Genomic DNA, 288,358 nt, shown 5'->3' on the forward strand with positions numbered 1-288,358 from the left:
ACACAGGGGCTGCAGCGGCGGTCTGTGTTCCTGCTGCCTTTCCTGCAGCTCAACCATACGCCGGAGCATATCAGTTTGATCCTCCAGTAGCCTCAGCACTGCATCCTGCTTCCTCTCATCATGCTGCCGCCTCCTGTCCTCACGTTCATTTTGTGCTTTCCTGGACTCTGACATTGCTTGCCTCCACACATTTTGCTGAGCTCTTTCAGTGTGGGAGGACTGCATGAGCTCAGAGAACATTTCATCGTGAGTGCGTTTTTTTTCGCCTTCTTATCTGTGCTAGCCTCTGGGATGGAGATGATAGGGGAAGCGCTGAAACATTTGCAGCTATGGGAGGAAAAAAAGGGAGAGTAGTATTTTAAAAAAGACACATTTTAGAGAACAATGGGTAGACTCTTTCACGGTGAATCAAGCTGTTAACATTACATAGTACATGTGCTTTCGGTACAAGGTCTCATTTTGCCTCCTTTATTGAGGCCTGTGAGTTTGGTGTGAGAGATCACACATGCAGGGCCAAGCAACAGAATTCGGCTTGCAGGCGGCCATGGTAAGCCACAGTCTTTTGGCTTCTTTAACCTTCATAACATGGGAATGGTTTCAAACAGCAGCGCCCTCATTTCCCATACCAAGCACCCATTGGGTTGGCCATTTAAAAGGAGGGGCTGCAGTTTTCAGGTTAACGTGCAGCACAAACCCAACTAAACCCGCTCCCAAACCCAATTCTCTGGGATGATCGCTTCACCCCTCCCCCCACCGCGTGGCTAAAAGCGGGGATGATTTCTTTTCAGCCACAGGCAAACAGCCCAGCAGGAACAGCCACCTCTGAATGTCCCCTTAATAAAATTCCCCTATTTCAACCAGGTGACCAGGAATGATATTGCTCTCCTGAGGCTAACGCAGAGAGATAAAGAACGGATGTTGCTTGAATGCCAGCAAACACCAGGACCATATGCTGCCATGTTTTATTATGCAATGATTCCAGACTATGTGCTACTGGCTTGGCGTGGTAAAAGTGTCCTACCATGGAGGACGGAATAAGGCTGCCCTCCCCAGAAACCTTTTGCAAAGGCTTTGGGAGTACCTCCAGGAGAGCTTCATTGAGATGTCCCTGGAGGATTTCTGCTCCATCCCCAGACTTTTCCAGTAGCTGTACTGGCCGCAAATGCATCCCAAGTCTTCAGGGCAAATTAATCATTAAACATGCTTGCTTTTAAACCATGTATTATATTTTCAAAGGTACACTCACCAGAGGTGCCTTCTCCACCTTCAAGGTCTGGGAGCCTGCCTTCGGAGGATTGGGAGGGTATTGGATCTAGGGTGATAAACAGTTCCTGGCTGTCAGGGAGAATGGTTTCATCCGCCTCCTCCTCCTCCTCATCTTCCGCGGCCCCTAATCCTCATTCCTGTTGCGTGAGACTCCCCACTTGCAGGAGTCCACGTAGAGGGGTGGGGCAGTGGTAGGGTAGAATTGCATGCAGCTCATCACAGAAGCAGCATGTCTAGGGGTCTGACCTGGAGTGGCCGTTTGCCTCTTTGTTTTTTTGGTAGGCTTGGCTGAGCAACTTAATTTTCATACGGCACTGCTGCGGGTTCCTGTTATAGCCTCTGTTCTTCATGCCCTGGGAGATTTTTTTCAAATATTTTGGCATTTCGTCTTTTGGAACAGAGTTCTAATAGCACGGATTCGTCTCCCCATACAGCGATCAGATCCAGTACCTCCCATTCGGTCCATGCTGGCGCTCTTTTGCAATTCTGGGACTCCGTGGTCACCTCTGCTGATGAGCTCTGCATGGTCACCTGTGCCATGCTGGCCAAACAGGAAATGAGATTCAAAAGTCCCCAGGGCTTTTCCTGTCTACCTGGCTAGTGCATCTGAGTTGAGAATGCTGTCCAGAGCAGTCACAATGGAGCACTCTGGGATAGTTCCCGGAGGCCAATACTGTCGAATTGCGTCCACACTACCCCAAATTCGACCCAGCGGTGTCATTTTCAGCACTAATCCCCTTATCGGGGAGAAGTACAGAAATCGATTTTAAGAGGCCTTTAAGTCAACAAAAATGGCTTCGTCATGTGGACGGGTGCAGGGTTAAACCAATCTAATGCTGCTAAATTTGACCTAAACTTGTAGTGTAGACCAGGGCTCTGAGTACCTTTCCCAGACCAGAGGTAGAGCTCTGTGTAGCTCGAAAGTTTGTCTCTCTCAACAACAGATGTTGATCCAATAAAATATTACCTCACACACCTTGTCTCTCTAATATGCTGGGACCAACATGGCTACAACAATACTACATATAAATTCCAGTTTGGCAGAATCCCTAGAGGAACAGAAATAATTGACCTTTTCTTTGTATGACCCCTTCTGGCCAATTCATGGGTCTCACAAAGGGCATTTTGCACAGCTATCCCAGCTACAGGTAATTCATTATAAGATGTTTTATAATCAATTTCTAATGTCTTAAAAACATCACTGAAGCAGTATTTGTTAGCAATCACTGATTGGCCTATCTGAAATAGACATATCTACAGTAGGTTATATAAATCTTGTAAAGGCTCGATTCTGATCTGTCATTGGGTTTTCTATAGTGTTCAGCACTACAGTATGTAAGCACTTGTTAGGAAAACTAGAGTCCACATGGTGAAGTCCCTGGCTGATATCATGTTGTCTCTGCTCTTCCCACTCCTGGTTATAGGAGGCTCTGTGTGGGATATATATCCATAATTTCATTTGTTTCTTCTCCTTCCATATCATTCCAGTTACAATAGGAAGGCTCTCTCAAAGGGAGGGCCTTCCAGTGTGCCTTAAAGTTAGCATGACCTCCAACAAAGTTAACCGAGAATGCTTTGGGGCTGGTTAAATTGTCATAGCTTCATTGAAGTTAATGGAGCTATAACAATTTACACCAGCTAAGGATCTGTCCCTTTATCTTCTGCTCTCATACACTTCACCCTGCACTGCAATGTCTCAGAGAACCAGAGCTCTATGTGGAATGAATATCATGCAATTTATGTAAATTTAGGAAGGATCAATCTATTTATGAGGTAGGGCTTCTGTTGAAATTTCTTATGTTTAACCAATTGGTCAAAATAATTCTTTTTACACTGTATATGGCATTTTTGATTAACTCTGAAACAGCATGAAAGTCAGCCTGTGCCTTTATTTTACAAACACATACACAAAATGAAAGAGCCAGCAAGAAATAGTTAACATTCTCTAAGAGGAACTGCAGTGAAATGGAGTACACCACTTCTTCTGTGTGACAGATGTGTTTTGGGTTTTTTTGGAGGGGTGTATGGGGGGGAGAGGGTAAGTAAACCCCAAGATGACCTTCCTCTTAAAGTATATTAAAATCTGACTAGAATTATGTAGGGCAAATTTTCTTCCAGCTACAGCATGTTGTGAAGGAAGTGGGAATTTTAATTTTGATGAAGGAGGTGAACAGGGCACCATAGGTAATAAATTATGCTTAAAATACATTAAATAATCACTCAAACCTGTAAAAGATTTATTGTTAACAGAGCTGACAACAGCTGTTAATCATAATGTTTTTGTTGCCCAACTGTCTGATGGAAAAGCAAGTACTTGCCTTACCCCCTTAAAGAGATATAGTTGGGGAATTAATATATTTTATTAGACTAACTTCTGTTGGTGAAAGAGACAAGATTTCCAGATTACACAGCGCTCTTCTTCAGGAAGAAGAGGAGAACCTGAAGTTGAAGAGCTCTGTGTAAGCTTGAAAGCTTGTCTCTCTCACCAACAGAAGTTGGTCCAATCAAAGATATGACCTCACCCACCTTGTCTCTAATACTCTGGGACCAACATGGCTGCAACAACACAGCAAACAACAATGGAAGATTATTCCTTCAGGTAATTTTCCTGGGAGTCACTGTACCACAACAGTAAGTGAACGAAAATTGACTAAAAATGGAATGCTATAAACTGAATTATCCAAGTGACATAAAAGAGAAAGAACTCTCTCAATAGGCTCCTAATAATTTGTTTGTGGTTGGGCAGCGGGTGTCTCATCTGAAATGGAATATGGATTGAGACATATACTCTTTGCTCCTAATGCATATACTAGCTCCCATTAATGTAAATAGGAATTACAACCCTGCAGTGAAGGGAACTTGTATCACTAGGTCTGATTTTTCTCAAAACTGTTGGAATTCATACCTTTTATCTTGCTAGCTAAGGGGCCAGTAATGAAACCCCTCTTCTTATTAGACAGCACTTATTCTCATATGTAGGCCCACTCAGGTCAGCGAGACCACTTGTGTAAATACTAACCAGCATAAGGGCTACCCTTCTGAGCCCTGAAAGTCGTTTACCAGCATGACAGAGATCAGATGATGTGCATATACTCCAGAGGTGCACCTCAGTAGATAGAGGCTGGCAGTTTGTGCCAGACCATCACATTACAGCTCCTGCCACTTGTGACCCAGCTTTTTTAGTTGTGGCTTTCTGAAAAGTGAAAGTCATGAGAAGGACCTGTGAGAAATGAACTCTGCTTCTCAGCCTGTTAGGGTAACCTTGAACTCAGGGCCCCAAATGAAAGGTGAGTAGTTCAGTGGTTTAGCCACTACCCATATTTGAGAGAACAGTGGGTGGGCAGGAAGATACATTTTTCTTTGAAGGAACAATTTTTTTGCAGGACCCATATCCCTTCAAAATGAAAGGAAGAAAAGAGAAAAGGGGAAATCTTAGATCCCATTTGAAAATAAATGGTAGATCTCCCAGTTCCTTTAATGAGACAAGAACGGGATTAGAAAACAAAACAGCAAGGAAGTTGGTGTTTGTCGGGGTGAGGTGGGGGAAGAGAAATAAATAATAAAATTGAAAAAAAAGAAAAACTACCACCACCCAGGATGTACAGAAGTAATTAGATGAGGTATTTAGAACATTTTTCATACATGAGGCAAAAGCATTTCTGTAGAAAAGTCAGGCTGAAGAATTAAATATACAGAGTATTTTTAATAAAGTAAAAGTAAAGTGGAGCCATACCAAAAGTCCCACCTCTAACACCCCCGAGCATTGGGGAAATTTTGATCTGAACATTCAAGCCCAGCTCTATATTAAACTTACCTAACTACAAGGAGGCTGGTATGTCAGAGAGACAGTACAAAAATCAGTTAAGAAGCTGTTATTACTACTACAGCTGTTCATTGGGCTCATGCTTCCCCTCTGTCAACAGGGGTTTCCAAACAGCATTGCTGGTTGTCTGATGAGGGGACCTAACAGAGATGTCAATGGCTGGGAATAGTCTGGGGCAGATATTAGCAAAATATAGATTAAAAATTTAGGAACAGATCTTCAAGGCACAGATCTTCAAAGGCATTTAGGCACCCAGCTCCTAACAATGGGAATTAGGCATCTAAATACTTTGAGGATCTGGGTCCAAGTTAATTGCTGAAATTTGGCCAGATCTAGTCATCCATTTTAGAGGAAAGGCTAGTCAGTCTCTTGCTAAATTCCTGCTAGGACTGCCTACCTTCCAAATTCCTTTTCTTGTTTGGAAAGTATACAACACATTCACCTGGTTGTGAATTAATTTCTGTCATTTGGAGGGCATGGGAGAAGAGGTGGTATACTACAAAGCAAGCTGTTCATCACAGGAAATAAATCTGCTGTCCATTAAATAAGTTTTTGTTGTCTTCCACAGAAAGAGAAAGAGCTGCACTTCCTACTTTAGGCGGGACAGAAATAGAGGGCCTGAGTCAATAGTGTAAATAGTGTACATAGGAGTAAATCCACTAATGTCAATGGAGTAAAACTGACATGGGAGAAAAATAAGGCCCAAAGAGACCAGAACAGATTATGAAAATTTTTGGGTTAATGTAGACCACATTTGAATACAGAGCTTCTCTCTGGATCAGGTCTAGTCCCCATTGGTCATTGCAGAACATCTTTGGCAGTTGCTTAGAAGGAAAAGTAGTATTAGGAAATTTTTAATATAGTCGCTGACTTTTAATGCAGCTGACCAGCTGGAAGTCAGAGAAAGAGAGAGCCGTGTGATCAGCCAGCTCTTCATGGACCACTAAAGGTCCATCAGCTGCAGTGTGACAACCTTTGGTCTATAAGAAATGTTTCAAGAAATGTTCTTTAGCTAGGTACCTACCACCCATAGATTCAGAGTAATTACAGATGGAAAAGAATTGTTAGGTAATTTAGGCCTGACCTACACTACAGGTAGGTCGACATAAGGCAGTGTTGACCTAACTCTGTAAGCGTCTACACTGCAACATTGCTTCTGCCATGTAAATCACCCATTACACTGACCTAATAACTCCATGAGAGGTGCAGCGCTTAGATCAATGTAGTTAGGGGGATGAAGTGTCCGTGTAGACACTGTGTTACTTACATCACCTGTTGGCTGTCAGCCCTGCACAGGACTCACAGCTGGAGCCTTGCCACCAGAGCCTCCCCGCCTCGAGCTGGCAGCCCTGTGCCGGTGAAATTAAACCACCCCCAATGAACAGTGGTAGCATCTCCTAGAGACACAGTGCTGTCCACACTGGCACTTTTGTCGGTGAAGCTTATGTTGCTTGGTGTGGTTTTTTCACACCCCTCACAGACAAAAGTTTTACCGACAAAAGTACTAGTGTAGATGTAGCCTTATATACTTGCAATAACAAGTTTTGGCATCAAAAGCGTCTCTCTGACCAAAAGAGAACTGGAAGAACTCAGGAGAATAATAAATAATAATAAACAACAATAATACTTAGCACTTACATAGCGTTTTATATTCAAAAATCACAAAGCTCTTTACAATAAAAGGTAAGTTTTATCTGTAATTTACAGTTAGCAGCTTGTTAACTATTTCCAACTCCTTGGAATATTCCATATTAGAGAGATTCAAAATGAATCAAAATGCTGGTTTTCTTAACTACCCCAGTGAGTGTACACATATATATTGATCATATGTGAGAGAGAGAGAGAAACTGAAGCACTGGAGTACTGGTTATCGTGAAAATGACTATCTCCTGAATTGAAAAACTCATCAAGGGTGGAATATAATGTTTAAGGCAAAATTGCAGATGATTCCCTTTGAAATATATATATTTACCTAAATGTAGATGGCATCAGTTAGCCTTTGCTATGGCTTAAATTTGGCTCAAAATGTAGCACCAGCAGTAAAAGGGACAGGCAACTTGAATAACTAAGTGAAAATATTTCCTCTATTTTTACACTGTTTCTCACATTTGAGTCCCCTCCCCACACTCTAAATATTCTTGGCCACCCCTTCAGAGCTCAAAGCTCAGTTCTACTCTCAAAAGTAACTATCAGTGCAAAAGATCTGCTCCCTCTTTGCATTTAGAGAGGATTCTGATTACAGTTGTAAGTAGTAAATTTGACCGCTTGTTAGTCCCAGCCCAGTCAACCACACCCATAAGAGTGCAATCTGAATTCTATCCCTTCTTTTGCACCATCAGCAGAACTGGTTTCTAAATTCCAGTGGTTACACTGCAGCAAGGCAACTGAAGCCTTTGAACGTTTCCATTAGCCATGCAAGCGTCCTATCAATTTTTAAAAAACCACGCCAAGCACTCAGCCTCAACATCTTGTGGTAATGAGTTCCATGCTTAATTATGTGTTGTATTAAACTAATTCTCTTTATCCGTTTTAAAATTCTTGCCTTTTAACTTCATTTGGTGCCCCCTTCTTGTTTTATGAGACAGCATAGATAGTAGTACCTGATTTACCTTCTCTAGACCATTCATTGTCATGTGCTCCCATCCGTCTCTCCCTCTGAATAATCTTAGCTCTCTTCCCTCAAATGAAAATCTTTTCATGCATCCAATCATCTTTGTTACCCATCTTTAGATCTTTCCATTTCTGTTGTAGATTTTTTGATATTTCATGTGCAGAACTGGTGATAGGATTCTGGAGGATGGTTTATTACAGATTTATACTTGGACACAATATTTTCAGAATTCTCTCTCAATCCTTATGTATCCCTACATTTTGTCTGCTTTTTTCATCACCACTGTGAACTGAGGAGACGTTTTACTTAGCTGCCCACAAATAACACCAAGGTTTTTTTCCCCTCCAAATAGTGATGGCTAACTGAGAACCCAACAGTTCACCGTATTCCTTTTAATAATAACTTATCTTTCATTCGCTAATACTGAGTTTCATGTGCCACATTGCATAGATTTGCTACATTGGTTTGAAGTTTTCTCTAGTATTGAAGAAACTAGAAAATCCCCGTATCTTTGTATCTTCTAAAAACTTCGTCACCTCACTGTTCACTCCTTTTTCAGATAATTAATGACGATATTTAGGTCACCCCACTGTGCTATATTGAAAACTGTCCATTTATTAAAAACAACAAGGAGTCTGGTGTCACCTTAAAGACTAACAGATTTATTAGGGCATAAGCTTTCATGGGTAAAACACCACTTCTTCAGATGCATGGAGTGAAAATTACAGATGCAGGCATTATATACTGACACATGAAGGGAAGGGAGTTACCTCACAAGTGGAGAACCAGTGTTGACAGGGCCAATTCGATCAGGGTGGATGTAGTCCATTCCCAATAATAGAGGAGGAGGTGTCAATCCAGGAGAGGCAAAGCTGCTTTTGTAATGAGCCAGCCACTCCCAGTCCCTATTCAAGCCGAAATTAATGGTGTTAAATTTGTAAATGAATTTTAGTTCTGCTGTTTCTCTCTGAAATCTGTTTCCGCACTTCTCCAGGTGGGTATTGTAGTTTTAAGAATGCTTGATAAAGACCTTAGAATCATAGAATCATAGAATATCAGGGTTGGAAGGGACCCCAGAAGGTCATCTAGTCCAACCCCCTGCTCGAAGCAGGACCAATTCCCAGTTAAATCATCCCAGCCAGGGCTTTGTCAAGCCTGACCTTAAAAACCTCTAAGGAAGGAGATTCTACCACCTCCCTAGGTAACGCATTCCAGTGTTTCACCACCCTCTTAGTGAAAAAGTTTTTCCTAATATCCAATCTAAACCTCCCCCACTGCAACTTGAGACCATTACTCCTCGTTCTGTCATCTGCTACCATTGAGAACAGTCTAGAGCCATCCTCTTTGGAACCCCCTTTCAGGTAGTTGAAAGCAGCTATCAAATCCCCCCTCATTCTTCTCTTCTGCAGGCTAAACAATCCCAGCTCCCTCAGCCTCTCCTCATAAGTCATGTGTTCCAGACCCCTAATCATTTTTGTTGCCCTTCGCTGGACTCTCTCCAATTTATCCACATCCTTCTTGAAGTGTGGGGCCCAAAACTGGACACAGTACTCCAGATGAGGCCTCACCAATGTCGAATAGAGGGGAACGATCACGTCCCTCAGTCTGCTCGCTATGCCCCTACTTATACATCCCAAAATGCCATTGGCCTTCTTGGCAACAAGGGCACACTGCTGACTCATATCCAGCTTCTCGTTCACTGTCACCCCTAGGTCCTTTTCCGCAGAACTGCTGCCTAGCCATTCGGTCCCTAGTCTGTAGCTGTGCATTAGGTTCTTCCGTCCTAAGTGCAGGACCCTGCACTTATCCTTATTGAACCTCATCAGATTTCTTTTGGCCCAATCCTCCAATTTGTCTAGGTCCTTCTGTATCCTATCCCTACCCTCCAGCGTATCTACCACTCCTCCCAGTTTAGTATCATCCGCAAATTTGCTGAGAGTGCAATCCACACCATCCTCCAGATCATTTATGAAGATATTGAACAAAACCGGCCCCAGGACCGACCCTTGGGGCACTCCACTTGATACCGGCTGCCAACTAGACATGGAGCCATTGATCACTACCCGTTGAGCCCGACAATCTAGCCAGCTTTCTACCCACCTTATAGTGCATTCATCCAGCCCATACTTCCTTAACTTGCTGACAAGAATACTGTGGGAGACCGTGTCAAAAGCTTTGCTAAAGTCAAGAAACAATACATCCACTGCTTTCCCTTCATCCACAGAACCAGTAATCTCATCATAAAAGGCGATTAGATTAGTCAGGCATGACCTTCCCTTGGTGAATCCATGCTGGCTGTTCCTGATCACTTTCCTCTCATGCAAGTGCTTCACCTTGTAGGTGTTTGTCTCTGTCTGAGGGATTGGAGCAAATTCAGTTGTATTTTAGGGCTTGGCTGTAGACAATGGATCGTATGATGTGTCCTGGATGGAAGCATGAAGGTAAGTTTAGCGGTCACTAGGTTTCTGGTATAGGGTAGTGTTTATGTGACCATCACTTATTTGCACTATAGTTTCCAGGAAGTGGATCTCTTGTTTGGACTGGTCCAGGCTGAGGTTGATGGTGGGGTGGAAATTGTTGAAATCCAGGAGGAATTCTTCAAGGGCCTCCTTCCCGTGGGTCCATGTGATGAAGATGTCATCAACATAGCGCAAGTAGAGGAAGGGCACTAGGGGACGAGAGCTGAGGAAGCGTTGTTCTAAGTCAGCCATAAAAATGTTGGCATACTGTGTGACCATGTGGGTACCCATAGCAGTGCCACTGACTTGAAAGTATAAGTTGTCCCCAAATCTGAAATTGTTGTGGGTGAGGACAAAATCACAAAGCTCAGCCACCAGGTCTGCCATGACCTCATCAGGGATACTGTTCCTGACAGCTTGTAGTCCATCCTCATGTGGAATATTGGTGTAAAGAGCTTCTACATCCATGGTGGCCAGGATGGTGTTTTCAGGAAGATCACCAATGCACTGTAGTTTCCTCAGGAAGTCGGTGGTGTCTCAAAGACAGCTAGGAGTGCTGGTAGCATAGGGTCTGAGGAGAGAGTCCAGATAGCCAGATAATCCTGCTGTAAGAGTGCTGATGCCTGAGATGATGGGGTGTCCAGGGTTTCCAGGTTTATGGATCTTGGGTAGCAGATAGAATACCCCTGGTTGAGGCTCTCCAGGTGTGTCCGTGTAGTTTTGTTCCATGGCTGTAGCAGGGAGTTTCTTGAGCAGATGGTGTAGTTTCTTTTGGTACTCCTCAGTGGGATCAGAGGAGAGTGGCCTGTAGAATGTGGTGTTGGAGAGTTGCCTGGCAGCCTCCTGTTCATAATCCGACCTGTTCATTATGACTACAGCACCTCCTTTGTCAGTCCCTTTGATTATAATGTCAGAGTTGTTTCTGAGTAACAGCTGTGTTAGTCTGTATTCGCAAAAAGAAAAGGAGTACTTGTGGTTGTTTCTGAGGCTGTGGATGGCATTGCATTCTGTACGGCTGAGGTTACGGGGCAAGTGATGCCCTTTGTTCATAATTTCAGCCAGTGCATATCTGTGGAAACCTACTGACCTCTACACTTACCTACATGCCTCCAGCTTCCATCCAGGACGCATCCCACGATCCATTGTCTACAGCCAAGCCCTAAGATACAACTGAATTTGCTCCAATCCCTCAGACAGAGACAAACACCTACAAGATCTTTATCAAGCATTCTTAAAACTACAATACCCACCTGGGGAAGTGAGGAAACAGATTGACAGAGCGAGATGGGTCCCCAGAAATCACCTACTACAGGACAGGCCCAATAAGGAAAATAATAGAACACCACTGGCCATCACGTACAGCCCCCAGCTAAAACCTCTCCAGCACATTATCAATGATCTACAACCTATCCTGGAAAATGATCCCTCACTCTCACAGACCTTGGGAGGCAGGCCAGTCCTCGCTTACAGACAGCCCCCCAACCTGAAGCAAATACTCACCAGCAGCTACACACCAAACCACAGAATCACTAACCCAGGAACCAATCCCTATAGCAAACCTCGTTGCCTACTCTGTCCCCATATCTACTCTAGCGACACCATCAGAGGACCCAACCACATCAGCCACACTATCAGAGGCTCATTCACCTGCACATCTACTAATGTTATATATGCCATCATGTACCAGTAATGTCCCTCTGTCATTGTACATTGGCCAAACCAGACAGTCCCTACGTAAAAGAATAAATGGACATAAATCGGACATCAGGAATGGTAACATACAAAAGCCAGTAGGAGAACACTTCAATCTTCCTGGACATTCTAGAACAGATTTAAAAGTAGCTACACTTGAACAAAAAACTTCAGAAACAAACAGCGGAATTAAAATTCATTTGCAAATTTAACACCATTAATTTGGGCTTGAATAGGGACTGAGAGTGGCTGGCTCATTACAAAAGCAGCTTTGCCTCTCCTGGATTGACACCTCCTCTATTATTGGGAATAGACTACACCCACCCTGATCGAATTGGCCCTGTCAACACTGGTTCTCCACGTGTGAGGTAACTCCCTTCCCTTCATGTGTCATTATATAATGCCTGCATCTGTAATTTTCACTCCATTCATCTGAAGAAGTGGTGTTTTACCCATGAAAGCTTATGCCCTAATAAATCTGTTAGTCTTTAAGGTGACACCAGACTCCTTGTTGTTTTTGTGGATTAGACTAACACGGCTACCCCCTGATACTTGTCCCTTTATTCCTACTCTTAGCCAGCTGTCTTTTAGCCAGTTTATAATCCATGTCAGACCACTTCCTCGAATCACTGCTTAGTTTCCTTAATAGCTTCTTGAGATGGACTTTGTCAGAGGGTTTTTGAAAGCTGAGGCATGCTGGTTCAGGGATTCTCCCTTTGTCAACAAAATAGTACCTAGGTCAAAGAATGCTATTAGATTGGAAAGGCAAAATGTTCCTTTACAGAGGCTAAATAAACTTATTTGCACATATTCATCTAGCTGTTTTAAAATTCTCTCTTTATCAACACGTTTGTTTGGAATGATAATTAATGAAATAAGGCTCACTGGTCCATACTTCCCAGGATCCTCTATGGCTTGTATAAAAGATGAAAGCGCAACAGAAGAGCTGTTGTATTATGTGAAAATCTCAAATAGAGGGTGCTTTTGCCCTATACATTCTGCAGCATCAGAATGACTCTGCTGAAGTTTCTCTATTAAAATCTGTCAAAGGGTTCACTACTCACTGTTGTGGCACCTCCTGGTGGCTCTCAACCAGTCTGACACTCCCTCATTTGTTTGTTCACCATGGGGGGGTGGGCGGGAGTCTCTCTCTCTCTCTCTGGACTCCACTTCCCCAGTGGCTGGTAGGGGAATCCAGGCCCACCCACTACTCTGGGATCCAGCCCAGGGACCCTATGCCTAGCAACCATGGTCTACACAATCTCAGATCCTGTTGCTATTTCCTCAGCATCCTTCCTACTTTTCCTATCTTCTGCTCCCCTGGATTGCCACTAAAGCTTCCTCTGCTCCCCATGACTTCTTCACCCCCTCTCAGGTTCTTGCCAGAGAGTCTTACCATGATTTGAGGACTTCAGTAGTTCAGACATAAGTTAGGGGTTTGTTACAGGAGTTGGTGGGTGAGATTCCGTGGCCTGCATTGTGCAGGAGGTCAGACTAGACGATCATAATGGTCCCTTCTGACCTTAAAGCTTATGATTCTATGATTGTAGTCCCAGGCAGGATCCCAGGGCTTACTCCCCGCTAGGATTCCTCATCTCTTGCCAACTTCCCTTCTCTCTCAGGAGTGACTTCAAAGTTCCTTCCCACAGCCCCTCTTGCTCTCTACTTCCTGATTTTATACTAGCTCAGCCTGCCCCTGCCCAGCTAGGCTTCATCATCAGTCAGAACTTGTCAGCCCTGACTCATCTCCAGGTTCCGCCTGTTGCAGGGTTAACTGACCCTTTTTACATCGTCAGGCCTTATGTGGGGGCAGATACCCAATCACAGGGTCTGATCCATAGCTCACTGAAGATGTGTATTGACTTCAATAGGCTTTGGATCAAGTACCCAGAGGGTCAAGTTATCCTGTTAATCAGCTTCCAATACCCAAAACTATTGGCCAGCTAGAACAGTACAACAACATTTTTAGGGCACAAGACTCCATCAGTCAATTGGATTGTATTTGACTATTAAACCTTATTAGCTATATACATGTTAAATGTGAAAAGGGAAATGTAAAGTCAGGTAAATTAATTCTCTTTGCAGCTACAAAGAATGTGATAATGAAAACTACACCAAGCCTGTAGTAGGAGGATAGCAGAGCAGTCTCTAGAGCTTATACATTTGAAACAATTATAATGACAAGTAACAGTTGTAGAGGCTAAATCTCTGTTAGTTCCAAACTCTATTAGCCCTATATCCTTTAAGCATGCAAAGGAAAAGGTAAAATCATGTGAAGTGATTTTGCTTGCAGCTTCAATTAATATGATAATGAAGGAGTATACACAGGACAGGAGAGTAAAGTAGTCTGTAGGGATGGCCTACACTGATGAAATAATGACAAAAACCACAGTAATGCAAGTTAAATCACAGATAATTCCAATTAGAGGAGTTAATTAAATGGGCCAGGATGACATTCAAAGAAGCAAAATGCAGGCATCTGGTGGTGCTGAATGGAAAATATGAGCATGGGATACTAGCTGAACATCTAAAGGAGAGACCTATCAAACATGTGAGACTCCTTAGTTGGGAAAGTCTCCCGTCAATCATAGAATCATAGAATATCAGGGTTGGAAGGGACCTCAGGAGGTCATCTAGTCCAACCCCCTGCTCAAAGCAGGACCAATCCCCAACTAAATCATCCCAGCCAGGGCTTTGTCAAGCCTGACCTTAAAAATATTTAAGGAAGGAGATTCCACCACCTCCCTAGGTAACCCATTCCAGTGTTTCACCACCCTCCTAGTGAAAAAGTTTTTCTGAATATCCAACCTAAACCTCCCCCACTGCAACTTGAGACCATTACTCCTTGATATGTCATCAGCTACCACTGAGAACAGTCTAGATCCATCCGCTTTGGAACCCCCTTTCAGGTAGTTGAAAGCAGCTATCAAATCCCCCCTCATTCTTCTCTTCCGCAGACTAAACAATCCCAGTTCCCTCAGCCTCTCCTCATAAGTCATGTGTTCCAGTCCCCTAATCATTTTTGTTGCCCTCCGCTGAACGTTTTCCAATTTTTCCACATCCTTCTTGTAGTGTGGGGCCCAAAACTGGACACAGTACTCCAGATGAGGCCTCACCAATGTCGAATAGAGGGGAACAATCACGTCCCTCGATCTGCTGGCAATGCCCCTACGTATACATCCCAAAATGCCATTGGCCTTCTTGGCAACAAGGGCACACTATTGACTCATATCCAGCTTCTCGTCCACCGTAACCCCTAGGTCCTTTTCTGCAGAACTGCTGCCGAGCCATTCGGTCCCTAGTCTGTAGCGGTGCATTGGATTCTTCCGTCCTAAGTGCAGGACTCTGCACTTGTCCTTGTTGAACCTCATCAGATTTCTTTTGGCCCAATCCTCTAATTTGTCTAGGTCCCTCTGTATCCTATCCCTACCCTCCAGCATATCTACCTCTCCTCCCAGTTTAGTGTCATCTGCAAACTTGCTGAGGGTGCAATCCACACAATCCTCCAGATCATTTATGAAGATATTGAACAAAACCGGCCCGAGGACCAACCCTTGGGGCACTCCACTTGATACCGACTGCCACTAGACATGGAGCCATTGATCACTACCCGTTGAGCCCGACAATCTAGTCAACTTTCTATCCACCTTATAGTCCATTCATCCAGCCCATACTACTTTAACTTGCTGGCAAGAATACTGTGGGAGACAGTGTCAAAAGCTTTGCTAAAGTCAAGGAACAACATGTCCACCGCTTTCCCCTCATCCACAGAGCCAGTTATCTCGTCATAGAAGGCAATTAGATTAGTCAGGCATGACTTGCCCTTGGTGAATCCATGCTGACTGTTCCTGATCACTTTCCTCTCCTCTAAGTGCTTCAGAATTGATTCCTTGAGGACCTGCTCCATGATTTTCCAGGGACTGAGGTGAGGCTGACTGGCCTGTAGTTCCCAGGATCCTCCTCCTTCCCTTTTTTAAAAGATGGGCACTATATTAGCCTTTTTCCAGTCGTCCGGGACTTCCCCGGATCGCCCTGAGTTTTCAAAGATAACGGCCAATGGCTCTGCAATCACATCCGCCAACTCCTTTAGCACTCTCGGATGCAGCGCATCCGGCCCCATGGACTTGTGCTTGTCCAGCTTTTCTAAATAGTCCCGAACCACTTCTTTCTCCACAGAGGGCTGGTCACCTCCTCCCCATGCTGTGCTGCCCACAGTGCAGCATGGGGTAGTGCAGTAGTCTGGGAGCTGACCTTGTTCGTGAAGACAGAGGCAAAAAAAGCATTGAGTACATTAGCTTTTTCCACATTCTCTGTCACTAGGTTGCCTCCCTCATTCAGTAAGGGGCCCACACTTTCCTTGACTTTCTTCTTGTTGCTAACATACCTGAAGAAATCTTTCTTGTTACTCTTAACATCTCTTGCTAGCTGCAACTCCAGGTGTGATTTGGCCTTCCTGATTTCACTCCTGCATCTCCGAGCAATATTTTTATACTCTTCCCTGGTCATTTGTCCAATCTTCCACTTCTTGTAAGCTTCTTTTTTGTGTTCAAGATCAGCAATGATTTCACTGTTAAGCCAAGCTGGTTGCCTGCCATATTTACTATTCTTTCTACACATCGGGATGTTTTGTCCCTGTAACCTCAATAAAGATTCTTTTAAATACAGCCAGCTCTCCTGGATTCCTTTCCCCCTCATGTTATTCTCCCAGGGGATCTTGCCCATCAGTTCCCTGAGGGAGTCAAAGTCTGCTTTTCTGAAGTCCAGGGTCCGTATTCTGCTGCTCTCCTTTCTTCCCTGTGTCAGGATCCTGAACTCAACCATCTCATGGTCACTGCATCCCAGGTTCCCATCCACTTTAGCTTCCCCTACTAATTCTTCCTGGTTTGTGAGCAGCAGGTCAAGAATAGCTCAGCCCCTAGTTGGTTCCTCCAGCACTTGCATCAGGAAATTGTCCCCTACCTTTTCCAAAAACTTCCTGGATTATCTGTGCACCGCTGTATTGCTCTCCCAGCAGATATCAGGGTGATTGAAGTCTCCCATGAGAACCAGGGCCTGCAATCTAGTAACTTCCGTGAGTTGCCAGAAGAAAGCCTCGTCCACTTCATCCCCCTGGTCCGGTGGTCTATAGCAGACTCCCATCACGACATCACCCTTGTTGCTCACACTTCTAAACTTAATCCAGAGACACTCAGGTTTTTCTGCAGTTTCATACTTGAGCTCTGAGTAGTCATACTGCTCTCTTACATACAATGCAACTCCCCCACCTTTTCTGCCCTGTCTGAACAGTTTATATCCATCCATGACAGTACTCCAGTCATGTGAGTTATCCCACCAAGTCTCTCTTATTCCAATCACATCATAATTCCTTGACTGTGCCAGGACTTCCAGTTCTCCCTGCTTGTTTCCCAGGCTTCTTGCATTTGTGTATAGGCACTTGAGATAACTCGCTGATCGTCCCTCTTTCTCAGTATGAGGCATGAGCCCTGCCCTCTCACGTGCTCCTGCTTCTTCCCGGTATCCCACTTCCCCACTTACCTGAGGGCTTTGGTCTCCTTCCCCCGGTGAACCTAGTTTAAAGCCCTCCTCACTAGGTTAGCCAGCCTGCTTGCGAAGATGCTCTTCCCTCTCTTCGTTAGGTGGAGCCTGTCTCTGCCTAGCACTCCTCCCTCTTGGAACACCATCCCATGGTCAAAGAATCCAAAGCCGCCTCTCTCACACCACCTGCGTAGCCATTCGTTGACTTCCACGATTCAAAGGTCTCTACCCAGGCCTTTTCCTTCCACGGAGAGGATGGACGAGAAGACCACTTGCGCTTCAAACTCCTTTATCCTTCTTCCCAGAGCCACGTAGTCCGCAGTGATCCACTCAAGGTCATTCTTAGCAGTATCATTGGTGCCCACGTGGAGAAGCAGGAAGGGGTAGTGATCCGAGGTCTTGATGAGTCTCGGCAGTCTCTCTGTCACATTGTGAATCCTAGCTCCTGGCAAGCAGCAGACTTCTCGGTTTTCCCAGTCGGGGCGGCAGATAGATGACTCAGTCCCCCTGAGGAGGGAGTCCCCGACCGCCACCACCCGCCTCCTTCTCTTGGGAGCGGTGGTCGTGGAACCCCCAACCCTAGGACAGTGCATCTCATGCCTTCCAATCAGCGGAGTCTCCTTCTGTTCCCTTCCCTCAGATGTATCATCTAGTCCACTCTCCGCATTAGTACCTGTGGAGAGAACATGAAAACAGTTACTTACCTGTATCTGCGTTGCTGGTACATGGACGCTCCCCTTTCTTCTTCTCAAGGTCACATGCTGCCAAATTTCTTCACTGTCCTCCTGGCCCCGCTGCGCAGCCTGCTCTGAATCTTCAGAACATTGTGCCCGTAGAAGCATATCCTGACACCTGTCCAGGAAATCTTTAATTTCTCTTATGCAACGCAGGGTCGATACCTGTTGCTCCAGACCTTGAACCTTCTCTTCCAATATGGAGACCAGCTTGCACTTTGTACAGACAAAGTCGCTTCTGTCCTCTGGAAGAAAGACAAACATGGCACATCCAGTGCAGGTCACAACAGCTGAACACCCCGCATCCATATTACCTTCCTTCCACGAGCTCACTCAGGAGTTGTAGTAACTACTCAGAGAAGCCGGCCAGATGTAAGCCTCAGCAGGCTCTCCCCGGGCGAACTCCCAGGCAAACTCCCTCTGTTAGCCGCTCTGCTGTTCGCTGCTCAGCTGGTTCGCAGCTCATTGGCTGACTGGCTTTTATACAGTCAGGCCCACTCAAGGCTCACCTGGAACAAAGCACTCCCTATTCACACTTTTCAAACCACCAGTCAAGCACACAGTCAAACTGTCTCCACAACAGGCACTCAGATACTCACCAACACAGCCTCCTTAATGCAGCCCTTAGCGTACCTCCTCTCAGGCAGATCCCAGGCAAACTCCCTCTGTAAGCCGCTCTGCTGTTCGCTGCTCAGCTGGTCCACTGCTCAGCTGGTCAAGATGATGGCTGGTAGAGTTAACATCAAAGAGCTGAAAAAAATACAGTGAAAGCAAGGATAAGAACAGATGGAAAACCAGGAACTGTCACATTGGTACCAAGAATTCTCAATGAAAGAAATTCATCTCTGTGATGATGGCTAGTACAATGTCTGGACATCACTTACAACTCAGAAACAGGACTCAAGTGGAGCATAATCCGTCATCCAAAGTGAGCTGCTGTCCTTGCAGTGATTGCTATTAGGGATATATGGAGTTATAAGTTGTGACCTGCAACAGAGCAGAAAGAAAACTGTGCACAATGCAGGTTTCCTTGCACTTGGGGTTGTATAAAAATCCTGCAGACTAAAGCTCCAGATCATGCAAGGTGTAGGCAAGGTTAAAACAGCAGGAGAGCCGAAGGATGAAAAATGAAGAGAGGTCATGTTATTACTACAGCTGAGGAGTAGTAAATGAGGGCACTTTGTGGAGCTAAAAGTAGCTAAAGAAAGTGGGATGCATTTGTCACATTTAATGCCAAGGAGAAAAGAACTGCACTGTGGAGAGCGAGCACTGGGATAAAGCTCATGAGAGCAGGAGAGACACAGCCTCAGGTGAGGGCCAGAAAACACACATGACCTGACAGTATAGATGAGCAGGGCTCATAGTATAGGAGTTTAGGAGCAGGGCTGTGAACAGAGCTTTTTGGGAAGGAAAGGCTCTTGAAAAGACACAGAGACGGAATCTTCTGAGTTGTTCCAGGGTGCTTATTGTAGGGCACTGTGATAAGGAGATATCTCTGGAGGGGGGCCCATCTTCCGCCCCTTCCTTTCACTCCCTCATTCTTTGAGAAATGCCATGGCCAACATAAAGAAAATTTAACTCTTGACCCGATCAGTGCTGCACGGAATAGCACTTTAGGGTATTTTCTGCAGATTTGTTAGTAAGATTTTTCCTCCTCACTCTTTGTTTCTGACACAGTGAAAGAGCTTTTCATGAATGCAAACAGCATTTACAACACATTTCCTGCTAGAAATACAGGAGACATGACCTCACAAAAGGCTTGTACAGACTTCTAAGACTTGAATAATTACATTTGAACATGAGATGTCAGATTTTACTCACACAACTCTTTTTTGACATCTTCTTGTGGGGTAGGTGCACCCCATCATGGAGTGTCGGATTCTGGGGGTTATCCAAGTGGGTATTTGACAGCCCAAGTGGCCAGGGTCTATGTAGCGGCCCTGCAGCCCAGGGTAGTATGTCCCAATGGCCAGTCAGTAAGGCTGTTCTTCAGTGGCAAAGTTCACCCCTCCAAGCATTAGCTGCCTCTGGCGGTGGGACTGGGCCGAGGTAGGGGGACCTGAGCTCACCCTTCTCCACTGGGTCCTGACCCAGGGCCCTAGGGAACCGGTAGTTCTATAATCAGTTTCAGTTACCCATAACTACAGTTTCAGTGACCCATAACTACAGTCCCATTCCCGGGGCTGCTTCCTACCCTTCTTTCCAATACTGGTAGTCTAGCGGCCTCTGCTGTGTCTCTGTTGGAATCAGTGGTTGGTCTCCTGGAGTCTCAGTCCAGTGGGTTTCTGTACCCTGGAACTCCAGTAGCTTCCCAGCAGAAGCCTGCAACACACGCCTACTCTCATTGGTGGCCAGCCCAGAGTGAGCTGAACTACTCTCTTTTATCCCCTGGTTCCAGTTGGAGCATGCCCAGCACGGATGAGGGGGCATGGCTTCCTCTGCCCACTGTGTGCAGTTAACCCTTGCTGAACCGGTGTGGGTAGGTACATCCCATCACACATTTCATGTCATTTTGCATAGAGGGGAAAACCCACAAAAATTGACACACACAGCAATAACTTTGAACAGAAAATAGCCTTTAATGGGTACATTTGCAAACATCAGACTAAAGGGCATCACATATGCGTTTAAATGTTTGAGGTGTTGATCTCAGGATATTAGAGAGATAAGATGGGTGAGATAATATCTTTTATTGGCCCAATTTCTGTTGGTGAGAGAGACAAGCTTTCCAGTTTACACAGAGCTCTTCTTCAGGTCTGGAAAAGGTACCCAGACTGTCACAGGTAAATACAAGGTGGAACAGATTGTAAAACAAACATGTTAAAAGACACCATTTGAGGTGAAGTGGGCAGTTAACACCTAACCATCATAGGACACAGGAGGGTTAGTGGGTTACAGATTGTTGCAATGAGCCACAAATCCAGTGTCTTTATTGAGGTCATGATTTTTAGTGTGTAGCAAAGTTATGAATTTACGCTCCCAGGCTCATCTTTTGAAGATTTGTGCAAGTTTCCTTTGATGCCTAGGGCTGATCAGATATGGGATGATCTTTATGTGAAAGGTATTCACGCATGGGTGGTATGCTTTTATCATTTTTCTTTGTGAATTCATTTGAGAGAATATATCATTTTTTCCAACTGTATCAACATATCCCAAAGCTTTGGGTTTCATGAAACAAGCACACCTGGCATGTGTACCATACACCTCACAACAATTTTCATTATACATGTGGCTTCCAGGCCACTTTCAGTTGTTTTTCCTTCTACCCACGTTTGATTAAATAAGATACATACAGAAAAAGGACATTTGTGTGTGTGTGTGTGTGTGTGTGTGTGTGCGCGCGCGCGAGCGGTCATGTCTGCACTTTCTTTTCGGTTAGAAAATCTCCGTTAACCTTTCCAGATCCATCAGCTGAGACAAAAAGCCGGTTGGCCAAAATTTGCTGTCCGTTACGTCCCTGCAACCCCACCGACTGTAGCCATTAACTGTGGGCATAATTTGGCACTTTGAATTTAAAGTCTCAGATAAATTCTGTCTGAATAATATCTGAGCAGGGAACCTTTTTTATGATCCACTTCATCACATCTCTCCTCCAGTCATCTGTGTTTTATCCCCAGCTCCCAAACCAACAGCAAAGCGACAGACAGATACAGATCATTCTAAGTTATGAGAGTTCAAAGCCAATACTTAAGCACCAAAGCTAGTACAATGGCTGGTTTGGGCACTTGGGATAAGCTACAGTTGACTGGCTACTATAGATCAGCTTATATAACAGTAGCCTCTGACAGCTAGGGGACAGCTCTTAGTTTCCTGGGTTGAGATCTGTGTTTCTGGTCACAGAGGCACAAATCTCTAATTCTATTACATTCCCACCCCCACCCCTTGATCTTAAATACTTATGTTTGGCCAGTGATTACATTTTATGTACGTATGTGGCCATGTACGGTTGCAAACAGATGCCTCATTCAGGTACCAAATGTTCATTTTGTACACCAAATAGGATTATGCTTCTCTCTTCAGTCATATTTATGGCACAAGCTCCCTTGAAATGATCTAATCTAACTTGATAAATAAGGCAAAAATAAATGCGTTTTGGTATTAAAAACATGGGGTTTTTTTTTTTAGAATCTCTCTACATGTGATGTGAACCATATAATAATGGAATAATTCCCGTGTTCTCTCTCTACCCCAGCAGAGCCGTGCCTAGCATGCAAAAGAACAGGCTGCCTAAATCCTAATGAAAGGAACAAGTATCAAAATTAACAAATACTGCCAGAAAATTCTAATGAACTAGTTACATCTCAATGGAATTTCTGATTCATTAGTTAGAAACAACTTTGAAACAGAAAATTCCTATTCTTACTAAGAAACCGCTCCCCCAATCTATTTTCTTTAGCAAATGCTAGAAAGGCTGGAAAGCTCTACCATACAGGAAGAATAGCCCACAGGCCTAGGGCAGCAAACTGTTTAATGGCTGGGTTGTTGTGTGAATGATTGTCATCTGTGAGAGGAGTATGTTTTTCAGTTTGTCCTTGGCTGCCAAAGCTCTAGAAGTCAGTTCTGCAGGATAATCACACTATAAAAACCAGTTCTCAAAAGTTGTCTTCAGGTATTTTAAGAGATAGACCAAAGCATGAAGTTAAGGAATAGATCTGAACTTCAATGCTCAAGAAAGTTTGAACCTCTTTAATTATTACACCCCCTATTTTAATTCCCCCTAAAAGCAACCAGGGTGTTTATACATGAATGAAGTAACAAGCATTTCCCAGATACCACACTGATTACAAATGCTTATTTCCCCTTTTTTGTACTAAAGGTAAGGTTCTGCAAACTACACCATCAAGCTGGAGAGAGACTTTCTGTTAAATACAATGGACAAGAGAGACACTGATTTACACCAGCTGAGGTTGTGGCCCATATCAGCAGCTACAAATTCATGCCCTTTGCATTTTCATGGTTCCAGACTATTGCCTTCTCTATAGAGAAGAATTCAACCACAACAACATTTTCTGTAGGAGACACAGTTTTAAAAAAACTGCAAGGTGAATTTCATTTTTCAATATAACCTAGAAAAATTGTAAGTATCAACATTCAATGTGTAAGTTATGTTGGCCAAGCTGGTAGGCACATCAGAGGGTTTATCATTAACAGCCAATCTGGACTTCATTTCTGATCACATATAAACTTTAATGGAGTCAATACCAGAGCAGTTTTTTCTTTTTGAGGATATAGCTCTTTGCCCTATGCAAGCATTATCGCAGTTTTGGGGTAACTGCACCTCTAGCCCCTCTCTGTGGTCTACTCGAGAAATGCCCTCTCAGGTCATGCCTCTCTGAGAAGGGACATGTGCCCATGCAGCTGTCTGCAGTTGCCCTATGATTATCTAAGGAAGGCCTGACTAAAGATCAGTCCCTGCACTTTGTTTTCTCTCCAAAGGCCAGGACCAGGGAATGCCAGCCGTTCTGAGGGACCACACAGCTCTTCCAAAGCAGAGAACATTTATTTAAGGTCAAAATTATACAGAGAAAACAAACAACAACATCACCTAAATGTTTCACCAGCAGCCCCATTAGTCCTACAGAGACTCGGGCAAGCTCCAGTCTTTCCAACCCTTCTGCAGGTTTGGGGCCTCTCTTGGACAAAAAGTCATGCTCATCTGTTGAATCGGTCAGGATCTTTAGACCCCATGTTCTTGCTTTATCTCCTGCCTCTCTCGGAAACCTAGCTTGAAGGAGTACAGTATATAAAACAACCCCAGGGGCTGGTTTACAGTCCCAGGGTTTGCAGGAATTACTCTCCACTGTTCATCGTTCCTGGAGGGACTGTGGTAACCCTCCCTCATGGAGTAGAATACAATCCTATCCCACTACAATACATATAAGCCATAACATTAATACAATTGTCCCCAAAAGTACGGCACCTGGTTGCACTATCTGTCACAAGCATCAGATTCTGGTAAGAGAATTGTACTGTTTAGATTGAAAGAGGCAGAAGACATTCTCTCTTCTTGTCACAACTCCAAGGGGTTCTAAATAGCTGAATTCTTTATTCAACTTCTTTACCGGGAAGGCAAAAGAAAGCCAGCCCACACCACTGCACTTTGCCATTTGCTGTCAAAATGACAGGTTGTTGCCTCATGCTAGGAAGTAGCCTAAAAACTTAATGAAGCAGAGAAATTCTTCATCTGTTAAGAATTCCCATCAGAATTTCTGAAAAATTGCATCAATTTGCGTTAAACTAAGGGATAAAGTTATTTTATATACTCGCTGTTGCTCCATGACCACTGGGTGCCAAAGCTAGCAATATTTTTGGATACTTACTGTCGTCCTGTGACACTTTCAGATTCCCACAGGGCTAGTGTTAGTGTCAGATGTTACAGAAAGTAGCATGGCATCCTTGAAATGCAGTATATCTTGATAAAACCATTTGTCTGCTTCTGTAGTGAGGAGATATTATAGATTAGGCATAGTTCTTCACAGAGAAAAGAAAGCAGCTGAGAAAGATCATGCCACTAAATAAAAGAAACAATCACCTCTAATCCTTTTCGCCTTTGTGTTGGAGTGAGAAGATATTTCACTCAACTCAGGGTGTGGGATTTGTAGCATTGCTGTAAGTATTTCCCCAATGGTTTATTTTGGGCAGGATGAGGCTGAATAGGATGTTCATTTTAAGGTCCTTATGACTGTGCGTCTTGTACCCTAAAATATTGAAAGAGACAAGCTAGGTTTGAAGAGGTTAAATAATACATGTGTATGATAGGGGTTAAACACAGTTCAGAAATTGTTTCTTTTCATAGCTATCCTTTTAATAATCTTCCCCTCATACGTTTGAAAAACAATGCTGAGATATAATGTTCAGTTTCAGATGATATTTTGGCTTCTAAACTACTGACATGTTCTTGTTAAGGTTACACAGTGATCATAGGGTTTAGTACTTCAGGTAGCACTGTCTGCAGGCTACAGAACTATAGACATTTAAAGGATCTTTTTTTTGTATGCATGCAGGGCCGTCCCTAGCAATTTTGGTGCCCTACGCAGCCCCCCACGGGGGGGGGGGGTTGTGTGGGACCCCAGGCCTCCATGGGGTGGGAGGCTGGCCCTAGGTCTCCATGGGGCAGGGGCTTGGGAGCGGGGGGAAAACTGCCCCCCACCCCCCAGCCCGCTCCACTCTGCTCCTCTGGCTCCCAGCCTTGGAGGGCAGGGGGGAACCGCCTCCCAGCACTTGCCGGTGGTGCAGCTGGGAGCCAGGGGAGCGGAGCAGGCTGGGGCCAGGTCGCTCCACTTACCACGTGGTGAGTGCAGGCCCGACCCATGCAGCAGTCCTCAGGAGAGTGGGGGCAGAGCAGGGGCGGGAAGAGGCAGGCTGGTGGCAAAGCAGGGGTGGGGGCTTGGGGAAGGGGTAGAGTGGGGGCGGGGCTGGAGTGAAGCAGGGAAGTGGGCTTGGGGAAGAGGCGGAGCAGGGGCTGGAGCAGCACGCAGCTGCGCATGGCGGCAGGAAATTTGGTGCCCCAGATTTTCTGGTGCTCTACACAGCCGCGTACTTTGCGTATGGGTAGGGACGGCCCTGTGTGCATGATTTAAAAAACAGCAAAAAAGCAACAGTTCAGTGTGGTAAGGACAAAGCTTTACCACTTCCTTGGGCATGGAAGACCTGATAAGCAGTGAAAGTGGTGCATTTGGGATCAGGTGGGATGAGTAGAACCCATGCAGGGTGTCCACAGACCCTAGGTTTCAGAGTAGCAGCTGTGTTAGCCTGTATCTGCAAAAAGAACAGGAGGACTTGTGGCACCTTAGAGACTAACCAATTTATTTGAGCATAAACTTTTGTGAGCTACAGCTCACTTCCTCGGATGCATGCAGTGGAAAATACAGTGGGGAGATTTATATAAACAGAGAACATGAAACAATGGGTGTTACCATACACACTGTAACCAGAGTGATCAGGTAAGGTGAGCTTTACCAGCAGGAGAGCGGGGGGTGGGGGGAAGAGAAACCTTTTGTAGTGATAATCAAGGTGGGCCATTTCCAGCAGTTGACAAGAACGTCTGAGGAACAGTGGGGGGAGGGGGAGAATAGTTTTACTTTGTGTGATGACACATCCACTCCCAGTCTTTACTCAAGCCAAAGTTAATTGTATCCAGTTTGCAAATTAATTCCAATTCAGCAGTCTCTCGCTGGAGTCTGTTTTTGAAGTTTTTTTGTTGAATTGCCACTTTTAGGTCTGTAATCGAGTGACCAAAGAGATTGAAGTGTTCTCCGACTGGTTTTTGAATGTTATAATTCTTGACATCTGATTTGTGTCCATTTATTCTTTTACGTAGAGACTGTCCAGTTTGACCAATGTACATGGCAGAGGGGCATTGCTGGCCCATGATGGCATATATCACATTGGCAGATGTGCAGGTGAACGCGCCTCTGATGGTGTGGCTGATGATGTTATTAGGCCCTGTGATGGTGTCCCCTGAATAGATATGTGGACACAGTTGGCAATGGGCTTTGTTGCAAGGATAGGTTCCTGGGTTAGTGGTTCTGTTGTGTGGTTGCTGGTGAGTATTTGTTTCAGGTTGGGGGGCTGTCTGTAGGCAAGGACTGGCCTGTCTCCCAAGATCTGTGAGAGTGATGGGTCATCCTTCAGTACAGACCCTAGGTGCTGCCAAGCAGTGCTTTACAGGGCTTCCTGCTATGGGGGCTAATAGGTCTGCAGCTATATGGACTTATTAGCTAAACTTCTCAAGGGTGCAGCAACTGTGGAAATTACAATAGCCCTCAAGCTGTAATAGTGGCCTTGTAGTGGCTCTGTTGCCAATAAGTAGCTTCAGAATTGTCCTTACTTTACAGATGAAGAGACTGAAACAAAGAGCAAGACCATGAAGCAAATTCTGTGTGGTTAAGAGGCTTTATACTGCTCACAGCAGCGTCGAGGGTTGTGGAAGAGGGGAGAATCCCTCTGATAAGTTCTCTCTCACCTTTTGGCTGAGCTGAACACAATTTTTAAACTTCAGCTTTACAGATGACCCTTAACTTTCATATGGACAGCAACAAAGAATGGGAAATAGGGCTTTTAAGTACTAACTCATTTATCTGACTAGCACTCCTCTGGTATTTGGCTGACTGCGAGTAATTAGCCATGGTTCTACTTTGGGACTTCAACCCAATAGACCTTCTGTCTCAGATGCAAGAGTAATTCACCCAATATCAATACTGCCCAGAGGTAGACACATTCTGGGTTGTCCCAAAAAAAAAAAAAAATAGACTGGAAAAATATCCAACAGTAATAGAGGCAAACCAAGCACCCATCCCCAAAACAGCAGGAAAGAAAAAGTGTTCTGAGGAAAAATTAGAGAGATGAAGACACTGGGAAGGGCTGCTAAGAAAGCAGTGGCCTAGCCTAGCATACATGTGGCATTATCTAAATAATAATAGTGGTTGGCTGAATGAAGAGACTGCGGAGAAGCTGTGTCTATTAAACAATTTCAGAGCAGAAGAGCTTGGCAAGAGATGGGACAGTTGCTTATCAGGATGGTTTCCAGCTCCAAATAGAACATCCTACCCAAACAACTCAGAAAGACCTCTGAAAGCAGAGGTTGTCAAAAAGTGTCCACAATCAGGTCCTTCTGAAGTCAGCAGGTGCCCCTGTGCCTAAAATTAAATAAATGAGCTGAAGAAACAGATGTTTTTAAAGCTGTGAAGAGCTTTAGATGCAGAGTCATCCCTGCACGTACTTAAGCTTTCCTGCAGGGAAGGGAGGAGGTAGATTCAGTCAAGGGCCATGTTCAAGGAAATCCTGGTGTGGCAGGATAAATCCCCACGGTCAGTAATATACCTGCTCCAGATCCTACTTGTATTGGAATTTCTTTCATCTTCTCACATCCACAAGCCAACTCCCTCACTCCCCCAATTTGCTATACTTGTGTATTTGTGTTGTTGGGGAGCAAGGGGCACCTGTAAGATCATATTTATGCTGTGTAATGAAAAGTTTAAATTAACCCCATTTTAAAAACAGTTTAAAACCACTGAGATGCTATTTTAACTGCTTTCTGACATTTATTTTGTCCTCCTGCCTTCAAAAAAACCCAACAACCCTTTCGACTTTTCTCACACAGAAACCAATTCTATCAATAACATGCTCTCACTGGAAAGTGTCTAATTTATTATATCTATTCATTAGTTGTGAAGAATGTTAAAAGGCTAGAAACGCAGAAAGACAAATTTTAACTTTTAAAAAGAGATTCCTGTTGCACAAGTTTAATAAAAATAATACAAACAAGGCAATATTTTCAGTCTATGCAAATAAAACTGAACTTTAGTTGTTGCAAAGAACAGATTCCCTTTTTTAAAAGTAGCTTTTTGGTACAGATCAGGTTAACTTCCTCACTGAAGAAGAATTTGCTTCATCCTCCAGAATCAGTAGGCACAAGCCAACCAGAAGTGCATATAGGATTTGTCCATACAGAAATTAGCACTTCCACTTTAAAAACCAACCCCCCCCCAAGGGGCCGAGAACTTGTTTTGGTTTTATGTCGTTAGGGATGACTTGGTTCCAGGTCTACTTAAGCCAAACCATCAACACTCAGGTTTAAATACTATACTATGATGAGAGCATAACTAGTACCTGACAAATCCCCTTATCTCAAGGTCTATGACTACTTCAAGAGAATAGAAGCAGCATCTTTACAATAAACTGAATCTAAAGCAGCACTTCTAATCCACATATAGTTCCACAAAAGAACATCCCCATTTGTTCTATACTGCTATACGGAGTCTATTCAGTCTACAAGCAAATGAAACTCTCAAACTCAATCACTTCCAAAAGGCTGCAAAACCAGTGTATTTCTAGAGATGTCTTGAGTGACTTGGGATCTAGTGTTGGATCATATTAAAGAAGTTCTGTATTAAAATCACAAATGAGTTTGATTCCCCATAGTTTAAATTCCAGGGTATTATTAATTAAGAGGTCTCTTGGTTTTTGGTACTGTTTCTCTCCCTCTACGTGTGAAACTTGCAAGCTGCTAATTGTGTTAGTACATTCTAAGACAGAGTCTGTTCTCAGAGCAATTCTTTGTAACAACTACTCCTCACACAGAGAGAGACTCAAAGCAATACTCTGTAACAGAAACAGCACCCAGAGACTCCCCGCCCTTTTGTTGTATTCATCTCGCTTTGTTAACGATTGTGATTAAAATAGAGATAGAGGATGTATGTGGATGGATGCTTTGTGTGGATAATAACTGAATGATCAGGGAGGTGCCAGCCTAAGAATCCAGTGTCCATTGGCTGAAGAAGGCATCAAGTGGAAATAACCAGAGGACCCTCGGAGGGCAGACCGGAATCCACCCAACAGCCTCAAGAATGGGAGAACCAAAGAACAAGATAACATCTAGCAGCACGGAGCCGTCAGGAATGTGCTATCTGCTGATTGATTCAGCAACAGCATGATGAAGCAATTCCCATAGACTGGCATAGGAAGAAATTCCTATAAAAATAGACTCTAAAGAGTGAGAACTTTGGGGTCTGATTCTGCAAACCAACTTCCAGGAGCATCAGATGAGCATCTGACAAGGCCCTGCTCCCTCCTCATGTCCAGGCCACCTGGCCAGTGTCTAGGCATGAGCAACTCTGAGGCTGGTAACTATGATAACAACCTTGCAGAACCTGTGTGTGTGTGTGTGTGTGTGTTTGTATGAATGAATGTGTGAATAAATATGAGATTGAATGGAATGTTATAGCTATAACTAACTGCTTACTATGATTCTTTCTGTATTCACAATAAATGTGGTATTTTGCCTTTTTCCCTTTAATAAGATCCTGCTGGTTTTTAATTTATTGGTATAACACTAGGGTAGCTCTAGGGCCATGTCTACACTACAAAATTAAGTTAACCACTTGTATCGATTGTACTGTCAGTGTGGGGTGGCTCATGAAAGCCAGTAACAGTTGACACAAGCTTTGTAGTGTCTACCCTGACACTGCATCAACCTAACTACATTGACCTTGACTCTACGCCGCTTATGGAGCTGGAGTTATTAAGTCAGTGTAGTGGCGCAGTTAGGCCGGCAGGAGCGAAATTTAAGTGTAGACACTTCCATAGTTTGGTCAATGTAAGCTGCCTTGCATTGACCTAACTCTGTAGTGCAGACCAGACCTAAGAAACCATTAGTCACACCAGTCAATCAGAAGTAAGTATAAGATTGATTAAAATCAGAACCAAAATCTTGCTTCAGAAATAGATTGATCCTCATCAAGATGATTGTCTTCCAGAAATGATACACATGGGAACACTTTACGTGAGCAGGTGCCTTTAAAAGCAGATAAACACCTCATACTGGGTAGAGTCAACAATTCATTCCCTTCCTGAGCTTTGGCAGGAACAACATAAAAATTCAGCTCAGATCTTCTCAGTTGGGCAGGCTGCTGCTCCCACCTCAGGACTTCTTAGCTCAGATCCACTCCAGCCACTTGCACCTCCCTTAAGCGAGGAAACTAACAATCACCTCCTTCATTGAGTCAGCACAACCACTTAAACCTTTCCCAGAAGGATCAACCAATGGAATGTGTCAGCAAACACTGCCAGCCTGTGATACTGAATGTGGGCAAAATCTTTCTACATGCCCAATACATTCTTCAGTGATAGTTTAACAACCCTGATACACAAACATTTGAAAACAAATATACTCCTTGACCATTTAAGATCAGACAGCATTTCTGATAGAAGACTACAGAAGAAAAATAGCAATTGAGATATATTTTATTAAACCCAATAAACAATTATGTTTTCTGCTACTGAAAATTACTTGTGGAGGATCCAGCTGTTACACTTGCCACAAACTCAGTCTCAGGAGCACAGAGCTTCAAGGGAGCCAACTGCTGATACAATTCAAGGAAAAGATTTTTGCTCTGATGATTGTGACATAAGTTGCTTAAATTCAAACTCTGAAAGTCATATTAAAAACATGAGCCCCTGAGGGTGAACATGGGGACATTATACATCTAGAATTTTAAACCTTTTCATAGAATCATAGAATATCAGGGTTGGAAGGGACCTCAGGAGGTCATCTAGTCTGATCCCCCACTCAAAGCAGGACCAATCCCTAAATGGCCCCCTCAAGGATTGAACTCACAACCCTGGGGTTAGCAGGCCAATGCTCAAACCACCTCCCCACAAATATTACCTGGTGTGCTTTGCCTCTCCTCTTCAACGTGGATCTCTAGCAATAAAGAGGAGCACAAGACAGGGGTCAAGGAAGTGGGATATGCCGGCTTCGATCCTGCTTCCTGCTTTCCTTCCTCTGAGCCAGCAGAAGCCTGTTCATGGATATGTCCTGGGTTTCCGGCTACCTGAATCTGTAGGGCGTAAGATGGGCATGGCAGTTTGCAGTGACATTATCACTCAGCAAGCTCAAACCTGGTACAGATTAATAAATAATGTACAAGCATTAGTTTGGATAGGTGTCCCCGCTACAGTGTGGAGTTCACACTTTCCCCTAGCTGGTGAGACTTCCAGGTAGTGTTTAGCATGGAAGTCCTTAGCAGCATGGTTAAGTTGTAACATGACCCTGTCACTGTGCAACATTAAGCAGTGTTAAACGAGATGGTAGACAGACCTCAGCCTGCTTAGTCATGGCTACCTCCATTAAAAATCCTTTTAGCCATTTATTAACAATACAGAAAAGAAAGAACAGTTCAAACATTTGAAATGTGAAGTATTAAGTAAGGCTTTAATTGTAACAACATTCAATACAGGATTTTGTATTGTGTCTATGATAAATAGATTAGAGAAATGTTGAGGGCCTGAAGCCCCAATGTGAATTCTTTTAGTTATAAGATTTAGAAAGGCTTAATTTACAATGTATTCTGTATACCTTTGAAGGTTTCTGTGAGACACTGTTTGTGTGAATGAGGAATGCAGGCATCAGGAAAAGATAAGGTATAAAAGCCATCACAAATGTCCAGACGGTCAAGAAAAAGTGAGAGACTTGGAAACAGCAGGAGACAATCAGAAAATATCCATTGTATCCATGCTAAACATGTTAGCAGCACTGACAACCTCAGAAGTGAGACAGGCAACTCCGAAGGAGAGACAACAAATAAATGATAACAGCAGAAAACCCCAAGATTAACATCACTTAAGGACTAATGATTACAGGATGAAATTGCAAAATGCATGGACTCAAATGGGAATTTACAACTATAAAGATGGGGTGTTTTGCCATGGAACTCTGGGTTCAGTCCTGCAAAGCCTCGGAGCATCGGATTGCAACTGACAGAGCCCTGCTCCTCACTCGTGCTCAATCTAACTGGCCATTAGATTGACTGGAGCTACAACAGACTGGTATATATAAAGACCATCTGCAGGACTTGTGTGTGTGTGTTTGTGTGGGTGTTGTGTGACTGAAAAGCATATGCTAACTGTTGTATTTACAATAAACATGGCATTTTGCCTTATTCAGAAGGACCCCTCCCCCACATCTCACAGCCTTTTAGATGGTGTTAAAATAGTAATAACTGTCCTTAAGAGAAATTAGTTGAAATGGGCTGGAGCTGCTATTGTTAAAGTCTGATCCTGCTTCCTAAAAGACAAAACAAGACACACAAAAAGGGACAGAAAAGGACAGCAAAGATGGAAAATGTAGCTTCTGTCTCTGGTGTTGACTTTCACTTCTAACCTCACTGCTGGCAAAATACAGGCACGGCACTTGGTTGTATCAGCCACTCTGAGACTGGCAAACTTGTCCCAGCATTGGGCTGCATAAGGTGTTGCTTTTACTTGCCTTACTGGCCACAAGCTTTACAGCAGTGTTGCAAAATATGTAGTCTTGGCTAGCGAAACCAGACTTTTTTTAAACAGAAGACAAGAGGAAGGATGAGAAAGAGGAGAGACAAGATGGGGAAAGAGGGGGATGGCGGTATTCAGGATTTACCCATAGCTGGTGACGGTGACAATGTCATCTGGATCCCTTTCTGGGACCCGATGTGGTCAGGACATATCGCAGGATTAGGACAATGAAGGCCCAGGGTTACGGGGGAATCCTAGGGTCACAGGAGACAGCACGGGTGGCAGCCACGATGTAAAGCTTGCGTCTCCCCCTTTTGTTGGTCAGTAATTGTTGTGTTCACATCCTCCCATTTTTCTCCCCAAAGTCTTTTCTGTTAAGGACCCCAAAAGGGAATGGTGGGTGGAATAGCTCATCCTCTCATTATTTTGTCCACCAATTAGGCCTAATTTCTAACGCATCAATTTTGGTCCCTTGATTTCCAGTCCCACGCTGTTCTTGTTTGCCAGGCATGATATTAACACAGACCTTGAATTATATTAGTAGGCCTTTCTATTTAGATCAGTTAAGTATCTGTCTCCCTTTTGCACCTTTTCTCATCAACATTTATTGTTGTGGGTTATTGTGGCATTTGATTATTTTTATCAACTTTCCCTCAGTTAGGCTTAGACATGGGTAGGACTACTATGCTCAAATTATCATTATATGGTCAGCAAAATGGATGACCCTTCTTCCATATCTCAGGGGAACTTTAGGTGTAGGAGCAAACTCCTTGCCCCGATACAAGGAATGTCCACTAGACGATCATGGGCTTGATTCATACCCAAGGAAGTTAATGGGAGTCCATCCATCAACTTCAGTGGGCTTTGGATCAGGCCCCATTTGGGGAACATAATTTCTGCTCATTACCTGTATAACTGCATCCATAAACTCACAGACTTTAAGGCCCAACGGGACCATTAGGATCATCTAGTCTGACCTCCTACACATTGCAGGCCACAGAACTTCACCCACCCACTTCTGTAATAGGTCCATAACCTCTGGCTCAGTTACTGAAGTCCTCAAATCTTGATTTAAAGACTTCAAGTTACAGAGAATCCACCATTTGCTCTAGGTCAAACCACCAAGTGGCCCGTGCCTGGGCAACAAGCACTGACTGGTGAGACTGCATCGTTATGCAGCTCTGGGATGACAAGCTGTGGCTGCAGAACTTTCAAATGCATAAGGCCACTCTCCAGGAACTGTGTGAAGAGCTTTCCCCAGCTCTGAAGTGCAGCAATACTAAAATGAGAGCTTTTATGACAGTGGAGAAGTGAGTGGTGATAGCTCTGTGGAAGCTTGCAATGCCAGGCTGCTACCGGTCAGTGGGGCATCAATTTGGAGTGGGTAAATCTACCGTGGGATCCAAGTTTGCAGGGCCATCAACAGACTTCCTCTAACAAGTGTAGTGACTCTGGGAAATGTGCAGGACATAGTGGATGGTTTTGCCGCGATGGGGTTCCCTAACTGCAGTGGGGTGATAGATGGAACGCATATCCCTATCTTGGCACCAGACCACCTTCCAAAGAGTACATAACTTGAAAGTGGTGTTGCAAGTATTTGTGGATCACAGGGGCCATTTCATTGACATCAGCCTGGGATGGTCAGGAAAGGAGCATGTCGTGTGCATCTTTAGGAACACAGGTCTGTTCAGAAAACTGGAAACAGGGACTTTCTTTCAGACTGCATAGTAACCATTGGTGATGTTGAAATGCCAATTGTGATCCTGGGAGACCCAGCCTACCCCTTGCTCCTATGGCTCATGAAGCCATACACAGGCAGCTTGGACAGCAGTAAGGACCGGTTCAACCGTAGGCTGAGCAAGTGCAGAATGGCAGTAGAATGTGCCTTCAGACATTTAAAAGGTCGCTGGCATTGTTTGCCTACGAGATTAGACCTCAGTGAAAGCAATATCCCCATTGTTATTGCTGCCTGCTGTGTGCTCCATAATATCTGTGAAACAAAGGGAGAAAAGTTTCCACCAGGGTGGGGGGGTTGAAGCAGATAACCTGGCAGCCAATTTTGAGCAGCCAGACATCAGGGCAATAAGAAGAGCACATCAAGGGGCTCTGCGTCTCTGGGAGGCTTTGAAAACCAGCAATGAGCCAGCGTAAGGTGACACTTATCTATGTTGTTCCTTACCAAACTGTCCCCTCCAGTGCATTTTCTCCCCTGTAAACTCCACCACCACCAAGCTCTGTGTATTGCATACAAACACACAGAGACAGCAAAGAAAAGTAAGATATCCTGGGGCAAAAGGGCTGATAACACTGTGGGGTGGGGTGGCGGGGAGAAACAAGGACAGCTTGTTTACAGATGCACTGCAGTAACAACCAAAGGTGTGGGAATGGGCGCCTTCTGGTCCTTGTACCCTCCCCTGGTGTTGAGTGCGTGGGACACCAAACTCTCTGCCCCCCCCCCCGCCCTGCCTCAGGGCATTTGGGGAAAGGATATAGAACTGGGCAATGATGGCAGCAGGTTCAGCCCAGGCTGCAGAGGGACTCTAGCATCCAGATGCCTTTCTCAAACCTCAACCAGATGCCTCAACATGTCTGATTGCTTATTCATAATCAGCAGCATCTCTTCCTGCATGGCATGCTCTTGTTCCCTGCAAGCTCTCCTGTCCTCGCGGTCATTGTGCAGGCTGTCAGACAGTTTAATCCTCCATGCTCTGAGCTCCGTCTAGTCACTCTCGGAGTCGCACATTAACTCACTGAACGTGTCCTCCCGAGTCTTCTTTTTCCACCTTCTAATTTGGGAAAGTCTCTGTCCCAGCGTGGAGGATGTGCCGATGGACAAGATTTCAGCCGCAAGGAATGCAAAGCACAAGGGTAGCATTGACAGTGCATACACTGTTTCTAGAGCAAGTTTTTTTACTAAAAAAAAAAAAAAACCCTCAATACACTTCACTGCCAGCCACAATGTAATCACAAACGCTGGCTACTGCAAGAGTCGGTTTGCTGCTCCAGCCATGGTAAGTAAGGCCATGTGGCATGGGCGAGAGGTCTTGTGCTGCTGCTTTTGTGAAGACATCTTTGGGATCACAAGTTGGAACTTGAGAAAAGCCCCCTTTCCCCTAGTAACCAGGATGGTGTTGAGGACAGGACCAGCGTAAAGCCCCCCAAAGAGTTTGTTTTTTTATAAAAGCGGCACTGAGTTGGGGGGGGGGAGGGGGAGAGAGAGACAAACAGGAAGCTGCCACCTACCCTTTTCTTCAGTGCTGCTTGTAATATACAGTGACCCCTTCCAACCACAACCACAGCACGTTTGGGAAAGAGTGGTTGTATGACCCAGATTTTACCAAACGGGGTGAATTACTTGTTAAATTTTTTGTGGTTTAAGGGCTAGGATTCAAAACTTCCCCCGTTTCCCCTAGGTGACCCTATGTGATATCACTCTCCTGAGGGTAACAGTGGCAGCAAGGGAGCCGATGCTGCAAGCTTCTGGGTACAGACCTGATCCTAATGCTGCAATGCCGTGTGCTGCAATGATGCCAACAGAGTTAATACTGGAGTGGTGTGGGAAAGTGTCCTACTGTGGTGGACAAAATAAGGCAGCCCTTCCCAGAAACCTTCTGTGAAGGATTGCAGAGTACCTCCATGAAAGCTTCATAGAGATTTCCATGGAGGATTCCTGGACCATCCTCATGTACATAAACAGTCTTTTTTGGAGAGCACCCTCTGCATAGCTGGAGTGGCCACCGACACCCACTACACCTACTTCTTTGTTCAGATTAAACATAAAAAATAATAGCATGTAACCCCTACAGTTTGATTGGAAATGTGTACTCTCCAGAGGTGCCTTACCCTGCTGCCAACTGGTCCTGTAAAGGGATGGTGTCAAGGTTCCTTCCCCACTCTGAACTTTAGGGTACAGATGTGGGGACCTGCATGAAAACCCCCTAAGCTTATTTTTACCAGCTTAGGTTAAAACTTCCTCAAGATACAAACTATTTTACCTTTTGTCCTTGGACTTTATTGCTGCCACCACCAAGCGTCTAACAAATATATAGCAGGGAAACGTCTTTCCCCCCAAAATCCTCCCCAAACCCTACACCCCCTTTCCTGGGGAAGGCTTGATAAAAATCCTCACCAATTTGCACTGGTGAACACAGACCCAAACCCTTGGATCTTAAGAACAATGAAAAAGCAATCAGGTTCTTAAAAGAAGAATTTTAATTGAAGAAAAAGTAAAAGAATCACCTCTGTAAAATCAGGATGGTAAATACCTTACAGGGTAATCAGATTCAAAACACAGAGAATCCCTCTAGGCAAAACCTTAAGTTACAAAAAGACACAAAAACAGGAATATACATTCCATTCAGCACAGCTTATTTTATCAGCCATTTAAACAAAACAGAATCTAACGCATATCTAACTAGATTACTTACTAAGTTCTAAGACTCCATTCCTTTTCTGTTCCTGGCAAAAACAACACACAGACAGAGAACACCCCTGTTTCCCCCCACTCCCCCCTTCAGCTTTGAAAGTATCTTGTCTCCTCATTGGTCATTTTGGTCAGGTGCCAGTGAGGTTGTCCTGGCTTCTTAACCCTTTACAGGTGAAAGGGTTTTTCCTCTGGCCAGGAGGGATTTTAAAGGTGTTTACCCTTCCCTTTATATTTATGACAAATGGGTTCCAGGGTTAAAAAATGTTCTTGGCTGTCGGGGAGAACGGACCCAACGCTTGCCTGCCTCACATCCTCCTCACTGTTGCTTGAGGTCACCTGGGGCTCCTGGGGGGTATCCACGGAGCGTTTTGGGGTAGTGGTGGGGTCGCCGCCAACAATCGCATGCAGCTTCTCATAAAAGCAGTATATCTGCAGGGCAGAACTAGAACGACTGTTCAGCTCCCTTTCTTCTGGTACGCTTACTGAAGCTCCTTTTCATGCAGCACTGCTGCGTGTCCCCGATGTAGCCCTTCTCCCCCATGCCCCGCAGAATCTTGGTATAGATGTCAGTATTTCTTCTGCTGGATCGGAGCGCTCCCTGCACAGACTCTTCTTCCCACACAGCAATAACAGCCACCACCTCCTGTGTACTCCATGCTGGAGTGCATTTGTGGCCTTGAGCCTCCATGATCGGCTGTGCTGACGAGCTCTCCATGCTGATCAAACAGGAAATGAACATTCGAAAGTTCCCGGGGCTTTAACAGGGGAGCAGCTGTTTCCTGTGTACCTGGCTGACATGCAGTGGAGTTGAAAGTGCTCTCCAGTGGTCACAGCAGAGCACCATGGGACACCTCCTGGAGGCCAATTCATTCGAATTACACAACACAGTGTTTACACTATCCCCCATCGCGGAGGTGGAGCACAGAAGTCAACTTTACAGGCCACTTAGGTTGGCGGAAGGGACTCAGTAGTGTAGACACATATATTATTAGATTGACTTAACGCGGCTTATGTCAACCTAAGTTTGTAGTTTAGACCAGGCCTTACACACTGCCTCTCTCAGCATTGTACCTAACCTCACAGTCTAGCCCACAGTAATTGACCGGTGTACTTTGAATTTTAAAAATAAACATAGTTTTGGTAGGCTAACAACATTAAAGGCCAAATTCTGCTCTCAGATGTATGCATGGCTATAACAAAAGTCAATGAAAAACACAGATATAAGAGCAAATTTTACTCTAAAGATTCTAGAATGAAGTTTTAATAACAAGAAGTGGGTGTTTCTGGGCTATCCAAAACTGGAAAATAACAGTGCTTTCTACTTTTTGGAAGGGGAGAGGGGGAAATCTGAGGAACATGTTTTTGTTCTGGAAAGTCAAAAGTTAGTTCCAGCATGGTTAGTATGGACATTTAGGCAGTCTGGAACCAAACTTCTGCATCTATTTAATTAATACCCATTCAGCCTAGAACAGGGGTTTTCAAACTTCATTGCACCATGACCCACTTCTGACAACAAAAGTTAGTGCACGATCCCAGGAGGGGGGACTGAAGCCTGAGCCTGCCTGAGGCCCACTGCCCCGGGAGGGGGGTCAAAGCCAAACCCCGAGTCCTGCCTCCCTGGGTGCGGGGGTAGCAAAGCCCTTCAGCCAAAGGTAGGGGTCTGTAACTTGACCCTTGCCACATTGGACTTCGGCCACGGGTAGTGGGGCTTGGGCTCCAGGTCCCAGCAAATCTAACACCAACCCTAGCAAGCCCATTAAAATGGGGTCCCAACCTGCTGTTTGAGAACCACTGGCTTAGAAGATAAGAAATGGCAGCTCAAATACTGTGCAAGTGCACATATTAAAGCTATAACTGAACCCAGCTATCACTGCCTTATTTAAATGCCAGTGCGGGGGTATACATGTGTTCTGGACATCAGGACAAGGTGAATCCAACCAAACTGGAAACCATTTTCAGACAGACAATTTGGGGACTCTGTGACTCAATGCAGATGTGGAATCAGCCACCTGCTGTCAGGGCTGTAGTGTAGGTGAAAGCATCTTGGGACTATGTGTTGGCTGGACCCTGGGGAAACCAGTTTGACCAAGTTTCTCTGCAAGGGGCTGGAAAACTGGAGACTGGAAAATTCTCAGCAGCAGAACAAAAAAATAACCCCCATTCTCCCCCCCGCCAAACCAAACAAGGTGGTGATAGTGGGCTATATAAACTCAAAGGAGACACACACACACACAGATATGCAGGAAGCTTTGGGCAGGACAGAATGGCATGATTTTGTACACAGGGGTGTTCTGTTTAACAGTGGGACCAGCCAAAGGCAAAGGAAGCTAGATGCAGGAGAAAGGGTGATGCCACGATTCCGAGAACTACCCAGAGAACTCAGCTCAAGCCCAAAGAACTCTTCAGAGTGGCAAGGAAACCGAGTCAGGGAAAATGCATACAAATGTGTTCATTATTTTGTCTAGACTTGTGTATTTCTCATGCTACACAAGTAAAGGGCCTTACTCCTGAGGACATTCTGTGAAAAAAAAAATTCTGCGCACAATATTTTGAAATTCTGCACATTTTATGTGTCAAATTAATGTGGAGGCTCCAGCATGGCATTGGAGAGCACAGGCCACTGGCTGCACAGAGTGGGAGATCACTGTGCAGCACCCCTGCCCCAGGACACGGACTCAGCAGTGAGGCTGCACCCACCCTGACACAACTCAAGCACGAGGCCTGCCCCAGAAAGACCCTAGGGCTCTGTCCCTCCATGCCAGATGCACCAGGTATGTGCAGGCAGGCTCAGCAAGTCAGGATCCAAGTGTGGATGGGCTTAGTGTGTGGGGATCCAGGTGTAGGTTGAGCGGGTTCTGTGTGGGGCAATCTGGGTGTGGGCGGCTCAGTAGGGGATCCGGGTGCAGGGTGGATCTGGATATACAGGGACTTGTTGGGGGTTTCTGGGTGCAACGGTAATGGGACTCTGCAGACGGGTCCAGGTGACGTTGGCTGGGGCTCAGCAGGGAGGGGTCGGTATGTGGGGAGACTGGAGCTCAGCGGCGGGGGGTCTGGGTATGGGGAGCTGAGTGGGGGGTCCAGATGCTGGGGGAGTGAAGCTCAGTGGGGTGGGGATCCAGGTGCAATTGGTTGGGGCTTGATAGGGTGGGAATCTGGGTGCAGATGGCTCATTGGGGTGGCCCAGGGGCAGGGGGAGTGGGGCTCGTCAGGGTGGGGATTCTTGGTGTGTGGGGGGGTGATGATCGGCGGGTGGGTCTGGGTGTGAGGGGGTCTGGATGTATGGGGGTTGGGCTGATAGGGGAGTAGCTCCCCATACAGTGATCCCTCCCCCTGCAGCTGAGGAGCGACATGTGCAGGAAGTGCAGTGGGGAGAAGGGAGGAGTTTGCAGAGCTTCCTACAGCCAGGGGAGAAACCTGGGGGTGGGTCTGACATGGCCCTGGGTGCCATGCAGGGGAAGAGGAAGTCCCCTCCTTCCCAGCCAGCCGGAACTAGCAGCTGAGCCCGGTGCAGGGTAGGAGCCACCAGCTAGGTCTTCCGCAGTCATGCCCCAGGCCCCACGGTGATTTACCTCTCTGCCGGCTACCTTTGGCACTTAAAACTGCTGGGGAGGGTCACATAACTGCTCTTGAGGCTTCCTTTCGTTTCCCCATCAGAAAGTCATTTTTCTGCAGGGAAGCACAGAAATCTGCAGGGGACATAAATTCAGTATATGCACCGTGGTCCAGAATTCGCCCAGGAGTAAAAGAGTAATGCTATTTTAGAATCCTATGCAAAGTTAATGGGTCTGTTTGCTTTCACTGTTGAATGACCATATGGAGCTAAACTGTAAATCCAGAATGCTCACATGGCTGGAACTCGGGGAAAGTATGTGTTTAAGCTGTGGATGAGCCTGAGGGGTCAGCACTAGTCTGAAGGGCTGGGGAGCTGTACTGCAGGATCTCATCTCTCATGAGGGAGTGCCAGAGAAGAGGATCTTCACCCTGAGTACGCATAGGGACTGTAAGCCAGGGGCAGTACCTGGATTCTGTTCAGACTCAGGAGGCTTAAAGACCACACAGGACCCAGTGAGGTGGGCCCAAAACACAACAACCTGGTGAGTGTCCAGTTTTGGGGGAGCTCTATCAGGGCTCTGTGGCGACACTGGTGATATCTGGTCTGTTCTTCAGAAGTAGTTAAAGATCCAGGGACAACATTGTCAAGATTATCTGTGCAACTTGAAAAGAACACAGTAAAATCTTAGAGATGATCTAAATTCTGCAGGTTGAGTTTCTATTACATGGGGAAATAAATTACCTGATACTAAGCTGGTGAAGTATTGGACATCTGCAAGAAACTGATGAAGTTAAGCAACAGAAGTACGATGGACTGTAATACATTGTTATGAATAACGTGAAGTGTAAGCTTTTTAACAGCAATATTTGACTTCAAATGACCCAGCGTATTTGTACTTCAGCATTTTAATTGAAAAGATTTTGTAATACCCATAACATTCTTAAATAACTGATATTATGCTCCAAGTGTTTGTACTGAAACAATACTTACATTTAATTCCAGGTGAACCGGATATGTTTATAGGTGCAAAACACATTAACATTATTTTATATGAAATAAGCTCAACTACCACCAACTCGGGAATCTAAATCTTCACAACAGCACTGCTAGCAATTCAGCTATCTATTCAAAGGTGCTATCTAAAACATGTACCTAGTAGAAAAGAAACCCAAGTAAATATTAAAAAGAAGGAAGCTTAAAAGACCAAAACTCCACAGCAGATGGGATCAATAAAATATTAAACTGCAGTTCTTAAATGTAAGTACTACACCAAGTGGTCGGTTGTTTTCACGTAGTATAAAAGCCCTTGATTTCTAATTGAGACAGTAATGTGTATTCTACCTATTCAATCCAATCAAGATTTAGGCATCGTGCTATAAAGGCAAACATATCAGACACTTCTTCTATAACTTTAGCTGTTGGCTTTCCTGCTCCGTGCCCAGCCTTGGTATCAACATGAATGAAAAGTGGGTTCGTTTGTTTATGGCTTCGGCCCACCACATACTGCAGAGTAGCAATGAATTTCAGCGAGTGCAGAGGGACCACTCGATCATCATGGTCTGCCGTGAGAAGTAACATCGAGGGATACTGGATTCCATCCTCTTCTGGTAGTTTGACATTATGAAGTGGAGAGTACCTGAAAAGAGGACACAAGGCCATTTAACATTCAAGCCATCAGAGTGGTGCCTGACAGCACTCAGAAAGTCAGTCCCCCATTTGTATAAAATCAATTTTATGTGATGTAGGTAGTGATTCTCTATCACTTGTGTGCTATTAAAGTCGAACAATGGCCACTTATCTCTCTATTTGAATATTCTGGCTCTCAGCCCTGTAGGAGCCCTTAGTAAACTCCTTCCATTTTGGAAGTAAATATGCAAACATTTTAGACAGACATCAGACTTATCAGCAACTGCAATAGTACTCATATGAAACAGGGAAACCTAACAGGCTGGAGCGTCCACTCCACATCCATTCCAGGTGCTGTGCTCCTGGGAATCAGCCAAGTGCTGTGCAGAAGCAGCTGACCTGTCCATAGGGATGGCTCTTGGCCTTTATGGAGCCAGAAATGGTTGTCTCCAGGAGCCATGGGGTTAGGAGGTTGGGCCCCTCCAATCTTTGGACCCCTTCTCAGCCCCCATTTGCCTTCAGGGGACACTGTGCAGGAAACGGAGGGGAAGTTTTCCTGCCTCTTTGACCAACCCCTTCGTGGGTGATCCTCTGAATGAGGGATAGTCTGGCTTCCAATAATTTGTTTCACTCCCACTGGGCACCATATAGCCCTAAACACTAACATACCATGAACTCTCTCAAGACTCCTCTTATATTAGAAATTAACGTTACAGCAATACTAAAACATAGGGGATTATAATACAAGAACAGCCATACTGGATCAGACCAATGGTCCACCTAGCTCAGTATCCTGTCTGCAGACAGTGGCTGGTGCCAGAGGCTTCAGAGGGAGTAAACAGAAAGGGCACTTTATTGAGTGATCCCTGTCATCCAATCACAGCTTCTAGCAGTCAGATGTTTAGGGAGAGACAGAGCATTGGGTTGTGTCCCTGACCGTCTTGGCTAATAGCCATCGATGGACCTATTCTCCATGAACTTATCTAGTTCTTTTATACTTTTGGCCTTCACAACATTCCATGACAATGAGTTTCACTGGTTGACTGCACACTGTGTGAAGAAGTACTTTCTTATGTTTGTTTTAAACCTGCTGCCTACTAATTTCATTGGGTGACCTCCTCTGTGTTATGCAAAGGGCTAGATAACACTTCCTTATTTACTTTCTCCGCACCAGTCATGATTCTATAGACCTCTATCATCTCTCCTCTCAGTCATCTCTTTTCCAAACTGAACAGTCCCAGTCTTTTTAATTTCTCCTCATAGGAAAGCTGTTCCATACCCGTAATAATTTTTGTTGCCCTTCTCAATTCAAATATATCTTTTTTGAGACAAGGCAACCAGAACTGCATTCTGTATTCAAGGTGTGCACATATCAGGGATTTATATAGTGGCATTACGATATTTTATGTCTTATTAACTATCCCTTTCCTAATGGTTCCTAACATTGTTAGCTGATTAGACAAAGGGAACCACTCATTGCTCTGGATATAATACGATGGTACAGTAGCTTACACTAGTTTGTCAGTCTAAAAAAAGACTAACTTTTCACATTAACATCAGATAAAACGGTTTCTAAAACAACACCTGTTTTGATTTTGAGAGGCCTACAATGGACATATATACAACAGACTATACAGGAACCTTCTTACTATGTGTATTTTCCCCCCACACACAGAGCAAATTTAAGATTCTCCTTTTCATTCTCTATGTTCCAAATTTCATTGTATCTGAATTCATTCATATATAAACAAGTTTTATTACACACAAATGTTTGTATCATATCTACAGTAGATGCATTTTGTGGGAAAAATCCTCTGACAAAATTCAAAATATGAACTTGACACAATTAACAAATTTTATTGTGCACTGTAATGCTGTAAAAATACCTTGCAATCAATATCACCATATGAAAGTTTATACTGTCTTGATAAAAATGGCAATCAAGAGGCAAATGATTTACAATAGGCCTAATAGATCATAAGGTATTTTCATTTTGCATTATTTTCTTTTGAACTCTATGATATTTTAAATAAATGCTTTAGCTCACAAATGAGAGTTAGATTATCTATTCAGTTACATCTAATGGGGCTATTATTTTAGTATCTAGACACTACATCTAATGGGGCTATTATTTTAGTATCTAATATCTAGATTTAGTATTAAATCTTACATAGTAGTTTAATACTTGTGAGAAATCCTCATTCTTAGTCTTCACTGTTAAAGAAATGAAAATTCAGCATTAGTAGAGCAAGTGTTACAGAAGTACTTTTTAAATGAGGTTACATATTTAACAGGCTCTTTATTATCCATTATCAATTTGCAGCACATTAAAAAAAAAAAATCTGTGAAAATACGAATCTTTTTAGGCTTCTGAGCAAGAAGTTAAACCTGAATTAATTTCCTTTTGTGCCCCACTCCCAATCAATTTATACAAATAAACCCTATCTACATTCAAAATATAACTTAGAAAAGCAATCCGCTCTCCCATATAATTAAAAACACTATTTGTTTAGCTGTGGGGCTGAGTGCTCTGTTCTGACAGCCTACCGGAAAATGTAGTCATTACTTAAAAAGCCAATCTTGCATGGTATGTAACTTTTGAAAATATGGCCCATTGGCTTTACAGAATTTTTCCAAAAAGTAGAAAGGTACAAATCTACTATTTATAAAAGTGACTTAAAAGTTAATTTTGAACTTTCAGTGTCCACTGTGTTTATCAACTTCCTGGACACCACTATCGGTTTCAGCAATGGATTATATACAGATGATTATATGCAAGAAACTCATGGATCCCCACACAGATCTAGCAACCACCCTGGACACACCAAGAAAGCTGTTATCTACAGCCAGGCACTCAGATACCAGAATTTGCTCTGAAGAGAAAGTCCAGGCTACATACCTTAACATCACCTTCACTAAATAAAGGACACTCCACCAGAGAAGTAGATCATGTCAGGGAACGGGCCACCCAAATACCCCAGGAGAACCTGCTTCAATATAGAACCCCCCCCCCCCCCGTCCCACTGATTGCACACACCCCTATCTGTCACCTACCACCCTACACTAGAACCCATATGGGGTTACATCAAACAATTACAACCCACATTTGATGGGGACCAAATACTGAAAGAAGTCTTTCCCAAATCCCCTCTTCTGATCTTCAAACAACACCCTAACCTCACCCAGCTCATCATCAGACCAGGACACAGCTCCCCAAAGACCAGGACACAGCCACTCAAAGCGGCACCGGACCCTGCCAGAACAACAGATACAAAACCTACAGACATACTCCACTGCTATGATGATCAACATCCCCCACAACACACCTTTCAAGATCCCTGGGTCATACACACGCCTATCACAATATGTGGTGTACCTCATCCAGTGCACGAAAAGCATAAACAACAACTATGTGGGTAAAACCAGACGATCGCTAAGCTCTGGAATGAACTCACACAGAAAAAAAGACAAAAACATCCTGTCACTCATGGGTGAACACTTTTCACAAAGCGATCATTCCATATCAGACCTCTAAGTCCCCGTCCTCAACGGAAATCTGCAGAACACCCTCAAAAAGTCAAACATGGGAACTTAGGGTATGCCCCTAGATGAGAATAAAAAACCCACGGCTAGCATGGGTCAGCCCACTTGGGCTCACAGTGCATGGGCTCCGGAGTTGAAAAACTGCCGTGTAGACATTTGGGCTTGGGCAGAAACCCAAGCTCTAGGATCCTGAGAGGGTGGCGGGTCCCAGAGTTCAGGCTCCAGCCCAAGCCCGAACATCTACACAGAGATTTTTAGCCCTGCAGCCTGAGCCCGAGCCAGCTGACCCAGGCCAGCCATGGCCAAGCCATAGGGCTTTTATCCCTGTGTGGACATATTCTTAGGGTAAGTCTACAATGCAATATAAGCCCAGGGTTCGTAGAACTTTAGATAGCAGACCTGGGTTTGTTAACCTAGGGCTTGAGCATCTATACTCATTTGAAATACCAGGTTAGAAACTGTTGAACCCTGGGTCCCAACCAGGGGCTGTAGTGTCTACACTGCAGTATGTGGGCCCAAGTCCAACCATCCATATCCCAGACTTTCTAGTGCTCTCCCAAAATGTGGCTGGCTCTAGCCTTTTGTTCGTGGTGCAGTGTGGGAAAACTTGATTGTCCAGAGGACACAGAAAGTCAGCCTGTGGGATTGTGGTATACTTCTGGCAGACTCTCAGAACACAAATCCAGTGGGGCTATATCTACATTGGAAAGCAGCAGAGTTTGAACTTCTGGTCTCAGTTTGACTTACACTCAGACTCTCCACCCCATGTAGTCCGGGGACCCTAGGTTCAAGGCCTGGGTTAGTGCAATTTGTACACAGGCAGAAGGGGGTGGGTGGGTAGGTTTCAGTGTGAGTTCAAATCCTGTGGACATACCTTCAAATTCATAACTTTGCTGGACACTAAAAATCATGGACTTAAAAGACAAAATGGTTTTACAGCTCGTTACCACACTTTGTTACACACCCTACTGCTTACTAACCCTCTGCGGTCCTACAACTAAGTGTGAACTGCCTATTTCATTTTAAGTGATCTCTAACAGTATGTGTGAACCCCTTATGCTTAACAGTCTGTTCCACCTTGTATTTAGTTTGGACACTTTGGATACCTTCCCCAGATCTGAAGGAGAACTCTGTGAAACTTGAAAGATTCTCCCTCCACCAACAGAAGTTGGCCAATAAAATGTATTACCTCACCTACTTTGTCTTTTTCATTTAATGGAGTCATTTTGATCCATACCATTACTTAGTTCACATGGGTGAGGGTGAAAATAATTTGTACAACACTTAGTTATTGATGACTGCCATTTAAAGCAGTGAGACTTGACTCAGTAATTACCAGTCAGCTACAGCATAATATAACATTCACACCAGTCGGTTCATTAAAAACACCAAAAGGCACTTACTTCAACAGCCATTTAAATTGTTCTTTATAGTCAGAGCAGCCATAATCAGTTGTCCAGGCATGACCAATGGTGTATTTGTGGAATTTAAGCATGTCCATTACTCCAACTTGAGCAATCACACAACCAAACAGGTCAGGGCGTTGATTAGCACAAGCAGCTTAAAAACAGCAAGACAATTCTATTAACACTGAAGTTTAAAGGAAAAATCAAGGGCAGTAATAAAAGGTACAGTCAACATAAATTTGGCTCAACATTAAATTTTGTAATGTTAGCTTTTGTAAAACTTAAGGATGGCAATTTTACACATTTTGGAAAAAATCCAGTTAAAACAATTGTTTTAAAAAATAAATAGCCCCATGCAGTGCTTGAAACACAAACACTGACTAAAAATGCCTGACAACACCTATTGAAGTCAAAGGGAAGACTCCCAATAGCTTCAATGGGCTTTGGTTTAGGTGCAAATAAAGTCAAAGGGAAACTGATTTAACAAGCCTGTAAGTCACTTCACTAATTCTCATTGTCCAAGCAGAGGCAAATGAGCAGTGTAAACAAAGAACAGTATTTTTAAAACAGTCTAAGGGAGTTAGGTGCCCACATACCACTGCAATAGAGTTTGGCACCTGACTTTTGCTGCTCCTTCGTAAATTCCAGCCCAAGAGTGTCACGACTGACAAACACACTGGATTCAAACAAGAAATTCACTTTTAACAATCAATAGTGTTATCAGGAACATAAGTAAAGATATTCAGAGAATCATAGAAATGGAAGGGACCTCGAGAGGTCATCTAGTCCAGTCTCCTGCACTCAAGGCAGGACTAAGGATTATCTAGACCATCTCTGACAGGTTTTCTCCAACCTGCTCTTAAAAATCCCCAGTGATGGAGATTCCACAAACTCCACAGGGAGGTTGTGGTTTGTTGAATATTGGTTTGTTGAATTACAGCTTGGCACTCGCCAACATTCTGATATCACTGTCAGGAAAAAGAAACGGACGAAGCACAAATCTGTATTTATTGCTCTCCATGGGTGAAATGGAACCATAAAGCTCTTTTATTGCTAAATGAACGTAGTAGTTCCTTCATTTTTCAGCTATATGCAAGCCAAAGAACTCTGATAAATAATCATTTCTGACTTAAGCCTGGTCAACGCTTACAATTTAGGTTGACATAGCTTTCATGCTCAGGTGTGTGAAAAATCCACATCCCTGACCACTGTAGCTATGCTGACCTAGCCCCTCATGAAGATGCAGCTAGGGGGATGGAAAAATGCTTCTATTGACCTAGCTACTGTCACTTGGGGAGGTGGCATTCCCACAGGAGTGGGAAAAACCCTTCCCTTACTTTAGGCTGCACTTACATGACAGGGTTATGTTGGCACTGTAGCTATGATGTAATTGTCCCCATAGTCCAGACCTGGCCTCAGTTGTAATCGCAGAAGGAGGACCTCATTTTTTTATAGAATGGAAGCATAAGGAAACAAAATGGAACCAATCTTCCTATTACTATAGGGCATTTTTAAAGAATAATGGCTGCCCCACTTTAAGGAGTGCATATGATTAATCACTAGAACTAAAGCACTCTGGTTTCTGACATTAGAGCTTTCTCTACAGGCTTTTCCCTCTCCACAGAATCTTAGAGTTTTTCGCTAACGAATTCCTGAATCTCAGATACAGAAGCCAAAGACCACAAAATCCTGTAACTGTTTATTAAAGCTAGTACAAGAGGTCAAATAGTACAGTACAGGGATCCTCTTTGTGTGAAGAGGCCTTTTTAGCCCACAGCTGTGCTGCTAACTAAACCTTTGCCTCGCACTATCATTCCATCGTGCAGGACAAGGAAATCTTGTTTTGCAGTTGAATGAGCCAGAAACTATGGCTTTAGCCTATTCAGAGTCACCTCTTAGTAATTAAGACTAAAAGGGAACACAGTATTCTGGAGGAATGCCAACAATCTTTTCTTCAATGAATGCAAACTGAAGAAATATGGCATTGGGCCCTTGTGTCTGAGCTATTAGTAGCAAATGATAGCTGTTGTACAAGGACATGAATAGCTATTTTGAAATTCCTTGGGTAACAAGAGAGAAAAAACCCCTTTCTGCTTTGAAGAAAGAGCACAGGTAAGAATTTCAAAATAAAGGAGCAATGAAAACATAGCAGTTGGATTCTGCTGAAGGAGAGGAAAAACCCTTCTTGTTCCTTGTGCATCAAAGAAATCAAACTGGAGAACTCTAATTACAGGCCTTAAACTATATTCAAAACAGAGCTTTAAAATGCTCATTAAAGTTCAGTCAGGCATAAAACAAAGTAATATTTTCATAAGCAGTTAAACCACCAAATTCAAATAAAAATCAGAAAAGGTGGATGGCCAGTTCAATGTTTAACTGAGCTTTCAATTAGGTGCTCAATGCACCTGTAAAATGGACTTTTTTGTGCTTGAACGCAGAGAGATCAATGCCCAATAGCTCTTTATCTTTCTATTTATGCTCTCATTTGCAATACACAATATCTTCTAGCAAAAAGAAAGTAAGTTGAAAGTAAAAGTCTAATTTTACTGATGCTGAAACCAAAACATTAATTCTATAAAACATTTTTTTCTCTAAATCCTTGGGTGTTTTTATTTCAGTAGCCTTAGGCTGTCAAACTGCAACATGGTCCTCTCAAAGTTACCCCCATCCCCATCCCGCTATTCCTTTGTCATTGTATCCCCATTTAGGGTGGGGGTAAAAAACCTTTCCCCTTTGTTCCCTCTGCTACCTAGGATGAGAGCACACGAGAGAGTAAGGATTTATTTAGTGACAAAGTTGGCAGCTCTTAAAAATTTTCTTAGAATGTGAGAAATTTTTCTTTGGAGATGGACTTTCTATATTTAAGATTAAATTGTTCTGAGTAAAGATGAGTTAGAGAATTACACATTAATAAGGTGTACTTATAAACGGTGTGTTAGAATCAAAATTTTTCCATTATTTAGACTTAATTTTTCTTTTATGTATTATTGTCAGAGGTATTTGTTTCTTGTGATCATCTTTTCATCAACTGATTACAATGAATACAGGGCCAAATGTTGCAGTTACTCATCTGTGCACAAAGGCCATAAATGCAGCAGAATTGCCATGATTTTTGTGTGTGTGTATAACAGACCACAGAAAGGCGGAGTATGAAACTTTGAAGCCATTCTCTCCACAGACTTGGGTTTAGGGCAGAGGTGGGCAAATACGGCCTGCGGGACCCTCCTGCCCAGCCCCTGAGCTCCTGGCCCGGGAGGCTAGCCCCCAGTCCCTCCCCTGCAGCCTGAGCTCACTGCGCCGCCGGTGCAATGCTCTGGGCGGTGGGGCTGCGAGCTCCTGGGGCAGTGCAGCTGCAGAGCCACGGCCTGACCCGGTGATCTGTGCTGCACGGTGGCATGGCTGGCTCCAGCTGGGTGGCTCGGCTGCCTGTCCTGGTGCTCTGGGCGGCTCAGCTCCAGCACCGCCAGCCACCAGTGCTCCAGGCAGAGTGGTAAGGGAGCGGGTGGAGGGGGGGGGGGAAGAGGTTGGATACAGGGCAGGGAGTTCAGGGTGGTGGTCAGGGGCCAGGGGTATGGATAGGGTTTGGGGAACAGGGGGGTTGTATGGGGGCAGGGGTCCCGGGGGGGCAGTCAGGATTGAGAGGACGGGTTGGATCGGGTGGCGGGGGGGTCCGTGGGCGGTCAAGGGACATGGAACAGGGGGGTTGGATGGGGCAGGAGTCGGGGGGGGGGGGGGATGGGACGGTCAGGGGGCGAGAAGCGGGGGGACGGGGGCCACATAGGGGGCGGGGGCTGGGTCACGCCTGGCTGTTTGGGGAGGCACAGCCTTACCTAACCAGCCCTCCATATAATTTCAGAAACCCGATGTGGCCCTCAGGCTAAAAAGTTTGCCCACCCCTGGTTTAGGGGCTTGGCTAACTATGAGGATTTGGGGTAAACTATGCAGATCCAATGGTCAACTAACCCGTCTGTGGCTACTACCATGGAGACCTGTTAGCGAATCTGGATGAAGTTTCATAAATTTATTTTTAATGAAAAATGTCATTAACAATTGGACTTAAAAAAATAAAAAGAATATTTGTTTGTGAACATCTCCCCCTGTTTCTCCACCAGTTTGTGCTCAGTTTGTGTCGCACATTCTGCGCAGGGCAGGTTCCAACAAACATGAAGAACATGCATTTGACTATGGGTAGCAATTGCCTGTGTGGCTTTAATGGTGGGCATTTTCCAAAGGCTACAGAATGCCAATGTCCCATGCCACCAGAGACTGAAGTGGAATTTAATTACTTTATCTGTATTAACACAGTGACATGCCACCAATTTTTATATCCAGGGGCTCTTATAAATTTTTCCCTCTGCTTAGCTTATGAAAAACGATCCACGTACTAACATCCACATAACAGTAAATATACAAATAGTTCTTACCCACTAAGAGACCTCCATTTGAACCTCCATTAGTAGTCAGCTTCTTTGGAGATGTATATCCCTCTTTGATAAGATATTCCGCTGCACACTGGAAGTCAACAAAGCAATTTTGTTTGTTCGCTAAAATACCACCTACCACACAAGGAAAACAAAAAACAGTTAGTTCTATAAAATGCATTTGACAGCACCTATTCAGAAAGAGGTGTATGCAGAAATGCGTAGGATGAATTTCAGCTTCATGAACATTTTAATAATTGATGCAGCTGAGAAAGACAAATGAAAACGAAAAACTCTTCCAACACAGAAATTATAAGATGGTTCTGCCAATAACTCTAATGGTCTCAAAAATCTTGAATAATACATATCTATGCTGAGGATCGAACAGGTGATGCTCTTTACCAGCGAGATTCCAGCTAAAAGCTTTGCACTGCCAATTTTACACAAAATGACCACACATAGTTCCACTTGAGGTATGTCTTAATGGAACTTTAACAGAATTAAGCTCACTTATGACCTTTTAAGAAGATAAAACTTCAAACTTACTGCTGTAAAAAATAAGCTAACACTAATGTTTGCTGGACATCAGATACATAACTGGTAATTTACAGGGTTTTATTATTATTATTTGTTTTCAAATCTGATGATATACAGCTATGATAGAAATGTGACTTCAGAGCCAGATCTTAAATTGGCATTTCATTAAGATAGCTCAAATTTTGAAAAGCTACTGTTGTCTTATTAATCTATTATAGTGAAGCTACTATAGTCTTTTTAGACAAAATTTTAACAAGGCTCATGTAAGGGGAAATAAATGTACAATTTTTAAAAAACTGGGGAAGAAAGAATTTTGTATGCAAGAGATATTCTAATTCTAATGTCAAAACCCATATGGGAGGCAGTCTTGCCCTGCAACCTTTTTATATAAAATAAAGATAATTAATTGCCAAGCTATGATATTCACAGAAGGATTCAAAACTGACCAAAACACCAATTTACATTTCCCCATTTAAGAAGTTCATTTGATGAGAGACTATAAATGGCTCCTGATCAAAGATGGCATAAAGCTTTGTAAATGCATACCACCCCTATCTAACCTGGACGGTTCTGTCTTTGGTAATTAAATACTAATTAGGAATTGTACTTAGGTGGGAATTGAGAATTAAGTACTAATACCCTTATAGCAAAGGCTATGTTCCAATCTTGTAAAGGGATTCTTGTGGGCAGACTTTACACCTGTTCAGATCCCTTTGCAGAAATGTATAACTTCTTAAAATGTAAAACTTCTTAAAAATGCAGAATACATAATTCATCCAACACAAAGACCACACAAGAGGTGACCTGGGAATGTTGGATATTTTTATATTAACTAATCCCCCAAACTGCAATGGTGGAGGAGAAATAGAAGTGAAGAGACATCCTGTGCTTTACTCAGAAAACTGAACAATTCTGGTCTGGTCTAAGATCAGGATCCTATCCATGAAGTTAAAGTTATGCAAAAAGACATCTGTATTAGCTGTCTCTGAAATTAACAAAGAACAGATATATACCTAATTGAGATAACAGACTTGAGCTGAAATTAAACTAAACAGGAAATAGGGAGACTAAAGAAGCATTTTCATAGCAAGATAAAATCTCATTAAAAACCGATGGCCAAATCCAAATTACGGAAGGATACTTTGTCTTTAGCAGTGACATTATGCATGCCTGAGCATATGCTATTTCTTTTTATGAAACCGTTACATCTTTAAGTCAATTACAAGGAAATGTCCTGGACAGGTGTTACAGCAGAAAGAGATGAAAGAGCAATACTGAGCAAAATCACTTTACCGTAGGTTAACAATAGAAATAGTATGCAGACAGATACATTTGGAAAGCAGATTCGAGATAAATAGTAGTATTTATAAATATTGCATTGAATCCAGAAAGTTGATCTTGTTTTGTTAAAATGCTAATAATTTTCTTAGAAAACTTACACAATATTTGTTGTAAAATAAAATTTTTACACTATGTTGTAAAATAATATTTTTAAGTGGGATGCAACAAGCAAAACAATCTAACTGCTAAGATCAAATAACATGAGGGAGCTACAGGTGTAATAAATAAATAAATTCTGACTTTCATAACTATCTGGGTAAACAAAAGATGAGAGAAGAAAGGCAGACAATTTTTGGGTATGTTCACTATGCACAGTTAATCTGGGCTCTTATCAGAGTTTTAGCCTCAAGCTTGCTCCCATCCATACAGAAAAGCCTGTGACATAGGTCTGGAGGTGCTTTAAGCCCATGCTAGCTTATCCAGCTGGAGATGTGGGTTAGAACATGGGATCTCCAAGCTGCTCACTTTGTACTGAGGACAGGCTTATCACTCAAGTGCCTTCCCACATTCTCCCCTGAAGGGCAGGCGAGTTCTCCCACAACTTGACACAACTGACTAGAAAAGAATCCTAGAGCGTCCTTGCACAAAGAACCAAAGGATATGCCCCCAACGTGGGCAGGTGCACAAACTTTGAGGACACAGTGACACAAGAATGGCTTTGCTATAGGGGGACACATACCCAGGTGAGGCTAAACCCAGGTGCCAATAATGTGGGTTAACTGTGCAATGTAGACATGGGCTTTGTCAGTATCACTGCTAAAACCACCATTTGTTCTTGTACTCAGAACCTTTACCTTTGTGCCAGGTCTCTCCATATTCACCACCTCCTCTGATGTTAGCCACAGCTAGAACACCACCCAGATGCCTCACAAAAATAAGTCTTGATACACTGAAGGAGAAAAACAGAAAGCTAGTAGATTACTTTTGATTTCCTGCCCCCCAATGTCTCTCTCTTCTCCCCCCTCTCCCCGCAATGCTGTGTGTATGTTAGATGCAGGAGAGAGTCTGGCATAACGTATGTGACAACATAAAGGGTTAAATCCTCCCTCTGTGCCAAGCCCGAGTAGCCAGACTTGTCTCAGTAGTGTTCCATGGGGATACTACTGTAAGTCTACGTAAAGAAAGCAAAGCTACTCCAATCTTCCTCCTATAGCCCTCCTCAAGGGCAGCGGCCAGCAGATCTATGTAACCACAGATCCACTGGCGATGCCTCTGTTCCTTGACAGTCTCCCAACTCTTCAGTTTGGGGAGCTAGGCTCTGCAGCACTTATGCCCCCCATATAGACTCTCTAAACTCTTCCTCCACTGTGTCTAGAGCCATCTGTTACTTCAGAAAAGCAACCTATTTGTTAACCAAAGAACAAGAGCAAAGATGTTAAAGGCTAAAAGTGAAGGCCACCATTTGGTCTGGCTTTGTTTAGGAATTGTAGATATCTGAATAGGCGTTAAATTTGTATTTAATATTGCTCGCCTCTGACACTTACAAGGCTGTATTTGCAGAAGAGATCATGTTCTTACATCAAATGTTTGTACCAGTGGTTATACATTTGAGTTCTTGACAACACAAAACTATTTTATACTGAACAATGTAAGTAAACAAAAGAACATTAAAATCTAAATTTCAGTAGCTGACCTCGCTGGTATTTTCTGAGGTTGGATGAAAGCTAATATAATATAAAAATATCTCAATATTAAATTACTAAGATATTAGTGTCATTAATAAATTTTAAAAAGAGTTTGAATTAAAAGTCACTTCAATCATATTTGACAATCAAAAAGGAAGCAGGCCTCCCATCAATTGAGGCAAAAGCTTAATGTAGCCAGAGCTCTAGGTGGCAAACCAGGAGTACACCAAGGAGAATAGTAAAACATGGGAATTAACCCCAACCAGATTTCCCCCCCTAGGCAAGTCCATACCTACATGAATCAGTCTTAACAGCTCACATAAGAAAGAATTGGGTCTTTATGTCTTTAAGTCCTGATGCCACTTATGAGACTCATTCAAAAATATTTCTGAAAAGTCATTTCCCATGCATTTGCTGTCAAATGCTTCCTAAAGAAGCACAATTATTCTTGTGAACTCACCTACCAAGTTACTTTGTTAATTACAGAAAAGACTATAATGTTACAGTGTGTCCATAAGTCTGTAGTTACAAAGAGAAGCAGTATTTTCACAGCTCTAAAAACAATTAACACCTGCTGGTGACTTCTCTTGCACAGTACGTACAGGGGTAAACTTTGGGGGGGGGGGTACCTTGTAGAAGGGGAATTGAGAAGAGGCTCCTGTAGTTTCATCATCCACCCAAAGGATAAATCCTCTACAATAGGCTTGTTATCTACAGCCATCAGCTCACCTAGGGCAATGTGAATTCTCTTTTTTGTTGCAAATCAATTTTCAAGGCTTAGGTCTCTGATGTCCTGGTCAGAGACTAGATTTATATTCTAGACATATACTGTGTACAGGGTCACAGTGCACTGTTTTGCCAAACTGTAGAGTGACTAATTTCTAGAGGTTGAGATAGTTCATGTGGAATAGCCTGACACTAGACTGATCCAAGAGATTGAAAAACCACAATCAATTTTTGGTTTCAGAGTAACAGCCGTGTTAGTCTGTATTCGCAAAAAGAAAAGGAGTACTTGTGGCACCTTGGAGACTAACCAATTTATTTGAGCATGAGCTTTCGTGAGCTACAGCTCACTTCATCGGATCCGATGAAGTGAGCTGTAGCTCACGAAAGCTCATGCTCAAATAAATTGGTTAGTCTCTAAGGTGCCACAAGTACTCCTTTTCTTTTAATCAATTTTTGGTGGATTATAGTCACAGAAAGAAGAACTCCTAGATTTTATTGTATTTCTTCTCAGTCCTTGTATCCCAAACAAAATCAAAAGGGATGTCTTTATGTCCAAACCTGCTTGATTGGTCACTTAGCATTCAAAAGCAGCCTATCACAGGATATAGCTGATTGAGCATGGGATCACTAACTCAATATATGTTATTCACAGCTATTTAAAAAACTCAAACCAAAACAAACACCACCCTCTCCCCCGCCTCCCCCAAGCAATTTCTGAATACTTCACTATCAATGCCTTTTTCTGTACAACTCAAATCCAAACTGAGAATTCATCCCATGACAAAAGTATACAAACACTGGAACTTTAACAGAGCAGTTATTGTGATTCAAATTTTCAAAAAGCATCTAAGTTATTCAGCATTAGCTTTTCTGTCAATTGCCCTTGGTATACAAAGGCTTAGGTCCTATTCACTTTCAGTGATACATAGGCTCCTAAGTTGCTTAGAAATTTTGAACATTTTACCACATGTGCATAGAACAACTTCACTGTAAGTGGATATTTATTAGGGGAAAGACTGTGCCTTTAGCCACAGCCTATAGGAGGGAGACTGTAAGGAATTCTGCTCCAGGGAGGCAAAATGTTTCCAAGAACTCTTGGATGCACAGACTCTGCATGTCTGAGATGATATTCTTTTGAGGGATGCAACTTACTCTCTCTCCTGTGCAGCGGGCCATTGTGTTGGGAGACAGGAAGAAAAAGCCATGGACTTGCCTTCTCCCTAGTTCCTTTGGGGGGCTGTGCGCTGTAGAGATAGTAGGGCAGGAGCAGCTCCTGTGCTTCTCAGAACACAGTGGCTGCTATTTTGCCTGACCCTTATGTGTGCTCTGAAAGGAGTCTTTATGCCCTTCCTCCACACTATGCTCTTGCTTAAGGGCCTGGCAGAATTTGGCCCTGTAACAGGAACACCAATTTAGATTTATGGCTTACTTCACAATCAACGTTTCAGTATACACTAGAAACTGGTTCTACTGTACCTACAAAGGCACATACAGAGCAACAGGGTAAAACATGGCACCTCTTCAGGATGGTGTGCAGAATCTGAGGTATTACTGGTGGGTTTTCAATAATATTTTCACAGAAGCTTTGCCAAGCCCACACTGAATGCCACCAATTTTACCACACCTTTTAACTGTGGTGTTGCTATACAGACTATGAAGGCTGTATAATTGATGACAATGCTACAGCATGTATTCTACTAGAGTTGGTTCTAAATCCAACTGCTCAGTCCAGAGAGAGAGAGAGAGAAATAAAAAATGCATGCTTATATCCAAAAATAAAGTACTACTCTAACTGGGTTAATGACTTTGGTCTGCTATTACTTATTTGTATTTATTTCTGGATCTACTGACCTAAACTCTTTACATTTTAAGGAAACTACAACAGCATAGAGTGAGCAGTTACCATAGTAACAGATGCAGTTCCCTTTTTGGGTAGGATACATTTAAAAAAGATTGCTAATAACAAAATACAATGCCAACGTACACAATGTAGCTACTGCCCAAAGCACCAGGCCAAATAGCCAGGGCATCGCTCGACCAGGTTAGCTTAATAAGGGTTTTCCTGGTTGAAAATGCAACGGGGCTAGGAGAGACCGAGTGGAAACTGTGTGTTGAAGGGAGCAAGCCTGCAAGAGTTGTGAGTGTGTGACTGAAGGGTAGCACAGAGACAGAGATTCTTGGGCATAGTTTGCTGGAGTGACCTGCTAACGTTTGTTTCTACTGCGGTCAGGAAAAAGGATATTCATGTACATTTTTTATTAACTAACAAGACTGCATCAAGAATATTTCTGAATCTCATTATAATTTCTCATTCAAAAAGAAACAAACCTACAAGGCTAGCTCCTCAGGCTTAAGAGGCAGTAATACAAAACACTAGCTGGGTGACATCTTACTTAACTGAACAAAGGGTAATGGAAAAAACAGAGTCCCCAGGAAGAAAAGAAGAAACTGGAATAACTTGGATTTGTGATACGTTGCAGGAGCACTGAGATCAAACAAAAATCTGGAGTATTTATCTTCACAAAAATACCCCTTCTGTTTTAGACAAAAGGACCGTTATTCAGTGGAGACCAGAAATAATAATAATAAAAAAAGTAGAAAACTATGATGAATTTTTCATTAAATTTAGTTTTATTTCTGTATATACCTTAGGCAAGGGCTATGTAGTACTACAATCTCCAACATATTTTGTGCAAAGGAGCCGAGTTTTGTTTTACTGTTAAATCGTTGTAGTGTAATTTCACTCTCTCAACCCAGCCTGTTTGTGTGTCTCATCCACCTGTCATGTCCTGACATACAGACTGTAAACTCTCCTTTGTTATTGTCTGGACAACCCCTACTATAACAGGCCTCTGGTCCTTGATTGATGTTCTTAAGCACCACCACAATGTAAATAATAAATAATCTTGTGAGGTCTTGTGAATCGGATTCTCTGTGAATAATTAAAATCATTATGATATGTTTATCAATTTACTCTATAGGAAACACATACTCTGCATCACAAGCTGAAGTCAGTGATATGTTTTTAGTGGAGGAGGAAGGATATATTTGCAGGGTGATACTCACCTAACACAATGACCTATTTATTTCCATCATTTATCAATAACTCTCTCCATATATAAAATCTGTAAGTGGCCTGGAACCTAAAACTGTTTTCTCTGTGACATGTAGTCACAGTTGTGGTCAGCAGAGGCACCTAAGGTGAATCTCCTCATTCAGTATGACAAAGTGAATGGCTGGCATTCTCCATGACCTTTGGAACTCACTTCCTCCCCAACTCCGTAACAACCAGATTTTTTTTAGTTTCCAGGGTGCACTTTATAAGGTCACTCCTTTCCTCCTTTCCCCATGAGGAGCTAGATATTGGGAAGGGCTGGTAGTAGTGATGTAAGGTTCTAGTGTGGGACTGTGTGTGGGTTAATTAATTTCTATTATATTAACATTGTTACTGGGTATTTTATTTGATCTGGGGGAATTGGTGGGTCTCTTTAATTAGTGTATTCTTAAAACATTGTCAAAAATGCCTAGAGCATTAGGCAGGCATGTGTACTGTACACTGTGAGACTCTAAGTTAAATATATCCAGCATTTGGTTTTTATCTCCCCCACTCCACCTCTCTTCCCCAATATATACAGCACATCACATCACATCCTACTAGAAACTAATAAATCACTGGTTGAACCTTCTTTACATAAATATTTTAAAAAACTATTTAGTGTATGTAATTCTGTTTTATACAAACCACCGGAAATTAAAAATGTAGCTTCTGGAAGACAGCTGAAAAGAGCATTCAGATAATCTCATGATACATCATAAGAGTACGGTCCATTATTACACAATGTATTTGATATGAAGGACCAGAAAACTGTAAATGCTATCTGACAATATATTAAGAATGAGGTCTGCAAAGGATTTCATGAGATTTGCAAACTTTAATGCAAGAATTATAGCAGGCAGCAAATTGCTGTAGCTCTTAATATTGCATGTAAATTTAACAGGACAGTTTAATAATAGATTATTTTTGTGACAAGATGCAAACCTACTGTCCGAAGAATCTTCCTTTATCCTGTACTTGCAATTTATTTATTTTTTCTATGAAATTGTGTCTAGCAGGCTTTGCTTTGTACTGAAAGCTGTAAAATAATCCCAGTGTCATATCTTGGCAAGCTTACAATAAGAGTTCACTTGCTGGTGAAATAAACATTGCTTCCCTTTTACAAGATTATTAATGGGTCAAGTAGGCTGCTGTTTGTGGCTCATGAACTATAGCATAGATTGGAAGTCCTGTTTTAAACTTACCACTTTTGATCTCTGATGCATTGATTTGCATGAAAAGAAACCCTCCTACATGTTTATTCTCTGTTCTCCACATGTTGATATTTTACCGAGCAGGAAAGATACGTTCTAAGGGCCCAGTTCAGCAAATTACTTAAACACAATTTATTTTAAACCCATAAGCAATCCCACTGAGTGCAATGAGAAAACCACTCAGGAAGTGAATCCATACACCAATGGTTAGGGTGCTAGCCAGGCAATCAGGAGAATTGGGATTTGACTCCCTGCTCTGCCATAGACTTTCTGTGTGATCTCAAGCAAGTCACCTGTCTCCCTCTGCAAAATGGGAATAATAGCACTTCCCTGTCTCATAAGGGTGTGACAAAAACAAACATATTGAATATTGTGAGGTATGCTTAATAATATTGGGTTCCTAGCTGGGCCTCTTGCTCTCTCTCTTTTTTAAAATAAGACAGTTCATGCTAGGCTGATATTTTCTTTATTATATCAATATTAATTCATTTATAACAGATTCAAGTGAACAGCATTTCCTGCATATTTTTAAAGATTCCAGAAATTAGCTAACGTCTCAGTTAAAAATAGTGTACCAGAATTGTTTAAGGAAGCTATAGACAGTATCCGTGAAGGAAAATTTGTACCAGTAGCTTGTGCTGGCAGTTCTTGCCTTCCTACACATATTGCCATATTTTATTAAAAGCTAGTTTGTACTTTTATTATGTTACAGTGATCATCTTTTATTTTTTGAATGATAAGGAATATTCCCACTGACAAGCTTCTACGACCATGTGTATCCATTTATGGACTTAGCACTAGGAAAAGCTTTTTCAGTAGCTGGTACATCATTAGTTTAAAGGAAGTGAAGAGCTGCAAATGTTTTTAAGGAAAACACAGACTGGACACATCCTGTAATTTCTCTCTCCCTCTCCCCCTCCCCCCGGATGATGAGACAATTGGTCCTGTTTACAAAGGCACAAAAAACTCCCATAGAATTGCCATACTGAATCAGACCCAAAGTTCATCTAGCCCAGAAACCTGTCTTTAAAAGTGGCCAGCACCAGATACTTTAGAGGAAGATGCTGGAACAGTAGCTGTCAAAAATGTCCGTCTTACCTGTAGCTTGGAGTAATAGATATGTTGAAACCCCCATAACCATACAAGAAAGCAGGATGAGAACCATCCAATTTAATTCCCTTCTTGTGGACAATAAACATTGGGATCTTGGTACCATCTTTGCTGGGGTAGAAAACCTAGGACAACACAGAGGAAAGAGATTTGAAATACTGTTAGTGCTGGGAACTATTTGAGAACTCACAAGTCACAAGTAGTTATTTCTACACTTTTATTTTATATGGATACAAGCCTGGGAACTGTCGAACTGTAGCCTTTTCCCTGTATTTAATAGTTTATTACTGCAAAAATAGAGAAAGGCCATTGCTATCATCATCCACAAGGTGTGTGAAATGGCTTCTCCCTAACTTCACTGACAGTTTTAAAAAATATATACTAAAATAAGACCAAACACCTTATTATGATTCTGCTACCTTTACTCACTCCGAATAGTACTTACTCAAAAGACTAATGATCATTGAAAACTTTATGAAAGGAATATGATAAGCTACACAGACAAACAGGAAAGACAGTAATAAGAAAGATAAATTACCATTTAAGATAAAATATATATTTTTAAAATACTAGAACTAGACATTCACACAAGAAGGAAAGCAGGGTAACTGAGAGGTAGGAGAAGGAAGCTTGTGACAAATACCGTTGACCAGTGTCATTGACATCGATGAATTTAATGCTTCAGCAATTCCCCAAAAGATTGAGTAGGAATTAGAGCTATCAGAAGCTGACAAATAATTCTTTTAAGAATTATATCTCAAACTTCCAGAGACTGTTGCTGCACTAGCAGCAGGAGAAACTGATAAGCTTAAGTGATAGCCCATTAAGGACTAGGTTAGTTCTAGATAACTGGAGGCTTCATGAACCATATGAGTATTTAAACAAGGATCATAAAATAAAATAAAAATGCAGCCCTGTATGGGCGTGACCCTGATTACTGAAGTCAACTGGAGTTTGGGACCTAAAAGCACAATTTTAACCGTTAGAGACAGACTGCAGCATTTTAAAAATCCATGGTAACATATCTAGGAATATTTATGTTTGAAAAACATCATGTTTTATTTATTTTTATTGTGGATATTATTGGGTTGGCCCACGGTTGTTCCATCATTAGTCACAACAGCATTATTACATTTGTATTAACATCATTTTTCACCAATTAGAAGAAGAGTCACTTTCACATCATATTTTAGGCAAAAAAGAGTGATCTTTGACCAGTCTAAGAGTTTCTTTGTAGTAATGCTAAACTTTTACAGTAATGAAATCACTGAGATGGAAAGAGACTACTGAACATTTTTTAAATGTACAATCTAGTAAGGGACACACACACACCAACATACATCTGGATTTCAGACAAAGCATTTACACTTGCCCTTAGAACTGACTGACCTTGCAAGGTTAAAAAAAATAATAGGAAACTATTATAACAAATTCAAATTGGTTTGGGAATACAAACCAGAGAGGGTTATTAAAGAATCACAAATGTCAAGACTGTGGTGCGTGAAAGGGCTGAAGTGGTGAAATAGGTGGGATGTGACAAAATGGCCAGCATGCAACCCATTGTTTGCTTTGTACTGTACATACCTAACTATGAATAATAGGATGGTGCTGTATAGTCTGGTGGGAAAGAACTCGGCAGAAAATACAGAATAGAGGAACAAAACAAATCTAAAGTAATTTGACTAGGTAAGGTTAATGGACTGAAAAATGGCTTATGCTATTCAGTGGAGTAAGAAAGAACAGGAGGATATTAAATAACCGTGGATGTTACAATCTCACAAAATTTTAATACAGAAGACAAACCATGAAGAATTCTTAAGATTTATGAATAATGTACTGAAACCAAGGACAAGACATTTGGCAGAAATATAAAAATATAAATAGAAATAGCAATCTACATCCAGAAATGAAAGCCTCATCTCTAAAGGGCTTCTCTTCACTTACAGTAGTGCAGCAGAACCGCTGAGCACTTAGTGAAGACGTTACCTGTGCTGACAGGAGCTTGTCCCATTGGCACTCCACCTCCCCAAGAGGCAGTAGCTTTGTTGACGGGAGAAGCCCTCCTTTGACATAGCAAAGTTTATGCCGATGGTTAGATCAGATTTTCCACATCCCTGAGTGACACAGTTATACCAACAAAGTTTGTACTGTAGAACAGAGCTACGAAAGCTCCTGGGACTACTACACAGGGTCCAGGACTGAAGCCAGGTGCCCAGGAGTCAGTTTATCCAATCCTGTCTGGCTTATTTTCTTCCGCGGGGGTGGGGGTGGTTTGAGAGTGGGAGAAAGAGGAGCTGAGTCAGTGCTGCCTGAACTGTGCAGAGGGGTGGAACTGTATTCTGCTCACAGAGTCAGCCAAGCTCTCCAACAAGACACTCAAGGGCTTGAAGCAGGAGACACAGACCGTTCCTTTTGCCCCTGGGTTTTCTCAGCCTAACTCTCTCCCTTAAGCCTGCAGGGGTACCAGCTGCTGCAAACACCTCAAAAGGGGAAGCACAGCTGAGGGGACAATCACCCCTAAAATCCATGCAGTCCTGGGACAGAGCTGGGGATCAGACAAAATTACAAAGCTGAGCTGTTACTCAGATATCTTAAATTGTTTGGAATTTCCTTCAGTAAAGCTCTGCCTCAGGGAGGCCTTGCTAAGCCGCCAGCGGTCGTGGAGGCAGAAAAATCCTGGAGGGAAATTTAGGAAATGGGGTATTTCGCTGCTATCATTGACTGTCCTGTCTGAATCTTCCCCCAAGCTGCAAACAGGCTAAAAGTACCATTGTAATGGATTTTTGGACAAGGATTTTGTGGCTACAATGATCCTGCTAAATCTGGGGGTAAAGCTGGAGGTATCTCATCCTTAAACTGATGGTGCTGATTCAACTCACAAGAGCACAGATATTCCAAGGCAGTGGCTTTGTATTAAGCCATTCACTTCAGTGTGAATGAGTATTACAACACATACCATATGGTTGCACACTATTCTGAAATCCACCAAATAGCTTAGCTCATTTTATGTTGTTAGTGGCAAGCAGAGCCCTGTGTTTTTTGCAAATGTGAAATAACATGAAATAAAACAAAAAACAATGATTAAAACAACATATGATGAAAAACTCACTCTGGAGCAGCAGCAGCTCCTGCCTCTAGATCCCTGCTCTGGGCATAGAATCTCAGGGTTGGAAGGAATCTCAGGAGGTCATCTAGTCCAAACCCCTGCTCAAAGCAGGACCAATGCCCAATTACATCAGCCCAGCCACGGCTTTGTCAAGCCTGACCTTAAAAACCTCTAAGGAAGGAGATTCCACCACCTCCCTAGGTAACGCATTCCAGTGCGTCACCACTCTCCTAGTGAAAAAGTTTTTCCTAATATCCAACCTAAACATCCCCCACTGCAACTTGAGACCATTACTCCTTGATATGTCATCAGCTACCACCGAGAACAGTCTAGATTTGTTCTCTTTAGGACCCCCTTTCAGGTAGTTGAAAGCAGCTATCAAATCCCCCCCTCATTCTTCTCTTCTGCAGACTAAACAATCCCAGTTCCCTCAGCCTCTCCTCATAAGTCATGTGCTCCAGTCCCCTAATCATTTTAGTTGCCCTCCACTGGACTCTCTCCAATTTGTACACATCCTTTCTGTGTGTGTGTGGGGGGGCGGGGCTGGGGGGGCAGGTGGGCAAAAGTGGACACAGTACTCCAGATGAGGCCTCACCAATGCCAAATAGAGGAGAATGATCACTTCCCTTGATCTGCTGGCAATGCTCCTACTTCTACAGCCCAAAATGCCATTGGCCTTTTTGGCAACAAGGTCACACTGTTGACTCATATCCAGCTTCTTGTCCACTTGTCCACTCTAGGCCCTTTTCTGCAGAACTGCTGCCTAGCCACTGGGTCCTAGTCTGTAGCAGTGCATGGGATTCTTCCATCCTAAGTGTATGACTTTGCACTTCTCCTTGTTGAACCTCATCAGATTTCTTTTGGCCCAATCCTCTCATTTGTCTACGTCCCTCTGTATCCTATCCCTACCCTCCAGCATATCTACCTCTCCTCCCAGTTTAGTGTCATCTGCAAACTTTGCTGAGGGTGCAATCTACGCCATCCTCCAGATCATTAATGAAGATATTGAACAAAACCGGCCCCAGGACTGAGCTTTGGGGCACTCTGCTTGATACCGGCTGCCAACTAGACATGGAGCCATTGATCATTACCCCTTGAGCCCGACGATTTAGCCAGCTTTCTATCCACCTTATAGTCTATTCATCCAGCTCATACTTTAACTTACTGGCAAGGAATAACACATCCACTGCTTTCCCCTCATCCACAGAGCCAGTTATCTCATCACAGAAGGCAGTTAGGTTAGTCAGGCATGACTTGCCCTTGGTAAATCCATGCTGATTGTTCCCGATCACTTTTCTCTCCTCTAAGTGCTGAAAAATTGATTCCTTGAGGACCTGCTCCATGATTTTTCCAGTGACTGAGCTGAGGCTGACTGGCCTGTAGTTCCCAGGATCCTCCTTCTTCCCTTTTTTAAAGATGGGATTACAGTGTGGCTCAGGTCTGGCCTGGCCACCCCTCTGTCACGATGATGGGAGGGCAGCTCCAAATCTGAGCGAGTGTCATTGTGACCTGACACATTGGGCTGCAGTGCCGCTCAGGACCTGCCCCCTCCCATTGGGGGTGTGTGTGGGGGTGTTGGATAAAATGATATAACAAGAAATTCAGAAAAAATAAAATGCAAAATTATAAAAAAAAATAAAAATAATTTTATGGCTCTCTAGTAATAAGTTGTACCCATCCCTTCCCTCCAGCTCCCCTAGCTAAGGGATTCAAAGGTTCTAAGTTGCTGTGTATCATATTCATTATGAGCTTTCCCAGCTGCTGCAAACTGGCTTTGAGCATACCTTTGTATCAGTTTGGCTGACTTACCTTTCAGATGTCAACTGTCTCCACAGACTAAGGAATAAGATCAAGCCCTCCACTATAACCTTGTGCTATTCATTACTGCTAAGTTCTGTGCAGCTTCACCTGTGACATTTTATGAAAATCACTTAATGAGCTGATGGGCAGCATGAGGGAAACTCAAGGATCTGCTCACTCAGCAGATGCCATACCTGCCCCATGTGATGTGGCAGAAAGGCAGAACAGCTGGCAAACGTCTGCTGCCTTCCCACACCTCAGCCACATACACGGGCATTCTGCTGACATGTGGGAATGCATGCCTGGGCAAACAAATGTGGGAATGTCGTGCAAAATTGGTCATATTTGGCAGTCTTGGCTATTGTACTTCCCACCAGGGTAGAAGCTGACCATTGAGTGCCATCCTTGACTTCAGAATTTTCTGACAAAAAAACCCCCCCAAAAAAACAAAAACAGGTTAAACTTATTGGAAAAATGTTCATGAGAAGTTGGATGAGCCAGGACATTGGTAATGGGAGATAGAACCTCTTAGGCTTTTGATGGCAGCTTCAAATCAAGTCTCAGCTTGGTAGAGATCAAATGTTGCTACAATCCAATTGCTGCTCAGTAGACTATATCACGGGTTCTCAGTTTTTCACAGTATGTACCAAATCTTAACAGATTTTCTTGAGGACCACTTCCCTTTCAATTGCACAGACTATCTCCCCTTCCATTTCTGATTGCATATTACAGTAGCAACTACACACATTACTAACTTGTAAAAGTAATATCAGGTAAGTATTTAATGTATTTCAGCTGTCTTTTTTTTTAAATTTAGCAGCTGGAAACAAAGAGTACCAATACCAGAGAACCAGCTGGCTCTCTGCAGACCACCCATAAGAGCTCTGACATACAAGCTGAAAATCACTGATCTTTATGAACTGAGTCTAATGATGTCTGTTCCCAAGCAGACAAGTGTCCATATCACAAAAACTACCTTTCTGAGAATGCCAAAGGATGGTATGAACCTGAAAGCTGAACTTCATGCACTCTCTCTCACTCCTATGGTTTGTCTACACACTAACATAATTAAAACCCAGCTATGTTGTTTTAGTGTAATGCCTTTTGCTATTTCAGTGCAAGTCTGCCTGTGGACACTCTTACTTAGCATTAAGCCTGTCCTATTTTGATTTAAATGAAAACCAAATTTAGCCAAATTGATATAAGACATTCTTAATTCAAAACAAGAGCATTCACACAAAGACTTGCACCAAAACAACAAAAAGCGTAACCTAAAACCAGTTATTTTGGTGTATTTTAGTTCCCAGAAGTGCCCCACTAGATTAGATTTGAGACATGTTGGTGTGGCAGTTTGCACTGTTTCTACCTATGCTGTATTTGTTCTATTGATAAATAGAAGATTTAAATCACCAGGAATGCAATCAGGTTTGTTCTAACAAGCATGTAGTGTTTCTAAAAGGATTTTTAATTTCCATTTTATTGGTGATGATGCTTGTAATTAATCCACATTTCTAAAATTTAAACAAATTTGGTTTAAAAATCCTTCTTAGGAGTGCATCTCCAGTTAGCAGCTGTCCTAAACCTTTCAGCTAGTGACAATTTAACTTAAGAAGTTATTCTGCATGGCTGAGCTTTTTAGCATAATTATTTACAGCTTCTATTCTAATTAAAACAAAAAAGAAACAAAAGCAGAATGACATTTGTTACACGGCTTCCTTTTTTCAATCTTTCTGCTTTCAAAGGAAAGTGAGACACCCTCATGTCTATGACACCACACTGAACACTAAACAGGAGTTATTTTTACAGCTTTCTGATGAGCCCCAACAGAAATATGATCCTTTCCAACACATGGTATTTAGTAAGTATCTTTATCACGAGCACTAGCTGCAAAGTGAAATACAAAGCCTTCATGGCATCTCACTTAAAAAAAACCCGACAATTTTTGTTTCATCAGGGCTAAGCAAATACAAGTAATTTCACAAATGAAACAAACAAATAAAGCATACCTCCAGGAACTTTGCCTCTGGGAAATTTACAAAAGTTTTCTTTAATTTACTATTCCATTTCATATTATATATTACTTGTGAAATTTAGGGACAAAGCTTTACATCGTTTTTGCCCATCTTAAAATGACGTTTCTAGCTATTGGCATGACCATAGCAGTCACCCATGAAACATGCACCAGCAATCACTAGAAAGTTATAAAGCTATCAAAAGGGTTTTGGTTTATTTGTTCGTTTGGGGTGGGGTTTTTGCGGGGGGGGAGGGGGGGGAGGGAGATGCTTATTTTAAGAACTCCCAGGAGTTGAAGTATTTCAGTTTAGATAAAATTGCTTGGGCAGAGACCAGTATCAAGAGGTTCAGGGGAAACGCTTCCCAAAAACTTCATCAATTGACTCCAATGGAGCTACACCAATTTCTATCAGCTGAGGATCTGGCCCTCCAAATTTTTCCACCAAGTGACTGCTGTTGACAGATCAGTTACTTTCCCTTGACAGTAATTTCCCTGCCCCTTTCTAAACATGTGCTTTTCTAACAACTGTCTGAAGACGGATTTAAGAGGGGGTTTTTATCATTATCATCAGTGAAGATTAAACACTTTAAATAAAAAGACAACAAAGAAAAAACAGCACATCAAGGTGACATTGCTGTTCAGAATTTAAAAGTGTTTCACTCCAACTGTCTCTGTTAAAATAATGATTACTCCCCTGCCCCCGCCCCCCAAGATGAACAAACAAAGGGTGGGAATCAATTCAGGAGACATTGAGATATGTGAAGCTATTTACGCTTCTTCAAATAGACTGATTCAATCTCACCTTAAATTTGGTGCTCTCTCTGAAGTAACTGTCTATCAGTTTATTTATAGGACCAATAATGGGAAGGGCTTCTATCTGAGAGATTAAGGTAAACTGGAAAGGGCAAGCCCTACAGAGGGAAGAATGTCTAGCGATGGTATTTCACGTCTAATTTTAGACTCTGACAGCTTTTACTGGAGAATGTTTATGAAAGGGTACTACTGGTTTCTGTTTGATCAGAGCTAGGAGACATCCACTTGTGCTAGTTACAGTGTATTAACCATTGCTAATATACTTTAATAATAACAGAGTATAAGTTTGTTGCAGCTATAGTATACCAAAAAGGCAAATAAATAAAAATCTTCTGAAAAAACAATGACAAAGCTTCAATCAAGTCTCCTTACACTATGCGATAAACGCACATATGACTAATTTATGGGGTGGAGGTAAGACTGAAAACAACCACTCAAAATTATAGCCCTGCAGCAAAAGGTGCTATATTGTTGAGAAAGCATTCTTATTATATACAACACTTTGTGCTGCTCTGGCCGTGTAAAGAAGCTTTGGTTGTAAATGTATCTTCTGTTGCCCTTAAGGACCCTTTATGCAGTTGGAGCAGTGCAAAGCGGTATTAGCGTAAATGAGAATCAGGACCCCTATCACTTAAGAAAAGCATAAGAAGTAAGCACAAAAGACTTCAAATCAAACAAATATTTTAAGAAAGTCTTCTGAGCCATTCCATAGTCATCCAAGCGTTAAAGAAACCCCAAATATTCATTTTTAAAGAAACTTGCATTCCAGAGATGGCTTTGTTTTAAAACAACTTAAAACCTTGCATAGTCACCATCCTCAATGAAGAAGGCAACTTGGCTAAGTCTGTTTTTTTGGATAATTTTTTCACTCTCCACCCTGGCTTCTCTAGAACTCCCATTATTCACACATCAGTCTGTATCTTTTCTTACACTGTCACTTAGGCTTTGAAGGCTCCCCTAAATAATGCACGAATAGAGCACACCTTTGTCACCAAAAATACCACCTGTTCTAGGACGCATTTCAGCACTACATAAGTTCTGTTTTCTTAAGGCAATCTGGGGCCTGAGGCACACTACCACATGGGGCTTCCGGGACTCTGCCCCTACTTCTGGTATATGTCTTTGTTCTTTTATTGTTGTTATTTTGAAAGCTTTTTATATATGGGGAATAGGTAGAAAGCCCTGATTTCTTTTGGTTAAGATTCACTTAGAGCACAGGAGACCTGTCATTCAGTTATATATGAAACGCAGATAGTCCTTGAGAAAGAAAGTCTATGGTTATCCAACTCAACAGCTAAGGTGACAAGTAGTGTCCTTTCCTCCACTCCTCCAGAACCGTGCAAGAGTACAGACTTTGCTTACGTACTTTAGCTTTTGGTGTGATACGACAAGGACTCAGGATAGAATGAATGTAGACAACTATTTTCCGTCACTCACCAAAAAAAATAAAATAAAACGGTGCCGATGTTGAGATAGACACATTGAACCAAAAAAACCTCCCAAATTAACCGAAACAATTCTCCTGTGAGTAATTATAAAATATGTTCCAGTTCATGCACCTCAAGGGACACCATCAATTTAAAAGTCATACTTCTGTCTGAATCCCCCCCCCCATCCTCTCAATACTATTATAATACCTAAAATTACTAAAACTGAAAGTGAACTAAGGGGCAGGAGGAAGAAAATCACCTTATTTTCAGGTTTTTCCTTGTTGTGACATGTTTGTTTCTTTCATGTGACAGCAATTTATGAATAGTCCTCTTCACCGTTTCCCCTGTTTAATCACACCCAGCTCCTTCTCCTGTGTGTGTAGGTCTCTCACACACAGCATGAATGAAAAAGATTTTTTTTTAAATAGGAAAATCTGATCGTAAACCCACAAAAATTGTCAAGGGAAAAATGGGAAGGTGTAGAACCTGAATTTTTTTTTTAAAGTTGAAAATAAAGGATTAAATTTCAAGATGATGTTATAAAAAAGTTAGAGAGTTTTTACAGTAAAGATTGCAGATTACTGCAATAGATACAACCACCAAAAATAATCCCATCTGAAGAAGTCTAATGCATATTTCTTTAACTATGGGTTTATCTAAAAAAAGTTTATATAATTTTGCTGACTCCCTTAACCATGGCAATGAGGATAAAAATTCAATTTAAAAATGATTGGTTTGGCTTCTCAACTAGAACCCTTTCCCACAGGTAATGTGATTTTCTCATCCAACAAGAAATATTAATTCATTGTATTTGAAAACAAACTGCAAGCCACGCCAAACTAATTATTCTTAGAAAGCCTCCAGTGATTACAAAAATGTCTCACACAACCTGTTTCAAGATCACTTACTACATGCCAAAGTGAATCTGTTCTTCCCATGCACCTGTGTGCTTGATCAAAAACAGATAATGGATAAACTTGTCATAGGACTGTCACCTGCTATAGTTCAAATGAAAAAGAATCTTAAAGCAGAACTATTACCAATAAATAAATAACTAAATAAATGAATAGTCTTTCCTTTCAGAAAAATAGTGTGTTAAGTAATGCATATTTAATAGTAAGGTAGTATCAAAATAATGCCTTTAAAATGAATTTTATTCCAACATTTTCCACTCTTCAGATATTGAAAAACACTTCCTAATTTGCAACAAATCAAAATTAATAACTACCACAACTCAGGTATCAAACACCAAGCTAAATTTAGCAATGTGTACTTTACTTGTGAATAAAGAAAAAAACTTCTGACCCACCATCATCAGTTTTTGAGAATATGGTCACCAATGTCTTAATTACCACAGTGAAAGAGAAGCACCATGATAAGTCCAATACTAATATGTGTAGGTATAAATGAAGTAAGTGCAGCTAAAAATATATTAAGCATCTGATCAGGTAAAGCACCGAAAGCCTTCATCTCTTGCTGACATCAACGTGAGATGAGTGCATTTAGAAACACATGGGATTGGGCCCTATAATTAATGCACTAGCAATCTGAATAGGCCATATTCATTGCTTTTAAATTCATTTTTTTTTAATTTAATTTCAACCGTTCAACCTGACACAAAACCTTTCCCTGATTAACCATGAAATGGAGAACCTTGATTGGATTTTAAATTAACTCTGTTTGAAGACCACAGAGGTGTACAGTTTGAAATTTGTGGTATAATATTATACACCAAATTACCATGATCAGGCACCAACAGTACCTTTAATAAAGCCTGCCAAGTTTTTAAAAAACCCACACAAATATAGTTGGAGGAATACAGTTATAGAAATTTAACATTGGAGAAAATTTTCACACTATGGTGGGTAAAGCTAGGAACCCAAATCTATACTTGGATGCATAAATAAAAGTGACCTGATTTTCAGTGGTGCTGAGCACAGACAGCTCCAATGACTTTAATGAGAATTTCCAGTACACTTAGAGCCTCTGAAAAGCAGACCACAAGCGCCTAATTTTAAGTAGCCAAGTTTGAAATTTTGGCTTTTATCTTTTGACACCTGGAGTGAAATCCTGGCCACACTGAAGTCAATGGTAAAACTCCTATTGAGTTCCATGGAGCCACAATTTCAGCTCTGGTTTCCAAGTTTTAACGTTGAGAAAACCACTCAACACTCTGTTCTAGTCTAGCTCTTATGTGGCCCTCATCACTGTGGTATCATGAATGCCTAAATTCTGGGCTGTGACTGAGGAGTGCTTAGCACATCACAGGATGTCTCAACTAAAATTGGGGCAATTCTGGCAGCAGTCCAGTCCTCAGCATAAATTTGTGTCAGGAGCCAATGGACCAAGTGGCCATTCTCACAGCCAGAAACTGACAGATTATAAGAGACCTGCTCTCTCTCTCTGTACACACACATGTACCAGGCGGTGGGAGGAATGGTGGGGGAGAGCTGTTACAGTAGCTCCATGCTATTTGAGATTTCCTGCTATGCAGGAGGAATTGTACAGTGGCCTCTTACATTGTCTTTAAGACAACTTTGTGCTGGCAGATGGATGCAAAGCTGCCCTAACATGGGGCAGGACCGGAGCTAAAGTAACTTGGGTATAGTAAAAAATTCATATAGGTAAAAACCTTAAAGACCACCTGTTACAGATAATTGCAAAATCACTACAGAAATAATCAAGAAGCTCTTTAGAAGAGATCATTTTACCACCCACCCATTGGGACTCATGCTGATGGAGGCTAAGTGCCAGAAGATAGTCATTTAGAAAAATTCCTTGTTAGTGAGCTTAGCAACATAGCAGCAAACGGCTGCTGGGAAGCAGCTCACCAGGTGATAGAAGGAATGGGGAGAAACTGAGAAAAAAATAAATCAAAGTTCAGAAATCCTACAGGGAAGGCATAGAAAAATTCTTTTTGAATCATTCATTTACTTGGTTAAGTGAAAGGTTTTGTTCCCTTTGCATAAATACCAAGTGTCAAAGGTGTAAGTGGCAAAATGCACCAAATCAGTCCCTTTTAAGAGCCACTAGATGAAGGATGCTTTTAGCAATCCGATAGAACCTTTATAGAATAGTTTAATTTTCTACTACTGCCCTCATCATGGTGGTATCTGGGACCCTCCCGGTAATGCAACTAACACTTGTCATGTTTGGTTTGTTCTCTCTGTGTCACTGTTTCCCCAAAGGGAAAATTGTGTGTGCAGTGTAGTGTTTTGTTGTCTTATTTTTGTTTTTATTATAAATTAAAACGTACACGTGCTATGTGTTGACATTAGTGAAGGCAAGGTTGAAGTAGTAAGCCTTGCACTTGGAACAAAAAGGGGCAAGCTATTTGAAGTTTCTAGCCCAAATGAAGATGACTATGTCTTTCTTACATGATTTCTGTGTGTGTGTGTGTGTGTGTGTGTGTGTGTGTCTCTCTCACACACACACACAAGTGTGAGCAAGCTATTACAACAAAACAAAATTGTAATTAACAGCTGGTAGCCCAATTCCCTTAATTAAAACAAGGCTTTACTTCAATGAGGCGATTGCTCTAAGAGATTTACTATAATACTATACTGACAGATAAAAAGCTAAAACAACCACAATCACCTCCATGTAGAAAATCAGCTCAACTTATAATAATGTAGACAAGAATTCAGCTGAGACAACACTGGTAACTCCCTTTTCCCCTTCACTGTCCTTCTCTCAACACTCTCCATGTGAGGGGATACAGCTAAAGAGCTGGCAACAGTAATGGATAGCAGATTGAATGATGCGACACCCTTTTCCTAGAAGGTAGGTGCTTTAAAAAATATTGAAACAAAGGAGAGGAGGTGGCTACAAGTAATAATTATGAGGTTCTTTGTTCTTACTTCTTTATAAGAAATGTGCAGGGATTTGCTATATTTGCCAGTACATGCTTCAAAACCAGTTCCACAGATTTTACCCCAGCGCATGCAAATGCTTATACCAAAGACTTTGCTGAGAAGTAACTGACTTAAAAGCCTGTGATGCCCTTCCATTTGAGGTTTCTCAATCAGGGACAACATGTCGTCTTAGACTTGGGTTTGAGTTTAGGTTGTTTCCTTCAATCTACACAAGCAAAAATGGAAAAACTTAATGATCCCTGCTAATGGGTTAGATAAATTAAATCACCCTCCCAAGTAACCCCCAGGGTGTTAGATTAGAAAAGGACTAAGGATCAGGTGCTTTGATTTCACCAGCATCTCCTGGTGACCACCTTCTGTGTTAGAATGTTGCAGAGATGACACTTCATTGTTTACAAATCGGAAAACCATGGATGAACCCGAAGAAAATTAACCCAACAAACAGTAGAAAGCACAAAAGAATACTAAGAATGACTTCCTCTAACATCACTGTAGGAATATTTAGGAAAAAATGGCACTGGAGATACTCAAAATAATACATCCTGGTAGCAATATCAGTTTATGGTCTGATTCACAGAAGGACAACATATTACGACTTCTGGCTCTTCAGTCTGATAAAATTAATGTCAAAAAGTACAGTGACCCAGAGCAGTAATACTTCTGGGGCTGAGGAGAAAAAAACCCCCAAAAGAATGGTAAAAAATTTAAAATATGTCATGATGCTGTGGATTTAATGGGTAGTTTATAGAGATCTCTTCCTTGGGTCGTCTGCAAACAACATTGCAAAAAACCCCGTCTCTTTCTAATTCCCAAAACTGTTAAATCACCAAAGAGAAAAAAATAATGATGGTAACTCAGCAGATCTCTGGGTAGTTTAGCTTCTGGAACTAGGAGTTCTAATGGAGTTCAATAAACACTAAAGTGTAGAAGGGAAACCTGGGGAATATTTAAAGTGAAGCATCCCTTGATTTCAGGGGTCCTGGCCTTTTAGGGTATGCGTAGACTGCAATCAAAAACCTGCAAAAACACATGGGTGAGCTGACTCAAGCTCACAGCTCTCAGGCTAAGGGACTGTTGAAATGCAGTGCAGCCATATAGACACTGCAATTAAACAAAAGGAGTACTTGTGGCACCTTGGAGACTAATCAATTTATTTGAGCATGAGCTTTCGTGAGCTACAGCTCACTTCATCGGATGCATCCGATGAAGTGAGCTGTAGTTCACGAAAGCTCATGCTCAAATAAATTGGTTAGTCTCCAAGGTGCCACAAGTACTCCTTTTCTTTTTGCGAATACAGACTAACACGGCTGTTACTCTGAAACCTGCAATTAAACAGCCACTCAGCCCAAGCCCCACAAACCCGAGTCAGCTGACACAGGCCAGCTGTGGGTTTTTATTGCAGTCTAGAGATAGCCTTATGTTTGAAGCTCTTCTATACTTAGCAATCTTCTCACATAAGCAATGACTCTTAATGAGGAATACCACTTTACATCAGTCTTTCCCACAGTCAACAGCTACCATTGTTTACCATAATCTGTCACCTTTGATGCTGGTTCATATATTAGCTGAAAAACGAATACATATTTTCTCCTATCTGTGAGAACAGCAGTCCAGGACTATGGAGACCTTTGATTTCTTGCTATCATTCATCTTAGCAGTTCAAACACTGGTTGTTATGAATGTTAATGATACTTTCAACAGGCTTCCCCTACCCCATAAATTTCCATAAAATGTCTCAAGGACAGAACAGAAATAATTAATCTAAGTAAAAATAATATATTCTAAATACCTATGGGTAATGTATGTTGACAGAATTAAGTCAACTCCCAAATGAAGATGCTAACTAAAGTATCTTTAATAAGACTGCACTGATGAATTTGTTTTGTGTTAAAGACAGCTAACTAACAAGCAAGGAAAAAAAATGAAAACAACAAACCAAACCCAAACTCTTGTAATTAGCAATTGAACTGGATTTTGGGGGTGGGTGCGAAGAGATAATAGTCATCTTTGACCATATTTTGAAACAAACCATTTTTACAAAAAGAAAAGGAGTACTTGTGGCACCTTAGAGACTTAGAGTCACGGATTCTGTGATTTTAACAGATCTCTGACTTTTTCAGCCAGACCCGGTGTGATCATACCCTGATTTTGTACATTTTTACCATGACCGCCTCACGAATTTTGCCTAATTTTACTGTGACAAAATCGTATCCATACCCATGACTGATTCAGGCACTGGAATTATTCCAATTTTATCCTCTCTCAGCTGCTGTAATTATAATTACCTTACACACCGTTTTATCAGCTGCACATCAGACCCCAATCATTTACTGATTACTACTGAAGTGTGTGTTTAGAGGTCTGGGGTTTGTAGATCTGCACCTGAAGCAAATTAATAAACCAAACCAACCACCTTTGAGCAATGGTTGTTTTGAAGGCTCTGGTAGGCTACTGGAATATCCTGCTATATCAGAAATTCTGTACACTACATACTGGTTTAAATTGGGTAAGGTACTGTGGAGAAGCTTACAATCCCTCCTGCCTATAATTATTAACAGATGCCCTACAGTGCGAGACTCAGAGTCAAATATGGCAAAGGCATCAGCAACAGACAGCTGCTAGAACACTGCGTCCAGTTCTGGTGTCCCACAATTCTAGAAGGATGTTGATAAATTGGAGAGGGTTCAGAGAAGACCCATGAGAATAATTAAAGGATTAGAAAACAAGCCTCACAGTGATAGACTCAAGGAGCTCAGTCTATTTAGCTTAACAAAGAGAAGGTGATGAGTCTGTAAGTACCTACATTGGGAACAAGTATTTAATGATGGGCTATTCGATCTAGCAGAAAAAGTAATAACACGATCCAATGGCTAGGAGCTGAAGCTAGCCAAATTCAGATTGGAAATAAGGTGTACATTTTTAACAGGGAGAGTAATTAACTGCTGGAACAATTTACCAAGGATTGTGGTGGATTCTCTGTCACTGACAATTTTTAAACCAAGAGTGGATGTTTTCCAAACAGATCTGCTCTAGGAATTATTTTGAGGAAGTTCTATGGCCTGTGTGAGATAGGTCAGAGTAGATGATCATAAGGTCTCTTGTGGCCTTGGAATCTATGAACAGCATTTTGATACTGTCCTGAAGCAGTAAGGAAAGGGGAGAAATCTCAAACTTTTTGGAAGGGTCGGGAAAGAGAACAAGTGTCCCCCCTTTCCTCTCTTCTTCTATTCTCCCCCAAACCTCCATATATTAAAAAGAGAAGACACCTAGAAATAGCTTTTATGCATTGAGGTAAAATGGCCAGAAATAGAGATATATGCAAGAAATCCCAATGTGCAGTGAGAGAAACAGATTGGGAAAGGAAACAGAAAAGTGCTATCTTTCACTGGATTGGCAACCAAAGAAACCCCAAAAACTTATTTCTCCCTTAAAATTCTGGAATGCACATTGGTCCTTTCTAACCACAACCAGGGTTAGAAACTGTTTACATTGAGTATTATTCAGCATTCAAGAGAGACTTCCACATAAACTACACATTAAATAGCATATGCCCATTAATGCAGGGAACTCATTGTATTATGCAAGCTTGGGACAAACACAAGAAATGTGAGCTTCACTGCCAAACACAATTGCTGTTGCTCTCCAAATCAGATGTAATTTCAGAACCATTAGCTTTCTGAGTCTATTGCTGTAAGAGATGTAATAGACTTTTCTGTGTGTATTACTCTTCCCTGATTCTTTGGGGACCTAACATTACTTAATACTATTCAGCAGATTTGTACAGCACCTTAATGTAGCACTAAAAGAAGTCAATAAACTCAGAATCAGCCTTCCAAAGAGGCTGGATGTCTCAAGGGATTGGTAATACAGTGCCTTTCCCTTCGACAGTAGTGGTTTGAATTTGGCTCATGTCAATGATAACTGACAGCTGGAGCCATCTAAAGACCTTTTGCCAGCTGTGCAAAATAAGGCTGGAGATCTCAGTCCTGCAAAGAGATGTCACAAAATTTAACACCATTATCGGTAGACTCAGCAGAGAAACGAATGGGCAGGGGGACTGATATTCATAAAAACGATCCCTTCCTGAACAAATCTGGCATGCAACCACAGGGAAGTTTTATATTTTGATTTGATCTGTTGATACAAATAAAATACAGAAAAATATGGACAGAAGAAACAGTGACATATTTTGCCAGTTATCATTTATCTCTTTCACTGCAAGAAACACTGACATCAGGCCTGACCTTGTAGTCCTTACTTCAGTAAAACTCTCTGATTTCAATGGCAGTTTGTCTGAGGAAGGACCGAAGAATCATAAGAATGGCCATACTGGGTCAGACCAAAGGTCCATCTAGCCCAGTATCCTGTCCTCTGACAGTGGCCAATAATGCCAGGTGCTTCAAAAGGAATGAACAGAACAGGTGATCATCAGGAAAAAATGCAATGTTATTTTGTTTGTTTTGTTGGAACTGCTTATGTGCCTGATCATGCCCCACTGAAGACAACAGGAGCTCTATCATTAACTTCAGTGGGCAAAGCATAAAGCTCTATATTTGTGAAATGTTACTGCTCATCTAAATTATGTAAAGCACATCCAGATACTACAGTTATTGAATCTTAATGTTTTATATTAGAGAGATTTGTTTTTATATTGGTCCTGAAATGTTATGCTATGCTGATTATAGAACAGACTTTATAATAATCGATTAGATTGCAATTTTACTTTTAAACACATTTTGAAGACTCATTTTCCTAAATTAATACATAGGGAAGCAGCATAGTCTTGTAGTCAAAACAGTGAACTGGAAGTTCAGGGCTCAATTCCTAGTTCAGCCACGGATCACTGAAATGTGTCACACAATCTATCAATGCCTTTGTTTCTCAATCTGTAAAATAAAGTTAAACATACTTCTCTACCTTTGGGAAGTACTTTGGGATCTTCAGAGAAAAGACAGAATGAAAGTTTGGAAGAAAATACCCGCTGAGACTTAGAAGATTTAGAAAGACTTAGAAAATTCTTCCCTGTTTTCTGACCAAGGGAGTTAAGTCAATTAGTAATGTGTTAATGGTTAAGTACTGGAGGGAAAAATCAAACTTAGGGATGAGTGTTTATGAGAAAGAAGGAAAAAGAAGAAAAAAAGTCTTCAGTAATCTCTTTAGAAAGCTAACAAAAAGGAAACTTATTTTTGTAATGAAGATGTTTCTCATTTTAATCTGTCTCTGTCCTTACCAACCCCCCACCCCGACCCCACTAAGATACTTGGGGCTTAAATACACACTGCCTTTAAAAACAAAGGGGTGGTGGTGTCCTAATGGCTTATGTTTCTTCCTGAGAGCAAAACTGTATTCACCCATTTACTGTAAAACTAATTTTTTTGCCAGTAGTTATGCAGTTGCTTAAGATATCTGAGGATATAAAAGCAATCCTTTAAACTCTTATTAAAATTGATTTAAGCGCTAGTTCCTAATCACTCTTACATGTAGTAAGTAATTCACATATGCTAGGAAAAATGGTTATGGATTAGAACTGATCTATATTATTTTAGCTCTCTGTTTTGGGAGGTTCTAAGTGAAACAAAGGCACTTGAATTGGAATCAAATACACCACCTCAATATTCCTCTTCATTAGCAGTGGGAATAAAAAGTGAAGAGTAGTTTAAAGCAAAAAGTTTTAAAAGTGTTAAGTCAAAAAGGAGACTATATTTCTCTTGGTTTTAACTAGACTACTAAGCAGCTCTGCATCATCACCTCTTTGGACTGAAAAAAAAAAGAATATTTATTGTAAGACCTTGTTTCAAGGTTCCTTCCCCACTCTGAACTCTAGGGTACAGATGTGGGGACCAGCATGAAAGACCCCCTAAGCTTATTCTTACCAGCTTAGTTAAAAACTTCCCCAAGGTACAAACTATTTTCTTTTTTCCTTTAGATTTTATTGCTGCCAACCTCCCAGCGTTTTAAACAAAGAACAGGGAAAGAGACCACTTGGAGACGTCTTCCCCCAAAATATCCCCCCCCCCCCCAAGCCCTACACCCCCTTTCCTGGGGAAGGCTTAATAATAATCCGCACCAATTGGTACAGGTGAACACAGACACAAACCCTTGGATCTTAAGAACAATGAAAAATCAATCAGGTTCTTAAAAGAAGAATTTTAATTAAAGGAAAGGTAAAAGAATCACCTCTGTAAAATCAGGAGGGTAAATACCTTACAGGGTAATCAGATTCAAAACAGAGAATCCCTCTAGGCAAAACCTTAAGTTACAAAAAGACACAAAAACAGGAATATACATTCCCTCCAGCATAGCTTATTTTACCAGCCATTAAACAAAAGGAAATCTAATGCATTTTCTAGCTAGATTACTTACTAACTTAACAAGGGCTGGAAGGCTGCATTTCTGATCTGCTCCCAGCAAAAGCATCACACAGACAGACAGACCCCTTTGTTCCCCCACCATCCAGATTTGAAAGTATCTTGTTCCCTTACTGATCATTTTGGGTCAGGTGCCAGCGAGGTTACCTTAGCTTCTTAACCCTTTACAGGTGAAAGGGTTTTGCCTCTGGCCAGGAGGGATTTTATAGTACTGTATACAAAAAGGTGGTTACCGTTCCCTTTATATTTATAACGCCTTGTGTCTGAGGATTCTCCCGCCCCCCTCTATAGTTGCCTCATTTCCCTGCATCTTAAACAGAAAGGAAACACTATAATTACGAGGCTGGGATTGGTGAACCCCATAGACTATGTGGTAGTCCAGGTGACTGGGAGATTAGTATTTTAATACTAGTTTCAGATGTAGGCATGGTCTGGTGCTGTGCAAACTCCCACTTATAGTTGTGCTATGCACACCTCAGTCCTGACCCACAGCATTTCCACTATTCTACTTCCTATTGCGCAAACGCTGCCAATCGTTTGTTTTCTGACACAAATGGAGGTTAGGATGAGACACTACCACAGCCACCTTAATTTGGGGCCTCAACGTGCATTTGAACTCTAGAGGTGAAAACTAGTGCAATAGCCCACCATGCCATACGCCAATCAAGAACAAGGTGATCTACCTACTAGTCCAGATATTTAGAGAATGACGTCATCAACTAGGATTTCTACTGTTAATTATTTAAAGCATGCTACATGGAGTTGCTCTAACCCTTGACAATTACTACAGGAGACCCAGCTGCCTCTCATCTAATTAGCTGTCTGGGATTCAAAGCCCAAGAAAAGTGTGAGATCACTAAACAAAATCCTCCATTTAGTTTTATGGATGTTTCTCTAGAAGTTTCTTTCTAGTTTTACAATTCTTCGTATTGAAGGAACCCCTCTTAAAAGGTGCTCAGTGTGGCTACAAAGACCTGTCACCTTTTAAAATATTTCTCTAGAGCTTAAAAAAAAAATACAGGATCCTAAAATTGGAACAATGCATTTTGAGTTGCACCTCTCTACTGAGCTGCAATTAGAGAAAGCAATGGCAGATTAAAGTGGCATTTGCCATATTCCCATGTTTGTGGAGTAAGAAGTTACTACCCACACTGAATTCAGAAGGCATGTAGCCAATAGTGCCAGAGTTGTCAAAATGAATTTGTTAATGTCCTCCAGAGCAGGACTGTTTGTTGTCTTGGTGCCAACAATACAGTCACTGCCAAACTGCAGGAAGAGATCAGAGATGAAACCTTCTGTGTTCTTCTTGGAATTCTAATGAAAACTGAAGCAACTAAAATACCAATATTCCTTATGCAACTAGATGGGGGCATGCTGCTGCCATACTGTGGCAGGCATTAAATAAAAAACGGTTACTTTCTTGTAACTGTTCTTCGAGATGTGATGTTCACATCCATGCCACATTAGGTGTGCGTGTGCTGCGTGCACGAGCGTCGGAAACTTTTCGCCTTGGTGGCTCCCCTCGGGCCGGTGGGCCCCCCGAGTGGCGCCACTGCGCCGTGCACATCTACCCCTGCCGGCCCGACCCCCTCCAGGTCCTTCTTGCCAGCGAATCCGACAGAGGGGTAGGAGGATGGGTGGTGGAATGGACGTGAACAATACATCTTGAAGAACAACAGTTACGAGAAAGTAAGTAACCATTTTTTCTTCTTCGAGTGCTTGTTCACGTCCATTCCACGTTAGGTGAATTACAAGCTTACCTCTGGAGGAGGGTAGGAGTCACGGAACAACTGCTCGAAGGACCGCTCTGCCAACTGCCGCGTCCTCTCTGGCCTGCTGGTTGACTGCATAGTGGGTCGTGAAGGTGTGCACCAAGGACTAGGTGGCTGCTCTACAGATCTCCTGGATTGGGACCTGTGACAGGAACGCCGTGGAAGTCACCTGCGCCCTGGTCGAGTGTTCCGTGACCGCCGGGGCCGGAACACCTGCGAGCTCATAGCACGCCCGGATGCAGCTTGTAATCCAAGACGAAATCCACTGCGCCGACACGGAGGCCTTTTATCTTCTTGGCTACAGCCACAAACAGCTGCGTGGATTTGCAAAAGGGCTTGGTGCGCTCCAAATAGAACGCCAGTGCTCGACGCACATCCAGAGTGTGCAAGCTGCGGTGACTTGAGTCCGTATGGGGTTTCGGGAAGAACACCAGCAGACAAATGTCCTGGCCCAAATGGAATTGGGAGACCACCTTAGGGAGGAACTTGGGGTGCGGCTGGAGCTGCACCCTGTCCTTGTGAAATACTGTGTACGGTGGCTCAGAGGTGAGGGCCCTCAGTTCGGACACCCTTCTGGCCGAGGTAACGGCAACCAGATATGCACCTTCAAGGAAAGTTAAAGGAGAGAACAGGTAGCGAGGGGCTCAAAAGTGGGTCCCATGAGCTTAGAAAGGATCATGGAGGGACCGGGGGGCGGGAGTATGGGAACACCTTCTCCAACCCCTTAAGGAACCATCCCACCATTGGGTGGGAAAACACCGAGCCCCCCGAGAACCCCTGATGGAAGGCGGAGATGGCCACCCGGTGCACTCTGAGCGAGGATGGGGCTAGCCCTTGCTGCTTGAGGTGCAGGAGGTATTCCAGAATGGCCTACACCCGAGCCTGGCCCAGCCGCACCTGTCAGGGTTCACACCAACACGAGAACCTTTTCTACTTGGCCATATAGGCCGCCCTGGTAGAGGGCTTTCTACTGCCAAGCGAAATCTGCTGCACAGGAAAGGAGCACTGGCTCTCCAGGACGTTTAGCCACAGAGCCTCCACGCCGTCAGGTGCTGCGGCTGCAGGTCGGGGTGGAGAAGCTGCCCGCCGTCCTGTGTAATGAGGTCCCAGTGTAGGGGCAGGGCTACTGGGGCCTCCACTGACAGCTCTAGGAGTGAGGGGTACCAGTGTTGGTGGGCCCAAGCTGGGGCGTTGAGGATCACTGCTGCCCTGTCCCTGTGCACCTTGAGCAGGACCTTGTGCACCATGGGGAGTGGGGGGAAGGCATACATCAAGCTCCCTCTCCACAGGATCGCAAACGCATCCGCGAGTGAGCCCGGGCTGCGGCCCTGGAAGGAGCAGAACCGCAGGCACTGGGCGTTAGCCCTGGTGGCAAACAGATCTACCCGGGGAAGAGCAAAGCAAGATGTCTGCACTGAGCGTCCACTCGTGCATGAGGTACGACCTGCTGGGGGAGTCCGCCAGCTCGTTCCGCACCCCTGGGAGATAGGATGCCTCGAGGTGAATTGCATGGGCTATGCAAAGGTCCCAGAGGAGGAGAGCCTCACGACAGAGTGGCGAGGAATGAGCCCCGCCCTGCTTATTTATATAAAACATGGCAGTAGTGTTGTCTGTCAGAACTGTCACGCTGTGACCACTCAGAGTGGCGTGAAAGGTCTGGCAGGCAAGACGAACCACCCTGAGCTCCTTCACGTTGATATGGAGCGACCTTTCTGTCTCGGACCACAACCCCGCGTCATGAGGTCCCCCAGGTGAGCCCCCCATCAGAGGTCTGACGTGTCCGTCACCAGTGTCAGGTCTGGTTGTGAGGCGGCAAGGGGATGCCTTCGCAAACCACAGGCTGGAACTGCCACCACAGCAGGGAGTCCAGCACATACCTTGGGGCTGTCACTACCAAGTCCAGGGGGTCCCTGCCTGAGCGGTACACCTGAGCGAGCTACGCCTGCAGAGTCCTCTCAGTCTGGCATGCCTGACCACGTGCGTGCATGCTGCCATGCAGCACAGCCACAGGCAGCACCTGGCCGTTCTCATTGGAAACTGGCGCAGGGAGGCCACTCCTTGTTGGATAGCCTGGAATCGGAATACAGGAAGGCTTGCCCTGGCCTGCACCGCGTCCAGGACTGCCCCTATGAATTCCACTCTCTGCATGGGTATGAGCGTAGACTTGGGGAGGTTGACCAGGAGCCCCAGTTCTCGGAACAATCTCAGGGCCACCTCCACATGGCCCCGCACCTCCTCCTCAGATCGGCCCGCCAGGAGCCAGTTGTCGAGGTACGGGTACACCCGAATCGCCACCACTGCCATGCACTTCGTGAACATCCTTGGGGCTGCGGCTAGTCCGAACGGGAGAACCGCAAACTGTTAATGTTCTTGGCCCACAGCGAAGCGTAGAAACCGTCTGTGTGCTGGGAAGATGGCGATATGGAAGTACGCGTCCTTCATGTCGAGGGCAGAGTACCAGTCCCCTGGATCCAGGGAAGGGATGATGGTGCCCAGAGAGACCATGCGGAACCAGACCTTGACCAGGAACTTGTTGAGCCCGCACAGGTCTAGGATGGGGTGAAGGCCCCCTTTGGCTTTGGGGATGAGGAAGTACTGGGAGTAGAATCCTTTTCCCTTTAGGCCGTAAGGCACCGCCTCTATCACCCCCGCCTCTAGCAGCGAGCGGACTTCCTCCTCTAGGAGATGCTCATGAGAGAGGTCCCTGAAGAGGGACGGGGCAAACTGCAGCGAGTACCCATTCCACACAACGCGTAAGACCCAACAGTCTGATGTAATGGTAGACCACGCATTGGAGAAACGGGACAGGCGGTTCAGGAAACAAGGGAAAGGATCCGGTGACTGGTCTGGTATGCTGTCCTCGAGCGCACCTTCAAAAGCCTGGCTTAGTGCCCGGCTGGGGTTTGTGCTGGCCTTGGTTCTGGCCCGGCGCATTATTATCATTATTATTATTGCATCGTCGCCTGTAATCCCTGCCTTGCCTACGGTAAGGCTCATGCCTATGGTGAGGCTGGTACTGGCACTGAGGGGGAAGCTCTGGCTTACAGGGCTTCCTCTGGGTCGCTGGGGTGTGCATACGCTGCAACTTGAGCGTAGCTCGTGAATCTTTGAGGCTATGCAGCCTCGCATCTATCTGGTCCGAGAAGAGCCCGGACCTTTCGAAGGGGAGGTCCTGGAGTGTATTCTGGATCTCAGGGGGCAGGCCTGACTCCTGGAGTCACGCCGAGCACCTCATGACCACCCCTGATGCAACTGTTCTAGCCACCGCGTCTGCCGAATCCATGGAGGCCTGGAGAGAGGTCTTGGCAACTTCCTTGCCCTCATCCACCAGGGCTGTGAACTCCTGTTGGGAACCTTGCGGGAGGTTGTCCTTAAAACTTCCCCACTGCCGCCCAGGAGTTGAAATTGTGCCCGTTGAGGATGGCCTGCTGGTTAGCAATCCTCAACTGAAGGCCCCCAGATGAGCACACCTTTCTTCCAAAAAAGGTCCAGGCATTTCGCTTCCTTGGCCTTAGGGGCCGGGGCCTGCTGACCATGGTGCTCCCTTTCGTTCGCCGCCAAAACCATTAGAGAGCATGGACTCGGGTGGCAGAACAGGAACTCATAGCCCTTAGATGGGGAAAAGTATTTATGCTCCACTCCTTTAGCCGTTGGAGGCCGGGGTCTGCCATATAGTCTTATAGTTAGACTGGATGGTCTTAATGAGTGGGAGCACTATTCTGGATGGACCTTCAGGGCTCAAAATGTCCACCATGGTAATGGTCTTTTCCCCAAAACCCATGGGGTCCTCCTGCTCAACCATCTCCTCGGCCTGCAACCCCAAATTTTGGGAGACTCTGCGCAGCATTTCCTGGTGGGCTCTATGGTCTATCGGCGGAGGGCCAGACTCCTCTGTACCTCCTCATCGGGGGAAGACGAGGAGGTTAAGCCCTGTAAGCTCGACCCCCTCTGGTTGGTCCTCCTGCTCCCCATCTCCCGTGGTAGGGGCCTCTGGCTCAGGCCGGGGCGGGAGTCCATGGGACGGCACCGGGCTCGGTGCCGGACTCTCCGGTCTATGCTGGGGGTAAGCTTGAGGCCTGGATACTGTTGCCTCCGGCACCGTCTGGTGTCGATGCGGGGGCCGGGACTGCTGCACCGAGTAACTTGCCCTGGACAGGGCCCCTTGGCACTCCTGATAGGCCCGGGGGTCCAGAAGGGCCAATGGCCTGGTGGCCCCCATTGACATTGCCAGCTTCCTTGAGGGTCCCTGCTTTCCGGGCCTGATGCAGGTAGCTATAGCGGCCAGAGCCAGTGCCAACAATCTGCGCCGGCAGGAGAATGAGTGGCTCCTGGCTGAGTGGGACCGGGACCGGTGCCAGCGTTCCTTGGACCGGGACCGTCTGCAGGAGACCTCTGGCGAGGGCCATCTCAACTCCTCCTGGTGCCGGTCTCTGGGCGGTGCCGGAGAGCGGCGTGTCCTTTCTGGTGCTTCTTCTTGTCGACCCGCTGCCGGTGCCGCAATCTCCTTCTGGGCCGCCGGCAAGTGCGAGTCTGCAGAGTTGGAGCTCAACCGGGACTAACTCCGGGAGTGGGGCTAGAACAGTGTCCTCGAGCAGCACACCATTGCCGGCTTACTCCTCGACGGCACCCAAGGCATGGGCGCCAGAGGGTTCTCCCCATACGGGAGGGGGCTTGCTGTCAACAGCTCGAGGAAGTCTTCGCAGCCTCAAAGGTGCGAGGCGTGGAGGGCTGATCCGTTACGCCCTCGAGCCCATCGTCCGCACTGAGCTCACTTAGCTCTGGGCTCGGTGGGGCGTGCGTTGCCGGGACCGCCGGTGTCAGCGCCAGTACCACGGCCTTCCCGCTCTTGTCGGCGCTCGGGGCCTTGGGAGGCGCCGGCCTCCTGTGCGGGGAACGACCGCGCCTTCCTTTCGGCTGCGCCGGGGGCTGCATCGGGGAGGACGAGCGGTGCCGGGGCCTAGCCTGGTGCTCCGGGGCCAACAGTTTACGGTGCTTAGCCGGTGCCGGGTCTCTCGACGGCTCCGGGGCACTACGCACCGAGAAAGTCTTGGCTGGTGTCAGGCGCTCCGGGCCCAGCAGCTGCAATGCGGCCTCCATCAACAGTTGCTTTAGGTGAAAGTCTCTTTCTTTCCTTGTCCTTGGCTTAAACGCCTAGCAAATCCTACACCTTTCAGTTTGATGTCCATCCCCCAGGCAACGTAGACACGAGTTGTGGGGGTCACTAACTGGCATAGGTTTGAGACATGTGGTGCAAGCCTTGAAGCCATGGTCCCGGGGCAGGTACAGGAGGCCTCCAAGCACCTAATGACTTAAGTGTCCACAATCTGTATGTAAACTAACTGATAACAGCTACTCTAAAGGCTAAGGGACTGCTCTTCCAGGAGAGAGAGAGAGAGAGGTTGTTCCAACACCGCCACGGAGGGTAAGAAGGAACTGGAGGGGGTCGGACAAGCAAGGGTATATATGCACGGCGCAGTGGTGCCACTTGGGGGGCCCGCCAGGAGCCACTAAGGGAAAAAGTTTCTGACACTCGTGCACGCAGATGTGGAATGGACTTGAACAAGCACTCGAAAAAGTACGATAAATTTTTACATAAAACAAGGTTTGCTAAATGTTCTATCTTTCTGAATTGGGAAGCCAGGAGGAACTAAAAACAGTAAAACTAAAGGAGACAGGAACAACTGACTTGTTTTGCCCTTTCTAATATTAAAATTTATGTTTTTACAGTGAGATCGTGTGGAATCAAACAGTCCAAGCATCCACAGAACCAGTATGGTATATAATAGTGTATAATTCTTCAAAATTCATCATTCTTTACCCACACCTTTAAAAGCTCCAGCTTTAAAAGCATTTTCATGTTAAAGAGAAGGGGGAAGGGGAAGAGGGAAGAGGATGGAAAATAGTACAGAGTAATTTATTTACTGACGAAAGAAAGAGGAGAGAGTGTTCTTTAATTCTGCTTCCTAACACAACGCTCATCTGAAGAACGTGCCTTTTGTCTGTTATTCTGAGGGTGTTACATCTTAGCTGAGATGACAGAGCCATTGAAAATTCTCTCTAAACACCAGGGAACCATTCATTTGTGCTAAGGAAAAGACAAGAAACAACAGTAAGTCCTTCTTCACATCCACTTTAAAATATTACAACTGAAGCTCATATTTTGCTAGGCAGATCCAAAAAGATAAGGACATCCATAGGACAGCAACTAATAAGGCCTGGGGCGTAGGCAGGAATACAAATTTGACTGCTTTTGGAGAGGCACTTTCTGAGGCTCACTCACTCTCCCCCACTGTGTCCATGCGGGTGGAGGAGTTCTGTGCCCACGCTGACTATTGGGGGGCCCAAGCCCCTGCTTGCCTCCCCTTGTACATGCCCCTGAATAAGGATGTTAATAAAAATTTTAATGAGTGAATTTAATGTTCATAAATGGATGTACTAATAGTAATGGCAAGATCCAGGAATAGCGTTGGCAGGTGTTGTGCACAAGTTTCTCCTACAACTCTACCAATCAACCTCAATTCTGACTCATCTTAGTTTTAAACATCCCTAAAGCAGAAACACCGATTGTGCCAACCTGTATAGTGTAGATAAATTTGTTAAGAATTAGAATGACAATAACCTCATTTTCATTTGTTAACTATCAATATTTTGAACCCAGGTCTCCACAGGAGGCTGAAAAATGAAATAACTCATAGTGCTACTTAGTTCCTACAAAGATAGGTTTTATAAAAGACACAGGATACAATTAATCCTGCGCTCCCTCCACCTGGTCATTTATTGATACAATGTAAAAAATGGCAGCTGCTTTTAAATCAAACTAAGTTATACCATGAATTTCACAGTTCTTTTACAAACAGTAGCTAAACAAAGTACAACCCTTGCTAGGCCCATATACTCTTTTGCAATCTTGAACTATTTTAAACACATTGGAAGACATTAAAAGAATGGCAAAGGGATCCAAACAACTTCTTTTGCAATTACAGTTTCAACACCTGCAATCTTGCATACCAGCATAAAAGTAGGTTAATTCAGAGACAGGACAGCAGCCTGTTTATCAATGATTAACCTTCACGATGAGGTGTAACAAGAGCACATAAGAACTCAGTTGGCAAGTTCATAAAGTTAAAATTCATGACCTTTAACTAAAGGAGCATTTGAGTTATTATGCAGTAAACAGCTTCTGATAAATTTTACTTATAAGTTGTAGCACCTTAGAGACTAATAAATTTATTTGAGCATAAGCTTTTGTGAGCTACAGCTCACTTCATCGGATGCATCCACTGAATGCATCCGATGAAGTGAGCTGTAGCTCACGAAAGCTTATGCTCAAATAAATTCGTTAGTCTCTAAGGTGCCACAAGTACTCCTTTTCTTTTTGCTAATACAGACTAACACGGCTGCTACTCTGAAACTTATAAGTTGCTCAGTTAAACAAAATTGTGCCAAAGTTTCCCTTCATAAATCCATTATTCTCTATTACTCCCCGTAAAATATCACATGATGAAATTATCCAGAGAATCAAAACTCCTTTCCACCTTTTCCAGGAAGCATTATTTAGTTAAAGATTATTAACACTATTTAATACATACTTTAACCACAGGATGTAGGGTACATTTTTGATATGTTGCATGGGGATTTAGCAGTGGGATTTTTTTTTTTTTTGAAGTCATGTAGAGTCTTGCACTAAAAATCCATGCAACACTGAAAATGTGCCCAAAAGAGCACAGATGTGTCACTTTGACTATTGCAGTTTAGGTTAACACACACATGCATGCGTGCACACTTCATTTCTAACACTTTTGCTCAATTATGTGCAGAGACTACTAGAGAACAACTCTCATTAAAGTTTCATATATGTTATGTAAATAAATCTAGGAAACCCCCAGATGTGCGTTCATTCATTCTGTTCATTCAAGTGGAAGAGAATAAATGTAGAAAGCTTTGTACGGGATATTCCTTTCATCTGTATCTTATGAAAAAAAGGATATCCCTCAGTGCAGAATCAAACTTGCCTTAGTCCACTAAGAAAAAAAGAAAAAGCAAGCTTTCGGTTTTCTCCCCTTCAGCACTCAGCAATTTTGATATAAATCACAATAATGAAACCGAGGTTACTATACACGGTTATTTATAGTGAAGAAATTAACCTCAACCTGTGACTTTCTGCACAACTACTTTTTCTTGCATCCATTTTCAGTTTCTCCTTTTCAAATGCCTGAGTCATGACCAGGGCTCTGGGGTGGTGCAGAAGTAAGAGGAGGAGCAAGGTTATCATTTAGATTCACACACATACACACACAGATTCCTTGTGGGAGGGGAACACGATCTTTGCAGAGCATCTACTCTTTTCCCTCTCCCCACTGCTGCAAGTGGGTGGGGAGTAGGCAAGGAATGGGGTGGAACCTTGGTTTAGCTCCACAAAACACCCAGTGGTGCAGCTTCACCCTCATCTTGGAGAGCATACGAAACCTGGGTAGCCCTGACACACCAGGCTCCCTTTCCTGGAGTGGAAGCAGAGATGGGCTGGATGGGCAACTGTGATTTAGGCAGCTTTAGGGTCACTGCAGCAATACTTTGACACTAATGCAGGGCTTATGGCAAAGCTGTGATTGAACTCAATGCAATTCAAGTATATAGGTGTCATTTTAAAGGAGCAATTTCAAAAGAATTTGAGATTTAAATGTACAATAAACTGGCCAGATCAAAGGTAAGAAATCTTTCTTCTCTGATGCTGGAGTCTCCTCAAATCTCAAATACAAGGAAGCATACACACAGAGGATGGTGTAGGAAGTGGCATTTGTGTCTCAGGATATGGCACCTTTCCTTCCAAGTCAGCAAAAAAACAATATCCCACTGCACAGGGGCACCACTTCTGTTATTACAGGTGCTGTATTTGGGGTGTACAAGGTTGCAAGGACTGTCCTCCTCCCCCCCTCCACCCATGTAATTAAGGATCCAAAGGCACTTATCAGAATTATAATGCTGTAGTAACTGCTGTGTTATAGTTAAACTCAACATTGCTAATCGAATTCCAACTGTAGTGAAAATGGATGGTTATTTTTCTTGCTTTCAAAACGTGGAGCATTGCTGAAAGTGAATCACTGTTACATCACTAAAGCAATATAAAGGTAGCAGCTTCTCAGTGTTGGGAAAATAATCCCTTTCTATATACAACCAAAAAACCTGGGATCCTTCTGGATGAGAAGAGCTCTCTTAACTTAAGGAATTTATTTTTAATTATTAGCCTAATTTAATAAGTAATTGATTTATATGTAAAAGTGGCTTTTGATTCCACAATTGTTTCTTACATAAAACACTTGATTTGCCAGTAAAATACAATATTCCTAATTTACAATAATTCTTTCTAAACCTCTTAATTATATTTATTATATTGGTATTATATTGGTAATAATTGGTAATAATATTGATCCCATTATTAATATAATATTAATTGGTAATAATATTGATCCCATTATTGTTATCTCACTGAACTTGATAGTATTAGTTATATAATCATGTTCTTTCTCAAAGAGAATGCTATTTTCTTCCTTCAACTCCATATCCTCTGAAGTTTGTGTGTATATACATAATAAAACAGAGAAAGAAGTAGCCTCCCTGATGAATTCAAGCCAAGAGATAAATTTTCGATAACTGCATCTTTAGCAAACTGGCCTTTGCAAAGCTCATCTTTCTATCTATGGAAGCAATCAGAGATGAATGAGGGTATTTACAACAGCCTTGTGCAGAGAGAGATAGTATCTTCTCTGTATGTTAAATTGTGTTATGTAACCTATCACTTAAATCAGCATCTGTGCCAGATGACTGGAGGATAGCTAATGGAATGCTGATTTTTAAAAAAGGCTCCAGAGGAGATCCTTGGAAATTACAGGCCAGCAAGCCTCATTGCAGCACCAGGCAAACTGGTTGAAACTATAGTAAAGAACAGAATTATCCAGCACATAGATGAAAAAACGGTTACTAACCTTCTGTAAATGTTTTTCTTCAAGATCTGTTGTTCATGTCCATTCCATGTTAGGAGTGTGTGCACCGTTGCCAGAGATTTTTCCCTCAGTGATCTCTGTCAGGCCAGCTCTTGCGCCCTCTGGAGCCCATGACGCTCATGCACAGGTATAAGGAGCACTGTCGGCCACACACCCTCTCAGTTCCTTCTTGCTGAACAACTCACAGAGGGGTAGGAAGGTGGGTTGTGGAATGGATATGAGCAACACATCTTGAAGAACAGTTATGGAAAAAGAAAAGGAGTACTTGTGGCACCTTAGAGACTAACAAATTTATTTGAGCATAAGCTTTCGTGAGCTACAGCTCACTTCATTGGATGCATTCAGTTATGGAAGGTTAATAACCACCTTTTCTTCGAGTGCTTGCTTATGTCCATTCCACGTTTGGTGACTCACAACAAGTTCCTCAGGAGGTGGGCTGAGAGTTCATGAACATGCTGACTGCAACACTGCTCTTCCAAACCTAGCGTTGTCTCGAGCCTGTTGGGTGATGGCATAGTGGGATGCAAAGGTATGCACCGATAACCAAACTGCAGCCCTCCAGATGTCTTGGATGGGCACTTGCACAAGGAACATTGCTGAACAGGCCTGAGCTCTTGTGGAGTGAGTGGTTAGGATGGCTGGCAGTGGGACATTTGCCTGCTCACAGCAAGCTAGAATACAGGCAGTAATCCAGGACAAGATACTCTGGGCTGACACTGGGAGCCCTTTCATCCTTTTTGCTACTGCTACAAAGAGTTGCGTGGATTTGCGAAAGGGTTGAGTCCTCTCAATATAGAAGGCAAGAGCACGTCTAACATCCGAGGAGTAAAGCCACCACTCTTTAGAGTTCCTGTGAGGCTTCGGAAAGAAGACTGGAATAAAAATAGCCTGGTAGCTATGGAATTGTGATGCTACTTTGGCAGGAAGGCTAGGTGGCGGTGCAGCTGGACCTTGTACCGTGGTTCTGATGTAAAGGCCCTGATTCAGAGACCCTGGCTGAGGTGATAGCCACCAGAAAGGTAACTTTCCAAGAGAGAAATAGTAGCAGGCACGGTGCTAGCGGTTTGAATGGAGGACCCATGAGCTTGACAGAAACAGGTTTAAGTACCATGGAGGGACTGGCTCACAGACATGAGGGTAGTCTCTCTCCAGATCCTTGAGAAATCAGATGGTCATCTCATGGGAGAATACTGACCTGTCTTTCACTGGTGAGTGGAGGGCTGAGATTGCTGCTAAGTGCACCCTAATAGATGCAAAGACCAGACCTTGCTGCTTCAGATGGCGCAAGTAGACCAAGATAGCCTACAGGGAAGCACAAAGCAGAGAGGGACCTCACTGAGATGCCCATATCGAGAAGCGTTTCCATTTAGGTAGTAGCCCTAGTGGACAGTTTCCTACTACCTAGAAAGATCTGACAAACTTGCTCTGACCAGGCCTGCTCCGCAGGGTTCAGCCACCTAACGTCCATGCTGTTAGGTGAAGGGAGGCAAGGTTTGGGTGGAGCAACCAGCCGTGGTCTTCTGAGATTGGGTCTGGATAGAGTGGAAGTGGAAGAGGGGATACTACTGAAAGATCCAGTAGCGTGCTGAACCAGCACTGGTGTGTCCACGCCGGGGCTATAAGAATAAACTATTGCTTTGTCTTGCTTGATTTTCAGGAGGCCCTTGTGAAAAAGAGGAATCAGGGGAAAAGTGTAGTGCAGGGGTCCTGACCCGCGGAGAAAAAAGGTGTCGGACAGGGAGCCCAGACTGTGCCCATGAAGTGAGCAAAACTGATGGCACTTCCTGTTCTGCTTGGTCGCGAACAGGTCTACCTTGGGAGACCCCCCCCTTTTAGGAATGAACCTGGCGATCTCTGGCTGAAGGGACCACTTGTGATAGGAAAAGGATCTTCTGAGATGATCTGCCAGTGCATTCCGGGCTCCTGGAAGATGTGTTGCCTCCAGGTGGATGGAGTGTTTCAGGCAGAATTCTCACAGATGGATGTCCTCCTGATACAGGGTAGAGGATCGAACACATCCCTATTCATAAATACAGAACATGGCGGTGGCATTGTCTGTGAGAACTTGCACGACCTTCACTGAGATCTGAGGGAGGAACGCTTGGCAGGCTAAACATACAGCCCTGAATTCCCTGACCAATAGGCCCTGAGACCGGAGACAGTCAAGCTGGGCCTTCCAAACTACATCTGATGCATCTGAGACTAGCGAGATAGATGGCTGAGGGGCAACAAAGGGTACTCCCATCATTATTGACCCCGGGTCCTTCCACCAGTCCAGGAGATGAGGACCAGGGGAGGAACAGTGAGCACTGAGTCCAAGTGGTGTCTGTCTGGGGAGTGTGAGAAAGGGGTGGATAAAAACTGAAGGATATAGACGATTGTCACTGTACTTAGCACCCAGTGGTCTGATGTTATGCAGGACCATGCCGCGCTGAAATGGGGACAGATGGTCCAAAAATAAAGGGCAGGCAGGATCTGATATAGTGCCCTTGGGTATACCTTCAAAAGGCCTGCTCGGGCCCACCAGAGTACCTATCAGACTCTGACTGGGAGGTTGAGGTAGACGGGAGTGGCTGACACCATTTATAACTTCTCCCTTCCCTTTTGTAGGGCTCCTTTCCCAGAGGGGGCGCCGAGAAATAAGGTGGCTGTTGGGGCCTGAAGTGCTTCCTGGAAGCAGACAGAGTGTAGTGGCCCAGTGATCTGAGGGTGGATCTAGAGTCCTTCAGGCTGTGAAGTCTCATGTCTTTCTGTTCCAAAAATAGTGAGGAGCCTTCAAAGAGGAGGTCCTGGATGGACTGTTGGACCTCGTGAGGAAGTCCTGAGGACTGGAGCCAAGAACACCACTTCATTGTGACAGCAGAGGCCATTGTCCTTGCTGCCGCATCAGCTGCATCGAGAGTTGCCTGGAGAGAGGTCCTAGTCACATTCTTCCCCTCCTCCAAGAGGGCAGCGAATTCCTGCCAGCGAATTCCTGTGAGTACAAGTACTCAAATCCACTTGTTGGCACATGTTTCTTTTCTGCCCTTTGAGGTGGGGTGCAGAGACGGAGTTTTCCAAAGGGTCTTGACCAGACCCATTACAGCCTCATTAATGGGTAAGGCCATTTTGGAGGGAGCTGCTGCAGCCAGAACGTCAATAAGGCTGTGAGATATTTACTTAAGTGCCTCAATTTCCAGCCCCAGGTTAGCAGCTATCCGCTTCAGCAAGTCCTGATGGGCCCTGAAGTCGTCTTGCAGACACAAGTTACTGGGCCCCGAGATGGCCTCATCTGCTGAGGAGGAAGCTTGCACCGAAGGAGGGGCTCCTTCCTTTTTCTCAACAACATCCATGGGAACCACATTCTGAACGTTGGTACTGGGGTCAGTATTGGATTCAGGGTCCAATGCTGAGCAGGAAGGAGCGATAGCCCACCTCTCTGAAACCACCAAGTAGGATCAATGGGAAGGAGGACCTGGTACCAGGGGAAAACCCCAAGGGTTCCAGTATGGCCAGTGCATAGGCCACTGACCCGTTGGCCAGGTGTCGGCAGGGGGACCCACACTGAAGTCCAATGGCACATAGGGTTCTCCTTCAAACTCAGAGTCCTCTCTCAGTGACCACTCTCTGCCTCCATACAGTAGTGTGCTCTGCCTTCATACAGTGCAGAGGGTCCGGAGATTGGTGGTGGACCGAAGATGGTCGTGACAATGGGATCAGGGCTGGCTTGCCCCTAGAAGGTGCCAGTGGGCCCAGTGCCAGGAAGTTCAACACTCTCTGCTCAAGTAGTTGCCCCATCGAAGCTGGAGGGACTCAGAGTGATAGTAAGTAAGGCTATGTTTATATCATGGAGGTCATGGAAGTCATGGAATCCGTGACTTCCAGAGACCTCCCCCTGTTTCAGCCCCAGGGGCTGCAGAACTCTGGACTTTGCAGCCAGCAGGGCCCTGGTAGGCTTCCAGCAACAGGCAACAGCAGTGACAGGGGGCCCCCTGAAAGGCTCCAAAGACAGGTGACAACCTCCTGAGGGGGCCCTCCTTAGGGTTCCAGCAATGGGCGACAGCTTTGCCCAGGGGTGGGGAGGGGATGCCTTGGGCGAGAGGCTGGGAGCGTCCCATTTTCTCTTTGGGATATGTGGTCACCCTACAGCTTCCAGCTGCTATGGGCAGTGGGGGAACCCCACAGCTCCCAGCCACCACGGTGGCGGAGGAAACCATGGAGCCATAGCAGCAAGTCAGACAGGTCATAGCTTCCATGAATTTTTGTTTATTGCCCATGACACTTCCATGACTTTTACTAAAAATAACCATAACAAAACCTTAGCCTTAATAGTAAATCCCCGACTGCTGTGAAAGCCTCTGGGGTTGCAGGGACAGTCAGACCGCTGGTACCGCAGTGGCTTCCGTGTGTCAGTGGAGGGTCCTGCACTGGACTCAATGATCTGGACAGAGTCAACAGTGCACCATGGGACCACGGGTGGAGGAGTGGCCCAACATGGATCGCATCGCACTACCTTCCCCATGCCTGTCCTTTTTCTGCACTGTCGGTGTACTGCTTTTTGTGTTTCTTCCTCTGCACCGAAGATGGTGAATGGTGCTGGTAAGAGCGCGATGCCAGAGGAGTGCTTTGCACTGAAGCCAAAGTACTCGCTGCAGGATCAGTGCGGCTTGGCTCTGAGGCTGGTCTGAGAGCAGCTTCCATTAGGATAGCCTTGAGTTTTATTTCTCTGTCCTTTTTAGTGCGGGATCTAAAATCCCGACAAATCTGGCACTCGTTCATCTCGTGAGTTTCTATATTTAAAACGACAAAGAATCAGAGATAAAAAACCACTGGGAAAAAGCCTTGCCGAAGCAAGAAGAGTCATTCCAGCAACCATCACAGGCAGTAAGAAGGAACTGAGTGGGCGCGTAGCTGGCCGCGCCCCTTATACCAGCACATGAATGTGCGACTCTAGAGGGCACAACAGCTGACCCGACAGATACCACTGAGGGAAAATCTTCGGCAACAGTGTACACGGCAGGCACACACCTAATATGGAATGGACACGAGCAAGCACTTGAAGAACACCACAATATACTGGAGAAGAGTCAACACAGCTTTTGTAAAGGGAAATCATGCCTCACCAATCTATTTGAATTCTTTGAGGGGGTCAACAAGCATGGGGACAAGGGTGATCCAGTGGATATAGTATATGGACTTTCAGAACGCCTTTGACAAGGTCCCTCAAAGGCTCTTAAGCGACGTAAGCAGTCATGGGACAAGAGGGAAGGTCCTTTCATGGATCAGTAACTTGTTAAAAGATGGGAAACAAAGGGTAGGAATAAATAGTCAGTTTTCACGTAGAAAGAGGTAAATAGTGGGTTCCACCAAGGATCTGTACTGGGACGTGTGGTATTCAACATATTCATACATGATCTGGAAAAGGGGCTGAACAGTGCCGTTGAAAAGTCTGCAGATGATACTACATTATTTAAAATTGTTAAGTCCAAAGCTGACTGCAAAGAGTTATAAAGGAATCTCACAAAACTGGGTGAATGAGCAATAAAATGGCAGATGAAATTTAATTTTGGTAAGTGAAAAGTAATGCATATTGGAAAAAATAATCCCAATTATACATACAAAACAATGAGGTCTAAATTAGCTATTATCACTCCAGAAAGATCTTGGAGTCACTGCGGATAGTTCTCTAAAAAAACATCTGCTCAATGCGCAGCAGCAGTAAAAAAAAAACCTAACACAATGTTAGGCATGATTAAGAAAAAGAGATAAGTAATACGACAGAAAAGATAATGCTCCTATATAAATCCATGGTACACCCACATCTTGAATACTGCATGCAGTTCTTGTCATCCCATCTCAGACAAGATATATTAGAATGGAAAAAGGACAGAGAAGGGCAACAAAACCAACCAGGGGTATGGAACAGCTTCTACATGAGGAAAGTTTAAAAAGACTCTGATTGTTCAGATTAGAAAAGAGATAACTAAGGTGGGGTGTTGGGTGGGGAGATAAGAGATCTACAGAATCATGAATGGTATGGGGAATACAGGTAAGGAAATGTTGTTTATCCCTTCACATAACACAAGAACTAGAATCACCCAATTAAATTAATAGGCAGCAGGTTTAAAACAAACATAAGTACTTCTTCACACAACACAGAGTCAACCTGTGGAACTTGTTGGCAGGGGATGTTGTGAAGGCCAAAAGAATAACTGTGTTCAAAAAAAGAACTAGATAAGTTCATGGAAGATGGATCCATCGATAGCTTTTAGCCAAGATGGTCAGGGATGCAACCCCATGCTCTGGGTGTTCCTAAACCTCTGATTGCCAGAAGCTGGTACTGGACGACAGGGGATGGATTACTCAATAATTGCTCTGTTCTGTTCAGTCCCTCTGAAGCATCTGGCACTGGCCACAGTCAGAGACAGGATACTGGTCTAGATGGACCATTGGTCTGACTTGGAATGGCCATTCTTATTTTGGAGTTTTAGGAATTAGCTTGTCAGAATCCAAATGTTGTACACACCTATTTATTATTTGTAATGTATTAATGCCCAGGACCCCATTGTGCTAGATGCTGTACAAACAAAAACAAAACAGTTCCCAACCAAAAGAATTTACTTGGATGACTGTACTAAGTAAAGTGGAACAACTGCACAGTACATGGAAAGCAATTACATCACTGAGACAGATGCAAAACACTACTAATACCTTTAAAATTCACAACACGAGAAGACGCATACTTGTGTTTGCCTCTTAGTTACATAGCATGGCACATACTAAACTTACCCCCAAAAAGCACATTAGTCCTGCCTCAAAACTTCTGATATTGAAAATTACACAGGAGTTACTTGAAAGTGATCTTACTCTCATTTTACTCCAGCTGTTGTTAGCCTGCTTCAAAAGCGATTAAAACAAGGTAGAAAAATTAATGTTTTTGTTATTACCTGAACCGTCTGATAAATCGAAGGATCAAATCCTTTCACAGTCACCTCCCGGAAAACTCTTGGCTCCAGTTCTTCTTTCGTCAGATCACAGTGATAAATAATACCTGAAACAGAAGTCAAATTTGTCAATTAAGTGCACATGCATCATTAAAAAGACATTGGATTAAAAACATGAAAGACTGTAACGAATGGCAAAGTTAACCCAGTAGGGTAAAAAAGCAGCCTTAATAAATCCTTACACTTAATAATTGACATAGAATCAGAGAACATGCACTTCTTCACTGAAGAAAGCAGAGACTTTCTGTATGCAAAGAACAATTACTGCTGCCCATACTAAACATTTGAAATTAGAATTCCCACAGCCAACTAAATACAAGAAAAAAAAATTAAGCTGCTTTGCATTTAGTAAGAATGATAAATCTAACAGAATTCAGACAATGGAAAGATTTAGGAGTCTATTTGGAAATATGGTGAGTTAATACAGATTATACCAATGTAGTTGAACAGAATTTAGCCTAATACGTTTACTTAGGGCCTGATCCTGCAAACACTTAAGCACGTGAATAATTTTACTCATTTGAGTATGCTCACTGAAATCAGTGGGATTACTCATATGAATAAAATTATTCACGTGCTTAAGCACATGACCATGATGAAGCTGGTAGACAAACTTGTTTTTAAGGGTGTGATTGAGGCAGAGCCGCACTGCCCCGGTGGGAATGGAGGCACTCTGCTCAGGGAAGCAGAAGGCCCTCTGGGACATCCATCGCCCAGTGACAGCATACCTGCTGCAACGCCCCTTTGTGGGGAGCACCTCTCTATCCACTGCACATTTATGGAGTGGGCAGAGCCACGCACCCACTTCCTCTTCACCTAGCCCATCCCCTAAAGGAACATGGATGGAAAAGTCACTGCGCACCTGCGTAAGGGCCAGGCAGGATCTGGCTTTTAGACTGTAATCTCCTTTTCTAGGATCCAGTCCTGCACATATTTAACCATGTGTTTAAACTCTCTGCTCCCATTCAGTTCTCTAAACTTCCCAAGAAAGTTAAGTTCTTCCCCAATGCTCTCCAAGATGGTCAGTTGGTAGGAAGGGACAAGGACAGTCTTGTGGCCAAGGAACTGGACTGCAATTCAAGAGTTCTGGGTTCAATTCCCAAACTTCCCGTGTGGTCTTGGACAATCACTTTGTCTCTCTGTGCCTTTGTTCCTCAGATGTAAAAGTATATTATAGTATAATTATTATAGTAGTTCTTTTCTCTCACCCTTTGTCTTGTCTATTCATATTGTATGCTCATCAGGACAGAGCCTTAACATATGTTTGTACAGTCCCTATCATAATGGGGCCTCAGACTTGGTTGGGAATCCTAGTGTGATACAAATAAACCTAATTTCAACAGCCAGCAGTCAATATCCTTACGATAGGCTTGCAGGACAGAGGATCATTCTGTCAAAATCTGGAAACAAATCAGGATCAGTGACAAACCTAGGATAGGGCTTTTTGTAAAACCTCTTATTCCTGATCCAGTGGAGCACTGCCATTTCAGATTTAGATAAATTAAGATTAAAGAGGAAAACACAATGTGAGGGTGAGAGAGAGAGAGAATGAATAAGATTTAGACCTGTTTACTGAATTAGGTATGGAAGTACCAAGACTTCCAACATTGTTTTATGATTTATTTTCTCTAATAGGTACAATACCATCAACACAGAGAAACGCGCAGTGTCAGAGTATAAACAGCAGAGGCTGAGAGTGCAACTGTAGTACAGAGCCAGTAAGCAGAACAAAAGCAAGGTCAGCCCAAATTGCCCGTCTATCTGTATAGTGATTGACTTGACAACATTGCCAAAAATAAGATGCACATAACCAGCTTTCAGATTCTCTTGGCTGCTCTGAGCACAGTACACTAATACAAAGTGAGTTTGTATCCAACAAACATTCAGTACTAGATCTCCCTACCTATCAGTAAAGAGGAAATAATACAAGACTTAAATCTGATATAATTAAAGGACAGACACCTATGATTTAAGTATCAGTAAGAAAATCTAACTATTTCTTAACCCAAGTTGCTCCTCCTAACCTAAACATCGTACTGTATTAACGTAAATACATAGAAGTAAAAAAGCAAGGACCATCTAAACAGCAGGGAGCTCAAAAAAGGAAAAGCAGCAAGAAATCTATCCCCTTCCTTAAATTATATAATTTGCTTACAAACACCAAACTAGTCATATTTCTCTCCTAGTCTCTCTGGCTATTACTATGAACAATTTTGCATCTACTCTGAACCCCTTCATTATACACTGTGACAAAGGGGCTGTTTATTTCACAAGGTAACTACGGCTTCTTGCAGAAATAACTGGACACATGGTTTTGCTTGACAGAAGCTTAAAGGCCTTTTGGGACTTTTGCTTTTATTAACACTCAGGATGAGTCATCCCATTCTGCACTCATCATTCTTCCCCATCTTATCCAGCAATTATTTAGTTTACATAGCTAAGCCTTTATGCACAGCCTTGTTCTGCAGTCTGTTGAGGTAACTTCAAGGTTTTACTTGCATGATCTTTCTGGTTGAAGCTGGTGGGGGTTTTCCTTTCTGGCTCCACACTCAGTTATCAACATTCCCAACACCGCCACTCATGTTGAGAGCATATATTCAGATCAGTTCCAAACTGGATACACAGTCTTCCCTGCCTCTCTCTTTATGCTTGAAACTGAGAAAAAAAACGAACTTATTTTAAGAAAATATTTCATGTTTTATAGATTAATTTTCTTACTCTAGTGTAAAATGTAGGGAGAGTTTGGATGACAAAATGAAAAGGGTACTTTTCAGGATATTAAGAGCAGGGGAAGCCCACTTTGACAGTAATCCCATCCAAACAAGCCATGCTCCATCTCAGATATTTTGGGGAGTTTTTTTAAATGAAAAGGCCACAGCATGACTTCCGCCCAGGCTAATGAAGTCCACTCCCTCCCAAACAACTGTTTGCACATTATCTTCTATTGTAGCACATGCACTGTTTGTGTGAAAGTTATACTTCACTGTTAAAATTTGGCATATATAGCAAGGGCCACTTGCAGAAAAAATATAGTTTAAGTTTGGAAGCGAAGACCTCCATGATCAGTTTTTAGCCAGTAAGTTTGCCTTTAGAAAGCATCAGTATTTTTCTAGGGACCTTGATTCTCCCGCTTCCACCTATCTTACTGTTCCAGGGATTAACTTCTGCTTGACATTTGGGTAATCAAGAAAACTCAGTAAAAACAAAACGTGTTTGGCTGCATGATGTATTTATATCACTCTGTGGACACTGTTAGATTAATCTGTTTGCACAGGGCCTGGTTTACTGAGCACCCATAGCTCCCTTTTCAGTCAATGAGAGTTATGTGTGCTCAATACCTCTGAAAGCCAGGACTTTAGACAGTGACTGGAGGGTCTACGTAGCACAGTGGAGTGTAGGGCCTGTCATACACAAACTGTTTTTGGAGTAAGTTTTGCGTGGCCAACTTGTAAACTGCCACTAGTGAGAGACAATCAGAATGCACTGAGTGCTCCAATGTATTACTTCAACAAGAACTGCAGAGCAGAAACTGGGATAAATGCAAAATTATGAATTTTAACCATTTCTCCAGATCCAACTACTTGATATTTTGTTATTCAGAAGAAAGAAGTTTGGGTCAGTAGCACATCATGGACCATACAAAGTAGATAAATGCTGCTTGCTCTTCTATATATGATGGAAAAGCACACCCTTGTTTTAGCATCAAACTGTTCATTTTCTGCGCTTCACTAATGACCTGATTTTCAGAGATGATGAGCACTTTGATGGAAGCTGTGAGTGCTTGATACCTTTTGGGGGAAAAAAAGTTAGTCCATAAGCTTTCACTTGAATTTAACTATCAGCCAGGACCTTTCTGATTTGCTCTTGAAAGAAACACACCTCAACATTTCTCTACATTTAGCATAGATGATCTACGATACCTGTTAAAAAATTACTGATGGTTGAATGGGGCAGTCGCTATGGAGAAGGCTAGACTTCACAGCTTAGTACCCCACTTCCAGAATAAGCCAAAATGGGTACCTATCTCCAAATGACAGAAACTGAAAGGGGGAATGATCTGAGTGGGGTTCTTCATCTTTTACCCACTGCTTCATTCTGGGCTCCCATTATTCTGTGTTTAATCTTTGCTTTTATATTATCGGAGATTGACGGGGAGTTCTATAGAAGGAGAGAAAAAAGCGAAGGGATAGTAAAGTAAATGGGAAGAAGGAAGATAGTCGTATGGCAGTAAGCATGGTTCATATGGAGGAGGAATATCACTGGTAGACTCGTACCCCTCTTTAGATACTGGTAAGACTGTCCCTGCAAAGACTGATTAATCTCTGATTTACAACAATGCTGCTGAAGAATTTTAGTTTTAATTTGAAATTCAACAGACTGGGGATATTTTCATAGCCATTTCCAAGGGTATAATTAAATACCTCATGCCCCACTAGTAAGGGCTCTGTCATTCCTTCCATGTTCAAGGAAGATGAATTCAAACTGGAACAGATGCAGAGAAGAGCTACAAGGATGATCAGGAGAATGGAGGGCCTATTTTATGAGAGGAGATTAAAAGAGTTGGGCTTGTTTAGCCTAGCCAAACCATGGCTGAGAGAGGATAAGATTGCTCCTCTAAATACATCAGGAGGGTAAATACCAAGGAAGCTGAAGAGCTATTTAAGCTAAAGGACAATGTTGGCATGAGAACAAATGGATATAAACTGGCCATGAACAAATTTCGGCTGGAAATTGGGAAGTTTCTAATAATCAGAATCAGGTTCTGGAACAGCCTCCCGACTGGATGGGGGAGGGGGGTAAGGTGGTACAGTGGGGGAGAAGGTGAGGGAGGGTGGACAAAACTTAATTCATTTTAAGAGAGGTGGACAAATTTATGAGTGGGATCATATGACTGGGTTGTTTGTGGTGACAGGGGCAGAGCTCATGTCTTATGTTCCTCAAATCTCATGTTTCAGGGCTTCAGGAAGGGATGCCCTCTTTCTTTTTTGGTCTCCCTCTTCTGAACAACCTATATGGACATGGCTGGAGATGCTCTGAGGTAATAGTGAGAATTCTCTCTGTAGGGTGCTTGGATGGCTGGCTCTTGGTCACATGCTCAGGGTTTAAGTGATCACCAGATATGGGACTAGGATGGAATTTTCACCCAGGACAGATCGGCAAAAAGAATGCAAGGTCACTAGCATTCTCTGCAGCATGAATCATTTGCCCAGAGCATCTGGGTCTCTCTCATTTATTCAATTCCCTACCATAACAGGGGGCTCGGGCTTTGGTGCACCTTGATCACTCCTATTCTCTGCCTGTGGCACACAATAGTTTAGTCTCCTGAGAGCTGTCATACTTTGGTCTAACTTTGGTTGTTGGGTTTAGTGTGCAGGTGCTGGGTGGTGATGGTGGCCTGTAATATACAGGAGGTCATACTAGATTCCTTTTAGCCCTAAACTCTGTGACAGTTTATTAGGTATCTGTGGGCTGGTCAAAAGATATTATCTGGACCACTTTTACATGATCGTGCAGCTCTGCTCAAAGCACATTCATACAGCCTCTAATTGGTGCTATGAAAGCAACACTAATTCCCTTCTTTGAGAGGACAGAATGAGCAAAAAGTTGTAATCTTCCATAGAACTCTCTGTAATACTGAGTCATTTCTGAATCCAGATCCCCAACATATTAACTCACTATAGACCCATGAGATCCAAGAGTTTTCTCCATTAATATATTTTAAATGCACAGTCCAAACTACAACACACTATTTAGGGCAAAGCACCTTTTTCTATGTCTCTAAAGATCAAGCCACAATTCAGTCTCATTATGTGTACAGTACTTCCTAAATTAAAGATCCATTGGGCAGGTACCCTGTAAAAGGGGCAACACCTGAGGAAATAAACAACCTTACCTGGAGATAAAAAGGACGTAAACTGATAAAATATTTCTGTGTCCTTTTTTCGGCCACTATATCCCACAATGCTGCCAACTTCCAAAGGAAAAGTCTTGAGATGTGTGCCAGTGGCTAGATCATGAAGTTGTAGAACATTCTTCACATCATGCAGGTAACACAAAACCAGGAAGTTGGACCTAACACAAGCAACCCATTCTGTAAAAGTGGTAAAGAAAAAAAAAGTAAAGTGAAACAAAATCCTGCAACTACTGTGGGAACTAAATAATTAAATATAACTAACTTTAAAAATTGCTTTAAAAACACACAAAACCTCTTATGGAATATATCTGATTACAATTCTGCAGGCTTCAGAGTTTCCTTGCAGCTCTGAAAATAAACAGTTCTTCAAAATACCAGCAAAAGTTATATATAAATATGAAAGACACTATTCCAGGAAAGAGTTGTAATATTCATAAGACTTACATTCTCAGAACATACATTCGAACAAATATGTTTTCAAACCCCTTGCAATTAATGTACACAAACTAAAAAGTGTTTCTGTTTTCAGTGTTTAATGGTTCATGTTGCTATTGTATGTCCAGTGTTTCAAAGCTATATCTAACAAAAGTATCGACAAAATTTACAATTTTTTCTTCATAAAAGGGTAATCCTTCTGTCAAAAATATATCAGGAAAATTATTTATGGAAGCATATGAGATAGAAAACTAAACCATAGCTTTTGTGCAAACATAATTTATGACAATGAAAAGGTAATCAGCTGTGTACAGTACATAGCCATTTTTGTATCTTTTAAAGGATTCACTAGAGTATTCTTATAAATAAGTACTACTCAATGTGATTAAGGATGCCTAATGGAATCCATGGAGTCCCAAGCTTGTGTTCTGAGAACACTAATGTTATGACGTTAAGACAAAGATCATAAACTTCTTTTTCAGATTATTAATACTTAATATTGAAAAGTACTAAACCTTTAAGTATGAAGAGAACTATTTTGAAGTATATAGATTAAAGGACAAGAGCTAATTTTTAGTTAATGCTGTTACTTTGATATTAGTTAAAATATACCAAGCAATGGTGTTGGAAAAAGAAAAACCTAAGCATTTAGAAGCAAAGAAATATAAATATTCAAACATCTTCACACTTAATATAATCTCTTAAAATGTACAAATGTAAAATATTACATTGCAGTTAAAACCAACTTTAACTCTGCCCCTTCCAATGAGTCTAAACATGATCGAGAAATACTCTTACAACCATCCAGCATACATCAGCTACATTTCCAACCTGAGCTACAAACCTTCACAAATCCTCACTGAACTGCAACATATAACTAACAGACCACACTGCCGTTCATTCACCTCTTACGGGGTACATACACAGATTGCTTATACAAACTGGCTTTCAGATTATAAATTCTCAGAGGCAGGGACGGTCATTTATCATGGTTGTACAGTGCATATCACAATGAGTACCAACCTGGTTGAGGCCTCTAGGTATCATCAGAATATAAAAGTTAATTTCCGAGCAAGCACGTGTGTGTCTGTACATTTTAATCTAATATAAGGCCAGTACAGCGTTTATGACTTCCCAGACAGGGAAGATAGCTGGGCAGAAACCAAATTTCCATCCCGTGGAAAATTTTGCATTTCTGATTTTGTTTCAATTTAGAATGAAAATTCTTTCAGAAATGCAAAATTTTCCACGGGATGGAAATTTTGAAACATTCAGTTTCAGAAGAACCTAAATGGAATTTTCTAAAATTTCTGGGCTAGTAACCCTGCAGAATGTTTTGACTTAATTGATTCAGCATTTTCTGACAGAAAACTGGTCTGTCAGAAAATCTTAGACCAGCTCTATCTCTAAGGTACCTATTCTACCCTTCCAACCTCCTACCCTGGGAAGGGTATGAGCTCTTTACAGTGCCAATTTTCCCACATCACATATTATCATGTGACATTCGCCTGGGTACTTGGATGCTCTGCCTTGGCTTACAGATTAGATGTTGCTTGGGGCACACCATTCTTAGTATGTCCTAAAATGCCTGGGGTTTTCTCATGCCATAGGCTTTAGATCCCTATTAACCACATAATAAGCCTTTCTTTATCAACTTACACATGAGGGGAAAATTCAGCTTACAAAAACCAGCTTCTTGCTAAGTATTTCTGTCATTTAGGAAAAGGGTTACTTAGTCGGCAACTTACTAAAACATTATCACTTACAGTTGTTTCTTTGCCAAGTCCTCAACCAAATTTTGACAAAATGCATACAGTGGTAAAGTATAAGAAAGGAGATGAGGAAAAAATATAAAATCAAGTTCTCCTTTCTCTTGCCAGGTGATAAGTGGATAACGATTCTTGTCTTCTTCAGGCCAAAACTGTGGCTTCTTTCCCTGGCAGGAAGAGAACCTGGTCTAATTTGGGTCAGGTTGGAGGGCTGGATCACAGTCAAGGTCCAACTGTTGGACAAAGTTTTCTCCTGGCTCCTGGTTTCAAGAAACTGCAGAAATGCCATTAAATGAGCAGACAAAGACTAGACCTAGGATTGCGTAAGGGTATGTTGTTAAACCCAAGTAACATCATGACCAACAGTTTTTGCATCTACAGTAGAACCTCAGAGTTAACACCACCAGAGTTACACACTGACCAGTCAACCACACATCTCAACTGGAACTACACAATCAGACAGCAGCAGAGACAAAAAAACCAAACACAAATACAATACAGTACTGTGTTAAATGTAAACTAGTAAAAAAAAAAAAAAAAAAAAAAAAAGGGAGGGAGCAGTATTTTTCTTCCGCATATTATAGTTTCAAAACTGCATTAAGTCAATGTTCAGTTGTAAACTTTTGAAAGAACCACCATAACGTTTTGGTCAGAGTTACAAACATTTCATAGTTATGGACAACCTCCATTCCCGAGATGTTTGTAACTCTGAGATTCTGCTGTATAACTTGAAACAGAAAACAAAGAAAATCAATACAGAAACAAAGCAAGCAAAACAAAACAAACCAAAATATGACAAAGACCCATCTTACAGGTTACCCTGGGTTTTAAACTCTCTATGGGAATTCAGGGTTCCCCCAACAGTGTTTATAAACCAACTAGAGTAAAGCTGAACACAGACTAAAAACATGTTTGCACATCTAATTTTCAGAACAGAAGTTCCAGGATATGTTATGTTCTTCCTCGTCTTCACAATTTTAGATCAGGATAACAAACTCTAAGAATCGTAGGTCAAAACTAATTTGTCCATAAAGCCTTAACTTCTTTAACTGTTTCTTTTCCTTATATGGGGTCAGATCTGTCCTTCCACTGCCGTGACACCCTGGCTCCTGCTCACCTCTGAATCCTAATGACTATACAAAGTCTTCACTTTCCCCTCACCCTCTTTCCTAAAGGGCCAATGAAAATTTGACATTGGTTTAAATTTTTAGTTATGTTATTTTAAACATTAAATATGCAACTCAAGTGATTGACCCATTTTCTTCAGATTTTGGGGAAAAATATTCTCCTGTTCTTTTAATGTAAACCTGGCAACTTTCAGGCCAAACCCAAAACCAGACACTTTATACTGGAATACTAACTGGAATTTTAATCATGGAGCCATGACCTGGAATAACACGATACTGTCAGAGGGAAGTGTGGCACTCTATAAAATAGTAGTTGCTATGTAATCATTGCTGTGGTGGGGAATAAATCTTATAAGTGAGGAAGGATAATGAAATATAGTTTTACATTTTAATTTCTTACATCTTCTTATGCATTTCAAGTTATAGCATCATATGTAGCTCTAACTAAAATAAGAAATACTACATTATTATATAGCCTCTTTTTACACTGCACAATAGGCAGTTTGAATAAAACTGGAGAATCTGCAAGATGCCAGAGTTCAAACTGAATCATAGAATCACAGACTTTCAGGTCAGAAGGGACCACTATGATCGTCTAGTCTGACCTCCTGCACAACGCAGGCCACAGAATCTCACCCACCCACTCCTGTAACAAACTCCTAACCTATGTCTGAGCTACTGAAGTCCTCAAATCGTGGTTTAAAGACTTCAAGGTGCAGAGAATCCTCCAGCAAATGACCAGTGCCCCATGCTGCAGATTGGTTTTAGTTCATTTTATAACTTTGGTTTATTAATAAAAATATGAACAAGAAAAAAGCATAAATGCAATAAGGGAAATATTCTACTTCTGGCAACACAAGTAATGGTCAGGCAATACAAGTATGGGCTGCGAAAGTGCAATTTGTGTTCCCAGTAGACAACGTACTTCTACACTTAAAATATTCTCAAATTTTATATTAAAAATGTTCTGCATCTCAAAGCTGTATAAAATGATATATAAAGAGCTCCACAGATTAACTTCAGAATTGGGTACAACCCATAACATGCATGCAAAAATATTTATTTAGTCTTTTCTTTATGAAGATATTACCCCCCCCATCAAAAATATCAAGCGAAAGCTCTCCATTTTAAAATACAGTTGTGACAATCACTGATTTGTCTCTGATTAGTTGGCCACACAATGAAATTTGATGGAGCCTTTCAATACAGATTAAAATTAATTAGCTTTACGCTTCCACCAAATTTCCCTTTTCTTAAAGAGCATTTCCATTTTTCAGGGCAAAGGCATCTGGTTTCCACTGACGCCTCTTACAAATATTGAGGAGCATGCTTTGAAGGTGGTGATATTAGCTCTTATTCATCCCTTTAGTATATTATGTGGTTATAAATAATCTCCACAAGATGGAGAAAACAGATGACAAGATGGGGGGGTGGGAGGGGGAGTATTTTCAAATGTGCCTGAGGAGCTCAAGTCCCATGGAAGGTCAACAGGATTTATACTCATAAATGCATAGGGCACTTTTGCAAGTCTCCACCACAATGTATTTACAGAAAATAAATACTAGATATGGGCTATACAGGTACAGAAAGAGAAAAAAATTGAACCACACTTAAAAGAACAGTAAAGAGCCCACATCTAAGTGAAGTGCTAAATTATCAAACTAAAATAATGCTGAATTGTTAATAATAACCATTTCTCTATATAAAACCATGAACTGAATTTCTCTGTACCCTAATCTCTGTTTTGAGAATTGGAGACACAAGACACTATTGTACTTTGTTGTCAAGCCCACAACCTCAGCTCCTTTGCTGACACTCCAAGCAAAGCATGTATCCAGAATGCTTTAACTGGTTTCTTTCCACCTCAAGGAAACTTCTAGAGTCTAGACTGTATATCCATAAAATTTCCTTTTTAACCAGTATGTAGCCATCATAATATTCTCCGGCACATATTTATTAACATTCACACAAACTACTGTATATATTACAGCTAAAAGAAAAAGATGAAGTGGGTTAAGGACTTTTTAAACAAACCCATACAAACCACATTTTATAACGCTGTTGCAAATGGTTATAGAACTGAATTTGCTGTTATGACACTGAATGCTGTTTTCCTTGGATAAAATTCTCCCAAAGGGCAAAGTTGTGTTTTCAAGGCCCCCCGGCCTACTTTGGGGGTGGGAATGGTTACGTAAGATGAGGGGACTATTGGAGGTGAGCTGTAAGAATGGCTACACAATATTAAATTTTGCAGGGACAGTGACTCAAAGCCACTACAGAGAGAGCACAGAGGAGTTGTGTTGCAACTCTACACACTGCCTGTACATTGGGGATTATGTGGACTTTCTCACAACCAATCTACAAGGTGTTTTCAGCACTGAGCTGTTTTTTTCTAGGCTTTGGAGAGAGGCTTAGAGTAGAATATTAGTCATGAACAATGCCAGGAGCTCAGAAATGTGTCAACAGTTCCAGTTTAGGAGAGATTGTCCAGACCATATTTTTATAAATACGTGTTGATATTTTCCAAAAAAGAGTCCCTCTAGTACAATGGATTTCATTGGAGTCAAGGATGTGTCTGTTCCACCAACAAAATTTCCCTCCTAATAATTTTAATATGGTTTTAGGTACAGTATGTTGAATTCCTTCATGTCAAAAATCCATCCTGAAAACTTTAGATACAAGAGATTAGTGCTGACACTTTATTTTTGCAGTGCTAGACACATCATGTCAAGCAATCCAATTGTATAGATGCATACTGACATTCTTATGCTGAATCACTGATGGAGGAGAAGAGAGAACCAAAATGAAGACAAGATCCATGTGCAAATAATTCCTAAGAGGAAACATCAAACTCACTTCCTGAGCAAGCACATGTCTCAACTCCATTAATAAGGGATACATTTTGATGGAGCTTCAAAGCCTGAGTTCAAAGACAGCTGCTCATGTGTAATTTTTCTTTCTTCTGCCATGTGAGTTAGTCCACATTTCAGAGTAACAGTCATGTTTGTAGAACTCACAGAAAATAACACTTTTTCCCACTACAATAAGCCTAGAGTTATTTATGTGTAGGAAGACCTGCAAAGACAATATTAACAGTTTACAGAATAAAGCATTACTCATTGTATATGTATACTACTATAAATTGACCTAATAAACACACAAAAAGGAGGCAATGGACACCCTAAAAATAAGATCCTAACACATTTCAGGTCAGTTGCAAAACTCCCACTGGCTTCAACAAGGCTAGGATTGTACCCCTCCTCTCAGAAAACCCATATTGCCATACATGTGTGAGAGAGGAAAAAAGTGCTAAGTTGTTCTGAAGCTGCAAACACTGGAGAACTAAGCCTCTCAAGAAACCCAGGGCTATGCCTTGGTCAGTCATGACTGGTAAAGGTTTGCCATGGTATCTTTTGAGAAAAAGGCCATGATGGACCTGTGGTAGCCCTGGTCATGAAAAGTCAGACGAAGATGTGCTTCTGGACTAGAGCATCTCCTCCTGTGGCTCATGGACTGTCTCTTGGTCTGAGCATGCTCTGGTTGTATGAGCATCTCAAAGACAGCTCAGAGTTGTTGCTAGGAAACTCTGGGGCTAAGCCACACCCCCAGCTACTAAATGGTTTCTACTACAAACTCACCAATCTGGTCCTTTGGTAGCTGCCAATTCCCTGCTCCCTACTAGCCTTACGTGCATTTCGCAGTGTATTTTCTTAAGGCTCTGAACAAAGTTTGTGCTACTGTTCCTCAAGAATATTCATGCATCCATTCACTCACCCACTTTCCATTTGCATGGAAAACTCCCCAGTGTAAGAAGTCATGGATATTTTTAAAGACAACATGAAAGTAATGGAATGCATAAGTCTCCTGATAGTTGGAATAAACATATAGTTATTACTCACAGAGATAACAATCCCTTCTCATCAGGATCAACAATTTTGTGATCCGGATTCCAAAGTCTGATTTTGATCTCTGACCTAACTTTGCTATAATCTTATTTTTATTGGAATATATTTGATTATAGAGTTTTTAGTTTTCTGTTCTTCTCTCTCCATTGCAATGCACTATATACTTAAAAGCATTGAACAAGTAAACTCTGCAAGAATGTACAGACTTCTTTACATATTGCACTTAAGTTTTATATTGATTGGACAATGCCCAGAGGTTTGGAAGGGTGCTTTATAGTGAATTTAAATAAAAAATGCCATTAGAAATCTGTTATACCAACAGCAAAATAATGACAGAAAGGTTATTTTATTACTAAACTTTGCCATAAAAAAAGATGCCTACAGGACAAGGCTTAGGTATTTATAATGTTAACAGGCTCCAAATCTGAAGCTTAAAACTGAGAAAAAAAGTGATAAAATAAATAACATTTTGCACTTGTATACAACCTTCTACATGAGGGAATAAAAGCACTTTAAAATACTGAATTAAAGCTTACAAGACCTTGTGAGGTAGGGAAGTGCTGCTATTCTCATTTTGGAGATGGGGAAATTGAGGCACAAAAATGTTAACCTAGTTGCTCAAGGTCACTTAAATCTGTGACAGCCAGGAACATAACTCATCTCTGAGTCCTAAGTCTTAAATAACTACGTAAAAAGAGCACCTTTTTACCCAACAGACCCATTCAATACTTCTATTCAGAGTCTGTCAGTTATAGGGCTAGCTCAGGGGTGGGCAAACTTTTTGGCCCGAGAGCCACATCTGGGTATAGAAATTGTATGGCGGGCCAGGAATGCTCATGAAATTGGGGTTGGAGTGTGGGAGGGGATGAGGGCTCTGGCTGGGGGTGTGGGCTTTGGGGTGGGTCCAGAAATTATGAGTTCAAGGTGCGGGAGTGGGCTCTAGGCTGGGGCAGAGGGCGTATGTGGGGGTGAGGGCTCTGGCTCGGGGATGCGGGCTCTAGGATGGGGCTGGGAATGAGGAGTTTGGGGTGCAGGAGGGTGCTCTGGGCTGGGATCGAGGGGTTCAGAGGGCAGGAGGGGGATCAGGGCTGGGGCAGGGGGTTAGGGCGTGGGGCAGTGACTCAGGGGTGCAGGCTCTAGGCAGCGTTTACCTCAAGCGGCTCCCGGAAGCAGCGTCATGTCCACCCTCTGGCTCCTATGCGGAGGAATGGCCAGGTGGCTTTGCTGTGCGCTTCCCCGTCCATAAGCGCTGCCCCTGCAACTCCCTTTGGCCACAGTTTCCAGCCAATGGGAGCTGCAGGGGGCGGCACTTGGGCTGGGGGCAGCATGCAGAGCCCCCTGGTTGCCCCTATGCGTACGAGCTGGAGAGGGGACATGCCGCTGCTTCTGGGAGCCGTGTGGAGCAGCCCCCGACCCTGCTCCCCGGCTGGAGCACCGAAGTGGGGCAAGCCCCAAACCCCACTCCCCAATAGGAGCTCGAGGGCCGAATTAAAATGGCTGGCAGGCCAGATCCAGCCCACGGGACGTAATTTGCCCACCCCTGGGCTAGCTGTACCTCTGTCCCCTCTCTAGTTTCCCAGATTGCAGCCACCCGACAGGTATCAGGCCCCATGACTTTTACCTCTCTTTGAGGTGGAACCATGCAATTCTTCCACAATTAGACCAGGTGCTGGGCTACAGTATCCTGTGTTTGCCCAGCAAGTCTGAGTGAGTCTGGCTCTTCCCTTCAGGAATCTGCAACCAGTAGATTACAATACCTCAGAACAGCCTTCTTAAAACAAAAGTCTTCTTTATCCAACCATAGGAACAAAGCATAGCATAAGAGAATAAAGCTTTTTAAAACAGCAAAAGGTCTGTTTTACCCCACAGCGTATCTTGCCCCAGACTCCTATCTTTTGGGGAGATGGGTCTTAGTCTCCCCAAAAATTTGTCTAACGTCTCTCTTAACCATTCCAGGCTGCTTTGAACTCCTCATTCCTCCAAAGACTGAGTAACTTCAAGGGAGACATGGCTGGCAGGCCTAGCAAGGGGTCAAACCAGGGCACCAACGTGAATAGCTCTTGCACAGTCTCAAGTGTTTGTGGTGAAGGGTATATCAGGAACCCCCTTTGCCTTTCTGGGAGCATTTCCTGTCAGCCCTGCTATTGAATAAACTCAATATATACATACAATAAACACCACAATACCCAGTTCAAGATAGAATATTTAGAAATCATTACAGGTAACTCCAAACTCAGAGTCCTATCTATTCACTTTAACGACTGCTCTTTATTCTTGGTACCCCTGCAAAACCAATATATCTTTCTATGACTGAATGAACAGAGGGCTCTATTGTAGCTTGTGCATTACCAAAATGATTCTTTACTTAGTTTCAGCCAGTTACACCTGAAGAGGATTGCCAACTTTCTAATGGCTGGTAACCGGAGTCCCGAGGCCCTGCCCCTTTCCCCAAGGCCCCACCCCTTCTCCACTTCTTGCCCCAAGGCCCCACCTCTTCCCGAAAGGTTCCAGCCCCATCACTCACTCCTCTCCTCACTTTCCCCCGTTGCTTGCTGGATCATCTCAAGGAGCCTGTCTGCAGGTAGGAGGTGGCCCCAGCTGAGCCGGGGCTGGCGCGGGTTAATGACCTGATACCTCCAATGACCCTGCAGTAGCTGGACTTTTGGTTTGGATGCCATTTAGGGTTGCTAGGACTTTCCCATGGAAAACCAGGCACCTGGCAATCCTAAATGGTACCCGGACATAGAAGCCAAAAAATGGACTGTCTGGTTTAAAACACAGATGGGTGGCAACCCTACACCTGAAGCCAGCAGTATCATAGATGTAACTGAGGGCCTAATCTGGCCTGCAGAACCTTTATTTATAGTGAAGATGTACATGATGGAATGAATCTTGCTTTACTCTCACAGTGCATGGTGAATTTCTGCAAGGCCATCAGTAAAGGGGAGGAGGGAGAAACAAAACAATAAATCAACCACCATTGTTTCACCTGTAAAGGAGCACATCTGATTCAGTGTCACTGGCATATAAAACATGGAGCCCTATGAAACTGTTTTTAAAGTAACTCCATCCTCTCTTTTGAGTTGCAATGTATAACTGCTTTTGAAGTTTACTAAAATCTGCTTCTTACAGCCTTTGCTTAGGGGCAAGTAATTGGGCCCCAGGTGAGCTCCAAAAGGGAGGAATCCTCCTCCACACATTCCAGAGGGGGAGTGAAGCCATTTCACATCTTGTGCTCTGGACTAAGGGTTGAAATACATTCTGTGGCTTTATTGTCTACTCTTCTTTCCTTCGCTGCTGGTGAAATGCTGAAGGCCTAAGCAGCGTGACCCTTTCCTCCAACAATCCCCTGTATGCCAGGTGCAGGGAGGCCCTATAAGCACAGCTAAATTCAACAGGATTTTGACAAAGATCAATATCATTGCCCTAGGAAAATGAACAATACTTTGTCAAAAGGATAGCTTGAAACTCCCTCAGTCAAGCATGCAGGGGGGAAATTAGTGATATGTAGTGTCTAGAGAAGAAAAAAATTAATTTCAACCAGTGAAAATTCATATTTTTACCTTCCCCCCTATGTCTCACTATACCATTGCCAGTCCCCAGCAGTAAAAATCTAGCATAACCTGCTTCAACGGCATATTCAATCTTCCTATCTGTTCTTACAGCTCCTATCATAATGGGGTCATGATCCTGGGTAGGGCCTTTAGGAGCTATCACAATATATTTGAATATATGCATTAAAAAAAATACTTTTGGAGGTGGCTACACTGGTGGCAAGGGAACACTAACTCCTTATCCCCAAAATATAAAAGACAGCAAACTGAAGGATCTATGGCCTTGGGGGGAGAGGCAGCACAAGGATGGGGCCTTGGGGGAAGAGGTGGGGAAGGGGGAGTGGCCTTAGGAATCCAGTTACCAGCCATCCTGAGGGAAATAATCTAAACTTCATACTGATCTCACCTTGCTGTGCTTAAACAAGCTCTGTGGTATGCAAGTTCTTACATTGCTCCGAGATCCCTCTGATGAATGACCTCGGCACACTCAATACTGCCTTTGTTGGCTTTTAAACTTGCACTTTAATATTAATTAATTCACAAACATTTGCCAAGGTTTAGACTCTCTGAGAATTAAATGTAATACAATACAAATGCTTTCCAGTTGGGGGGGCCTGGGTGGGAATGCATCTCATGGCAAATGCAGATGTCCTGAGGCCCTTACTTAACTATTTTCATTTTAAATGGTTGTCATTTGTTTTTTTCCCCTTCATTCACTGATTAGAGTTCTAAATTTATCTTTACTTTGTGTGAAGTGCCTACTGAGAATTAAGTAAACCTTGACACTGCTTACTGTTTGGGAGAGACTGATTCAAAATAAGAATGCAGATGAATAATTCTTTATGCTCTGTGCTTTTAAACATCTGTCATATTTACAACCCCATATTATTGTAATACATTTGTTTTTTCAAAGTTTCATGGAACTTGTAATGCAGGACTGGGTTCTCAAACACAAGTTAAAGCCCACAGCCAACTGTACCTGGGGGACTGGGTCAGTGAAGCCAAATTAAATTCTCTCATCTCTTGGTATGTGTATTTTTTGTTAGGCTGTTAGCTGCACTACAAATGCAGTATGATGTATTACCCTTTACTCTGTGGAAAATTTTTGCTACTGGAGGACACTGGCAGAGTTTCATATTTATTAATCCTGACTCACAAAATCTATTTCCATTATAATGTGATAGTTGTTTTTACCAAATTCAGACTATGTTCATATCCAGAAAAGGAGAAGATACGGCTAACAAGTAGATCATGAAAAGGTAGCAGAATGTTGAGTTACAGATTTCCATATTCCATTCTAAGCAAGAAAAACATTTGTGACTTTGAGCATCAGTTGCCAAAATGTTTGAGAAGTGATTTCCAATACTGTTAATTATATCTGGGTACATAATCACTATTATATACAACCAATTGGACAAGCAGACCCCCCACAAATTCTCAAAGCTCATAATCGGAAGCAAGCTCCCCACAGACCAGGAGTCTGGACAAACCAACCCAAAGCAGCACCCTGACAGAACAACAAATGCAAAACCACATATCTTCACTGCCACAATGATCAGCCATCCCCCCAGCCCCACAACACACCTTTCAAGATCCATGGATCCTACATTTGCCTACTACAATATGTGGTGTACCTCATCCAGTGCACTAAATGCCCCAATAACAACTACATGGGTGAAACTAGGCAATACTTATGCTCTTGAATGAACTCACGCAGGAAAATGAAAAAAGACAGAAACACCCTATTACCTATTACTTTTCACTAAGCGGTCACACTACATCTGACCTATCAACCCTCATCCTCAAAGGAAACCTGCACAACACTCTCAAAAGACAAGCCTGGTAAATTAAATTCATTACTCTTCTAGACACTAAAATTCATGGACTGAACAGAGACACTGGATTTATCGCTTATTACAACAATCTGTAACCCACTAAACCCCTCTTTATGTTCTAAGGCTGCAGAGGTGTTAACAGGCCACTCTACCTTGAATGGTCCCTTACAATAAGTGACAGGTTTCAGAGTAGCAGCCCTGTTAGTCTGTATTTGCAAAAAGAAAAGGAGGACTTGTGGCACCTTAGAGACTAACCAATTTATTTAAGCATAAGCTTTTGTGAGCTATAGCTATACGCATCTAATGAAGTGAGCTATAGCTCATGAAAGCTTATGCTCAAATAAACTGGTTACTCTCCAAGGTGCCATAAGTACTCCTTTTCTTTTTACAATATGTGCTAACTACTTATGCTAAATAATCTGGTCAGCTTGATTTTGCTGTGGCCCTTTCCCAGACCAGAAGAAGAGCTGTGTGTGTCTCGAAAGCTTGTCTCTCTCACCAACAGAAGTTGGCCCAATAAAAGATATTGCCTCACCCAGCTTGTCTCTCTAAGCAGCAAATACTCATTTAACCTTTGAATTCTTATATTCATAGCTTTTGTAGGAGGTGTTTCATTACCATGTCATCTTTGTATCAAATTCACTTGACTCTAAGGCTTTCACGGCAATAAATTATTAACTGCCTTCTGCTACAATTGTGTCTTTCCAAACCAAATCTTGGAAGGATTAAAGCAATATGACATAATGGCAAGCTGGTCTTTCTTCACTACAATATCTTGCTCTTTAGGAATGAAGGATTATAGTTTCATCAGCTGCAATCTAGTGTTATTTTCTTTTATTCAGAGCTATGTCTCAAAATTGTTACAAGCACTCATGGTTCCTTTTGCACAGAGGAATACAGCCCTTTAATTTACAGGTGCCATCATATATAATCAAACTGTTTTAGATTATTTCATTTTAGCGTTTGCTTTAATATATATTTAATTCCCATTATCTCATGAAGCCACTCACCCATTGTAACAATTACTTTACATAGCTATCTCTATAAAGCTAAATATAGATAGAGTACATGCAGAGATTAAATTCTCAGAGTATTTCCTGGAGCCTCCTACACTCCCAACATGCTAGGAAAAACTCCAGGGGAATTGAAAATATTTACTGGAGCTCCGATCTGGACATTGTATATTTTGTGTATTGCTGCTCTGTATGTAGTGAAATTTTGATTATCCAGCCCACACTCACCCAAAACTTTCAGTTCAATGCAGGTCAAAATATGTCCACCGATGTTTGGGTTGAAGTGTTTGAGCAATTTTTCAGTCTCTAATGGCACTGCCCTCAGTACTCCCTTTTACCTGAACTTTTGGTTATCTAAATGAAGTCCTAGTTCCATTTGAATAGTCAAGGTTGCCAAATATAATCCCTTAAAGAGGTTTTTGATGCATTAAAAAAAATTATTATATGACTATACACACATACTCAATTTGACTTTGCCTATAGAATGGAAAAGCTGAAGCAGAAATCTGCTGAGAAATAACCCCTCATGTGCTAAAATTAAAAATCAAGGTAGAGCACAGGATTTTCATTTCAGAAAAGTAGTAACAAAATTTATTAATGCCAAGATCCATAGCATTTTGGCACCTTCAGACTTTTAGCTATATATTTAACTCAAACCCATATTTTACATTGCTGTTACCTATGACTTAAATATAACTTCAGAGATTGATGAACAGTTAGCAGATGACCAGAACGGAAGATAATTTGTCATTTCTATTATTTATCACACATATAGCACTGACAATGTACTCCACCCTGCACAAGTAAAAGATGAAGGAGGTCCCTGCATCAGAGCGCTTACAATCTAAAATAGAGACCTAGAGGTCTCAATATTCGAGTATGACCAAGCTGTGTTTGCCACCTTTGCAACCCTAAAACCTTGTGACAGCCAAATTTGACTTTGAGCATAACTTGGAATAGCATAGTCCAGTCATGCTCCATTCCCCCCCCCCCCAAATAATCCCTGTACCAAGAATAGAGATAGAAAATGGTGGTGTAGAGCTGGCTAAGGTGGTTCTATGCCAGTTAAGGATTCCTCATGCTGGAGAATTTCTCAGCTGCCAATTTAAAGCAGCTTTACAGCATCTTTTGTGGCACACAGAAGCCAGGGTAGAGCTAGGCACAGAGACTGCTGGATACACTGGGAAATCCAAAGGAGGGAATCATCCACAGAGTTCTTAAAAAATTATTCTCATGAACTCACAGCTTCTGGGTGTCATGGAAGAAGTGATCTAACAGTGATTTGGAAGAAAAGAGAGCAGAGGCTGTGTTAGCTGGGATACAGCAGTCACTTTGTGAGTATACAGGACTCTATGATTTCATCACCAATGTAAAAAGCTATGCACAGGAAAATCTGCACAGAATCAGTGAGGGGATTTGAACAAAAAAACTGGTAAACAAATGTGTAGTTTTCAAACAGCCATTATTATGCTAGTCAGGTATAATTACACAATGTACTGCAGGGAGCATGGAGCACCTAAATGTATTAAACGCATCTTTGAAACACTGGGACAAAGATGCATCAGGATAGGCTTTTCTACAATTAATTCAGTCACATAAACACTAAGAATTCCCCCAAATGAGTGCATTTTTAAAAAAACTCCTGAGTTAGTGCAAAGTTCAGGAATTTATTGTATTGCATCTTTATGACTTTCAGTTAATTATAATAAGGTCCTGCTTTGACTTTTCCTTAAGAAACAAAATTCAAAAAAATCAAATACTCTACCCACCTCTTTCATGCCATCAAATCTTGCCTTGCCTCTCAGCACTCCCAATTCCTGTCATCTCAAGAATGTCAGATCAAACCGGACTCTCAAAATCTGATCCCCTGGTTTGTAGTGTACTGTACCACTGCTAGTCTAGCTCTTATTTTTGTCTGCTTACAGGGCCCCAGTTAACATATCTGAGTGCCTGACAAATGTTAAATCAATCTCCACGAAGTCCCATGAAATGGGGATAGTATTAGCCTCATTTTATAAATGAGGAAGTGAGGCACAAAGAGACAAGCAATTTGAGCAAGGTCACACAGGAAGTCTGTGACAAGTGTAGGAACTGCATCTAGATCTCTCAAGTCTCAGTCTGGTGCCTTAACCAAAGTTATCTTTCAACTCAAAAGAATCCCTACAAATGTAAATAGGAAAAAAAAAACAAAGGGGGGGGGGTCTAAGAGACCAGCCCTTTTCAATAACTAGCAGACTGACTTCACTTGGAAAAAAACAAAACAGGACATCTTTCACTTGGTTTACAGTCTTACCTAGAACGTCTCTCTGATGCTCAGGGACAAGCACTTTCCATTTGGATTCATCTGAATCACTGAAGTCAATATTGATTAATCGATAATTTGGAGCATGGCGATTTGTCTTGAAAGTGAACACTGTTCCCTCATTGGTGATATAGTCATACTCGCCATCAAAGTTGTCTATCAGCTTCACCCATTGAAGAATTCCTAAGAGCAAACAAATCATTCATATTAATTACTTACTCTTTAAAACAAGAAACATTTTATTTTAATACTTTACAATAAAGTTCTTCTGACTGCACTGTTGCTTCTTCCTCCTTCTACAATAATGACTATTAGTTATTCCTGCATATAATCGCAAACAAGCCTGGTGGTGAATACTTAATGAATAGCAGCAGCAATCTGACCAATTCAGAAATGAAATTCCAACGCATTGTTACTTTACAGCATTTGGTAGTTACCAAAAGGAAGATCAGACATATCAATATTAATTAAAAAGTAATTTTGAAGTTTGTGTGGCATGAATCTGATTTTCCTACGAACTTTTGAAAGTGCTTCACTGAGTAAAATGAGGGCAGTTTGCTTTTAACTCTGAATTGGCTTGGTTTTGTCACTTTGTACCACAACCTTAGAATTGAATACATTTGGGGATGGGAACAGACTGTATGACAGATTCCAGTACTTTTCCTCTCACATTTTACTATGTTTATAGGACCCTAGAAAGAAAAGGAGGCAAGAATAAACCAGGTATATAATACTTATGCTATGTCCAGGACCTAACCAATCAATTACACTTCATAGATGCAGCATCTGCCACACTGAAAATCAGGTCCCTTATTAAAGTAGAGGATACAAGAACATCACCAATTGCCTACTTGGGGATTCAAAAACACTCAGAAGAACTGAGGCTTGATTCTTTTCCTGTCAAGGACAAAGACTGTCATAATTTTAAAGGCCAGAAGGGTCCACTGTGATCATGTACTCCTACCTCCTCTATTGCACAGGCCACAGAACTTCCCCAAAACAATTCCTGGAGCATAACTTTTAGGAAAAAAACCTTAATACTGATCTACTATTGTCAGTGATGGAGAATCCACCAAAGCCCTTGGCAAACTGTTCCAGTGGTTAATTACTCTCACTGTTAAAAAATTTACACCTTATTTCCAGTCTGAATTTGTCTAGCTCAACTTCCAGCCACTGGATTGTGTCAGACTTTCTCGGCTAGACTGAAATATTTGTTCCGCATGTAGGTATTTACAGACCTAGCCTTTTCTTTGTTAAGCTAAACAGATAATCCGTGTGTGTAGGTAAGTTGATATATAACGTACTGACTCCATAAAACACCAAATCAATTTATTTTTAAATCACCCCCCATTCAGTAATATGAACTGAAATAATGCAAGAAAAGTAGATATTCTGGTTGAGCTTTAATTGCTGCAAGTAAAAAAACAAAAAAATCACTAAGAGAGCTATTGGATGGCTCAGGCCATTTTAATCCCATTAAATATAACGTTAGTTTATCAGAGCCTTCAAATACAACAATAAAGCTAACTCTTCTTAACTGCCATTTTCGTTTGAGAAACCTTCCTCCTCTTTACATGAAAGGTAATCTATTCACCAACTAAATCCAACTATTTATATCACAACAATACAATGTTTTTATTTTATCATTTACCTTTAACTTATATTAAATAAATTACAGTGAAATGAAGGCCGCTTGCGAATTGCATATTGGATCAGACCTGTGTTCTGTCCAATTCAGTATTCTGTCTCTGACAGTGGCCAGCGCCACGTGGAAAAATCCTTTCTCCAATGAAGTCAATGGGAGCCAACATTTCACCCCAGATGCATAATTGGGATGGTGCAGGTATGATGTCGTGGAATAATCTGTGTTTTATGGAATGCTTTATGATAATAGTTGGGGATTGTTTTAAAGCTTGATGCCTGAGGTTTAATATCCCTTCCAAAGTGTTTGTTATAATAGTTAATTCTATTCTTACTATCCATACAAATGTCCATTTTCTCTTTGAATCTTGCTAAAATCTTGGCCGCAGTTACATCTGGTAGCAAAGAGTTCCACGATCTAAATGTGGGTTTATTAGTTTTGAATTTTCCATATTTCAGTTTTATTGAATGGCACATTGTTCTTATGTTATGAGATGCAGACAACAGGAGCTCCTGATCTACCTTCTCAGATTGTTCATTAGTTCATATACTTTATCACAGGTTTCAGAGTAACAGCCGTGTTAGTCTGTATTCGCAAAAAGGCCTAACAAAGAAAATAACAGAACACCACTAGCCATCACCTTCAGCCCCCAACTAAAACCTCTCCAACGCATTATCAAGGATCTACAACCTATCCTGAAGGATGACCCAACACTCTCACAAATCTTGGGAGACAGGCCAGTCCTTGCCTACAGACAGCCCCCCAACCTGAAGCGAATACTCACCAGCAACCACATACCACACAACAGAACCAGTAACCCAGGAACCTATCCTTGCAACAAAGCCCGTTGCCAACTGTGCCCACATATCTATTCAGGGGACACCATCACAGGGCCTAATAACATCAGCCACACTATCAGAGGCTCGTTCACCTGCACATCTACCAATGTGATATATGCCATCATGTGCCAGCAATGCCCCTCTGCCATGTACATTGGTCAAACTGGACAGTCTCTATGTAAAAGACTAAATGGACACAAATCAGATGTCAAGAATTATAACATTCATAAACCAGTCAGAGAACACTTCAATCTCTCTGGTCACTCAATTTCTGATCTCAGAGTGACTATCCTTCAACAAAAAAACTTCGAAAACAGACTCCAACGAGAGACTGCTGAATTGGAATTCATTTGCAAATTGGATACAATTAACTTAGGCTTGAATAGAGACTGGGAATGGTTGATTCATTATAAAAAGTAACCTATTTCCCCTTGTTTATTCCTTCCTTTCCTTGTTTATTCAGTGACAAATAGTGAGGGAGAGGCAAAGCACTTGACAGAGTTTCCTGAATCCTTCTCACTGCTAGTCTTCACATTAGAAGGTATAATGCTGAAGAGCTATATATGCCTGCACATATAAGTGTCTGAACTGAAAAGTTACACTGTTACTATCTTCAAATTAATACAATACTAATAAGAACTACAGTTAGATTATTTTCTTCATTTGATTGAAACATCAATCAACCTAACAGAACAGGAAATCAATAGCATACCAATAAAAATGATAGGGACAAAACCACAACATATATGACAAATATTTTTAAAAGTTTAATAATTTTTTTCTTGTATTGAATCTAAAAGGAAAAAAAATCACATCTGTGAAGTATACAAATTCAGATCCTAATTCTGCTATGAACTCTGAACAGGCCACAACAGGGAAGGACATGTGTGTACCCAAGGCTCACTGAAAGATAAGGGCTGTGGATTCAACAGATGGAAAAACTGATTTGATCAAGATGCAATTATGATGGCAAGAATGGCTACAGAGGGTCCCCCACCACCCTCACCATTGCTTGTCTCATAGTAATGCCATCCACTTTGGGGGAGAGATGATGCATTGGGAGCGAGTCACTACTCATCAGTTTGAGGAGTTTTGAAGCAATTCCCATTATACTCCACACTTTGTGAGAAGTCAGTACATCATATATTTTGTAGCAAATATCTTCTCACATGTACAAGTTGAAGAGACAGGGTCCATCGATCAGCTAACGCTCCCTCTGGAGTTTTGCATCATCAGAGGGAAAGCAAGTTGTATGAACAATGTAAAAAATATCAATTACCTTTTTACGTACTGTAGCACTTGATGTTAACTGGCAAGGATACAGATTTTAATCTCAATAAAGTTATGTTCTATTTCAATTGTTGCCACTTATATTTTTGTGTAAGAACGATTGCTTCTCCACAAAGTACTGGGGACAGTCAGACTTTAAACTAGAATGCCTGGCTCAGCAAGAAAGAATCAACATTTGATGGATGGCTAAAGTTAAACTTAGTATTGGGCGGTTTTACTAACATCTAAACAATTCTGAGCACATTAAATAGGCCAAATTATACTCAAGAATCACATTTAGAAACTTAAGTCTGTACCAAACTTTATTCCATTTTTCAATTCCCAGACTTTAATCCAATTTGATTTTTAAGCCTTGTGAAAGGCATTGGAAGTTATGGATATAAACACTGAAGTGTTACTTTCAAATCTTAAGTGAAACTTTCTTGCAGTACTCAAGCAATTAAGATGAATTCATCCATTTATGCAAGTTATTTGTACATTGGGGGCATATAAGAGTTCCTTTCTGTTCATGCAATAGGCCTCACACCATTATGCCTCCCTTCTTTATCTAAAGCCACCCCTGTTCCTCTAGGAGCAAAAATCCCATTTTAATTATATTAAAAAAAATCATTTCACTTCTTTCTCCACCCATTGTCAAGAACTCAATTGACTTGTCTCAGTTGCCCAGCAACTAGCTGGGCCCAATAAGCCCTCACTAAGTGACTGTGGACAGAAGGGTCAACAAATCACCACTTAAGGCTTGTCGCAACAGCAGCACAGTGGCTGTTCAATGTGTTCCATGCTTATGCCAGACATGCTTCCTATACCAGCCCTTGCTCCAAACAATGCCTGCTCCTGCTCCAAACCTAGTCCCTACCTTCCTCTGAACTCCTGGCTCCAACCATTGGCTTGTTCCTTGACCCCTCCTCTGGTTCTACCCTCTGATTCTTCTCAGACCACTAGGCAATATTCCTGTTCCAACCACTAGGATGCACTGCTTGTCCCTCAGTGTGCAACACCAATGCATGCCCATTGTTCATTTTTTAAAGACTAAACTTTGTAAGCCACTTTTTTAGCCATCCTCTGAGATCTAGATATTCCTTCTGCATGTACGTCTTGCAGGAAAGCAATACTTACACTCCAAATAGTTTAGAATTTTGTTAGTAGATTATTAAACATTTTTGTATTACAGGAAAACAATTCAGAATTATCTTGTTCCCACATCATTTCTGTCTCCCCCTCTCACCCCTGCCCTATTTAAGAGCCACTCATTATCTCTGACATCTAGGTATCTTTTGCCTCTAGATTTTCATTTTCTAAAAGTTGCATCATTCTTTGAAGATTCAGTTTACTATGATTAGTGGTCTACATAACCTTTAATATATTTCTTAAAGTGTGCTTATGTTTAAAAGTTAACACATTTTATATAATTGAGAAAACTCTTTTGTCCTTGGAATGCCAATCTCTATTACTGAAGATTAGAGAGAAAAGGTGGGTGAGGTAATATATTTTATTGGACCAACTTCTGTTAGTGAAAGAGACAAGCTTTTGAGTTTACACAGAGCTCTTCTTCAGGTCTGGGAAACTTACTCAGGGCAAGTCTACACTACAACATTAAGCTGATTTAATTTACGTCGACGTACAGCCACCACAGTAATAACATTGATTTTTCATAGCCACACTATGCTCCTTCTGTCGGTGGGGTGCTACCACTGATTTAATGGACAGTGTGGGTCATTGTGGAGCACTGACAGTCCAGAGACCCACTGCCCGTGGCTGACAGCCTGGAGCCCCAGCTGTCAGCACTGGGTGGCGAGGCTCTGGGCTCTCAGCCCGAGTGACAGGGCTCCAGGCTGAGGTAGAGTTATTAGTTAAGTGCAGTGGGTGACACACATTGGCGGGAGCAACATTGTAGTGTAGATCCTTACAGAGTTAGGTTCATGTAAATTGCTCCGCTTTCAACTTTATTCATCCCCCAGTCCCGCTCTGCCTCCAGGCCAAGCTCTGCCCTCACTCTCCCTCTGCCCCCCTCCAGCCCAGCTCCGACCCCAACCACAGGTCCACTCCTTCCCCTGCTGCACCTCCAGCCCAGCTCCACCCCCAGCTCTGCTGCTGAGGAAGCCTTGGCTGTGCAGTAATAGAGGAGTGTGTGGACAGATTCCATTACTGGGAGGGGGAGGTCTGACTGAAAAAGTTTGAGCTCCAGTAGGGTAGAGCAGGCCTCAGGGTGTCACAGCTAAATATAAGGTGGAACAAATTGTTTAGCATAAGCAGTTAACACATATTTCAAGGGAAATTCAAGGTGAAGTGGCCCGTTAACACCCCTCCAGTCACAGGGAGGGAAGGAAGCAAAGGAGGGAGGTAGTTAGTGGGTTATAAATTGTTGTAATAAGCCATAAATCCAGTGTCTCTATTCAATCCATGATTTTTCGCGTCATAACTTTGCCTGACACTAAAAATCATGGACTGATTAGAGACACTGAATTTATGGCTTATTACAACAATCTATAACCGACTAACAACCTTAGGATCGCTAGCCCTCAAAAACTGTCCTGGAGTCTTCAGGAATTAAAGAATAATCTTTAATTAAAGATTATGTCATGTGATGAAACCCCCAGCAATACATCCAACTAAAATTGGCAACCCTAATAACCCCCCACAGAGGGACAGCCAGAGCCCCACTGCCTCAGGAGGCTGTCAGTGCGGGCCCCCCCCAAATGACAGTTAAATGGGTGAAAGCACTCACGGTGAGGACATGCACTGTCAACGAAAGTGCAGACATGCAAATCTGATTTAATTACTGTGGTGGCTGTACGTTGTCATAACTTATGTCGACTTAATTTTGTAGTCGAGACTTGCCCTAAGCAAGTTTCCCAGACCTAAAGAAGAGCTCTGTATATGCTCAAAAGATTGTCTCTCTCACCAACAGACATTTGTCCAACAAAAGATATTGTCTCACCCATCCTGTCTCTCCAATATCCTGATGGTTATAACAACACTGCATATTGAAGATTAGGTTTAGCTGGCTAGCCAGAGCTGACAATCTTTCACATCCTCTAAAACCTCAAGCATAGGATACACAAAGCCTTTCCATTATAAATAATAAATATAATTGTATCATGAGATTTTATCTAGAATTCACCAATGTGATTTCATTTCTCTACCATTCAAATTTTCTCTTGTTCCTGTCTTTAGACTAACCCCATCAGCAGGAACTGTTACTACTTTTCTCTAGCAAATAATCTGCTCACAGTACCTGTTACATTTATCAGCTGTATCCTTTTTCTCCCTCTCATCCTATCACAGAACAGATTGTATCTCATGCGGTTCGGGATATACAAGAGAATCCAGGAACTGGCTTCCACTGCCGCTTGCGGTATGTTAAGGAATCCAAATTTTCCTTTTGGATAGTGTGCTCAGTTTAGCTGGATAGTGCCATTGTGCTTTTTTCTTCCCGATTCTTCGTAACAACTGTATTCTTCTATGAGGTTTCCCTACTCCAACGTTAGAGAAGTGCATTACATGGCTGTCCTTACAAGTACTGAACCCATCACTCTGGCCTATCTCAGAGCTCTTGTTACAAAAAACTACTAAAATACCCCTTCACCCTGGAGCAATTTTCCTAGGATATGCTCTGTCTCGGGATAGCTCAGTGGTTTGAGCATTGGCCTGCTAAACCCAGGGTTGTGAGTACAATCCTTGAGGGGGGCATTAGGGATCTGGGGCAAAAATTGGGGATTGGGCCTGCTTTGAGCAGGCGGTTGGACTAGATGACCTCCTGAGGTCCCTTCCAACCCTGATATTCTATGATCTCAAGTCCAATGTGCTTTTCCTTTGGGTGCAAAGATCTTAGTAACATGAAAATTAATGTGAACATATTGTTTCCTTTTCCCACTAGCAGCCCAAATCAACCATACCTCTACAAAAACAACGAGGAGTCCGGTGACACCTTAATGACTAACAGATTTATTTGGGCATAAGTTTTAGTGGGTAAAAAAACCCACGTTTTTCGTTTTTTACCCACGAAAGCTTATGTCCAAATTAATCTGTTCGTCTTTAAGGTGCCACCGGACTCCGTTGTTTTTGTAGATACAAAGTAACACGGCTACCCCTCTGATACACATCTCTACAGTTAATCTATACATTCTATCTTTTAGACCACCTACTTAACAGAGAGCCCTTGAAGTCATTCTGGTTGGTTTTCAGTCCTCAAAGATCACTTACCCTCTGCTCCACTAATGTAAATCTTTCCTTAAATTAACCCATTCTAGCCTTAATACCTCTGAAGATAGTGGACAAAGCTGCTACCTGGTCAGGAATTTCCCCCCACCTTTTTAGACCTGCAGTATTTTCTTTACAGTTTTTCCTATATCTGCTGGGGTCCTCCCCTCCATCTGGGTGGGTTCTGTGATTCTGATTCCTCTTCAGATTGCTTGGACACTTTTTTTTTCAATTTTAAGAGTATGTGTACACTAAAATGTAAGCCTCGGCTCAGTCTCGAGCCCAAACTCCCTTTCTATCCACATACAAATCTGTCTGACAGGGGCTAGTAAGCCCTCATAACCGGGCCTGAGGACAATGCAGGGGAGGGTGGGCCTGAGCCAGAGTCCCATCCATCACCTTGCAGTGTGAACCTTGCTGTATTCCCATTAAGAGTTTTCTCAGCAAAATCTATTATGCACATTTCAAATTTTATATATACATATATAAAACTTTTGTTTTGAATTAAAAAGACCTGACATTTCAAGATATAAAAGAAAGAAATTAAGTACTTTTACAAGTAGAGTGTTCTTTGATTTCAAGGCTTCAATTTTGTTTCTATTCAAATGTTGCTTCTGTAAAGATGTAATAATACATTTTTACAATAAAACTAAGACTCATCTCTTCACACAGCAGATCAGTTAGATGAAGATGTATCTTCCTAATGCCTCAATTTGAAAGATTTTGAATAATATCAATAAACATAGTGTCTAGCCATAAATTAGCAATACTAATCTTCTCTTTGTTGCCATTCAATTTGATATTGACAAGGAGATATTTACTCTTGCTAGTAGACTAAAGTTAATACTCAGATTATAAAGTATAAATACTCAATCTCTTTGGAAATCGCACAAATCAAGCTATGAAAAATTTCTTCAGATTTAAATCTTTTACTTCATATTGCTAAATCAAATTCCAGGGTTGGTGAGCTTTGGGTTTGTTATTTTTAAATGTCTTTCCGCATTTCGTAAGGTTCAAGTTTCTTTTTGCTGCTTGTCACAGTACTAGGATATATTGACCTTGTTTCAATATTTATTATTGAAAGACTTACCTTGAAATGATAAAGTGAAAAAAAATCATTCACATTTTCTCTATTTAATTATTTTTCTTTTCACCCCATGTCTCACTTTAATGATATTTAGTGATTTTGTACCTCTGTCATCTCTCTGCTATTATGTATCTCATTTTCATTTTGAATGTTCTGATTATTTTTTTAGCTTATGTGCCATCTTCTGACTCCTCCCTGTGAAGTTACTGTATCTGTATCTAGTACAATTTGTGCATTTTTTTATGCTGCACATCTAACCCTCAGATACCAGCATACCTATAAATCCTTTACTTGGATCTACCAGCTAAAAATGCTGTGAAATCTCACCTTTGCTCCATCAATGACGCCAACCTGCTTGTCTGCTTCTGTCTCAAGCACCTCCGAATTATCCCCCAAGCATGGGAAAAACTGCCCCTTAAAAATTCATAAAGCTGCCTTTCTTTTAAGTCCCACCTTAAATCTACTTCTTGGTCTTTACTACATCCATCTGGCATTGGTTAGGCAAATGGCTACTTCAGCTTTTCTGCTAAGCTTTTATTTTATTTTTACCTCCTTCTTTCAACCCACCCCTACAGTTTCATCCATCTGTGGAATCCTTCTTCTGAAGGTGGATTGTGAGCTCCCCGAGTTAGGGACTGCCTCTTTTGTAACTTGACTGTACAGGGACTAGCACAATGGGACCCTGATCCTTGAGGTGTGTTCCTAGATCAGGGTGGGCAAACTTCTTGGCCCAAGAGCAACATCAGGGAATAGAAATTGTATGGCAGGCCATGAATGCTCACAAAATTGGGGTTGGGGTGCAGAAGGGGGTGAGGGCTCTGGAGTGGGTCTGGGGATGAGGAGTTTAGGGTGTAGCAGGGTGCTCTGGGCTGTGACTGAGGGGTTCAGAGGGGGAGGGCGATCAGGGCTGGAGTGCGGGAAGGGGTGCAGGTTCTGACTGGGGATGCAAGCTCTGGGGTGGGGCTGGGGATGAGAGGTTTGGGGTGCAGGAGGATGCTCTGGGCTGGGATAGAGGGGTTTGGAAAGCAGGAGGGGGATCAGGGCTGGGGTAGAGGGTTGGGGCATGCGGAGAGGCTCAGGGGTGCAGGCTCCAAGCAGCGCTTACCTCAAGCGGCTCCTGGAAGCAGTGGCATGTCCCTTCTGTGGCTCCTACGTGGAGGACAGCCAGCCGGCTCTGCACGCTGCCCTGTCCATTGGCACCGCCCCTACTGCTCCCATTGAAATGCTGGAGGAGGCCATTGGAGTGCATAGGAGCCGGAGCAGGGCCGAGCCGCATGGTGCGGCCCCCGACCCTGGTCCCTGGCAGGAGCTCCCAGGCTGACTTAAAATGGCTCATAGGCTGGATCCAGCCTGCGGGCCATAGTTTGCCCACCCCATCCTAGATGCTACCATAACACAAAAAATAGTATTCAAATGGCAAAGGATATCTTAACAAGGGAGATAAGTTAAAAATTCTACTCAGCCATCTCTGTGACTAAAGTTTTTACCCAATGCTGATTTTTCTTTGGTGGCAACATGCTGTTTCAAGATCCTGGATTTCTCTCTTTACGCAACAAAAAGCATTAAAGATGAATACACGCTCAAAAGAACAATCAGCACTGACAACTTAATAAAATGGAACAATCTCATTTCTAGTTAAAGGACAAAACAAAAATTACTACCAGACACAGAAATATGAACAGGCACGCTAAGAAAAACACCACAGGGTAGAGGAAGGAGTACCAGGAAGGTTTGCGAATGTATAAGTGCGTGACTGTTGTGTGTCCAGCTTATTCTGATAACCATCAGACATGCTCCCAGGTTTGCACAGGACAACAGCCAAAAGAAAATGGTTAATGGGATATGTTTTCTTGTTCTGCTAGTTCAACATATAAGCAGCCTCCAGAGTGCTGTCAGAATAAGCTTGATAAAATAGCCATTACAAAAAAATCCCAGAATTAGCTCACACACGTTTGTTTAAAACTAGAGCTTTAGACATCTACTTGCTAATGGCCAGTGCACTAGGAAACTTTTTCAAGTTACAGCCTTTAAGTCTTCAATTTCTGCAAAATTTAGGTTTTTATTTTAAACATATAGCTTTATGCTTGTGAAGAAAACCTTCCAAATACGAACCCTTAGTTCTATCTTTCTGAGTCAACACACAGCTCCCAGTGCCTCCACTGTTTAGATTTCCTAAATAGCAGCGAAGTGAAATTAACAAGATTAGTCAATTTCATGATTGGTAAACCCTAGGTGTGACATGGTCAATAATTTTCACATTTTTATTCCCCTCCTCCCTTCTCAGAATAATAAGCAACAGAGGAGGCAGCACAAGGGCAGAGGCCCCCAAACAGCCTATGGAGATGTGTGCAGGTGAGACTCCTTGCTTTGCACGGCAGGCCAGGGGCTGGGGAAGTGAAACATAGTTGTCACTCCCAAGACTCACTCAGGAAGCTCTGTGGTCCATAGAGGAAGATCTTTGTTTTATTGAACGGCCATGAGTGAGGGTAAAAGAAGCAGTGTGGTTTCAATTTAATGAAATTCATATTGCCATTGAGTTGAGTAGGTAAGGCGAAGCCTGTAAGCAGGGTCCAAAGACAGCATCCTAGTAGGAATCTCAGCACAACCCGAGAACTGGTGGGTTGTGGGTAGGCGTCTCCGTGAGACAAATTCTTTATAAGAGACCATATATGTTAGTGCCCAGTAGGTTTTCGTTTTAACCATAAGATATCAATTAGCAAAATTAAGAGAGATCAGTTTACACGCAGCATAAGGTAGAAAAACTGGACTGGGGGAGTGAAAACAACCTACAAATTTTACTACCTTTGACATTTCACACGAAATCAAGGTTCACATTAGGAAAGACATCTCTTTTCTTTTTCGCTATATAAAAATGTTTTCCATTTTAACTAGCGTCCCTATTTTAAAGGGACTTGTAAAAGTGTCTCTCTGGGGCACCTCTCTAGAGGTTTGGGTTCCCTTGCCATGTCCAGTTACCACTACAGAGCCTGCCCACTTCAGGCCCCAGCCACCTAGTCCTTGCAGTGGGCCCCACCCTTGCAGGCCTTGTTTATGGGTGGGAAAAAGCTTTTGTTCAAACTCAGAGACCAAGCCCTTCCCGGGGTCAACAAAAAGAGAAAACGTCAATGGCACCACCTTTCTTCAGGAGTGCCTGTGTAGCAGCTTTACTGGAGTGCTTCCAGCCACCTAGCCAAAACAGCCTATCCCTGCCCTGATGGACACCTTGCAGAGCTGGCGGTGTCTCTCTCTCTCAGAGGTGGGGGATTCCTTCTGCTGCTTCAGAAGCTGCTCCCTTCTTAAGGCTTCCCCTTTGCTGACTGCAGATTCCCCCTTTTAAAGTCCTCCTTCCTACCATGCACGATTGGCAGGAACGGAGGGAGCGGGGCTACCTTAGCACACAGGAACTCCTTCCTCGTCCATATGGCGTTTACACACCCTGTCACTGCTCTACTCTGGTTTTTATCAAGAAGTTCACGATTGCCTTGTTAAAACTATTAAACATACACAACATGCAAGAAATAAAACGAACACTGCACAGTGTGAAGGTTACAAAAACTGAGCGTGAAAGGCATTTTAACTAACCTGGAAAGTTGAACAGATGCTCCCTTCCGTTTTCCAGTAGCACAAAACTGGAAATGTTGTGTCACATAGATTACGATTGCGGGGAAGACAAACCGACAATGGCTATTACAAAATGTCACACTGTAAATTAATTTAGCTTTACAGGTATTGACAAAAAGTTATGAATTTTCTTCAGTTAATATTCAAACATTTTGAGGATGTCAGGCTGTCTGTCACTCTATCTTAAAATCAGTGTTCTAGAAATGAGAGAAATGCTTCTGATCTTAAGTCTTCTAGAGACATTTTTTAAACAACCAGCATATTCTCTATAAGTTAAACTAGAGCGTACTCTTCCCTACTAGATAGTAATATATAATCACAAAGTGCCTTCCGTTTAGAATCAAATTCATTTTCTATCAGACATAGGATGAGTTAACTTCAACTAATCCACAGGCACTTACACATCAAGAATCAATGAATGTGCAAGACATAGCTGCCTTCTCTACAACAGAACTAATAAAATGTCACGCTTGCCTAGTCTTTAACGATATCCTTATCTCTTCACTTAAAATTTACAGAAAGTGCGTGTAACAGAATTCCACAACTCATACTAAGCACAGTGTACACGAAATGTCGTGAGTAAAGATTACTGATGCAATTATGAAGTGGCAAATAACTGACGGAACACAGTTTAAATAACAGATATTAACTTGTGTAAAAGCTAAATCAGAAAAATTGCTCAGATGCTTCTATTACATTATGTCTAGGTCTCTAATGTCTAAATGTAGAGCAGAGCTGATGTGTGTTCCAGAAGATGCTTTCCAGATGTAAACCCAGCATGATTTAACTGTTTTAACTGCTATATTTTTAGACTTTGATTCAGTTGAGTAGAGTACACCAATATCTCTTGCAGCCCAAAAGTGGCTCACCAAAAATTAAGATATTAAAATATGATAAAAATGAAGAGAATAAAAACATAGGAGAAATCTTGTCTATTTTACAACTTCTAATAAATTATTATTCCCATTATTTGCAAAGTAACACTGCTAAGAGAAAGACTGATTTTTCAGTCAACCATCACATTGGGACTACCAGCCTCAGCAGAAAGGCCAGTGATTGAATGGGCATGGAATCTAATCACTAGAGACAGTCCATGTAATCAGACCAAAGACATAACATGGAGAAACACATCCTGCTAGTGCCTATGCTATGGCAATCTGGTCATGGAGAGAAAATTTCATTCGCTATTGCTGTCAATCAGCATATTTCACACACACGATAAATTATAAATTAAAAAGAAATTAACAAAAGATTTCCCCATCCACCTAGCAATGACACAGTAGTGTAAGTGTAATAATAGAGACCTATTTCTTCCATGAAGCCTACAAAAATGTTAGCTAGTTAATAATAGTTGAGTAAGAGGGCAGCTGGCGGTCATTTTGTTTATTGCAGACATATACATTGGTAGTTCCAATGTGTGTGTTTGTCAACCACTACATTACTCTGCTTTATCCCCTTTCTCCACCTCTGCCTATCACTTATCTTTCAGAAGGAAAGATCTTTGTGACCAGTGCTGTCTTATGTGTTTGCCTAGCAAACTGTTGAGAGCTACCCCAATGTAAATAACTAAATAATCATAACAACAAAATGTTGTGAGAGAAAGGAACAGGGAGAGAAACAGACAGAGGGACTGAGCACACCTCTTCATTGGAGCATTCCCTCACAGAAATGTAAACACTCTGATAAAGCTCAACCCTAATGAAGGATTAAGAGCAGTTTACCAGAATTTCAATTTGTTTGGTTTTCTGTAAAACACATAAGCTACAAGAGAAATTTCCTGCTCAATAATCTGAAAACTAACATGACTTGTGGTGAGCTTTACAGCACACAATATCCCCACAGGCTTAAAAAGAGTGTCAACATATTTCAGGGAACATGACCACCAACAGGTAAAGAAAGGTCTGTGTTAACATATTTAGAAACAATTTAGGGCTAGCAAACGATGACAGGACAACGCTTATGGAGAGGACTTTTAGACTGTAAGATCTCTGGGGCAAGGATTGTTTTTATATTTGTATCTTGTACACTACTCTGCACACTGTCAGCACTTAAATGTGTGGCAATGTGTTTAATTCAGCACTACTTCTCCATCTGTAGAAATGGCATGAATATGAAGCCTCAAGACCTACACCATTAGGAGAGTCAAAACAAAGGGCTTAATCCTGCATCAGCTTCAACAGGTCTACATGGATGAGTAAGGGTTGTAAAATAGACTCCCAAATGCAGTAGTTTCCAGGAGGAAGGATTCATTTCTATAAATCAGTCATGCTATCTGTAACAGATATGGTAATTTCCTGCAATATCCTTGGGAGACCTTACTGAAATAAATTTAAGTATCTTTGGTGTTCATTGTATTGGTTTATGAATTATTGTGGGCTGGGATTGCATGTGGGGAACTTCAAAGGACTATATAGAACAATGTGCCAGATGAGCATGGACTTTTGGGACAGCGTCAAGTGGTTTGCCTGGGGAATCTGAATGCAAATTTCCCCACTTCCAATTATGCAAAACCACAGCCTTTTCAAGTTACACCCTGAGGAGGGGACCATTGTCTGTTCAATACCTGTTCCTGCAGCCTCAAGATTGTAGGCCCAAACTGTATACAGCTTAACATTGTAGTTATGTTCCTGAAAAATGCTACTTTAAGCAAAATGATGTTAAGCAAATCCAATTTCCCCGTAAAAATTAATGTAAATTGGGGGCGGAGGGGTTTAGGTTCCAGGGAAATTTTTTTCGCCAGACAAAAGACACTATACATACATACACACACACAGAGTATAAGTTTTTAACAACAAATTTAATACTGTACACAGCAATGATGATTGTGAAGCTTGGTTGAAGTGGTGAAGTCAGAGGGTGGAAGAGGGTGTGATATTTCCCAGGGAATGCCTTACTGCTAAAGAATGAATTGGCACTCGGCTGAGCCCCTCACACTCTACAAGGCAGGAGGAACGAAGGGAGAGGAGACAGCATGACAGAGAGAGACAGACACACACCGTGTGTGTGAGAGAGACATGGGCATTGCCCCTTTAAGTATGCTAACCCCACTCTCAGTACACTGCCTTTTTAAGTAGATCAGCAAATTGAGACAGCAGCTGCTGTCAGCAAGCTCCCTACATCCTAAGCCCTGTCATGTCGTCCCCCACCCACCCTCTGGAGATGGGATAAAGGAGTGGGGGCCAGGAGCAGGGGGAGGGGGACACCCTGACATTAGCACCCCTCTTCCCCCCTCCCCTTGCACAGCAAGCAGGAGGCTCCAAGGCAGAGGGCAGGAGCAGCACATGGCAGTGGAGAAAGGGACAACTGAACCGTCTGGCAATTGATAGCCCGCTGGGCTGCTGCCACACAGGGAACTTAGGGGAGCAGGGAGCTGATGGGGGCGGGGCTGCTGGTACACCCTGGTTCCAAGCCCCCACCAGCTAGCTCCAATGGGCTGCTCTTTCTGCAAGCAGTGGACAAAGCAGGCGGTGCCAAACAATGTTATAAGGGAGCATTGCGCAACTTTAAATGAGCATGTTCTCTAATTGATCAGCAACGTAACAATGAAACAACGTTAATCGGGACGACTTTAAGTGAGGAGTTACTGTAAAGGAAAAACTAAACTTGGGAGCTAGTTCTGAGCTAAGCTGCTATGAACTGGAGACCACAGAAAAACTCTTGTGAGGTTAGGAGGACTGACTGCCACCATAACCCTTGTTGGAGTTAGGGTGTGATCTCTGGTAAGCTTATTAGTATGCGTATAGGTTCTTTTATTGTTCTTCATATATTTTCTTTGTATCGCTTTCACCTTAAAAATGAATGTGCTTGCTTATAAAGTGCTATGTGGTAACAACTATGGGCAAATACAACTATTCATAATCTTCAAAGAGAAATAGGTTACTGTCACCATGTACTATATCCAGAGAGCAAAGGGGAGCCCAATTGGCTTTCTTCCTCAGCACACTCCCAGGAAATGGGTGACTCCTGCCTCTTATGTTGCCCATAGGAGGAGGGGAGCCTGTCCTAGCTCCGTCCCCCTCTCCCACCTCATCACTATAGATGTTCCCAATACAGTGTTTTGCAGTATGGACATGGCTCTTCAGAATGTTCAGGTATTAGTTAGGTACGCTGCCAAAATTTTCCTGACAAATCGCTATTTCCATTCTGTCACTTGCTTTCAATAATTTAACTCTGGAATTTCATGAGATAAAGACACTTCTGCAGCCAGAGGGTTTTGCCCCTGCCAAATTTCAGAAGCCAGCTAAAAACAAATCAAAGTGTTCAATCTTCTTTAAAAAAAAAAAAAGGTCACTAGAATCTGTTATAATTAAATGTTAGGTCACCTAAATATGGGGGTCGCTACCAGTTCCCCCATAATATTCCAAAATTATTTGTACTTGTTTGAGATATGTGCTCTGTATCAGACACAGGTGGATAGGTGTTGGGAGGAAAGAAGGGAAAATAGTTCCCTTTACGTGGAAAAGGGAGAACTCTATTGGCAGTTTCATCTCAGTGGAAGATCATTCTCATATTTCTGTCAATTTCTGATAGGAATCATTGTTCTCTTTCAATCTCCTTTAGCAATCAAATAACTAGTTCAGTCAATACCACCTGGCCATTACTCACATCTGTGTTTAAAAATATACTAGCTAACTCCCCTGACTCCTCCCTGGCTATTGCCACCTTTCACTAGCAGATTTGTACTACTGGCAGAAGACTTCTCCCTGCAAACTTCCACAGAGACAAAGCAAGGTGGCAGAGGACCCTGAGGCAAGACTAGGTTAGGGGTCCCACTCCCAATTCCAAAATCTAAAATTTTCCTTAGCTTTACCATCTTGGAAAATCAGAACATATCCATAATACACAACATGCAGGCTATTTACACATTTATACAAAATGCTCACTGGCAGTGATGTAGTGCTAAATTTTATAGTGCAGGAGCCCTGCAGAAATTAGTTCAAAATTGTAAACCTGTCACATGTGAGATTGATTTCGGAGACTATCTTGTGTGTGATATCGCCATAAGATACAGTACCCATATTCAAAACTTAACATTTTACCAGTAAATTTTATCTAATTGAAACTCTGCACAAAACCAATTATGAGAGTTCCCACATTACTGCTAAATACACATACTGTATTAACATAAAACACAGGTAATTCAGCTTTTATATGCCAACTTTAAGAAGTAGTAAGGCACATCTAAAACACACATAGTTAGTCAAAATACCCAAGATCTTGAGTTACCATATGGATTTTGATACTGTCTCACATGATTGTCTCAAACAAACTAGAGAAATATAGCCTAGATGAACCTACTATGAAGCGGATGCAAAATTGGTTTGAAAAGCGTACTCAGAGAATAATTATCAATTATTCACAATCGAGCTGGAAGGACATATCGAGTGGGATCCTGCACAGATCTGTCCTAGGTCCAGTTCTATTCAATATCTTCATAAATGATTTGGATAATGGCATAGAGAGTACACTTATAAAGTTTGCAGACGATACCAAGATGGGAGGGGTTGCAAATGCTTTGGAGGACAGAATTAGAATTCAAAATGATTTGACAAACTGGAGAAATGGTCTGAAATAAATAGGATGAAATCAATAAGGGCAAATGTAAAGTACTACACTTAGGAAGGAACAATCAATTGCACAAATACACAATGGGAAATGACTGCCTAGGAGGAATACTGCAAAAAAGGAACTGGCAGCTATAGTGGATCACTAACTAAATATGAGTCAACAATGTAATACTGCTGCAAAAAAAGCAAACATCATTCTGGGATATATTAGCAGGATTATTGTAAGCAAGACATGAGAAATAATTCTTCCACTCTACTCAGCACTGATAAGGCCTCAACAGGAGTACTGTGTCCAGTTCTGGGCACTACACTTTGGGAAAGATCTGGACAATTTGGAGAAAGTCCAGAGGAGAGCAAAAAAATGATTGGAGGTCTAGCAAATTTAACCTACAAGGAAAGATTTAAAAAAAAAAAAAAAAAAAGGGTTCATCTAGTCTGGAGGGAAAAAAAACCCAAGAAAACAAATCTTCAAGTACATAAAACATTATAAAGAAGAGGGTGATAAATTGTTCTCCTTAACCACTGAGGACAGGACAAGAAGTAATGGACTCAAATTTCAGATAGGGAGATTTAGGTTAGACATGAGCAAAAACTTCCTAATGTAAGGGCAGTTAAGCACTGGAACAAATGATCTACGGAGCTTATGGAATCTCTGTCATTGGAGGTTTTTAAGGACAGGTTAAGAGAAACACCATCAGGGATGGCGTAGGCTAGATAATACTTAATCCTGCCTCAGTGCATGGGACTGGACTAGATGACCTATTAAGATCTCTTCCAGTCCGATAATTCTATGACTGTGTTACTCCAGTACCAAATTGGTGTAACTCTACTGAAACTAAATTAACGGCTGTAAAAGAGGAGTGTTGAAATGTGGAATCAAGCCCAAAACATTTGTACCTTAACCCACAGTTTTGCCCATAGAAAAACTTGCAATTTGAGCACAAATGGCACTTGCTTGGCATTCGTGAATCATGGGTGTGGGCATCAAATGCAACCAATGGCAACCAACCAACCATTAACTCCTCAGGTTTTCTCAAAGATCATGATACCTAGTCCATCACTACACAAGTCAGACACTTACTGTATGTCTACTTCTATACCACAGAAACGTTACTTTAGATTAAAAAACAGCCCTCACTAATGTCTGTAACATCTTCTAATTACCTCTAAGATACACAAACTACTTGGATGGGGTTTAATCCTACCCCATATGGGGCAAAATTCACTGCTATGCTCCAGCTACTTTGGACCACTCCATAAACCCAAATTAAGTGGCTGATCAGACCAGGCTTACAATGGTTTTTGATTGTCCAAATGTTGCGTAGGAGCTAGAGTGCCCCCAGTGAATCTAATCTAGTTAGGAGAAACACATTCTAACAGAGTAAAAAGAAATTAATTCTGATCAGGGGACACTCCACATCCACTCCCCACTACCCTCCCCATGAGTCCTCACCCCCTTCTCCATCCCCTGCAACTCTCTCCCACCCCCCACCCTCCAGAGCTCGGGACCACTGCAACCCTTCCCCTGGAGCTGCTCAGCTCAACCACAATGGGATCCAGGCATCCCCTGCACTCTGCTCACCCAGCCCATCTGAGCCCACACCCCCATGCGGCCCCCCAAGGGTGGCAGTATCACATATAGATGATGCCATTTTGCAGAGTGCGTCACTCTGCCCCCACCAGCATCATTCCGTACGCAAAATAGCATCCTCTGTGTAGCGTGATCTCATGTACACCATGTGCAAGGTCACAAAGGTGGGGGCAAGGACAAGCGAGGGCCCACATCCTGTATTCTGGGCGTGCATCAGTGCTACCTTAACCTTTCTCAATTTCGAACACTATGGCTCTTACCCTCAGTTCTTTAAGGTGACTAGATAGCATGATAAACGTTTCACTACCAGAAATGTCCTCCTTTAAACACCTTTACTGGCACCCATACCAGAGGCTCTGTCCTTCATAAAACTGCATCCCTAATTTCCATTTTTCGATTTCCCTCAATTTTCAAATTAACTGCCATTCCCTTTTTGTAATCCTGTACTATACAACTTGATATGTGGGAAACAGTTCCTTATTTAAGAAGGTCCTGTAACTAGTTTGCTTCTTTGAGATCTATTTTCTCTTCCCAGAACTTTCATGCATAGTCTCATCTCACCTATTTTTAAACACGGCATTTTTGCCCTCATCTAGTATTTATCATTCAAGCTTTTGCTCTCTTAGGGCTTTATCCAAAGATCACTGAATTCAATTAAAAAACACCATCCTCCACAAATTTTCTTCAGTAGGCTTTTAGTCTCCTCTAGCACATATAAGGTTCCTGAGCAGCTATTTCTGATGTTTCCCTTTCTCTCTTGTAACCTTTAAGAACCGTCTCAGAGCCCTACAGTCATTAAACTCCCCATATACAGTATAATTTAAGAATGCCACTATTTCTGAAGTGCTGCAGCCATTCACAATACTGAATGCAGTGAAGCTGCAGTATGAACACACACGAGTGGAAATAGCATAGTGGCGGCACTGCTCAGTCATCATAAATCCACTCTACTTCTCACTTGTTGGCTAAGTCAACAACATGGACATATAACCCTAGTCAGAGAGCTCTTCGGTTCATGGACAATTACATCTTCAAACGTTCCCCTGACTGTCAAATTCCGATAGGTTTTCACTACTATGCCCTTGTCTACACAGGTCGCAGCGGCATGTAGAGTAGGTGTAGCTGCAATAAAAAGCAGGCTGCGTCCACACCGTGGTGCGTAGCTACATGCGGTAGTGAAAGGCTCTGATGTGGGTAGGCAGCGAGGAAAGGCTCTGGTAGTCTTTCCCTGTTGCTGGAGTCTTTCACTGCAGTCAGGAAACGCTCCAATAGCGGGACACTACACTGCTAAAAACAGCAGTCTAGATGAGGGAGGCACTGCTTGGATATGCAGAGAGTAGATAAGGTATATACCCCTAAGGTTCTGTCAACTATTTCTTCACCTAAGCAGCGCCTTACGATTTACACTAGTGTTTACACCAGTGCTAGGGGGTGTGCAGCCTCCGTACTCGACATACCGCCATAAGTGCAGACATGCTGGGGTTCTCCTGAGACCTCTTCCACCCAGTTCCCCAAAAACTCAGTCTGACTCCAAGCTTGTCCCTCAGGTTCCTTTATTTGGCATACAGCAAAGCTATGCTGAGTTGATCAGAGTCAAGCATAGAGGGCAAGAGTAGGGCGTACCGCACATCCCAAGTGAGCACTAATTAGCTAGCACTAACACACATGCATGCTTCACTGTACATTGCATCATACACTTCATGACTGGCTTGGTTACTTTTCAGGAGCCAAACCCTGAACAGCATGTGTTGTTCACGTATAACCTGATCTTTACATTCCAGGTATATCTTGTCCATTGACAAGGTGTTCTTGCTTATCTTAGCTAGCACAGACATCCTGACTCAACACACTTCTTATTAAGACCCTTTTTACAACTCAACCTTCCAGTTACTTTCCCAATCATGCCCACTAAGAAATGAGGTCTTATTTATGTCAGGTTACTAATGCCCAGCCAGGCCTACAAGATATAATTTATGTTGTGTGAATGGTCAGAACTAATTTAAGCTCTGAGCACACCTTTGTCTAACACACTGTTAATTGCAGTGCAAGTTACAGTGCTACTGTTTTCAGGAGCAGACAATCACAGTAAACATTTTAATAGCTCATTAAGGAGCTTTGTGGAAACCTGTGACTGGTCAGTTGTTGGAAATGAATATTACTGACATCTGTTCAGTTTTGACTTTATGATTGAAAGTGACATCTTATTTCCAACCACTGTAATTCAAATTATAATTCAGAGAATACAGTAGTGCCAACAGACACCAATCAAATGTAGTATCTCATTGTGCCAGGTACTGTACAAACACACAACAGCAGACAGCCCTTACCTAAAGGGCTTACAATCTAAGTAGACAAGAGCCAAAGGAGAGAGGAGGATTATTATATCCCCATATTATAGATGGAGAACTGAGATAGAGCTATTAAGTGATATGCCCAAGTTCATACAGAAAGTCTGCAGCAGTGCTTGAGAATTAAATCCAGATCTCCTGAGGCCTCTCCCTCCCCCCATCCAGTCCAACAGGGTCTTTTAAACACAAGAGCATTCTTCTTCTTCTTTAAAGAGAAAGCACCTTTCCAAAGAAATCATGAACAACCTTTTAAAAAGTTTTTCCTTATTAATCATTTTTATTTTGTAGCCGTGGTATCAAACACTTGGTAATAGTGGTATTTTCTCTGTCAGCATTTAAATAAGTGTTTCTAATATGGACGGACTCAAAGGAAAGACACTTGGAATTATTACATTTTCTGTCAGTCACCAAAGCTAGCAAAACATTCATGAAATGACAGCTACAGATGATACCTGATTCAATTTTTTAAACAGTATTTTAAATTTCTCAATTTTTGGCAAACCATCATGGCACCAAAGAAGACAACAATGGAGCATCACAATTCTCCATGCAAACAAAAAGTGCACCCAAACCGTATTCCATTATAAGATAATCAACTTAGAGACCATAAGCAAACTAAGGATTTGTACTGGCTTTCCCTCCCCCAGCATCCACACACACTAGTATGACACGGGCTGAGGTGATATTCCAACATTTATTCCAAGTGACTGCTTTTCAAACTCCACCTGCTGTGCCTATAATGTAGGCATGTGTATACTAGTACATACTGAGAGAGAGATGGAGAACTGCTCATGCGTATAACTCTTTCCTTCCTTAGCAAATACAGCCTTAATGTACAAATGACATATTATAGCCATTGCTATTATACTAACACTTCCATTATGTTCCTTGTTTCCGGAGATTCCATTTTGTGACTGTACTTATCATAGCAAGGTAAGTTTCACTTAAATTTCTGAGGCAAGTTCCTCACTCTCTGTTCCCGACCCTTTTCAATGGGTAAATAAGCCAGAGTAGCTTAAAGAGGCCCGAAAAGTCTACAGCTGGGGGAGGATTTCCCCTGGTACAGGCACTGTGGATGACAGCAGCAAAGCTAACACCCAAAGATGCCATCACAAGACCGGGTGTGCAGCATATGCCGGGGTAGGACTGCAACACACACAACATTGTAGAGATTCCTAGCAGCCCCACAGCCCAGAAAGGCTGCCGTGACTCAGACAGGCCCCTAGGACTCTCTCAATTACGCCAGGAACCTCTGCAGCCCAGGACTGGGAGGGCACAAAGGTAGCTCAATGCCACATTATCCCCTCCCTTGGGAAGGAAGTTCCATGCTGGGCCTTTTATTTAGTAATAGCGGAAAGAACCAAAGTGCATTAAATTTACTGGGCCTTGTACTCTTTATTGGCAGACATAGCATAAGGTACTGGGCATAGCTACAAGTTGCCCCTATGGATTTTGGGGGAAAGGGGGGAGGCAAGGCAAGACAGTCACTCAAATCTCTGTAATTCTTAACATATGAAACTTGACCACCATTAATCACATAGCTTGTCTGTGGAATCTTACATAAAAGCTGTTCAAAATTTATTATTTCATTCAGGAAAGTTATTAGTTTAAGAGTGTCCAATTACTCTGATAAATGGAGTTTTGTCAGTTCTGAAGACCAGCATTGATTAAAGAGGCGCATTGTGAAAGTGTATCACGTTATTTATTGAAGAGGCTAAACAGATCATATTTTCTTCCCTTACTGCCCCCTACCATCTGCTGTTTTTCAATTTGAATTGTTCACCTCCTATAAAATAAAAGCAACATTTTGGGACTGACAAAACCAAATCGTAATTAAAAATCCTTAATACAGGTTAAATATAGAGAAAGCTGGTTATTGTGCTCTTCTTCAGCAAAGAGAATATAATTATTGGACTTTTAATTGTTTGAATAAATCAGTCAGGTAGAGAAGGAAATAAATTCTAATAAAAACCTGCAACTCTATACACTGTGCAATACAGAGTCCTCTATACTGGTTAATACCGATCCAATTCGGTTAATACTGATTTAAGACAATCTGCCACAAAAAATTAATTATTTCAGAGCTCAGGAAAAGAAAAATCAGGTATTTTCATGCTTGTTTCCTCTTCATTGCAGGGAACTGTTGATGGCATTTTTGCTAGTGCAGTGGCTAAGAGAAATTGCTTTATATGGTATTGTGATGGGGCACACTTGCTCCATACTGGACTGGAAGGGGTTAACCCTACATTGTGGACTGAGGAAGCCACGCCCCCTCAACTCCAAATGCACCAGTATAAAAGGGAGCAGCTCAGGTCAGTTGGGGCTGACTGCTGGAGAGGAAGGACGCATACGGCAGGCTCCAGCCAAGGATCAGCTGAAGCTAGAGGCCAGTGGAACCAGAGATGCCACAACCCAGGCAGACATCAGGCTACCTACAGAGGCCCTGCAGTGTCCAAAGTTGCCAGAGACAGCACAGCCTGTGGAATCCAGAGACAGCCGAGATGCTCAGACCACAGCGGTGAGAAACACAATAAGAAGCAGCCCAGGGGAAACAAATAGTGGCCTGGTTGGTGAACCAGAGTATTGAGACAGCCTGCTGACACAGTGACATGCGCTCCTGCCACTGCTGGGGCCCAGTGAAGAGGGAGGGCCGAGATTGCCCTTACCCCCTTTTCTGGGTGTGGTGGCCCCCTACCCCGACTGAAGGCACTTGGCCGTCCTTTCCTGCCAATGGGGGTGAATCCATTGACTGGAGCCACCGGGCCATACTGCCCTGCGAATGGGGGTGAATCCTTTGACTTTCATCACTAGCCCTTACTGCCCTGCAAACTGAGGCAGTTCTAATTGACTTCAGATGTGGCCCTACTGCCCTGCTAAGAGGGGTGAACCTATTGACTCTGGCCCCTATGCCACCCTGCCCTGCTAAGAGGAGTGGACACAGTGACTTTGGTCCCCAGGCCTTGTGGCCCGGTGGAGCAAGGCTAATACATTGACTTTGACCATTAGACCTCATTGCCCTGCTAACAGAGGCAAGCATATTCACTCTGGTTACGGAGATGCAGCTGACTTACACCCTGCTCCTACACCCTAAGGGAGATGGGGTACACTAGCCCCGCACTAGATGGGGTCCCCCCAACCCTGTCACAGGTATAAACTGAATAAAAGAAAAACTGAGTACTTTTTGGGGAAGTTGAATTTTTTTCAAGAAGCTACATTCTCTAAGTTGCCATTCATATTTGGAAAAAAGAAAAGGAGTATTTGTGGCACCTTAGAGAGTAACCAATTTATTTGAGCATGAGCTTTCGTGAGCTACAGCTCACTTCATCAGATGCATACCGTGGAAACTGCAGCAGACTTTATATATACACAGAGAATATGAAACAATACCTCCTCCCACCCCACTGTCCTGCTGGTAATAGCTTATCTAAAGTGATCATCAGGTTGGGCCATTTCCAGCACAAATCCAGGTTTTCTCACCCTCCACCCCCCCACACAAATTCACTCTCCTGCTGGTGATAGCCCATCCAAAGTGACAACTCTTTACACAATGTGCATGATAATCAAGTTGGGCTATTTCATATTTGGCTTATTTAAGGTTCCTGCAGATCTAAGGCTAGGAGCTCTCTGGGGAAAGAAAGACTGAGCTGTTTGTACAATGCCTTTATAGTTAGATCCCTTGTGGGGGTCCTGAGGCACTAACGTAACAGAAATGAAGAATGAGTGCGACCTCTACTTTTACATATTATTCCTAGTTTTATTAATTAAGATAGCCTTGGATACTTCACCTACACAGTCAATCACACTGGACTAGATACTGAATGATAATATAGTAAGCAAGCAGTTACAAAGGAGTTGCAAATAGCATGCCTCACTGTAATAAAATTGTGCATGCAAGAAGTTAGCCATTCATATTTTTGAGATACTACTTTGAAGGAAACTAACGTGACTTGTTATAAACACTACAAGAAAGTGATTACAATATTTGAAGTACATTAAATATGAAGAAATGAGTTAAACAAACCTGAAATAACACGGATGTTCTGTAGATACTCATTTGAATTTGTGGCTGTATTTGTTGTTTCCACCCCCAGCCCCCAGATTTTCTGCAGGATTTCCCCTTGCGGAGTTTTTTCACAGCTTTAGAAGAAAACAGCACTGCAGAGAAAAGACATGCCTTGAATTTACCCCTGCCTCAACTTCCACTTAAGCAGCCATGCCTGCTCCACCCAGATGGCAGCACCAACCTTTCGCCAGGGTTTTTGGCTATTTCAGCTGCCAATAACAAGAGGGCAAAGGAATATTTTAATCAGAGATGTTTAAGGAACTGAGAATCTCAGTCAAAGCATCTGTGAATTTTTGGTTTTATTCACAAAATTAGTATTTTTTTTACTTCACTGTGGCACCCCAAAATAATCTGTAACGGGAAACTCTTTTCCAAAATCATTTCAACTCACAATGAATCAACACAATGTATTCCTAAAAAAATCAATGCCTATGGGTTATCTTCTCTGAATCATACGTTTTGGAAAGATTTCTCAAGTTAGGTCCTAATGAAAGCTAAGTTTCTTCACCTTGTGAAGAGAAGATTTTTCTGTAACTATGGGGGTTTACAAATGACATGTTTTACCAAAGTGTCTGTACAGACTACAATCCATGATAGTGTCACTTAAGCCTCAAATTCTAACATGCTGACTAAACTTCATGATATTTCTTCATAACCATTTGTGAAGAACTCAGGACGTGAAGGCTGCATTTATCATCAAGTCCAAAGAAACAGTGACAGCACTACAATTAGCTCGACAAGGCGCTCAGTATACCAAAAAATAAACAAACCCACTGGTGATGATCATATCTCCTGACTATCGGAACATCTACTGCTGAAACAAAATTGCCACACATGGCTCAAGAATGTGAGTATTTCCTGTCCTAGGAAAAGGAGGAAAAGCCAGCATAAATGTTCACCATATTGGACCCCACTGTGAATAAAAATTAATTAAGGTAACTTTAAATTAATTATATTTAAAACAGGTTTTGTAGAGATCAATCATAGATTAGAATCAGTTCTTGGTATTTCTGTAGTGTGCCATAAAAGCAAAGACAGCAAATTCTCTCTCACAGCTTGACATACTGAATTTCAAAGCACTTTAGCACTTGATTTCTTTAGTTTCAAATAATTATTCTTTACCACATGGCATAACTTCTAGATTTTCAACTCTAAAAAGTTATTTAGAAAGCAAATATTCAAAGAAAAGAGTTAAAATAGTTCATGTAAACATATTTGCAACTAAGTTTGTAGATTGTAAAACGTCAAAGTAGTACATACAGGGTTGTAAACAAAGTGATCTATAAACTTGTTTAATATGAATTACTTTGGGAATCATCTCTCTCTCATACCTTAAAGGCTATTTGCATAAGCTTATGTTCACTACAGACTAACATCTACCAATACTCCTTTTCAGATCCTTGCCATTCAGTGTTCCAACTTGAAGGGTATAGAAAAAAAAGTGAAATTTTGGCCCCACTGAAGTGAGTGGAAGTTTTGCCATCAACTCCAATGAGGTCAGAATTTCATCCATTGTGTATTCTAGAATTTAGTTTTAGTTACAGGCAGAAAAATCCTTATACATTATGGAGATCACTTGAAATAATACCATCTAACCTCTCTGCCCTACAAAAATACTCACAGAATGATTTAACACTCTGAATATGAAGTCTAAAGACATTTCTGAAACTTAAGATTTTCTAAATCGATGAGAAGCACAAAGCTTGCAAAACTACTGGTGGATTTGCTGGATCACCATGGGTTAAAAGGAGCAATTGAAAAAGGTAAGAATGTTGCTGAGAAGCTCTTTTTCCCCTCCACAGCAGTCTTCACTCACCACCAAGGATGTTGGGGAAGATATTTATCTCTGACCTGTTTTTTTTCCCTGGTAATAAAGATGAGCTACTCTCAAGAGACTGAGGTGCCAGAAGGAGATTCTGCAGCAAGGATAATTTAAAAAGCAATAAGTCACTAACCCAGATGGTATACATCCAAGAGTCCTGAAGGAACTTAAGCATGAAGTGACTGAGATGATAAAAATATGCAAATTATCTCATTAAAACAGCCACTGATTCAGAGGACAGCAAATGTTGTGCGTGTTTATATATATATTTAATTTCAAATTTTTTATTAACTTAAAGTTACAGTAAAACATTAACATACTACATTGTACATTACTTACTCAGGGATCAGGATAACATTCAAAGAAGCAGGCTGGAGATTCTGCTTAGCTGGCGGGGGAGTCCCCCTCCTCTGAATATTGTATATTTTTAATATATAGATACTTTAATAAATATAGGCTCAGTCCTGCTGGGATGTAAAGTATAGTTTCTATTACTACTCAAAGTAGAAAAGCATTACATTCAGTAAATGAAGGAACATGCCTTACAATATACAATATTAAGGTTTTGTTAAGACATGTGTTTGCACTTTAAAGTGTTCAACCCCTTCTGGGTTAACAGAATCTGTTAGTCCAAGTCTAACACAACATCAAAACAACAGAGTCCTTGGTCCTGCTGCAGTCAGACTTCAGCCCTCTTCCTTATAGGTGGACTCCCACTGTCTAACTACAAGCTCCTGGGCTCCAGTTAAACCACCATCTGGGTCAGGTCTCCCATCCGTCCAAAGGCGTCTGGCAGGCTGTGGTCTTCTGCCAGTTCCTTGCTTAAGCCTGGCTTCTTGCCACATGTTGGAGCAGCCCATCTGTTCTCCTCCCCAGTCAGCCTTCAACTGCCGGGCTTTCCTCCTTTGGTCCTACACCCATCCTGCCCTAGTGGGGTAGGGCAAGGCTCACTGAACAGAGCTGACTGGCCCAAGGCATGCTAGCCCTTTAAAGGGGCAGACTGTCCTTCTATAATGACCAATTGCTACTCCCTCTCTAGCTAATCTTTACCTGCTTAATTGTGTGTACACATCACAGCAGAGGGAGGTTTTAGAAAAGAATTTCAATGAGAAGGCAGCAGTAGTAGCCTTCCTGGTCAGCTCAGGTAGAGCATACTACAGGGCACAGGCAGCATGGGGAAAAGCGCAGGAACAATTTTCAGAAGAGGACAACTGGGGTGCTGAGACTGGCAGCACTGATGAAGTGGAAGGATTGGAGGAGCAATACAATTAGAGACAAGGCTGCATAAGAAGGGAGGGAGATGCAAAGCTATGCAGAGTCTTCAAAGTAAGAACAAGCAGCTATGGATATGTCTACACTGGCAGAGTTAAAGCGCCAACAGTTACAGCACCGCTCAGAGAGCCCTGAAGGGAAACTGCTGTTGTGTGTTCACACTGTAAGCTGCCTGCGCAAGAGCATGTTCACTCTTGTGGCACTTGCAGTGGTATTCAGAGCTGCACTCTAGGCAGCTATCTCATAAAGCATCTCTTCCTCCTCTGCCGCTAAGATTTATGGGAAGGCGGAGGGAGGGTCGCGGGGCATCCCGGCTTCTGTCCCAATGCCCCATGATGCATTGCTTCGCATCCCAGCAATTCCTGTGCTTCTGTCCACATTTGGCGCCATCTTTCAACAGTTTGTGTACTGCATGCCCTGCCTCTTCGGTATGCAGGAATGGATCCCCAATTGTCGACCAGTATGCTGCTCGCTTGGACTAACACGTCACAAGTAGCAGTGGAGTTATTCCTTAAACTACAAAGGCAAGAGGAGTGTGACATTGATCTTGCCACGCTTAGTAGCTACGACATGAGATTGCTTGTTGCAGGCACGGAGAAGCTGACCACAGTGGAACGCAGCTTTTGGGCTTGGGAAACAAGCACTGAGTGGTGGGACCACATAGTCATGCACATCTGGGATAACGAGCACTGGCTGTAGAAGTTTCAGATGAGGAAAGCCACATTCATGGGACTGTGTGATGAGCTCGCCCCAGCACCACGGTGCAAAGGCATGAGAACGAGAGCTGCCCTGTCCTTGGAGAAGCATGTGGCGATTGCACTGTGGGGGATGGGGAGGTCCCAGGATGGTTACAGATTTGTGTATGTCCAGGGATTATATCCAACCTTCTCCTTTGGAGTGCAGCGGGTACTGTGTCCATTACGGAAGATCTCTCGCTGCTGAGGTGAGCAGGGAATCAAGGGAGGGTCTTCAAGACTGTGGCTTCCACCCTGGCCCTTATGCGGCTTGTCTGTGTGCAGCAATGGTCCCCCCCCACCCCCTCCTGTGACGGCAGAGTGGTGCAGGAAAGTTACCGTTAATGGGACAAGAAACAAAGCAGCTCTGCAAAAGAACCTGCAGCAGCAGATTCCCCAGTATCTCCATGAGAGTTTCATGGAGATCTGAGGTAGATTCCCGTGAAGTGAGGGAGTCAATCAACAGCCTATTCTGCCGCTCAGACTAGGCATATGGTGGTCCGCACATCATACAAACACAAGCCTATTTCCTGCAACCCTCCTGCCCCCAACAACTCACTTCAGTGATTCACAAAAATCAAAGCCACTTACCAGGGGCCTCTTCTCCTGTTTGCGCTTCACCAAGCTCCAACAGCTGTGACTGGCTAGCCTCCTCCAGGTAGAAAAGAGCTCCTGGCTGCATGCATCTCTGACCTCCTAGTCATCCTCTGCCTTCGGGTCCCCTTCCCACTCCACATCCTCGTCCAAGATTTCCTCCTCCTCCTGGCTCCGTCCACCCTCTGCTGGCACACGATCCACCAAAGAATCCACAGTGGCCTTTGCAGTGGAGGTGGGGTTGCTACCGTGTACTGCATCCAGCTCTTTGTAGAACCGACAGCTTGTGGGCGCAGCATCGGAGCAGTGGTTTGCCTCCCCCACCTTATGGTAGGCGTTCCGCAGCTTTTTCACTTTGACCCTGCACTGCAGTGTGTCCCAGTCATGGCCCCCTTCTGTCATGCATCGTGAAATCTGTCCATAGGTATAATAATTCCTACAGTTGGAGCACAGCTGGGACTGGACAGCCTCCTCTCCCCAAATGCTGATGAGGTCCAACAGCTCGGTATTGCTCCAAGTGAGGGATCGCCTGGTGTGTGAAGCAGGCATGGTCACCTGGAAAGATGCACGGAGACCACTGCCCATGTCAACAAGCAAACAGAAAGGGGACTTTCAAAATTCCAAAGGAACGTACGGGGCAGGAATGACGGTTGGTCACCTGAAGGCAGGGCAGTAGAGTTCAAACCGATGACCAGAGAGGTGAGAACAGGCATTGTGGGACGCCTCCCGGAGGCCAACTGCACCCTGTAATCGACCAGGGTGTCTACACTGGCACTGCGGCGCTGTACCCCGGCGCAGACAGGTGTATGCCTCTCGTTGGGGTGGGTTTTTTTACAGCGCTGCAACTGCGCAGTATCTGTGCACACCTCGGGAGCTACAATGCAGAAAGCTGCTATACTGAGAAGAAACTTGCCAGCGTAGACAGGACCTTAGACTTGACAAGGAGAAACAGACGCCAGCATGGTGATTACAGGAGTGAAGTGATACAGTCAGAATAAAAAGCAAGGGGATGATTAGGACTCAAATAGTATTCCCAAAGCTGGTATAAAGCTTGCTACTGCTTCATATCAGTATTGCAGCACTAATCCAGAGGAAAAGTAGCATTTTCAAATCCTGCCTTTCCCCAGAAACTAACATGAAAGGAATGGAAGTCCCTGCAACATTGTGGTAGTCAGGTTCAAGCAGGTTTAGTGAGAATAGGGCACACTCAGCATGCACAATTACTGTGACCCGCATTAACAAATGATACTTTTATTATTCTAGAAGTTCTCATTTATGAGTTTAAATTGTTATTTTTATATCTTGTAACTTAGTCAAGCAAAGCAGGATTATATATGTTATTGCTAGCATGTAAGCATGTGTTCAACCTGACTCTAAGGAAGAGGCTATAAACGGTTAAACTTCAGTATATGTAAGTTTTACTTCACACTGAGCTATACATAAGGCTAAGATTTTGTCATGGATATTTTTAGTAAAAGTCACAGACAGGTCACTGGAAAAAAAAATTTCACGGGAAGCCTTGTACTGTCCCTGACTTTTACTAAAAATATACCTGACAAAATGGGGATCTGCTGATCCCCAAACCACCTGAAGCGGGGTAGCTGTGCAGGGCTAGGAGCTGCTTGCAGCAGCTGGGGGGTACCCCTGCCACCTGCAGCTCTGGGGGTCCCTTGCTGCCTGTGGGGTCCAGAAGCTGTGGATGCTCCCGCTTCCCATGTCCACTGGGAGCTGCGGGGTACCCAGCCGCTGCTGCCGAGAAAACTGTGGGGTTCCCCTCCAGGGGCTGGGGGATTCCCCCCTCGCCTGCGACAACTAGGGCCTCGGGAATTCCCCCACCGGGAGTTCAAGGTTCCCCTGCCTGTGGCCCAGGGTTCCTCTGCGGGCAAGGGCTTGGGGATTCTCCCGCCACTGCCAGGAGCTCAGGGTTCCTCTACGAACTGGGAGCTCGGGGGTTTCTTCACCCGTGGCCCAGGGGTTCCCTGCCGGCTGCGGCTCAGGGATTCCCTCGGAGCTCAGGGGTTCCTCCACCACCGCCGGGAGCTCAGGGTGTCTCCCAACTGTAGCCAGGGGTTCAGGGGTCCTCTGCCGGTGGGGGCTCAGGGATTCCCCCGCTGCTCACAACAGCTTGGATCTCCAGGGGCTGCCAGAGGCACCACGGTACCCCGCAGCTCCCTGCCCCTGCTGGAGGTGGGGGACCCAGCAGCTCCCAACCACCGCAGGCTGACGTCACTAGAAGTCACAGATTCCGTTACTTCTGTGACCTCCGTGACTAAATTGTGGCCTTAGCTATACATAACACAGACTTCATTAGCCCATGTGGTCTTCTGAGATGCCACAGCAGTACTCTCTGTAAGCTGTGTGTTAGATTCATTTGTGGTGGGAGGGATGATGTGGGGGAGAGAAAGAAAGGTGTTTTGCATGTAGTTTCAGAATCCCTCCGTCTTCAGCTTCTTGAGCTCAAATGACAAACCATACGGTTTTCTATTTAGCAAAATAGGTCTCCACTATACTCACTTTCATTTTCAGAGTCTTCTACATTGTCTTTATGTTTCTAAAGAACCTTTCTGTGCTGTTCCACTTTGTTTTCATTGGGCCTGCTATCCTATAGTTATCACAACTATAAGAGCTCATTAAACAGTTACTAAGCTGTCCAAAACGGTATTACAAGGGCACACTGACAGCAGTTAGAACGCATTGCTTCCAGAAAGAGTGCCCACATCTTAAGTGAGTATTCCTCTTGGAAAGGAGCTGTTAAGAGTTAACTACCCCATTTACCTTAGCATTGTTTAGCACAAGCACATGAAGTATCCAAAGTGGAACAAATTCCAGCAATACTCAAAGTTCAAATGATTCAGTTTTGTTTACCAGCTAAGCTGAACAACATGTGCGTCAATTAAGGGATGTCCCAGGAATCATATAGCATAGTAGTCGTGTACGGGGAGACTTTGGAAAACCAGTAAAGTGCCTGAAACCACTATGGCTTATTGCTAAAAGCAGCCAAGTCAGCAGGCTTAGCTTAACCAAGGCAGAAGGGGAGGGGGTGTTTTGGGTGCCACAGAAAGGGCAGCTTGACACCCTGTCCTTCCTGATAAGGATTGTATTGAAGTTGCTGATACATGCATCTTAGAAGAGCAGGATGTGCCCCCAGGAATGTCTATTGGGGCCTCAAGGCTGCAAACTCTGGAAAAACCCACACCTGGTTAATCGATAATCAGAAGGAACCTCTTGCTTGCCCATTGGAACTGCTTGCTTAACAAGTTTTCTTTAAGGGACATGTCATTCTATTACTAATGTATAAATAAGGGGGGAAAGTTTGAGGTAGGGGGACTCTTCAGAACTGGACTTTCCCTCTGGATGCATCTTGTTTTCCCCACTAGCAGACAGGCTGCCGCTGTGCCACTCGAGAGCCACACTCAGCTTTGGTAATTATCAAGGGTTGGGGGTGTTTTACTAACCTGTTGTGGACGTGTGTGTAAGTGCTTGAGACTAAGTAAAGTTTAGCTTTAAGCGAAAGCACTCGTGTTGTCCTATTTGTTCCAGCCATCTATCAGTCGGACGGCCGTGTCTTCCCCGATTTATTTCCTGACACTATCTCTCACAGAGTAAAAGTTACCAAGAGCTTTGGGTTGAAAGAACCCCGGGTAACAATCGCAGTAACTAAGGAACCAAAATCAAAATCCATCCCATGCACCGTTGTTTCTGAACAGTACCAATCACCAAAATATCCCCCTAGTACTCTGTTTACATGCACGAATGCAATTTTCCTTACTCTCTGACATTTGATGTGGCAGCTGTTGTAGATTTTATTCAGTTTGTCATTAAATTTCTAATTCAACACAACAAGAATCCAACAGAGCAAAGATGTGCCTGTTATGCTCTGAGCAGAGAGCGTATTATGAGGAGATTTCTCTAGCCTAATGCTCTGGAAGTATCAAAAATACTGGTCAATAAAACTACCAACATGGAGATATTAGACCTTACAGCTACACACACAATGGGCATAAAAAGCACAGGGACATACTGTGCCCTTTTTACACCTCATTTGTGTGGTTAGAAAGTAAGATAAATAAGTCTGCTATTACATAAACAATAACTATGTTAATCCAGCTATAATGTATGAGAACTATCCCTTAGAACAGTAATGCATATAACTATATTTGAAGTTCTGATGGAATAACAATTACTAAAATTACCTTTGGAGATGAAACAATACTACAAAGTAAATTTTTTGTGACTATACCTACAGGTCTAAAGAATTAAAATATTTCACTCTTTTACTGATAATGTACAAAGAAAATCTAAGTTATATCCAAGTCAGGCACTTTTGAAAATGAACATGATAGTCTGAGTTTAAATGCACCACAGAATTCTGGCATGAAGAAATATTCCAATTGTCTTTAAACACTGGAAAAAAAAGTTAGTCTGTAAAACCAAATCATAAACATTAAACATACATTCATGCATATCATCCTTTTAGACATATAAATCAAAAATGGGATGTATACATGATAACCGTCCTTGATGTTAAGCAGAAGAAGCTGAATGTTAGCTATGTATCTTTTTATGTAGAGGATATAGAAAAACAACCTAAAGAAGGGAAGGATGAAAGAAAAAGAAAAAATTACCTGTTATACCATTTGATTCCTTTTGTAGATCACAGTACCACAGCCTGTTCACTGGATCACATCCTTCTCGTATGGATAGTAAGACATACCGACCATCATCAGATACCTGCAAGAAATGACAGAAAATTAGGACAACACATTATTTTGAGAGATACTTCTGAATAGGAAAATCAGTGACATGTACATTTAAGACATTCAAGATAATTATTTAAAAAGGAACACAATTTTTTTTTTTAAAACTTTACTAGGAAGTAAGACGAGCACATAAAATTCACCATTAAAATGTGATGGGATTATTTTTTTGTTTTTTTACTGAAAAGAAAGGCTGTTTAATATGTGCTATTTGAACAAGAATAGATACTTCTGTTGTGTCCTCATTTTCTACTGACAGTATAGGATCCAGTAGCTTTATACTGGTTATAGAGCATTCGAACTACAACAGAGACATAATGGAAAAGACAAAGAATGCTGGGCTTATTTTTGTTAAAGTCTAGCCATGACTATCCTTGGTAGTATTCACTCATTTACACTCTCCTCTCTACACTTCATCTTCTCATAGTCATCTGTGCTAATACACCATCAGGGTTAGTTTCCCAACACAATAAAGATGGGAGACCGACTACTCATCTTCTTAAAAAAATTAAAAGGCAAGTCTGCAGATACTGAGTTCAGTTTCTAACAGACTTTAAATATTAAAGCATGCAACTATATCTTCTAGGTATAAGATCTGCACCTTTCATTGAATATATAATCTTACACTTTAAACAAACAAGTTTTGGTGCTCTTGAAAGGCACTTATTTGATGGGACAGGAGGCAGATGCCCTCCACATAGCCACAGAATATACACCTCACAGTCAATGAGTGCTCTCTCATTACTGCTCCATCAGCTTGCTTGAAACTCAACATAGAGAGGAAATGAAAACTTTAGACGAGAATAACAAAAAAGGTAGAAAGGCAGTAGAGGGAAGAATGAGGACAAATATGATATTTCTGTTGCTTGGTAGACTAATGCTCACATCTGGATGGAAGTGAAAAAGGATTTATATATTTAGTATATATGAAAGCATTAGATATACAAGTACGTACACACATTCACGTACGTACGTACACACGTGTGTGTGTGTATATGTATGTATATACACACAAAAGAGGCTATGGGGAGCCTTGAAGAAGGAGGTTTTTAAAATGGACTTAGGAAGGACAGGGAGAAGGCAAGGTAGACATGGTCCACAAGGGAGTTCTAGGAAGAGTGCGCAGGATAAAAGCAGGCATGGAGGTGATCATGAGTAAAGGTCACAGGGAGAGCCTCAGCATGAGCAGTATGCGTTGAGAAAAGAGAGCATGGTGAGGAAGAATTTAAGGAGGTAAGAGCAGAAAGGAAGACGAGAGCTAGGTATAAAGAAGAACGTAAGAATGGCCATACTGGGTCAGACCAATGGTTCATCCAGCCCAGTATCCTGTCTTCTGACAGTGGCTAGTGCCAGATGCATCAGAAGAGAGCAGAAGAGGGCAATTATCAACTGAGCCATTCCCTGTTCTTTTTTGAACAAAGTTATACTTTTGGCCTTCACAACATCCTCTGGCAACAAGTTCCACAGGCTGACTGTGCATTGTGTGAAATAGTACTTCCTTTTGTTTGTTTTAAACTTGCTGCCTATTAATTTAATTTGGTGACCCCTGATTCTTGTGTTATCAGAAGAGGCAAATACCACTTCTCTATTCAAGGTTTTATAGATCTCTATTATATCCCTCTTAGTTGTCTCTTTTCTAAGCTAAACAGTCCCGCTCTCTTTAATCTCTCCTAGTATGGAAGTCGTTCCAGACACCTTTTCATTTCTGTTGCCATTCTCTGTACCTTTTCCAATTATAACATACATTTTTTGAGAGGGGGTGACGAGAACTGCATGCAATATTCAAGATGTGGGCATCCCATGGATTTTTATAGTGGCATTATATTTTTTGTCTTATTACCTCTTTCCTAATAGTTCCTAATTTTGTGAGCTTTTTTGACTGCCATGCCACATTGAGCAAATGTTTTCAGACAAATATCCATGACGACTCCAAGATCTCTTTTTTGAGTAGTAACAGCTAATTTAGAACCTAATCACTTTGTATGTATAGTTGGGATTTTTTCCAATGTGCATTACTTTGCATTTATCAACAATGAATTTCATCTGCCATTTTGTTGCCCAGTCACCCAGTTTTGAGAGATCCCTCCATAACTCTGCAGTCTGTTTTGGATTTTGAGTAATTTTGTATCATCTGCAAACTTTACCACCTCACTGTTCACCACTTTTTCCAGATTGTTTATCAATATGTTGAACACACTGGTCCCAGTACAGATCCTTGGACCCTGCTATTTACCTCTCCACTGTGAAAACTCTGTATTCCTACCCTTTGTTTCTTATCTCTTATCTAGTTACTGATCCATGAGAGGACCTTCCCTCTTATCCCATGACAGCCTACTTTGCTTAAGAGATTTTGATGAGGAACTGTGCCAAAGGCTTTCTGAAAATCCAAGTACATCATATCACTTGATCACCCTTATCCACATGCTTGTTGACCCCCTCAAAGAATTCTAACAGATTAGAGGCGGCATGATTTTTCTATAAAAAAACATGTTAACTCTTCCCAACATATCATGGTCATCTATGTGTCTGATAATTCTGTTCTTTGCTATAGTTTTTACCAATCTGCCACGTACTGAAGTTAGGCTTATTGGCCTGTAATTGCCAGGATGGCCTCTGGAGCCTTTTTTAAAAAAAAAATCAGCATTACATTAGTTAACCTCTAGTCACTTGATACAGAGGCTGATTTAAGAAGGAGAAACTTGAATTGTAATAAGATAGTGAATCAGGAAAGATATTTTAAGAAGGGCTGAACATGGCCATAACCATGGGATAGAGAGAAGATTATCCCTGTTTAAAAGTTACTGGGCAAAAAAGGTCCATCAAGAGCAATCTTCTGTGTTTAGAATTAGCAACATAACTTGTCAGCTGGAAAGAACCTCTGTGAAGTTGATTCTGTCAAGACTCACTTCCCACAACACTCCATAGCCTTTCATGGACTTGTGGAAATTGGATACAGACAGAAGCTGCAGCAGAAACAAGAGGCATGTGCCTCTATTATACAAGCAGTTCTGCTTATTGTGCTGATCCTTCCTCTGGGCACCCCATGCCAAACTTCAAGTATACAAGCATCAGTGGGGTAGCCATGTTAGTCTGTATCCACAAAAACAACGAGGAGTCCAGTGGCACCTTAAAGACTAACAGATTTATTTGGGCATAAGCTTTCGTGGGTAAAAAACTCACTTCTTCAGATGCATCATACAAGTATGTCTCTTCATCTATAAACATGCAGATGCCCTGCATCAGCAAGTGTACATCTGCCATCTCAGCCAACATTGGGAATTAAACTGATGACCTCCAGAACTAAAAGCATGAGTCTTTAAACCTTGTGCAAAAAAGGCAGGTTCCCAAGATGAGGACAGATCCGCTATAGATTAGTGAGGGACACCATATATACACCCCTCCCCAACCTGGTTTACCCAAAGCAAAATGTGTGGCATATTACTGAAACGTGTATTTGGCAATTCACACAATAATTTACATATCATACAAATTTCAGTGCAAAACCTGTATTAAAGAGGTCTTTTCACTGAGAGACTCACATTCAACCACACCATCCCCTCAGATCAGCAGCAGGGTTTGAACCCCTTGATTTTTCGATTCCGACTTTAGAGTTACAGGAATAATTGCTATTCACTATGCAGAGCAGAGACTGGAGCCTCTTCCTGGACACACACTTTTCTAGTGGGTTACACAACTATTAACTAGTCAGCAGCAGACGATCAGTGACCAGGAATCCTAGATTCTATCACTGACTCTGGGAGAGGAGTGTGGTTTTTAGTAGTTACAGACAATACATGGTGAACCAAACTGGTTGGATCACTCTGAAAGACAGACAGTGTGGTGCAGCGGGTAAGACTGGTGTTTGTCACATTAGAGACCTACATTCTGTGTCTGCCATGATATTGCAAAAGCTCTCTGCCAAATGTGTTTAAAATAAATTAAAATAAATAAATAAATAAAATAAAAAGCAGGTAGAGCAGGGAGAAGTGGTCAGCAGCTGTTACCTAACTGTCTTCTAGGTGGGGGTTCATGGCCTTAGTTAATAATGGTAGCATGAATAGCACTGGAATTTAAACAGAACTCAGAGGTGAAATTTGGGCTCCTTTACCAGCTCAGGAAACTTTGCTTTAGGCTGTAGGGAGAATTAGTGAAGGGTTGTAGGTGTATTTTTAGCATCTCTGGGAGTGACAGACATCACTTGCACCACAGCAGATTTGCCCTCATATTAAAAATGAACTCATTCAAGTTGGCACATAGGTTTTCCAGGATGGCTAAAATGTTACAAGAAGCAAAGTCACCCACAGCAGAAATTTTTGAACTCTTATTATTCTATGAATTCATTTTTCATCAAACAAACATGAAAAACTTAAGTAGACCTCAAAGTTTACATTCTATGTTTTAGTTTTTGCCATTTCAATGAGATTTACACAAAATAAAGGTTTAAAGTTCCTATTAAAACTGAACTCTGTTACAACCTTATGGAGCAACAGCTGCATCATAATATCCAGCTGAGGCTTTCTCCTCCAACACCTGCTGCTCTAATGGGAAAGCATAACTGAAGCCACCAATAAGTCCTCTTTTGTATCCAGGCTTCTCATAGGTGTCCTGTTTCCTGGTAACTGTTGCTATGGTGTGATAAATCAAGTGGTGGGTAGCTCCCTCTGATGGACAACCAGACAGCCAGTTAGCTATAAAATCCCTCTTGGTAGCTGTTCTCTGCTTGCTTTACCTGAAAAGGGTTAACAAGCCCACAGGTAAAGAAAAGGAGTGGGTGCCTGACCAAAAGAGCCAATGGGAAGGCTAGAACTTTTAAAAAATGGGAAAGAAACTTTCCCTTTGCCTGTTGTTCTCTGGGCTGCTGTATTTTCCATACCTTGAAGAAATAATTTGGATAGGGAATTTTTAGTTAAGACGTTATCAGGTTTATTTCTTATTTTGGCTTGTGAATCTCCTCTGTGCTAACCCCAGATGCTTTTGTTTGCTTGTAATCTTTAAAATGAACTCCCAAGAAAGCTATTTTGGGTGCCTAATTTTTGTAATTGTTTCTTTTAAGATCTAACAAAAAGCCTAAGTTCCAGATGTATTTTTTCCCTTTTCGTTTTTAATAAAATTTACCTTTTTTAAGAACAGGATTGGATTTTTGTTGTCCTAAGAGATTTGTACATGTTTGATTAGCTGATAGCCACAGCTAATTTCCTTTGTTTTCTCTCTCAGGTCTTCCCCGGAGGGTGGGGTAAAAGGGCTTGAGGGTACCCCACAGGGAGGAATTCCCAAGTGCTCCATCCTGGGTTCAGAGGGTTTTTTTTAAATTTGGGTGGTGGCAGCGTTTACCAAGCCAAGGTCAGAGAGAAGCTGTAACCTTGGGAGTTTAATACAAGTCTGGAGTGCAAGTATTAATTTTTAAAATCCTTGCAGGCCCCCACTTCCTGCACTCAAGGTGCCAGAGTGGGGATTCAGCCTTGACACATGGTAACATGTACCAATGTAGTAAGAGAAAATGTATTTATTAACTTGATCAGTGGGAAGAAAAAACTATATTTAGTCCTTCGCCTAAAGCTTTTGTGGTGGGAAGTAATCAATTTAAAGTTTTCCTGTTTAAGTGAGCCGTTGTACACTTTTAGTCTTCCAAAAATCACTGGAATTGGAAGTCACATTAGAAACCGATTGTGATGGTCTACACTATTACGTTCACCACTTTGACAAGACTATGATACATTTTGTGCAGTCTGCCTTGTGAGGTATCAGTTGAAATGTCAATCTTCTGAATATTATTGTCTTGGTACAATATGCTTATCAACATTCTATGTGAAGTTATAAGATTCTATTATGTATCACTGCCATAACCTGCTCCAAGTTTAAGAACAGCAGGTCCAAACCAGTTTCTCAGAAACAAAGGACAGACCAACATCCAGCCAGGTCTTAAAGGACTATTACCTAGTTAAACAGCCATTCCTTGGCAGAAAGAAGGATGTGAGCAAGGACTTTACATATTGACAAAATGGAAAGGGGGGAAAGGGTGTTCCTGTGTAAACAGATTGCCTGTTGCCTGAACCCCAGCTAGAGGTAATCCTCAAGGAGGGGAAAGTGGTATAAGAATGAGAGACAGTGGCCTCCAAATCACCCCTCTCTCCCTACATCTCTGCTCACGGCAGCTCTCGAAACACAAATAAAGCATCATTGAACTAGCAGAGAGGTGGTACTGACTAGAAGGCTTTTCAGTCAGTACAGACTGCTGTAAACATATGGTAAGACAAAACCTTTTTGCTTTAAGTTCACTTAAACTTACTGGCTCCACTAATTAGGTTGGTGGCCCTCCTTTCTCTCGTGTGTGGGTGCGCACCTTAGAAGGAACTATCCGCCGACCACAGTTGAGAATCTCTTATCTAAAGCAAACTTTGCTCTGTAGTTATGAAATGTGATTCTTTGTGACAGAAGAGTTTCATGTGGCCCTACATTTCTTGATCAAATATGTTAATCCTTTCTTCGATATAAGAATCGTTAATATTTGCAACTGATGCTACACAATAAGTTTAAGAATATCTAAATCCCATCTTTGATTCTACTCTAACAGGTTGCAACACCTTTGGAGATAGAGGGGGAGAGGTACAGCAAAGGGCAACATGCTTTATTTTTGCATTAACATCAGTACACTGAAACAGATGAATTAATTCAAGCTGTCTTTATCCACAGCAGGTAAATTCATCCATTTCAAGTCAAGGTTACATAGAGAGATGGAAATCAAAATTATCTGTTGCAGAGATGAGCATGTTTAAGGTGTAAGAGACAAGTGCACTGCAGTCAACTGAAACAAAAAATTATACACTTTTGATTACTGCTCATATTTTACATATTTAATGTTTGCCTTAATGAATATAAACTAGTTTGCCTAATATTTGGCTTTCTTCTTTTCAGAGAATCATAAAGGTATTAATAGGACTAGTGTATATTTAAATTAAAATTTTTTGACTCAGTGATAGGGTGCTTTGTGATTCTTCAATCAAGAACAGGGTCACTGACACCAGCCTACTTTTTGAAGTTACGTTGTGAGTTAATGCTTGATAGAAAATAAAAAAAAAAATGGTGCGAACAAGTTATTTTGGAAAGGGTAATTTCGGACTGCCGATGACGGCGGATTTGAGCATACCTAATGAATTTTCCTTCAGCATTTCCCAGATGGACTGATGAAGAGCTGATAGCAGCTTAGGTTTAGTTTGAGTCAGGAATTCCCAAAGCATATTGCTGGTGGGATGCCAATTAGGTCTGTCTGCATCACTCTAATTGCTGTGACATCAGTGAGTTCTGTAACCCAAAGTAATTTAACAGCAATAGGACAAGTCACTGTTGGCTGCAGCACACTAAAACGCTAACAAATGTTCTACTGGAGAGGCAGACATCCATTTCTCAAAATGCCATTGGCAATTTGTGTTGTAAACCGATTGGGTGTGATTTCCAAAAGAAAAAAAGTGAAGTAGCATTCTCCACACCCACATTTGGATTTTCTTCAGGAGGCCAAATCTTGTTAAAGAAAAAACCAATTAGTAACTCACAGATAGCCCACAAAGTTTAAGTTTCACACTAGGATCTGGGTTCAAATCTTATGCTGAAACACAAGTACAATCAGGGGAGTCCGCACTGTAAGAGGTGACAATTTATATAAGATTTTAAATTGGAGGTAAATTTTCCCAGTGTCCTCTATCAGTCTGAGTGGAAATTAAAAGATCTCCTGGCAATTTCTGAGAGAGCTCTGGATTGCGGGTCAAGGCAAACCTTTCTCAGTAAAAATTCCTGATGTTCAAAGCAGTAAGACCCATTGATGAGTATTAAGGGGGAGATTTAACAAAAGCATCTAATAGGATTTTAGGAGTCCTATTGAAAGGCAGTAGGGCCTAAGAAGTTTAGGGGCATAAATCCCATTGTCTATCAATGTGATTTGTACTCCTAAAACCCTTAGTGACAGCCACATTTACCAACACATGACACTGCACTGTCAATATCTAACTCAATATTTGTGTAGGGTCTGTCAAGGGAGGCCCTGGATGAAAGCTAGACTTAATCCACGAGAGAGAGAGACTGGAATTAAGGTGGAAAATTCATTAGGGTTTAAATGAAATAAGCAATTTCTGTCTGGACTGAACAGGTGTGACTTCCTTTCTTCTGCATTCACAATCACTAGGGTAACCATATTTCCCAAAGGGAAAAACGGGACACCATGTGGGGCTGGTCCCAGGCCCCCTCCCTCCCCGCCACCAGGCTGGGATCACTGGAACCCTGCCTGCCCTTCCGCCCCGCCCCAACGTGAGGCTTAGGTCACTGTAACCCTGCCTGCCCCTCCTTCCCCCACAAGGCTCAGGTTGCTGGAATCCTGCCCCACCCAAGAGGCTGGGGTTGCAGGAACCTTACCTGCCGCCCCCGCAAGAGGCTGTTGCTGTTCACTGCAATCCTGCTTGCTGCCCCTGAGTTAGCCCTGCCTCTTTCCCCTGCAAGGGGCTGGCTACCCCCCCAAACCCAAACACACAAATTCCTCTGCACCCCACCTTTTGACAAAAGTAAACATTTATTTTGTTTGCTCTTGCCATTACATTTTTGATGGCTGAGTTTTTCCATTTTCTAATTTAGGATTTGGTGGATATTTTTGTTTTGTTTTCTTTTGTTCACACTAACTTTGTTTCTTGGAAATACAGATATTGCCTATATAGGAAGATAGTTACGAGGTAGATGAGACTACCCATGAAACACAGATGAATTAATATCCAAGGAGAAAAAAACATTTGAACTCAAAACTTTCAGTATCAGTGAAATATATTCTCCAACAGGCTACACGTTATTTGCTAGAGGAAAAGATTAGTTCTGTTATTATATTAGTAATCCAAAGAAGTGGATGGACTTTTATGAATGCAATACATATAGCAGTTATGGTTTATCATATCCACTGGCAAAACTGAATTTAATCAAAAAATGTTATGTAAGGGCCACAGAGTTCAATCCAGGTGTATTGCTTAGAAAATACCAAGATTTTCATACATAATTTAGTGTGTGTGTGTGTGTGTGTGTAAAAAAAATAAAATACAAGAAGAATGCAGGATTTGCATAGATTGTAAGACTAGCAGGGACTACTGTGATCATCTAGTCTGACCTTCTGCATAACACAAGCCACAGAACTTCCCTAAAATAATTACTGTTGGGGCTGGAGTATAGATCTTTTGGAAAATCATCCAATCTTGTGTTTCAAATTACCAGTGATTGAGAATTTCATACTTTTTTGGCTTTATGTATTTCTCCACAGCTATAACATCTATAAAAGTGATTTTAACCTGAAACAAAAAAAAATAATTTAGTAGTAGTATTGATAGTGCCCAAGATTTCATCAACAGTACAAATAGTGCTTTTAAAATCACTTTGATAGTTACTCCAGCAACACTCCAGATGGATGTATTCTTACTTTCTCTTTATTTCACAAATGACAGCCCTTAGAGTTTGCCACATTGTATCAAGCAACTATGTATTTTACTCCTATACAAGCCAGCAAGCCTATTTACCCCCCTTCATCTTGTCTAGTTGTACTACTACAAGGGAAAAGTAATCAGTTCAGAAATTATTTTGCCTGACAAGCTATGAAAAAAAATAAATAAATATTTCGATGCAGAAAACTTCAGGGATTAGAGAACACATTGGTGTCCGAGGGAAGATACATTCACTTTGCCTGTAACACCAAACATTTTTAATGCTGTTATAATTCTCACCCTGAAGTCATTAAGAAACCCTGATCATTATTTTTACAAACTGCTGCTCTTCCTCAAACACTAGCTTTCTTTGCATTCCAAAGAGGATAATGGTCATTATCACATAATGCATTCCTAATGAAACAGAACAAACTCAACAAAGCACTCAAGTGGAGCCAAGTGGCTGAGTTAGGAACTGGACTCAATGTTCCTGTAAACCAGGCAGGGGAAGGTTAGACCTTCCGGAGAAGGAAGAGTTGGTGGCAACAGAGATCCAGCTGCGCCGAGCATGGTACCAATACTCAGGGGCTCAGCAACCGTAGTGATGTCAACAGCAACAGTGAGTTATTTTCCAGCACTATTACCAAAAGAAAGAGTGCAGGCACGAAGGAGGAAGACTGTTGCTGAACTGACAAACAGAAAGGACAAAGCAAAACTATTTCACCTTTCAAATGACATCAGTACTGTTTTGCACTACATGCTATGTTTTGTGTAACAGTCTAAGACCCATCAGGAGTGAGGTTCTATGGTAATGATCTGGTATACTCTTGAAATGAATGCTTGGCTAAAATTTGTTAATGTAATTAAATCATAAGTATTTGCATTATCATAGTATTTGCATTATAGCACCTAGGACCCCCACCCCACCCCCAGTCATTAGGGTTGCCAGGCGTCCGGTTTTCGACCGGAACACCCAGTCAAAAAGGGACCTGGGTGGCTCTGGTGAGCACCACTGACCAGGCTGCTAAAAGTCCAGTCAGCAGTGCAGTGGGACAAAGGTAGGCTCCCTGCCAGCCCTGGCTTCATGCAGCTCTTGGAAGCAGCCGGCATGTCCAGCTCCTAGGTGCAGGGGCGGTCCCGGGGACGCTGTGCGCTTCTCCCACCCTGAGCGCCGCCCCTGCAGGGAACCAGGAACCATGGCCAATGGGAGTTGCAGGGGCAGTGCCTGTAGCCATGGACAAACACACAGAGATCCCTGACACCTCTGCCTAGGAGCCAGACACGTCAGCCGCTTCCGGGAGCCGCCTGAGGTAAGCGCCGCCCGGCCACAGCCTGCATCCCAAACTCCCTCCCACACCCCATCCTGGAGCTCTAGCACTGGCATGTGCATGTTGCACTTTCTTCCTGTTTGCCTTTGAGTACACTAAAAGTTGTTTAAACCCTGAATAGTCTAGGACCTGGCCTTGAGAGCCACCTCTTATTCTATATCCACGTAGGTGGATCTCACTGTTAAAACACCCCAGAAACATTGGCGGAGCCCTCCCAGGCTGTATGTAACTTATTTTCCAGCAGCCCACAGAGTTTCCTCACCTACTCCTATCACAAGTTCAGCTCCACCACTGGTAGCAACAATGGCAAGTCTTAGGAAAAAATTGTTTAGTGCAAACAAAGCTTCACCTTACACACCTAGCCTTTGGAATACATTCCCCATGGCAGTCCTGAGACCAAGTTTAATGCATTAGAGAACAATATATGATGTTATAAGATGCAGCATTGGCAAATCTGGGAAACAATGGTTTGGTTTCAAATTTTTGTTTGGCTTGCTTTCCTAATACACAGTGATTCTTCAACTCTACCAGCTGTGAAAGGCTATACATAACTTATTGTTTAACTTTGAAAATATGAATCTGGATGCTACAGGAATATATGCTGCAGTAGTTTGTAAAAATACGCCATAATACACAAAGATCAGTATTAATTAAGACAATGCATTTGTTGTTCTTTTGAAGATAGCCTACAATACTGTATTTGTTTCAGAAATCTTCATTCCACACTGCCCTCTACTGGGAAGTTAGTCAAACTGATTTTTGCCCCTTCCCATCTTAAATTCAATACAAAAATATTCTGGAGTACTGAAGAGACTTGATGCCATCATCTTTATATTTATAGCTGGATTATTTTTAACACACAGACTGGAAATAAACTAAATTGTTTCTATCAATCTTTCAAAGCAATCTTTCAATACCATTTGCAGCATCAGCAATTATGTTTAAATCAAACAGCTATCGTATCAGATAGACATGCAAGCCCCAGAGTTGAATGAGTAATGAGTCAGGGAATTGAAGCTTTTTATTGTATATTGTCTCTCAAAGGTATTAAACTGACCAAATTTCTTCTACTTTGCTTTTCCCAAGTCACTGTCCTATTTTCATTTTTTTCCTTTGAAAATATATACCTAATCAGGTCTATATCTTCCATAGAGAATTTTTAAAGTACAGTGGCTTTACTCTGTCATCCCAAGGATTTCCTTTTCAAGTGTGACATTTGCAAATAGAAGGGTATTCACCCCACCCTCCATGAGTCAGCCCTGCAAACTCAGCCTTGGATACAAGAATCAAAAGGAGTTCTTTCCATCTCACGTATCACCAGCAACAAGCAAGGTTCTGTAGGCCAGATTAAGCTTTTCAATTACACCTGGTATACCCAATGGATTTATTTGGGTTTACACTGCTATAACTGTATAAAATGGAAGAGAACCCAGCTCTCTCAGCCTTCCAAGGCCAACACAGCTAAGCGCTACGTAAACTTTTTGTCACTTAAGGAAGTAGATAAGACTCTGGATATACACAACAAATCTGCTTAATAAAAAGATGTTCAATTGCAGATGGTTACATTTCATAGGATATCAGCACCTTAAGAGAAAATAATCAGCCAAAAATATTTAAAGAGTGCAGCAAAGCCAGTAAACATTTTAATTAATAACAGATGCCATGGGTGTACAAAGTCTCTTGAATTTTTCCAATTAACTTTGTATGGTCCATTTTTCTCACATACCCCTTCAAAAGTTTGCCAGACAAGATTCAGTCAAGTCTTACAAACAAAGTTCATTATAAAGAGAAATTCTGATCTATTTTCCCACCCTTTACACACAGCAATTTCTCTTTTACCATGAAGGGACTTTGGGAAAACACTACAATTAAAGATACTAAAACTGATGGGCAAGCTCCACACACTGTCCCACCCCCACCCTCCCTGTAAGAGTCCTCATTTTTTTATTAGCTTGTTTTTTTCATTTAATACATACAAGTGCAAAGTCTTTCACAACAGGAGCCCAGGGCACTCCTAGAATTTACACCAGTTCAAGCATCTTTATTAGATTAGTACATAGCTATTTGTCTCTTCAGTAAAATCAGGGAGGCTACCCTCAAATCTGTAAAACAAATCAAGCTCCATTAGGTCCTCTCACTCCCTCCATGGGATCAGAATTTCAGGTGGATTAATCTTCCTAGATCCCAGGGAAGCAGTACTAATTCATTATCCAGAAATTTCTCTTTTCATTACTTTCCCCAAGGTTCACAGCAGCAACCCCTTTCAATATCTGCAGGCCCTAAGGGATCTGGCAGCGTCCCTACACTCTTAATATTAGTTTTCATGCTGTACAAAGATAAATTCTTGCTACAAAACAGAGAGGTGGTTTGCTCAGTCAGCATAACAACCATACTGTGTCATTATCACATACAAAACGTCACGGAAGGCAAATTTTAGAAAAAAAGCGACTTCTTTCATTAATGTAAATCTTCCCCAAGCTCCCTGTCTCGGTGGTAGAACCACTAGGTACAGAACTGACACGGACATGGCCTTCAGAGGCCAAAGATGTGACAGCGACACTGAGCCTGGCATGGCAAACTCTTTGCCTTTCATCATGAAGATTCTACAATGAGTTCTCCTCACACTCAGCTCCACATTTCTGAAATCAAGACATGTCTGCCCTGCTTCTTCCACTTGAATAGAAAAAGCCTCTGTTGCAGGTTTCCCCTCCATTAACCCACAAGAGATCATTCAACAGGCTCCTACTATGAGTTTGGAGGCAAGATTTCCCTCAAGAGAGCACACCATCACCCCTTATATTATTGTCCTAGCTAGCATAAAAAGATCCCGTAGGTTTTGTACATATTGGTAAATCAGAACACAGTGCTCAAAAGGAAAATGAATTAGCTTTCACAACAACATGTGTACTCTAATAACGTGCGTCACCAGTGTGAATCAGTGGGTTCATCACTACAAGACATCTGTCACCAACAGACTGAGAGGAATCAGTTTATTTACAAGAGTGAGAAAATAAGGACAACAGTTTTCAAGTTACATCCCTTTCTTATCAATTTAACTCCATAAACTTTCTCGTTTTTACTATTTGTCTAATTTTCAGTGACAGATTAAAGTTTACAGTATGTGATCTAGTGAATAACAACTACTTCATGGACGGACTGCGTGGCCTAAGAAAGGGGTTCTCAACCTTTTTCTTTCCAATTTATTTGAGCATAAGCTTTCGTGAGCTATAGCTCACTTCATCGGATGCAGATAAATTGGTTAGTCTCTAAGGTGCCACAAGTACTCCTTTTCTTTTTGCGAATGCAGACTAACACGGCTGTTACTCTGAAACCTTTTTCTTTCTGAGGGCCCCAAACAGGCTATAAAAATGACATGGCCAACCTGTGCCACAATAACTGGTTTTCTGAATCTAAAAGCCATGGCCTGCATTAAGGGGTAGCAAGCAGGGCAGTTGCCCAGTGCCCCATACCACGGGGGCACCATGAAGCTAAATTGCTCAGGCTTCTGCTTCAGCCCCAGGTGGCAGGGCTCAGGGCCTCACGCTTCACCACCATGCAGTGGGATTTCAGCTTTCTGCCCTGAGCCCCAGCAAATCTAACACTGGCCCTGCTTGGCGGACCCCTTGAAACCTGCTCACGCCCCCCACCCCCAGGGGCCTCCAGACCCCTGGTTGAGAAACCAGTAGCTTAAGAGGTCTTTGCCATCTATAGATTTTATGATTCATATGTGCTCTAATTTAAAAACAAAAACAAAAAAACAACCCTGCTTCACGGATGTTTTTCTTCCCAAGGAATTTCACAAATGAGGGATCTAAATCTGGATCACTGCCTTTTTCTTAAATTGATTTTTTAAATTCTTTGATAGAAACTATTGGTCTTCCAACAGTTCCAGCTTTTCTGTTCACAGTGACTTGCTATTTTTAAAAAATATTTAACTACTGTAGTTTCATGCGCTGAGTACATTAAGTAGGACAAAAGTAGTATTATTAATCACAAAGGAGATAAAAATAAAAATAATAAAAAGATCATAAATAGCAGTAGAGCACAGTGGTTAAGCACAGTAGCTGGAGTAGATCTGAAAATTCCAAGAGAATATCAACTATTAAGAAGATCAGTTCTATGATTACCTGAATGACTGCTATTTTCACCGATTCTGTCTGCCAATTTATATGCAAGGTAGGAGTTACTCTGTGGCCAATGCATTGCTATTTTCAACCCACAAAAGCCTGTGGCTCTTTATTAAATTGTTGTAGGTGAGACTGGTAGTGCAACCTAATATTAAGATTGCCCAACACATCCCTGTGACGCTGCACTCCATATGAGGTTATGAAAATATGCTAATGAGTGTGAATATAACGTAACTGGAATATGCTTCATGCAAAAGGTCTCCTGTAAGGTATCATTATAAAGCTTATAATCTACTGAGTGTGTTTATTCTATTTGTATGAATGTATCATTCTTATATTTTATATTCCTAGTTTCAGATACAACTCTCAGGGCCTACTGTAATTATGCAAAGTGTGGGTCATTAATGGTGGTTTAGAATCTTGATGGCTCCCATCAACTAGGACAATTGACTATAGATGGCTCTGTTTACTTGCAAGCCTTCCTGTGAGTCAGGCTGGGAAGAATGAAGGCTTGGGGGTCTCACAGGACATGTGACCATGTCACCTGGTACTGGAATCCATCTTTAACCTGGTGCTTTTCCAGTTAGAAGGAGGGGTGGGAACACAAAGAGACAAAAGATTTCTGCCTTGTGTCACAGGTATATAAGGGGGTGGAACAGAACAAAGGGGGCTGCAGTCATGAGAAATCCCCTAACTACCACCTGAGCTGTAACAAGGACTGTACCAGGGAAAGGATTGGGCACAGACTAGAAAGGAGTCTAGTCTGTGTGTTGGATCATATTAAAGAAGTTCTGTATTAAAATCACAAATGAGTTTGATTCCCCAGAGTTTAAATTCCAGGGTATTACTAATTAAGAGGTCTCTTGGTTTTTGGTACTGTTTCTCTCCCTGTATGTGTGAAACTTGCAAGCTGCTAATTGTGCTAGTACATTCTAAGACAGAGTCTTTTCTCAAAGCAATTCTTTGTAACAACAACTATTCACACAGAGAGATTTCAGAGTAACAGCCGTGTTAGTCTGTATTCGCAAAAAGAAAAAGAGTACTTGTGGCACCTTAGAGACTAACGAATTTATTTGAGCATAAGCTTTCGTGTAGCTCACGAAAGCTTATGCTCAAATAAACTGGTTAGTCTAAGGTGCCACAAGTACTCCTTTTCTTCAGAGAGAGTGAGACTCAAAGCAATACTCTGTAACAACAGAAACAGCACCCAGAGACTCCCCGCCCTTTTGTTGTATTCATCTCGCTTTGTTAACAATTGTGATTAAAACAGAGATAGAGGATGTATGTGGATGGATGCTTGGTGTGGATAACAACTGAATGATCAGGGAGGTGCCAGCCTAAGAATCCAGTGTCCATCGGCTGAAGAAGGCGTCAAGTGGAAATAACCAGAGGACCCCCGGGAGGGCAGACTGGAATCCACCCAACAGCCTCAAGAATGGGAGAACCAAAGAGAAGATAACATCTGGCAGCACAGAGCTGTCAGGAATGTGCCATCTGCTGATTGATTCAGCAACAGCATGATGAAGCAATTCCCATAGACTGGCATAGGAAGAAATTCCTATAAAAATGGACTCTAGAAAGTGAGAACTTTGGGGTCTGATTCTGCAAACCAACTTCCAGGAGCATCAGATGAGCATCTGACAAGGCCCTGCTCCCTCCTCATGTCCAGGCCACCTGGCCAGTGGCTTGGCATGAGCAACTCTAAGCCTGGTAACTATGATAACAATCTTGCAGAACGTGTGTGTGTGTGTGAATAAATATGAAATTGAATGGAATGTTATAGCTATAACTAACTGCTTACTATGATTATTTCTGTATTCACAATAAATGTGGCATTTTACCTTTTCCCCTTTAATAAGATCCTGCTGGTTTTTATTTTATTGGTATAACATGTGAAAGAAGCTTATTGGAACACCTCTGAGGGTGAGATTTTACTTGTAATCAGTTTCCTACTGTATTAGGCTTAGACTTGCATGGTTTTGTTTTATTTTGCTTGGTAATTTACTTTGTTCTGTCATTACTTGGAACCACTTAAATCCTACTTTTTATACTTCATAAAATCACTTTTTGCTTATTAATTAACCCAGTGCAAGTAATTAATACCTGGAGGAGCAAACAGCTGTGCATCTCTCGCTCTATCAGTGTTATAGAGAGCGAACAATTTATGAGTTTACCTTGTATAAGCTTTATACAGAGTAAAACGGATTTATTTGAGGTTTGGATCGCATTGGGAACTGGGCGTCTGGGTGCTAGAGACAAGACCACTTCTTAAGCTGTTTCCAGTTAAGTCTGTAGCTTTGGAGGGACATGATTCAGACCTGGCCCTGTGTTTGCAGCAGGCTAGCGTGTCTGGGTCAACAAGACAGGGCACTGAAGCCCCAAGCTGGCAGGGAAAACAGGCTCAGAGATAGTCTCAGCACACCAGGTGGCAGTCCCAAGGGGGTCTCTGACCCAAGCAGTCATAATCCCACTAAAAGGTTGTATTTAAAACTTTTCCAACTGTTTGGACTGATTTTCCGTGTCTGCCATCTGTCTATGCAGAATTGTTTTGGAAAATTTCAGTCAAAATGGTTCAGCTGTTTTAGAGGAGACTGGGGGGTGGAAGGACAGGGAAGTGTTTTGCTATGCTTTGGAGTAGGAACTTGAAATTTGGCAGGGGTGGCCTTTGTGCCAGGGATATGCTTTCTTCCACTTTTTTTTTTTTAAGTTAGACTTTACACATACTCATCAGAGACTCCACTCCTGCTCATATAGCAGGACTTTCCCCCACACTTTCAGCTCTGGGCTACTGTAGGCCCTGGTGGTGCCAAGCCTGGTCACCTAAACTGAGAGCATGGGAACCTGTCTCCCCAGTGCTCTCAAATGATCTCCCCTATTCCTGACTGGAATGCAGGAGGGGTAAGAGCTGGACTAAGGGGTGGGGAATGGAACAATGGGACTGGATGGGTAGAGAAGACTGGAACTCGTTGGGCAAGGAAACTAAGGCTACATCTACACTACAGATGGGATTGACGCTCTGAGATCAATCCACAGGCGGTTGATTTAGTGGGTCTAGTGAAGACCTGCGAAATCGACAGCAGACCGTTCTCCAGTCGATCCCTGTACTCTACCCCTGACAAGAAGAGTAAGGTAAGTCAACAGGAGAATTTCTCCCATCAAACCCCCCGCAGCATAGACCCACGGCAACTTGACCTAAGGTAGGTTGACTTCAGCTATGTTATTCACGTACCTGTTGTTGCGTAGCGTTGGTCAACTTATCATGGTAGCGTAGACATAGCCTGAGCCATGGAGGGAAACAGGGGTGGGGGGGGAAGGAAAAGGAGAAGAGACTGAGATAACGCCCATCCACCCAGGGGCAGGAACTACTGGCTAGGCAGTAAGATAGATAAGAAACCTGAGGACTGAAGCCTAGGACTGGCTAGGTGAGGAGAATGGGAGCTGGAGTGGCGAAGAGACAGGACTGGGACATGAACAGGTTGGAGTCAAGTTTGTGGAGCTAGAAGAAGAATCTGTGCCTACTAGACCATACTCCTCACCAGAGCATGGAATGGAACCCAAGAATCCCAAGTCTCACCACTACTCTACAGTCAGTAAGTATCTGAAATCCATTGGCAGTGTTCTATCCCCCTCGGGTGTTGGTCCACATAGAGGATGACAATCTACTACTGCTATCAGTTATTCTGTTCGTTCATGTGGCTGAGGTCTGTTTAGTTGGTCTCAAGTTTCCAACCCTGCTGATGACCTATGTGAGTGTCAACATGCTGCCACATGATGGCATTTGCTTTTTCCGTGTGCCTTAAAAAATTAAAAAAGCAAACAAACAAAAAAAGCCCCCTCCACACCTCTCCCTCCACACACACAACCCAGAAAGTTACAACAGAGCTATGTTAAAAGAACATTACGATTGCAAAGTTAAGCACTCAAAAGTTTACTTTAATTCTGGCAGTTCCTACCTATGCAACCTTAATTCAGGCACCTTCTGAATATGCATGATGATTAAGGCTACGATTTAGTCATGGAAGTCACAGAATCCGTGAACCCCACAGCTGCAACTCCCGGCCCCCATGGGCAGCAGGACACCCCACATCTCCCAGCCCCCATGGGCAACAGAGGACCCCCGCAGCTGCAGGTGGCACAGGTTCCCCACTGCCCCCAGCTGCTGCAGGTGGCTCCTAGCCCCACTTCAGACAGTGTGGGGATCCAAAGACCCATTTTGTCAGGTTTAGTAAAAGTCACGGACAGGTCATAGCTCCGTGAATTTTTCTTTTTTGTTCGTGACCTGTCTGTACTTTTACTAAAAATATCCATAACAAAATCTTAGCCTTAATTATGATAGTGTCTTTAACTTAATCACACGTAGTTTTTTCTACAAAAACCTTGCCTCATTCCATGTACCATAGAATGCTGCTCACTAAGTAAGCAGCTATTCAATGTTTTGTTTTATATTTATTGTTCAGTGTGTGGCCCTCTGCTTATTTGCTTCACACTATTCAAATCCCACCTTGAAGACAACTATTAATTTCCTTGCAGGCTTTTCTAGAGTACTCATCACTATAGCATCTGAGTGCTTCACAAACATTAATCTATCTTCACAAGGCAGCTATGAGATGAAGGATATTATTATCCCCATTTTATAGATGGGAACTGAGACACAGAGTTCAAGGTCAAAAGTATTAACTAATTGTGTACCCAACTTAAGACATCTAGGACCTGATTTTTCAGAGTATTTAGCATTATATGTTACATATACTTAATGTTCAAATCACAGATTCCATTGACTTCAGTTGCAGCTGTGAGTGCTCAGCACCTCTGCAAGACAGACCTCCGGGTCTCATGTCAGGCTCCAGACAATGAGGCAGTCACAATTAGTGATCACCTGTAAAAAGTGTGACTTACATGACATGTCCAGCATCATTCCCTGTGGCAGGGAAGGATAAAATCCAATTCTCCAGGACAGCATTCACCTGCTTTATCCCTGAAACCCCCCCTTCTTTTCCTGCAATCATCTGCCTCTTTCGTAGTGCACCTTCCAACTTCCACAACAAATGAGCCAGGGAGCCTATAGACAACCGCCTCCTTCACTACACTACCCTGTTTCATCCCCAGAGCTTGTCCAAACTTTGTGCTGAAGGACACAGGGTCTCAAGGAAAAAAAATAGTATGTGATCATGCAATTAAAGTCTGTATAATAATGCAGATGCACTGAATGACCGAATTAAAATTGCACAAGTAGCTTTAATAATGGCACTTCCTAACTTCTGAGCCTTTGACTTTGCAACCTTAATAATGGTCTCTCAGATTTTTTTGTTTGTAATAAATATTACAGTTTGGCTTAATCAAAGAGGCTGAACATGCATAAAGATAAATAAAGTGTGTAATTTACCTCAGCTCCACCCATCCATTTTGGCTCATCAGGAAATTCGGCACATAAAACATCTTTTGACTGGTCAGTCCCAAGGAAGTGGTAAAACAGCTTCTGATGCACATTAGTGGAGGTCTCAGTGCCTGGTATAATTAGAAGGGAATTATTTCATTTTCAAAGACAACTTTTATGTACACCATAAACTTTTTGCAAGCTTCTCTGCCTCCGTACACACACTTGTGGTGAAAGGAGTTATTCAAGGATTGCAGCCGGAAACGGCCAGCAGCCATTCTTATTCTCACTACACAAGTAAGAAGGGTGTGTATTTGGGGGAGATGCACATATGACAAATATTACTAATTTCAGGACGCATTGTTTCATGCTCCATTTTCTGGAAACCATCAGCAACTGAAAACATTATTCAAGGAGTCCAAAATATCTGAGTAGGTTTTGGCATCATGTAACATGAGATGCCATTGATAGTCATTCTATTTAGTAAATTTACAGTAACTAAGTAAGATAACATTGGTATCACTAGGATATTATCAGTTAGTGTTCATATAATAATAGTTGCTAAAAATCAAGAAGTGATATTTTAAGGCTTTGCATGAAGTGCTAGATGAAGCTTGTGATAGGAAAATAGGAATCCATGCCATCAGATTTTGTTTAATCAAATCAAGGTAAAAAAAGAATATTGGCCCAGTAATTTTTGGGCATGCAACATTTAGGCTGCATTTCCTGATTTTTTTCTCATTAAACATTTGTTTGTTTTAAATGTTCAGGAGTGACGGACAGATGCAGTTTAGTCAGTAACTCAATCCTTACCAAATATTTCTAGATTTACTGTACAGCACTGCTACGTAATTTTTTAACTTCTGAACTAGGAGCATTATTTCAATGCAAAAAGGACAAGACAAGGTACCAAATTTGGAAGTTTGTCCAAATTATAGTTCCATAGCAGTTGAATGTGTAAAAATAAAAGACTTGCTCCCAGTATATTTACCAAAAAGTGCTTGGTACAAGATCTTCAAAAACCTCACTGTGGAAAGAAAGATGAGTAAACTGTTCAAAAAAACCAAAACACAAAAAAACCAGAACAAGAGAGACAGGAAAAAAAACATACTTATAAAGAAAAATAATGTATATGGATTTAGACCCTGATCATTCAAAGACTTACACACCTTTCCCACTATTATCGGGGAACACATATGTTTGTTAAGTCTTTTCAGGAATGGAGAGTGCAGTGTACAGTAGTTGTAGAAGTAGCAATCTCAGAGGGGAGTGAGGAGTATCAAGAGGTCAATCAATACTCTACACATCTCAACTGCCCAAGGAAATTTCCTGGGGCAACTCACCATGGATGTGGTTAAATAGTGCTCGAGTAAAACAATTTTCTAGCCACTATTACACCCACCTGTTGAAAAAAGGGGTTACTTTTCTCCATTGATGCGAGACATACTTACCGTCACTTTTCCCATCTTGTTTTGGATAGCTGTTGTAGAACATGCCTTTTCCGTCATGGGTCCAAGCCATGCAACTGAATTTAACCCTTTCCAGCATATCTGGAAGCTCTTCAGGACCATCCACTTTCATAAACTTGATAGTTACCCAGTCTGAGCCACTGGAACTCAGACCGTAAGCAAAGTATTCACCATCTTCACTGAACGCATAGCCTACAGATAAAGCCAAACAAATGCCCGGGTCACTCTTTCTATTTGGCTGCACAACTTTCTAACATTTGCCACACATTAACCAAATCTGAACCAGGGAAAGTTAAAATATATGCAATAACTGTGTTCACTTAACAGAAATGTTTCTCCAGTACATTTTAGATTGCTAGTTTATTTCGACTTGAAAGAAAGAAGGAAAAAAGGAAATGAAGGAGCATGTTACCAGTTTAAAGTTGAAGCATTTAAAAAAAATAACTTTCACTTTTAAATAAATGTTTGGAGCACACTTTCTTTTGTTTGTTTTAAACTACCGAAGTAGGATGTGGCTCGCTCCGCCAGCAACTAGTAGCGAATGCACTGGCAGTACCAGTGATCTTTGGTTGCTGGCCGTCTCTCACCTACTGCACATCTTTAGGTTGGAAGCGTCTTACCATCTTTCAACATGAAGTGGTGACGCAAGTTATTTATACACATATGTAGTAACTAGAAGGAGTGCTGTCTAGTGGTTATCCCAAAAGACAGAGAGGCAGGACTGTTAATTTCTACTCCCAGAGCTGCCACCGATGCAACTATTTAGTGTTTCTATCACTTCTAATCCATGCTTAGACTCTAAGCCTTAGCGTAAACCACAGCTGAAGTGAGGCGGCATCACACTTGACTGGTGGGCCCTGCAGTGTTCAAGTCGCTCCTTCCTAAAAACCTGTCTGTTAATTTCGAAGGGGCGCACACATCTTTAAACACTTTTTTTTCCAAATGGGGCTTTCAACATTCCCACTGTTTGACCCTATAATAAATCTATAATTTATTAGAGTCCCTACACACAGCTCTGTGTAGCTCAAAAGCTCATCTCTTTCACCAACAGAACTTGCTCCAGTAAAAGACACTACTTCACTCAGAATATTCAAGTATTAGTTAACGACCACTGGTTGGTAATTCGTTCTGGGGATATGAAGGGATCTTTAGTACAATCAACTGTTCCCAAACACATGGTATTCACTTTTCTGGAGTTTCTGGAGATTCCACAAGTTCACAGCTAACTGACTGAGAGTTTAGCTTAGCATACCATCCTTTTTACACAAAGAAAGACTGGCACATGACAAATGCTGAGGACAATCTACTAACAAGTATCTGAACTGTGAGCCTCTTCCTCAATTGCCTGTAGATGCTGGTGGAAAGCAGAGGGGCAGGCTTATAATTAAATTAACAGGAAGTTAAAGAAGTAGAGGTGGGCTGACAAAAGACAAACTTCCTCAAAGAAAGCGATTGCCATTCCTGAGAGTCATTTCAAGTTAGACTCTGCAAAGCAATAGAAAATAGAGAGAAATATACTGGAAAAAACTCTGCACCACCAGATGGACAGATTATATGACCTAATAGAATTAGTTGGAAAAGACCCGAGATTTATGTACTTCTATCTGAATCATGGGAGGAAAACAAGATTCTGCAACATCTTTCAGGAGGGCCTTAGATGGATGTTGGCCCAGGCACGCAGGGACAAATTCAGTCTGGTTATAAACAAGCTCAACTCTACTGAAAAAAATGGATTACACCAAGCCTGAATTTGGCCTGGTGTTTCAACTAGCAATATAATTACAAGTTAAATGATTATGATTTTTTTTTAAAGCCTTCCTCCACCACTGTGCACATGCACATGCACCTACCTTTATAGCTCATAAGGCCTTGTCTTCAATAGGAAAAAAAGTGTTAACTCACTTGAGGCAAGAACATAAGAGCTGCCTTGCTGAGCCAGACTATCGTCAACTTTGCCCAGTATCCTGTCTCCCAACAGAGCTTCAGGGGGAGTATACAGAACAGGGCAATTATGGAATGATCCATCAGTCTTCCACTCCCTGCTAGTCAAAGGTTTAGGGTTGCCGGAGATCACTCACCACCTTGGCTAATAGTCACTGATGGACTTATCCTTCATGAACATACCCAGGTCTTTTTTTAAACTAGTTATACTTTTGGCCATCATATGTCATGACAATGAGTTCCACAGGTTAGTTGTGCTTTGTGAGAGAAGGACTTTCTTGTTTGTATTAAACCTGTTGCCTCTTAATTTAATCAGGTAACTCCTGGTTTTTGTATCATGTGAAAAGGTAAATAAACAGGGTAAACAGCGAAGTGTTATTTACTTTTTCCACACCTCTTACAATTTTATAGACCTGTATCATATCCCCCCTTAGTTGTCTCTTTTTTTAAGTTGAACAGCCCAAATCTTTTTAGTCCCTGCTCATGTGGAAACCACTCCTTACCTGTGGTCATCTTTCTTGCCTTTCTCTGAACTTTTTCCAGTTCCACTATAACGTTTTTGAGATGGGGCAACTAGAATTGGATACAGTATTCAAGGCATTGGTGCTCCATGGATTTATATATTGGCATTATGATTTTCGTCTTAGTTTCTATCCCTTTTCTAATAGTTCCAAACGTACTGTTAGCCTTTTAGACTGCTGCGGTGCATTGAGATGACGTTTTCAGAGAACTATCCATGGTAACTCCATGATCACTTTCTTGGGTGATAACAGTTAATTTAGAATCTATTATATATGGATAGTTGGGATTATTTTTCCCCCCATGTGCATTATTTTGCACCTATCTATGTTGAATTACATCTGACATTGTTGCTCCGTTACCCAGTTTTGTGAGATCCCTCTAAGTCCAAAGCATACTGTGAGGAGTTAACTATCTTGAATAATTTTGTATCATCTGCAAACTTCACCACTTCACTGTTTGTGCCCTTTTCCAGATAATTAATGAATATACTGAACAGTACTGGTCCCAGTACAGATCCTTGGAGGACTGCACTGTTCATCCCTCTCCATTGTGAAAACTGACTATTTATTCCTACCCTTTGTTTCCTCCCTTGCAACCAGTTACTGATCTACAAAAGGACCTTCACTCTTATTCCATGGCTACTTAGGATATGTCTACACTGCAATTAAACACCTGCAGCTGTCCCATCTCAGCTGACTCGGGCTCGTGCTATGGGGCTGTTTAATTGCAGTGTAATGTTCAGATTCTGGCTTGAGGACCTCGGGAGGGGAAGGGTTCCAGAGCCCAGGCCCAAGCATCTCTATACTGCAATTAAACAGCCCCATAGCCTGAGTCCCAGGAGCCTGAGTCAGCTGACAAAGGCCAGTTGCCAGTGTTTCATCACAGTGTAGACATGCCCTCAGTTTCCTCAAAGGGACCTTGTCAAAGGCTTTCTGAAAATCCAAGTATACTATATCAACTGGATCACCCTTTTCCACACAGAATTATAGAAATGTAGGACTGGAAGGGACCTCAATAGATCATCTAATCCAGTCCCCTGCACTGAGATGGGACAGCTGCAGGTGTTTAATTGGAGTGTAGACATATCCTAAGTAGCCATGGGATAAGAGCGAACCAATGATAACTTCTCTGAGTTCAGTTTTCTAACCAGTTGTGCACCCACCTTATAGTAGGTTTCTCTAAGCTATATTTCCATAGTTTGCTTATAAGAGGGTCATGTGAGACAGTATCAAAAGCCTTTTACTAAACTTGAGATATGTCACATCTACTGCTTCTCCCTTATCCACGAGGCTTGTTAAACTGATAAAGATATTAGGTTGTATTCTTGTTGGCTCCCTCAAGGAACTCTAATGAATCAATGAGGCATGACTTCCCTTTACAAAAGTACTGGTGCTCAGTACTTAATTTGGGCTCACCTGCTTGTAATTGCCAGGACTGCCTCTTTTAAAAAGACAGCATTACATTCAGTACCTTCCAGTTATCTGGTACAGAGGCTGATTTCAGTGATAGTAGTTCTGTAATGTTATACTTAAATTCTTTCAGAACTCTTGGGGGAATACCATCTGGTCCTGGTGACTTACTACAGTTTATTGATCAATTTGTTCCGAAATTTTTCTACTGACACATCAAGTTGGACAGCAGTTCAAATTTTGTCACTACCAAAGATCAGCTCTGATGTGGGTATATCCCCCACATCCTCTACAGTGAAGACGAATGCAAAGAATTCATTTAGCTTCTCTACAATGGCCTCGTCTTCTTTGAGTGCTCCTTTAGCACCTCTATCATCCAGTGGGCCCACTGCTGTTTGGCAAGCTTCCTGCTTCTGATTTTTTTTTTTTTTTAAAAAAAAACCAAAGGTTACTGTTAGTTTCGGCATCTTTAGCAAGTTCTTCTCAAATGCTTTCTTGGTCTGCCTTACTAAATTTTTTTTAAATTTACTTGTCAGTGTCTATGTTCCTTCCTATTTTCCTCATTAGGATTTGACTTCCATATTTTAAAGGATGCCGTTTTGTCTCTACCATCCTCCACTGTTTAGCCACGGTGGCATTCTTTTGATCCTTCTACAGTCTTTTGTTATCTGGGGTATACATTTAGTCTGAGCCTGTTATAGTGTTTTTAAGTTGTCTCCATGTTGGTTGCAGGCATTTTACCTTTGTGACTGCTCTTTTCAATTTCCATGTAACTAGCATCCTTATTCTTGTGTAGTTCCCCTTTTTAAAAGTTAAATGTTACTGTGGTGGAGGTTTTGATATTTTCACCTCCTACAAGGATATTAAATTTAATTACATTATGGTCACTACTGCCAAACAGTTCAGCCTACAGAGGCAGCTTGTACATTTCACATGAGTTAGTAGGTTAAGGTAAGCCCATAGCTCCCTCACACACTCTTTAACTCAACCTGCTAGCTCATGTAAAAACTACATACTGTCTGGCCTTCACTAGGATTCTGCCTCAAGTGAGAGGCATTCGTTGCTTGTTCAAGGCAGCTGGGCTGTGCATGGATGTAGCATGAGGCTGACATGACAGTGCCACAGGTACAGCTTAATTAACATACAAAAACTTTTGTAAAAGGTAGATCAGCATCTTTAACTAGACTCTGTACTGGACAGACAATCAGTGGAGAGGCAAAGCACTACTCTGTAGAACTCCCACTCTGCCTTGCCCAATAATTACCATTTCTGGCATAAAGCTGGACAAATACTTTGAACTGACATTTGAAAGAAGTTACACTAGAAAGTGCTGAGGCACCTGAGTATTAGAGGTGTCCATCACACAAATGCATATGAGGATTATAAACAATCCAGAAAGCCAACAGCCTGTGCTGAGAGAGAGACCGAGGAAAGATTACCCAAGGTTAGCAAGTGACATTAGATATTCTTTCCGCAGACACATAAGAAACTAATAATCATTAGGAATTTTTTTAAGTAATGAGAATTCCTCGCACTCACCTTTTTATCTTTTGCTTTTTTATTTTGAGTAGACAAAACCCCTATCAGACACCACAGCTTTCCCCATAAAAATACTTATGAACATTATGTTTTGATGTAAACAAAACCCCCTAACTTTTATAGTTTTTGTAGCCTCTGTTTTTTAAAAATCTCCTGCCTCACTGACCTCGTAAAGCCACAGTGCCATCATCAGAAAGCTTATTTGGATCAAGAAATATTTTGGCATCAGCATCCAAGGATTCTTGCACATATAATACTCGTTGGTTCTGCAGTCCAGTATTGTAAAAGTGAAAATACCTGGAAAACACAAACTGAATAAGTAAAAAGGAACTATTTTAAATTTTCCAGATCAACTTTTAAAAAAAAAAAAAAAGAAGAAGAAGAAGAAGAAGAAGAAGAGTAGGGTGTGAAAGATTGATAAGAAGCCATAAAAGAAACAGAAGCCATACAGTAGTAACATCTTTACAAAAGAGTATCCAAATGCTTCTGGAATAGAGGAATGTGGAATTCATCTAAGCCACCCTCTACCAAAAAACCCCAAACACACACAGACTAACTATATACAATAGAGGATGAAGTAACTTCCACACTACAACATGACACTGAACCGTTTGACAACCTTGACATGTTAGCAAGTTAGGGAAGCTTCACAGGACTGTTTACCTTTGAAGTAGTAATACTGAGTGCAAAGGTTTTCTAAGTTTTAAAAATAATAATTCAGAATTTTCATTCTCTAAACTTTTCCCCTCATATGCTTCCTAGAGGGAATGACTCCTTTATTTTTCCTTCCATCCTGAGTACTGTATCTGGGGGCTGATAAGTAAGTTTTAAATACAAGAAACTGCATTTGAAACTGTTTCCCTGCATTTCCTTGCTAAGGTCTAGAACAGTAATAAGTGTCAGGAGATAGCTGCATGAACCAAGAGTTACAAAATTATATTAGTGATGCTGTCCACCTGAGGAATGGGTATTAGAAGTGCATGCTTAGAAATTAATAAATTCAACCAAGAAATTGATCTCGTCTTCGTAAATTAGTGATGATGATAGAATCTCATGTACGAGGATTCAGCAAACAATATAGGTGAAGATGCGTATGCAAGTTCAGACCACGGTAAGAACTGCAAACACGATTGCATGTGGGACAGAAGACTGTCGCATCTTTGCTTTACTCAGTTCACATTTTTCACACAAGATGTTAATGCACCTTGATTCAAAGCAGTTAGTGGCGACATGACAAATCTTGCTTTGTCATGGGATGTTGCTTCCCATTTGTCACCCTGGCACATTGAAGCACGTCTTTATATCCCTTTTTACTGGCCACCATGAGAATAGGTGCCTTGCTTTAGCTGACCACACAGTATGGCCTAGGGCAGTGGTTTTCAAACTGTGGGTCATGAGCCAGTACTGGAATGTAAGGCACTGGGTCACCGTGGCTCTGGTCAACACTGCCGACCAGGCCGTTAAAAGTCCGATCAGCAGTGCTGCCCGGCTAAGGCAGGCTAGTCCCTACCTGTTCTGACACTACGCTGCGCCCCGGAAGCGGCCAGAAGCAGGTCCGTCTCCTAGGCGGGGGGACCACAGGGCTCTGCGTGCTGCCCCTGCCCCGCACTCCTGTTGGCCGGGAACTGGCCAGTGGGAGCTGGGGGGTCCGGTGCCTGTGGACGAGAGCCACGAAAGCTGCTTGCATGCCTCCACCTAGGATCCAGACCTGCTTCTGGCCTCTTCCGGTCCGCAGCGCCAGGACAGACAGGAAGCCTGCCTCTGCACCCTGGCTGCGCCGCTGACCGGGAGCCACTGGAGGCAAGTCCATACTCCAATCCTGCACCCCAATCCCCTGCCCCAGCCTTGAGCCCCTCCACCTCCCCACCCAGAGCCCCTTCCTGCAGCCCAAATCCCTCATCCCCGGCGCCACCCCAGAGCCTGCACCCCCAGTCCAGAGCCCTGACCCCCTTCTGCACTCCAAACCCTTGCACCCCTAGTCCAAAGCTTCCTCCCACATCCTGAACCCCTCATTCCTGGCCCTACTGCGTAGCCCTCACCCCCGCACCACAACCCTCTGCTCCAGCTCTGAGCCCCTCCACACCCCAAATCCCTCATCCTCAGCTCCGCTGCATCATGAGCATCACAAATTTTCTTCAACTGGGTAGCCAGAAAAAAAGTTTGAAAGCCACTAGCCTAGGGCATTCTCAAGTCAGCCATACAAACAACATAGCCAGATCAACACAGCTGCGCTTTTATGAACATACTCTGAATGCCAGACATCCCACAACTATTAAGGAATTTGATACTGGGAATCTTGTTCCATATGTGCTGTCTTCAGTCTGTTTGCAGGGTCAAATAGTGGGACACGTTTTCCCAATGTGGCAGCGATATGTTGTCCACATCTCACAACCATATAGAAGCACTGTAAGCAAGGCTTGTTTTGATGCCCTTATTGTTCCACAGCCAGTGTGACCGCATTCCAAATGTAGAGCTGGCCTTGGGAAAGCAATGAGCAACTTCATTATCAATTGTGGCATTTTGTGACAACATACTCCCTAAGCTGCAGAACTTCTCCAGTGACTTGAGCGGAGCACTGTTGATCTTAATAATAAGTTAGACATGTACATCCCACAGCACAGGTTGGTACAGTACTTCAGTTTTCTTTAGGCCGATTGTGAAACTATTCCAAACTAGTAAGGACCTAGCTAACCTGCAAAGGCTGTGTGTGTCTTCGTTTCATTGTATAGGACTCTGCAGTTTATTACTAAGTTGCCAGTGAGGTCAGGTCAAATCTACAACTTCTCGGGGGAGGGGTTCTCCATTGCTTCCAGACATCAATGAATTCAAACAATTCGGAATCCAACAGTTATATACTATTGTGTTACTCTAGGAGCAGTGATGAAAGTAAAGCCCTGAGATTAGAAGCTACTTAGACAATGGGCTTGTAAATACCCTCAGCCGACAGAACTGACTGTTGCACAAGATTGTATGCAACGTTGTTGTAGCCATGTTGATCCCAGGATATTAGAGACACAAAGTGGATGAGCTAATATCTTTTAGTGGACCAACTTCTGTTGGTGAGAGAGAGAAGCTTTCGAGTTTACACAGGTCCTGAAGAAGAGCTCGGTATCAGCTTGAAAGCTTGTCTCTCTCACCACAGGTGCTGGCTTTCTCAGGGTCCCAAGGGTGCTCAACTCCCCATTCCGCCCCAAGCCCCACCCCCACTGGACCTCTTCTCCCAACCCCTCACCCACACCCCATCTCTTCACCGTCCCCTCTCCGTCCCTTCCCATCCAGCGCCTCCTACATGCCGCGGAACAGTTGATCACATGGGTGGGAGGCACTTGGGAGGGAGGGAGGGAGGGAGCTGGCTGCCGGTGGGTGCTAAGCACCCACTAAATTTTTCCATAGCTGCTCCAGTGCTGGAGCACCCACAGAGTCAGCGCCTATGTTTCTCACCAACAGAAGTTGGTTCAATAAAAAAAATACTATCTCACCCACCCTGTTGCAAAATATGCAGTTTAGATTATGAAAGTTGAAGGGTATTTTTTAAAAGTAAATTATGTGTATTTTTTCCATCTGACTGCATTTTTTTTTTTTTTTTTTTAGTTAGTTTCACTTCTGTGTTGCCAGGTATTTTCACTTCCTAGTTTACTAAATTAGCATGACTGGACCACTGTTTCCCAGAAAACTTTTTGTGCTCCCTGAGCTTTTTAAAGAGTATTTGTAATACCTGCTGTTTCAGAGATGCTTAGTTGCAGCTGCTATTTCTTATCTTATAGTTGAAATGATAGGATTTATGAATTTCTAAACATTATAACCATAAGAAGTTTATAGGCCTTATTTCAACTGAGTAAGATGTACATGAGAAAGCCTTTTTTAGATCATGTAATCTCTAGATCTGGATAAATATGATTAGAAGTGGTACAACAATCAGAGTTTTTTTGAAGTTAGTCTCTCACATGAGGTTGATCATTACTAATGGATAGTGAATACCTATAGCATCCCTATCTGAAATATGAGGAGCTACAGCTCCTCTCCGTGGCTTTGTGTAGCAAAACCCCACTTTCTGAGTAGTCCTCATTTCCCGAACTCTGTGAAGCAGCATGGAAGGGATAGGGGAATTCCTTGCCTAGAATAAGAATATCCATAGAAAGAAAATGAAAATGACTATGTAAAGTCCTGTCAATTGCACCAAGTAAACCAACCAAAAAATAGCATAATTTCCTCCAGCCCCCCAACCTTTCCAGTTTAGTAATCCTAGGTATTACTTATAACTATAATAGAAACAAAATATTCAGTCAAAAAATGTGATTTTTCAAGTTGGATGTCCATTTAAATATAATGACCATACCAAGCTCTGAAAGAATTTTATCATTAAATGGCATTTATTACCAAAGGATCCGAGGCACAGAAGGGAAAACTGTTTTGTCCATGGTCACAAAAAAAGGGCATCAGGAGTAATGGGAATAGAACTCAGGTCTCTAGGACTAGGATCCTATCTACTGGACCACACAATCACATTCTTCCTAATTTACTACATTTGATAATTTGTAAAGTGAATGGAACAGATCAAGTTAATAGTTATTTTGAGAATAACTGAGAATTCAGCTTTATGATCTAAAAAGCACCCAACGGCTTTCTTTACATACCTTTTTCCTTTCTTGAAGTGGCAACTGTACTTGGGATAGTCATAGAGCTCAGTCATTCGTTCTTTGAATAACCCTCTGACAGGACACTGCTCAAGAAAGGGCACTGTAATCTTATTCTGGGCCTCCACAAAAGCCTGAAGGTAAAAAAAAAAATGCACATGCTGAGTCAAACATACCTATATGTCCTACAAGAAATACTATCTATCTGACACAAGTAGCACAGAAAGAATTGTTCTATGTATATGATGTGTAGAGTCACCCATGAAGAGTCTCAATGCCAACCTCCAAAATATCAGGATAAAGTGATAGAAAATAAAGTATTCAAGATAAAATAGTAGATCTCAATTTTGACTCTCAGATGCTCACTTGTGTAATTAAAATTACAGCCACCAAAAACTAGATTTCCTCCCATCCCCCAAAAAGAAGCATTTAAGAAATCTTCTCATATTTGTCCAAGAGGCTTGGGTAAAAATCAGATTATAATGTGTATATAAATAGTGTTAGCTTCACTTGCATCACAAGAAGTATATAGAGCTGCAGTACAGTGTGCCTCCGGTACTCTACAACGACTAAAACTGGAAAATTCATAAGGAAAAATAAAAAGAGTATTTCACCCCAATAAGAATAGTATTTATATGGCAGCGTGTGACTGGCAGACATACGTAACACTTTGAGCTGTGTGAATCCATCACATCTCACAAGCTATATAGAACTGGTCTGGACAGTAAACCCAAGAAGTCCAAGGTACAAACAGGAATTGGCTTTGTTAGTTCTGAAGACAGCACTTCTTCCCTTCTCAGAATGCACTGAGCCAAATCCTCATGACAGCAGGTGAGATTCACATATGTGAAGAAGACTCGAATGATGCATAAAGGTACGTTCTGAGCTGGGTCTCTGTTCTTGAGAGATACATGATCAAGTCCCTGATCACTTGTGGACGTTCAAATTTCAGTGTCACAAAAGAGTAGTAATGTCAACCACATCTCAAGGCCAAATTCCAACTCAATTATCTTTTGCCTATTTAAATTCCTTCTGCAGTTTCAATTAGAAATGATATTCTTCCATTTCACATCCTAAAACTGTTATGTAGGGTGTCTGGGAGCTGTTAAGTAGGTGCTGTATTTTATTCCAAAGTTGATTTCTTTTCAGCAGCAGATGAAACGAGCCCTTTATAGCTTACAGTCTAAAATACCTTACAATTCTTCAGAAAGCAAGGTGCTATACAAACATAATGGATCCTAGCTGTCCATTGCCTTGTACCTTGAGTACTCATTTACCTCTTGTGCAATGGAGTAAAAAGTACCATTCTAACCTTGCATATGGCTAAGGAACTCACATAAGCCCCTGGTCTGCTAGTACAGGCACTAACCAAATCTAGCCAAGAGTATTAACTTAGGAGCTATAAATGCCCAACAAAAAAAATTAATTCAGGGAAAACAAACTGATTATTTCAATTACCCAATCATGAGACTGTAGATAGCAAACACGCTGACTACTCATTTAATTAATGTTTGCAAAACGCTTAAGATTCTCAGATCAAAGGGACAACATAAATGTGCAAATTATTATAAATAGCCACACACTTAGTCCACTTGCTATCCTGAATTGTACTGCTATATCAGAAACAGGGTAAACACTTTAGGACCCTTCTTATGTTCTATAGGGTGTGTTGAAGAGAGTAATACTTATACATTACCTGTTCTGCTCACTGTCAGATTAGACCAGTGGTTCTCAAATTTATTTGATCGCGCCCCCCTCCTTTGTGTCTGTAGTAGTTCACGCCCCCCGCATCCCTCCCGCAACACAAGTACATATACTGATAAAAGCGGCAGAGGCACTTCACTTGAATCCGTTTCGGCTTCTGGGTTTTTTACTTGAGTTGAGTTTTTTTCTGTTGCACGAATGAGCCAATGATCCATTCTAATAAGAGCAAAACTGTGATTGTGATGCATGCTTATAATTAATTGTGCACGTCGTGTTGTAGAAAACGGACTAAGGTACAGATGGCAAAGACTCTGTATAATGCTATGCAAGCTTAACAGAAATCCATCAAAACACACAGCGCCATCTAAGGACCTGATACATCTGGAGGAATCAGCTCTGCTAATTATTTGTTGCTGTGGGGTAAAATGTGTGCAGTGAGGTTTTTTCCTCCCTAAAGTTTCTCATGCCCCACAGAATACATTCCACAACCCCCTCCCACACAAGAGGACCCACCCACCCCCAGTTTGAGAACCTCTGGATTAGACCAACTTTACCATTATGGAATACTTTACTATATTTCCCCCTGCCTCTGCTCAATCACCAAGTATGTCGCAGAAGTTACAAAAATATTTATAAATGGGATATTATCAGAGTTTAAAGAATGAATAAGTTCTGCAAGAGTTTTGTTGAGAACATCCAGACAATTACCCTCAAGAATTAAAAAAACCCTGACTTTCCAAAAGACTGCACGCAAATGAGGCACTGCTCTACAAAACATACACTGAACACGTTAAATTTGCCAACAGAAACATTAATACTAAATAGCCACATCCAAACGAAAGGAACTAAATAGAATGCTTACTTTCCTTCCAACCCAGAGTCCATTCAGGACAGATATATAAAAGACCAGCAACATTATTCTATACCCTCCCTCCTTTCATGAGCCTACAGAGAAGGATCCTGTATTTTTTGTTGAAATTCACAACCGACAAATGTCACATCATTAGATTTGGAGAAGTACAGAATTGAGTGATAGCAGAGAAGGTGACAATAAAAAGGTTAAGAGGAGACAAAATATTTGTGTCTTTCATACAAACAACCTGGCTTTTTTTCAAGTTAGCGCTTAAGGGAAAAAAAGAAAGCCAGTTTCTTATGAAGATGTCACCATAGAGTGCACTACTTTAGTCAAGCGCAAAGCCCTGAATAAAAGTGAAATGACAAAGCCATTTTAAGTTATTGATTTGTACAGTAGAAGGACTCAAAGTGAAGCTTCACAGTTAGTGAGGAGAAAATGGGAAACAGCCATATGTTTAAAGACTGTAGCAAATGCATTCATAATAGCAAGCTTCATTCTCTGCTGATCACATCGTAGGACTACAGAATTCATACTAAATTTGTCTGAATTTTCTCTTTCAGAACATTAGTTTGAACAGATCCTCTAACTTATATTCCACTTGCCATCCCTCTCTTTCTTTAGCTAGAACCTCAAGTCAAACTCACATTGTACTTAAGAAATATTCAGTCCCGGCCTCTGGTTTCTGATCAGAGGAATCCCAATGCTTATGAAGGAAAGGGCAGAGCAGAGTCTTCCAGGTCTGGGACCCTGAGGGTATGTCTTCACTACCCGCTGGATTGGCGGGCAGTGATCAATCCAGCGGGGATGGATTTATCACGTCTAGTCTTGACACAATAAATCGACCCCCAAGCACTCTCCCGTTGACTCCTGTACCCCAGCACCACGAGAGGCGCAGGCAGAGTCGACGAGGGAGCGGCAGCAGTCGACTCACCGCAGTGAAGACACCACAGTAAGTCGATCTAAGTACGTCAATTTCAGCTACGTTATTCATGTAGCTGAAGTTGCGTAACTTAGATCAAAACACCCTCCCCCCCCTCCAGTGTAGGTCAGGGCTGAGTAGGTAGAGACCTGTGCTAGCATATCCCCATATAGCACTGAGGTCTTATAAATAATATTGTACCACCCCATCATGTGTCTTCTACATATGTACACAAAAATGGAAGGTGTGGTTAAATATTTGACAATCTTTTTCTAACATACTAGATTGCCTTTTGATATAGAAAAAGAGACACTATACAGAAAGCTATTACAGTTATCTTCTTCACTAATCCAGTAGTGGAATATGTAGGTAGGTAGGTAGATAAGTAGATATAAAAAAGCATCTGTGTTCAACCTCAAAATAGTATAACTCGTTTGCTAGCACTTCTGCTACTTACCACAGTGCCCACCAAAAAAACATAATTTTTCCTTATTTGTTTAATCTTAAATCCAGTTAGATTACAGCAATAGCCACATTTCTTTATGTGTCAGAGCACAAAAAGTCCAAATGTATTTATGTATTTTTCCACAGTTTCATATCAGCAACTTAAATGAAGGATATACTGTTTTTATAATTAATTATATTGTGTTAATGCCCAAAGCACGTTAGGCACTTTCCAAACACCGAAGAAGGCATAGTCCTTGCCCAAAAAGCACACATTCTATTAAGACAAAAATCAGATGAAGGCTGGGGATATGACATATAAGCAAACACAATATGGTGGCAGGTGTCTTGTTAAAAATTACATATCAGTTAAATACACTAGACTACCCTCCCAGCAACCTTCCTCCTTATTCAGCCCCCTCCTTCTGTCCCCCTACCAACATCAACTCTCAACTTCCACCCGAGTATCCTGGCGCCCTGCTCTACCAAATGTTCAATATCTCACTTCTGTAGAGGTGAGCTGTTCACTAAAAACAGTTATAGGATGGCGGACAGCAAAGAAAGGGCTCAGCAATAGGGTGTTTACAGTACTGCAGCAAGAGAAAAGGAAGCCACACCAGTATACTCTTCTACCACGGATCTACTCAGAAGTATGACTGGAGGAAACAATTTTTCTGTGCAAGACACAGAAGGGACATCTAAGGGGGGTGGGGAAGAAGTTATTAAAAATAAAAACAACCATCGCCACCCAAAAAACCCCCAAGCAGCTCCAATTTCAAGGAAAGTAAAGAGGAAAAAAGAATAAAGCAATCTGTGCTAGCTGCATTAAAAAAGTTACCCAGAGAAAAATAAAATTTATTGCTCTCTGCTGGCTTTGCCATCTCTTGTTTGTTACATAAATCTAAAGGGAGTTGAAGTGCCTTCATTCTATTTGCATGTCAGCGCTCAACTGACCTGATGCAGGGCAAACATGAATGCAATAAATGCACAGTGAGAGGAAAACAACGCTCCACTGCACTCTACCAATTGCCCTGAAAAAGGTGGGCGTAACAGCAGCCATTCTGCAGGGGGACCGTCCCCTCAGATCTGAGTGAATTTACAATTCCTTACAGAGCTACGGAACATCCCCAAGTGTCTGCAAACCACCACAAGAGGATACAAGGGGCAGTTCTAGATCATCTGCTGGCAGGAATTGAACAGTAGTTAAGAGAACTGCTAAATCTGGTTAAAAAAGAAGCAAAATCCTCCCCCACCCCAAAAAAATAATAAAAAGCTTTCATCTCACAGGGATTGGGAATTATTTCCCGATTCCTTCCCCTTTCCCTCCCTCTCTCAGTTCTTTATACATTTCTCAAAACTTCTCCAATGACGAGTTACAGAGTAACAGTTAAAGAGTTTCATTTCTCCTTTTGCAACTATCATTTCCAAATTTGAGGAAGCTTTGAGAAATTACAGAGCAATTAAAGAAAAGGTGAAAAAAATCTAGACAATTTATCCTACTGCACTGAGTGGCAAAAAATAATTAAGGAAAACAGGGAAAAAAGGGGAGGGGAGGGAGGAATGGGGAAAAAAATTTAAAATGAAGATTTCAGAATTTCTGGGTTTGATGAAAACCAGCATAAAAAATTGTATTTATTTATATTTTTATATACACACACACATATACATATACACACATTCAACAGTTGTGTTTTAAAATATTCATTCAACATACTGAATGTATACATATATTTATTTTACTATGGCTGTCTATCACAGCTAACTCAAGCAATTAACTCAACTTAAATTTTATTTTGATTAACTCAATTAATTGATTAACTTAATTAATTTAAGTTGAGTTAATTAAATTTTATTTTAATTAACTCAAACTTAAATTTTATTTTGTCATGGGCTTTATGCTGAAGTTTTTGCTGAATGGCTAAATGCGAAATATATCAGAAACAATGTGTGTAGCGGTTTGAATATTCAACTGGTAAAAATATTCAGCAATTCTGGATGTATTTTTGATAGTTTATTAATAAAATATTTGACTCACTCCAGAGCAGGTTGAACAGTATTCAAATAATTATGCAGCAAAGTTTGTTAAGTTATTTACCAATCCTTTGTCAGACCCACCAGTTCTCTGGGTAGAGGTATGCTATTCTCTCAACAGGATAATAATTTCCCCATACACAGGATGGGGTTTTCAGAAGTGTGCAGCACTGGCCTAATTCTGTTCCCACTGAAGTCAGAGAGGGATTTATCTTTGGCTTCTGTGAGAGCAGAGTTGGGGTGGAATTTTTGAAAGTGTTCAGCAGCGGTCTGAGAGTTTCTGTAAGTGAACTATACCGAGTTCTATTTGTTCAGCAGTAAAACAGAAACATATATCCTACCATTAAAAGGGCGATCTAACAAAACCCATCCCCCAGAACAGAGCTGGTATCACTGATGGAGTTAAATATTATAGTGTAAAACTAAACAGAGTTCTAAGGGGAAAGAGACAAGTCAAAGTGCAACTGGAGAAGGATCAATCAGATATTACTACAAACCTATTTGAATGCGTCCTTTTATAATAGGTTTCAGAGTAGCAGCCGTGTTAGTCTGTATTCGCAAAAAGAAAAGGAGTACTTGTGGCACCTTAGAGACTAACCACTCTCAGAGAAACTGCTGAATTGGAATTAATTTGCAAATTGGATACAATTAACTTAGACTTGAATAGAAACTGGGAGTGGTTGAGTCATCACACGAAGTAAATGTATTTCCCCTTGTTTATTCCCCCCCACTGTTCCTCAGACGTTCTTGTTAACTACTGGTAATGGCCCACCTTAATTCACTACAAAAGGTCCCCCCCTCCCCCCCCACAATAGCTCATCTTAAGTGATCACTCTCCTTACAGTGTGCATGATAAAGACTCATTTTTTTTATGTTCTGTGTGTATATAAAACTCCTCACTGTATTTTCCACTGAATGCATCCGATGAAGTGAGCTGTAGCTCACAAAAGCTTATGCTCAAATAAATTGGTTAGTCTCTAAGGTGCCACAAGTACTCCTTTTCTTTTAAAATAGTTTCACTTCTAGTTTATTATTCCAAGCATACCTTCTGCTTATAACTAAATTATATTTCCATCGCCCCAAGTTAACTGCTCTTGCTGCTTGATCTCTGTCCTTTTTATTCCCAGTCTGCTCTCAGCCCCGATCAACAATACAAACTTTTGCCAACATAGCTACATTAGTTAAGGGTGTGATGACAATGCTGTCCTGGCAAAAGCCCCTAGTGGAGTTACACTGGCAAAACTGGACTTCTGCCAGCATGGCTTAGGCCTGGCCCACACTTAAAAATAAATAAAAAATTAGAGACAAATCCAGCCTAACCGACTTAGGTGGGCAAAAACCTTCTTATCGCAGGGATATGCAGACTGAGGCTCGGGAGCCTCACTTTAAATTTCACCTTCAATCCTCTTTTTCTCTTTAGTTTATGACAGACAGATATTCTTGGTGACACATTTTGCAATACTGGGTATCAAAGCCACTACATAAAAATAAGATGTATAGTATTTCTTCTGTTGTCCTTCAAAAGATAATGAGCAAACCTCATGTGTACATAGACTATAATTCATACAGTAGAAACAGAGGGATAAATAAGAAAAGGAGCCATAAAGTTGAGAAGCGCTCTTCCTGCCTTTTTTTATGCTGGATTATAAAGATGTTCTAGCCCTGTGATGAAGTGACAAATTTTAGCTCAATGCCACCCAGTACATTATTAGTCACCGACCATATATTATGCCGTAACATAAATCAGATTTTTTTTTGAACTCTAAAACATACTACAATGTCATAAATGAAGGTATCATACTATAAAATAGGATATGGTGTGATCAAAAAAGCTTCAGGAGAAAAAAGGCATATTGAAGGTTAGGATTTAAGCTTGTGGGCATATGATTGCACAGAAGTGGATACAGTACACAGCAACTAGCCCATTATTTTCATGAGTACATAGCTTATCCATAAATAAAAAAGAGGAAAAAACCCACAAGCAATAAACAACAGACATTTGGAAGATCACCAGGATTAGTAAGAATTAACTGTAATTGTTCTTCAAATTCTGAAGGCTGATGAAGTGATTTTAATTTGTTTATCAACAGTGCAAAATGTCCCTAAAATGTACACTTGAAAGGATTATCGGAAGTGTGTAAATTAATTTGTTTTTCCTAAGCTGCAAAGTCTGATCACAAATCTCAATCCAATTACTTGTTCCAGCACATGCTCTATTGCTGTTGTCAAAGCTGCTGTATAAACAGACTGGAAAGTGGAGTACAACAAAGGAGTAAGTATCATTTCTCCCTGGCTCCACTATTCAGCAATTCTATATGGTTTCCTTTATTACTGTTATTTCATGTCCTGCATGCACTATCTAAATATTGGAGCTAGAGAGGGAAGGACCTTCCTTCCTTGGGTAGGGTATTCTTCTGTCCTGTTTTGTGGTGGTTATATTACTAGCAGACTACATATTGAGGCATTCCACAGCAAGAAGCGATCGATAAGGCTTCAGTTTACAACAACATAGAAAGAAAATAAATTAAAGTTACATGTCTGCTCATACACCAACTATTCCTGGGGCACTCAGCATCTAATGCTGAAGCTAGGTCTTTAAAGCCAGCCAACCAACAGGAGAAACCACTTGCAATTCACCTTCAAAGACAACACCCACTAGGTTAAGCTTAGTATTCAGCTATTTCCTAAGGGTATTGGTCTAAAAATCACAGTATTGCTATACCAGATGCACGATTACTTTTGCCCCTTTGCCAAGCAGTAGCAGATTTCAGACCTTGCTGATCAGTTTCGTGTCAGAGGTGAAATCAGTGACATGGAGTTAATGTATTACTACTATATTTACTTAAGAAGTGTACATGAGTCCTGGTTTCTTGAACAGAGATGGTCTCAAATTGCTCACAGGCAAGTCCCTCCTGCAAACCTCAGGTACGGCACCATTGCCTCATCACCAAGCAGCAGCAGCCTCAGAACTGTCTCTCAATGCACAGAGGATAACTGTTCCTTCCATCAACAGCCCATCTCTACCCCCTGTTCAGAGTTCCTTCTCTGGGATGAAATGGCCACAACAAGACAACCTGGGCATCAACCCTCGTTGTGCAGCTGTTTTACAAAGGAAGCTCAGAAAAGGTGCAACTGCCCACATAAAGGGTGAGTCATTTAGTATAATCTCCCTGACCCAGTCACTGGGTAAGAGTTTCATGCATGTTATGAATTGATGTATAAGCACTCAGGATCACCTTAGCACATCATTACGCTTTTGCTAAATTCAACCACAGTAATGTCTGTGTTCACAAGAACATAATTCAATATCTGATGTAGATATCAATATTTTAATCATGACCTCATTTTAATGGTGACTGCTTTGGTCGCACTAGTAGGAGAGAAGGTCAGAGTTTTCAGTTTTACCTTGGAATTTCTTTACTCTTGTGAATTTAAAGTAGGCTCTTCACATAATTTGACCTCAGTATTTTCAGCCAATCCGCATTAGCAATAATAGCCTGGTAGCACCAAGGTGGAGAGTTCAAAGCAATATCTCTTAAATGGGTACAAAGTGTAAAAAGAAGACAGCGAAGATTATCTACGGAGTTGGTTGGATGAAATGTTAGGTTCCCCACCCTCAATAAGGATAAGCATGCCTGACCCAAGTAGAATTTGAAAATCATATAGAAAAAAAGAGAAGATATTCTAGGATTCAGATATGTCTAGATACACGTTGCAGCATTTCTAAACAACATACAAAGGCACAACAGGATTGGAGAATGAGGTATGGAAGGGGTAAGTACCACTGTTAAAAAAAAAAACAATTTTTAGAGGTCACCTATATATACACATTAGCACCCACTTAAATAACAGAAGGTCCATTTGGATAAGAGACTAATTTTGATCTTGTTTGTTTAAAGTTAACATTAGGTTCTTGCCCCACCTTACCCTCAACTCAAGAGTCCCTCTTTCCTTCCTGTTTCTAGGAAGGACACTAAGCCTCCCTGCCGGGGTTGCTCACTCCATCAAAAGGAGGGGTGGCAGCATCAGCAGCAGGCAACACTGACTCTATGGAGACAAATGACACAGGATGCTCCTTCAAAGCAAAGCAGAAGACATAAAAGTGATCTATGGAGCCAGCTGAATGAGATTTTATACCATTTCCCCCCAAGATACCTGGGGGCCTGGGAGTGTTGAGAAATGGAAAGCTTTTGGGAGAAGGGGAGGGATGGGCACAGGTCTCAATGCTGAAAACCTTAGGGCTGCACTGAAACCAGCCCTGGTACTTCCTGAAGCACCCTGGGTAGTCCAAACTTCTTACAATCTCAGTCCCTGCTTATTTGTTCTGCTACTGGAAGTGTGGCTGTCCCTCCTCTTCCGCCCTACCCCTTTTGATGAGGAGGAAGACAGGAGTATCAAATTCGCTGCTCCCCATAGGAGAGAGAAAGCAGACCCATGCCTTCTTCCCTCTGCTGCAGAGCAAGAGGCCAGTGAGGAATGTAGGTAGACAACTACAGGAACTCCTCACTTAAAGTCGTCCCAGTTAACATTGTTTTGTTGTTAGGTTGCTGATCAATTACGGAACATGTTCGTTTAAAGTTGTGCAATGCTCCCTTACAACATCTGGCAGCTGCCTGCTTTGTCCATGGTTTGCAGGAAGAGCAGCCCATTGGAGCTAGCTGGTGGGGGCTTGGAACCAGGGTGGACCGGCAGCCTGCCCCCCCATTGCCCTAAGTTCCCTGTGCAGCAGCCGCCCAGCAGGCTATCAATTGCCAGCAGTTCAGCTGTTCCTCCCCCCACTGCCATGTGCTGCTCCTGCCCTCTGCCTTGGAGCTGCTCCCCAGAGCCTCCTGCTTGCTTATTTATCTAATTTCTTTTTGAACCCAGTTATACTTTTGGCTTTCACAACATACTCTGCCAACACTTCCAAATTGAGTGAAGAAGTGTTTATACCTGCTACCGACTAATTTCATCGTATGACCACTAGATATTGTGTTATGTGAAGAGGTAAACAACACTTCCCTCACTTCCTCCACACCATTCATGATTTTATAGACTTCTATCTTAACTCCCCGCACCCATCTCTTTTCTAAGATGAACAGTAACAGTCTTTTTTAATCTCTCCTTGTATGGAAGCTCCTCCATACCCCAATCATTTCTGTTGTCCTTTACTGTAGCTTTTCCAATTCTAATATGTCCTTTTTGAGATGAGGTCACCAGAACTCCATGCAGTATTCAAGGTGTTGGCATACAATGGATTTATGTAGTGACCATTTGATGTTTTGTGTCCCTATTTCCTATCCCTTTCTTAATGGTTCCTAACATTGTTAGCTTTTTTGACTGCGGCTGCACATTGAGCGGGTGTATTCAGAGAACTCTCTCCAATGACCCCAGATATTTTTCATGGTAACAGCTAATTTAGACCCCATCATTTTGTATGTATAGTTGGGATTATTTTTTCCAACACGCATTACAGTGCACTTAACACTGAATTTACCTGCCTTTTTATTGACCAGTCACCCAGTTGTGAGATCCCTTTGTAATTCTTCAGTCAGCTTTGGCCTTAACTATATTGAATAATTTAATATCTGCAAATTTTGCCACCATGCTGCTTACCCCCTTTTCCAGATCATTATGAATATACTGAACATCACAGGTCTCAATACAGATCGCTGGGGGAAACACCCTATTTACCCTTCTCAATTGTGAAAAACAACATTTATTCCTACCTTTTAAGCACTTACTGACCCATGAGAGGACTTTCCCTCTTATCCCATGACAGCTTACTTTGCTTAAGAGCCTTTGGTGAGGGACCTTGTCAAAGTTTTTTGAAAGTCTAAGTACCCTATATCCACTGGATCACCCTGGTACACATTTTTGTTGACTCCCTTAAAGAATTCTAAAATATTGATGATACCTTTACAAAAGCAGTGTTGACTCTTTCCCAGTATATCATTTTCATCTATGTCTGATAATTATGTTCTTTAATATAGTTTCAAACAATTTGCTTGGTACTGAAGTTAGGCTTACTGGCCTGTAATTGCCAGGATTGCCTCCAGACCCTTAATTAAAAATAGGTGTTATATTAGCTACCATCCAGTCATCTGGTACAGAGGCTGATTTAAGCAATAGGTTATATACCACAATTAATAGTTCTGCAATTTTATGTTAGAGTTCCTTCAGAACTCTTTGGTGAATACCATCTGGTGATTTATTACTGTTTAATTTATCAATTTGTTCCAAATCTTCCTCTCGACACCTCAATCTGGGACAGTTCCTCAGATCTACCACCTAAAAAGAATGTCTTGGGTGTGCAGATCTCCCCCATATCCTCTGCAGTGAAGACAGAGGCAAAGAATTCATTTAGCTTCTCCACAATGGCCTTTCTTCCTTGAGTACTCCTTTAGCACCTCTATCAGCCTGTGGCCCCACAGACTATTTGGCAGGCTTTCTGCTTCTGATGTACTTTAAAAAAATTTTGCTGTTAGGTTTTGTCTCTTTAACTAGTTGCTTTTTATACTTTTACTTGAATTAAGTTAAGCCTTACTGAATTAAATTAAACCTTATTGAATTAAGCATTTTAGGAGTTCATTATATTAAAAATGCAAATATTTACGTATTACTGGGGGACTGAATGTAACATCTCTAGGAGGGAGACATGACTAATGTAAAAGCTGGGAAGCATTATGAGCTTCAAAGCTCTATTTTAAAATAACGGGCCACAAAGAAGGAACTTTTGGGATAATCAAATTTTAGTGGGATACCTAGAGAAATACCTGGGGGGAGGGAATGCAAATTCCCCACTTCTGGGCCCAACCTATTAAAGCTACATCTTGAGGAAAACGCATTGTCTGATGGATTACTTATTCATTGTTTCTAAGGGTCAAAGACCCAACCTTTTAAAAAATAATAATAAAATAAAATAATAATAATCACAGATTCATGGGCCTACTTGTTCTGAGTTAACAGCTGTTGTGAATTTGTGACCGCACAAAAAAATCCTTGGTGCTGTTTAAAGGACAGTACATCTGTCAAAGCCCTTATACAGAATTTGGGTGATCTGGTAAGATTATTAGCATGCGTGTGGATTTTTTTTATTATTTTAAAATATTCTCTCTAATGCTTTTATCTTAAGCATAAGTGTGCTTGCTTAGGAAAAGCTGTGCTGTAACTTAAATCTATGGTCAATTACGCTGTTTACAGCCTCTGAGAAGAAAAGCAAAGCAGGCCTGCTGAGGCAGTCTGACTTGCTGGGGAATTCAGTGTAGGCAGGGAATTGAGCAATCTGCAAAAATCCTGGTCTTGGATGAAGATGTGTCTCTTTCCCTCAAGACAGGTGACAGCTGGGAAGCCGCAAGCCTGAGAGCATGTGCCCTTGTTGGACCACAGAGGTGTGAATACCAGTGCAGTTGCCCTGAACTGTGACAACAGTCACCTTAAAGGAAAAAAGTTAAGAGCCATTTCAGACACTACTTCTGTCCCATCCTCCCCGAGTTCCTATGACAATTTCTTATTTTTAATCAAATAGTTTTCTCCCTCCTGGTGCTACATGAAAAACCCACTCTAACATGATAGACTAACTACTTTTGGATCAACCCTGCAAACACTTATACACGTGTGTAACCTTATTCACAAGAGTAATCCCAAAATCAACGGCTATCTTGGTGACACAGGGGAGGAAAAATGAAACTTTACACAAAGTGCTGTCAAATACACAAAGTAAAACCAAAGAAAAGAGAATCTCCTTCTACTATTTTGGCTACAGTAATTTTAGGTGTTAGAATATTTTGAAACAGAAACTTGAGTTCGGTGACCCTTGATATTCAGGAATCATCTGTCGATATGGGGCAAGAGTGCTGGAACAAGTTTTATAGTGGGGGTGCTGAAAGCAAAAGCCATTATTTTGTTGTTGTTACTACTGCCACACCCTCAACACCCATGTGTGGGCTGCACTATAAATAAGATGTGAACTATCTAAATTGTTTAATATCTTTATCTCTACATTAACAAAGTCACAAGATGTGGTGTCTTAATACCATTGTTTCATTGATATCAAAGAGTACTGTTACCTTGGACATAATATGTTAGTTTTACAAAGTTACCAATATTTTGCAGACGGGGAAGCATGTCTCAGGCCTACAAAGAGATGAATGTCAAAACTTCCAATTTTATAGATAAAAAGTTACCTTTGTTTGTTCACTATCAGGGTCTTCCAGCCAGCTATACGGGTCACATATTTTACACCCATGGTAATCATGTACCTGAATTTAAGAGAGAGACATTGCTTTAACAAACACAAAAGCAAACTTTGTTTTGTTTTGAAATTAGCAAATGATCCACATCAAGATGAAGGCTCTATGGAACAACAGAGCTGGGAAGAAAAAAGCACAATGTGAATAACATAAAAAAAAAAAAACCCAAACACTCTCCACTTGTCTACATGACAAGTTACTGCATGGCAAGCCAGGGTGTGAATTTAGTTCAGACATTTCAAGTTTTATAGTTCACTCAGCTTTAAAAGTAGAAAATCAAGCTGATCTTTTTGGCAGTGTCAGCTAAGACTCCAATTCTGCAAATACTTCTCATGAGTGACATTAAACACATACCTAGTATTACAGGATTAGGGCCTAAATCACTGCCTTTTGTGGGGCAGGAAGTGGGGGGGCGGGGGGGGGGAACTACCAACCAGTTTTAATAGAACCTACATGGTTATTTTTAATGGACATCAGTTTCTCCATTTGAACACAGAGATGTTTAGTTTTCAAAATATATATTTTGAATGTTGATGTACAGAAAGCGAAGTGAGAGTCTTAGAAATACATCATCATATAAGATAAACTTTCTAATTTTCTGCATCTTTCATCATTTAGATTAAGGCCTTAATTTTCCAAGAGAGACTGGAGATTTTGGAGACCTCCATTTTTGGATGCTAAGCTTGAGATCCCTCAAAAGGGTCTGATATTTGGACACACTGAGCACCTGCACTATGGGAGTCAGGCTATTTTAAGAAGTCTCAAGTTGGTGATCCAAAAACACGCAATACACTAGTCACTTTCGGAAAATTTAAATCTATGTTTTTTCTACAGATGTTATATATGTAAACTTCAAAAAAGTTGACATAAATTTAAGATTTAGTTTAGCTTTTATTTCTTGTACCCAAACAGTGACATTACCATTTGGGGAAAATGCCAAAAGTGATTCCTTTCTTTATGTGTCCTATGATTATATTAACACAGCACTGTTACCCTCTATACCCCTGGGAGAATTCTGCACAAAAAAAAAATAATTAAAAGTTCTGTGCACAATATTTTAAAATTCTGCAAAATTCTAAATATTTTATTTATCAAAATAACTAGGGCTGTTGATTAATAGCACTTAACTCACGTGATTAACTCAAAAAAACCCAACAGTGATTAATCACACTATTAAACAATAAAATACCAATTGAAATTTATTAAATATTTTGGATGTTTTTCTACATTTTCAAATATATTGATTTCTATTACAACACAATATACAAAGTGTACAGTGCTCACTTTATATTATTTTTATTACAAATATTTGCACTGTAAAAATGATAAAAAAATAGTATTTTTCAATTCACCTCATACAAGTACTGTAGTACAATCTCTTTATCCTGAAAGTGTAATTTATAAATGCAGATTTTTTTTTGGTTACATAACTGCACTAAACAACAAAACAGAGTAAAATTTTAGAGCCTACAAGTCCACTCAGTCATACTTCTTATTCTGTCAATCGCTAAGACAAACAAGTTTGTTTACACTGATGGGAGATTCAGGTGACGTAAATAAGAAGCAGGCACCAGTAAGTGAGAACAGTCATTCGCGTGGTACTTTTGAAGCCAGCGTTGCAAGGTATTTACATGCCAGATATGCTAAAAAATCGTACGCCTCTTCATGCTTCGGCCACCATTCCAGACATGCTTCTATGCTAATAATGATCATTAAAAAAATAATCTGTTAATTAGATTTATGACTGAACTCCTTGGGGGAGAATTGTATGTCTCCTGTTCTGTTTTACCCGCATTCTGCCATATATTTCATGTTGTAGCAGTCTCGAATGATGACCCAGCACATGTTTGTTTTAAGAACACTTTCACTGCAGATTTGACAAAATGCAAAGAAGGTACCAATGTGAGATTTCTAAAAATAGCTACAGCACTCGACCCAAAGTTTAAGAATATGAAGTGCTGTCCACAAAGGGACAAGCTGTGGAGCATTCTTTCAGAAGTCTTAAAAGGGCAACACTCAGATGCAGAACTACAGGACCCGAACCACCAAAAAAGAAAATCAACCTTCTGCTGGTGGCATCTGACTCAGGCTGTGCCTACACTACCGCAGTGAGTTGACCTACGCTACGCAACTCCAGCTACATGAATAACTGGAGTCTACATACCTTAGGTCGAGTTACTGCAGGGTCTACATTGCAGGGGGTGGTCGACGGGAGAAACTCTCCCGTTGACTTACCTTACTCTTCCCGTTGGGGGTAGAGTATAGGGGTCAACTGGAGAGTGATCTGCTGTCGATTTGGCAGGTCTTCTCTAGACCAGCTAAATCGACCACCAGTGGATCAATCTCAGAGCGTTGATCCCAGCTGTAGTGCAGACAGCCTCTGATGATGAAAATGAATGTGTCGGTCTGCATTGCTTTGGATTGTTATCAAGCAGAAACTGTCATCATCATGGACACATGTCCTCTGGAATGGTGGTTGAAGCATGAAGGGACATATGAATCATTAGCACATCTGGCACGTAAATATCTTGTGACACATGTTACAACAATGTCATGTGAACGCCTGTTCTCACTTTTAGGTGACATTGTAAACAAGAAGCAGGTAGCATTATCTCCTGCAAATTGTAACCAAACCTGTTTATCTGAGCGACTGGGCGAGTGGACTTACAGGTTCTAAAGTTTTACATGGTTTTAATTTTGAATGCAGTTACTTTTTGTACATAATTCTACATTTGTAAGTTCAACTTTCATGATAAAAAGATTGCACTACAGCACTTGTATGAGGTGAACTGAAAAATACTATTTGTTTTTACAGTATAAATATTTGTAATAAAAAATAAACAAAGTGAGCACTGTACACTTTGTGTTCTGTGTTGTAACTGAAATCAATATATTTGAAAATGTAGAAAACATCCAAAAATATTTAAATAAATGGTATTCTCTTATTGTTTAATTACACAATTAATGATTTTTTAGTCACTTGACAACCCTAGAAATAATACAATATAATCTCACTCCTGCTAGTCAGCCGCAGCAGCACAGGGGAACACTAATCTTCACAATTCTGCATTGCGCAGTGGTGCAGAATTCCAGCACGAGTACCTCTTGAGTTCTATAAAACTAAAACAAAATGTAAGTGCCATTTACTGGACAAAGATTATGCTTTTATTTATCAAGGGTGTGAAACCCAAAGCATTACTACCTGCTTAGCTGAAAAATATGGTGTGGGTTGTGAGAAAACATTTTCAAGTTTGGGATGAAGCTCACAGCTCAGAACTGTGAAGTACACCCCTTACTGACAGGGTTTGCCTTTCACGGACACCTGTGCTACAAATTGCACCACAACACACAATACAGACTGTGATTACCAACAAAAGTAATCAGCACAGTTCTATAACATCATGCTAACAAAGTTTCCTGAAAGAAAACAAAAACGAAGGAGAGACCCTTGTCCAGCTAGCTCAGAGCAAGCACTGCTAACCAGCATGCCAGGCAGGTCACTTAGCCTCCCGCTGAAGGGAGAGCCTCAATGTCTACAGCTGTCAAATGGGGTTGCTAATACTCTCCTAACTGACAGCGTGGGGAGGGGACATTCCGGATTACAAGCCCTTTGGGGCTCCCCAGCTGGAAGGCCCTACCGGAGTGGCCGAAAACACAGGGCACTGCCCCGCCACCTCACCCCAAGGGAACGACGGCTCCGGCCTGTGCCCCGCTCCCCTCCGTGGGCACCAGCAGCAGAGACCGCCGCTGCCCCACCGGGTCAGGCGCAGAGCCCGGGGCCGGCCGGGAGACGCGCCCCACGTGCCCGCCAGGGGCTGGGCCGCTGCTCTGGGGGGGGGGCACCCGCCCACGGCAGACAAAGGCGGAGAGAGCGGGGTCAGGGCTGAACTCACCGCAGCCTCGTCGCGATAGGCCTCCGGGTACTGGAAGCTCCGCATGGTGCGTGGCGCGCAAGAGGCGGGCGGGCGCGCGGCCGGCGAGAGGGGTAGCTCGGGGCTGGCTCTGTAGCCGTAAGCAGAGGGGGGAGAGGGGAGAGCCAAGGCCCGCCCAGGTGACAAGAAGCGGCTGCGCTGGCAGCGCCGCCCGCAGCCAAGAGGGCTGCGCGTGCCGGGGAGCCGGCAGCGCAGCGAGCACAGCGCCCTCTGCAGGCAAGGGGCGGCACGGTCCCTGGCCGCCGCGGCTCGCCTGGGGGCTGCGGGGATACTGCCCGCGTGGTGGCGCTGTAGCATCCTTGCGCAGGGCGCCGCCCGCGGCTACCGGGCAGGGGGCAGTGCACGGAGTGCACACAGCAGAAGCGGCTGGGAGGGGAGGAAGAAAACACTGACGACCTCTTTCCCTTCCAGCATGGGAGGTGGAGCTGCACATGCACTAAGCCCCTGAGCTCCACGGTGAGCTGCTCTGGAACAGCTCCTAAGTGTGGGCACCAAACCCGGAATAACCCTGTCTTTTTTTCCAAATTAGTTTGAGCTATTTGGAAGGGGATAGAACTAAACCAGACCAAGGCACTGAGGAGTGTCCACATATGGAGTTCTGAAAGCTGGCCCCCCTTTAAATTCACACCCTACCTTATTCAGGAATAACTTCTGTGTGTAGACAAGCCCTCCATCTGATGCACAAGGTGGAGAAATCTGGTAGAAAACCCAGTACTGTGACTCTTCCCATTCCCAGTTGCTGGGCATGGCAGGAGTGCTGGACTTCTCATCAGGCTATTATCTTTGAACCTTGTGTATGTGTCTCCCAACACACTATTTTCTTAAGTAGTAGCTAGTTTGTTTAATTAGTTAGTGGGCATCTGGTAACATTATTCAGCCCTGAACTATTAGGATAGTGGGCCCAGTTCCCTTCTCAGCCACCTGAGTCTTACCTTCAATTGTCCCAGCCATTTAACCAGAGTGACTTGTGATTTGAATCAGTATAAGTGGGAGGAGGAGCAGCTCCAAAGTGGAAAGAGATGCCTTACAAATCACCATTAGCTGGATTCTCACACCATGGGAGGCAGGGCCACACACAAAGGGTGCTTTGATTTCTGGCCATGGTATCGCTATTGGTTGAGGATTACCAGTGTTAGCCCCACACACAACCAAGGTTCTGTTGAGCAGAGATCTAAGTTGTCCAAGATAACAGAAGTCCAACTCAGCCTGCAATATAAAATTGTTTGTAAAAATCAGCAAAAGTTGGAAACTAATAACTGGTACAAGATGAATTAAGTTTAAAGAACGGTGATAAGGGGCTCCTGTCACAGGTTGACAGGACAATTTGCTGAAAGATTCTAGAAGTGGGAGGGAATGTTTATAGTAGAAATCACTGAAATGTGCTTTGACTGGTTAATTTTAATGAGATGAAGTTGCCACCTATTCTGGACACTGTTTAACTGGCTGTGGGAGGCACCAAAAGGGAGCAGGGCAACAGGTGGTTTGGAGGGAGCAAGCTTTGCCAAGGTGGCTGCTACCAGCACAGTTTTCTGGGACTTTGAGATCTACCATAACAAGGTTGGGCCTTCATCATTCTGATCCTGAAAGATGTTCTGACCACACTGGGCCACAGAGAGAGAACCAAGTGACATCACCACCTCCACCAGCTTTAGCTAAATCTTGAACAACACCTGAAACGTGAGACTTGTATTCCTTCGGTCATTCTTTCCTTTGTGTGTCATTTTCCTTCTCCACTTTATTTCTAATCTGTTCTATCTTTCTCTTTTTGTCTTCTAATAGCCCTCTTCTGTGTTAGCCACCAAGACAACTGCAGCTTTTGCTATTGTGCTGCGAGCACTTGACCAGAAAGACAACTAAAAGCAATGCCTTAAACAGCCTATAGTTCGTCTGGTGTCAGAGTCAGGCTGATTAAGACCATGCGCTGAGCCTGAAATTCTACAGTAGTGAGGTTACTTTTGAAAGTCAGCACCAGAGACAGAAGCTAAGGGCTTGTCCCTACACTGGCAATTTACAGCGCTGCAGCTTTCTGGCTCAAGGGTCTGAAAAAGCACACGCCTGAGCGCAGCAAGATTCAGCGCTGTAAAGTGCCAGTGTAGACAGTGCACTCTCAGCGCTGGGAGCCGCGCCCCTCGTGGAGGTGGGTTTTTTTAGAGTGCTGGGAGAGCTCTCTCCCCGCGCTGCGTAGTGACCACACGAGGCACGTTAAAGCCTGCCACGGGAGTCCTTTAGCGTTGCCAGTGTAGACTAGCCATTAATTTTCCTCTGCTTTTTCATGTGTTTGTCTTGTTTTGTCTTAAAGAAAACAGGATCAGAGTTCAGCAAGCATGGCAACAATAGTTCTATACTATCTAAACTAAGGGTATGTTCCCTGCTGATTCGCTTCTTCTTGTGGCTCTGCAAATACCGGAGGATTGTGTGTCCTGTGCTTACAACGCTTATGACAATAATGCAGAGCAATGTCCAGGTTTCTGTCAGAGATGGTGGACAGCAAGGAGGGCTCTGCTGGTTCACGGGATTTTTAAAAAGGCACAAAAATTATGGGACATAGATGACAGTAGGGGACGGAGAAAATTGCATGCTGTGAAGTTGACCTTTTGCTCTCAGTCACCCTGTGCGACTTGTTTCTGTCCCATCATGCATCGCCAAAACTTCCAAAAAGACAGTGCGCTGGACAGTGGTGGTTTTACACACTGGGATCCCTACCCATGGTGTGCCACACTGCATCAACACAATCCTGGGGAGAATGCGCAGTTCTCATGCAAGGAGCCAAGTATGCATGCTCATAAGCTATACACTGACTGCAGCTGCTTAATGCCACTCACAGCATCAGCCATGGTGAGTGTGGCACCAGGGAAATGGAATTGAGGAGGGAATTGCTTGGTTGAATGAAACTTTAGCTGGCATAGTCAGCTGGGCAATTGCACACAACAATGGAGAGCTGCTAGGTGTGCTTGCCAAGCTGGGCAGTCAGAAAAAGGCACTTCAAAAATTTGCAGGGCTTTAAAGGAGAGAGGGGGCTTCTAGTCTCCATGACCCTGGGCAGTGTGGCACTCACAATTGTAATTACAGTGGTCAGTGTTGGGCCTTGCGGATCAGCTGCTGGAGGACTGTTAGGGTTGAAACAGGTAATGCAGTGTTTACACTAGCTTTGAGTCAACTTCAGTAAATTGACCATGGCTCAATGCCAAGGTGGGTGGGGGTGGTTTTACAGCATCACTATAACTGGACACATCAATAGGAGACAAATGTAGACACATGCCATAACTAGGTGGACATGTGGTGGCTTACGTGGACGTAACTTTGTAGTGTAGCTCAGGCCTTAGTGTTGCAAAAGTAAAGAAGGGTGCTGCCTAGAGGATAGAACACTGGGCTGAGATTTAGGAGATGTGGGTTTTATTCCCTTCTGGGTGACCTTGGGCAAATCACTCCATCTCTGTTTCTCCTGGACGATAAGGAAGCTGACCTCCTTTGTAAAGTGCTTCGAGATCAACTGACAAAATATGATATAGAAGAGCTAGGTATTATTATTATTTTCTGTTGGGCCTGAAACCCCTTTATCAACACAACAGTTCCTGCAAGATGGTTCCTGAGTTTTTAAATGGAAGACAATACTCTATTTTTAGTGGGTGAAGGAAGGCTCTTCTCCTTTACGTCAAAAAAGGTTTTTAACCGCTGAATGTCAAACACTGCATGTGGTTTATACTCTCCATTGCACTCCCATTTTAGTACTAGTTTGTTCATTTCAAAAATATATTTTGGTTCATTGTGTTCTTTTAATAATTATATTTCTGGCTATCATACAGTCATTAGCTACATTCTTTCAACTTACTCAGCATATCCACACTGACTCACTTCCAGTAGTATATTAACTCAGTAGGAAATGACCTCATTGCTTCTGTAAAGAAAGATGTGAAAAAAATCCTGTGAATTCAGTTTTTACCTTCCTTTTTCACCTTTTCCCCACCCCATTTGATCATTATGACTTAATAACTTGAAACTTTTCTCTCCCAAAGCCAGATGTCAACTTTCTACCCTCACTCTTGCTTTTCTCAACTTTTGTGTTTTTTCATTATTGCAAAACACAGATCCTGCTTTTCAGATATTTACCAACAGATGGCAGCAAACCCTCAGTCTTTCACATTCTCACAAATAGCAGCTAAATGTCCAAGCTTCTTATCTGTATCGGGGTTTGCTGAATGTTTCGAAATTCATCTAATAATATCAGAAAAATGTTGTTCGGGGGAAATATGCCTCTGAAAATATATAGTATAATGTGTAAATTTTCAAACATGCCTAAATGAGTTATGAGCCCAAATCCCATTGTTTTCCAATGAGACTTAAGCTCCTAAATCATGTTTACCCACTATATACATTTTAGATTTTATTAGCATTGAAATCATTTATGGATAATTGGTAGCTTGCATGGCTGTAGAGATGAAATATGAAATTCATATATCTATATATGTCTTTAGTATCATATAGTACAACAGCATATTAAATAAATATTATTTGGTACACAACAAATCCCCAATAATATCAATTGTTTAAAAATGGAAGTAATTGGTAAAATAATGTTTCATTCTTTTTACTTTAACTTGCTGTTTGTTTAGACTCAGAAATTACTGAAGTTCTATGAGCAAAATACTTTTCTAAAACTCAAACAGAAAGAAATTGTCCAATTTTTATTTTGTAATACATTAAATTAAAAATAAATGCTTCTCTTTAAAAAAGGTGCTCATACATAGTAATTGCTACACTGGATCAGACTCATGGTCCATGTAGTCTCTGTCTGACAGTGGCCAGCACTACATGCTTCCAAGGAAGGTGGGGAAAGCCTCAAAGTAAGTAGAAGTAGGATAAACTGTCCCTCAGAAAAATCTTCTCCTAAAGCAGGAGACTGGCTTAATCCTTGAATGATGAAGTTGTATATCTCTTCCAAAACTGGATTTTTAGTATTTAATATAACTTTGGATAGTTTTGGTGTCCATATAGATAAACTGTGGAACTTCCGTCACCCTGTGAAGTGCTTATGGTTTGTCTACACATAGAAATTGCACTGGTTTAACTTAAACTGGTTAAGAAAACAATTTCATTAAACTGATTCAAACTTGTTGGCATCTTATATCAGTTTAGTTTCCACACAGGTACAAGCTAAAGCAATATGAACCAAGTTTAAATTGATATAAAAATATCCACACAAAAAGTTGTACAAGTTTAACTAACTTGGTTTAGAAACGTACTTTTAGTTAAAGTGGTAAAACTTTTTGTGTAGACAAGGCCTAATCTGTTCCTTTTCTTTTGCAATGAAATATAGGATATTCTTTCAACAAGAAAATAGTCTAGAGCCCGATCTGGCAAGACACTTACAACCAAATTTTCATAAGGGGCCTCTAATTTTGGTCCTTCAATTTTTAAATGCCCAACTCTACCAGACTTGGGCACTGAAAAATAGAGGTGCCAAAAACTAGAGGCCATTTATGAAAAATTGGGCCTCAGTGCCTCTGAGGAGCTGCTGAACACTTTCCACTCCCACTGAAAAATTCAGTGTGGTTGAGCACAATCGTTACTTCCCATGAAGAGCCAAGCACTTTGCTGGACTGGTCCCTCAATATACGTATGCCATTAGAACAATTATACTTCCTGCAGCATTTCTGGAAACTTATCCCACTCTAATTCAAAGCAGTACTTTTTTAAACCCTTAAATAGTTTAATTCAGCTATGACATCATGAACAAAACACAAATTTTCTGCTCTTTGTAAAGAAAATTATTGCAGAGCAGCTGGAACTGTTTATATTATATTGCTCTGCCGTGTCTTACACTGCATCTGGTCCTGACACATAGCCTCATGGCAGCAATGAGAGTCTTTTCATTGACTTAAGTGGTGTTTGGATCACACCCTAGCTCAGCAAATATCACTCTGTAAAAACAAGAAAATGTCTGTAAACACAGATTTTCTATAGAAATATATACAGAACAAAAATATTAAAGGGAGTACAGATGTGTTTATTTTTACATATGTTTGCTATTATTTTTGCTTAACTCTATTCTTTTTGTTGTACACTGCAAACATAGTTTATATACAAATTTCTATCTTCAAACATCAATATCTATAAAAATAACCTTTTTATTGAAAATGATCAGACTATGAATTGCTTTTAAATATGCAGTCCTTGGAAATGTAGATAAGTGTGAATGGGGGGGGGGGTTCTTTTCAATCTTCAAAAGCTAACAATAAACATTTAGTTGTTTTGGATGATATCCAGGAAGTTTTGCCATCGAGTTCAATGGGGCCAGAATTTCAACCCTAATTTTAGCAGGCAACGTAGAAGTCAACTTTCTTTTCACAAGTTGTGACTTGTTGACAGAGTTTGGAATATACTAAATATAGAAAAATTGATATATTTTCCTGGGAAAGAAAAACAATCTTCTCTCTTTGCTTTGTCTTGTTTACAAGAGTTCTCAGCATGAAAGATCTTTTTCAGGAAGTCATTGTCTAATTTTATATGTTGCATATATACACACTTTGCTTGCATTTATCAAACTGTCTTAGAAATAAATGACTTCTGTTACATACATACATTATGACAACACCCCACTCTACCACCACATGCTTGATTTTGCATTATAATTTCATACAATGCCCCAGATTTCTGTAGGAAGAGTAGAGACTTTTGAATAAAAAACACCAGAAAAGCCATCCCAAGCTCAACTTGTATGAGTGCCAACTGAATATCTTTGAAAAGAACTTCTTAACATAACCCCCCCCAAACCAAACCAACCAATTAAAAAAGTGAAAAACCTAACCCAACCTCAACCCAGCACAGTTCAGTGACTGCTGAATCAGTACAGCTGATATGTTACATCAGGGATAGGCAACCTATGGCATGTGTGCCAAAGGCGGCATGCGAGCTGATTTTCAGTGGAACTCACACTGCTCGGGTTCTGGCCACCAGCCCCAGGGGCTCCGCTGCTGGCCTGGGGTACTGGCTGCCAGCCCCCTGCCAGCTGGGGTTCCGTCCGCCAGCCCCAGGTCCCGGCCGCCAGTCCGGGGGACTCTGCTGCCAGCCTGGGGTCCCGGCCACCAGCCTGTGGCTCTGCAGTCACTCGCAGCTGTGGCCTACTGGCCCCAGCCTGGGGCAGTGAGGGGTGCAGACAGGGATAAGAGGGGGCACAGCTCAGCACCCCCACCTTAAAAGTTGTTCCAGCGCCACTGTACTGGGATATTTTTAAGTCCTGCTTACATCACTATCACGCCACGTGGAACAGCACACTGCATTTGACATTGAGATTAGAATGTACATGCAAGAACTGGAATCAGAATTTTCTGACAGATTTCAAGATTTCCAATGATTTGGCCCAATGTTTTCTTTTCTAATTAAACCTGAAAAGTTCAACGAAAGCGACTTGGATTTGTCTGTATTTCAGTGAATGGGTGTTGAAGATTTCGAAATGCAGCTCATTCAGTTAAAAAGCTCAGAATTCTGGGCATCAAAGTTTGGAGATCTGTGCAATGCACTTGAAGCTACCGAGAGAGATCATGGGGCAACTTGCTGGACATCCCTGCCACTGAAATTTAACTGTTTGAAGAAAATTGCATTTGCAATGCTTTCAGCATTTGGATCCACATACCAGTGTGAACAGGTATTTTCACACATGAAATCTGTCCTCTGTCCCTCTCGGAGCCGGTTAACAACTGATCACTCAAAGCCTGTCAGAAGTGCAGCTTAAAGTATCCAAATACATGCCAGACATTGGAAAACTCAGCAAGGAAAAGCAAGGGCAAGGATCACACTAAACTGAAGCTTCTTAAACATTTTAAAAACCTTATTTACTTTACATACAACAATAGTTTAGTTATATATTATAGACTTATAGAAAGAGACCTTCTAAAAACATTTAAATTTATTACTGGCAAACGAAACCTTAAATTAGAGTGAATAAATGAAGACTCGGCACACCACTTCTGAAAGGTTGCCAACCCCTGTGCTACATCAAGAAATGTGCTAGGATTTTGCATGTTAAATTTCTCTACCCACTTTGTAAAACAATTTATTTTAAATATTATCATTGGCATTTCATAAGGGAGAAAATGATAAGAAGGAGACAAGAATTTCTGTTCCAAAATAAATATCTGAATATGTATATTAAGAAAAACAAGGTAACCTCAGAATAAAAATAGTGCATTCATAAAGAATTCAAAATTGATTTTTATAGGTTTGGATAATTTCTATAGTGTTTGATTCTCTTCTAAATGAAAACAATCTAAACACAATTTTGTAATTAAATTAGAAATGTCCAATATTTTCATAATTGTACTTGACATTCATTATATTAATAATTATTTATTTATTATTATTTATTATTGCAGTTCCCACGAGCCAGGGCCAGCCTTAGGAAAAATGGTGCCTTGGGCTAACTTGTATTTTGGCATCCCTGACCCCTGCTGCCTCCCCAGGTCCATCCCCACCACCTCTGTCCCCAATTGCCTTCCCCCGTCCCTCACCCTCCCATCCCCTCTGTTCCCCATTGCTTCCCCAAACTTCCTTCCCCCCTCATTGCTCCCAAGCTGCACTGCCTCCCCACCCATTGCCCCGAGCTCCCTTCCACGGCCTTGAATTCCAGGCCAGCCTGCTCTTTGCTGCTTGACCACAGTGCCTTCGGTGTGACTAGATAGGAAAGGCCGTATTTTAGAGATATTATGAAAAAATAATCTTCACGGGTTAGACATAGCCTTGATGTGAAAACATAGAGAGGGCTCTGAGTTGAAGATGACACCCAGGTTATGGGCCTGAGTGACAGGCCGGATGGTGGTGTTGTTGACAGTGTTTAAGAAAGGAGGTAACGGGGAGCGCTTGGGATGAAGATTAAAAGCTCTGTTTTAGCCATGTAGCGTTTGAGCTGATGGCTAGACATCCACAAGGAGATGATGTCAGAGAGACAGACTAAGATTTTAATTTGAACAGAAGGAGACAGCTCTGGAAGAGAGAGATAGATCTGTGAGTCATTGATAGTAAGATGGTAGTTGAATTTATGATTGCAGATCAGATTACCCTGAGATTACCCCAATATAAGGTGTAGAGGGAGACGGGAAGAGGACCAAGAGGGATCTCCCACAGAAATTTGGAGAAGACATGGAGACATTATTTTCCTATTCTAAAGTGCATTTCATTGTTAATAAAAGCTAATTAATTTTAAATGGTTAGCATTTAAACTAATTAAATCCCCACATGATTTACTAAATTAGTTACCTCTTATGGATATGAATTTTATGCTTCTGAAGACACGATAAACTTGCTGAAATCCAATGTCAATTATGCATTTTTTTATAGCAGATGATTGGTTGTGTTTGCCTTACTATAGGGGTGTGGAATTTCTCCTGCATAAAGATTGCAGGATGTGTTGGATACTAGACAAGCCCAATTGTTTTCAAATTTTAAATTTTTTAATGTAATTTTCACAATTTTTTAATATTTCTATTTATTTATTTTTACTATCTTCACATCTGGTGGAAATAATTTTGGAGGGAAATTTTGCATTTCAATTAAATGATTGATATATATATATATATAGTTATTAGCTTCATTAGGTGATTTTCAACTGGCAGGTGTGAAACTGCACTCCATAAAGTGGAAACTCTTTTTGTTATTGATGGAAAGGAATTCCTCAACATTGTGAAAAGAAGAATGACACAGCTCAAGGTAGGGTGACCAGATGTCCTGATTTTATAGGGACAGTCCTGATATTTGGAGCTTTTTCTTATATAGTCACCAATTACCCCCTGCCCCCTGGCCTGATTTTTCACACTTGCTATCTGGTCAACCTAGGTCAAGGTTCCTCAGACTGGATTGTGCCCATTTGCAGAAATACCCATGGTATTTGCAGAAATACCCCCATGACAGAGTTCAGGGGGAGGAAAACTCCACAAGAGGAACTCCACAGAATTGCACCCAAATCATTCAGAGAGAAAGTGCCACCCTTAAACCCTGAGCATCCCAGAGGGAATAGGGCAATCAGTGCCTCTTTACTAGCTTTGAGCATTCAACAACCCTGTCTGTTCCCTGACAGCACAGCTCCAATGGAAACTGATAACAGGATTCATGACAAATATATTATAGTAAATAAAATTACTTTGAAGCAGAATTTGAGGTTTTGATTCTTCACTCTGAGCCAGTTGTGATTCAGGGCCATCCATCCTCCTTTCCCTCTGCCCCAAGTTAGGACTGAAAAGGGGCACCCCAGTTTATGCCACTTAAGTAAAGGTCCTTCAGCAGGAAAGTTAACTGGTATCAAAAGTTTCTCTGAGGTATAAAGGACTTTGTTTAGCCTGGAAAACACTAGCACCTTCCACACTATCAGTTAACTGTGGCTTAATAAAATGTGTATATGTCTAAAACTTCCAAAAGGGCTAGAGGAGCATTTTCAAGATAATCCTATTTAAAGAAATTGTCCTTTGAAGTGTAACAAATAACAGCTGGGTTATTAGAACTGAAATATTTTTAAAAATCTAATTTCCTTTTTAACCATTTATACGGTTTACCTTTTCCATTTTGTTCAGCTTTGGCAGTGAAATTAGACTGCTCTGTTTCCATTTCTGTACTTCTACTATAGTCTTGAGTTTTGATTTCTATACTTGTTGGGAAGGTTTAAAACTAAAAGAAGTTTTATTGAAATAAATTTTGAAAATCAATAAATACATCCTAACAAATTCTTAGTTCTTTTTTCTTTTTTTAGTCTGAATTTCAGAGCTAAACTATTTGGGAGTGTTCTTATAAGAGACATTCTAATAAGAATGATTAGATTGCTTCCTTCCCTCCCATAATTCACATACTCCAAAATTTTGGGGTCAGATTTGAATGGAGCCTAATCAACAGCCTGAAACAATTGGTGCTTCCCAAGGATTTTTAGAGCTGGAGGGCAGAGAAAAGGAAATCATGGGCCACCTCCTCAGATGAGGTACATCAGCATAGTTCAGTCGAGGAGCTGGTCCTGAGTGTTTTAATTCGTTTTTCATTTGTCAGTGTTACTACTTAATCAGAACCCATATTTTTCCATTTTATAACTTCAGGGCACTAATATCAAATTTTCTGTCTGTGCAACACAGTTTCTTTATGATAATCCAGTACATCATCATTAATACCACGTTAAATGAGATATTGTCATACCGGCTGAAAGACACATAAAAAAGAAACAAGAAGTGAAGTATGGAGAACTTCGCCACGAGGTGGAATGATTACGGAAAACTAGAACAAAGGTGAGCCCAGTGATTTTTGGACCACTCAGAGTGATCTGTGAGGGTGTATGAGCAGCTCAAAAACACATTCAGCATGCCAGACATCATGATCAGTGACCTCCAGAAGACATTGCTCTTAGGCACTGCAAGAATTTTAAGGAGCAAGTGCATTTGAGCACCTAAAATGTAGGAATTCTGCGGATGGTTTAACAAAACTCCCGATTACCCAACTCAAAGGAGACAGTTGGTGGTCCAGATTTATTAGTGACTCATGAGGATAAATTTTAGACAATAGCTTTTCCCTTTTTATGCTTAAAGATCTTATATGTTGTGAAGGCTATTTGTTTTTTGTTTTTTTAAATGATCCCCAAGCTGTAATATTGAGGGATAATAATAATAATAAATTAATTAATATATCTCATTTTCATATTTTAAAGGAAACATGCAAGTACTATACATTGGGGGCTATATCTCCTACTTTTCCAGAGGGATGGTCTTGATTATCTAGTAAGTGTTTTCCATCTCTACCTATTATGATTTTGCTAATGCTGTAGACAGCCTTTCACTGAATTCATTCATTACTTCCCTTCAAATTTTTCATTATTTCTTATCAAAAACTTCAAAAAATGATAAAATCTTTTATGGGAATTTTTTCTGGTCACCTGAGTTTTTTGTCTTATTACCAAAATTTCCAAACATTAATTTTCAACACTTAATTAAATATGCATGTTAAAAGGCAAGAGATGTTCAGAGTTAGGATCTGTTTGCTAACTTTATTTGTGCCCTTGCTGTTGTGAATTTCACAATATTTACTAAGGTATAAAGTGTAATAGTTGTTACCACACCAAGTCAGACTTGCAAAATATCTTGATTTGTTTAAAGATAAGCATGTTATCTAAACCTCATTAGCAATAAAGCCATCCTATAAAGAAACGTACCTTTCTCTTGTGTAATGTTACCTGGATTTTCTTTTTCTCTGGTAAGATGACTACACTGAATTTCAAGTTTAATACAAAGCTGGCAGCTTCTGGATAATGTTGCCACAAACACAACTATGACTTATGTGAGGACATACATTTTCACCAAGCTCCTGATAATTTTATGGAGAGCTGTTTTGAATGAATTGAAAAGAAGGTTACTGCATGTTTAGGACCTCTGCAGAGGATTGGCAGATTGAGTTTGAATTTGGCAAGCTCAGCCAAGGCACATCCTGGCACCAAGCAGTCAGGAGAGATAATAGGGTTGCTTTAAGTTTCCACCTTCTGGCAAAGTTTCATCAAGTTCAGTACCCAGGCTCTTACACCCACTTAAGAAAGCAAACTGGTCTTCCAACTTCAGGATAATGCACCTAATAATCTAATTTCCTGGAGGGTGCTGAAAATAAACAAAGATAGTCCCCTTCTTCCTGGCAATGGAAACGAACTGGCAATCCCTCTTTTCCAAGGGAAAATAAACAGAATTGGTCCATTTGTTCCAAGCATATATCAAGAGAATATTGCCTTCTCTTACTGGAAAGATGCACTCTTCTTTGATTGGGTTAAAATAATGCCTCTCCTCTCAGAGGGCTCAAGCTCTTGTGGGGCTGCCTGGTGGGCATGTCAGGCTATACACTGTGGGCAAGTCAATAAAATGGAACAGATTGCTTCTCTCAGTGTGCCATTCCTACTCTCCAGGCCAACGTAGAGTGGAGTTGGGGCTCTGCATCCGAACCCCTACCTCTTCCCTCTTTCTGGGTAATTTGGTCCGTTGTGGGAACAAGGATGAGCAATCCCTGATCAGAGGGACTGCTATTATGATCATTCCTTGTTGTAGGCCATATAAAGGATGATGCTGTGGCCTCCTATTCCCATGCAACCACACAAGAGACTATCACAGTCTGGCCCTGAATGCAAGGGCAGAGAACAGACACACATCTATGCAGAGACACCACAGTGATGAAGGTAGTAAAATACTCTCTGTTGCTTTTACTCCCCTGAGCCATGGTTTTCCCTCCCACCCACTTGGAATGTGCCTTCATTGCAAAGTTAACTCAAGTGATTGGCACCTGGTTCTGAGCACCCACATTCACCTAGCTTAGGTGTGAGCAAACACACTGCAAAAGCCACACTCAAGTTATTGTGTTGTGTTTCACCCATGTGCAGCACTAGAACTTCTGGGGGCATATTCCATGGTTCTTTGTGCTGCAATAAACTGGGTCACTCTAGTATTCTTTCCCAGTGAATTGTGGGATAACTTGCCTGTCTTTCTGGGCACTTGGGGGGAATTGAGGGAAGCTAGCCCAGCTAGCCAGCTAGCCCAGATTGAAAGCACTGCCAAACTCGGGTGAGAAGGGTTTGTGTATGGACAGGAGGTGGGTTAGGGGCAACACCTAGTAAGAGCCCCAGTTAACTCTGCAGTGAAGACATACCCTTGGAAAGGTGTGCACTACTGGTACCACTAATCTTGTGGAGTCTTTGTGCTCACTGAAGTGCAAGCACCAAACACCTGTCTATCTGGGCATTTGTACTGCAGCCATTATCATGGTATCATGTGCCTGGCCCCTCCATAGAGATACAAAGGAAGATCACTCTCCTTGTACTCTGTTCCCTTTCCCCACCCCAAATGCTTTGCACATCTGGCCCTGCACATTCAGCATTTCCTTCAGATACAGTGTGAAGATTTCATTCTTGGTTTGCTTTACCTCCTTATCATGAACTCAGGACTCAGTGTTATGCAAAGTTAAAAATCTGTTGAAAGCAAGGGTATTTGACCCTGACCACAACCTGTGGAGCCTTTAGCAAACAATTGAGACATTCTATGTGTGGTTAAAACAGCTCTCTCCTAAATTTGACAGCAAACTCAAGAATCAAGCTGAATGTTTTAATTAGGGATATAAATAAGAATCAATGCAAACCATTGCCCAAGGGATGAGCCAAAACATTTTTAAGGTTCAATGAAAGTTTAATAATCTCTGTATTTTTGAATCAGGCTCTACCAGGGGCATATTAGGAGCTGGGAACACAGCATCCCCTTAAAACTTTGTGTGTGTGTTTGAGGGATGGGAATGTTCTCAGTTTGGGTGTCCGTGTACAATTTTGTTGTGTGCATGTTTTGTGTTGAGGGAGAGTACTATAACCATCTTCATAGCAAGGATAATTCTTACCCAATTCCAGGGTGCTTTTGTGGAACTCCAGGGGAACTCGAATGGTTCAGCATCAATGGTGGGGTGAGCCCAGTTTTGCTGATCTCTGTATGCCTTAGAGCTTCAAGTGCCTGTAACATCGTTTGAAAGGAAAAAAGAATGGGCTAAATTTAAGCTTGGTGTTGAAGTCAATATTGGGCCAGATCCTCAGCAGATGAAATCAGAAGAGCTGATTGAGCGATCTTAATAGATTTAAAATCAGAATAGCTGAATAAGACGCTAGAGTTATGCAAATATGTATCAATTTAGGATCTGGACCAATGAGTTATACCAGAGATAAACTTATTCCAAGGCTTTTTGATTGAAATTTAGTTCTAACAAGACAGAACCTGAACATCTCCATTTCTGTTTACTGCCTATAAAAAGCTGATATGTTTTCAACAGAGCAAAAACTTATCAAGATTTAATAAATAAATAACTACTTGCTTGACTTTTTGTGAATAACCTACAGATTTTTTGAATAACCTACAAAATATTTTATGTTATATGATCCTGCATAAACTAACTGAATTTAGAGCTATATCTTCAGGGTTTAATAATTCCATGTATTATTTATAAAATATTCCAAATTCATTTCTCTACGTTAATAGCTACCTCTGTCTGGGTATTATTGCATTATAAACTGCATTGTAGCAAGTAAAGTATTGACAATAACTAATTTTTGTTAAAGCTAGTATGCATGAAGCTAACACAACAAATGGAAATTTTATGAGATCATGGAAGGCAAGCATATCTGCACAGTTTCCCAGGTGATGTAGAATTATGAAGAGTTCATTTCTTGGGGTTTGTAGATTGACTGTTACTTATTAACTAGTGACCAACTGATAACTCTATGGACAGAGTCCATTTTTTCTATAGAATATAGCCTCATTTGTCCAGTGCATGAGGTTTTATGGCCTGCTTCAAAATGTATGCACATCGTGTTGTCCTTGCAAATTACTTCTCATGCAGAAATTATAGAAAGCAAACAAAATCTTTGCCTTTCCAAAGGACAAAACAAATTGTCTGGGGAATGGATTCTCAAGTAATTAAAATGAAGGGTTACATGAGGGCTAAAACTATTTTCAATAATGGCTCAGGGGAGCCTGTTACTGTACTACTATCCATAGCAGTTGTTCAACTCTTAGTATGAGAAGGAGGATTTAGAGACACAATCCTAGCTAGCTAGCTAATCTTAGGGTTTTATCTGACCGACCAACACTGAAGTATCTGAGTACCATCTATATGAAATCAATAGCTATAGTGAAGGACCTAGAGGACTTCATGGAGTCTCTGCCACTTCTCCCATTATGGGGTCAGAGCTCTTCTTAGAGTAGTTTGTTGATTTGGTTTGGTTTGGTAGGGGGTTAGTGGTTGAAGGGACATGCATCCGATGAAGTGAGCTGTAGTTCACGAAAGCTTATGCTCAAATAAATTTGTTAGTCTCTAAGGTGCCACAAGTACTCCTTTTCTTTTTGCGGATACAAACTAAAATGGCTGCTACTCTGAAACCAGGTTGAAGGGAGTTATTGGCGTTCTGAAGTCCAAATGTCCACTACAGACCCTATGCTGGTCTAGGTGTGTCAGTGTAACCCCCCTACTGTAGATGCAGCATATGCCAACAGAAAGAGTTCTTCTGCCGGCATATTAACACCACCTCCTTGAATGATGTTAGCTAAGACAGCATAAGCACGCTTTGATCGACCTAACTGCATCTACACTGAGGGTTTTGTCGGCATTTCTGTGTTGGCTAGGGGTATGTGATTTTTTCACACTCCTAGCTGACATAGCTCTGTCAGCAACACTTTGTAGTGTTGACAAGGAGCATTATTCTTACGATGGAAAGACTTTTACAAAGAGGATAAATCCTTCATTTGAGATTTTATACAGAGTTCTCTTCTGATAATCTCAGCTAGCTACTGAAGTCAAAAGAACATATAATGTTTCTTGCAAAGGACAAAGAATAACTTCAATGTATCTTGGCATCATTCTCTCTCAAGCTAGGGTCTACTGTCCAGTACTGTATATGAGCTATAGCTCAGTACGTATGGCTGCTGTACTAGCAAAATTTAACTCCACAGCTTTGTAAAGTACTTTGTGATCTCTGAGTAAGAGAGTTGTTGAAATAAAATCCTACTTAAATCTGCTGATGGAAAAATTCATTGCCCATTAACAAGTGCTTAATTTGATTTGTGCACTGGCAGCTTTTATAAATATGTTCACTGAAAAAAAACTGTTAAAATATTTTATAGTATACGCCTTGAGGTATAATATAGTGTGACTGTTCAACTTCATTATCTCTTTTGTGCCATCTCTCTGTAAATAGCCATTCCATCAAGGAGTGTAAACTGGAATATCTCAAATGATGAACACAGAAAGTACTGTAAATACCCAGATGAAGTTGATGCTGAAGGGTATGTTCTAGAGCTCATCAAAATTTTTTTGATGGAACACACAGCTTTCCATTGCCAATGAAGTTTTGTCAAAATCAAAACATTTCAAAAGAATGTGTAGATTTCAAAGAATTTTTTTCCAGAAAAATTTCTCAATGAATCATTTTGCCTTTATCATTTTGTTTCAACTTAAGTGTTTCAATTAATTTAGTTTAGTCTTTAATATTATATTAAAATATCAATGTTATTGTATTACATGTGTATATTCTGTTTAAGATTGTATTTTATTTTAAATTTTATATTACGTTATAATATTTTGACATTATCAAAATGAAATGCTTCAATGTTTCCAAATCAATTTTTTTTGAGAAATTTCAAAGTTTAGACTTTTCATTCCAATTCAAAATGTTATAATTTACTGCAGAATGAAACTCTGTTTCTTTGAACAACTCTACTAGTTTTCATAGAATTTATTTTTTAAAAGTTTAAAAGTTTTTAAAAAGGTATTTTGAAATTGCTGGCTTTTTTACTGATGCACCCAACTTCTTGTTTGTTCTTGTACAAAGTCACTTTGTGTATTTTAATTCATTATTCAGTTGAAGCAAAAAAATTATGCATTTATTTCTTTAAAGAAAATTTACCTATTAGAGGAGGCAAAATTTTTCTTTTTGTTTTGTTGTTTCTGTTTTGGGGATGTTCATTAGAAAGTTCAGAAATCAAAATGGTGTCCCGACCCTTAATAAATGGGTAACTAAGAACTCTAGCCCATTGGGGGTTTGGCATCTTCAGTAATGCTTGAAATATCTCGTCTCCGCTGAGTTCCTTTTCAACAATGAGCTCTATGCCTGGCTGCCGTTTTGGGAAGTTGTCTTTGTATATTTTACAATGGTGTCCCTAAAATAATACAAAAATGATCATTGTGTGATATATTTGATGGGAAATAAACACCAGAGTAGTCTTTTTCATATTATTTTACTACAAGTTCATACAGCAGCTCATATGCTCTCCGGTTACACTATCTTTAGATTGTAACATTAACTTTTGAGCTGAAATAAGCTTCTACCATCAGATACAAAGAATCTTTCTGAAAAAAATCTACTAGGGCCTGATCCCAAGCCAGTTCAAATCAATGGGAGTCTTTTCATTGACTTCAACAGACTGATACTGCATAAGGTGCATTACAGCCACATGTAACAAAGAAATATGTACATTGTGCTTTCAGTTTTTGTAGGGAGGTGTCTCTCCTTTTCTTAGTGGAAATTTCAACTGACTTTAATAGACTTTGAATCAGGTCTATAACTAGTGCTATGGGAACAAAATATTTGGCCAGCTACAGTATTTGCAAAATTTCCCTCTTTGTCTGGGCTGGCTACTGACTGCACTTGTAAATTCTCCTGTCACTTACCCTACTGACTAGTTTCCCCCTCCATTTTATGTTAGATAGTTGAGCATTGCTTAGATTTGCAAAATATATGCCCATTTAATGAGCTATGATGTTTGCTATTAAATGCTCATGCTAGTAAGGTAGTAAATCCTCAAGTCCTTACTCACATTGTACTCAGTCACTTACTCAGGCAAAATTTCTATTGGTCCAAATCCTGAGTGGTGCAGATCACGGGCAATAAGGGTTTTGCATAAATAAAGATTGAGTAAAAAGTGGATAAAAATTTCAGGATTTGGTTTACCAAGTGGAATCTCTGCCCAGTAGTTCCTCTTGAATAAAATATAAAGTTATTCTGTTTCCGAATATTTGTTCTTCTCAATGAACAGGCTTAATCCAATGGTAAAAAAATAGCCAGATCTTTAGGAGTAATGATCAATTTTTATTGAAGGATCCTGTCTGTTAATTTCTTTTGAGCTATTTGTATGGCTGCACTGTCTCCTCCATACTGGTACCCCCTTACTACCCCTTTGTTACCTGCCTTTGAAAACATTTAAAACAAACAAGACCCTTTCTCTTCCCATAGACAGTACAAGTAATATTAATGGTTATCTATCTGTGATAAGCAAAGGAGTCTCATTTTACATGACTTGAAAGGGTCATCTGTATTGTCAAGCCCAATTAACTTGTCTTACTCTCACAAAACAGGGGGTAACTAAGAGGCCATTCCTCTCCACATACCTCAGAAAGCAGTTCCGGTATGGCAGGCTGATCAAAGGATATTCAAGGTTTCAAAACAACAAATAGAATGCACACCTTTATTTAGTACCCAGGAATTTGGATTGTACTTGCTTGGCATGATACCTGCAGGTATGTATGTTCACTGGAAATAATTGCATAAAAGGTTGAACAAGTTCTAACTACCAGTTTTAACTTGTATTTGTCCCATGATTTAAAGGAAGAAAATTCAGTAAAATGTTGGGCAAACTTGGATTTCAATCAAGTTTCTTTAGGGGCTTAAAACAAAATTTGTGCAGAGATCTTGTTTCCTACAAAATCTAAACTGAGAATTTTTGTCTTGTGCTGTTTGAAGGCCCCAGGACTGAGCTGCCTAAATCAGGATTGTCTCACAAAATTCAGGATGAGTGGTAAGTCTGAGTGAACCCTTTATATTAAGCTTCCATGCCACTATGTGCTGCAATACCCCTCAGCTCTCATAATATGAACAGGGTCAAGCCAGAATAGTATTTGGGCAGGAGATGTCCATGAGACTCACAAGTGCTGTAGAAAATGATGTTCATGATTTAGCAGGCAGGAATGTCCTCACTATTCTTATGGCAGTACTATGCTCCTGGGGTTGACATCATGCAGGTGAAATGCAATTGATCATTTGAGCCATTAAAGATTTCATAACACTTATCACAACAGAGTTGTTAAATGTGGTGACATGCTCAGGTACAAAAGTAAAATATTATATTGTCAACATAAATTTATTCCACCTACAATTAGATATTTTTCACTTCCTGTGTTAACTATTTGCTGAGTTTCATCACAGAGCAGTGGCATGACAGTAACCTTATGTGATCCCTGTGTATAGTTTGTACTTCAGATGTCTTTCTAATGTATTTTGGGATCCTTTGAGAGGAATGTGTTATATAAATGTAAGTTTTTCCTATTAATAATAAAGGATGGGTTGAACTTAGTTTTCTTTTAGTGATCATTTGAAAACTTTTATATTCACCAGTGATTTTATGCCTATTCATTTCTATTTTGCTTGCTTTCCATGGAAAGCTGGTCAGAAAATATTTTTCCCCGTCTGTGGAAAATTTTAATTTTTCAATAAAAAATTGAAAACCAAATACTTTAAGCCAAAATCAAAACATAAGTTTGGAAGTACCCTAATCTATTTTCTTTTTTAAAAGATAGTGAAAAAGTGTTTGTGTGTGAGTGAGTGTGTGTGTGTCAGTGTGGGTAGAAGAGGGAGAGAGAGAATCTTTTTCCAGTGGAAAAAAATAAAATAAAAAGGTAAGAGGAAGGGTTTCTCTCACACATTTTCTGTGACTTATTTATTTTAATGTTTTTCTAGTGGGGGAAAAAAGTAAAAGAATGTGTTTTAAAAAGGTTTAAAAATATTTTTAATTTTTTTAAAAATATTCACTGAAATCAAAGAAAAATTTGGAATATTTCAATTTTTTTCATTTTGAAATTTTTATTCTTTTTGTGTGTGAAGAAATCAAGTCCTTCAAAGAAACATTTTGATTTTTTCACAATGCCCTTTTTTCCCCCTAATAATTTTGTTTGGATAATTTTTTTTTTTTTTACCATCTCTAATCTGCAGAAAAGCACAGTCTGCTTGACTAGCTGAGGTATTTATGAGTGGCTTAAATACAACACACAGTGGAAAGTAACTGTTGGGAGAATTAGGTGCAATACAGTGTATGAGTGTTTCAGGAGAATACTGAAGATGGGACCAACTCTGTCATTGTTAGAGATTGACAGCTGCTGTAACATGAATCTAGTTAAAGGTCAGTGGCCATGCTATATAGTCTACACTGTGCCTATCAGTGCCATCTCTTGAAATAACAGTTACTTCCAGGACTCCTTCATCTTCTTCACTCTCTGACCCCCACTTCCTCCCTCCCTTGCAGCTCTCCATTCCTTCTCTGGCACATATCCTTCAGCAGCACTCTCTTTTCTTTTCTTGCGCTTTTCCTGCTGTCATCACACAGACCTCTGTGTGTTTTATTGTACTATGTTCCCCTAACCTTGCTCAAAGGCTATCGCTGTCTTCCATGATCATTTAAATTCTCCTTTAAAAAAGGGAGGGGAGTTTAATTTTAAAAAAAATCTAAATAAGATGCCAAGAAGAAAAGCTCCAGAGTCCTACAAAAACACTTTCACAGTTGTAGTAATTCAGTCAGATGGGTAAATGCAAACATGTGCCTTTAACCAAATCATTTCATGTCTCAATGTCAGACCCTAGCTTTGTGAATTTCCTGAAGAATCTATTTATGACCCACTCCCTTGAAACTTGGAAGTAGTTCACTTAACAAAAAGCTTCCATATTAGTCTGCCAAGATAGTTACCAAAATAGACCTGTCGCATTGTTGTTTTTGAGGATTCATGACCCTTCATTCATCTCTCATACCGGGACTTTTGTTTGAGGCCATTTTGTTGTCACTGTGGCACAGAAAGTTAAGAGGAGTGTTTAAAATAATTAAGTAGCAGAAGCAGCTCTTTACATTTGGAATGCAACTTATTCTTGAAGTTCCTATATAGAAATTATAGCATGCAATTTCAGATGGAACTGTGTTTACCCAGTACCTCGAGGTTTAGGAAAAACCATTTGTGCCAAGGAATTTGACAAACCTGTAAATCTAACTTCTTTCAAGCATGATAATTTATAAAAGCCAATTGCAATGTGCTTTTAGGGCCAAAATCCTTGGCAACATCACTTCCATGCATAGAGCTTTTAGGAGCTGTTGGGGGATAATGATATGAGAGCAGTCAGTGCTCCCGGCCATCCTAGCCAGGAATGAAGCTCTAGCCCAGATGACTGACAGATAGAGGGACGAAAAGGCCTTTGCAGCTCACAGAAAGCAGTCTTGCCTGAAAGGTCTAAAACTGAATTGTCATCCACAGAGAGGCCAGTCCTGTAAGGTCGAGGACTTAAAATCCCTCTCTCTCCCCACTAAGACTACTACTCCCCTCACAGAAAGATGGCTAGGAAGGATTGAGTCCTACCCTCCCGCCCCCTTCCCTGTTCTGGAGCAGCATATTGATCGTGACCAGTCTGTAAAGAGGGAAGAAATCTGTCAATATTTAATCAATAACTCATTTCCTAGAAATGGGTTACATTCTGGGTAGCTTATGATAGCCCAAAGAATATTTCAAACTTGAAATAACAGAACAGGCAACCAGAAATGCACAAAACATAGAGGAATAACAAGGAGGTGAAGATTATTGTCACAGTTTAAATGGCATGAAGTGGTGTAGAAAATTACACAGACATTATAATTAAATTCCCCCAGGGTTTGCATAAATTGTTCAACAGGATCTCAAAATAAATTATATTACAAGTAAAGAAGGCAGGGAAGGCCCTGATCCTAGATTTCTCATACACCCCAGACTTCTACTGAGTCCAAGGAATCAGGCCCTAACTTGCATGGTAAGTTAGTTATTATTTGAAAGTTGCTTTTAAAATTGTCACAGTTTGCTGCTAATGGACTTTCAGGCTTCTTGTAACAATTGTTGAATGATAGAAAGATCATGCAAGCAGGTACACATAAGCAGGGATCTTGTGTAACTCACAAAATAATTATTAGAGTACCAAACATGAAACCCCTGCACACTTCAGGGGGGACAGAGCTCAAGCTACACATAGTCACTAACATGCAGAAAGGTGTTATTTAAGATGAGTTATTTATAGAACATTTACACTATAAACAAGTGTACTTAGAGACACTTAATATAAAGTGTTACTGTCTGCTAAGGATCTGTTCACTTAACATTCATGAAGTCCTGAGTGGTTTGCAAGTCAATTAAACACTGATGAAGCAGAGTTAAATGTTTCCTATTGAGAAATGTCACAGCATTCTTTCTGCTTCATTTCGTTGTGTCATTCGATGCACTAAAAAGCATTCAAGTGACACAGCATCACCTTTATTTTAATATCATAACACAGTGCAATGTAACGTGTTGAGCCATGTGCAAGCAGGGCTCAACTCATCAGAAACAAACAATATTCCAGTGCAAATACTTGCTCCCAGGTAAGTGAGGAGAAGCCATATCTTTGCTTTAAGGGAAACTGAAATATAGCAAATATCTTGATAAATGGATTTTCCCTCATGCTTGAAAACTGCAGACAAATCTAAACAGCAGCACACAGGCTCACGCAATTTAACACCCAGTAGCTGTCCCTTCCTTCATGATTAAAATGTCTGGCAACAAGCATTGGCAGGGTCTTCCTAAGGTTAGGTTTCCTCTTGTTTTGTATGAATGGAAATGTTAGCAAACTCTGTCACTCAAGTCTAGCTAATGTATCACTTCTGTTCTTTAGGAGGCTATCCAAAGCTTACTGGAGTTTAAGGAATCCTTAAAATGATCATATATAAGCCAATGCTTGCCATTTTAAAAACCTCTGGTGATACAGTAAAGCATAGAAATGCTACACACATTACATATCAAGGGACATGAGGTACAAAATTTGTGTCTATTTTAAATTCTTTCTATGGAAATCTCAACAGGATATTTTAATTGTTACTAGTCATGGCTAAGTGATTCCTTTAAGTACAATAACTGCCCTGGGAATAGGAGCCTATCTAATGGTTAGAGAGATCACATGTCCTGGCTTTAAATATGATGTCCCAGGAACTTCTTTTAGAATTCCTAAAAAATCCAGTTTTTCATTTCATCAGTATAAATGCTTGTTGTTGCTTTCTGATAACAGCAACATGTTTGTTCAAAGCATAGTGCTATACTGAACAGAGGTTGCTTTGAACAAACAGTCCTGTAGAACAGTAGTTCTTAGCCAGGGGTCCAAGGCCCCCTGGGGGGGGATGGGGGCTGCGAGCAGGTTTCAGGGGTCCACCAAGCAGGGCCAGCATTAGACTTGGTGGGGTTCAGGGCAGAAAGCCATAGCCCCACTGCATGGAGCTGAAGCGTGAGCAACTTGGGGGAGGGGGCTTGTGGTGTGCGGCCCCAAGCAATTGTCCTGCTTGCTAACACCAGCCCTGGCTTTTAAATGCAGAAAACCAGTTGGTGCAGCAGTTGTTATTAGTCTGTTCAATTAGTGGAGTTTTTATAGCATGTTGGGGCGGCCTCAGAAAGAAAAAGGTTGAGAGCCCCTGCTGTAGAATAAGTCATCAGCGTGATGAACAGTGTTTGAAGTGATGAGAAAAGCTGAATGAGTGTACGTAGATACTATCAGAGTTGTTGTGTTACTCCCTGTTGCATATTAATGGCACAGGTTTCATAATACCTAATTCAGAACATTAAATTGCTAGAGGAAAAAATCCTTGGTTCTGAGAAATATGTCTTAGCTAGTGTTGAGTCAGAGGCTGGCAGTAGAACACCAGCCTACACTGAGCTGTAGCTCACGAAAGCTCACGCTCAAATAAATGGGTTAGTCTCTAAGGTGCCACAAGGACTCCTGTTCTTTTTGCGGATACAGACTAGCACGGCTGCTACTCTGAAAACTGAAAAAAGTGTCTTTTGAATGAGACTTTCATCACCCTAAAGTGTCCTGTATCAGAAGGGTAGCCATGTTAGTCTGTATCCACAAAAACAACGAGGAGTTGGCACCTGAAAGACTAACAGATTTATTTGGGCATAAGCTTTCATGGGTAAAAAACCCACTTCTCCAGATGTATGGAGTGAAAATTACAGATACAGGCATAAATATATTTTGGCACATGAAGAGAAGGGAGTCTTGTAAGGTAACTGAAGAAGTTACCTTACAAGACTCCATGCATCTGAAGAAGTGGTTTTTTTACCCATGAAAGCTTATGCTAAAGTGTCCTGGTTTCTAACTTTGAAAATACAAAACAGCTTGTAGCTGAAGGAGCTGAATGGAGATAGCTAGTTTGCCTGCCTGGCACAGAGCCTGTGGGAAAGTGGAGGTGTATCTATGCTGCAAAGAAAAGCATGTGAGGTTGAGTGTCACTGTCAGAGCCTGGGTCAACTGACTCACGCTCATAGGGCTCTGGCTGTGGGGATAAAAATAACAGTGTAGATGTTCAGGCTTGGGCTGGAGCCTGTGCTCTGATCCTCGGTGAGGGGGGAGGGTCTTGGAGCCCAGGTTTCAGCCCAAGCAGGAAGGTTTACACTGCTATTTTTAGCCCTACAGCCCTAATTACAGTCCTAATTTTTGTGCATGCATGTGTGTGTGTATACATATATATATTTCTAACTGTGTTGCTTTAAAATAATATACATAAATTTAGAAAGAATTTAAAGCAATAAAATAGAATAGAGAAAACATTGTTTAAAATGTCTGAATGTTTCATGGTTTTAGTAATGAAATAGGAGAACAAAAGCTAAAAGGAGACATACATACAGAAAACCAGAGGTCAGGGTTTCCTGTATTTGTTCTTGTCACCCTAGTATATATGAGAGGAGTCATTAAGGTTATGAATCATGACAGTTATTCTTGACAGTAAAATTATTTTTTTTGTCAGCAACATCGCTGGTTCTCCACTTGTAAGGTAACTCCCACCTCTTCATGGGCCAGTATATCTATGCCTGTATCTGTAATTTTCTCTCCGTGCATGTGAAAATATTTTTTGACCCATGAAAGCTTATGCCCAAATAAATCTGTTAGTCTTTAAAGTGCCACTGGATTCCTCATTATCATCCAGAAGCTGATCCAAAGCCAACTGACTTCAATGGGAAATTTTCCACTGATGTCAGTTGGTGTTGGAGCAGTCCTCAAAAGCACAACCCCGATCATTTCAGCTAAAGAAGTAACTCCCTTAGCTTCATGAAAGCAGCAGGCTCTTATCATCGGTGCAGGCCACCTACTAGAGAGAAACACTAAGCCAGTACATTATGAAAACATTAAAAGATATGACAAAAATAGAGAATAGAGAGAAACAGAGAAAATCTTGATATTAGAACTTTCACCATTCTAGCTGCTCTCCTTTGTATCAATCTCCTTGAAGCAAACTGAATTCAAAATGGGGGGTGGGGGGGATCAATAAATAAATAAAAAAATGGAGGTGCCGAGCTCTTCCCAAAGACAGAGGCAAGAGAACGTTTAAAGGGGACACTATCAGGTATTAGGCTCGGCATTTAAGTATTATAAAATCCTAATATTTGTAGAATATTTCAGGATCTTTTTTTAAAAAGAGTTAATTGAAAAGAGATTTTGATTGGATGAAAAATAATAATAATAGTAAATACACTACAGTGTTTGTAACCAAAATATGGCAACATTTGTATCCTTGAGCAGAATCACAAAATGAAATTGGTCAGTCTAGTCTCATTGTCTAAGTGAAATGCATAAAACAAGCAAATGGCATAAGTGATGAACAGTGCATTTGAATTTTAATAATAATCTAAATTGGCATGATAAATAGTAACATGGGTCAAAACAGTTCTTTTTAAATTACTTACGTTTGTTACCCTGAAGTTGCACTTGAAGCTAATGGAGGGCAGAAAGTTAGGTGGTGCCATGTGTGTGCAATAAATATACATTATAGACTAAACTAACAGGGTCAACAATAGGAGGAGAAATTAATATAGTTCTAAAAATGTGCTAGACAAGAGGAAACAATTACTGGGCAGTTATTTGGAGGAAACAAGCATTGGGCGGTTCCATTGTTAACACAATGAAAGAGAAAGACGTAGGTGATCATTCTGGTCTTCCTAAATTGTCTAGTGTTGCTTCCAGTGTTAGAATGATGCCACACACAAATCCTGATGGTACAATAATGAGCCTCAGCACTTTTCCTGATGAGACGATAGAAAATAAGTGGGCTCTTCTAACTTGGGCATCTGAATACTGGTTGTATTTGGTCCTATAACTGTACATTGAAATGCATTTGGTCAAAAAATTAGCTGTTTCTTTATGCTGAGAATGCATGATTGCCTAAATGCAACTTAATTTCTTGTATCAGTCCCCAAAATTCATAGAATCATAGAAGCGTAGGACTGGAAGGGACCTCCAGAGGTCATCTAGTCCAGTCCCCTGCACTCAAGGCAGGACTAAGTATTATTTAGACCATCTCTGAGATGTGTTTGTCTAACCTGCTCTTAAAAATCTGCAATGATGGAGATTCCACAACCTCCCTAGGCAATTTATTCCAGTGCTTAATCACCCTGACAGTTAGGTAATTTGTCCTAATGTCCAACCTAACCTCCCTTGCTTCAATTTCAGCCCATTGCTTCTCATCCTATCCTTAGAGGTTAAGGAGAAAAAATTTTCTCCCTCCTCCTTGTAACAACCTTTTATGTACTTGAAAACTGTTATCATGTCCCCCTTCAGTTTTCTCTTCTCCAGGCTAAACAAGCCCCATTTTTTCAATTTTCCTCATAGGTCATTTTCTAGACCTTTAATAATTTTTGTTGCTCTTCTCTGGACTTTCTCCAATTTGTCCACATCTTTCCTAAAATGTGGCGCCCAGAACTGGGCACAATACTCTAGTTGAGGCCTAATCAGCGCAGAGTAGAGCGGAAGAATTACTTTTCGTGTCTTGCTTACAACAATACTGCTAATACATCCCAGAATAAGGTTTGCTTTTTTTGTAACAGTGCTACACTGTTGACTCATATTTAGCTTGAGATCCACTATGACCCAAGATCCCTTTCTGCAGTACTCCTTCCTAAGCAGTCAGAATGTGTGCAATTGATTGTTCCTTCCTAAGTGGAGTACTTTGCATATGTCCTAATTCAGTTTCATCCTATCGACTTCAGACCCTTTCTCCAGTTTATTCAGATCATTTTGAATTTTAATCCTGTCCTCCAAAACACTTGCAAGCCCTCCTAGCTTTGTATCATCTGCAAACTTTATAAGTGTACTCTCTATTTCATTATCTAAATTGTTGATGAAGATATTGAACAGAACTGGACTGAGGACAGATCCCTGTGGGACTCCACTTGATAGGTCCTTCCAGCTTGACTGTGAACCACTGATAACTGCTCTCTGGGAAGGGTTTTCCAACTAGTTATACATCCATCTTACAGTAGTTCCATGTAGAATAATAGAATATCAGGGTTAGAAGGGACCTCAGGAGGTCTAGTCCAACCCCCTGCTCAAAGGAGGACCAATCCCCAATTTTTGCCCCAGATCCCTAAATGGCCCCACTCAAGGATTGAGCTCACAACCCTGGGTTCAAAAGGCCAATGCTCAAACCACTGAGCTATCCCTCCCCCTCATGTAGGCTATATTTCTCTAGTTGGTTTATGAGAAGGTCATGCAAGACCATATCAAAAGCCTTACTAAAGTCAAGACATACCACATCTACCATTTCCACCCATCCACAAGGCTTGCTACCCTGTCAAAGAAAGCTATTAGGTTGATTTGACATGATTTGTTCTTGACAAATCCATGCTGACTGTTACTTATCACCTTATTATCTTATAGGTGTTTGCAAATTGATTACTTGATTATTTGCTCCATTATCTTTCCAGGTACTGAAGTTAAGCTGACTAGTCTGTAATTTCCCGGGTTGTCCTTATTCCCCTTTATGATCGATTAGCACTATATTTGCTGTTTTCCAGTCCCCTAAAATCCTCCATGACTTTTTGAAAATAATCACTAACAGCTCAAATATCTCCTCAGTCAGCTCCTTGAGTATTCTAGGATATAGTTTGTCAGGCCCTGGCAACTTGAAGACATCTCACTTTTCTAAGTAATTTTTAACTTGTTCTTTCCCTGTTTGCGCCTCAGATCCTATCTTATTGTCACTGGCATTCATTATCCGATATCACTATCAGATAGCTACTGAAAGAAAAAATTTTTTTTAGTACTTCTGCCATTTCCATATTTTATGTTATTGTTCCCCCCCCCTCCCTGCTTATTGAGTAAGTGGCCTACCCTGTCCTTGGCCTTCATCTCAGGAGGTTTGGTGGTGACACAGCTGTGGGTGCGCATAGTGGCTTTGAGTGATTCTTCCCAGTCAGCCGCGAAGGGAGGCCACTCTGTCTCACTATGCCACCTAGCTATTGATAGTCAATTGACAGGAGATTAGAAAGGTATAGCATCTGTTAATGGTCAAGGGCCCTGGCCCCTTAGGGCTAGGCTGAGTAACCAGCAGACTGTCACCCAAGTTCCCTTGCTTGAGTAGATGGCAAACACAGTCAGGCTCTAGCCCGCTGGGCAGGGCAGAGCAGTTAGCAGTCTAGTCCAGCTTCCTAGCTTGGGAAGACAGCAAGCACACACAGGCCTTCTGGCTTCAGGGGGATAGGCTACCCCCCCAAGGGTGGGGTTGGCAGCAAGGGGGAGGGGGATCCAGGCCCAACCTAGTCCACCAGGTCCCAGCCCAGGGCACTAGCAGTGATGAGTCATCCTGCCACTGGGTCAGCAGGGATCCCACTGCAACACTCTGACTCAACTCCCACTAACTTAACCATACTAATGTCTGATTTCCCTGAGCTACTTCCTACCCCAGTACAGTCATAGGGTTCCATCATCCGCGAGTCCTCTGTCTCCTCAGGGTACTCACCAGACGACAGTCCCAGCAGCTCCTCTGGGTATTCAGCTGACGGCAGTCCCAGCAGCTCCTCCCCACCATCAGTCTCCCCCACTGGCCTGGGCGCTGCACAATTCAGTTCAGGGTTCAGCAGCGAGGAGGGGGCATCTGTCTCCTTCCCTGGCTCTCATCCAACTGAGATGGAGGCCCCACCTCTTATACTTCCCTTCCTGGCTCTCTGCCTCCAGAATGGGGGGTGGGGCTGGCCTGACTGCCCACCAGGGGCTGGAGAGTGGTTCCTCCCCATCGCATTGGAGGGAGGCCACTCTGCATCACTACAGTCCTCCTGATACCACTGCCAATAATGGTGTAGTCATAGAAATTATGTTGAATAGGAGAAGAATAGAGAAGGATGGTCTTGTTGATAAATGCATTGGAATGGGACTCAGGAGACCAGGCTTACATTTCTGGTTCTGCCACAGATTTCATTTGTATCCCTGGAGAATTCACTTGGCAGAGCCCTAGGGGGCCAGTGTGATGGTGTCTGCACAAAGAATGGCCGACACCCTGTCTCCTGGCAACTGATGGCTTGGGCCCTTCCTCTGCAAAGATGCCAACTGAAGGTGTTGGAGAACAAAGAGATCAGATGGCCTCCTGGCCTGGAAAAGAGACAAAGGAGAGGAGGGGCTGGAGAGTTTCAGTTTGGAGCTGGCTGGGAAAATGGGGGGAGGCTCAGATGGGGCTCTGGCCTTCCTGTCCCCCAAGACAGACCTGACTGAGGGGTCCTGTTCTCTTTACCTACAAGCTCTCTTTTAGACCATGTTCCTGTCGTCTAATAAACCTTCTGTTTTACTGGCTGGCTGACATTCACATCTGACTGTGGAATTGCGGTGCAGGACCCACTGGCTTCCCCAGGAGCCCCGCCTGTGCGGACTCGCTGTGGGAAGCACATGGTGTGGACGGGGATGCTGAATGCTCCGAGGTCAGCCCCAGAAAGGTCGAAGTTGGGTAAGCTTCTTGCCCTGGGAAGGCTTCTCCAGAGTCCTGACTGGCTTCATATGGAGTAGTTCCAGAGCATCACCCGGTGACTCCGTGACAGCATGAAATGTCCTGCAGACATTAATAAATCCTTTCTGAGTGGAAATGAAGGGCAAGAAGAAGAGCATGAGGTAAATGACTCTGACAGTGGTTGCACATAACAATAAACTTTTTTGATACAGACGTCCTTCTGCTTCTGTGACATCACCATCTGGAAGTGTTGTACACTCAAGTTTTCAGCTCTTCAGTCATCAGGAAAACGGGCATCTCAACCAACTATATCCAAAATACTACCAGCAATTACTTCACTTATAGACAGGATGACACCTGAACATCAATAAAAAATTGACCAAGCTCTCTCAAGAGCAATATTCACCTCTAGCACTCCATTATCAGTTACTGAAAATAGTTCTTGGCAGATATCATTTAAACTATTAAGATCATTGTTAGGATATAGATATTCAGGCCTGTCTGCAAAGGCCTGTACTTTAAGAATTTAGGTGTATTCTTATCACTTGGCTAGTTCTTGAAGTATAAAAGAAAGAATCAAAATCACTGTCTGCTGGTGTAAGGGCCTTCTCTTACTGTGACAGTCTGAGGCCCTGTTCTTAGGCTAAGGCCTTTGGCTAAGCAGCAGAGGCAGCCATAAGCTAGGAAGCGAACAGTCACATCCTCACATTCCACACTAGTCACATTGAAATAAGGTGCTATTGGGCTGTTAGGAATACAATCCTGTCCTGATAGTGCCTATCACTTCCAGAGAAAGGGAAGTGCCTAGAAAATGTAAAAGGAAACTTAGTTTGATAGCATCCTGTCTGGGAAGAACTCACTTACCAATAGCTGGGATGTGAAATCCTCACTTCTGTATTGTCTTGTCATTATAGTTCTCACTTTGCTATTGTTTGTCTGTATAATCTCTGTCTGGTTCTGTGATTGTTCCTGTCTGCTGTATAATTAATTTTCCTGGGTGTAAACTAATTAAGGTGGTGGCATATAATTGGTTACATAATCATGTTACAATATGTTAGGATTGGTTAGTTAAATTTCAGGAAAATGATTGGTTAAGGTATAGCAAAGCAGAACTCAAGTTTTACTATATAGCCTGCAGTCAATCAAAAAGTGAGTGGGTGGGTGTGTGGGGGGAAAATGGGAACAGGGAATGTGGGTAAGGAAAGTGGAATCATGTTTTGCTAAAGGGGGAGATGGGAACAGGGAATGTGGGTAAGGAAATTGGAATCATGTTTTGCTAAAGGGGAAGACGGGAACAGGGAATGGGGTAAGGAAATTGGAATCATGTTTGGCTAAGGGCAGGAATGGGAACAAGGACACAGGTGTAAGGCTCTGTGGTGTCAGAGCTCGGAAGGAGGACACTAAGGAAGGAAACTGGAATCATGTTTGCTGGAAGTTCACCCCAATAAACATTGAATTGTTTGCACCTTTGGACTTCGGGTATTGTTGCTCTCTGTTCATGTGAGAAGGACCAGGGAAGGAACCGGGTGAAGGAATAAGCCCCCTAACATCTTGGTGCTGTGACTTGGATGCATCACATTGGATAGATGAGTGGCAGCCTGTAAGTCCCCCTCACCAACAGTCCACGCAGCTGCTCGGAGGGGGTATCGTGAACTCTCATGATGGTAGTTGCGGGTTCTGGCAAGCCAGGATAAAGGATTTTTTGGATAAATGGATAAGGAAGAACCAGGGCCCATACAGGTGCAGGGGTCAACCTGGGATGAGATTAAAAAGGAAATGGAGAAAGTGTTAGGGGACCCAGAGGGATGGGGGGGTGGCTGAGGAGCCCACCCTCCTTGGTATATGGGTAGTGGAAGAAGGTCCCTGCCCATGGGGACTGAATGCCTTCCAGGGAAATGAGGCACTTCAGTCTGCTTGTGAGAGGTTTGAAGTAAGGGCAGCATTATGGTAAGCTGCCAGTAATCTTTCAAGTTTGGTGCTGCTTCAGCAAGGGTTGCTGAAGGGTTGTAAATTAGTTAGGGGTAGTTAAAGATGATTTGGCACAACAGGGTTTAAAGTCAAAAGCAGAGTTAACAGACTACCTTTAGAGACTGGAGCTGGGACTTGGTCCTGGGGGAGTGGAGAGGAAAAAAAAAAAAAAACTTTCAAAGTGCAACCTGCCTTTCCACACTCTTTTGTTTTTCTGAAGTTTTAATGGAGGGTACTTTGGATACTTATGTGCAATGTCAAGAAGGAAGTTTTTGTTTAATGGTAAAACCCAGTTATATAAATGTAACTGTATGTGCAACTCTGTGCAGTCACATTGGATGGAAGCTTGGTAATTAAATTTTCCAAGGGGGTCAGGTAGAGTGGCTACTACCACCACTACGCTTCTGTCCCCAGAAGCCTTTACAGCTATTCTGAGGGAAAATGGGCCCTTTTCCCACAGAAATGGTCTATAAGGGACTGCTGCAGGCAGAAGGCAGAGAGAGAATCTGATCAAAATTATTTGACTATTGGGTAATGTAATCAAAATCACTAAAGGATGGAAGCGGTTTCTATTGGAACTTAACTTGGCTGCCCCTGGTTGTGTCTAGTTGTACAAGATGGAAGTGTAATCGGGGTACAGTTGTGTAAAAAAGAGTAATCACAGTGCAAGAAATGTTAGGCAAAAGAGAACTCTGTGTCGTAAAAGAAAAGGAAAAGGGGAGGAATTATGGGAACACTGAGCCTTGGGGTGGCTCTGGTGGATCAGATTGTTGCTTTGGTGGGTGTGCATGAAAACTCTGTGGGCATGGGGGAGGCAGTTACACCTTGTGTAAAATTAATATTGCTAATATAATGTTATGGAGGTTAAACTATATGGAAGGAATGTGCATTTTCCCAGGACATGTGCAGTGTATATTGGAGAAGGGGTAAAAGAAATGCAAATAAAACATGGTACTTAATTAAAATCCTATTAGCACTTCAAAAGAGGCCACAATAGGTTGTGCTTTCTTTTTCAGATCTTTGTGTGACAGGAGCAGGAGATGAAAGTAATCAGAACTCTGGCGGAAGTAAAATGCTTCCCTTTTAAGACAGTGTCTGAGCTGCTAACAGCTTTGGATCCATAGATCTTTGGATCTATGATTCTATGACTATAGAACAAAATAAGGACAGCCTGGAGGTAATTCTTCTGTTTTTCCTGCAATTAGCAAGGAAATTTGTAAAAGAAAGTGGTATTATTACTATTAAGCAATAATCTGTCCCCACCAGGGGGGTGGAAATTGTTTGTTTCTTTTGTTTTTCAGACACTCTACAAGCAAGCTGGTGCCAGCGGAAGAATAACTCAGAATACCATGGATCTGTGTTTTGTGTTGTTTGTCTGTGGTGTTTGTCTTGTTGCTAGCATTGTTGTGTTTTAATGAACAGAAAACCTCATGACATGGGTGGGGGATGGCTTCAAAAGGCTGACCTTGGGGGGGAAGATGTGTATGGGAATGCAAAATGCTCAACTAGAAGGCCAGCACCTGTGTAATAGCTACCATGGTACCTGGAAATGGAACTGCAACTAAGGTGGTCCCCACAAGCCCTGTGGAAATAATGAGAAGGGGAGGAGCTCACTGGGAATCAATGGAGGGGTGTGTAAAATAGTGTAAATCAATAGAAGATGTTTGGATGTGCCCCTCTCCTATGACTATAGAGGAGCAGGATCAATGGCCTATGCAAGTGGTGGACAATTGGATGTACTGTGTATAAGGTGTTTTGCTGGGAATGTACATATTACTGGGGGCACAATTATACCAGCCCATAACCAAACTACACACATCTACATGCTGCTATCTGGACTTGGTGCACAAATGGATCTGTGAATCTTATCGCTGTGAATAAGCCAGGGCCTACTGCCTGATTCCATACCAAGTGGTCAAGCTGGTTTGGACAATATCCCATTTCTCTGTGAACATTCAATGGACTTATGATATGGACAAAAGCAAGCAAAACCTGCAAGGGCAGCTTGTTGCAACTGCCAGCAACTGGACACATAAGATCGTGACCCTGTTGAAGGAGGAGAGGCAGTGTTTTGGGGGTGTCTCGGATGTTGGACCATACTGCAGTGGTCAGGACTCGGTGTTGCTGTGGATTTTGTATTGTTAACTGTACTTGTGTTACGTTGCATAGGGAGATAACCTATAAGTAATGTAGTAAGCCCTCCAAACCCTACAGTGTACTAGACAACCCGGACCCAACCTTCTCAGGCCCGCTATAATGGGAAGTCTGGAACACTAATCGGAATAGGTGTGCTATGCCCGTACGAGAGAAGGTGCAGTGCGCTATACTACACAAGGGGCAGTGGGACAAATGGAATATCGACACCTTCCACCTTGATGCCTGGCCTTTTCAGGAAATGTGTCGCCATATGTCCTATGCTTTTCCAGGGATACCTGGGCAGGAGGATTCCAAAAGAAAAAAAAGGGGTGGAGTGTTAGGATATAGATATTCAGGCCTGTCTGCAAAGGCCTGTACTTTAAGAATTTAGGTGTATTCTTATCACTTGGCTAGTTCTTGAGGTATAAAAGAAAGAATCAAAATCACTGTCTGCTGGTGTAAGGGCCTTCTCTTACTGTGACAGTCTGAGGCCCTGTTCTTAGGCTAAGGCCTTTGGCTAAGCAGCAGAGGCAGCCATAAGCTAGGAAGCGAACGGTCACATCCTCACATTCCAAACTAGTCACATTGAAATAAGGTGCTATTGGGCTGTTAGGAATACAATCCTGTCCTGATAGTGCCTATCACCTCCAGAGAAAGGGAAGTGCCTAGAAAATGTAAAAGGAAACTTAGTCTGATAGCACCCTGTCTGGGAAGAACTCACTTATCAATAGCTGGGATGTGAAATCCTCACTTCTGTATTGTCTTGTCATTATAGTTCCAACTTTGCTATTGTTTGTGTAACCCTTCTGCCCGTCAGAGTTGGCAGCAACAAGGGCCGGGTTCAATATCTAGGGGATCCATTCCAATAACACAATGCAAACCGGCTCGAGCCCCCATCCAGTGACCTGGGACAAATATATACCACCCCCGCTGGGCGCCTCCAAGAGGTAATACTTCCCCTCTCGCGAGCACGTAGTCTGAGTGTAGCAAAAAGCCTTTTAATAACAGAGAGAAACAATGTGGCATTATGTTGGGGAAACACCACCAACAGGATTCATAACACAACCCATGAGCAAAAAATCCCACCCCAAGCAAATTGGGGCATGCCCCTTTCCCTTTGGTTCTTGAGTCCAGCAACCCCAAATCACCCGAAGTCCTAAAAGTCCAATGACCCAAAAGTCTCTGTCCCTGGTCAGGGCAGCCCCAGAGTTCGAAAGTTTATCTGCAGAGCTTTACCTCCCAACCTGGGTGGAGATGGGACCGGGGTAAGAGGCACCTTACATGATCTGAAGCTGACCGCCCCACAGCTCCATAGGCCTTCGCTCTGCCAGCCGCCCCACGAACTCCTTCGCTCAGCTCCGCTCCGCGGCCCACAAGTAGCTCCCGCCGTCCCACGACCTGCTCCACCAGCCTGTCCGCAAGGCACTCCAGCCATCCCGCAAACTGCTCCACACTATATCTTCAGGCTCCTCCACTACTTAACACAACGCTCAGTGATTTCAGCTTTTAGTCAGTTCAGCTCTTTGGTGAATTCAGCTTTTAGTAGGGGAGCCTCAGTGCTGGTGCACTGTTAGCCCCAAGTGAGCTTAGCACCTGTAACTAGACTTCTAATGAAATCAAAATTAGCTCTGATATTCCACAGTGGAGAAAGGAGGAAGTGCAATTAGCATGTAAGGCCCTCACCAAGGGGCCCATGCTACCAAGTATTAATATTTGTCCCCAGCCTCTCTCAATTCACAGAGTTTTGGAACCCATGACCCTGGCCTAGCGAGTGCCACTTAGTTGATGGAGAGTCCCTCCATCATAACAAAAGGCCAAGTACAGTTCCAAGCACAGTTCCCATAATCAGGGTAATAACAATTTATTCTTCCTGCCCCAATAACAGAGACACTGGGGATCCCACAGCAGCCAAAGTGACCATTTGGGCAGCTATGGCTTCATTCTAGGCGGGGTGGGTGTGCCTATGCAAATGAGATCGACCCCTGAAGTTCTTTTCCACAACTTGCCACACCTCACCACCAGATGTCAAGGTGGAGCTCATCCTGACACTGCTTACATCTGTCTGTATAATCTCTGTCTGGTTCTGTGATTGTTCCTGTCTGCTGTATAATTAATTTTCCTGGGTGTAAACTAATTAAGGTGGTGGCATATAATTGGTTACATAATCATGTTACAATATGTTAGGATTGGTTAGTTAAATTTCAGGAAAATGATTGGTTAAGGTATAGCAAAGCAGAACTCAAGTTTTACTATATAGCCTGCAGTCAATCAAAAAGTGAGTGGGTGGGTGTGTGGGGGGAAAATGGGAACAGGGAATGTGGGTAAGAAAATTGGAATCATGTTTTGCTAAAGGGGGAAATGGGAACAGGGGTAAGGAAATTAGAATCATGTTTGGCTTAGGGCAGGAATGGAAACAAGGACACAGGTGTAAGGCTCTGTGATGTCAAAGCTGGGAAGGAGGACATTAAGGAAAGAAACTGGAATCATGCTTGCTGGAAGTTCACCCCAATAAACAATGAATTGTTTGCACCTTTGGACTTTGGGTATTGTTGCTCTCTGTTCATGCGAGAAGGACCAGGGAAGGAAGCAGGTGAAGGAATAAGCCCCCCTAACAATCATTATACCAGTTACCCAGCAGACATTCTTCAAGCAAGCCTCTTATGTAATCAGAGTATGAATGCGCAATGCAAACTGTGCAAGAAAAACGCCAATGAATCACTTTGTCTGGCAGTACTTACAGATGGTTGAACAGATGTTTAGGGGGAAAAAAATCATAAACTTTGTGATAACAATACTTTTACCAGTTTATTACAAGAGCATTGAAACAGGAGAGAACAGACATACTGCAGAGTATATTAGTAGTGAAATATGTGAAGTACTAGAGAAGATTGGAAATGGGAAGGTGTTTGCTATACTGATTGATAATGCCAGTAATATGAAAGCAGCATGGGATATCATAGTGGACAAATATCCACATATTACAACAGTAGGATAATCTTCCCATGGCCTAAAGTTGCTTCTTAATGATTTCATGAAATGGGGCACACTGTAAAAGATCTATAAAAGACCAATTAGCAGGTGGCCCAATTAGCACACAGATGTAGCCCAGAACAGCTTTGTGCTAAAGGCCGCAGGTCTGGGTCCCGCTGCATGGTGGGCTGCAGGCTGCCACCTGGTCCCACACTCTAGGCTCCAGGTTGTGGGCTCCAGGCTGCCGCCCGGCCCCACACATCAAGGTCAGGCTGCAGACTCTGGGATGCCACATGGACCTGCATGGCAGGGTCAGGCTGAGGGCTCCAGGCTGCTGTCCAGCCCCACACAGCAGAATCGGGGTCTGGGGTGCGGCTGCTGCCTAGCCCCATACAGCAGGGTTGGGGTACAGGGTCACGGAGTCCAGGGTTAGGCCAGGGTCTGGCTGCCCCCCAGCCCTGCCTGGTGGGGTCAGGGGTCCCCACGCAGCAGGGCCCACAATTGAGGTCCCTGCTGTCCACCCTGCGCCCCGCTCCACACCCCACTCTATGGAGAGGTCTTTGGATGGAGGACACTGTGCATAGGGGTTTATGGGGGGAGTTAGGTGGGGGGGCACTGTGGTTCTCAACCTGTGGCCCAGGTAACACTTAGTTAAATAGGTTGAGATCCAATGTTATAGAATATTTCCCAGAGCCCCCTCAGACCCTCCCTTGTCCCAACATGCTATGAGAACTCCAGGGGCATTGAAAATATTTAGTTGAGCTCCGCTCTGGACAGTTCTGTCTGAATTTTAGCCCTGAAAAAAAGTTCTAAAATATGTGAAAAACTATTCATATTGAAGATGCGGTATTTAAGAAGAAGTAGGAAGAAAAGTATGGTATGAATAAAATGGTAACACTGAAACTTTCTAGCAAAACAAGATGGGGAAGTGTGGTGATGTCCTTTGAAAGTTTATTAAAAAACCAAGTAGCTTTTCAAGAAACAGTGATATTTGAAGATACTGAAGTAGTTAAAAGTGTATGATCCATTGTAGCTGATGAGGAGGATCTTCTAGGTTCACCTGCAGAACTCTCTGAAGTTCAACACCCAATTGCTTCTGCAATCACTTCACCTGAACCAGACAAAGTACTTTTGTCAGACATTACTCAGCTTATGGCCAAGATAAAGTCAACTGGTTTTGAGAATCTAAGTGCATCTCCACTCACAAGTCAGGAAGGAGTAAAAGTTAAGGAGTTTATTCAGAGACGGGAATATTTTTGCTGCAAACCCATACATGCAAACCTCTTAGATCCAGGGTTTGGAGGTAGTAATGTTAAGGCTTGTCCTCACTACTGGGCTAAATCGGTGTCGCTGCCATTGATGAACCGGCGTCGATTTAGCAAGTCTGGTGAAGGTGAGCTAAGTCGACGGGAGAGCGCTCTCCCATTGACTTCAGTACTCAACCTCAATGAGAGACGGAAGCTATGTTGACAGGAGAGTAGACACTGCTTTAAGTCTATATAAGTTACATAACTTACGTAACTTAACCAGCTGTAACTTAGATCGACTTACAGCGTTAATATAAAAAGAAAAGGAGTACTTGTGGCACCTTAGAGGCTAACCAATTTATTTGAGCATAAGCTTTCATGAGCTACAGCTCACTTCATCGGATGCATACTGTGGAAAGTACAGAAGACGTTTTTATACACACAAACCATGAAAAAATGGGTGATTATCACTACAAAAGGTTTTCTCTCCCCCACCCCACTCTCCTGCTGGTAATAGCTTATCTAAAGTGATCACTCTCCTTACAATGTGTATGATAATCAAGGTGGGCCATTTCCAGCACAAATCCAGGGTTTAACAAGAACGTCTGAGGAAGGGGGGGTAGGAAAAAACAAGGGGAAATAGGCTTGAATAGAGACTGGGAGTGGCTAAGTCATTATGCAAGGTAACCTAAGTTAATTGTATCCAATTTGCAAATGAATTCCAATTCAGCAGTCTCTCGCTGGAGTCTGGATTTGAAGTTTTTCTGTTGTAATATCGCAACTTTCATGTCTACTCTACTTGTGCTAAATTGATGACATCTTCATCATTTGGACCCATGGAAAAGAAGCCCTTGAGGAATTCCACCATGATTTCAACAATTTCCATCCCACCCTCAACCTCAGCCTGGTCCAGTCCACACAAGCGATCCACTTCCTGGACACTACAGTGCTAATAAACGATGGTCACATAAACACCACCCTATACCAGAAACCTACTGACCGCTATTCCTACCTACATGCCTCCAGCTTTCACCCTGACCACACCACATATCCATTGTCTACAGCCAAGCTCAGTGATACAACCACATTTGCTCCAACTCCTCAGACAGAGACAAACACTACAAGATCTCTATCAAGCATTCTTACAACTACAATACCCACCTGCAGAAGTGAAGAAACAGATTGATAGAGCCAGAAGAGTTCCCAGATGTTACCTACTACAGGACAGGCCTAACAACAAAAAAAACAGAATACCACTAGCCGTCACCTTCAACCCCCAACTAAAACCCCTCCAACGCATTATCAAGGATCTACAACTTATCCTGAAGGACGACCCAACACTCTCACAAATCTTGGGAGACAGGCCAGTCCTTGCCTACAGACAGCCCCCCAACCTGAAGCGAATACTCACCAGCAACCACATACCACACAACAGAACCACTAATTCAGGAACCTATCCTTGCAACAAAGCCCGTTGCCAACTGTGCCCACATATCTATTCAGGGGACACCATCACAGGGCCTAATAACATCAGCCACACTATCAGAGGCTCGTTCACCTGCACATCCACCAATGTGATATATGCCATCATGTGCCAGCAATGCCCCTCTGCCATGTACATTGGTCAGACTGGACAGTCTCTACGTAAAAGAATAAATGGACACAAATCAGATGTCAAGAATTATAACATTCATAAACCAGTCGGAGAACACTTCAATCTCTCTGGTCACGCGATTACAGACATGAAAGTTGCGATATTACAACAGAAAAACTTCAAATCCAGACTCCAGCGAGAGACTGCTGACTTGGAATTCATTGGCAAATTGGATACAATTAACTTAGGCTTGAATAGAGACTGGGAGTGGCTAAGTCATTATGCAAGGTAACCTATTTCCCCTTGTTTTTTCCTACCCCCCCTTCCTCAGACGTTCTTGTTAAACCCTGGATTTGTGCTGGAAATGGCCCACCTTGATTATCATACACATTGTAAGGAGAGTGATCACTTTAGATAAGAAAAGGAGTACTTGTGGCACCTTAGAGACTAACCAATTTATTTGAGCATGAGCTTTCATGAGCTACAGCTCACTTCATCGGATGCATCCCGTGGAAACTGCAGAAGACATTATATACACAGGGACCATGAAACAATACCTCCTTCCACCCCACTCTCCTGCTGGTAATAGCTTATCTAAGGTGATCATCAAGTTGGGCCTTGACGATCACTTTAGATAAGCTATTACCAGCAGGAGAGTGGGGTGGGAGGAGGTATTGTTTCATGTTCCCTGTGTATATAATGTCTTCTGCAGTTTCCACGATATGCATCCGATGAAGTGAGCTGTAGCTCATGAAAGCTCATGCTCAAATAAATTGGTTAGTCTCTAAGGTGCCACAAGTACTCCTTTTCTTTTTGCGAATACAGACTAACACGGCTGTTACTCTGAAACCTAGCATTAATATAGACAAGGCCTTAGTAATGATAGCACTGTTACAGCATTTGACTGGATTACTAAACAAGTCACAAACTGAGAACCAAATGCTGACAAGTGCTTTCAAATGTTGCAGAATACAGAACCTCTTCAGGTATTTGGTCCTAGAGAACAATCTGAGAAGCTGCTTTTTCTACAACATAGTGGCAAAGCCTTTGTTCAAAAGATCCTTTGACTCCTTTTGCTTCTCATCTGCTTCAGACTCCTCCAGTTTCTGTAGCATGCGAAAGAAACTGGTCAATGATTGGAAATACATACACAAAATCAAAAAAACAGGCTAACGTAAAAGAGTTGAGAAACCTGTCTTCAGTTTAATTAAGTGAACTCACCAAGATCATAATGAAAGTTAAGAATCAGAAGTTGTAAATCTTTCACACATCGATTCCGACTAGATAAGTCACAAGGAAAAATTTGAATTATGTTAGCATTTCCAAGATGATATTGGTAACTAAACTGCTCAAATTGTATAGGATGGCTAGTTTTGCCTACAGTTATGAAACTTACTCTATATATGGGGGGGAGGGAGCTCAGTGGTTTGAGCATTAGCCTGCTGAACCCATGGTTGTGAGTTCAATCCTTGAGGGGGCCATTTAGGGATCTGGGGCAAAAGAAAAAAAAAAAAGAAATTGGGGATTGTGCCTGCTTTGAGCAGGGGGTTGGACTTGATGATCTCCTGAGGTCCCTTCCAACCCTGATATTCTATGATTCTATGGTGATAATGCACTATTAAAGAGTCTGGTGTTTATGATAAAGTTTGGCTGTATACCCATATTTACTGTTGGTCCTTAATATTGTGCTGTGTTAACTCCATTATAACAAATATATATAGGGATGTTCATTTTTTGAACTTTTTCTCAAGAAACATAAGTTTTTTCTGTATGTGCATTGTAACATCTGGTTTCTATCTACAGAATATTTCTGACCCCATGGATATAACCTTCCTTTTTGTTTACAAGCCGACAATATTGATATCTTCTATTTTCAACATTTTATTTCCCTCCCGATTTTAGAACATAAGAACATAAGAAAGGCCATACTGGGTGAGACCAATGGTCCATCTCACCCAGTATCCAGACATGCCAAACCTGTGAAAAAAAACGCAGAAATTTAGCTTGTTTTCGACTTAATTGTCTTGTGAGTTGCTTGTTGGCTAGTTTTTGGCTTGTAGCTTGCTGCTTGTTGTAACTTGTTGCTTCTTTTTTTTTGATCGGCTCCCAGCAAGCAGAGGCAAGGGGCAAGCAGGGCCAAGGGTGGGGAGAGAGTCATGGGTGCACCGTTGGCCCACCACAGTCCCAGACTGCATGCACACTAGGGGGATCTAGTCACATAGGTTCTTACGGATTGGCTTGTTTTGGCCTTGTTTTGAAATGGGATTAGCTTGATTTTTGGCTTATTGTGAAAGTCGAGGTGCTTATTTACTGCATGAAACTTGGCAACTGTGCCAGTATCCTGTCTTCTAGCAGTGGCAGATGCCAGATGATGCTGAGGGACTTAACAGAACAGAGCAATTATCAAGTGATCCACCCGCTGTTGTCTAGTCCCAGCTTCTGGCAGCCAGAGGCTTAGGGACACCTAGAGCATGGGGTTGTGTCCCTGAGCATCCTCCATGAACTTAACTAATTTTTTTAACACAGTTATACTTTTGGACTTCATAACACCCTATGGCAGCAAATTCCACAGGTTGACTGAACGTTGTGTAAAGAAGTGCTTACGTATGTATATTTTAAATCTGCTGCCTATTAATTTCATTGTGTAACCTCTAGTTCTTGTGTTATGTGAAGGGTAAATAACAGTTCCTTATTCACTTTCTCCAGACCATTCATGATTCTATAGACCTCTATTATATCCCCCCTTAACTGTCTTTTTTCTAAGTTGAAAGCCTGTAATTACCAGGATCACTTCTGGAGCCTTTTAAAAAAATTGGAGTTACATTAACTCTCTGCCAGTCATCTGGTACTGAGGCTGATTTAAGCAATAGGTTACATATCACATAGTTCTGCAATTTTATATCTGAGTTCCTTCAGAACTCTTGGATGAATTCCATCTGGTCCTGATGACTTATTACTATTTAATTTATCAATTTGTTCCAAAACCTCTTCTACTGACACCTCAATCTGGGACAGTTCCTCAGATTTGTCACCTAAAAAGAATAGCTCAACTGTGGGAATCTCCCTCACATCCTCTACAGTGAAGACTAATGCAAAGAATTAATGGAATTTCTCCACAATGGCCTTGTCCTTCTTGAATGCTCCTTTACCACCTCGGTTGTCCTGTGGACTTACTGATTGTTTGGCAGTCTTCCTGCTTCCCATGTACTTAGAAAAATGTTGCTGTTAATTTTTTGTGTTGTTTGCTAGTTGCTCTTCAAATCCACCCCCCTTTTTTTTTGGCCTGCCTAATTATGCTTTTACACTTAGCTTGCCAGAGTTTATGTTCCTTTCTCTTTTCCTCAATAATATTTGACTTCCAATTTTTAAAGACTTTTTTTTGTCTCTAACAATCTCTTTTACTCTGTTGCTTACCTATGGTGGCATGTTTTTGGTTCTCTTATTTTTTTTTTATTAATTTGGAATATATTCTTTTAGTATGACCTTCTCTTATGGTCTTTTTAAAAAATTTCCATGCAGCTTGCAGGCATTTCACTCTTGTGACTTTTAATTAGCTTCCTCATTTTTGTGTCATTCCCCTTTTTGAAGTTAAGTGCTACTGTGGTGGGTTTCTTTGGTATTTCTCCTCCGCACAAGAATATTAAATTTAATTAAATTATGGTCGCTACTACCGAGCGATTCAGCTATATTCCCCTCTTGGATAAGATCCTGTGCTCCACTCAGGACTAAATCAGGAATTGCCTCTCCTCTTCTGGGTTCTAGACTAGCTGCTCCAAGAAGTAATCATTAATGGTGTCTACAGACATGTCAACAGGTATAAAAAATACATGTAAGTACCTTAATGTGCAACTCCGTCTCCAATACTAGATAAGTATAAATTCTTTACTTTAGTATTTTATTTATTTCATAAATATACCTAGCATTTAGTTTCAATGAGCAAGTAACTGCTGCACATATTTCCATTTTCCCCAAAATTTCCATTTTTTTCCAGGAAAAAAAACCCAGTAGAAACCCCCCTCCCCCACCCTTTGTTTTCCCAGGCCTTCAAAATTTCTGGAAATTTTACATCACTAGTTCTGCCATATATGGAGTTGTGAAGAAAGGCCGAGATGACTGGATGTCAGTTTGAACTGATGTGTGGATTGACAAGTGCCTAGGATGAGAGAATATCATGCAAGAATTACAAGAAGAGAGCAGCAAGAGCCTGATCCTCCTTTTTCAACACAAGATACCCATACCACTAGTCCAGTCGCACGTCACTCCTTCTATCTAAAGAAGGTGATCTAGTACAATGCACTTGTTCTTTGATATACACTGCATCCCGCATTCCCCTTCTTTAATAAGTATGAACTCAATGCACTATTAAAGCACAGGCCAGCATGAGGGTGATGCAGAACCACATGACCCTTGGGGCAGCTTGGAAGAATTCTGTATCAGAGAAGGAATTCTGCCATCAGCTCCCTGAGGTGCAGGAAGGAAGGGAGGAACTGTGTCTGCACCCACTTTAGGGAGTGCAGCAGTCTTTTCCTTCCCATCCACTGCTCTGGTCCTGCTTTGTAAGCCAATGTGAAAGAGAGTAGGATCATGGCCCTGCCTTCTCCCCATTCTTCCCTGCTCCATTTGATCCTCTTTGTTCCCCCATGGGAATAGAGAGGAAGAAATATTTGTGCTCTTCCAAAGTTATGGACTTGAACTGTGCCTTCATGTGGGCTGTGTGGTGGTGACAAGACTTCTTGTGAAGCTCTGATACTGGCTGGTGGGCTCAAGCAAACTAGTTATAATTTAAAACCATATTTCTTCATGGGTAATTTAATAATAACAACATGTTTATCCAGCTAAAGACAAGCCTCTGTTCTCCCCCCACCCTGTACTTTGGGAAGCAATATTCCAGGGAGGAGCCAGCTTTGGAGCTAGAGAACCTTTCAAGTCAGCAGAGAGACAGGCCCAACAGATTTTGCAGTAGGTACTAGAGGACATTGACGATACCACTGCTTTCTATAAATTTAACTGGACATTCTCTGTCCTGTGCTGATTGGCTGTTTGCTCCACCCCTGCCTCCAGTTCCCTCCTTCACAGTGACTTTATCTGAAACTCACTTCTGCCTGCCCTCCATGCTCCTTTCCTTTTCTCTCCATTCATATCCCCCTCACCTGTCTTCCTTCTAGAGCTCCCTCCCTTTTCGTCTGTCCCACATTACTCTGTTCACTCTGCTTGTATGTTATATTTCTTTTCCCTACCCTGCATCTTAGGGTATGTCTACACTGGCAGAGTTACAGCGCCGGCAGTTACAGCGCCTCTCAGAGAGTCCTGAAGGGAAACTGCTGTTGTGTGTTCACACTGTCAGCTGCCTGCACAATAGCGTGTTCACACTTGCGGCACTTGCAGCGGTATTCAGAGCGGTGCACTCTGGGGAGCTATCCCACAGAGCATCTCTTCCTCTTCTGCCGCTAAGAGTTGTGGGAAAGCAGAGGGGGTCACGGGGCATGCTGGGTCCTGTCCCAATGCCCCCGATGCATTGCTTTGCATCCCAGCAATCCCTGTGCTTCCATCCGCATTTGGTGCCATCTTTCAACGGTTTGTGTACTGCACGCTCTGCCTCTTCGGTCTGCAGGAATGGATCCTGTTGGATAATGTTGACCAATATCCTGCTCACTCTCACTAACACGTCACAAGTGGCAGTGGAGTTATTCCTAAAACTACAAAGGCAAGAGGAGCGCGACATTGATCTCGCCACGCGTAGTTGTTACGACACGAGATTGCTTATGGCATTTACAGAGGACCACAGTGGAATGCCACCTTTGGGTTGGGGAAACAAGCACTGAGTGGTGGGATCACATCATTATGCACGTCTGGGATGATGAGCAGTGGCTGCAGAACTTTCAGATGAGGAAAGCCACGTTCATGGGACTGGGTGATGAGCTCGCCCTAGCCCTGTGGGGCAAGGACATGAGAATGAGAGCTGCCTTGCCATTGGAGAAGAGCGTGGCGATTGCACTGTGGAAGCTGGCTACTCCAGACTGCTACTGATCAGTCGCTAACCAGTGTGCATTGGGAAAGTCGACCGTTGGACTTGTGTTGACGGAAGTGTGCAGGGCCATTAATCGCATCCTGCTCTGAAAGACTGTGACTCTGGGCAACGTGTGACATTGTGGATGGCTTTGCACAAATGGGTTTCCCAGACTGTGGAGGGGGAATATATGGCATGCATATTGCAATTCTGGCACCAGACCACCTAGCCACCAAGTACATTAATCGGAAGGGGTATTTTTCAATGGTTCTCCAGGTGCTTGTGGATCACCGTGGGCGTTTCACAGACATTAACACAGGCTGTAAAGGTGCGTGACACATGCATTTTTCGCAACACTGGCCTGTTCAGGAAGCTGCAAGCAGGGACTTTCTTCCCAGACCAGAAGATCACTGTAGGGGAAGTCGAAATGCCCATTGTGATCCTAGGAGACGCCGCCTACCTGCTCCATGGCTTCTTTCTGGTATGCCGCATTCTCCTTTCAGCCCCTCTTCTCGCTGTCCCGCCACTCCTTCAATTCTTGTTTTTCGGCCACGGAGTGTATCATGACATTACACAGAATTCAGTTCTTCGTGGCCGCTTTCTAATTCTGCACAGCCATTCAGCTAGCGATAACAAAGATGGAGGCTGGGCTCCCAAGGTCATCTCTGTGAAGCCAAAATGCAACATTTTACAGAAGCAATATCGTTTGTAACACACAGACCACTGTTTCAGTGATTTAAAACACAGCCACTATTTACATACCTGTCACTAACTGGCTGACCCCAGGCACGGCCACATGAGCCACAAGACTCCAAAAATGCTGGGTAATCAGTGTTCCAGGACCATACTGTACACTGGGCACATAGGGCTTGGGGAGAGCCAGCGTTGCTTATAACCATTACTGTCCCCACAATTTTCCACAAGCTGTTTTCATTATAGAAGAGATCTCACTGCTGAGGGTGAGCAGAGAATCAAAGGAGGGTCGTCTCCAAGACTGCGGCTTCCGCCCTGGCCCTTATGCAGCTCGTGTGCATGCAGCAATGGTCCCCCTACTCCCCACATGATGGCAGAGTGGCACGGGAAAGTTACCCTTAATGGGGCAAGAAACAAAGCAGTTCTGTCAAAGAACCTGCGGCAGCGGATTGCCCAGTATCTCCATGAGAGTTTCGTGGAGATCTATGGGCAGATTCCCATGAAGTGAGGGAGTCAAACAACACCCTCTTCCACTGCTCAGACTAGGCATGTGGTGGTACGTGCATTCAACAGACACAAGCCTGCTTTCTGCAGCCCTCCTGCCCCCAACAACTCACTTCAGCAATTCCCAAAATCAAAGTCACTTACCAGGGGCCTCCTCTCCTGTTTGCACTTCACCAAACTCTGACAGCTGTGACTGGCTAGCCTCCTCCGGGTAGAAAAGAGCTCCTGGCTGCATGCATCTGACCTCCGAGTCATCCTCTGCCTCTGGTTCCCCCTCCCACTCCGCATCCTCATCCAAGATTTCCTCCTCCTCCTGGCTCGGTCCACTCTTGACTGGCACGTGAGCCACCTAAGTATCCACAGTGGCTTTTGCAGTGGAGGTGAAGTTGCCACTGAGTATCGCGTCCAGCTCTTTGTAGAACTGGCTGCTTGTGAGTGCAGCATTGGAGCGGCGGTTTGCCTCCCCCACCTTGTGGTAGGCGTTCCACAGCTCCTTCACTTTGACCCTGCACTGCAGTGTGTCCTGGTCATGGCCCCTTTCTGTCATGCATCATGAAATCTGTCCGTGGGTATCATAATTCCTACAGTTGGAGCGCAGCTGGGACTGGACAGCCTCCTCTCCCCAAATGCTGATGAGGTCCAAAAGCTCGGCATTGCTCCAAGTGAGGGATCGCCTGGTGCGTGGAGTAGGCATGGTCACCTGGAAAGATGCACTGAGACTACTGCACGCATCACCGAGCAAACAGGAAGGGGACTTTCAAAATTACCAAGGAATTTAAGGGATTGGGCTCACAGTTGGCCACCTGAGGGCAGGGCAGTAGAGTTCAAACCGATGACCAGAGAGGTGAGAACAGGCATTGCGGGACGCCTCCCGGAGGCAAATTGCAACACTGTAATCAACCAGGGTGTCTACACTGGCACTGCAGCACTGTACCCCGGCGCAGGAAGTTTTACACCTCTCGTTGGGGTGGGTTTTTTAAAGTCCTGAAACTGTGCAGTTTCTGCGCGCTAAGTGGCATGGCAGTGTGTACACCTCAGGAGTTACAGCGCAGAAAGCTGCTTTATTGCACAGAAACTTGCCCGTGTAGACAAGGCCTTTGATTGTAAGCTCTTTAGAACAGGGGCTGTCTCTTATTCTATGTTTCTACATTATTCTAGCACAAGGTCGCATTTTCTGTTGTGCTGTGGACACGACCATAGTAAACACATTTTGTTACAATGATAGGCTTTGAAGAGCAATCAGCAAAGAGGTGTGCTATAGAAGGTATAAATATACTGTACTGCATATTTTTTACTCTCTCTATTTTCTCTTTCCTCCTCGTTGCTCCTTTTTCATTGTTTTGCTGAATTTGTTTGTCTCTCTTCCCACTCTCTGACCCATTTTTTAATCTTACATATTCTTGTACCTCTCTCCTCCTCTCCACCACCCTCACAGTCTCACCGAAGAAGAATGCAAAGCGAAGAACCATTTGAGTTGAACTTTAAAACCCATGACGGTCAAGTGGGTTTGAAATGAGGCAAAACAATTTCCCCCCTCCCTTGCCTCAGTCCCTGACAAAGAGCTTGCTGCAGCTTTACGGTAAACGTTCAGAAGGATGTGCTGCTGCATGTTTCCCTTTCATAAGGGAAATTCTGGAATGTGGCTGTGCATCAAAACACTTGTTGAAACATGGTCTGTTAAAAGGGCACCCTAAATCCCGCACAGTCGTCTCATACGTTATATTTCCACTCCACTCCCTCTGTAGTAAATACAAGAGAATGGCAGGATGTGTCTTGTGGATTGCTTCAGTAATTTTGTTAAGGCAGAGTAGGGTAGATGATAGATCCAGCGATGCCGCTTTGCATGAGCTGAGGATCTGGCCTGTTGGATATAAATGAGTTTTGTTCATTTATTTTCCAAGGGGTAAATTTATACTCATTTTCAAGTGCTACTTTTATGTGTGTTGTTCCTTAAAGTTAACACAGTAATTTTCTCTATCTGAATATATATACACATAGCTACACATCTATTCATCCACACACACACATACTCAGCCACCCACCTGCACAGTCATTTTATTTTCCTTACAAATCACTTCGTTTAGGCTTACCAGTGTGGCATTTAAGAAACAAGGGCCAAATATTTATCTTAGTTATTCTAATACAATTCAATTTAAAACAATGTAACTGCGCATAGAGTTGGTTCCTTTAGATAGGATTTCAGAAGGACCGCATTTTACTGTGCAAGGCAATACTCTTTCTCCTGCGTTCAGAAAGTGATGCAGCTGAAAGCATTAACAAGAACCTCTTTGTGTTCCTGCTCCAAGGTGAATGAGGAGCATTGACAATGGATTATCCACAGTATGCATCCGATGAAGTGAGCTGTAGCTCACGAAAGCTTATGCTCAAATAAATTGGCTAGTCTCTAAGGTGCCACAAGTCCTCCTTTTCTTTTTGCGAATACAGACTAACACGGCTGTTACTCTGAAACCTGTCTAGTTACAGTCTTTCTTATTACCAGCTGGTGTCACTGTGCCACTGATATAGCATTGTGCAGCCCTTCCATAACAGAAAGTAAACTGAGGGGAGGAGCATAGAGAGTTCAAACAAAGGCAAATAAGTTGTTCGATGTGAAAAGAATATCTGGTATTTATTGTTGATTCTGTTTTCATTTCTGTACAAGGGAACACACTCATAGCTATGACAATACCACAAGTGAGGTTGAATTTCTGTTCTGGAAACATAAATATCAGTTCCTTTTTTGGCTCTTACGGTACTAAGCTATTCTTTTCATAGGAAGGCAATCAACTTATTTCTCAAAAGTGAGTAACAGAGTGAAACTGGAGATGTTAACATATGAGGAAAAGAAAAATTGCTTGGATTCAATTCAATCTGACCTTTATGGGCATAAATGGATTTCTCCATGTGCTGCAATTAGTGAAAACTGACAGATATTTTGCATTTATTTGGTTGAGCTGTGATTTGATTCAAACTGATAACATTCTCTGTTTTTCTAAAGCCTTGTGGGCCTGACCGAAAGCTCACTGAAGTCAATGGAAGTCCCACCAACTTCAATAGGCTTCGGATCAGGCCCTCAGACCCTGGCAGCCCTTGGGAAATGCAGTAACTGTAAATAGTTAAAGTACCGTATGTTGGGTATCAGAAACAGACTTTGCTTTCACTGACAATGTATTAGAAAACAAAGTCAAAATTTAGGAGGAATTAAATGCTGTAGAGCGAAATAAAAATGTGGGATAAAAAAAAAGTGATGTCCTGAGAACCATATGCCTAATAAATAATGACTAATACATACAGTCTTTCCGTAGCCCCATAATGGAAATTTCAAATTCAGAGAAAGACATTTCCAGAAGCCTCTCTCCTAAGTTTGGATAACATTTTATTTTGTAATGCTAAATATCATGGAGCTGTTTCTTACTTATGTGATACAGTAGAATTTATTTAATGCCCTGACAAAAGTTGCACAGATACTTGATTGGGAATGGGATGATTTTGAAGAAACAGATTCAGTGCAAAACACAATGCATTTCAAAGACTAAACAATGGACAAATAGCACACCTGATCTGCTTAATGGCTGCATCTAGGGCTTGTCAACGTACAGAAGTTGCACCGATTTAACTAAAGGGGTTAATATAGGCCTCCTCCCCAGTTCAGAGCACCAATGTTTGGGGTGAAAGGTGGCCATGTTAGCATTCACTTTCTCTTATTTAATTTATCATTTACATTAAAATGGTACTGTAGTTCAGATTTAGCTGTTTTACTGGTGCAGAATCTCTGGCCATCAGCAATCACACATGATACGTAAACCTGCCAAATGAATAAGTTGATTGTTCTGCATCAGACTCTTAATGAGTATATTTGAAAGGAAAATAAAATATCTGCTCAGATAGTGTAATACTGCATGCCAAATCCAATAATTAGCACAAAACCTTCTGTGAAACACCATGTTACATAAATCAATCTGCTCTGCAACAATTTAAGTCAATGTTTCAGCTGAGTGAACCCAAGGTATCTGTAAGGAATAACCCTGTTGAAATGAGGGATTTATTCTACACTGAGGCAGTGCATTTAACAGATCTCAATTGTATTGAAACAGAAAATTGCATATTCTTAAAAGCTGCCAGCTACAGCCTTGCAGCCTGTGTTACTTATTTAATTTTCAGATGAACCTTCAGACTGTAAATTCACATATTTCCCTTCACACTGGAAACTGAACTTCTTTGAGTTTTCTCTGTGTTTAAACCTTTCACGCTCCTTGGTGACTGACCAGATAACTCTAATACAAAGCACATTTCAAAGAGGTTTCTTCCTTTTACTTAAAGATTAAAGTCTGTTTAAGAAATCCCCATTATTCCCTAAATTTTTCATATGTAAAAATTAGGGAAGGGAATAAAGAAAATGGCATGAAGTATATTATTCTTTATTCTCTTCTCTACCCCTCAGCTTCCTGCACATCTATCTCCAGAACACATAGCACAGTGACAGAAATAATGGTAATGTTTAGCTTAATATCCCAATCAAAAAAAGCCTGAACCTGTCTGTGATTCATTTCACTTACCTCAATGGTTCTAAAGAGGGACCTTTCAAAATTCCCTTGAGATCAGCATTTCAATGGAAGTTACCGTTTATTTTACCCCTAAAGAATGATAATGCTACCAAACAAAAACACAGGCTTTTCAAACTGGGAATGCGAGATGAGGAAAAGGCCCTCCAAGCTCTCAGAGAAACAACACCTATTCCTTCACCTAAGGCTGTTTGTCAGAAAGGATTTCCTCTTTTGTTTTTATTCCTCCTAATTCTACTTTTCTTTATATATACCCCTGAGACACTCTCAGTTCTTTCATAGTTCAACTTTAAACCTTTCAATTGTTGAACAAGCTTATACCACCCAAACAACGATTTTCATAAGACTCACTAAAGAAGTGACATGTAAATCAAACTTTACAGCTTCACACTGTTTAGGCTGCTGTAACTGCAAACTGCATTCTTCAAACTGTCATAATCTCCAACTACCTATACCAGATATGAAGACCCATACTTCCAATTTCCAATCTCCAGAGGTGTGTTTATCTTTCTTTCCAAGCAAAGTGATTGGCCACGTCATCCCTGGAAAGAAACATCAGGCCTAATTTAACAAAATAAAGTTTCACACTTGGGTTTGCATTAAAATTTACAATTATGGACAGCAACAAGTGTCAGTGTTTCTGAAGGCCCCCTGCATAGTGGTTATATATTTGGCTGCTAGATTTTGGCTGAACATATCTTAACGGATCAAATCCAGGTTCCATTGGAGTTAGAATTAGGCCAACAGAAAATGTGATCAACTATTTGTTCCATCTGGTTGATCATGATTCTATCAAGGGTGTTGAATGTAGTTTGGCCCTAGTGGCCAGACTGTGTTCAACCATCGTTGAGGAAGGTACTTGGGGAGTTGTGATTGATACACCGTGCCTTTTTAAACATAGATGTACCCATAATGTTGTGAAACTTGGTTCTGTTACACTTGGATCACCTGTTTTTCAGAACAGGAATTCAAGGGTCAATTAGTCACTGGATAACAGGGTAAATACCTGCCTAGACACGTTGGAGCTCACTGAGATGAGTCATCAGGTACAATAACGTTTGGCAGCCACTGCTCCCTTTCCCAATGTTGTCAAAGCCCTAGTTACACTGATAATTCTCAGAGCAGTTCTAGAATTATATCAGCCTTGATTCCAATAGTTTAAGAAAAAGCTCTGCAATGGGAGGTCAGAAAAAAGAGATGTCCCTAATACTTTAAGGATCCAGCCATTCCTAGTGCTAGGATCTGAATTCTAATTCTTTGACAGAACTATGCCAAGTCTAAAATATGTGAAACATTATGGTTCACAGTTGTTTTCAAAAATGTCATTTAGGGACAAGTTTCACTTTGTAGTTCTAAAATATGGGTGAAGTCATTTGTTTATAAACATAGACATTTTTTGAACACTGGATGTTTCTTGGTACTGGGTTACAATTCTCACAAATGTGTGTTTTTGAAATCTGTAGTTTTTAAAGGACATCACTACATATCTGTAGAGTTTATTTTGTCATGTTTTAAAATATTAATTTCAGCTCCTGACTTTCTAAAGTATAAACTGAAAAACAAATTCATTTATTTCTTGAGTGATATTCCTTTGTTTGCAGGTGGAGTAAAGGGCCACCAACCAGACCACCCCAAAACCCATCACTAGCCCATTCTAGTCCCAGTAGTCTCCATGCAGAAACTATTTGTTTAGGGTCACTGCTCAGTGGTAGCAACACACATTTCTGCCACAGGCAGGGGAGAGTTCACCAGAAAAAGGCATTTCACCTTTATCAATCGGGCTTCTTATTTGACACCATTCTAGGAGTGCCTTAGAAAGAACAGATTTTGGTTTTATATCAGGCCTTACATACTCCTCTGTTGCCAGCACCTTGTGTAGTCATTTACATTGATACAATGCTACCCTTTCAGAATAATCATGTCTTACATTCACTTTGCACTGGTGTCAATGACTACACATCAGTTGTTTTACTGTACACAGCAATGCAGTTTAAAGCAGTTAGTGAATAATACCATCGCTAATGAAGACTGCAAGAGGAATGTCTAGGTATGCTGAATATAGGTACTGATAATTAATAATTAGTAGTAGTAGCGGTAGTAGTAGTAAATATATGGGTAGCATCCAAAGGCCCCAATTGAGAATGAGGTCTCATTGTGCTAGACCCCATATCAATATAGAAAAGAGACCATCCTTGCTCTGAATGCCTTACAATCTAAAGACAGAAACCGATGAAAGGTTGGAGATAAGGTTACAGTATGCAAGCAAATGATATGATAAAGAATTGGCATAGCTTTTTTATTTGAGTGTATTGTAGGCAGTTTGACAAAAAAAAAACCAATTTATTTTCCCCAGAATTTTTCACAAAACATGCTTAACATTTTTGACCAGCTCTTCTGGACAATAAATTAGGCATGAGTTTGCAAGGCAGTACGGCTACAGCTGAGGCCAACACCATTATAGGCTGCATCCACAGAACATCACACAAAAATATTCCCTTTTTTTATGTGCATAGGTACCTCATTGCCAGAAAGTTGTTGATACATTGGAATGAGTTCAGAGAACAACAAGGTAAACTGTTATGAGTTTGAATGGATTGATATATGAGAGAAGACTAAAAGAGTTAAATATGTATAGTTCACCTACTAAAGGAGGAAAGCTTTTGATATTTCACTACAAATATTTGAAAGTGTAACTATTAAGGAGGAAGAATTATTTCAGGTAATGCAAGGTAAAACTAGAAATAATGGAATGAGATTAGAAGGGAAAAATTAAGCTGAATATCACAGAAAATTTCCCAACAGTGAGATCTATTAAGCTGCGGAATAGTCTTCCAAGAGAAGTGGTGAAAAGCCCGTACCTTAGGACATGTAGAATTAGATCTGACCAAACACTAGTAAGTAGGGGCAATCCTGCATCATCAGAGAGTTGCGCCATATGACCTAATAGATTTTCTTCCATCTTTTAATTCTTGAAGGTGTGAGGTGTGTTTTTGTATTTCATTTCCAATCTCAGTGAGTGACAATGCTGGAACACAGAGCACACAGATGGGCTAGAAATAGGTGAAAACAAAGACAGGAAATGAAATAGGGATCTTTTCTTAAATAGTGGTGTGGCAACCTCAGATAAGCAGGAAGACCAACGGCATTGACAATTACAACATATATTAAGGAATTATAGCTAAGTTATTACTCAAGACCCCGGTATATACTTACAGATCATCTGGTTCTGTTTCAGTCAGTCCCTGCATAGAGGTTAGACTATGGTGAACCACCAGATCTTATCTGAGCACAAGGAGTGAAAAGAATATCAGCAATAGGAAAAAAATAATAAAAAGGAGTAGTCCTCCAAGAACTGTTCCTTACTGTCATTATTCTCATTCAGTCAGTATATATGGATGCTTATGTATATGCCACTCTTCATTGACTTGGGCTAGGCTGGGCTGGGCTGGAGTTGTTTTGCTGATCCACAATAGTGCAAGTGCCATGGCTGAGCTCTGGATACTAGCTGCTTATTCATACTCAGGTCCCTTTATGCTCCTCGTCTTAGAATAAAGGGGCCTTCAAATGAGTGCATACGTAAATGACCCAGAACAGTGCACAGGGACCTTATTGTAATTTGTAAATAAAAATCAGGCCCCTTTTGTTTCATCCATCTGCCATGTCTTCTCTTTTAGGCTATAAACACTCTGGGGCATGGACTGTCATTCACTATATGCTCGTATAGTTTTTAGCACAACTGGGTCCTGATCTAGGTGGCTTCTAGATGCTACTGCAATATACATTTTAAATAAATAATTACGTAAAGCTGTTTCATGGGTCTTTCTTAAGATGAGAGGCAACTGCTACAGGTGACATGGAATCTCTACAACTAAGACAGCACAATCTGGAGATTTTTCTCAGTAAAGACCAGGACCCTTACAGAAAAGTCCTACATAATTTGAGGGCTTGTATGGGATTCTTTCTATTAACTTCAATTGACTTTGCATCACACCCAAACTGATAATGAGAACTTTAAAATAGGCTGTAGCAAGAATATAATTATCTATTAAATTCAATAGAATGATTTTAAAAATACTGTATCAAAGTTGTCATTCTCTCTTAAACGATAAATGTTTTAAGTAATTTCTATGGTTACCATCCCTACTAAGTGATACAGACTTCTCCCTAATGGTAGACTGTAGTGTCTGGTGGTTAGTGCAAACCACTGGGAACCTGAAGAGTTCTAGACTCTCATCCCACCTAAACCGCTGACTCACTGTGTGACTGGTCAAGTCAGTTGAGCTCCTTGTGCCTCAGCCCACCAAGCTTGAAGTCTGGGTAAGATGTGGAAGTGAAAAAGAAACCAGATGCTGAACTAAATCTGTCTGGGTCAATAAATCACAAATGGATGGTGAATATCTCTTTTTGTGGATTAGAGTTCACTTATTTGATGCTCTAGTCAGAAACCGTGTGGCTGTTGCAGAGCAACAATAAATACAGAAAAATCCTGGCTGGTTAATAAAACTCTAGGTAAACAGCCTATTTAGATGAATAGCATTCTTGTTTCAATTCTCATGGCTGCTGGTAAACCGAGGTGCTAGTTTTATAGCAAACTCATTCTCCTTTAAACTTGCTGTTTTCACTGTTGCTTCCTATGGAGTCTTGTTAAGCACCATTGTAGTTGATCCTCTGACACCAGTATATAAGGAGAATGCATTCATTATAGTTCCTTTGTGCTTTGATATATTATTTTTAAAGCTCTCCCTCTATTTTCTCTTTGTAGCAGTAGATGTGTCAAACATGCCCTGACTGATTTAGCTTTGTCAGTCTGTCTAGTCAATGAGGCCTGGAAAATTTACACTCACACAGAAACACTGAGTTAATAATGATGAAGTGCTGAAAAAGTTTTGGACCACATCCAAAAGTCTGAGTTTCTAAAAACAAGACCCAAGGCAAAAACTGCAGGCTCTGATACAGACCTCAGAAACATACACAATTCAGATTCACTTTTTTAACTTTAGAAGGGGTTTCTTCTAGCTTTCAAAGGAAATGTTCTTCAGTTATGCACATGAACCTTCAACAATTTAAGGATATAATCCTGTCATTCTTAGTCAGACTTGATTCAGTCATTTCAAAGGCACTTTTGCCTCAGTATGAATGGCAGGATATGGCGTGAATTTATGATCATGGAGTATGCTGCTGTGTCCTATTTGAACGTTTTTTTCAAGTTGAATTTTATGGGCAAAATCCTGGCCTCATTAAAGCCAATTGGAGGTTTGCCACTGACTTCAATGGAGCCAGGATATCACCCTGTTTGGTTTATATTAGAAGAACGAATTGTAATATCTGTGAGAATAAGACCTTTAGAAGGAGACGTCGAAATAACATAAAAATAATCCCAAACTGTTAAATGGTTTTAAATTCATTAATAAACTAAATAATTTCCAATGAGCCCATGAGTCAAAGATGTGTGATTTAACAATGACGTGACAAAAAACCTGGGGTTTGGTAGAAAGAAATCATGCTCTGCAATGACACGGAGTTCTGACAAGGAGATTATTTATGGCTGTTGTGTTAATCCTGTTATTCCCACAAATACGCTTTTTAAAATTAACTGCCTTGATATGAGGTGAAGGATAGGACAGATTAATATAACAGCTTGTCTCCACAACTAGGTCATTTATAAAGTATAATCTATAGGAAAGCTGATGTCATAAAAAGAATGATTTGATACCATTGCCATGATATTAGCTCCCTTGCTACCCTTGAACTCTAGAGACTTAACGGTCCTCAAAGAAATGATATTGAAACAACCTATTTTGCAAATGATCCTGTGGACATCTCAATCTATTAAATAATTACCAGGAAACTTTAGGTGACTGTCACTAAGATCTGTGTTTTCCTGATTATTTAAGCAACAGTCCATGCCCTGAATAATTGTTCAAAATCCAAAAATTATTTAGCAATTTTTGTGCAGATTGTCTTTGCTTAACCTATTGGAAAATGATGGTTCAGCTACTTTCAGATTTACTAGCCCATAAACTTAGCCTTGTCATACCAGTCTGCAAACTAGTGCAAGTAAACAAGGGGAGGGATAGCTCAGTGGTTTGAATTGGCCTGCTAAACCCAGGGTTGTGAGTTCAATCCTTGAGGGGGCCATTTAAGGATCTGAAGCAAAAATTGGGGATTGGTCCTGCTATGAGCAGGGGGTTGGACTAGATGACGTCTCGAGGTCCCTTCCAACCCTGATATTCTAGGATTCTGTGAATCCTAATATGTGAGCTCCTGGAGGTTATGTAAAAAAACCTGCTTGACTATAACTAGCATTCCACCAGTAGAGAATTTTTTGCAGGATTGGAGCCAAATTCAGTGATGACTAATCTTCATGCTTGCTAGTCTGCAAATAAGACTCCTAGCTCTTTAGCAAAATATGTAATTGATCATGGTTTTGTATATGTAGGTATTGTAAAAACAGGGTAAATCTCAAAAGATACAGCTGCACTGGAAAATTCGTAAACATTTTCCTGTACTGGCACAACTCAACTAGCAGTAGCAACAGTGGGAGTTGTGTGTATGGATGAGTGTATTTGTGTATATGGTTGTGTATGGGACTGCACACATGAGTACGTGTCTGAGTGCTTAGTGCGTGTGCATGCTGTATGGCAACGTTTTCGGCAAGCAAAATGATATTTTCCACCTATTCTCATTTCTCCATCGTGTATGCTTTTGTCTGTTTCAGTTTTATGTGTTATACCATCACTCATTTGAAAGGGTAGCTGTAGATCTTAAACAGTGGCATTTATATGTGAGATGTAGTAAATTGTGAAGTTAGATGGCGATTTTCAGAGGGGGAAAAAAAGCTGTTTCTCTAACAAATTCCAGTGCTCCACATGCTATCTTACAGGTCTCCCTTTATGTTCTTGAGCTCTTGCGTAGTTAATGGCTCTATTTTTTGCATAGGCACTGACAAATATTCTTTACCTGGTTATATTGTCATGTCCTCTCCTCCCCGCAACTGGAGTTGTTACACTGATGCCAACTATTTGCTCATCATGCCGGTGGGATAAGGCCTCTTTTCCAGCCTGTTTATTGTTCCTTTTCAGGACGTTTATTTCCTACTAAACTAATTTTCCAAAATGTGATATATTTTTTCCCCACAACTAAATATTTTTATTGTCCTGCTTTATTTTTACTATCTATAAACCCTATTTAATAGATTGCAATACGAAAACAATAGCAACAATTCAATATGCCTCAACAAAGGCCTTTGCTTTGTATCATATATTACCTTTGTCTACATTCCTTGACATAGAGCCCCTAACATTTGTTTTACCAGGGCATAATTTCAGTCCTATTCCTTTTTGTAGTTCTATAGCAATAGCACTAGTTGGCACTCAACACAAACATTAAAACATATATCCTTTGTCAGGTGGATTTGGATGCCACTTCTTCCATGGAAAACTTGGTTCAGTTACATTAATAGGACTATTCATAAGCTTAAAGTTACACTAGAAAAATTGAGATCTAAATCAGACATCCTTTAAAATGTGTTCTGACATGGTTTATCAACATGTCATTTGCCCATAGGTTCAGGTAACTGGTTTTGCTAACTGTGGAGAAAATAATTAAAAAAAATAAATAAAAGGAATCTATATTCTTTAAGATTTAGGTCAAAGAATTTCACTCCTAATACTGAATCTTTATATCCTAAAATGTAACACCTGGTGCTAAAGAACAACATTCTCTTAAAAGGGGTACCCATTCTCAGATCAGATAGGAAATCTGCCTTAAAGACTGACCCTTTCACTCCCACTACACTCTCTATCTTTCTCTCCACCAAAAGATTCCCTTTCATGGTCACAAATATTTAAGCCGTGGTACTGATTTGCTTTCATATCAGTTTTGTTCCAGATTTGTTTATTCTGCCCCCTCCTAGCAACCCATGTTCCTCTGGTAAATCTGATAAACAATGTCTTTTTATTGCTACAGGCAGAAAGTCCAATGAAATACAATGGGAGGCATGACTTGGCTGGGTTGCAAAGTGCAGGTGTTCGGAATATTATGGTCATCCAAACCAGATGCGGAGGAGATGAAGCACCTGTTTCCCTTCTTTGCAGTGCTGGGGAATACAACTCTATGCAGGCTACAGAATGTAGCCTGAAATTAATAGTTCTGCTGTATTTTTTCCTCGAAAGGGGAACAAAGATGTACCACGTACAACTTTTACAAACATTCCTGCAAACACGCACTCACGCACCCACACCTGTGCGGGGCTGGATAAGCTGCTTTCAGTGGAGCAGAAAGGAATCAGAGACTTAGCAGTAACTTCACCTCTCTCTGTATTGTATTATGCAGCAGGACAAGGCTGATGAAGGAGCAAGAGGTGATATTTTTTATAGCTTTGTTAGCTGTCAGACAATCCATAGCCTCTTGGATTTACCTACATTTTATTCACATTTCTACAGGTTCTACAAATACCTCTTTCCAAGGCAGAAATTCAGTGAATATTTTCTGTTCATGAGACAAGGCTCAATCCTGTTGCCATTGAAGTGAGTGGAAAAACTCCCATTGACTTAAATGGGAGCAGGAGCCTGTCCTAGTACATTTCATTGTTATTTGATACTATGGAGTCCACAGGGGGAGGAGGCAAAACTGTGATCGTTGGGGTCAAATTCTGCTGACCTTCCTCACTCTGTCTGTTCCATTGAGTTAAATGGAATTGTAGATGTGGGTAAGGAAAGCAGTAATTGGCTTTTGGTTTGAACACTGTGAGCTGCTAAGTCCAGGTGACTTTCAAATAGGAAAGAAGTTATTTGTAAAATTCTAGCCCAGCACCTACAGAACTTTGTCACAATAGTAGTGTAACAGGGCAACCGGACCTGTTCTGGAAGGAAGCTGAGCAAGCAGGTGCTTGGAATCAACTGACCCAGCTGAACAGCAATTAATTATTGGGTTTGATTCCTGTCTGGAGGACATAAAGGAGGGCCCCACCGCTCCTTGAGGGGGTGGGGAACCAGGAGACAGTTGAGAGTACATTATCGCAACATGACAGGTTTCAGAGTAACAGCCGTGTTAGTCTGTATTCGCAAAAAGAAAAGGAGTACTTGTGGCACCTTAGAGACTAACCAATTTATTTGAGCATAAGCTTTCGTGAGCTACAGCTGATGCATCCGATGAAGTGAGCTGTAGCTCACGAAAGCTTATGCTCAAATAAATTGGTTAGTCTCTAAGGTGCCACAAGTACTCCTTTTCTATTCTCGCAACAGATAGCTGGCAAAAAGACAAGCAGACCTGGTGGACCCTCGCCCTAAGGTCGGGAATTCCAGACCTTTAGGTTGCCAGAGGGCCCCACAGTCTCAGCCAAGAACAGGGCTATTCCTTTTATTATTGTTCTACATTTCCTTTTCTTTCGGAGACTAAACAGAACCTTGAGGGAAGGGGTTATAAATGGAACTAGCTGTGGCTGAGTGTTTGTTCCAGTCTGGTGATCAGATCCACCAGTTTACCACTCATCAAGAAAATGAGTGATCTCATTCTATGGACTGTCCTGTTAATTAAAAAATATTGCAATAGCCATGCTTTTCATGAGGAAATGGTAAACACAACATAGGATTTTAAAAAATTACTGCTTTTTTAAATTGTGAAAATTTTGAAGTTTTGACATTTTCTAGTCTTTGAAAAAAAATATTAAAAGGTTTTTTGGAGTCAAAACTAAGTTTTGTTAAAAAGTTTTTTGTCCAAGACTCCAAATTTGGAAAAGCTTTATAGAATCATAGAAATGTAGGGTTGGAAGGGACCTCAAGAGGTCATCAAGTTCAGTCCTCTGTGCTGAGGCAGGACCAAGTAACATATAGACAATCCCTGACAGGTGTTTATCTTAAAAACTTGCAACAAGAGGGGTTCCACAACCTCCCTTAGAAGCCTATTCCAGAACTTAACTGCCCTTATATAGTTAAAACGTTTTCTTAATATCTAACCCAAATCTCCCTGGATCTGATTACTTCTCATCCTATTTTCAGTGGGCATGGAGAACAATTGATCACCATCTTCACAACAGGTCTTAACATATTTGAAGACTTTTATCAGATCCCTCTTCAGTCTTCTTGTGTCAAGACTAAACATGCCCACTTTTTGGACAGCTACAAATTTGGGTAAAACTTTCAAAAGTAACTAAGCTAAGTGCCTGCCTCACTTTTGAAAATGGGACTTAGCCTAAATTACTTAGGAGCCTCTCTCTACATTAGCACTTTTGTCGGCAAAACTTTTGTCAGTCAGGGGCGTGAAAAAACACACCCCTGGCTGACATAAGTTTCACTGACAAAACTGCCGGTATGGATAGTGCTATGTTGGTGGGAGACGCTCTCCTGATGACATTGTGACTGCTGCTCATTGGGGACGGTTTAATTATGGCGACCGGAGAGTTCTCTCCTGTTGGCATAGAGCAGCTACATGGCAGACCTAACAGTGGCGCAGCTGCGGTGGCCCAGCTCTGCCGCTGTCAGGTCTGTAGTATAGACATAGTCTTAGACACTGTGGAAAAATGTACCCTTCTCCTCCTCGTCTCTCTCTCACTCCCAGGCACACAGGTGAAATAGGTAACCAACAGCTCCTGCTGGAAACCAGGAATGGCCCTGCAGTTCAGTTAGAGGAAGTGGTCACAGTTTAGAGCTGATGCTTGTGCATCACAGGGGGGCTCTGCAGTAGCACGCAGGCCATAGAAACACAGTGGTCCAAATTCAGTACTTTCGGAAGAAGGCACAACTCCATTGAATCATTAGATTTGTGCTCACTTACAACATGACTGAAATTGGTCTAGTGAGTTAATCTACCTGGTGGCTGAACTTTGTGACTTTGTCCTTACCCATAACTATTTTACATTTGGGGACAATGTATACCTTCAGATCAGCGGCACTGCTATGGGTACCCGCATGGTCCCACAGTATGCCAACATTTTTATGGCTGATTTAGAACAACGCTTCCTCAGCTCTCGTCCCCTAACACCCCTACTCTACTTGCGCTATATTGATGACATCTTCATCATCTGGACCCATGGAAAAGAAGCCCTTGAGGAATTCCACCATGATTTCAACAATTTCCATCCCACCATCAACCTCAGCCTGGACCAGTCCACACAAGAGATCCACTTCCTGGACACTACAGTGCTAATAAACAATGGTCACATAAACACCACCCTATACCGGAAACCTACTGACCGCTATTCCTACCTACATGCCTCCAGCTTTCACCCTGACCACACCACACGATCCATTGTCTACAGCCAAGCTCAGCGATACAACCGCATTTGCTCCAACCCCTCAGACAGAGACAAACACCTACAAGATCTCTATCAAGCATTCTTACAACTACAATACCCTCCTGCGGAAGTGAAGAAACAGATTGATAGAGCCAGTCGAGTTCCCAAAAATCACCTACTACAGGACAGGCCTAACAAAGAAAATAACAGAATGCCACTAGCCATCACCTTCAGCCCCCAACTAAAACCTCTCCAACGCATCATCAAGGATCTACAACCTATCCTGAAGGATGACCCAACACTCTCACAAATCTTGGGAGACAGGCCAGTCCTTGCCTACAGACAGCCCCCCAACCTGAAGCAAATACTCACCAACAACCACATACCACACAACAGAACCACTAACCCAGGAACCTATCCTTGCAACAAAGCCCGTTGCCAACTGTGCCCACATATCTATTCAGGGGACACCATCACAGGGCCTAATAACATCAGCCACACTATCAGAGGCTCGTTCACCTGCACATCCACCAATGTGATATATGCCATCATGTGCCAGCAATGCCCCTCTGCCATGTACATTGGTCAAACTGGACAGTGTCTATGTAAAAGAATAAATGGACACAAATCAGATGTCAAGAATTATAACATTCATAAACCAGTTGGAGAACACTTCAGTCTCTCTGGTCACGCGATTACAGACATGAAAGTTGCGATATTACAACAGAAAAACTTCAAAACCAGACTCCAGCCAGAGACTGTTGAATTGGAATTAATTTGCAAATTGGATACAATTAACTTAGGCTTGAATAGAGACTGGGAGTGGCTAAGTCATTATGCAAGGTAACCTATTTCCCCTTGTTTTTCCCTACCTACGCCCCCCCCCCCTTCCTCAAACGTTCTTGTTAAACCCTGGATTTGTGCTGGAAATGGCCCACCTTGATTATCATACACATTGTAAGGAGAAAAGGAGTACTTGTGGCACCTTAGAGACTAACCAATTTACTTGAGCATAAGCTTTCATGAGCTACAGCTCACCTCATCGGATGCATCAGCTGTAGCTCACGAAAGCTTATGCTCAGATAAATTGGTTAGTCTCTAAGGTGCCACAAGTACTCCTTTTCTTTTTGCGAATACAGACTAACACGGCTGTTACTCTGAAATCTGTCATTGTAAGGAGAGTGATCACTTTAGATAGGCTATTATCAACAGGAGAGTGGGTTTGTGTGTGGGGGGGAAAAGGGGGGGGGGGAGAAAACCTGGATTTGTGCTGGAAATGGCCCAACTTGATTATCATACACATTGTAAGGAGAGTGATCACTTTAGATAAGCTATTACCAGCAGGAGAGTGGGGTGGGGGGGGAGAGAAAACCTTTTGTAGTGGTAAACACCCATTTTTTCATGGTTTGTATGTATAAGAACATCTTCTGTATTTTCCACAGTATGCATCCGATGAAGTGAGCTGTAGCTCACAAAAGCTTATGCTCAAATAAATTGGTTAGTCTCTAAGGTGCCACAAGTACTCCTCTTCTATCAGATGAGGGACCCAGTTAGGGACTGACATTGTTAAAGTCAATGGGAGTCTGTCTGTTGTCTTTGCCCTGACCTTACAATTCACCGTGCATGGATGCCTTTAATGGAAGTTAGATTATTAGGCCCATAAGAGACTGGGGCCGAGATCTTGAAAGGTATTTAGATTCCTAACACCCAAAACAATGGGTTTTTCTGCCAAAGTACCTTTGAGGACCTGGACCTAAGTCCACTCTGGTGTTCGTCCACCGGTTGGTAGTTCACTCTCCAGAACCAATAGATGCTTTTTTTTTCCCTTTTGGTCCGTGCTGAGTTATATAATACATTTTATTTACTCAGGGAGCTTCCCTTTAGGAGTTCCTGAGCAGGCCCTAAGTTTGGCTCCTGACTTTGCTGGTATTACTGCACAGCAAAATCAAATTTGACCAAAGAAAAGCAGTTTTCAGCAAATACATTTTAACTGTGTTAATAAACTAGAACTGTTGGTTTTTTTTTTTTTGGGGGGGGGGGTCAGAAAAAAGGGAAATGTGGCAACCTGTTTAACATTTCTGTAAGGCTCTAAAAGGAGAAATAAATGTTACATAGACACCCATTTAAAACTGGAATCTCATTAGAAGAGGAAGAAGGAAAATCCACAAATTGTGCCAGAGAGAAGAGAATGGCAAGGGGGTGGGACAGGCATAAGGTGTAGATGTTAAAGTCAATACAAGATTGGTTGTCTTTATTGGAGTTTATACTCTCATTGTCTAATTGGACTAGTTGAGCAGGGGGAGATTAAAATGTATGATAAACAGGGCATCTTTTATGTGATACTATTGGAACGGAGTTTACTTACCTGCAGAAATCTTTCTTTTTGTGCTCCTTAATTTGTCCTTGAAGTCCTGTATCTAATCATTAGTTGAGCAACTAGTAATTCTCCCCCAGCCCCACCACCCTTTTTTATGATCAACTTTAATCTTTGGACTCAGTGAAAAACATGTTTCCCCTATCATAACTAGTTTAACAAAAATTCTCTTTCAAGTTTAGATTACTCAGATACAATGGCTTTCCTGCAGCTTCATGCTGAAGAAAGGAATTTACATTAGGGAAAAAAAGAGATTTATGATAGCATTGTATTTCCATTTGAATATGGAGAGTTAATAACATGCATATGGTTTTTTTTATTATTATTATTTTAAGGTTTAAGATGTGCCATAGGCAAAAAGGAAACCTGGAAACTGTGGGACTGGCAGGGCTCAATGAATAACTTAATCTGGGTTTCATTCACAAACAGCAGCTCACACACAGGGAAAGGGCTGGTGTGTTTTGCCAAATCGGAACTGGAGTAAGTGCCAGGATTTCCTGATTTGTTTACATTTCTCAAAAAACTTTTTTTCCCCCGGACTAAGACAGAATTAGACTTCCTTTTCCACTTTTGGCCCTTTCCAAACTATTCTTGCCTGACATATTCTCTCCTTTTCCCTGTATTCTCCTTTGTTTCAGTCTCAGCTGGGCTCCTTTGTTTTGCAAAAACAGAAAGGCAATGAAAGATGTCAATCTATGATAATAATGATAATGTAGTCAGGTTTGCATGACAGCAACACAATGCCTTGGGCTTTTCCAAAACACTTGGATCCACCACTCTCTTTGCAATTGTTCCCAGAGGAGAGAGTGTGATATATCCAGTGCTGTATCCTAAAACTAAGGTGCCATAGTGTTACAGAGTAAAATCAATATGAAAGCAGCTCCCCTAAACCTTGTTGATGAGACCTGTCACTGCATTAATAAGAAATCAGAAGGGACTAGTCATGGAACTGAAACACTTTTTCATCAACTGGTGGAGCTTTTCAAGCTTCTCAAGGTTTTATTTTCCCTACTACTCATTTTTCACTTTCACTAACTTTATTGTACTTTACCCATTGCCTACGACCTCAGAGCTATAGCTGCAGAAACTTGTTTTGAAGTGCTGTGTTCATTTGTTTCTATCCTTTTGATCATCCCACAGAAAGAAAACAATGGAGGCCATTGTTTTTCTAACAACAAGAGAAAGCCAGTCTGCAATCAGTGGTTAATGGGCATGTGCAAAAGGGCTGGGAGGGGGGTGTCCTTAAAGCTGGTAAGAGCCAGGAGAAAGAGCCAGAGGGGCTTAGACATTTTACTGATTGACAGTTGCTTGATTCCCTGTCCCAGTCATTAGACACAGTTATCCTATTATATATTATTGTTTGCATTACAATGGTGCCTACAGAAAAAAGAATGAGGAGGACGTGTGGCACCTTAGAGACTAACAAATTTATCTGAGCATAAGCTTTCATGGGCTACAGCTCATTTCATCGGATGCCTAGAGGCTCCAATCAAGATGGCAGCCTCTTTGTACACATGCAGTGAGAGACCATCCCCAACTTGAAGGCCTTACAATCAAAATAGACGAGACAGATGAAGGGTTGGATGAGAGATATAACATACAAGCAGAGAGGATACAATATACAAGCAGAGTGATTAGACTGATGGGTGGAAGCAGCCATGTTACTGTGTTTCTGCATTTTAAAAATTCTGTTTTATTATTATTTTAAAATGTTATTGTCCAGCTTTTCAGCTGACATAGCTCCACTGAAGTCAATGCAATGATGCTGATTTACACCAGCTGATTAATGGGAATACACAGTGGGGAATGGGGTGAGGGGACAAGATGAGTTAACAGAAGTATGAGAACAGGAAAAGGAAGGCTGAGAAGAACAATTATTCAGGAGTCAAGAAGGAAGGGTAAGGGGAAAAGATAGAGGAAAAGGAGGTGGAGAAGGACAGAGAGGATCTGGGAGGCAGGAAGAGTGAAGCTGCAGCAGAGGGAGTGTGAAAAAGGGGGGCAGGAAAAGATTGAAATAAGCAGGCCCGTAATATTGCAATTCCTGCACCATCTTTTTTTAAAAATTGCATCCTGAAATGTAGAACAGAAATGACATGAATGGTTGTTTGGGATGTGCCCCTGGAGAGGGCTTAACTGAACACGTGTGAAACATACAATAAATGTTTGCTCATGAGTCTGTGTAGTATTGCTATCTAAATTTAATGGTTGGGAAATAATACTGTGTTATATAAGTTTATGTCCATTTAAAACATTTTGAATTGTTTATTTCAAAATATGTAATTTTCATATTTCAATGGTGGTATGCTACATAATTGCCTAAAAGCACCCATTTTTAGCACTTCATCTGATATGAACCAAAAACCATTGTGCCACTGGGGAAAAAAGATGAACAGATGTGTGAACTGGAACTGAGGTGATAATGAAATCAAAAATTACTTTGAGAAATGATGGAAAATAATTCAGGACACTCAGATATTAACTGAATATATTCCAGCTCCTTTCACATTAGAAAACCTGCAGAGATATGACAAGGAATCAAATCCTGATAACTTACTTGCAGAAGCAAAACAAATTGATTTGAATGAGATTACTCATGTGAGTAAGGAGAGCAGGAATTGGCCTAATGTCAATGTGCAGCATTTACTAGAAGTTAACACCTACCATTTCTGCTTCATCAGTTGTCTGAGCCTGTAGTTTCATTATTAGGTTTTGATGACACAGTTTTAGATTTTCAGTTACAACTTGCATGATAACGGCCAGTACTCTACATCTGACCAGTTACTGCTGTTTAGCACTATAAAGAAACATTATTTTTCCAGGCGAGGTGTGCGTATGTGTGTGGGGGAAGTGGTGTGTCTGTATTACTCTCTTAAACAAAATATGATTCATTGCTTGTGTCAGCCAAAGTTTGCTTCCCACTGACAAAGCAACAGGAGGGGAGACTTATTTTAAACAAACACTTCTGCTTTTTTGCATTACTGATAACTAATACTGATGAAACCACAAACCTGAATAGCACAGAGGCTTCACCAAAAGTTAGTCATGCGTCATTTGGAATAACTCACTACTTGATGGTAATTGACATTCAGTTTAGACATTCATTTTCCTCTCTGCGGTTCCGAATAAAAATTCATGTTCAAAAATGCAATATCTATCTTTCTATCTACGCATTTTATCAGCTTACAAGGCTTATCACCATAATACCTAAGCACTGAAAACTTTAGGGTACAGTTTCACAGAACAATAGCCTAACATTAGAACGTGAAGCCCGCATTTAGGTTCCCGAACAAGTGACCTGATTTTCAAAAGTGCTCAACACCTTGCTGCCTCTGTTGACTTCAGCTGACATCACTTCCACCAGTAAGTGCAATATCAGAACATTGTCACTTTATTAAGCTGCATAAAAATGACTTAAAATGGCCCCATTTCACCTCTTTGCATCTGCAAGCGGAGAGGTGCAGAAACCTACAGATCTAGGCTGGCAAGTGGAGCTTTCAGCCCCTTTTTATTCTTCATCCCAGACACTCACTGGTGATCTTCAGACCATCCTGTGTAGCCAGGCACACTTTGGACCTGATCTTTGGAGTAAACGTGGAGAGAGAAAACATCATTAACCAGGCATGAGTCTGGACTGCCACTTCATGCAAGCAATTGTCAGGGCTCTCCTTGTCTCCAGGAAAATCCCAAAAGCTCATGGATTTTAAGATTGAAAAAACATATTCCATGACAGCCATAACTGGCCAACAGAATAAGGGGATGCAGAGCTGGTAAGTCTTTACAACAGTGGATGCCACCACCATGGCTCCCAAACAGGTCCTTCCTTCTAGTGGCGCACCCAGGCCTCCATGGTTCTCAGATAACGTATGTCAAATGGAGAGAGAGGAAAACTGAAACTAGAGTACAGGTGGCAGAAAACTCAGGCTGTCAACAGATGGAAACACAATGAACAAGCCTGTTCCAAGGGCACATACAGATCTTTTTCTCCTCCTCCAGAGCAGACATGCAGAAGGCGAGCTGCTGCTTTCTGCACCAGTTTCAGCACTTTCTCAAGGCTGCTGCTTTCAAGCTAAATTAAACTGAGTTGCAATAATTAAGTTCCTTGCAAAAGTTTGGATGTTTTATTTTGCATCTCTTTAATTTTCCTGAATTATAGAAAATCCAATCTAATTTACCTATTAAAATTTGTGATTAGAGGAATTTTAGGAGAGAAGTTACAATAAACAATTTCTACAGTATATGAGCAAAATACTGCTGTCAGATGTGCATAGTGTGGATTTCAGAGTAGCAGTCTGTATCCGCAAAAAGAAAAGGAGGATTTGTGGATGCGAATTGTCTCCAGTGTTCTGTGTTCCTTACATAAATAAACTCCAAGTAGTGAACAAAATCATGGTTTTTCTTATATTTTCCATGTTGGAAACTTCTGACAACTGAAGATATTTTTGAATTAAATAAGCATGGACTTAGAGACCATCATGCTTTAATGGGATAGTGCAATAATTCTTGAGCAGCGTTGGGGACTCCTGGGGAGGGATGCAGCGGTGGTGTGTTTGTGTGTGTGCGCGCGTATGTATGGTTTTTTTTCAAGTTTTCAGCTAGAGATCAGTCCAAACCAAGGGTAGGCATCCAAGAAATCCTTTAAATTTGGAATTAGGCCCACACTTGAAAGCTCAAGCCTATTTTTATTCCCCACATACATTACGGTAGAGGAAATGCGTCTCACTCAGAAGAATCCCCAAGGTGACAGGAGCATGCCTTCCTGGTAGAGCTGTAAGAAACAGAACTATCATTTTTCACTTTACAAAAGTCACCCTTCTCCAACAGTGTTGCCAGCTCTTGCATGTTCAATTCCCAGTCTTACAATGTTTGGGGTTTTTCTTAAAGCACCAAAGTCTGGAATCAATCAATCAATCACACACTCTCTCTCTCTCCCCCTCCCTCCTGGGGTATGTTTACAGTATGGCTGGGAGTAAGCTTCCCAGTCTGGGTCAACAGCCTCTCGCTAGCAGGCTTGTGCTAACATACAGAGGACAGCTGTGTGGATGGTGTGTGCAGGATGTTGCCACACTGGCAGAGGCTTGGACGAGCCACCCAAGCTCAGACCCACCTGAACCCTCTGGATCTGATCTCAGGTGTCTGCCCCAGCCTCTGCTGGTGCTGCAATGTCCACACTGCTATTTTTAAAGTGCTAGCACGAGTCTGTCTCTCTGGGCCGGGGAGCTCGCTTCCAGTTGCAGCGTAGACATACCCATGGTTGCAGAGAACAGGAATCAATGCATCCTAAAGGCTCAGAGACCTAAAAGGAAATAAAAATAAACTAAAAAGCTGTAATTTTTTTAAAAAACCTCATGATTTGGGGGGTACCGACTCCTGATTTTTGAATGCTTGGATTTGGCAATACGGCCCAATATACACAAACATACGCACACTCCAGGACTGTCCTGAGGTTTCTGAGAGCTGCTCCCTTCCATGTTCTCCTCCCACCCCAGGAAACACAGCATCCAAGTGAATCCAATAATAAGCATAAACGACCCCATTTTGGTACAAAACTGTGTCAGTCTTCAAGGCTTGTTCTTTGTATCCTACTGTAAGCAACAATTTTGTAGCATGTTTCAGGTTCTGATCTCAGGTGACCTCTCCCATTCAAAGATAAAATCATCAATTAATTATGCTGGCCAAATCCCAGAGGTAAAAGAAGTTGTTGAGAATAGAAGTTCAACATACATGTGGGGTGTCAAATTAGTCCCTGAATGCAGTTAACTCCCAAGATAAGCATGTCTCTTCCAAGAGACTATTTTTTCAATTGATTTTACAGTGATGTTAATGATGAACTAGTTTGTTTCAGGTTTCAGAGTAACAGCCGTGTTAGTCTGTATCCACAAAAAGAAAAGGAGTCCTTGTGGCACCTTAGAGACTAACAAATTTATTTGAGCGTAAGCGTTCGTGAGCTACAGCTCACTTCATCGGATGCTTGTTTCAAGCACTATATCATCTATCATCAATTTTATCACATTAAAATAAAGATTTGCTCCAAAAATATATTATGGCCCCAAACAAAAATAAGTACTCCATAAAGGGTAAGAAAACGAATATGGCAGCAAAGAGATGTCATACAATATGTTCTCTGCTTTTTTTCTGTTGTAAGGAACTACATAAAACCAGATGTGCGCAGGAGAGAAGCATTCTCTGATATAACAATGAGTAATAAAGAGTAACTCACAATCATAGGATGCATGACATAATAATGAATTGTATATTACATGCTTGGAGAACACAATCAAAACTGTCCATTTCTTCCAGTGGAAGTTCACAGGCAGAATTGGGACATAAGGAAAATTCCACTTCAGGTCTTTCATGCAATTTTCCTGTTTTCATGCAGTCATTGTGAATAAGAAAAAGTACGGATGTTAGGATCACTCTCTCTCTGCATCTATGGTGATAACTATTTTTTTAAAAAAAACAATTTATTCAATTATCACTGATTTATTTTTAACTTCCTAAAGTTATAATTATCTGTGCTTTGATTCCATTAGATGACAAGTAAGCCTGGTGCTCATGAGAATATGTGGTTATTCGTTTAAATCTGTAGCCAGAAACCAGGCAGGATGGGAATGGGGGAAGATTCTAGGCAGAACCTCCACAGAAAGAAACAGAAAGAGAGAGAGAAATTAACTACAGTGGTAATATTATTCTCCTTATTTTAATACACGACCATAAATGGTACTAGAAATGAGTGCTGTTTCTGTGATTCTTTGCTGTTCTCATATGACAGCATTTGGGATGCTATTCTGCTGCAAATGCTTTCAGATGAAACATAAAACCAACACTCTGACCATTAGTGATCATTAAACATCTCATGGCAGCTTTTGTATGGTAGGGCTGTTAACCTTTGTGTGCTGAGAAAATGCCAACTAAAGTAATTGCATTTTGCCTGCTTAAACTCCTACTGTGGTCTCTTAGGGAATGCCTACACTGCAATTAGACGCCCATGGCTGGAGCCTAGGCTCTAGGAACTTGTGAGATGGGAGAGTCCCAAAACTTGGGCTGCAGCCTGAGCCCAAACCACTATACCGGAATTAAATAGCCCCACAGCGCAAGCCCCGCGAGCCCGAGTCAGCTGCCATGGGCCAGCCATGAGTTTTTAATTGCAGTGTAGACATACCCTATGATAACCAAGTCCCAAACAATTTAGGGCTTTACAGGTAATAATTAATACCTTGAATTCCACCTGGAAACTTACTGGCAGTCCGTGTAAATCCCACAGCACTGGTATAATGCGCTCCTAGTATGAAACTTCATTTCAGTGTAGCCCCATTCTGCTCTAGCAACATGTATCTCCATGTAAAGCACATTGCAGCAATCCAATCTTGAGGTGACAAAGGCCTGGAGAATTGTGGCAAGCACAGGCGCTGCCTTTCTCCTTTCCCCAGGGTGTTCAACTCCTGCTCCACCCCAGGTCACGCCCCAACTCCACCCAAGGTTCTGTTCCACCTTTTCCTGCCCCGCCACCTCTTCCCACTCAGTTCTGCCCCCTCTCCTGAGCATGCCCCATCCCCGCTCCTCTCTCTCCCCCCAGTGCCTCCTGCATGCCAGGGAACAGCTGATCAGGGAGAGGCTGGGAGGGAAGGGGAGGAGTTGATCAGTGGGATCTCCAGCAGGCGGGAGGCACTGGTATGGGGCGAAGGAGGAGCTGGCTGCTGGGGGGTGCTAAGCACCCACTAATTTTTTTTTCCAGCTCCACTATAATCTTTATCGGCTTTTCAGCTTCCATTAGCTCCTTACCTAGAGAGGGATAGCTGTAATTCAGTCATCCAAGCCACTGGGTTATTTGTTCCATTGCGTCATCATCAGATGTATAGAAAAGTAGAGTCACGGGTTATCCCCATAATGAACACATTACAGTCCTTCTTTCCTCTTACTCTCTCAGAGACCTCAAACTCACATTAAACAGGAGAGATGATAGATAGCTCCCTGTGGTACCCTGCATGAGAATGACTAAGGGGCAGAGTTACAGTTGCTCAGTTATCCCCAAGAGATGAGCTGCTCAAGACTGACTCCGTCCCCAAGTGCTAAGGTCCACGGATATATCAACAAAACATTGTGATCATTGGTATCAAAGCCTGGTGACCAATTTAAATAAACTTGCATGGACGCTATCATTATCCATTGCTCAGTAAAGATCAAGGACTGAGGCTCCCACTGTGGGTTTTGTCCAATAGGCAGGCTTTTAACCTAACTCACCAAGGTCAAGGAAACTAAGGACTCAGGACACTTCCAGACCTGCCCTTCATAACCTTCCCATTGACCTTTCCCAGAAGTGGAGTTCAGAAACAGGCAGATAAGACAGCAAGATTGTCAGTAGAGCCAGTTGAATGGGTGTTTTTTAAAAATTGCTTTTCAACTGACATAAAATGTTCACGGAAAGTTTTCATTCCAGCCAGATTTTCCGGTTTGTTGATGACAATTTTCATGCCCTCCCCACTTCTTGTCTCATCTCCCCCTTTGATTTCTTGAGCACAGGTTTCACAATAGCATCTTTAACAAAAACTGACACCTGCCTCCCTGTAGGGAAAATTGATAATTTCCACCAACAATGGATGTCTCAAAGCATCCTGGCACCTCCAGGACCCCAGTGGCAGCCCTGGGAGAAAGTCAGTCCAAGAGGACTCAGCATTCGTACTCTGGACATCCTGTTTTGTTTCTAAGGTCAAAGACAACTCAGACAGAATGACAGTGACTTCAGTTTAATTTGGATACTTTGTCAAACAGTTGTCATATTCCTCTCCAGTGATGGCTAGATTTCAGCAGTGTTTGATATGACCCCTGTATGATCTCTTTCAGCCTCACAGGGTTTTGGGAGACTGAATCGTCTAATGTTTGCAGAGTGCTTTGAGATTTTTGGATGGAAGATGCTATAGAAATGCAAAGCATTGTTATTGCTTTTACATAATATTTGTATAGAGCTGCAGTGTATATTCACAACGGATGAACAGTCCTCGCCAAGCTTGTGAGTGCACTGCTATTCACCTATTCTAATTCCTTTTCATGAGCAGCCTGGAATGAGCTGCCAGGTTTCGGATGAAGAATGAAAAAAACATTGCAGATATTCTGAGGTGTGAAGACATCAAACTGCCCTTCACAAATCACCTAGTGGGACATAAAAAGAGAGCACACAAAAATTATTCTCTGATTCTTTTAGTGCTGGTATATTAGGCACATTAGGATTAGAAATGGGCAACATATTTAGATAAATAGTTTATTTGCCAAAAAATGCAGTTTTGGGACTGAATATTGACTGTTTCTAATGTAGACTATTCCCCTCTGATGAAGCAGCATAGTTCTGTTATCCAATCATGTGCTGCAGAAAGATCTCAAGATCCACTTGTTTAAATTCTACTACGAAGCTTAAGAGAGGGATTTCCCTGCCTCTGACAGAGTTCACACTCTCTTTGGAAAACACACCATGGCGACAGATCCCCTAGATATACCATAAATTAGGTAAATCATAGAACTGGAAGGGATCTCGAGAGGTCATCTAGTCCCCTACACTCTTGGTAGGACTAATTATCTACACTATTCCTGACAGGTGTTTGTCGAACCTGCTCTTAAAAATCTCCAATGATGGAGATTCCACAACCTCCCTAGGCAATTTATTCCAGTTCTTAACCACCCGGACAGTTAGGAAGTTTTTCCTAATGTCCAACCTAAACCTCCTTTGCTGCAATTTAAGCCCATTGCTTCTTGTCCTATTCTCAGAGGTTAAGAAAAACAATTTTTCTTCCTCCTCCTTGTAACAACCTTTTATGTACTTGAAAACTGTTCTCATGCCCCTCTCAGTCTTCTCTTTTCCAGACTAAACAAACCCAATTTTTTCAATCTTCCCTCAAAGGCCATGTTTTCTAGACTTTTAATAATTTTTGTTGCTCTTCTCTGGACTCTCTCCAGTTTGTCCACATCATTCCTGAAATGTGGTGCCCAGAACTGGACACAATACTCCAGCTGAGGCCTAATAAGAGCAGAGCAGAGTGGAAGAATTACTTCTTGTGTCTTGCTTACAACACTCCTGCTTATACATCCCAGAATAGCGTTCGCTTTTTTTGCAATAGTGTTACACGGCTGACTTCTATTTAGCTTGTGGTCCACTATGACCCTCAGATCCCTTTCTGCAGTACTCCTTCTTAAGCAGTCATTTCCCATTTTGTTTGTGTGCAACTGATTGTTCCTTTCTAAAGTGAGTACTTTGCATTTGTCCTTATTGAATTTCATCCTATTTACTTCAGACCATTTCTCCAGTTTGTCCAGATCATTTTAATTTTAATCCTATCCTCCAAAGCCCTTGCAACCCCTCCCAGTTTGGTATCGTCCACAACCTTTATAAGTGTACTCTGTATGCCATTATCTAAGTCACTGATGAAGATATTGAACAGAACCGTACCCAGAACTGATCCCTGTGGGACCCCACTCATTATGCCCTTCCAGCATGACTGTGAACTGCTGATGATTACTCTCTGGAAACTTTACTAAAGTCAAGATATACCATGTCTACTGCTTCCCCCCCTACCCACAAGGCTTGCTACCCTGTCAAAGAAAACTATTAGGTTGGTTTGACACAATTTGTTTTTGACGAATCCATACTGACTGTTACTTATCACCTTATTATCTTTTAGATGTTTGCAAATTGATTGCTTGATTATTTACTCAATTATCTTTCCGGGTACAGAAATTAAGCTGACTGGTCTGTAATTTCCTGAATTATCCTTATTTCCCTTTTTATAGATGGCACTATATTTGCCCTTTTCCAGTCTTCTGGAATCTCTCCCATCTTCCATGACTTCTCAAAGATAATCCCTAATGGCTCAGATATCTCCTCAGTCAGCTCTTTGAGTATTCTAGGATGCATTTCATCAGGCCCTGGTGACTTGAAGACATGTAACCTGTCCAAGTAATTTTTAACTTGTTCATTCCCTATTTTAGCCTCTTCTGTTCCAACCTCATTTTCACTGGCATTCACTGTGTTAGACGGCCAATCACCACCAACTTTCTTGGTGAAAACCGAAACAAAGAAGTCATTAAGCACCTCTGCCATTTCCAGCTATTATTTTGCCCCCTTCACTGAGTAATGGGCCTACCCTGTCCTTGCTCTTCATCCTGCTTCTAATGCATTTGTAGAATGTTTTCTTGTTACTCTTTATGTCTCTGGCTAGTTTGATCTGGTTTTGTGCCTTGGCCTTTCTAATGTTGTTCCTACATACTTGAGTTATTTATTTATATTCATCCTTTGTAATTTGACCTAGACTCCACTTTTTGTAGGACTCTTTTTTTATTTTTAGATCATTGAAGATCTCCTGGTTAAGCCAGGGTGATCTCTTGCCATAGTTCCTATCTTTCCTACGCAGTGGGGGGATAGTTCGTTCTTGTGCCCTTAATAATATCTCTTTGAAAAACTGCCAACTGTCTTCTATTGCTTTTCCCTTTAGACTTGCTTCCTATGGGATCTTACCAACCAACTCCCTGAGTTTGCTAAAGTCTTCCTTCTTGAAATCCATTGTCTTTATTTTACTGTTCTCCCTCCTACCATTCCTTAGAATCATGAACTCTATCCTTTCATGATCACTTTCATCTAAGTTGCCTTGCACTTTCAAATTCTCAACCAGTTCCTCCCTATTTGTCAAAATCAAATCTAGAACAGGTAGTTGTCTCCATCTTCTGAAATAAAAAAATTGTCTCCCATACATTCCAAGAATTTATTGGATCATATGTACCCTGCTGTGTTATTTTCCCAACAGATGTCTGGGTAGTTGGAGTCCCCCATCACCACCAAGTCCTGTGCTCTGGATGATTTTGTTAGCTGTTTAAAAAAAGCCTCATCCACCTCTTCTTCCTGGTTAGGTGATCTGTAGTAGACCCCCTACCATGACATCACCCTTGTTTTTTTACCCCTTTTATCCTTACCCAGAGACTTTCAACAAGTTGGTCTCCTATTTCCGTCTCAATCTCAGTCCAAGTGTATGCATTTTTAATATCTAAGGCAACACCTCCTCCCTTTTTCCCCTGCCTGTCCTTCCTGAGCAAGCTATACCCTTCTATACCAATATTCTAGTCATGTGTATTAACCCATCAGGTCTCTGTGATGCCAACTGTGTCATAGTTGTGTTTATTTACTAGCATTTAAAGTTCTTCCTGCTTATTCCCCATACTTCTTGCTTTCGTATACAGACATCTAAGACACTACTTTGATTTCCCCCACAGTTCTATCTTCTCTCTCCTTTATCCCTGCTATAACAGCCCATGTGCCTCACAAATGCCAAGCCTTCTCCCAGGTCTCCATGTTTTTGAATTACCCATGGGCTTTGGTCAGCTGCCCCCTTCAAACTTAGTTTAAAGCCCTCCTCACTAGGTTAGCCAGTCTGTATCAAAATATGCTCTTCCCCTTCCTCAATAGGTGGACCTTATCTCTGCTTAGCAGTCCTTCTTCCTGGAACAGCATGCCATGGTCAAGGAAGACGAAGCCCTCCTGGCAACACCATCTTTGCAGTCAGGCATTCACCTCCAGGATGCATCTGTCTCTCCCTGGGCCCCTACCCTTGACTGGAAGGATCGAAGAGAAAACCACCTGTGCTCCAAACTCCTTCACCCTTACTCCCAGAGTCCTGTAGTCACTTCTGATCTGCTGAAGGTCATACCTTGCAGTATCATTAGTGCCCACGTGGATGAGTAACATGGGGTAGTAGTCAGGGGGCTGGATGATCCTTGACAAGCCCTCCGTAACATCTCAGATACAGGCCCCTGGCAGGCAGCATGCCTCCTGGGATGCCATGTCAGGGCGACAAATGTGTGTCTATGTCCCTCTCAGAAGAGAGTCACCAAACACCACTACCCTGTGTTTCCTCCTCTGAGTGGTGGCTATGATCCTCCCAGCCTTGGGGGTACAAGGCTTCTCCTCCTCCACTTTTGGGGTGATGCCTCATTGCTTGTTGCCAGGGCAGCATATCAGTTTTCCATCACCATTGTGGGTGTGTTGGGATAGGGGTGCTTTTAAGGCCTTCTCTCCTAGGTCAGCCCTACCCCCTTGTTAATCACACAGGGGGAGGGTGATCACAAGCCTGAGTGAGGCTGATCAAAGGTGATCAAGGATGATCCAGGGAACAAAGGCTCAAACAGTCCCCAGACATACAATCCTAACTGACCCTGTGTCATAAACATACAGCTAAGGGTAGCATAAAATCCCTCCTTTATCTGTAAAGGGTTCAGAAACTCGGGTAACCTGGTTGGCACCTGACCAAAGGGACCAATGAGAGGAGAAGATACTTTCAAAATCCGTGGGGGCTGGGGTTTGCTTTTGTTCTCTTTGTTGTTTGCTCCGGGGTCAGCTAGGAACCAGGACAGGGAAAATACATCTCCCTAAGCCATATCTGAATGTAGCATCTAATCTTTCATAAATAGTAAGTAATAGCAAGGAAATGTGTTAGATTAGATTACCACACAGTGCTGTGGAGATTTCACACAGCACTGAGGCCCATAGGGGAGCCTAGAGAGGCTGCCATAACTTAGACAGGCCCCTGGCCCTCTCCAGCTCCCAGAGAAGCCCTGGATGGGGAGGCCACAAAGGTGGCTTAGAGCCACCATAGCCTCACTTCCCCCTGGTCTGGTAGTTCTCATCTCCCCCTGACTGCAGTATAGCTCCCATGCGAGCTTATTTACTTTGAATGGGCCAGAAAGAATAACAGTTCACAGCACAATTATGAAACAATTTGTTAATGGGCTTCTTACTATTTCAGAGCTTCTTTTTGATTATCTTGAATTCATAAGTGCATGTGGAGGTGTAATGATTAACCATCAACATGTTTTTGTTACCAAAATGACTGTAAAGCTGTTCTGCCTAGACACTTATAGATAAGTGATATAAGATAAACTACTATAGTCAGCCTACTCACTGTCTAGTACCAATAGCGCTTCCTGAAATACTTGGCTAGATACCGCTGTATGGTTTTATGCACAGGAAAAATACTTCTTACATGTTGTCATACGAATCTAACATCTTTAACAATCTATGTGAAACCTGGGTGAAATCTAGCAAGGTGCAGGCTCTGCACAACTAGAATACACCATTTGTTCCCTTATGCCTGGTTGTAATCTAATTTTGTTTTACAGGGGACAGCATCTGTATTGTAGTAGAAACAAATTTTGAAGTAATGCCCTCCTGCAGATTTAGGGGGCTGGTATGTGTGTGTTACTTTACCGACTTTTTCTTCTAAATGTTAGCCAAAAATAAATGTTTCTAACTCTAGAAACACTCTCTTCAAGAAATTGAGGACACAGCAAAACCAACTATGCAACTGAAGCCCGGTACTCGTATACAATGTGACGTGCTGCAAACATATCAGTGCTTTCCAGAATGAGAGACAAGCTGCTTTCTGTTTTTAATAGCTGGACAAATATTTATAAACAACTTCATTAAAAGCAAAGTAACAATTGCCAACACAAAGCATCAAAAAGTCACAAAACCACATAGTTTGGTCATCTTTATGTCTTGGCCCCCTAAATCATCCACTGAACAAACACTAGGGGTTCGTTAGGGCCAGGTCCAAAGCCCATCGAAATACTCCCATTGATTTTGGTGGGCTCAAGTCCTAAAAGAAAAGCAGTCTGTTTAACTTTACTTTATTGCAGTGAGAGACTACAAGCCTGTAGTCTATAACCTAGAAAACTTATGCCCCACTTATGGGGTTCCTTGTTACGGAACAGTGCATGCCACATCCAATGAGAAGCAATCCAAAAGTTTGATTGTCACAACACCCCTCTCCCCCACCCCCCGCTTCTCCTCCCTTCTGTGACTCTTGGTTTTGTACTTTTCACAGTGGCTCTTACAAGTCCCATTTCAAACAGCTCTGGGCAGGCAGACCCCCAGCACCCATGCAGAGCCTCTGCAAAGTCAGTGGAGTTCCTGCACACAGAGAGAAGCCACGAGGGAGAGATTTTTGTGCAAATGAAATCCCTGTAAGTGGAAGTTCACAACAGCTGGTGTTACACTTTGCTCCTGACAATGCACTGACTCCATATGTGACTTTCCTTCCATTCACTATTAAGAAATATCTAAGTCCACTTGAGCTGCAGCACAACATCCACTGATGTCACATGAGTCTCTCCACTGACTTCAACAGATGCAGAATCAGGTCCTAAAAAGTAGGTTCTCCTGAATGTTTATATAAACAAAAACAACAGCTTTTTTTATTGACAGTTACAGTTGCATCAGGATACACGCCCCACTTTTCCTCCTCTCACCAATCCACAGCCCTGAAAGCATGAAAATAAGAAGCGAAGGGAAGAGTCTCAGTATTCCTTGTCACCTTCCCATTGCCTCCAATGCTGCGAACACAGTCACAATCATTCCTCTCTGACACACACTGAGAAGCCATACATACACTGACCTCATCCAACACACTCTGTCATGCAGAAGCCTTCACGTACTCTCTTGTGTCAATAGATCAGTACATTGGACTGTCGTGCTGCCCGTTCAGTTGGAAAGCTATTTGGTCTTAGCATTTCTGTTAAGGTTTTGTGGTATCTCACTGGGAGTTAATGCTGCAACATGATGCTGTTTTATCTTGAGAAACATATTAAAGTCATTTTTCTAATGGATATAAAACAACAAATAGCACTGTTTATATCAGTGAGGTAGGTCCTTATTTGTATCCTCTGAATATTTAAGTGATTACTCTTGTTATGCTTTTCTTCTTAAATTGTCATCAGAAGTCAAAGGCTGTTATCATTTAGAGAATATGTTCATAGGAAGAATAAGGAAATAATATCCCAATAATGATTTTGGAGATAAAGATAATAGCCACACCCATACTCTAAGAGTTGGGGAATAACTTCTTATCATTAATTGTTATCATAATTAGAATTTGTGACAC

General features: G+C 42.0%; 1 protein-coding gene across 1 annotated transcript; it reads right to left on the reverse strand.

Annotated features, from left to right (window-relative positions):
- Nucleotides 1-41,760: 41,760 nt before the first annotated feature.
- PREP (prolyl endopeptidase) lies at nucleotides 41,761-206,971 on the reverse strand. The gene is made up of 15 exons (XM_084622807.1): nucleotides 206,816-206,971; nucleotides 202,857-202,931; nucleotides 188,738-188,871; nucleotides 184,270-184,400; nucleotides 178,675-178,884; nucleotides 177,233-177,354; nucleotides 156,823-156,928; nucleotides 121,519-121,710; nucleotides 105,567-105,764; nucleotides 99,617-99,720; nucleotides 61,503-61,639; nucleotides 54,540-54,634; nucleotides 51,871-52,002; nucleotides 47,444-47,600; nucleotides 41,761-42,507 (listed from the first exon to the last, which is right to left on the reverse strand). Exons 1-15 carry the CDS (start codon nucleotides 206,858-206,860, stop codon nucleotides 42,213-42,215), a joined length of 2,133 nt encoding a protein of 710 aa, XP_084478933.1. The 5' UTR covers nucleotides 206,861-206,971; the 3' UTR covers nucleotides 41,761-42,212.
- Between the last annotated feature and the right edge of the window lie 81,387 nt (nucleotides 206,972-288,358).

Source organism: Lepidochelys olivacea (assembly GCF_965140295.1).
Source record: "Lepidochelys olivacea isolate rLepOli2 genome assembly, chromosome: 3".
NCBI classification, from domain to species: Eukaryota; Metazoa; Chordata; order Testudines; family Cheloniidae; genus Lepidochelys; species Lepidochelys olivacea.

Bases quoted from the DNA above. Each gene is read 5' to 3' on its own strand.
- PREP (XM_084622807.1), bottom strand. From the start codon at position 206,860: ATGCGGAGCTTCCAGTACCCGGAGGCCTATCGCGACGAGGCTGCG. The intron at 188,872-202,856 runs GTAACTTTTTAT...TTTTACCTTCAG, and splicing joins CTGATAGTGAACAAACAAAG to GCTTTTGTGGAGGCCCAGAA. The intron at 121,711-156,822 runs GTAATTTTTTCT...GTTTGCTCTTAG, and splicing joins GGAATCAAATGGTATAACAG to GAATTCTTCAATGGGTGAAG.